The sequence below is a fragment of the Larus michahellis genome, chromosome 1 (assembly GCF_964199755.1).
Source record: "Larus michahellis chromosome 1, bLarMic1.1, whole genome shotgun sequence".
Lineage (NCBI taxonomy): Eukaryota > Metazoa > Chordata > Aves > Charadriiformes > Laridae > Larus > Larus michahellis.
In genome coordinates this window covers 193,273,810-193,511,176 of record NC_133896.1, presented here as the reverse complement: position 1 = coordinate 193,511,176, position 237,367 = coordinate 193,273,810, and the positions used below count along the sequence as shown (strand labels likewise).

Here is a 237,367-nt window from a genome sequence, read left to right as displayed (position 1 = left end):
AAAAATAATGTACAGCCAGAATCAGCACGGAGGCTGTGGCATGATAAAGGCTTACTTTTTTAAAAAAATATTTTTTTTTCCATTGTTGAACTCGTGCTTGAAAAGCATATTTATATATGTATACAACTGTATTTGCATACAAATGAGTGCATTATGTGTACTCTACACAAATGCATATGCATGGTATCTTTATATACATTTTACGCTAGATTTATATAGATGCAAACGTGGTTAGACAATAACAGTGAGACGGTATTTTGACATATGTGCATATATTCCTGCGCTGCTCGTGACTAACACATTACAAGAGGCAGTGCTTGGGCAGGATGCTCAATAGGTAAGGTTTATAGCGCACAAATATTGTCCACAATGTAAATGTCCACAGCAGAAGGACGACGACCCCGGGCAGCTACACTCTCTTTCTTCTTGTGAAACGCAGTTACTCCGTGCTTTTTTTTCTCTCTCAGTAAAGTGGGTATAAAAAATGTCTGCCCATTGCAACCCCGTTAGTCAACAGTTGAAGCGCTTTGAGATCTGGTGCTGCAAATGCAAACCTTGCTGAGGCCGGGCCTGCGAGGAGAACGTGCTGATGAAACTGAAACTAGCAAGGTCCCAGCAGCAGGTTCTGCCTAAAGGCAGAGGCACACCATGTACCGGCCTGAAAACAGATAAGAAGAGCAACCACTGGTTTCAATTTTACATTTGCATCTGCCAAGCCCCGAATAGTGAACCTGGACCAGGGTCAGACGAGCTGGTGCCACGTGATCAGTGATAGGAAGGCACATGGCGAGCGGCAGCTTGGTGGCTTCTCTTTTTATCCGAGAAAGAGATGGGGATCTCCAGTGAGATTTAGGAGGGGGCTTCAGGCAGAGAAAAGCATCAGGTGAGAAGGGGTAAATGGTGGGGCTGTTCAGCTGCGTCCACCCACACGTTACAGAAACGCTGCTGCAGCTGCAAAGAAGTCAGCAGTGGCTCCCTGCAAGCCACCCACTTTCACTCTTTGCTCCAGTTGTGGCTACCAACCTCGTTGGCTGATGAAGCAGCTTGCAACAAGAAAGATGCAAAACCCAAAAAAAACCCCAAGCAAACAAAACCGAAGTAGAGTCTCAGACAGCAACTGGACTCCCTGGTACCCCCTCTTTGCCGGGGCAGGGGTCGGTTCATTGAGGCACAGACTCACAAGGACACCTTGTCCTCTCCAACGGGTGCCAGAGCCGCTGGAGAATGGGAAACGCAATGAAGGGGCAGAAGGGAAAGTGAGCTGAGAGAAAAATGGGAAGAAAAGGGTGGAGGGAGATAAGGAAATCACAAAAAGAAGTCACAACAAGGGCAAAGTCATGAAGAAAGGAAAGGAAAAAAATAAAAAGGAGGAAAACGAGCACAAAACAAGGAGAGAAAAGAGTCTCGGCCGCTGTATGAAGAAAGAGGACGTGTATTAAAGCACCCCAAATTGGAGCTTTTGCAAAACAGAGAACCCACAAGAATACTTAAACGGCACTGAAGGACCGTTATCCCAGAGCTATGCCTCCACGGGACAATGGGCGACCTCCATAGGCATCCAGGGCAGGTCTGCATGGGTTACTCCCAGAGGGCTCACCCTGGCCACATTCACATCCACACCACAGTGTGCCTTGCAGAGATTTAATGGCCGAACGTATCCAGAGCTCCTGCCCCTGGCTCAGTCAGAAGTAATTTTGCATTTCCAGAGTTTATGCAGCAGTGAAGTCCACCTGGTCGAGAGTGGGCTGCAAAGCTGGTCCCGCGCCTCGCTTTCTGCCGTGCATCAGCCCGTCAGAATCTCCTGTCCCTTTATCCTGGGGCACAGCTGATGTTGCCCTGCAGCACACCCAAGTCTAGATTAAGCACCCCTGGGCTGCTCTTCCCTGCGATGTCTCCAGCAAAGCCAGGTGCTGCTGCAAAAAGACACAAGATTTGGAGTTGGCAAAGGAGCCCTGGCCTGGTGGTGCTCCGTCCCAAAAAGCCAGGCACAACATATTGGCTGGTGGGCTCAGGGATGCCAGGGACTGACAGCTCTTGATGAAGTGGTAAATCAGGCAGCCAGCTGCTCTCTCCTTGACCCACCTGAATAAATGCCAAGGCACCCTCAGTGTTTCTTGCTAATGTTCTGCCCAGGAGGACCCAGCAGTGATGGCCGCTGCGTGTTTGGATACACACTTGAAGGAGGACTCAGGAGTCAAAATAAAATGCACAAGGGACAGAAATGAATTTAAAAAAATTCCTTAACATATGTTGGTTTGTTAAAAAATTCAGCCTTGTATAGTTTGGTTGCAAAATTGCATTTTTACACTACAGGAAATTTCGTGCAGAAAAGCAGGACTGCCTGTTACTCTTCCAGATCTGACGGATGTGTCTTCCTTTCAATTGATATCTTCCTAAAATTTTTTTTTAGTGAAACCTTTTCTTACAGCCTTTTTTTTTTTTTTATTTCTCCTACATATACACCTGATCTTACTCTTTGTAAAATCGCCGTGGTGTGGTTGAAAAGTCCCTTTGCAAACAAGTAAGGAGCACACTTTTCTCACAAGACTCAAAAAGCATTACCTTCTCTGCACAGGAAACTTCCTGCAAAATAAGACGTCTATCACGGAAGACAAGAAGTGCAATTCTGGATACTGAAAGTGTTACGTTAGGGCTTTAACATGGCCAGGCAGAGCTGCCGTCTCCGTTGTTCCTGAACAAGCCTTTCCAGCCACTCGTGATGCCAGGAGGCACCATTCAGACAAACAACAGCAACCCACATCTCTGTGGATTCTCCTCAGCCTCCATAAATAGGCACTTTCTTTGCTGCTCCATCATGTGAATCTAATGAGGGTTTTTTTAAATATTGGAAGTAAATCAGGAGTGCAAATACAGGCACCGGTCTGACCCCGTCTAGACCCTTCCTCCTCAACCCCCTGTTAGCAGAGGGGCACTCAGGGTGTGAAGCAGACGTACAGCCTCCTCCGGAGCAACTCGGAATCCAGCTCAAAGTTGGTTCTCCAAACCAGGCAGGCTCCATGCCTCAGCCTGCCATAAAAGCACAGAGGCGAGGGAGGAAATGACTTACCCTCCCCAGAGTCCCGAGGCTGTGGAGATGACTTGGTTAGTCACCAACTGCCTCCAGCTTCGTCACCTCCGAGACTGACCAATGGACAATAATTTCTTATCTTGCAGTGTTGGCATCTACATCATTCAGACCCCTCCAGGGCACCAACTTTAACCAGTGCTGAGCATTTGGCAGCTTGAAGAGAGGGAGAAAGAGTGAAGAAGGTGATGTTTGGTCACCTTATGGAGGTCTCTGTGAAGGGTGGAAAGGTAGCTCAAGAATGGGCCTAACTGCTGAGATAAGAAAAGAAGAAGAAAACAAAGACAGAGGACAAAAGCAAAGAAGCTCAAAAAGATGTCATCATGTTCCTAAAAAGCTATCAGTATCTGGTAGCTGCGAGGGGAGATGGTCGTAAAACTCCCCATTGAGTACCTTGAATTTCTCAGTAGCTGACTGGTTATCAAAGGTTGTAGGTTGCAGACAGTGATGGGCAAATATTTCTGACTCACCAGAGCAGCTCTCATCTCTCTTTGCTTTTCTGACAGATCTTCAGGAATATGTCTTTGCCCTGATGCAGTTTTGCAGCATTATGGGTTTGCGTTATAATCTTTCCCCTCGATTCTTGTTTCTCCAAGGACAAGATAGCAGTTGGTGGCCTAACACAGCCCAGAGGAAAGTCCCTGCAGAAGCAGTCGCCCAGATGACCTTCGTGCACTCCTTGGTTTTCAGCTTGATCCGGCTGCAGGTGAGAAAGGAGACTCGGTGGTTGCTGGTGCTGTGAAATCAGCAGCCAGAGGAGTTCAGCAGCCAGATGGGTGGTTTGCAAAACATGAGCTGTGGAGTACTGGCACATCGATTACACAACTCTTCATCCCAAGCACCGTTGTTACGGCATGGGTAGCGACTCCTCCTCCATCGTCAAACCCAAGATTTTCTTATGATGATCAGAAAAACCATCTATTTGGGTAACGTCTGTGAAGTCGTGCAAACGGGTCTTCAAAAACACCCACGTCAATGGATTCTTTCTTTGATATGTTAATCAAATTCATGTGCCAATGTCAGAGGAAATCAGCACATCTCTTCCTCAGTGGGTTTACCGTCTAGCTGACAGATTGCTGCATGTGCAACGATGTCTGAGCCAGCCAACGAGATCTGCAGCTGAGCAAGGAAGTGGGTACGTGCCATGGAGGTAAACGCAAGGTCAAGAAAATGGCTATGGCGAGACCAAAGGTAAATGCTAAGCAGAGCAGTGACAAGGATCCAGAAGGGATTTTTGACAAGCATGCTGGCATGCTGCCTTGCACAGCTTGCTCTACTCCCGCAGATTTCAAGCAAAAGCAGTCTGTGACAAATATTTTGAGAGTGCTTCACAGGAATCGAAGCTGCAAGATGTTGAATCTGCACTGGCAGAGCCAAGCGCAAAAAGCAGCGAGTGAACTTTTTCCCTACACTGACTACGCCACAGAGTAAGTTTCCTGATTTGCAGGGGCTTTTTACGCTTCTTGTCACAGGCAACCTGGCTATGGAGAAAAAATATCTGGAAACCTCTTTTGCGACAACCCTGGTGGCATATCTTGTTTGAATCAACCTGGGCGGGGGGGTGGGGGTGGAAAAAGGCCAAAAAAGTTGAAAGTCGTGTGCAGGACCCAGGAAAGCTGTTGAATGCTCATGTTGGGCATCGTCTTGCAGCAGACGAGGCGAGCAGCCTGGCAGCTGCTGCGCTCAGCGCGGTAGCGGCACCGTGTTGTTCCTTCGTGGATGATTCACGTGGGCTTGGGTGAGGGAAGCAGGCAATTCGCGACAGGGATTTCTTCTGAGGCGGCGAGTTTGGTTAGAAACCAAAAGAGCAACCCAGGCCGTTGGAAACAATTCAGAAGGATGCTTTTTTTTCTTCTGGGAGGACAACAGCTTCTGTTAGCCATATCACTGCAGGCACAGCAAGAACGTGGGAGAAAAGCCCTGTTTCTCAATATAGTGCATGTGGCTTGCACAAAACCTTTGCTCGGCTCAGTTGGGGGAAAATGGAGTTAATTAACTTGTTATGGCAGTAAAACGGGCCTCTGCTGCCTTCTAACAATATCTCCAGGCAAAGGGGAAAGTACCTGCAATCTTCCCAGTCATAAGGTGGAAGAGCGGCTTTCAAGTCGCTTTTGTGCTGGCCAAGGCTTCTGGGGAGATAGGCATTTAAGAGGCTGCGTGCAGCTTCATTTAGTAGCTCAACATGTGGGTAAGATTCACCTGCCGTGACTCAGGCATCTAAAACTTAACGTTTAGGTCCTTGCCAACCATCTTCAGCTCCATTTGTAGCTGAGGAGGAAAAACAGGCAGAGAAAATTCACTTATCCAAAGCCTGGCCTGAAAGCCAGGAGAGCCGAGCGATCCTCTGTTCTGACTTGATGGGAACAACGTAGAGGAGCTACCGCTGACCTGGACACGAGTTACCTTCACACCTCTACAGCTGGGTGCAAAGTCCACCCTTCCTGCAGGCTGCTAGAGATATGTGCAGCTGCTTCAATAGCCCAGGCTTGTTCTCCGAGGGTGATCCCAACCCTCACAAAATCACACATCAGAGCACATCAATTAGCAAAAGAGTTGGTAAGCTTTGGCTCTGGCTTAAACTTTACGGCCACTCCACTGACAGGACATTGACCCAGAAAGCCCTCCCTCAAAGTAGTATTAAAAAAAAGGAATCTGCCTTCACAGCTGTCAATCAACTGCCTTTTTTTCCTTTTTTTAAGGGCTGTCAAATATTTGATCCAAGCTACATCAAATATCAACTGATACTTTTGAGGCAATCTCTGTGTTTGAAGACAATGCGTTGGCTAGTGCCGTCACTTCAATTCTGGATGCAAAACCTGCACATATTGCTAAGTTTTGAGATGATTTACAGGTGCCCAACAGCAGTGCAGACTGAGAGAGCGCGCATTTTCTTTACACAAAGGCGAATCCCATCATTCCAGACAAGAAATCAAAGCCAGCAGCCATGCTATATACAACACCATTCCTTAACCTGGGAGGTCTTCAGCTGGAACCGCAAACCATTTTATTTTCTGTAAAATAAACTCGCGGCTAAATGTAAAATTGTATGTTTGACAGTAGCATGTAATAATAGTATTGATGGTATTAATAAAAGACTATTATTTAAACGCATTTGTGTGCTTTTCTTTGATAAAAGCTACATAAATCGCTAATCTGCGAGCATTGTTTAACCTCTGCTACTGAATTTACTTCCAAATGACATGCCAGTGTCGTAGACTTAACAGCAACTTAAAAAACGCTGACCTGAAAATGGAGTCGGTGGAAAGGTAGAGAAGACCGGCAAGGACTTTAAAGACTGATCCCCCTACATGGGTTACAGTCAATATTACCAGTGGCCTTTAGAAAACCAGAATATTCTTGTTTGGAAGAGCTGCAGATGGAGTCATCTGCCCCTACCATCTCTACAGGGTAAGGTAGATTGCTCCCTTCACCTGTTAACCTGTTATTACAACAAAACCTCATCTTCATTGGCCGCTCTGCCGCCAGGCTCACCTTATCTACCAGCAGAGAACGCTGATTTCATATCAGAAGCGGAGGCAGGGCAAAGAGCGATGGGGAGGCAGGGTGACCAGCAAAGTGGGAACCTCGAGGCAGCAACCAGGGATTCCAGGGCACTGAAGAATCCGGGGAATGCACTGACCTCGACGAGAGGATTTTTTGTCTTTTCATGAAGGTAGCAAGAACTACTTTAAAGCGATGTGCGCTGAAAGGGGATACAAACTGGGAGTCCAGGGAGACGCCTGGAAGAAGCACCAAAAATGAACTTAGAGGAAACAGTGCGAAAGATTGTCTAAAGCATTGAAAGAAACATGCACACTAGCTTGGGCTCTCCAAAGAGCTGTTCTGCTTAAAAGAAGCAAAACGTTTTTGCAAGACTCTTCAGACAAGAGTTTCTAGTACCTACTGAGAAGCAGAGCATGCACAATCCGCTCAGTTAAAAAGGGAAAGATTAAATAGGAGAAGGAAAGACTTTTGAGAAGACATCTATGTTCAGTGCCAGAAACATCGTCTTGACTCTGAATGGGACTCTTCACCATGAGAAGTGAGACACTGATTCACAAAGCGACGCTGCACCAAGAGGCAGCAGGAAGGGTCTTGAAGAGCGGACCTGCTTTTGTCGAAAGTAGCATCCCGTGGTCAGCTCGGAGTTAGAGGATCATTTCAGCAGTGAGTATTTGTGAACTAGGCAGAACACACCCTTGAATATGCAAATCATAAAACTGTTCACAGGAATGGAGGGGCAACACTAGGGTCAGACGCTAGGTTTCTCCGAGAGAAGCTATAGCACGGGACAAGGGCTCACGAAGGCAGGAACAAACATGTACATGGAGTCTCTCAGATGGCTCTCCAGGTCACCTGGGACGAATGCCAGGGATGAATATCCTCTGCAAGTGCATGCATCTAACTGCAGAAGTAACAGCTGAGGGTAAAAATAGGAATTCTTACAAATACTATGAAAAAAATGAAGCAGAAAATGCTCTGTGATACCCCATGAGCTGAAACTCTTGCACACATGGAACCGTTTGTAGGGATGAACTGTGGGCTCACAGAAGCATTAAGTGCTTGTGGAGGCACCCCTGATTCCTTTCAGGTGAGTATTAAATCCAGGCAGGCCTACGGGGGGAGACAGCCCTTCAACTTTTACAAAAGGAGGAAGATGATCAGGTTCCAAGACCAGCCGTCCCTTTTGCCACGTTAAAACACTCTGGCTTGACACAGCCCCAGCTCACATCAGCCTGTTAGCCAAGCACTGGTATCCTGATACCGGGAGAAATACAGGTTCTTCTTCTCCCCTCACCAGTTTCTTCCTCCTCAATTGTTTGCTTATCTGTTGTTCCACAGAAGACACAACTATCAGTCCAGCCCATCGCCTCCTTCACCAACACCGGCACCAGCAGCAAGGAGAGACTTCAGGTGACTTCTGGCCGGAGCCGGAGGGGTGATCGCGCAGTGCCTGGGGCCAGCGACACTGCGGAGGAGTGGGGTGAACCCACCCGCAGCGCTGACCCACTGCAGAGCAGTCCTCCCACACAGGGACTCGCGGTGAAGCTGAAGCCACTCTTCATTAAAACACACCTACCTCATTCCTGGCACTAAGAAGCAATTGCGTCAAGAAGCACCGCTTTGCAGCAACACCCTTTGGGGAGATATGATGCACTGGATCTGGGTCACCTCTCCCAGCCTTTGAGGGACATCTGTGCTGTGCTGAGATATGGGAGCATCCTAAAGCGGGTGTTGACATCTCTTCCCAGCAGTGCCTCTTCCAGAGGCTGCGACACCCCCCTGAGCTGACGGTGGTCTCAGCGCTGCACACGCAGCGCGGACACTGTTTATTGCTGCGCAGCGGCTGGATGAGATGGCTTCAAAAAGTCACTCAGCAGCAGAACAGCCCCGAGGACAGGTCCTGTGGTGCACAGGTTTCCTGACGTTGGGCATCCTCACCATCACCACTGCCACACAGCGGAGAGCTGCACAAAGCTATCTCGCTACAGGGGTGTTTATGGGCTGAGATAATCTCCCCTCTAAACAGGAAAGAAGCAGATAAAGTGGGTGTACGTGGGGAAGGATCCCAGAACATGATACAGTGGTATTCGCCACTCAGCAATTACTCCGCGGCTCTCCAAGATGCATGCGCTGATGTCTGTAGGCACGTCTTCTGCCTCCCGGCTAGAGCGGGCTCTTCACATCTGTCTCCCAGGGGGCACAGGCAGGCGGGCACTAGGTAATCTGGGACTTGTTTATTTTTGTTTTGCATGGTTTGGGTAAGGATAAAACACAGGGACATTACAAAAGGACCTGTTGTGCAGGCCATGTTCACACCAGCGCAATAGGCATGGAAGAACTATCGTCCTCTTCTGTCTTCAAAGGGCTCAAATACATCCATATCCCACCAACTATGTCACCCTTCCTGAGCTCCCGAGGAGACCGATTATGGATTATGCTTTATGGGGCCTTCCTCAGATGCTCTTAGCCATGAACATACCTGGGGCCATCCATCACCCCTTGCTCCTGGTCAGCACTGGTGACAGTGTGCTTCTGGTACAGCCGCATCTTGTCATCCAGCTCTGCAGTCCCAGGAGAGCAGGCTCCATCCTCCATCCGGGAGGCATCCTCTGGGGCGTGATTCCTCATTTTCTCTCAGCAAAGAGAGCAAGCGGCCTCTGGAAACGATGTATTTCAGTGCCATGGTTTTACGGCCCTTATAATCAGCATGAAGCAAACGTTGAGTTGGAGGAACGAGTAAATCATCGCAGACCAGAAAGAAGAATAATCCTTTGCAAGCACTTTCACAGGAGGTTACTGAAACACTGAACAAAAGTAATCTGAGAGACTCCTTAACCTTCAAAATATTTCTGTGAAGTACGCAAACAAAAGATGAATATAGGCTGGAGCTCTCTGTTCATGTCATGTCAGGGGTGGGAAAGCGTAGCTTCTTGGCCATGTATAGCAACCATAGCACCAGCAGTTAGGCACAGGAAGTTAAGAAGAATACCACAGACATTTTACATGTGAAAAGATAAGTTAGCTAGCACGAAAATATTTTACCTGAGTAAGGGTGTGACTAGTCTATAGGGGTTAACATCTTCCTAGGGCGTAACAAGCTGCAGCATTTGTTTTTTCTCTGGGATAACTGTCGCCTGTCCTCCTGTGGAAATTTTACCCAGGATGGAAAAGCCATTTATTGGGACATCAGCTCAAGGGAAAACCTTCCAGCGCACTGGGCAAGAGAGGGGACGAGAGGCACAAGGTCTGGCTGGGACGGAGAACCGCAGTGCCATTCGTATGCAATTTCTCATTCACTAACGCAACGTCAGGAGAGATTTCGGAGCTTTAATCATTCCCATTGATTGTGATTAGTAATGATTTGTTGCAGCAGTTTGCAGCACGTTTCCCTATAAGCCAGTTTAAGTATAAATCTGCCTTGGCAGTTTCTGGATAATTCAGATAGCCTGTAAGAATTGTTCCTGTGGGAGCAAAAGCCTGGATCTTGTAACACCGATTTCTATCACAAAATGCTTTTTAAATCAAAACAATTGTTTTCACTCAGGTCTTCACACTGAAGTGGGAACTGTTTCTTGCCCAGCTGCTGCAAGACTCTGACCCCATTTTTTAGAAAGCCTATTGTGACAATAAAATTGCTACATAAGCTTTAAAGGAATGAGTGTCGACCAGCTTGTCATACCACAACATTCATAACACCTTCAGGGAGCAGAACAAACGGTTAAAAGGAAAGTTAGCTGACTCATTTTGTGAGTAGCTGGTGTTAGTTGTAGCAGCTTGGAAGTTAACAGATAAAAATGTTATCACAGCCAGCAGCAATATAGTCCTAACGACGGCAGGCAGAGTTATGTATAAAATAAGCCAAATTAACTGTCTTAAACATGGGTGAAATTTGGATTTGGTATTAATATTCCAGCAGTATACTGGAGACCGGTTGACTGCTGTAGTATGCTTTAGAGGAAAAGTCTTGCATTTCTGCATCTTCCGCTGGAGAATAATTTTATTTAAAGACATACAGAGACTTCAAAGTGCTGCTCCTTTTGGGTAACTAGGCCAAATTTTGTATTCAGTCACACTGGTATAACTTGAGTTTACAGTAACTCCATTGACTTCATCAGCATAATTAACCGCTGGAACAACTTACCCAGCAATGCTGTGGATTCTCCATTGCTGGAAATTATTAAGTCCCAAATGTTTGGCTTGTTTGGTTGGGTTTTCTGGAAAAAAAGATGCTCTAGTTGAAATTAATAAGCCACCCGGCTTGTGCTGCACATGATACCGGATTAGAGGGTTGTGTTGCCTTGCTTGGACTTCACGATCCATGAACGTTGGCTCTTGCTCACATGGGGGATTCAGGAGCTCTAGGGTGGCATGGGATGGGGTGAACAGCCTCACCCGCCAGCAAGAGCAGCTCGGCGCAGCGTAGCCGTCTCCGTACAGGACTCTTTTAATGAGGAGTGAAGCACATTCCTCCCAGAGACAAGGTCCCTGACAAGGGACCTTTGAACTGACTTAGCCCTAGATGTTCTGGACTCAAATCTTTATCGCCATTCCTGCAAAAAGCCAAAGCAGGCAATCATCTGATGCACACAGTTCATTTGTCACCGTGAAAAAAAAAAAAACACTACCAGCATTCGAGTGTCTTCCTGTAAGTTTCTAGGCAATTATTCACCTACGTCACCTGGATTATCAGATACCATGAGTTATTTGTTGATTTGTTATGTTTGGCTTCTGTGCAGTAAAATCATGTGTCACCATTTGTGGGGGTGAGCAGGTCTAGCAAATGGTTCGGAAAAGGGTAATGTCTTTCCATAGCCCAATTAAAATCCGGGACTGCTGCTGCAAAGGCTGTCTGAGGGGAGCCACAGAAACTATTCAAATGAGTAGCTGCTCTATCTGGCCTAATTATGAGAATCGGAGGGAGGAGAGGTGTGTTAACAGCAGCACTTAATTTTTATTGTAGTTACTTGACAGCCGCTGCAGTCATTTACTCCTGTGCAGGGTCACACTGCCAGGGCAGAGGCGGCACTGCTCGTCCCACGCGACACTGTTACACCAGACCACAGCAAAGGAGGGACTTCATGCTCAAAATAGGGTAGGCTGGGAGCCGACTGCCCAAGGGGAATGCTTGTGGAAGGTCCCAAGCCCCTCAGCTCCTCTTTTCTTAAGAATAGGGAGAGCAACAGAAAGTAGGAGAAACTTACCATGGGATTTTAGTTTCTTCCCGTGTTTCACATTTTATGCCTGATTCTGCCTCCTCTTGCAGCAGTAACAACTTCTCCCGACTCAGGTACATGATGCCAGCCATGTGTGAACCTCAGGCCACACACAAGTCAGGTGCTTGGGGTGCTCTTTCGGTGCCCGTGACTGCTCCTGCACACCGCAGAGGCAAGCCACAGCCATAACCCCAGAGCTTCTTCCAGACCTGCTGCCACACGTGACCTTCTCCAGGACCAGCATGTCCCGTCTGGTGCCCAGACCCATCCCATCTGGGAAGAAGGGCTGGTTTTCCCTCTCCGAGAGGCTCTCACCCAGCTCCAGGCATCACACAGAAACAGGCAGGGGCAGGCAGGGGCTGAGGACCCTCTGCTGGCTTCACCCCTCGCCCGGCTGCCTGCCCCATCCCACAGCCCCAGCGCCCACCAGCTGCCACATACCCCTGCTGCTTGTCGCCAAGAAATTGTTTTAATTTTTTTTCTTTTATTTTGCAAGCAGTAACCCAGACTCACCTCCATATCTCGGTACCGCTCCACCCTTCCTCATCTTTTTAACGGCCAGGCCCAGCTCTCGTTCCGGCCAGGTGTGTAGGAAATCTCAGCACCCACCAAAGTGAGAATGGCAAAATTATGAGAAGAAAAAAAAAGCAACACAAAAAACCCACAGGAGTTTCACTTTTTTTTACCAGCCTAACACCATTTTCTTTCCTGAGCAATGGCTTGAGTGACCTTCTCTGTCTGGGAAGAACTGGGACAAGTAAAAATAATAATAATTAAATGTTATAAATAACATGCAGCAACACCCCTGACACAACCACAGATGGGACAGATTTTTCTCTGGGTCGCCTTCCCAGTTTTCCCTGTACTGTTACCGTACGGCTCTGGAAACATTTTCTCTACGAGCAGGGGTGCCACACCACAGGCTGCTCACCTTGTCTGCCCATTTCAGGTTTCGGTGAACCCCAGTGTGGTCACCAATAGGGATCCCCATGCCCTGAATCTCTCCTTTCTCCTCTTCCACATCCTCATTTTTCCTCCTCCTTCCAGCTACGAGGCAGCAGAAAGTAAATACAGCTTCTCTTTCCCTTCCCGGACAGGAGAGGAGGGGTGCAGGTTTTTCCTTCCCTGCTTCTGCATGGTGGGAGGAGGGAGAAGATCTGATTAACAGTTCTCAGCGCTTTTCCCAGGGCTGGGCGAGAGGGAAAACTGCAGTGCTCACCCCTTGGTGCTGGCTGATGGCCAGAGGTGACGCTGCTGGGTCTCAAAGTGCTGGAGATCCTGGAGAGGAGCAGGGACATCACCCATAGGCCCCTGACCAGGCACTAGCTCCAGCTTTGGCCTCCTTGGCCATGCCCAAGGCTGCTCCTCTTACCTACACAGCACTTTGGCAACTGAGGAGACCTGGGGACGGCTCAGGGAGGGATGCAGAATTCCCCCCCATCGAAGTATGGTTGAAATACTCCAGGGGTGGTGATAAGGCAGGTGAAAGCTGTCTGCTTCCTACACTGGCATCTGACTAAAGGCCCATTTGGGGGATGTGCTGCAGAAGAAGAGACAAAAAACAAGTTATTGCCAATGGCCGTGGAGGACTGGGAACGAGCCTTGCGCAGCCCCTTCACACCATTACCAAGGCAGAAACCCAGGTTTCTTCTAAAATTTTGTGAAAGCCAGGACTTGAGGCGCTGCAGGAGCTACAGCCCTGAGACGGTGGCGTGCAGCCAGGTACACCGTGGCTCTGGGACCAGGGGGATACAGGACGGGCACCAGCCCACCCAAGTCCACCTCGCTTGCTGCCCGGTGCCGAACTAAAACGCGTCCCTTCAAGGCCCGCTCCCCTCCCCTCTTTACCATCACTGTTCCATGCAGAAAATGAACCACCATGTAACCCAGCGCAGGATGAGGCTTCGGAAAGGCGGCCATTCCCAGCCCCTCAGTTCTCAGCAGCAAAACGTCAGGGCTGGCTGTTTTAGCTACAGTTTCGGTCAGTCCTATTATCATCACGCTGCAGGAAAACTGCCTCGGGTGGCGGTTATGCTCAAACCAAACCTACATATTACACGGTACGCACGTAGCCGGGGAGTCGATGCAGCCTGGAAGAAGGCACGTCCCCTCCAACATCACTCCTTGGCAGATGCGCAGCCACAAAGTCTCCTCCAGCAGGAAGCCCACAGCTCCAGCCTGACATCCCAAACAAGGGTACCAGTCTCGTCTCGCACAGGGATTGATGTTGGGAGCAATAACGTTAATGGCAAAGCTCCTGTGGAAATCAACGCACGGGGTCAGGCCTCCACTCACTCCTGTGAGTGACAACCACAGCTCTGGGCAAGCAGCAGAGGCACAGCAGGCACCTGGGAAGCCCGCCAAGCTCACTTCACCAAAGCTTTAAAAATTACTAGATCGGGAAAGGAGCCTTAACTTCATTCCACTTGCAAATGCCCCTCAGATTAGGGTCTTTTCTCCATGAAGGGAGCGGACAGAAGCTGAGCAGCCCCCGCCGCACAGAATCTTCTAAAACATCTGCAGAAGGCGCTTACAAAGGAGCAGGCGATGTTTTGAGTCTGGGAGAGGGGGAAGTGGAAAATTAACAGCGGGTGGGACAGCTTGCCTCCACGGAGCACCGGGAAACCCCGCTCCTCCCCGCTCCATCCTGGCAAGACCCGCGGCAGCCCCACCAGCCACGGAGGTGCCTTGAATGGCTTCAGGCAGCCTTCCTCCCTCTCTGCTGCTCTGGTTAGTAAATCAGGCGGCTCGCAAAGACAGAGGAACCAATTTGACTGCAGCCTTGAATTCAGGCAACCAACCTTTCACACGCCTGGCAGCTGCTTCTGATTTCGGAGCAATTGGAAACTTGAATTTACACCCTCATGACACCGGCACGATCCGGGTCTGGATATTGCCGCTCAGCATCGCTGCCAATCTGATATAGCACTGCCACACTCAGGCCTGTATATCTTGTGACTGTCCTCAAACAACCCTTTTCAAAAAACTGCAATATTAAGTTGCTTTCAGGAGAGAAGATGCGGCGGGGGGAAGTGTCTTCCAATAATTTCACTAGAGCAATGTTTCACAGGGTTTTTAACTCAATGATCACAGGGCCTTTTTGAGCAAAACACAGTTGCCAATCACATTGAAAGCAACGCTGCTGAAATGCTCGTTTGCAGCTTAAAATTGGGGTAAACTTGAAGTATTCCTTATATTTTATTTTATTTTCCCCTTTTTCCTTTTATTTCCCCCTTTTTAGTCTTACAGCTTGTGGGTTTATAAAATCCAGTTTCACAAAACAATTTTGCATTTGCTGCTATGTTATGGCAATCACACCTAAAATATATAGAATCATAAAATCATTTAGGTTGGAAAAGACCCTTGGGATCATCAAGTCCAACCATATATAATGGAATAAACCCCGGTCTAAGGGACTGGGAGGTTTTTTAGGAGCAGCTGTTGGTATGTGCCTCCAGTTCCATTTTTCCCCTCGGAAAGCACTAAGCAAACATCCCCTCACCAGGGAGGCTTAGGGCGAGTTCACAGTAAAGTCTTCTTATATCCAAAATGGCAATTTGCTTGAGCAATCCCATTGATTTCAGGAGGTAATCGCTAACCTGAGGAACAAGCTCACAGCTTTGCCCTTAAATCCGGGCGGCTGTTTTGTTTGCACCTTTTCCCTTATCCAATGTGGCCGCATTGCGCTGAGCATCAGGATTCATTCTATTTAAAAATCAGCTCTAAAGATAAGATTATCCTTTACCTTTGAAAACTGCCTGGCTTTGCAGAGCATCCCCTGTCCTGAGCAGCCTGGGAGCACATCCCTCACCAATGGCAAACATGTGGGCAGAGTCTACCTCTTGAATGGGCACAACCCCTTTGCCAGCAGAAAATTAAGAATAACTCTCCAGCGTGGCCGCCAGTCAAGTGGAATCCAGGGGCTGCTGTGCCATGGAAGACAGGAAAACATGAGTGCCTCCTCAGGAGCCCCTTGACCCCAGAAAGTCATCTCGGCTGTCCCCAGAGTGAGCTGGTACATAACACACCGAAGGGGGTGGGAGTTTGCATGGAATCGTAGAATGGTTCGGGTTGGAAGGGACCTTAAAGGTCACCTAGTTACAATCCCCTGCCATGGGCAGGGACACCTCCCACTAGACCAGGCTGCTCAAAGCCCCATCCAGCCTGGCCTTGAACACTTCCAGGGATGGGGCATCCACAACTTCTCTGGGCAACCTGTTCCAGTGCCTCACCACCCTCACAGTAAAGAATTTCTTCCTAATCTCTAGCTGATCTGGACAATGCAAATGCTGGGGAGCAGCTGGGATCCTCTCAGGCATATTTAGGTGGACAAATGCTTGCCCATAAGGAAAACAGGGTGCTCCTTCCCTGCGTGGCAGGCCTGGGAACAGGGCTGAGCACCGCATTGGGCTTGATCTCCCTCCCTGCCTCCCCACTTCCCCAGTGAAATCTGAAACGTGGCTATTTCTGCCACCGCTGACAAATACCGTCACCTTTCGCTCCCCTCCCCTCCCCGGCGGGTGACAGGGTGCAGCGCCCGGGGACCATAAATGAATCATCGCTCGGCGGCTCCCGCGGCTTTCGAGCACGGCGGTGGGAGCGGGGCCACCCACGCCAGGCCAGCGCCGCGGGGCAGGGGGACCACAGCCCCAGCTGCAAGGAGAGGTGTGGGGGGGGTCTGCATCGCATTTCGCTTTTATTGGGAAAATGGAAAGGAATGCCAGGGTCTGCAATGGAGAAGAAAGGGAAGCTGGCTCGCTGCTGGCTGCTGGCCATGCTGCCTCTTTTCCTTGCCGTGGCCGCGGCAGCCAGGAGCTGGTGGCCCAGGGGAACTTCAGCTGGCCCAGTAATGCCCAGAGCAGGGTAGTCCCAGGAGAGGCTGGGCAGTGCAGGGGCACAGAGAAGCCCAGACTGCCTGGGGAAGCTCCCTCCAGCACGGGGGCCAGACCTGGGTTTGGATCAGCATCTCCTCCACCACTGCCCACTGCCAGCACTTCAGAGAATCTTCTCCCATGGAAAAACTCCTCTGTTGCCAACATCCATCTGAATTCACCTCGCCAGGCATTAAAAAGTTTCTCTGACAGGCAGGGACCACTACGCAAAAAAAAGCTAAAAGGTGAAGGGGAAGTCCCTTGGGTTGGATGCTATGTCCTGGTTTCTTCGCAGGGTCACAGCTCACCGCTCAACGCTGCAAGACCACTTTTTGTACGTAAAGAAACAAAGCAAGCTTTAGGTACCACATGCCAAGAGTTAAGCTTTCTCCAATACATGACTTGATCCAATCACCCTTAGATCCTTCCTGCCGCCTGGGCTGGCCCTTCTAGTTTTTCTTCAGGCTTCCAGCTTTTCTTTGAGTAAAATATAGAACGCTTCATTGCACAAGTGCAAAATTGCATATTACACATATGCAACTTGTCCCCAAGGGCGTAAGGGCACCTTGATATGAGCAACGCGTTGCCCTTTTATTGCCAGGAGCTCTGCTCCTGTTTCGGGGTGTCACTCGCCCCCCTCCCCAGACGTCAGCGCTGGCCGCGTCGCTCCTCCACGGGCGACACATTCCAGAGCACAATCAAACCTATTGTGCAGCTCTAAAACAGTTTTTGCTTTAATCTGCCGGGGTGGGGGGGAGGGTGGGGGGAACAGCACAAGGATTTTATATCTAATCCAATAAATCTACACTGACATCTTGTGGAGATCATGGGACCGGAATGCCGCAGCCACTCGGCACGGTGGATTTTCCACCCTCGCTGTGTCCTGCTGGACACCATCGCAGCGGCTGCCGGACTTCCCAACGCACCCGCAGGTGTGTCCACAGGGAAAACCAGGCCCTGCAGTCTCGGAAGTCATCGTTCTCTGTCCACAAATATCGCTTTGCTAAGTGATCCTCGCAAACCCAACTAAAATGACTCTACTTATTTTTAAATTCTCAGTGAAAGCAATACCACGGCCCCTCTTGCATAAATGCCGTGATGCTTCAGGCTTCTCATCAAAGCACAAGCTTCCATTGAGGAGCTATTTTCATTCTGGAGTTTTATTATCTCCGTAAGTGCTGGAAGAAAATGGACCTGAGTAGCACTCCAGGACTCCTTTAATGCTCCTCTTCATCTAAAAATACATGGTTTAAAACTGCCTGCAGTTTGGGAACATGTGCAAGGTTTTCCTCCCTATTCACCCCATTCATTTTATTTTAGCTCCTCTGTCGGATCAGAAGAGTTAAATTACACCAGTTTCAGTACTCGGCTAAGCGTTCGAGGAGCACAACTCCCTTTTTAGGCACAGGCCACATCAATGCTGCGGCGTAATTGCTTGGTAGGGGTTAATGCCAAGAGCTGAAATCCCAGCACAGATAATCTTGCAACCAAACCATACAATAGTTCCTCCAGCTTCTTCCCAATACCACGCTGGGCAGCAAACCCTCACGCTTGCTCCATAGCGGGGGAAAAAGCACTTCATCAAGTCTGATTTCTAGCAAACCATTCATATCAAATAGGTTTCACAAAAAACAAGGATGCCATCAAGAGCCACCAAGACAAGGTTTGTGCTGGCGTACAACCCAAGGGGCTGTCATTTACACCTCACGGGGACTCCCTGCGTGAACACAATAAATTACTCAGCCCTTCGTGAGGTTTTCACCCTACTCATTCCTACCCTTCCCTTTGGGCAAGGGACCATCCCTGAGAAGTTTAGGTTTTTCCAGCCCATTTTCTGACTTGTCCAGTTGGGCGGGGGCAGACACAGAGCTAGGCTCAAACCAGATTGTGAGCAAGTGCTTTGATTTAACTTAACTTCGACAATCAGTTCAACCATCGGCAGGGCAGGGCAAGATTAGCCCTTGGGAAGCAGAAATAAAGAAGTTACAGGGACAGAGAGAGGCAGGTAATAAATGTTATGCCTTGAACTTCTCCATTACACTTTTACAAACCATCTGGGCCCCTTTCATTCCCCATCTTTCTTCCCTCGCTCTGCCAACACGGAGTCACTGCCCTCTGCCAGATCTTCTACCTGTGTCAGTCCCTCTGTCTCCTACCAGATGGCCAGAGACCCTCTGGAACCGCTGTGGTAGCACCAGACGGGTGGAAAATGGAGACTAGCTAAGTGTGATGGAAAGGTGAGGAAAAGGAGCTCAGACTTCCTTCACAGTGTAGCAGCCAACCTGGGGAAGCCATGACCACCATTCAGTGCTATCAACAGCTACCACTGTCACCAACAAAGTCTCTATGCCTTTCCATGCAACTTTGCAGCGGCTCAGCCATCTCCAAGACGTTCTCCTCCTACGTACCCATTGTAGCCACCGCAGAGGAAAAACTGTCACCTAAAAACCACACATGGACAATTTTCCCCGCAATTACAGCTCCAGGTTAGTCTGCTCCATCTTCTTGCTCTCCTCAGGGCAGCATCAACTGCCCCAGCCCCCCCAAAGCCAGACAACTTTCCAATGTGGGTGTCATGGAGGTATAGCATTAGCAGCGCATTAACAAGACCTCAGCTTCATGCATAAATAAGGAAATGTAAGACCGCAGAACATTACAAATACTTTTTTGCCTTGGACAGATCCTAACGCTGAGTCCATCGAGTTACACGTAGTATCACTCAACCCGTTACAAGAAGGGGAAAACCAACCATCATAAGAAAAACCCAAATGACTCCAGCGTGGGAATCACTCGCTGCAGCACTGGGTCTGCTCTGAACAAGGGCAAACAGCTTTTATCCTTTGGGCTGCAAAAGAAAAGGGCTGATTTTTATGTTTCTAAGTGACTGATCTGTAAGCAATACTTTAAATTCCCCCAAGCCTTCCCTTTTGGGACTACCAAGAAGTGTACACACTAAAAAAACCACACACACAGAAGCCCCCTGCCACTTGGGCCCTCTGAACGTGCCTTGTGCAGTCCCAGTAAGCATCGGTACGTATGTGCAGCAAGGTCCGATTATTCAAATCCTGTTGCCTGGTATTAACTCTCAAATCTATATTTAAGCACCTAAATCGGAATTACTACAGCTTTCCAAAGATCCTAAGCACCAAGAGCTCTTAAGAGCTTGTCGAAGTACTGACCTCCTAATGAATCTGTTTAAACGGTAACATTCACGTCGCGCCCGGTGCTGTGAAATTCAAGACTTTCACGCACAGCTAATGCTCCCGAACATCTTCCAGTAAGAGCCGAGCTGCGAGTGTCCTGTCTTTCACAACAAAACAGAGGTTAGACGCAAATCCACAGAGGAGCTATTTCTAAAAGCTCGCGGTGAACTCAAAGTCACTGTACCTTGTTTTAGAAAAGGCTTGAAATGCAGCAGAGCGCAGCCTCTGCACCACAGTTTGGTAGAAATGTAGGAAGAATGGTGGTTTTGAAAGTAAAACGTACCTGGGCATTGACCTGAATTCAATTAAATTGAATTTAATTAAAACTATCCTAGTACTAAATGGAGATACTTTGATATAATCCTCACTCTCTCCATTCCGAAGCCAGGAAGCCTCTGAGAATTCCTGCAGAATTTGAAGCTTGTTGTTCTTACAGCTACAAAGTCAAAAAGCTGCTTTTCCCTTCCACAGCCTGAGCCTTGCCCTTTGCCAGCCAGGCAAACTCACGTCCTGCAGGCGAGCAGAACACAGCAACAATATTCCAACTCACAGGAAAAGACAAACTCTCTTTTTTTTACATTTGCTTTCTTGTAATTCCGATTTAAAAATCAGCTTGCATATGAAGCCAGAGTTTTACCTTCATTCCGTAACTTCCTCCTTCCTGCTTGAGTTACGAGGAAACGTGAGAAAAAGACAGGGGCATATTTATAGGACCAATAGCTGCTGAAGTGGTTGGAATGAACGCGAGAGAACAAGAACACAATATGCGAGGCTGGAAACGCTCTGGAAAGTTAAGCAGCGAGACGTAATCCAGGATTCTGAATGACCAAGTAACTCTGGATGAAAATGTAAAAGGAGATAACTGAAGTAAAATATATTGCAATTGCTTAATAGATTCATAGAACCCTACACATTTCATTAGAATAAAGGATGATCTAGAAAATATGAAGTCACTTCACCAACATCCGAGGACTAGACAGAAAAGAGCAGTGGCACCAAGCGATGGCAATCGGTAGGTGACAGCTCTCCTTGCCAGCAACGTCAAGTCCTCTTTCTAGCCCTGCAGATGCAGGAGATAAGGCCTCAGCTCCTAACATTGTGGTAATCGTAAAACCGCCTGCTCTAGTGAAACAGAACTTCATGGATTACTTGACAACCAGACACATTTTTAAACAACAAAGAATGCTGTGAAGTTGTTCAAAAGCTTCAGAATGGGTACATGGATGGTAGGAGAGAGACTTCTCGTATTACTTTATATAAACTCACCAGTATTATGCTGTGCACACATCTGAATACAAGAGCCTTTCATTGAGCAGATGAATTAACAAGCATTCAATTCAAATGACATAGTCATTACCAAAAATTTTAAATGAACCAATAAAGATAATTAGTGAAAGGAGGATAAGAAGGATTAATACCATCCAAATACCAGTGTATGTAATGAATTAGCAAAATCAACTGTTCTATCTCAGTAACAGCTTTTCAACATTAGAGCTGTATCAGGAGTTTTTAAAAAGGAAGCATTGCAAGGTTTTCAGATTGGGAAAGACGATCAGATCTGTCAAGATACACACCAAGTGCGAAGGGTGTAGGAAGTGGAATTAGATCTAAGTTTTGTATAGTCAAAAGATTAGTTTCAAATTTAAAAGAGAACAACTTTGATAAACTAAATCTTAAATCGACATTCTACAAAAGCCGTACTTTCCAGTTCCTTCTTTTGTTGCCAAAAAATATCTACACATACATGGACATAGACACATGAAAATATGACCTTTCAGTTTTTTATTCAAAATACAACTTTCAGGTCACACGATTACTATGCACTGACAGTATTTCCATGATAAGAAATCATCAATCTTGATGCAATGATTCTTCATTTCAAGGTGAAGCACTTTCCCCAGTTTCAAATCTCTTGAAGAAGTTCCTTCTTTTCCTCAAAATACTTATGAAACCACTCAATATGTTCAATCTTCTGTTTAACACTGAGGTACGGGTTTTTCGAAAGCCCACAGATGACTAGTTCCATGAAGTGGCGAATAGGGCCTTGCTTGGGAAAGTCTTTGAGGTGTTTCTCCAGAAAGATATGTTCATGAAATTCAGCATCATCCTCCATCCCTAACAGAAGGGACAAAAAAATGACAGTTATTATCATAATATAACAGCAAATTAGTAAATAAGGATATAGTTTGCAAATAATCTTAAATTAGTAAAATTAATGTGCCTTTTAATTCTTCTGCAGTCAAGCCAACCACACAAAAGTGGAAGAAACTGCAGAATTTTAAGACAGCAATTTCTCCCTCCACACAAAAAAATGTCAGCATATATCATACTCCTGTTGTCTACCATATTACTTCCATTTTGCGCTCTCATTTATATGAATATCTAATATTTAAATCAACTTTCTGGCTGGTAATCTTACTGAAAGCTGAAGACAGGGCGGGAGCAGGGGGAATAATCAAAAAAATAAATCAATCCTCTTGCTAAAAAGCTGTTCAGTATGTGAAAATTTTGAATCATCATGGGCACCACCTTTTAGACTGGGGACACTTTCTGAATAAATTCTTTAAGAAAACACTGGTTGCCTAAATTCTGCAGAGGACTAAACAATACAAGCTCGTCTTGAACAAATGAGGCAACCTCATAAAGTATCTAATCCTGAAGAGCTAACACACAGTTTCATGTTCATTCCAAGTCATGGCTTTAACAGCCTATTGCTATCAGGTGGGCACAGAAAATTGTTTTTCTAACAGTTTCTGAATCTGTACGTTTATGCTGATGTAAAAATGTTGTGTATCTCACCAGCTGCTACTTTTAAGTCGTAACCAGTGCAAAAGATGATGCATTCAAAAGCATCCACAGGAACACAGGACAAGGGATTACTGTAGATCTCTAATCAAGCACAGCTCAGATCCTACGGTAGATTTTTGTTCTCTCTCCTGTGGATCTCCTTTGCTGTTGTTCATACTATGATGCTAGCATACACAAGACAGACTCAGAACACAAATTCCCACATACAGACAAAAAAGGCTGCTTTCGCAGTTCCTAATTCTGAGATAAAAAACCAAGGCAAACTGGGATCTGCAGTTGAAAGATTTTTCTTCCATTAGGGATACAGGACAATTTTTATTCGATCCCAATTTGCTATAGATTTGTAAGTGACATTTGCACCTTTAAGTAAAAATCTGTTATTAGAGAAAAAAAAATATTGCATGTGAACATTTCCAGACATCAAAAATGGGAAGTCTATACCACAGAGGTGTTTTTCTATACTAGCTAGGATACGATATATTATTTCACAACATTAAGTCAAGAGTATTAAAATTCAAGTAATTAAACCATGTCAGTCCTAGGCTTCCTCCTGTGTTACAGCTTCTACAGTTTGAGAAGAAATTATGCACATCTCTGAGATGGAGAAGTCTCACAGCTTGTACTCGTTAAGTTTGCATTATTTCTTTCCTGTTTTAAACTTTAAGTACTGCAATATCTCAAGGAGCTGGGAAATACCTTTATTTTTCCCCCAGATTCTTCCCAGAAATATGTGAGTGTATCAATACCAGCTACATGCCACATTTATCTCCCTTGTCCTTGAAAAAGAAAGCATGTTTCCTTCTTCAGAAGCTCTCTTTCCTTTATGTTAAAAGGAAAAAAAAAAAAAAAAGTCATGTCAGCTTCAGAGGGTATATTTCTGCCGTGCTTGGAAACCTGTGTTCACTTACAGAAGCACAGAGATGATCCTTTTACCACACTACCCACACCGACTTTCCCCACTAAGGGAAGGTGGAATCTCACTATGCCTGGATGCTGCTGGATGCTTTCACAAGATAACATCCTTTCCAGATTTCCATACTTTTGCTGGTCACAAAAATACAAGAGGACTAAACCAATGAACCCACTACTGAAAAAATCTGAATAATGCTGACAGTAAAATTTGGCCTTCTGGATGCTCTTCTTTTGGGGACAGACACAGGGTATCAGGAGAGATTATATCTAATTAATATTTCACCAATTTTCATCTCTAACCCAAAAGAAATTAAACCATTTATAGTATCACAAAAACGCAGGTCAGAAGGAAATATTCCATCATGTATTTTGATCTCCCATTTGTCAAAGACATGATATATGGTTTGGGGATAAAGTGTTAAGTCCAAACATTTCAGTTAGACCACATATTTCAGTCCTCAAAAAAGTAAAGTGTGCATCACAAAAAGAGACCACAATTGCCCAAAGCATCAGAGGCTGAGACCTCTGGTGGGAACTGATTAGATGAGATATGCTTGCGTGACTCCCCCCACCCCCAGCAAACCGTAACCCCTGCTGCACGGGAAGAACAAGCCTGTCCCTCAGCCTCTCCTCCACTGTCCTCAGAAACCTAATTTGAAAGAACATGCATGGTGGGAGTCTAAAGCAGAGGCTTTTCTTTAACAAAGAAAGAAGTCACCCACTCTCAACATCCTATTTCCAATCCCCTGCGTACTACAAAACAGAAAGGCTGGGGAATTTCTCTAGCCTACTAGAGACCCTAACCCTTCCAAGACATGACTAATCTTGCCTTAAAGACGACATCTCAAATGCAGATGTCCATCCTTACAGGGAACGTTGCTGAATGTCTAAGTATCCTGATGTAGTGAAAAATGTCCCTGCCATGGCAGGGGGGTAGTCTAGATGATCTTTGAAGGTCCCTTTCCAACACAAAAAATGTGATGATTCTAGGATTTTTAGAATGACATAAATCATGCTCTCACTGTAGGTCCCTAGAATAGACCCAGAATTAATAAAGTGACCCCCTCTGTAATGGTTGTCTAACTTTTGCCACCGCTCTTGGCAAACCGATCCAATGCTTCTCTGCTGGGAACAGCATCCCAGCAAAACAGCCAGAACAGGACTTGGTGAACTTTTGCCTACAGAAGCCATAAGCGGCAACTGAGGCATTAATTTTCCGAGAGTTCCATTAAGCCTGTCGCTTCTGCTGTAACAATCTCTGTCCACCAGAAGTATTTGCTGCAAAGCAGCACCAGTACTCTCCACCGTCCTTTTTAAGAACTGCACTTCTCAGGACTGGAGTCATCAAGGCATAGATACACAGAAATAATATTAAAAAGTGGCAGAAATCAACATTTTTCCCAACTTTTCACCATGGCAAGTCATGGAGCAGATGTAAAGCTACTAGAAGCAGAAGAGACAAGCAGAAAGTAGGAGGAGTGAGAAAGATGTTACACAAGCTACACCAATGGTTTGTTAATCTGGTAAAAATTAATCAGTGGAGAGACAGAGAGGAAAAAAAAGGTAGTTTTCTGCCTAACAGTGACATAAACTGCATCACATAAGGGAAGGGACATGCAGGCAGGAAGAGACAACAGGGCAGAAGGGTCAGGGGGACAAGACTGCTACTGGACAATGCAGCAAGCCACTACGTCTAGCTGCATCTGCGTATGTTTGCACCAAGGCCAGAGAAGTTTTAAAAATAATAACGATACCCTAATGCCTCAAAGCACAGCAATGTGCCTTGGTAAAGCACTCTAACAAGAACACGGGAGATGCTCTGGAGCCAAGAAAAACAGTTATAAGTGGTCTTCGTTCTTTTTTTATATTTAATTTAAAATTTTAAAGGCTTTCATAATGGTAAAAGTTGAGTATACGTGCTTCCTCAATAGAAAATTTAATTACATTTATGTTTTTAAAGCCACATGCTTGTGGCATAAAAGAAAAATCATGCATTTCTTGATACAGAAGCAGCTGAGGTCGTGTCCTTCTATTGAGGGAGACAACTGTTACAAAACTGCAAAATTAACAGCGGGAAGGGGCATCTTTCTTTTGCAGAGCCATTGAAATTACAGTATGTTAAGATAATTGGAGCAAGATTCTCAAGCTTTTAACTGTGCTTTGATGTATCTAATCTGATTAACAGCCTGTGGCTGGCAGTTTGAATAGGATGGAATTTACTGACTTGATATTTCAACCTGAGAGGTGACAGATTTTGGAACGCTCCGCTGGAATTTTCCACATGACTAGTCTTTGTAGACAAATCAATAAAGATTCTTGTTTAAGTATATGTAAAGATTCTTTGTCCATTTGCCACCCCATCCCAGACAGCACAGTTCCGGTCGCATTGCTGCAACAGAAAAACCATTGGCTGCCAAAGACGCCTGGTCCACTTACGGCCCCAGACAGCAGGGTTCCAGCCACGTTACAACAACGGAAAACCATTGGCTGCAGTGGTTTTATGCTTGCAAAAACATGACTAGAGTATACTCAGATTTCTACATGATGGAACAGATCAATTTGGGGAGCAGTGATTAAATTCTGTGAAGAAACTGCCAAAATAGGATGAGAATAAAAATTAAGAAACAATGAACTACATTATGCAATTTGAAACTCAGTATAGGACAGATTTTCAAAGACTCCCAGCTTCAGATACTAACCTGTTTTGCTTTCAGTGACTGAATCATTCTAAAGAAGTTCTTTTTGATGTCTTTAAAGTCTTTTAGAAAAGAAAACCCACAGCCAAGCTCTCCCTGAAGTTGTGAAGTCCCCTTTCCCAATGTGTACACTTGCTTTGTATAGTTGTTCTTCTCTTAACATTCGCTCTCTCTCTGCTGGCTTAACTTCACAGAGTTGTTTTTTGGGTTGTTTTTTTTTTAAATGGTAATAAAAGTAAATACCGTGCACAAAGATGTCTAGTTAAGATAGATGCCCAGAGTGGGTGAATATTGTGACTGTTTATTCTAATGAAATAGATAGAACAAGGGGAGCAAACAAACAACTGTTTTAACACTCAGACGGCACAGACATAGAACTAGCAGATAGCTGATTAGGATCCGGCTAGCGACTTGGTCTGAGAGCCACACCAAACAACAGAATCAGCGTTATAGAACACACGCGGTAGTTTTAAGGTTCCCCATACTCTGCTAGAAGCTTCTTTAAAGAAGCTGCAGAGTAAAAAGTATTATGTAATAGACTTGAATGGCATTTTGGTGTTGAAAACGTCAGGGCGGAGGGAGGGAGGGAGGGAGGGAGTTCTCCCCTTTTTGGCAGCAGCCAGTCTTCATATCAGCCAAACCACCTGCAGGACTTCACCTGAAGAGTGCCAGAATGAGTTCATCTGAAGCATCTCTGATTTGGGACAGTTGGAAAGTTATATTTGTTTTCTATCAAATGTATGACTCATAGCTGAAACACTGCGTTAAAGCAGTCAAAGGTCATAACATGCTCTAATTCTCAAAAAGATATAAATATAGACAGATAATAAAAGCTAATGGCACACATACCAGCTTCGTTGTCAATTGGGAACTCCCACAGTATTCCTTCTTTTGTCCACTGGATCATCTCCTCAAAACCGTTTCGGGGAGGCTGTGCAGTTATTGCTGCAATCTCCTTCGCAAATTCCAGATCCCATATTGTTGGTGAAGATACTAAAAAAAGAAATTTTGTAAAGATCTGTCAGCATGCCAAAGACTTCTCATGAGCTAAAACAAAGTCCTTTAACGTTAACCTTTACAGAGACTAATACTTTCAGCTGTGCAAGTTTTTCTACCTTACATGCCAGCATCGCTTTTCTCAAATGAGAACTCCCTGTTGAAACAAAAGTCCATTAAATTCTCAAATGTCTGCTGAAAATGTATTCTGAACTCCTAGGGGACAATTTATTTTTAAGCCTTTCACACAGAGCAGGAATTTAATTTTTCCTTTTTGTCTTTCACAAATTGTACGTACGACAAACTCTGAACTTGACTGGTGCACTCGGCTAAAGGAATCTTGCTTAGTACAGGAGTTTTCAGGTACTTCACAACTACACTCTCCTTCAGGGAGACAACTCAATCTATAAATGATGGCAATTCCTTCTCCAGCAATCCTACTTGTCACAGTTTTTGTCTCTTGGGCTTCAGAAACCCTGATTTCCTATACTTCTCCCAAAGCCAAACAGTCCCTTTAGGGATGCATCTTTCCTGATGCGTGTAATTTTTTTTTTTTTTCTTTTTAATCAAAGTGTACTCGTATGGCAGCAGAGTTATTCTGCAGGAGTTCCTGCCCCTCCACCCAGGAGAACTGGTCAGGAGCCCAGACTGAACCGCATTGCTGAAGAGAAGGGAACAAGCTGTTACCACAGGACAGGGAGGAACCGCTGGGAGTGCCTTGGGCTGCCGCCTCATCAGCTGGCTTAAGTCGCTCTCCCCTTTGTTTTCTTGCCTCCCCCTGTTATCAATTCACCCGACGCTCCTCGGAACAGAGATCTCGATGTGAATTCAAATGTTACAGTCCATTTGAGGGGGATCATGGCCAATCAGTAATTCTTTTACTACTCATAAGTCTTAAGTATTTAAAACTAAGATATAATTTCATCTTTGGCTCAGTGTCTTACAACACAATTGGATTTAAAAAAAAGAAAAAAATCACCCCTCTCCTTTAAGAAAAAATAAGATGAAAGGGCAAACAGTATTTTTTACATACTGGAAATTGTTTTCATTTTTTGTGTTAAATCAGAAGATACTTTTTCGAATGATTTCTTACTAAGCAGGGAAATTTCCAGAACTATATTCCCTAGCTGCCTACTTTGATTTGAGGGCTGGAGGCAGGAATAAAATACAGATAAAAGACAACAAGAGAAACCACAACAGAATGAAATTATTGTCCACATCTTAGAATACCTTCTAATAATGCATTATTAATAAATCTTCTAATAAAAGAGAGTAGAAACTCATTTTTTCAAGCCTGCAGTAAAGGTGATAAACATTATATTTTCACCTCTGCGAAACAGAAAATACTACTGATATTTTATGTTACCAGTTACTGATATTTTATGTTAATAGTTATGAATATTTTTTTCAGGATGACAATTTACTTTCCAGTTAACATTCAGGTTTTCAAAATAAATATTCAATATATAACACAGAACTTGCTTTTCCGCCATATATAAACAATATTTTAACTCATTATCTCCACTAGTATAAGCCAAGAAAGTGAAAGCAAATGAATCAAAGTATCAAGTATCACACTGGTATTTCCTGAGATTAATGCAAAAATATTTTTGTGTCATTAGGCTTAGTCAGTAAGCCAAGTAACAAGCTTCCTGGCTTAGAATATATTGTAGATTTCCTCAAAGCTACCTGGACTCAAACAAGGAAACACGACATAAAAAGCTGAAAGAAGCTTACTTCTTGATAGCTAATTACAAATCCAATAAAGTCCTCTCTTACACAATTTGTGCACGTTCCAGTTTTTTGTTAAAAAAAAAAAAGTGTCAATTTTTTATCAAGGGCGACGACTACGTGCCACTGCGTCTGCATTGTGCTCATGCAAAAGGGAAAGGTTAAATTCTCACCATTTTACCTGAGTAAATTTGATTCAACTCAAATGCCAGTTAATTGAACATCACATTTGTCAAGATAGCTAAAAACAAATGCTGCATCATTCATTATGATTTTTTATGTAAAATGGACCAGTTTTAAGGAAAATAGCCATCTTAAACACCAACAAATTGAATTCCATTCTAATAAGCAACTTTAACACGTCCACCACAGAGGTGGCTGCATTCAGAAAGCTCACAGCTGCTTGGAAATATGCAAAGAGCACTATCTGACATTTTACTAAAGAAATTAAGTAAACAAATTAATTTCTCCCTGCTGTTTCAAGCATTAAAAAAAAAAAGCAGAAAACTACTCAGCTAGAATCTGGCAAAAACTAACAGTCCTACTCTGAAAGCAGAAACAAATACATATCATTTTCTAAGATATCAGAGAGAAATAGTATTTCTTCTGCAGCTGCTGGGTTTATACATAGTTTGAAGTCACTACACTGGAATAAAGTTTTTTTTTTCCCAAAGGGCCTCAGAATAGGTCAGGCAAATGAGCATATTGAAGATCAGCGCTAACAATGCATAGCTTCACTGTTCAGAAAGAAAAGTGAGGGAGTTCTTTACGTGACTTGCCCATATTCACATACTCTTAGCCAAAACCCAGTCTGTAGTAGAGCTAAGTCTTCGTGCATGAAGGCTATCCCCGTTATGTAGCATTAAGACTGTTCCTGCAGAGCTGTGTCATTCAGTGACTATGAAGGTGGGTCATACCTGTTCTGCCACTGTTTTTTGGTTTTATCTTACATGAGTTTTGGCATGTATATTTGATGGATAAGGAATTGGCTGGATGGTCACATCCAAAGAGTAGCTGTTAATGGCTCAATGTCTGGATGAAGATCAGTGACAAGTGGTGTCCCTCAGGGGTCCATATTGGAACCAGTACCGTTTAGTATCTTCATCAATGACATAGTGGGATTGAGTGCACTCTCAGCAAATTTGCAGATGACATAAAGCTGAGTGGTGTGGTTGACACATTGAGGGATGGGATGCCATCCAGAGGGACCTGGGCAAGCTCGAGAAGTGGGCATGTGTGAACCTCATGAGGTTCAACAAGGCCAAGTGCAAGGTCCTGCACCTGGGTCAGGGCAATTCCCAGTATCAATACAGACCAGGGGATGAAGAGATTGAGAGCAGCCCTGATGAGAAGGGCTTGGGGGTACTGGTGGATGAAAAGCTGGACATGAGACGATAACATGCGCACGTAGCCCAGAAAGCCCACTGTATCCTGGGCAGCATCAAAAGAAGTGCGGTGAGCAGGTCAAGGGAGGTGATTCTGCCCCTCTACTCCATTCTGGTGAGACCCCACCTGGAGTACTGTGTCTAGCTCTGGAGCCCTCAGCATGGGAAAGACATGGGCCTGTTGGAGTGAGTGCAGAAGAGGGCCACAAAAATGATGAGAGGGATTGAACACCTCTCCTGTGAGGACAGGCTGAGAGAGTTGGGGATGTTCAGCCTGAAGAAGAGAAGGCTCCGGGGAAACCTTATGGTGGCCTTTCAGTACTTAAAGGGGGCTTATAAGAAAGACGGGGACAAATTTTTTAGTAGGGCCTGTTGCAATAGGACACGGGGTGATGGTTTTAAACTAAAACAGGGTAGATTCAGACCAGATATAAGGCCAAAATTTTTTACAATGAGGGTAGTGAAACACTGGAACATGTTCCCCAAGGAGGTGGTAGATGCCCCATCCCTGAGAACTTTCAAGGTCAGGTTGGATGGGGCTCTGAGCAACCTGATCTAGTTGAAGATGTCCCTGCTCATTGCAGAGGGTTGGACTAGATGACCTTTAAAGGTCCTTTCCAACCCAAACCATTCTATGATTCTAAATGTATATGAAGAGCTTTACAGTAGGTAAAGAAAAGCATTGTTTGTCAGCCACTTAGAGGATCTTTCAAGCTACATATGCAACACTAAAAAAGAGAAGGCCACAAAGCAACTGAACGCCGTGGTCCTGGGTTTTTTTCCAACCCCACTTATGCTTAGCCACCTGTAGAGCACACTTGTTTCCCTGGGATCACAGCCTTGTGTTTCTTTGCCATAAAATGAATGCAGCAAGTTTGCAACTTGATCAAATAAGCTACTGGGGGAAATGTACCCATTCTCCAGGCTGGTTTACACTCACAGAAGAAAGAGCGGCCTTAGCGACAAAAAGCCAGTTTTATCCTTCAAGTTCAGTAACAGAATGTCCTGATTAGTACAGAAAACAATAATCTATTACACTGCATGGAAGTTTTGCTCACTAAAAAACAGAGATACATTAAAGTATTTATTGTTTTATAGGTCTGAAAGCAGGAAGTTAACAGGTCATCAGTCTCCTTCGCAACAGTGAATCTCTTGATATTCGAAAAATTCAGAACTTGGCTTCACTGAGTTTTTCATTATTGAATTTCCACTAACCTGTTTTCAGTGCGTTTTCTGTTTCTTTAGAAGCCTTAGTGAATATATTAAGCCTCCTTCCTACTTTGAGACTTCTACAAACAAAAAAGAAAAATGATATTTAGTATTTCACAACACTTCACAACATTGCCAGATAACAAATTTAAAAGCACAAAATATTCTCATGAACTAACAGATCTCTGGAGGAAAAAAAAATAATGAGATAGTGACTCTCACTAAATCCTCAGGCTTTTAACCAGAAAGTGTTTATGACTTTATTATTCATCTGTAACAGAGCTTCCCAAAACATTTCTGTGTGAAAGAATGAGCATAAATCAAACATTATATTTGCAGCCATTTTTTACTGAAATATTTAGGAACCCGAACAAAGCTAAACCATATGAAACCACAGTACTCAAGCAAATTTACAAAGCTGCAACTAAAAAGTGAATCTGGTGATTTGGGCTTTTCTCCCTGTAAAAAATATTGCACAATTCAGGAAAAGAAAAATCACAGCTAAATCAAACAATTCCTGCTTTATCATAAATAGCCTATTTGGAAGATTACACAGCCACCTCCTCTGCCACATGGCAAACACTCAAAGTATATCTGTATGATATATTTTAAAAAGCATCACCTTGATGGTCTCTCTGACCATCTATTTTTAATCATATTTATCTTTAGCATAAGCCTATACTAAGAAAAAAAATACATGAGTTCAACAAGTAATCAAATTTTTTTTATAAATGGAAAAAAATAAAAATCAATGCTTTTACTGTAGAACACACTGAGCGTGTGAACAAATGATTCTTTTAATCACACAATCTTCCAAGTTTCCACTGAAATTCTAATAATTCCTACTTTATGTTATTACATATTCACTGTTACCCTGGAAAACTTGCCCTTCCCGACCTTAAAATTTCACCTCTCTGGATTTACTGCAGATTTCTGATGGCCACAGCTACTTCTGCAAACCTGCGCTTGTCATATTACATTTTACTGATGTAATTACCCTGGATCTATTTCAGCACAGAGCAATCTAACTACACAGCCTTAAAAGAATGTTGATTTAGGATTATATTTTCCTATCTTTGTGTAACTCCCAGTAACGTTGGCCGAAGATACAAGCATGACTTGGAAGAAAATTTATTTGAAAATTACTAGTTCAAATTACTATAAAGCAACATCACTCATTGAAATCTATTAACTCTATTTGAACTTAGATATTCTTCCTAACCCATTATTTTCATATTATCAATAGATAAGAATACCAGTTAGATTTTCAGGGATGCAGGAGGAAACTTAGGACTGAAACTGGAGACAGTTTGCTCATTACAGGGATTTTAAAAACTATTTTAAGGTACTATTCCTGAAGTTATATACCAAGTACAGTTTCATCACATAAAGAGGGTGAGACAGCTTCTCAGATATCATAAATTTAATAAATGTTCTCAAACATATGTGAAATTCACTTTCCTTAGCAGTATGTTAATAAATGAAAAGCTCAGGTTTTCAGTTTATACTTCTAGATTGTACTATTTCTATTCTTTCAAACTTTGAAAAACTTTTAATCCAACACCTTAAAGAAAGCATTTCTCATAGTCAGGCAAGAATCACAGTCTAATAACAAAATTACTTTCATGTGACTACCAACTCTGTCTGGTAATTATCCCCAGATTAAAAATATCTATAGAGCTATTCAGCCCTGACAATGAAGTCAGTTCCGTTGCTCCTCAAACTGGCAGCTCAGGACAGAAATATCTATGTCAGGAGGGCTTAGTCTAGAACCTTGTTCCACTTCTTCCCTTCAATTTCCATTACAAGAAGCCCCTCTCGCACTTTCTATGAGCTTTGCATCAGGAAAAGAAAACACTGCTTGCTGGCCTTATAACATTGAAGAGGCCCAAGAGATACTTCCCTAAGACACCTTAACAGTTTGATAGTTCAAGAACAAGGAAGTCACTCAGAGACATTTCAGCAAGCAAGCAAAGTTCTTCTAATGACTGGCTATAGCCACATCCTTGAGGTTTCTGGGTGATCCACATGGCTCAATGCATGTGTTACAATTTGTTCCTTATGGAAAGTCACAACTCTCTGTTTATGATATACTGAAATAGATGTCTCTGCCAAAGAGGGCAGAATATTGTACAACTACTTACCCATAAATTTATGCCTTTTTTTTTTTCTTAGTTATCCAAATTCTGCCTTGAGCATTATCCATCTAATCACAAACAACTCCCTCAAGTTCCAGACCCTAACCCCAAGAAAAGGGGATTCATTTGCAAATTAAATTAATGATTAGAAAAGTTAATCTTACTAAAAACGGAACTGCTAGAGAAAGGATATACTGAAAAGGAATGCGATGATGAGCTGCCATGGGAAAATCAAAAGACAACAGGCAAGAATGCATAGCTTATGGGAGTTAAAAAAATAAATAAATGGAAATTTAAGAGCATCTTTACTTCATTAAGGAATAGACTGGCCACATAAACAGCAGTGAGATAAATTTAAGGAGGACTGTGAAATCATCATATAAATGATAAAGTTAATTTCATAAACCATTCTAATGTCACAGACAATAGAGATATTAATTACAGAATGACTTACCAATTGCAACAAGATAGTAAAAAATAAAAAAATCCTTTAACATAGAACATTTATCAAAGTTTTCCATTAGATAAAACCAAGCCTCCAAAGCCTCCATTTCCCAAAAAGTGATATAAAATCATACTATGCGTGAGAATAATTTAAACTAGTTAAAACAAACACAATTACATTGCAGCACCAAATATTTTTAATTATCTAAAATTTGATATTAAAAAGTGCACATTATTTGATTAGCTGGTTAACATTAACTGATGTGTTCTCACAGAAGTTTATTTCAATATTAACAGCACTTTTTTTCAAAAATACTTAAGTAATTTGTTTAAGCTCTGAAGTACTGTGGTGACATGAATACGTAGAACTAAATCTAAAATATTATCCATTGTTAATTTTCTGCATGCTCCTTCTATTGGAAGGGAACACAACAAAAATACCTTCTGGAATCAAACGACTGGGATGACAATCTTCCAGGCTTGATTCTTCGACCATCCTCATCCAACTCCAAGGAAATGCGACTGGATATCCTCACACCTCTCTCAGCTGGGGACTGCCTTTTAACTGACATTTCTGAAATAACTTTGCTGAAATTAAAAACATGAATGTAAGAACTCAACAGATCAACAAAGCAAGGAAATTTGTCACATGTATCAACCAGAAACTCTACTCTCAATTGTTTTCATAAGCCTCTATAAAATAGAATTACACATTCCTCACAAAATACATGCATTTTTAAGTTATCATTCAAGTCTTACTTTTTAAACCATCTCAGCTGTTACATTCTGTATAGATTAAATGAAAAGTGCTATTTCAGCCTACTAAATCTACAGTGAATGCTTTCTTTGAAATTATTTAGTTTCCAACTAAAAGAAAAATTTCATATATCTGCATGCCAATATTCACAGAGTGCGTTAGAGGTGTTCTGTTTAAGTAAATGAGGAATTTGTCTGGATACAAAGAATACGCTGAAATAGGTAGGTAAAAATCACCAGGTTTTTGGACAGGAGCCAGCACTGCCCAGGGACAGAGCTGTGCTGCTGCGGACCAAAAGGAAGCTCGCCCTCACACATCAGCTGACATGGGTCAATCATGCCACCCTAATAAGTAGGTCACCTTTCCTGATCCACTGCAATCTGCTGTGTTGTGTAATCATATTACGGCATTAACAGACGACATCTTTCTTCATAATTCTGTAGTCAAAAATCATACGTGAAGAACAAATGCTCTGACTTCTTCTGACGCGATTTGCAGCTCATTCTGCATGCAAAGGGCAAAACACACCACTTTGCTGCCTCTGCCCATTAGTCCCCTTAACTGGTAAGTGATGGTCGGTAAAGACCAAGCTGGTAACTGTTCCTCACAGCCACCCTCTCCACCCAACTGCCGCCAGTAACACACAGTCATACAAGTTTGCAACGCTCACATTTTAAAACATAAGTACAGTCTCAAAAAACAAAATAGGCCGAGTCAAAAACACTGCATAGCCATTTTATGAAAATCTGAATGAAGTTCAAACTATGTTTTTAGTAGCTTAAGTCAAGAGACTTTATTCACAAGGAAGAAATACTTCTGGAAAATTGTAAAAGCTAATTGCCACAGCAACAGTAGGATTCCTCTTCGGTCTTAGATGTGGTTTTGGATGGCAGAACAAGACTAGCACAGCGCTTCAAGTACCTACTCTGAAAGAAAGGCATCCGAAAAGTTTTAACTCATTTCATTTTAAAGAAAAAACAACCTCAGATTAGTTGCGTATCTCACACTAGAAATTACTCTATGAAGTGCCTACTGGCATTACTGAGCTGGTGTTGGGAGGCTTGACACACTTCTGAGTGTCAAGGGGACATAATTCCTAAGGTCACACGTGGCCCAGCCCAACCGCTTGGCTTGGCTGCAGCCTACAAGGCTGGAGTGTTCCTGTGCTACAGGGGGATCAGGCTTCCTCGGAGAAGCTCTTCTTAGAGCCGACACTGATTTATTTGTGGTTTTGCACAGCAGGTCTGGACAAACTATGCTACCAAGTTATCAGGACATGCAGTCAATGGTATCATTCTCACTGAAAAGTCCTAATGTCACCCCATCGTTGGTATATGAACATTTCTGGCAGCAATGCTCATCACTCCATCATTAAAAGTGCCCCTGTATTAACTAAAAATAAAACTACAAAGATGTTTTTAGTGTCTTTTGTAATTAGAAACATCAGCTTACAACTTCATACTCCAACCCCAGTGTACCTGCAGTGGTTAGATATGACATATTACCCCATGTCACAACATGGGGCTAAAAAAATAAACTCCTAGATACTTCTGCTTTCCAGAGATGGGAAGAGGTAGAGCTTTTGTAACAAGAACAGATTCTCTCTCCTTCCTCATCACCAATCAATAATGGTTAACATTAAAAACAGAGACCCAAGGAGCTTTGGATATACTTTAGTCTAAGCTCTGAACTACTTTACTACTCCTTCACCCAAAACAGGAGCTGAAATTTCAACTTGTAATACTGCAGATTTTATTTTGGTATAGTGCTGTTGTAATTTCCACTGAGTGAAACTTCATCCCACGCTGAGAAAACTAAATTCCTGTATTGTTAATATTTTCCCCTCCTAGCGAACACGCTGTCCTCACGCTGTCTACAAAACACGGCGATGAGACAACTGCATACAACAGTGACCTCTGGAGGCCATGCCACAATTCTGGGAACAAGAGATCCAGACAACATACAATTTATTTCACACCTTCATAAATCTCGATAGCAGCATCTGATGTTTTGCAGTTGAGCATTATATGGCTTTGCTGCTTGTGCAGGTATCTCATTTTTAAATAGTTTTAAATAATGGAGGTGTGTATACTGTCTTTTAAAATGTGTCAGTATATTGAATGGAAAACCTTTATGGAAAAAAAATAGAAAGTTAAGTTGCCTGTATTCTCTTGTTGTCAAACACAAATCAACACAAAATAATCATGTAATTGCTTTCTAATATATTAAAAAGCATTTTAGTGCCTTCTGCTGGACTTTTAAAAATCAACAGTTTTAACACTGATCAGAAAGCCAAAAGTACCACATTCACCTCAAAGTCTAACTGTGAAAGGTTACTATTAACCAAGTTTTCAGTCATCAACATCAGCAGGGATTGCTGGTCTTTCTAGAAAACTCATCCATTGATAGAGTTTCAAACTGTCACCTAGCTATTAAGGAAGAAAATGGAACTTTTCAGCACATAATTAAAAAAAACCCAAACATATATTCCCAGGTAGAAGCAAGATAGTTCACAAAGCTGCCTCAGGAAGTAGAACTTGCCAACTCAAAACAGAGCAAGCCAGCCATGACATTCCTAGCCAACCAAAACGGCTGGTTTTGGTTGAGGAAAATGCATTTTTCTAACCATAATGATTCGCACACAAGCATGTTATAAGCCATTGTAATAGCACATCTTAACCAATCGATCAACTATACAGCAGTGCTATACAGTTGCAGGGACTTCAGTTTTTTTTAATTTCTGAAGAATTTAACCTCTCAATAGAAAAAAGCCTTTTTGCTTAGACTACAACTTCCTTAGATGCCTTCTTTCTTCCACAGAGCCAAATCTGTGTAGGTTCTTCAGGGAACGTGCAATGGGTTGTAAGGACAGCAAGCCCTTGTTGCCACGTTCCTTATACCTTACCGAACAGCCCTTGCTCCTTATACCTTAAGGAATAGCCCTTGTTTCTTATACCTTAAGGAACACGTACAGGAGCACGCGAGGTTAGCCACTGCATGTATTAGCTCAGTCAGTGTCAGTACAGTCCTCCAACATCTTATCAGAAATTGAAGTAGGTCCTAATTACATTTAAGTTGGCCACCCACAAGCAATGCTATTATTAAGATGTTTGTGTACTCTGCTCTTCTAAAAACCCCAGTGACAGAGATGGAACAACCTCACTGGAAATTAATAGTTGAATGAATATATTCTTTAGGTAATATATTCCTTATTTATTCCCCCTATATTAAGAAGTGTCTCTTAGGTTTTTTGGTAATACTGCACACAAAAAAACCCACCCAGAAAACGCAGAAAAACATCAATTTTACATAAAACAAACAGATGTCTGACCTTGAAAGCTACTCATTTTGGCTCCAAAAGCCCATGGAGAGATAAGGTTCTGTCAAGTTCTTGACATCTCCTATATTCAGGCCGAGAAGACATTATGAAAACTGAGCACACACACAGCCTTTGGAGATGTTTGCGCGTACTACCTAAAACCACGCTTCCTCCTCAAATAGCACAGACTTCACATGTTTGGAGAGAATTTCATTCTGCTCTCCACAACCACCATTAGAGCTCTTGGTAGAAAGAATCATAAATACAGGCTAAAAGGGAAACTTGCACAGTTTCTCCCTTTTCCCTTCACAACCTCTGAAGAACATGCATTTTGCTTAACAAAGTCACTCACTGAGCATTACGCTTCCCAATCTATTTCCAACCATCTAACACGATTTATTTGCAAGCATCTGTAACATCCTTCCTTAGTTTTCACTCACATAAAGGCAGACATCAGCCACAAACATCCCTAGTTTGTTGACTACTGTTTGCAGCTCATTGATAAACATACAAAGCAAATACTCTACTGATCCCTAGAGCAACCTACAAATAATAATACAAAAATGGGCCAAACTTAAATCCTAGTTTGGGACAAATTCATTTTCACAGAATAAATTAAGACAAGCACCTTGCAGTTCACAACACAAACAGCTATAAATAAAGATTCCACATTCCTATTTTGCTGAAGATCCAATTTTCTGTTTAGTTCAGCATTTCACCTGGATTTAATGCCTTATTTTCTGAGTAGGTATCTGAATACTAGCTTAAAAAAAGAAAACGAAAAAACTGTCTTTAACCATCGTCCAAAAGAGCAGTATGCACAACTGTTTCCGTTTCCAAACAAATGTTTCTCATCTGTTTGAAAGCCACACTGGAAACGGAGTTAAGCCAAGAGATGAGTTTCTTGGGTTGACTGGAAAGTTTTGAAAGGAAGGGTGGGGTTATAAATAGAGCTGCTCTAGTTCAGCTATGCAGAGCTGTCATGAAAATCCACCAGTCCAGACAGAACGTCTGAAACTTCTACAAACCCATCCATTGTGTGAGAATTTCGGAAGCTTAAAAAAAAAAAAAAAAAAAAAAAAAAAAATCTGTTATTTTGCTAGCCTGTCCAAGAAAGTAATGATCCTAGGCAGGAAAACAATTCCATTTCTGCAAAACCATTTTAGAACGAGGATGGCAAAATTTAGGGAGTCTGTTATAACCAGACCAATGACGTTCCCATTATTCATTAATTCCGAGGATAACCTGTCCAAATGTGTCTTTTACGGCCATCTTTCCAACACAGAACCCATCCACCTTCAAGATGACATTGCAAAATCAGAATTTCGAAAATTATTGAGAATAAAATTCAATATACAGACCGTATGTTAATAGTTCCCCCCTTCTTCTGTTTTTCTGTGGTTTCTTCATGTCGTCTTAGTTGTGCAAGCAGTTCTGATTCTGTCTGTTTCTTGTTGTGTGGTAGGGAAGACGCAACTGCAGAAACAGCCTCCACCAGTTCTGGATTTAAAGGTTTGCCTCTGTAAGAGACGCAACAGATATGGAAATAAAAAAAAAAAAAAAAAGGCTTAGTATATTTAAATTGTCATTTCTGTACTGTCATTTTATGTCTTAATAACTCAGAAGTTACAGTTACACATTATCCCAATTGGGGGTGGCCAGAGGGACAGCCAGGTTTGCCCTATGTTGCATAGTCATCAACTGCCAAATGCCACTGACAAGCCCTTTTTCTCAAACTCGGGGAAACTGCAGCCCTACACCACTGCACAGCCCCTTGGACGTGAAGCTCTGAAGACTACAGGCAACGTAGACCTGCAGGGATATAAACATGATGTAACACATTGTGGAGGGCAGCCACCAGCAAGACTTGACAATCATGATGCCATTCTTAATCATTTTTTCCCCCTTTTTCCTCAGTTTTATTGTATTTTACCCGCATATTACTTCCCCTCTCCCATTAAAGTAACTTTCCACAGGCAGATGCTAGTGCCACCTCTCAAGAGTCCCAGTGCAGAAAAAGGCAGCATCCCGTAGAAAGCATACAACAGCTTCTGTCCAGATTCTCCCATGACTTACTGCAATCTACATCTACATTACATCCCCTTACAAGGCTCCTTTTCCATACTTGGAAATGGCACTTCATGCTTTATTTTTTCCTAGATAATGAAAAAAACAAATCTGAAAAAAGGAGAAAAGGGGATAAAAAAGTGTTTGTTATACTTTACCGCTGGATGTCTTCTGTAGCTTTCTGAAGCACAGTACCTTCACTGGCTGGGCCTTCCAGCTTGTTTGTGGCTTGCTTTTTGATCTCACGTGCTTTTAGCTGTTGGAGTTTCTTCCTGTAGGTCACTTCTACTTTCATATTACCAATAATGTCTAACAACTTCTGCTTTGGTGTTTCTGCTGCGCTCTCCTGACTCTTTGATGACACTTCAGTGGTGCTGTCTTTGGAAGCGGTAGATTCATCTTTCTCAGTAGACAGCACGCTGCTTGTGCTGAAGAGTTTCTGTATTTTGCTGATGATACAAAAAGTTTGTTTTTTTTAAAAAAAAAAAAAACAACAGAAGTTACAAATAGGGTCCAAGGCTGAATTTTTTAAGCCTATCAAAAAAAATTTAATTACAATTGTCTAGGCCTAGTTGAGTACAAGCTGAGTATGTTAAGTACACATCAAGAACCTTGCGACTTTTGAGACAGACTAGGGCACTATTTAAAACTCTTGGTTATTTATGGTTTCCTCCTCCCCAAAATCACGTAAACAACTTTATTACCTCCACAAATAAACTGTGCTTAATTTATGAACTTCAAACTTTTAAAGTATCCCTGCATTAGGTAGCAGACTGGGCATTCGAATCTACTGGCACCTGATAATCAAATTCATTAGTGCTATAGAAAACTCAGTAATGCTCTTAAAATGAGGGAACAAAGAGATCACAGCTGAAAAAAGACTGTGCACACACATTTAGCTTCACATTGTTTCACACATGTGGCACTACTACAGATCACATTTCCTTACGCTATGCCCTGCAATATAGCAGCCAAGCATTTGTGCACCCATATGGGGAAATGGATCCTGCTGCAAGATAACTCAGTAAGAAACAAAAACAGTCATTTTGGTTATTTTTCCCTCTGGAACAGCTCCTCTACCTAGTTTACCACATCACTGCAAAGAAGTTAAAATTGACACAGTACAGGTAAGGATGTGAAGCCAGGGACAGCAGGGAGCTGCTCAGGATATTGCTGCAACACAGATACAACTGTATTCTCTGGGAAAACTATCATGAAATTCAAAGATCTGTTCTCTTTAACATTCCAAAATGAAATGTTATAATCTTTAAATTCAAAAGTACTTCTTCGTTTAAAAATCACTTTCAAGTTATTAAAATAAAAAAAAAACCCTTGTGATCAAGTATTTATTTTGATTCAAAATAGAACACTTCAACAGACCTTAAAACACTTCAACAAATCTGAAGGAATTTTGCCATACCTTCCACCCTCATACACACCTCTCTCTGGCTAAAAAAGAAAAATCTGCTTCTATCAACAGGCACCACATTATTACTTTAGTCAGTCTGCACTTAATAAATTGTTGGCATTAAATTGTCAGCATTAAACCCTAAATTTCGATGTTGAGAAGCAACAGGCAAATTTAACGAAAGCTTCAGAACCACATTATTGAGAAGACAGTAGGAGTCCTGCTGTTTTACATTCAGCTGTTCTCCACAGATCTCTTTCAGATACATGTTTTTCATTAATTCAGGCTGCATGCTCCTGAAAAGTATTTATCCATTCAGAAATCTCTGCTTACAGTGTCAGAAAAAAACACACCAAGACTGCAAGCTTAAACATTTAAAGTCAGTAGTACATTGCAGTTTGCATTATAGTATTTCACCTGCCATTGGGTTTGTCTTCTGGTCAGACAAACCCCACCCAGCCTTAGAAAGCAAACACTGCTACAAAAGAAACCAACCCGCTTTACACAATAGGCTAGCACAGTATCGGAGCTTGTTCAAAAAGATCAAGGAGCTTTGAAATAAAAAATAAAAAAATACAGGCACAACTGATTTTTCATTCATAAAAAAGTATTTTAATAAAAGCAAAAATGAACTTCCAAATACTACTTTTGGAGAGTGCTTTGGGCATGTACCCCTGACAACAGGCAGCACAGCTCTGCTGGTACAAAAATTCTGTTGGGCTCACACAGGAGTGCTGTTCACAGCACTCACAGACAGAATCATAGAATCACCTGGGTTGGAAGGGACCTTTCAGATCATCTAGTCCAGCCATCAACGTAACTCTGACAAAATCTGTCGCTAAACCATATCCCTATGCACCATGTCTACCTGTCTTTTAAATACCTCCAGGGATGGCGATTCCACCACTTACTTCCCTGGGCAGCCTGTTCCAATGCTTGACAACCCCTTCCGTATAAAAGTTTTTCCTAATATCCAATCTAAACTTCCTCTGGTGCAACCTGAGGCCATTTCCTCTTGTCCTATCGCCTGTTATTTGGGAGAAGAGACCGACCCCCACCTCACCACAACCCTCTTTCAGGTAGCTGTAGAGAACGATAAGGTCTCCCCTCACCCTCCTTTTCTCCAGGCTAAACACCCCCAGCTCCCTCAGATGCTCCTCATAAGACTTGTTCTCCAGACCCCTCACCAGCTTCGTTGCCCTTCTCTGGGCCCGCTCCAGCACCTCAATGTCTTCTTTGTGGTGAGAGGCCCAAAACTGGACGCAGTACTCAAGATGCAGCCTCACCAGTGCTGAGTACAGGGGAACAATCATTTCCTTAGTCTTGCTGAGCACACTATTACACTATTCCTGTTGGCCTTCTTGGCCACCTGGGCACACTGCTGGCTCACATTCAGACAGCAGTCGAGAAACACCCCCAGGTCCTTTTCCGCCGGGCAGCTCTCCAGCCACTCTTCCCCGAGCCCGTAGCGCTGATGCGCAGGCTAGCAAGGAAAGCAAAATGAAACACAGCCCGAACCATTCCCCCCTATTTGACTTCCCCCTCCCGACGAGTCCTGCCCACCGCTGTCAATGCCGGACAGACGGACCCGGGCCCGGCCTGCTCGCCGCCCCAGCGGGCTCCAGCCCCGCGGCACCCGGGAAGAGAGCAGCCTCGGGGCAGGGCGGCAGCCGGCGCGCACCGGGCAGGCCCCGCGCCCCGTCGCCCGATGCAGGCGCCACGGTCCCGGGAGAAAGTCGCTAAAAACACGTTTAACGCCAAGGACAACGGCGGCAACCCGCCGGCGGGGCGCAGGCCGCGGCGCGGCAACCCCCGCCCAGGGAGGATGGGCCCAGCCCCACCGGTGGCGGCTTTCCCTGCGGAGCCCAGCAAACCCCATCCCCTCAGAGAACCGCGGCTGGGGGTGGTGACCCGGCAAACAGCCCCCCCCCCCCCCGGCCGCCGCCGCCGGCGGGCGCCCGCTCGCCCAGGTAAAGGATTTACGGGAGGCGACGGTACCTGTGCGGCCTCCCCGCCTGCCGCGCTGCTCCCGCCGCCTCCCGGCCGCTCGCTGGCCCGGCGAGGAGCCGGGCGGCGAGGCGACAGGAGCCGCCGACCGCGCCACTCCAGCCCCGGACGCGGTTCCACATGGTGCCTGCGGCCCGGCGACCCGACCGGCGGCGGCCCGTCCCCCGTGCGCGGTCCCTCCGGCGCTGCCGGCTGGGAACGGGAGCGGCGCCCGGCGTTCCGGGCACCAGCGTTCCGCCTGCCCCCACTCGGCTCCGTGCGGGCTCCGGCTGCGAGCAGGGGCCCTGGTCCTCTGCCAAAACACCCCAGTCGCAGCCAGCTGCTTACAGATTTTTCACCTGGTGCCAGGAGTTGCACGTAAGCCAAGCCTGGGGATGGCCCCTGTGAAGCGCTCAATGCTTGGGGAAGAGGAGATGCCCATGAGGGCTTCAGTTGGGGCCACAAAGCACTTACTCTAATGATTTTGTGGAGGAAACAAAAATATATGCATTTATTAAGTTCACACTAGTCAGGCGTTTCTTATTATTTCCACTACTGAACACTCACTAAGTTGGCACTGTGTTAGGGACACCAGTTCTGCTCCAGTGGGACGATGGCTCACCCACGCCAGTTTCCTAAGCGTTAAGTACGTATTTCTTGATATTTAAGAAATAGATTTAATAGATTCCATAGATGTAAGTTCCAAAACGAGTCTTTTTTTCCACTTGTCAGCAGTACGGATGAAGACAAACAAAACAGGTAGCAGCATCCAGAACTGTGCTGCCATGGTATCTGGAGACCAAAGTTATCCCTCTGACGGACAGACGGTCTTGTCTTTCAGAGCATAAATTGTTTTATAAGACATTTTAAAGGAAATTCCTTTACAGCCAGATAATTCAAGCACCTCTCACCTTTCTCTTAAAGCTTGTGGTACTGAAAAAATTAAGTATAAAACAACGGGCCTCGGGCTCCAGCCCATAAGGCGCTTTTGGTGTGTGGCTGGTCCCACAGCGGTGTTTCGACACCCGCCTCCTGTTCACTGCCTCGCTTCTCGCCATTTTCAGAGGGAGATCAGGTGCCCAAGGAGTTAGGAGTCCCTCTCTGCTTCTGGCACGGCTGCCACGCTTTTTCGCTTCCGGTTGGGTAGAAGACGTCAACCACGGCTCAGAGGTGTCATGTAGGAAGCAGAAGCCATCAAGGGAAGGGAAAAGACACAACCTTCTTTTTCTGGACAAAATCTGTCCACAATTGAAGAATAACAGGGCTTACAAATAGCCAAGAGATGAAATCTGGTGTTTTCCCAGTCTCTGCTCCAGGATATGCCCATATTGGTTTTGAGGTGTCCAGCCTGGGGGAAAACACATGCACTGGATCTGCCTTGAGGCTGTTGCTGAGGAAAATGTCTTCCTGCTGTGAGCACAAATACTAATGAGAACCCTGATCTAGCTGAAGAGGATCAGAGGAACTTCAGATGTACCAGAAATGGAAGGAAAATATTGGGTCTGGCTCAAATCAGTCTGAAACCAAACTGAAAACAAAACCCCAGTGAACTGGGAACTGCTGCTGTTGGCCAGTTTCCTCAAACTCTGTCTGACTTTTGGCAAAACTCACTTGTCCGTGTGTTTTTTGTTCTCCCTGTGTGTTTTTTTTTTTCCTATTGCCTGCAATAGCAATTTTCAAGCGACTTTTATACGTTTGGTATACAATTGTCCCGTATTTCCCCCCCCCAAGATCTTCCGATCTAGGTAACTTCACTAACAAATGACTTTTAATCCTAAAAATTCACAATCCTCCTTCCCTGGGAGCTGCTGCCTGGTAGTATCACGTTGCCCAGGCTGAGAGAACGTACTCAGAGTTTGGTTGATGTTCAGAAACTAGCTCTCCATAACTCCATTGCATGCCTGAACCATAAGTCATTAAAAAAATGGATAGAAGTCTTATAAAAATGTCCAAGAAACATACATTTTCAGCTCTGTGTGTTGGTCTTCTGGGTTGCAGTTGGCTGATAAACAGGCAGAAAAGGCTCATGGTGCACCTAACTCTATAGCGACTGGTAGTTTTCAAGAATATTAAACAAAAAGAAAAATGATTTACTGTGCAAAGTATAGAAAACAGAACCTGGAATTACAATTCTTACTCTGCAAAGAAACATTCCTCCACAGACCTATCTCTGCAGGTGGTTTACTCGGCTGTAAATCAGACCATATCAAAGCAATCCTCAAACACAGCTGAACACTTCGGATGTTTTCACTCCTGTTGGCATCAGTAGTCACAGTAATGTTTGTGTCATCAAATCCACTCAAAATTATTTTGGTGGTCTTCAGGTGCATCCTGCACTGCCCAGCTGCACCATTTACCTGCATGCCCTCCATTGGTTTAGAGTCACAGCGAGCAAATACCACGTGATAAAATGGTGGCTGCAGCTAGTCTCTTCTCTCTCAGAATGATCCTTATAGCAAGAATATGAGCTTTTTTCCCCCCTCAGCATTGCACTATCCATCATCCTGTGCTTCCAGATAGATTTGAGTAAGGTCTTCAATCTCCACGCTTACTAGGAAGATGCCACAGTCCAGGAAGTTCTGGAGTTCCCAAGGTGGTGGGACTGGTAATTAATTTGGTGCGACAGAAACAGACCAGCAGACTGAAATGTGTAGTGCTGAGCCTCCTCACCTCTGACCTGGGGAGTCTATTTTACATTACATCAGGGCCAAACTTCCTTCTGAAACATGTGGTTCAAAGCTGTCCCCCAAACCTTCACTTCCTTGACTGCAACCTACTCTGGAAAGGCCAACGCTGTCCTCTCACTTGCAGCTGACAGTACTACATCAGTACTCAAATCACTATCACCTGTGTAAAGCCTTACATGCAGATGCCATCTTACTTTTCCTCCATGTACAATCCCCATGTGGTACTGTACTGCTTGACCCACCTCTCCAAACAGCCTGGTCAACATCCACTGCAAGGTGCTGGGTGAGTTTTGATGGTTTTGTTTCTGCAGCTCTGTCTGCTCTTCTGGCATGATACTTGCAAAGAACTGACATTCATCCTCCTGGGCAGTGAGGATTGCCCTAAGAATTAGGAAAGGCAAAACGGCTTTCAGGGAGCAAATGGTTTCCCTGTGGTTGGCTGGAGATGGTGGGTGCAGGACACAGGCTCAAACAGCTGAGATCCTGCAGGATGGAAAGGAACACACGTTTCAAGGAAACCCTTTCCTCTCCTGCATCAGACAAGTTTCCACAGCATTCCCCTCCCAGCTTTTCAGCTCCCAGAGGTTACCCATCCCTCCAGTGCTGAAACACTCTGCTCAAAAGGTGTTGTGCCCCTCCCATCACACAGTGGGCCATCACATCCCAAAGCCAATCAGCCATACCCCAAGCCAGATCCCTTCAGTCCCAGAAAGCACTTCCACGTTCCTACAAAGCACTTGCAAACCAAGCTCTCTGCACACGTGTCCCGTTTCTTTCCTGCCTAAATCCTTTGAGAGGAAGCTTGAAGTTAAGCCCCAAACAAATTGTCCGTTAGAACCTCCACGCCAGCACAGTGTAGAGGCAAAAACTAATTTGGCTTAGTAGACAGGGGTGCAGGTAGCAGAAATAGCCATGTGGTGGCAATATGCTCATTGTAGTGCTGCATTTCACGGCTATAAATCTCCCAGGCAACACTTCAAGTGCTCTCACCATCTCCATCTTTTGTACAGGGTCCAAACAAGAGCAGACCAGGCCTGGTGGTCTGCCCAAGGAATGCGGTTCTGAACAAGCGTTCTGAAATACTGAAGGCCCGTTGTTTCAGCTGGCAAATGGCAACAGCAGGCAGCACATGATTTAATGGTATATTAGTTGCAAGCTTCATTACATTAGGGGTTTGATATTTTTCACCAACTGAATCTTCCAACAGTGCTGCAGTCCTGCTAAAAAAGAAGTCAGCCCACAGGTCAAAATTCTTTGTGACTAAACAGTAATCTCTAATTATTTCAGATCATTTGAGATGCACAACTAACTCACCATCACTAATTGGTTACCCCAGACTCAGCAATTATTTCTACATTAAAGCAATAAAGTAATTTACAATTTGATGTATTGTTTCTAAAGCCATTTATAACCTAGCCCGCTCTTCCTTAACAATTTACATACTTTGAAGAGTAGCCCCAAACCGTTTCAAATAAATGTTTCAAGAAAATAACCGTATAGAAAAATCAAGCCTACAATCAATTAAAAGTGACAGGAAAAAATGTACATTTAACTTTCTGGTATTTATAATGTTTTTTCCTTGGTTTGGGCTTTGAAAGTAGGAGCAGTCAGTTTTAATTTGGGGAAAACACCATGGACCTAAGCTCAACTATGTAGGTATGCGTGTCTCAATCCACGTGCAGCTCAGCAGGGATTGCAAGCATACAGTGCTTCCCTCGTCTGGCATAGTATTGCGAGTATTACTGATCACTGATTTATGTTATCAATAATGCTCATTTACCTTTCCACAGGCTGTACAGTGGCCTATGGCTTTCACCTGGGCATTGCTTCTGGAGAGCCTTATTGCAAGCACTTCTATTAATTCCTAATCCAAAAAAGAAGGAAAAAAAAAGCAATGGAGTTTTGCATAGTTTCAGACGAGGAAAGTGGGATTAACCCTCAACATGGTGGTTTAAGCCACCATATTCCACTTCATATTGCCAAAAAGTTAGGACCACAGAAGTGATGCCTTAGCTTAGCAGAAGTCGCTTGTTGATCTGCAGCAAATTGCTTATGAATGACCATGTCCACGTCCAACATGTCACTGTCTTTTTTGTGCAAGTAAAGCTAGAGTTTTTAGCAGACATGTGAACAAGAGCACCTCTTACTTTGTATCTCCACAATTATTTGACTATTCAATCCAATTAGAGAGGCAGAAGAAAATCCTTTTAGTCAGTATCCAAGGTGTCAGGTATAACTTTATACTTTTAAATATAAGATTTTAGACTGCTCTATCTTTATTTTTTTTAAGTATAAAACAGCTCTAAACCTGTATGGCTTAGTCCTCTAACAGGTAATGTGAAAGTTAATGGGGAATTTTGTATTTTAGGGAAGGGGGAGTCGTCATTTTTGATTGACGTAACTGCTATTCAAGCATGTGGTACAGAAAGATGGCCACAGGTTATTTTTCCTTCTCCTGCATTGCTGGAATGACATTGAAAAGATGTGTGAAATTCTGCAAACTAGCAGGAGGCCAAAATAAAAAAAGCTGTAGTCGGCCTGGATAAATACCGGTGCCGGGAGTTAGGGCAGCTCTGCTGCAGTTCCCCCGCAGGCACACGCTGTTGTTGCGTCAGGGTACTCAATTCCTAAATAAATCCTTCTTTAAAAAAAAACCAAAAAATTCGGTTAAATCCTGACCAGTAAGCTCGAACAGAGCCCACCGCAGGGGGTTTCCCCGCCCGGAGCCGCCTCTCGCCGCCGGGGGCACCGGAGGCCGCCGCCTGGCCCGGCCCGGCCCCGCCGCCCGCCCACCGCCTCCCCGGCCCGCGCCGTCCCCGGGGCCGCGGGGGGGCCGCGCCGCCTCCCTCGGCCGCCTATATAGGGGCAGCGGCGGCGGGGTGGCGGGGCCGCCCGGGCGGGCGGCGTGCTGTGGTGAGTGATGGCGGCCGGGCGGGGGGCGGCCTTGCTCTCTCCCTGAGCCAGCCGGGCCGGCCGCGGAGCGGAGAGGTCCCTAGGTGCGGAGCCGGGCAGACCCCGCGGCCGGTGGGGCCTGGCGGACGGGCGGCCTCGGAGCTCAGCCGGTGGTGGCGGCCCCCCCGGGAAGCCGGGGGAGAGGCGTCGGGCCGGGGGCGGCGCGGGGTTTAGGCGGGCTCCTGTCCCGACGGGCCTCGGCCCTCTCCCCGCGCCGCCCCGCCAAAACGCCGGTCGGGGCTTTGCTGCTCCAAACCGGGGTGGGTGTTCTAGGGGCTGGGGGGGTTATCGCGGCTGCAGCCCGAGCCTTCCTTTCGGCTATCCCCAGCCTGGGGCTGGCGCTCTGGGCAGGGCAGAGACCGTCTCTGCGGTGGCCCCGAGCGTGTGTGTGACAGCCCGGCGGTGGCCTGCTGTGACCTTGGGAAGCGGCGGGGCGGCCTGCCTTCGCGGGCCCTTGCGAGGGGCTGTGCTGCCGTCTGGGTGTCTCGGTGTGTGGGGAACGCGTCGGCAGAGAATAATGTCTGGGGCTTTGGATGTAGGAGGACTCTGTGGGACCTGTTACACTCACCAACGCGTCTGCGTTCCCAGGCTTGAGGCTTGGATTCGCTTTGGAATTAACAGGAGTTGTCGCCTTGCGATATCTACGAGCAGTTTTTTGTCTGCTACTGTTATTACAAATAGTAAAAAGAATAGGAGGGGAGGTATGTGTGTACATAACACTGGTGTAGTTTTGTCTGAGTCTTAAATCTCCTGAAAGTGTCAATGTGCTCTTATGGATCAGGGAACTGATCTTTCTTGGCTCTTAAAACTTCCATATTTTTATAGGCATCTCTCTTTTTCTTTCCACTGCCAAGCTTTCAGCGGGTATCTGCGGGTGATTTGGCATGTGCTCCCTTTGGGGACTGGCACAAGCTGATAAGCACTCAGCATGATGCAAGCCGTGTATGTTTTACTGAAGGCAGGCAATTGTTGCTCTGTAGTAATTCCCTTCATTCAGAGGCAGTCTCGCTGATCTGTCGTTCTTTTCTTCCTCTAAATGAGAAGCAAAACTGCAGAGTCCTGTGTGAACGCTAATGAGGCATATAGGATAATAAAGTGTAGCTTGGTCTTGGCACCTCCGTTTTGAAATAACACCTAGCATACTATGCTGTCAGTAGTGAAATGGTTCAAATCTGTAACCACAACTTGGAAATAGCATATATTAGTGTAATTTATTACAAGAGTACTGACTATTTTCTTGTAAGCCCATTATGTTCAGATTCCTGCAACACATCTTAAACAGATGTGTGGAGTTACTGAGTGACAGTATTTGGCCTACTGGCTTTTTTTAAGCTTCAGGAGTAATAAATCTGTTTAGAGACAGTCTTTCTTAAAGCCTTGCTTGTATGCAAGTACCTGTGCTTGTAACATGGAAGTTGTAAAAAGAATATGGTTCATACAGCGTGGGTGGGTTTTTTTAATTATTCTTTCAATGTAGCCTAGTGGAAATTATGTTTCCCATTCATATTACTCCCAAATATATTTTGAGAGAGAACAGGCTTCAAAAGAAGCATTGCATTAGGTAGAAGAGTGAAAAATGTTCTGTTTACTGATGTATTCCGCTTGAAGGCAAGCTTAACAGTCAATGAAGGGCTGATTCATGTGTGTATTTGTGTGTTTTTTAAGACTCATGCAACTTTTTTGACAAGCCAAGTGTCTAGCGCAGCAACATGGTTCTGAAACAGTGGGAGCTCTTTGGCTCAGTGATTTTATTCCAGATAAGCAAGCTTGTTTTAAATGTTTGCCTAGCGAAATTACCTTGCTGCAAACTTGATAACTGAATTCATTTCAATGTTTTATTTGAAAGTGTCGCCTCTGCATTTCTGCTTTCCAGCTGCCTTCTTAAGAGATGAGGTGTGATTTTTATTTATACTATGCTGGTGTGTGAGGGGCTTGCACTGGCAACATGACAGCCAGACACAATTCTAGGTGTTCATATTCATTCCTCTTCTACTCGTATCTTCTGAGCGCCACATAGAAATACCTCATGTGGCTGTATCATCATGAATATGGCTTTCTTAGCTGCTGTCCGCCATGAGGAGAGCAATTCTCTGTTTTGCTTTATGGGTGGGGAGCCTGAGACAGAGGGGAAATATTCCTGCCAGCTAGCCTTAGACACCTGATGGGGACTATGCTTCTATAATCAATAGAAAGGTAATGCTCAGCGCTGTTCCCTGGAGGTACACTTTGCTTTCATTTGAGAGATCCAGAGAGACTAGAAGCTGGAAAGCCTGCGTAATCTGAAGCTAGGCAGTAACAATCCAGAAGACTTGCCTAATGTGGCGAAACTAGTCGGTCAAAATACAAATACGCTACCTCTGTCCCGTGGACAAACATTTTCTGTCTCTAAGTGATTTAGAACAGCTAAATGGAAGAGTGGAAGTAAAAGCATTCATGTGATGCTTTTGCCTGTCAGTTATTGTTGTAAATTCTGAAGGCTTCATCTTTCTCTTCCCTCAGGAGACAAGTATCTCGACACGTGCCAGAAAGCAGGAGACTTCACTCTGAAGTAACTGATAAACAACTGTGAAGCATGAGGATCAACTCTGCTATTCAGGCTGCTATTGACCTCACAGCAGGAGCTGCAGGTAATGCTGGAGAGAACGTAATTGCACAGAACTTATGAGGGACAGTTTTGATACCTTTGACAAGTGTAAAAGCAATTTCCCATTTCTATAAAAAAAAAAATCTCACCTCCTGTATTTTAAGGAGAAGGAGGTGAAGCAGCTGACCTTAGCCAGCATTGTAGCTGCATCACTATTGCTCCTCTGTGGTGAAACCTCTGCCAAAAAGTGAAGGTGTAATCCCTATTTCAGACTAATGATTTTCTAGGAGGAGGTTTAAGTTTCAGTGTAAGTTCTCATGTTTACGTGAGTTTAAAAATCGGTCACAAGTGGAGTTTTGCAGTTAACTCAGTGTGTGTGACTGAGGTGCTGCTTTTGTCCAGGAACCCTCTCTAATTTAAATGGGCAAGAGGCTGTCTGAAGGGTTGTTGGCTCAGACAGCATCCCGGTGCAAATCTTTAAAAGCTGGAAAACTCCAGTAGTAGAACTGATGATCATGAATTCACTTAACTAACTTCTATTTTGATCTAGTCCGTGCTATAAAGTTTTGCGGGACCAGTTGTGGCAATCACAAGTGTGGAAACAGTTGCATTGTCTCATTGACATTACCATGAGTCAGTTGTTAACTCTACGGGGGAAAAGGGGTCTTTTTGACGTTTCTAAGTTTCATCTACGGGTGAAAAAAGCTATTGTAGAAGTACTGGAAAAGCTTTTGACATGAGGGTAGCCTTAGCCACAGAGATACTAATTTCCAATGGAAGCTTGCATGATGTCCAGAACAGGTAACAAACATTGGGATAGAATAGTTAATTTGTCAATGTTCATATGAAAAAGGTGGAAGGAAAGATTTATTTGTTGTACCGTTGTAATCAGTTTAAACAATTTAATGTGTTTTCTTGCCCATACAACAGCTATTACAAGTAGTCCTTTTATGACTGTGTTAATGCTGTGGATATGACAATATTAATGGTGTTAAGTGCATTCAGGGTAGTTATTGGAGGAGTTATTTGTCAGAGTGGAGTTAACCTTACTTAGTGCAGAGAGAGCAAGGGCTGACAGATAACGTGAGTCCAATGCGGCACCTTCATAAAGTATTTCATCTGCCACTACATTTTCCCCAGTGAATACCTGCTTTGTTAGCCTTTGCAAAATACGTTATTGACTAGGCTACACCCGCTTTCCCAGCAAGGGAAGAGAAGTATTTCTGTTGTTATTCCTTCATTGCCTTAGAAAAAACGTGTTTCTGCTAGTCTGTTCATTCTCCTTGGGTTTTGGGTCCTCAGTAAAGAATAGCTATTATATCTGCTCTATTTCCCAAAATAGGAATTTCATATCTGTGCAGTTCTTGATGGTTTTGGGGGTGTTCCCAGGTGCTTAAGTAGGAGGTGTAATTGCTTTCCTTCCAGGTACTTCATCTCAGGAATGCTGCTATTAACATCCAGGGCAGCGGAGCGCTCTGGCTTAGGAAGTTGTCTTTCTGTGTTGAAGCCTGGTGTGTTTCATCTTGGCAACCGCAAGAGCTGGAGACCAGCATTAGCTTAGAAATCTATTGATAGATTTATCATCTGATTCTGTTCCATGCCCACGTTCACTGTAACAGGGCATGTGCTTGAGGTCTGCCTGGTTTTTGGCAGTAGAGCTTAGAGGAACTTAGAACTAATTATGCTGTTTTCTTCTCTGGTGTAGTTCTTCCTTCTTTCCGATAAGATGAAGGAATTCAGACCTTTTTCAATGTGACTTCAGTAATCGTAAATCATTGCTCTTGTTCTTTTTCTTTGCTACTTTTGTTGTGATAGACAGTTTTGCTGTTCCTCTAGTATTTATTTTCTGTATTCTTTTCACATCCTTGCTTTGTATTGCCTGTGTTCATGGATAGTGCTCATTTCTGTATTACACGTGTCTCTGCACCCTTTAGAAAGTGTATATAACTAGGCAAATAGCTAGTTCCTCCAGCAAATGCGTAACCTGATTTTACCTTCCTCTTCAGATATAGTCTTGATGAGCTGATAAGTAATGATGTGTTGGGGCAAGTAAACTCTGAACAAGAATAAGTCATTTATCTGCCTGTGGGTCATGGTCCTTTGCCTAGGATCTGAGCAACCTCTAATCACTTCTTTGATTAAGTAGGACTCTTCCCCACTATCCCCGTGTTATTATTAGGACCACATTTGTCTAAACGTTCAAGCAGGATTGACTTTTTTGGTTTTCTAGTTTGTTTTGCTTTTGTTGTTACTGCTTTTTTAGACTCGTTACTGCTGGCTGGAAGAATATCTTTTTTTTCTTTAATATTTTAGACATTAACTGGGACTCTTGGTCTTTCGCTTGAGGCTTACAAAGTTCACTGCTGTATTTTACTGGGCTTCTTGTGCTACCTCCAATGACAGTGTAAGGAGAGCCCTTTCTCTTTTTGGAACAGCTGTTCACGGTCCACTCCCAATTTTTCAGCTTTGCATTCCCAAGACCATTCATGTTTTTCTTGGGCTTCTGCCAGCAGCCATTATTTTACTATATGTGGATGTTATAGGTCCACCTTTACCCAGGAGCCTAGCGCTTGTCCTGTAGATTAATACCTCCCTGGCTTGCCTGCAAGTAGCATTGTCTGAGCCTTTCCAGCCCTGCTTTTCATCTGAGGCTGACATGGATGTTAGTGGTCTGAGCCAGCTACTTCTCTCCTTTGTTATCCCTCCCAGAGCAAGAAGCTCTTCAGAGGGAGTCATGCAAGGAAGCACTAAGCTTTTAATGATCCATCTGGCTGAGAATGAGGTTTTATGGGAGCCATGATCTTGAGTTCCTCTTAAAGACCTGAAGTGCCTCTTTGCCGAGGAGCAGCAACAATGTAACACAAATGTGTTTGCAAAGAGTAAAATCGATTGAAAATCACCAGGGTTAAACAAATACTTGCTTACTCTTCTACTCCCCACTTAGAAGAAAAATAACTAATCTTAATTGGATTCACACATTTGTTTCTATTTCAGTTTCTTTACATTATCTGCATTTACAGATAATTATTTTGGTTTCATAGCTGAAAAAACATTTTGTTAACTTGCCCTCTTTAAGGCATATGCATGTCAACTGTGGTTTGGTTAAAGATCAGCTTCTGGCTTAGGATGGTGGTTCTTTCTTGCTAAAAAAGCAAAACCATAAATTTTATGTAAGGTACACCTGTCATATGCTTCCTGTTAGGTATTGGCTCCTAATAGATTGCTCTCAGTGTACGCTGGTATTTCTTCCCAAAAAAGTGTAACGTTAGCTCTATCTGCAGACTACTGAATTGAGTTAGATCTTGCGGAAGAACACTGCATGGTGGGCAAAGTGGTTATTGATGACACTGATGGAAATATCTCACAAGTTTCTGGGGTATTGACCTTGCAGTTCAGTTTGGAAAAGATAATATGTTGAGAAACTTTGCCCTTTTGCCCCTTTTTCAGCTTATCCTGGACGCTTTCTTCCAGTATGAGGGTATAAATGTAAATAAGAATCATGTGGAGTTGTGAAGTAAAGAGCTTGAGTCTTTGTAATCAATTTATAATGCATCATCAGTTTTAGCACTCTCTCAGCAGTGTTCCTCTTGTCCTAGGGGAATCTTTGTCTCACTTGATTACAAATCTTTCAGTTTTTTATTATTGCTGGAATGTAAAATCACATGGCTTCTGAACCACTGTATTAATGAGCAAGGGAAAATGTTGCTTAACTCATTAACACAAGTGACTTGATTGCAGAACAATACCTCTAATTCGGTGCCTGTTTATGTAAGTGAACTGATTCATTTAGATGCTTGCTTTTAGTAAGGTAAAGAAATGCTTAATGGGAACGAAGCTGTTACTTCTCTTATGCATGATTTTCTTTCTTCAGGTAACTAAATTCACCACTGACAGTTGATGCCATTGTGCTAAAAACGGTGCAGTTGTCTTTTCATGCAGAGAATTCTTTCATCTTTGCTTTCTGCATGGTTTTCCTAATAGTGCTGTTTGTGTATAGGCATTTCAGTTGTGATAACCTTCAGCCACCCTCTTAACTTCCACTGCTTGCTCTAGGTGGGACAGCATGTGTGGTGACTGGCCAGCCCTTTGACACTGCAAAGGTGAAGATGCAGACATTCCCCGAAATGTACAAAGGAATTGTTGACTGTTTTATGAAAACCTATAAGCAAGTGGGGTTTCGAGGCTTCTACAAGGGAACCACACCGGCACTTGTAGCCAACATCGCAGAGAACTCCGTTCTGTTCATGTGCTATGGATTTTGCCAACAAATTGTGAGAAGAATTGTTGGAGTAGACAGAAAAACAAAGCTCAGGTTAGTAATAGAAATCCGTTTCATATTTTAAAATAAATAAAAAGTCATGCAACTGCTACTTGCAAATACAATATTGTCAGGGTGCAGCTGGTGTCCTGGCTCCCCCTCTGCCAGTATGCAGTGTAGTAAGTGTTGGAACACAGATCTTTGTGCTAGGATATGGTGTCTGACTACAACACAGCCATCTACCTGTCACCGCAGTTGGCTGCTTTAGAAAATCACAACTTAATTGGAATATTCAAGACCTGGAACATCTTACCAAAGGGAATGAGCGCTGTGACACCTGAAAGTTGGTATTGCCTTGATCTCTAGGTTGTCCTGATTTTGCAGAGGACGTAATGGTTTCTCATACCAGGAGGCTTACTAAGGGGAAAGGATGCTTTTCTAATATTGCCTTTCTTTTTGAGTATATTTATTTAAGTTCCAAAAGCTTGAATGTAATGGGGATTAAACCAAGGGTCTGATTTTGCACAGTGTCTTGTCTACAGTACTGGCAATAGGTGGTTGCCAAAGGAATGAGAAAGAAGAAAGAAAGTGTTTGATATTTAACTCCAAGTCCTCTGCCAGGCTGTGTTTTTAGTTCAGAGGATTTCTTGTGACTTATGTGATCCAATCCATCACTTTGGATCTTTTTTGGAGCACTTTTCCAGTCCCCCCTCAAATTCTTTTAAGTTCCTTGCATCTGCGGTGCACTTTGGCAGGGAGTTCTGCAGATGATAATCATTAAGTCTGTAACTGGAAGAGGCAGTTGGTCCATAGCCACTGTCTCTGTGCCACTTGGGATTTTGTAGACCTCTATCCATCGGTCCGTGCCCCTTTTCCCCACCTGAGTCTTTTCCTAGGTGGGAGGATCAAGGCCAGGCTGGATGGGGCTTTGAGCAGCCTGGTCTAGTGGGAGGTGTCCCTGCCCATGGCAGGGGGTTGGAACTAGATGATCTTTAAGGTCCCTTCCAACTCGAACCATTCCATGATCCCAGCCCTCCTAGTCAGTGAGCACTCGGGAGCTCTTCCTTTAGCTGTCCTTGTTGCCTTTCTCTGAAACTCTTGTAATTCTAATGCATCTGGGCTTGAGCTCATGAGACCAGAGCGGTACAGAGTATTCAGGGTGTGAACAAGTTGTGGATTTATGCACTGGCATAACGATCATAATCTCTTTCTAGCTAGAACAGCTTTTCTCCAGGTGCATCACTTCAGAGCTGACAGTGGTCCAACAGTCTCAGTGTGCCTTAGCATTACGCATTTCTCAAGGTATGTCTTCTGTGCAGCACTGAGAGTAGCTGCACCTTCTCCATCCTTGTGCTGTGCCACAGTGTGTAAAAGACTTCTCATACTGTCCTAACTCCATTCAAAGAGTAACACAAGGTTAACCACATCCAGCTTTTCATTAATAGCTTTGTTTTGCCTCTGTCATGTCTGTCTCCGAATGGAAGTAGCTGAGGAGGCCATGATTCTGCAGTTGAGATCTCTGACATGACACAGGTAGCTACTGAAGTGCAAGACAAGTATCTAAAAGTGGCGTTATGATGTGAGGTGTTCTCCTGTCACACGTTAATATGTGCTCTATCTTAAGTCTGAGGCCTGCTATGAGGGAATATGAAGCAATGAAGAAACTTATATTAATTGCTCTCTACTTGCATTCTCTTTCACTGTTTTCTGGCAGTCAAGACCTCTAGCTGAGACAGAATTGTCCCCACCTTTTCTACTGCTTTCTTAGATTAGGGATTTTCTGCTTGCTCAGCTTACAGACCCCTCATCTTCTTCAGCGCACTAAAATGTAAGAGGTAGGCCTAGCAACAGCTTGCTTTGCTTAGCATCTTTTGTGATCCTGCTGGGGGATAGACCACAGACTTGCAGATCATCTCTTCAGCTGACTGAGGCAGCATGTTTAGGGTGTATGTAGGGGAGGTAGCACAGGAAACTTTCAAACAGTATACATAGGTGTACTACTCTACATATCTTTGGAGTAGGATATGGAATGAGAATGTAATTTGAATATGCAGCAATAGCAAGTGCTTCTGACATCTCACGCTTCTTTCCTTGGTCAGGTACTGGTAGTACTTTTTGGATCCAGGCTCCATTGTTGACTGAAGAGCAAATAGTGTGATTGCATAGCTGTACTAGGACAAAAGACTAAAGGATTTAAGTTTACTTGAAAGGTTTCTCCCTTATTGTTGCTCCATTGGACTCTTCATCTGGATCATTATGGGGGCATCTTAGGAGGTGCCTGTGTGAGAGAATTGTATTGACATGGTCTGCAGTGGTGCCCTGAGTACGTGTGGTCTGTCCAGGACTTCTCCACCCATTCTCATTGTGGAAGAGTTAAGAAGCCCTTGTAGTGTGCTGTAGGGGAGGAAAGAAACCCTGATGAGGTGGCCATCCTTCAGCCGTGACAAGTAAAGAACTATAATTACCTTCATTGCCTCTGCTGTTTAAAAACTGTCATACGGTCTTAGCCTGAAGAAGAAAATGCTTCAGGTCACAAACTGAGGTGAACCTGACCATTTTCCTTACCCATATCTAAGCAATTGCTTCTCACTTTTTCATTATTTTCTGTTTGCTATTTCTCAAAACCAGCTATGATAGTTTGGTTTTGCTTTAAGTTACCTTTTCAGTCATACCTTTAAATGGTGTGGAAACAAGCTTGCCCAGCCTGCCTGTATTTAGGGACATCCCGCTCAGTGTGTGAAGCCTTGCAAAACAGTTACAAGGACAGTTACAAAACATCACTTTTTACAGTTAAAGGAATGCATGCCACTGATGTGGGAGTCAAAAAAAAAAAAAAAAAAAAAAAAAAAAAAAAAAAAAAGAAAAATCTAACAAACAAATGGAGAGAGAAATACTTAATTTCATTTAACATCTATTTAGTCCAACCAAACTGATTTCATTCTATGCTAAAGTCCAAACTGAGACAACCAAATGGAAAGAGAAGTGCTAAAGGCCCATTTAGTCCAACCAAATTGATTTTGTTCTATGCTAAAGTCTAAACTGAGAGAACTATTATCCTTGTTTACCTCAGTTTGACTTTTTGAGTACGTGACTAGTCATCTTCAGCAGGTTATTTTCTTTGACAAAACAAGATAAATGCCATTTCTAGAAGACGCAGCTGTGTGAGAGCAGAAGATTCTTGCTGCTGTGCTGTGTGATCAAAACTCTCCCAGCCAGAAAAAACACCGAATTAGGCATTTTGAGTTGAGAAGGAACTTGAACAGGATTCAAGGCTTATCACTTCTGCAGTGAGGCTTAATATATTAAAGACCAAAGCCTAAACAGTGGGTCTAGTTGAATTTTTGTATGTAGAATTAAACATCATCAGGCAAAAGTAGAAAAGATCTGAATTATGGCTAAGTCTAGTCCTTTATGTTCATGTGTTAGAACTCTTTTCAAGACTGATAGCATCTGGGGTTGATTTTTTTTTTCTCTCTTGAAGGAAGAAAGATCCTGTGCACTCTTTAGTGCGTGGTTAGAAGGCACCTCTTCTGGATTTTCCTATCCTAATTCTCCAAAGCGTAACCTTATTGCTTTGCTCTAGCTCATAGCTTAATGACCGCGGGGTTCAGCTATGTACTGTATTTTTAACTCTGCCTTCCTCTGTCTTGACCTTCAGTGGGTTGCACCTCAGATCCCTGTTGCGCACACAAGTTGGCATGCTGCAAGAGCATTGTGCAATCAGTGTTGCCATTTCTTATTTACTGCGTATTATTCAGTTGCTGCTCTGCAGGCAGTTACTGATTTCTTCCAGTTTGACAGTTCTTGTCACTGCCACATCTGAATGTCACGAGCTTTGCTTCACGTCACAACTTTAGTTATATGATGTAAGGCGAAAAGTTGTATCTTTAAGCTCTGATACTGTAGGTGCATAGAACTGCTGGGCGCTGGGTTAACATCTTCCCTTGCACGGAAGGACATTCTGTGCAGCAGCAAGGTCAGTCTTTGCTCTGCTGACTGCCCAGGCTCTGAAAGTCAGCCTTGTTCTGTGCTATTGTGCAGCTCCTGTCCAACACACCAGTGTCTGTAGGAGCCTGTTTTAAATGTATATCATAAAGCAGTATGATCCTGGAGTACCAGCCTCTTGAGTCCTGGCAGTTTAGCGCCCAGACTTTGCAATATGTGTAAAATCACCGCAAAGCAAGTATTGGTTTTGGAATACCGTGAGTCAATACAGGTTACAGTGCTGTCCTGTTCAGTGGCGTGGTTTATGTTTGACTGCGCTATCTCAGGTTCACACGGTTGCATTCAGGGTATCACATCCACAGAAAGATTATAGTGGTCCATTGTGCTGTGATTTCAGATTTCTAGCATCTTCCACTGAAAGCCTGTATTAATCCTGGTAAGGTGAATTTGGGAATACTGACATCTGCATGAGGTGATTATTTTTCCTGTTTTCTTTGAGGAAGTAACTAGTACCCAAAAGCTGTTCAGTAAAACAAGTCTATGTAAACTTTTATAAAAGCCAAGATGGGGAAGATTTGATAGTGCTTATTCTGCTGCAATCAGGAAAGTAAAGCAAAAAAGGCAAAGGTTGCAATATATCTTCTCAGGTGTCAAAATTATGTATTTGAGTTGTATGTGAAGATGAGATGAGCTAGGTTCTTCATCTCTCTAGTTCAAGTAACAGCCCTTTTCCCTTGAGGCTCTTTCCCCCCAAGACTGTCCATCAGTTTTTCTTGATGGTATTTTGAGTACAGGTTCAGGAAGCTGATTGCTGGTGCAGTGGCTCCGCTGCACTGAAGGTCAGTGCCCAAATACCCTCTGCAGTTTCTCTCATGCAGTGATCTGCAGAACGCTGCTGCGGGCTCCTTCGCCTCTGCCTTTGCCACCCTCGTCCTCTGTCCCACGGAGCTGGTGAAGTGCCGGCTGCAGGCCATGCATGAAATGCAGTTGTCAGGAAAGATAATACAGGGACACAAGTAAGTATACACCCTGCACGGTATCTCTGAAACCCTTTTATGTCTCTTTATTATTTTTAATTCTGTATTGGCGCAGTGTCACATTTGTAGTGCGCTGTTAACCGGAGATGAGTTGTGGCTGGGAGGGTCGCGGCCTGGAAATCTTTCAGGCACCAGTGAAGGGCTCCTGGCAGGATCTCGTTCTAAGTGTTGCATGAGTCCTATTGTCTACGCAATAGATCTAACCCTTAATTGTCACTGCAGTTGCCTGTTGTCCTGTAACCTTCTTATTATCTGGCTATTGAGCATCACTAACTGGATCAACCTTTCTATCAGTACAGTTTGGTCAGTAGTAAAGGGTGTTCTTCAAAAGGATGGTCCCCTTGGATTTTACCGTGGCCTGTCAAGCACTTTGCTGCGGGAAGTCCCAGGCTATTTCTTCTTCTTTGGAGGATATGAACTGAGCCGGACGTTCTTTGCCTCTGGGAGATCAAAAGATGAATTAGGTACAGTGCCCCTTTTTTCCAGGTGGATTCTAGCTTGCTGTTGTGGGGAACATAAGGGAGGGAGATATGCTAATTATGCACAGCAGTTATAAAATATGTGTAAAATGAAGGAAACTGGATATATACTATATGGAGGTCTGCATTTTATGTAAATATAGTAATGAATGTATATATTTCAGTGGAGCAGGATGTATTGTAGATGGATACAGTGAGTTAACAGTAATATTACAAAGCTACTTAAATATCTGACTCTACAGTGTAATGCAACTCTGAACTATTTCATTTCCGTAACTGTTCAGAGCGATTTTGATGTCTTTAGCTGTATTGTCTTGAACAGTATGTTCAAGTGCATGCTGAAATGTATGCTGACCATCAGTTGTCGTAACAATGATAGTAAGAGAACACTGAGATTGAAAATTAGACGTGGAAAAAAAATGAGGAGATGCCAGAATAAAGATTGCTTGTCTCCTGTTGAAAGTCTGCACAATCCTACTTTGTCTTGCTGGGAGTTAGCATTTCAGCTCTGGGTGTTCTGGTCTTTGTTTTTGCAAAATATTTGTAAGCATCTGAGCTGTAACACAAAATGAGGTTGCATCATGAAAAATTCTGGACTTTCTATAGATGACACTTTGTGATGTTACTCTAAACCATTTCACAACATTGGAAAGTGATTACAAGTGTGAAAGGAGTGGAGTTAATTTAGTTAATACAGTTAAAACAGAATTCTGAGTTATGCTTTTTTAGCATGGCCCATAAACAAGGAGGCACTCCTTATAACCTTTGAGCTTCTAGCTGGACTTGCAACTTACCAGTAGCTTAAAATTAACTTAAAGGTTTGTGGGGGAGTGGAAACTGCTCTCTTGTCATAAAGCAGATTCCTCTGTGTTCTCTTTGACTTCTGTAGATGAAACAATGTGATATTTATATCGGTGAATATTTTGTGGTGTGTATGAAAGCTTATTTTTTTTTAACTGTAGGTCCCATTCCTTTGCTACTAAGTGGTGGTTTTGGAGGCAGCTGTCTTTGGATTGCTGTGTATCCTGTGGACTGTGTCAAATCCAGAATTCAGGTTCTTTCAATGGCTGGAAAACAGACAGGCTTTATGGGAACATTTGTAACTGTTGTGAGAACTGAAGGTGAGTATGCATTAAGCATATCAGCTGTATCCGTATGGCTACAGATTGAAATCTATACTCTCCAATACCAAAATTTGCTTAAGAAATCTAGTCCACCGATAACGTGTTAGAGATGGACAAAAACGGTTTCTAACCAACAGAAATATTGATGCTTCATGTAGTCTGGAAAGCTTGGAATCTAGAATTGAGACCTACTGCGTCTGCCACGCCTCTTGGTTCAGGAGACAATTCACTTAAAGCTAACAAAAGCAGATAAAGGAATGAGCTTCCTTACACGTGACCAAACCTATATATGAAAATTAAAGGAACTGGTTAAGTTCAGTACAGAATTTTTCTTCACCTCTACAAGTTAATGTATGGCTGACCAAGGGCTGTTTGATAAATCAATCCTGGCTGGATTTTGATAAATCAAAGCCTGGCAATGTGGGGCTTCTACCTTGGTGTCTCATATCTGGAAAAGGCCTGCACCAGGCACTTCAGAAGATGGTGTAAGAATGTACATGGCAGCAGGTGTGAATTTCTGGCCCTCTTGCTAAGAGAAGATACTCATCAGAGCAGGGGTCTGGCTTGGGACACAGCTCCAGTGTAGTCCTGCTGTTCTTTCTGTCCCCTTGCCGGCTGTGGTACAGCTGCTATGAACTGTATCCTCAGGTGACCAAGGTACCCTTCTGAAGACCCTGTCATAACTGAGATAAGCTTCTAACATAAGCATTTAAATGGCTAAACTCATGTTACAATTCCAGATAACTCCTATGTCGATATCCAGTAACACTGTGGTTAGCAGCTGCATGGGTGAGTTCAGCTCTCTGTGTGCATGCTCCTCTAAGCAGAAACACTACTTCAGTATCCTTCGAAGGTAAAAGCACAGTGGTTGATGCAGACAGGCAATTAAATCAGTTGCTAACTGGTTCTGATTTCATTTCCAGGTGTACTTGCCTTGTATTCTGGACTGAAGCCAACTATGATCCGTGCATTCCTGGCCAACGGGGCACTCTTCCTTGCCTATGAGTACAGCCGGAAACTTATGATGAAACAAGTAGATTCTTACTGATACCTTCTAGGAGATGGAGGACAAAAGGTTGTTTAAGGATCATTTAAATAAACGATCAAAAACGTGGTCTGAGCAGGGCCAAATCAGTGACTTAATTTTAGGAACTCAACTCCAGTTTAGGATTTGTAATCTTTTAAATTCAGGTGATTTTACAGAATGTGTACATGCTGCTTCAATTGGACCAGCAGAACTATCTCCACCTTGCAGATTCTGCACTAGGTACATCGCATGTCATAAATGTATTTTCCTGACCTGTGGTGGTGCTAAGAAAGACTTACGTTGACCTGTTGGGTCATATGTTAACATAACATGCAGCAGTAAGCTGTGATTTGTTTAAGGCAAAGCCCTGTTTCAAAATCTGTGGTGGTGAGCTTTCCCAGTTGTTGCTGGCAAGTCTTTGACTCAAAAAAACAGAAGTCCTGTCTGTGGCCCTCATCTAGCCCTTCTCCAGCTCCCTTCTGCTCTGTAACTTTTCAAGGTTATGGCAGTTGGTGCCTGAATTGTGTACTCTAGATGTGCTTGTAAAAGTAGGAAGTGCTTACCCCCTACGTTGTATGACTTAAAGCCATAAAAAGATAAAAACACATAGTTACTGGGGTTAAGGAGACCATGCACCATTTTATTATTTTCTAAATCCTTCCAAGAAGTGCTGGAGTGATTTAAACACTTAATGTAAGGGAGACTGCTGAAAATAGCTGCTGGCTCTGAGCACAGGATTGTAACTTTGTGCAGGCTCCTGTTTTGGGTCACCTTGGCATGAATGAGTCCATGTGCTTGAAGGACAAGACACTAAAGAGGAGTAGAAAGCCAGAACTGGGTTCTTAAAGACAACTGACACCATGGTCTCTGTGGTGTAGCATGTGCTTAACTTGGGCCAGAGTCCTGCCACTTGCTGTGTCTCTTCAAGCCGAGTGGAAAAAGCTCATATGACTGGATAGTACATATCACCTTCAGGCCTGGCGGGCATGCCGGCTGGGTCATGTTACTTGATTAAATATGCAGTTAGTGAGTGTTACCCAAAATGATGCAATAATGCCTATTATGCCTATTTCTAGGTGCTGGTCTTGTTCTTGAAGTAGAGTGTTCTTTATACAAGTGTGCTCTACCTTGTAAGAAGCAGCTATCGCCTACCCTGGGAGAAGGCAAAGCAGATCTCAGAGAAACACAATTCATGACTTGGGCCTGGAGGTGTACAGAGGGATGGCACCTGTACACTGTCACAACCCACCCTTGTGGAGGGCACAGACAGAGCACAATCATCAGCGTTGCACAGAGACCAGCAGCTTGCCACAGCAACCACAACTTGTGAGTGACAAGTGACAACAGTCACAGCTGGAACAGCTCAGTTCTGCATGTTACAGTTTCCCCTTCAGATCCCAGAGCGAGGAAGCAGCTTTAGGCATAGATGAAAGCCAGGCAGTGCCACCAGGGTGCACAAAAACCAGCTTCTCTTTGATGAAAGGTGGTTGGGGCAGTTCTACAAACTCTTCTTGCTTCTCCAGCCTTCATCTGCAGCAAGAATTGCTCGTCTCCCTTTCATGCATCCAAGATATAAGGCAGTTAAAGCAGGGCATAGCTGAAGAGCCTTCAGTCTCTGCACCAGCTTACCCTGGATGACCAGTACACTAGGGGCAGTAACACTGTGTACAGTCAGTATTTAAAAAGAATGTATGCCAAATGTTTAAATAATTCAGGTACAAAGGTGAGGCTTTAAGGGTTGTTAGACTTCCCCTTCTTTTCCAAGTTGTCTACCCAAGAGAAGTAGTATATTTGTATACATTTCTAATAGTTACGAAAAGGTAAGGACTGATTCCACATCAGTGGAATACTTCAATCTATTTCTTAGATTTGTCTTTGCTTTCATTTTTTAAAGCTGATGGTTGCAGTTTTTAATACAAAAGTTGAAGCTTCAAGAGATGCAGGATATTTAGAACTGAACCTACAGCAAGAAGCTGGTGGCTGAGACACATGCATTTTAAGAGTTTACCTTTTGAAGTTTCTGTGAGCAGTACTTTTTCCATTCACAGCTGCTTAAGCTGTACACACGTAGCGGTTGTTCAGCTCAGAACTTTATATGTTCATATTGGAATTTAGGGGAATAAAGTTTGATTTTGTTAACTGAGTGCCTGGCTATTATTTATGTAACAACACTTAACAAGCTTGTCTAGCTGAAGAGCAAAGAGAGGTTGAAGCCAGTGTCAGCACCCCTCCAGAATTAAAGGAAAAGGGTTTTGCAATCAATGAATGTATAAAACCCTCAAAGCTGAAGGGAAAGTGCCAGCTATAACAAGGTGCTATGGAACAACTGCAGATTTTACATTATCTACTATGGAAAAATAAAGCCCATAGATTAGCCCGCAGCCTGGTGCTTTGTTAGTACTGAAATCAGCTCCACTATGAAGGTTCAACTCAACTTCCAACTGTCTAGATCACTGATTACCATGATACATCCTATAAATTAAGTTTCCTGCCAGAAGAATGCCAGGAGGCCAGTACAGGTCATCTAAATTCCGCATATGTAAGGGATGAGTGTCCGCTACCCTGAAGCCAGACAAGGTCAGTGCCATCTTCTGATCAGTGGTGCTTGAATGTAGTATCTCCCCCATACAGCTATTTTGTTACTCATTCCTGCTTATACAGTAGTTTTTACTTAACTGCATGCTGGAGCTGGAAGAGCCTGACTCACAGCCTTTGCTGCTGCTACTTGAGATTAGCTTACTCCATAAACAGGAAGGTTCACCTTAACAGCCCTGCAAACAATTAGGAAGGGCATCCTAGGACAGGGCTATCCAATTGCCCGAGCTAAGCCAAAAGGAACTTAGTCATCAGCCGCTTCCAGCTGCAATAAAACGGCATCCCCGTCCAGCTCCTCCTCCATTCAGTGCAGACTGCGGAGGCCTGACCTGCCTTCTTGCTCCATCGCCCTCTAGCGCTGCGGCTGTGGTCTCACTCCTGGGTGAGTGGCTATTCCTTCCTTTTCTCAAGCCGGAGATGCTTTGCCAGAACCCCTTAAACTTAATAAACTGGCCCTCAAGGTTATGTGCAATAACATGTGCAGCCGCTGAAGCAACACTAGTTTGGGGACCAGCATCGCAGAAGTTGAGCGTGAGCCAGCACACCCTTCCGGCAAAGGCTAGGCTGCCACAGCGGGCTCTAGAGCCAGCACGTCAGACAGGTCTGACCCTCTGCTCATACCTCTCACATCTGTCGGAGCAGACATGGAGTACCACATCCCATTTCACATTCCCCAGTATAAGGCAGGCAGGGGCATACTGGAGCAAGTCAAACAGAGGGCAATGAGGATGGTGGAGAAAACTGCATTTGTTCAGCCATAACAGAAACTGAGGAGAGATCTTACTGCTGTGTACAGTTACCTCATTCATGGGAAGGCACAGAGCCAGGCTCTTCTCAGAGGCATACAGGGGCAGGACAAGATGCAACAGCTACAACTTGGAACATGGGGAATTCCAACTAGGAAGGAAAAGCAGCAATAAGTTTAAGTCTTGCGTGAGAGTCCTATCCATGGAGATATACACAACTGAACTAGGTTGTGAGAGCCAGCTCTAGCTGTGCCTGTTCTGCACAGGAGCTTGGACTTCATGTATCTGTGACCCAGGCTCACTATCCTGCACCTAGAACTGCACACAGCTGGTGGATCACTGTTGGTCATTCAAGACAAGTTTCAGCCTCCACCCTTGAAGTACAGTGCTGATAGAAGCAGCTTCCAACACCGTAGGAGTTTCCAACAGCCCAACTCCTAAAGGCAGGTAATTACAGTAATTAAAGCTAATTACACAACAATAGCAGAAGTTGAGTCCATACATGTACTTAATAGTGTACCACTACCCTCTGGTGAGCACAGGGAAGGTATGTGACCTCTGTTTACCTCATTAACTGGTATAAGCTATGGAAAGCTATGTCACCCCCCTTCCACTCTTGGTTCCAGAGGAGGGCCATGAAGATGATCAGAGGGCTGGAGCACCTCACCTATGAAGACAGGCTGAGAGAGTTGGGGTTGCTCAGCCTGGAGAAAAGAAGGCTCCAGGGAGACCTTATATCAGCCTTCCAGTACCTAAAGGGGGCCTACAGGAGAGATGGGGAGTGACTCTTCATCAGGGAGTGTAGCAATAGGACAAGGAGTAACTGTTTTAAACTGAAAGAGAGGAGATTTAGATGAGATATTAGGAAGAAATTCTTTACTGTGAGGGTGGTGAGACACTGGAACAGGTTGCCCAGGGAAGTTGTGGATGCCCCCTCCCTGGAGGCGTTCAAAGCCAGGTTGGATGGGACTTCAAGCAACCTGCCCATGGAACTAGATGATGTTTAAGGTCCACTCCAACCCAAACCATTCTTTGAATAAAAAGATTAAGGAAGCACCAGAACCAAGAAGCTAACCTCCACATGTTTCACATCAAGGAAGACCTGAACAGTCCCCACAGAAGAGCCGCACAGCTGAGAACATCTGGAGGCAAAAATAAGCATCCTGGAAGTTTGCGCATTACAGGTCTTAGTCCAGCTCAAGAGAAGTCAGTGAGCATTTGCAGTATTAGCTCAAAGGAGCAAGCGCACAGATCAAACCCATTGCATACAGGTATTAAGGCAAGCCTGGCTAACTGATCCCAGGCAGTTGGCACACCCAGGAGCTGATGAGATGCAGACTTGAGGAAGGCTTAGGGCATGGGGCCATCTCAGCCCTTTGTCAGAAGGGGCCAGGGGGGCGGGGGGGCAGCAGGGAGGGTACAGCAGCAGAGCAGCAGCTGTGCAGCCTCCAACCCCCAATTCAGCTCCCAGGCCAGGTGTTACTCAAATCCTACATCACTGGATTTCTGATGAAATGTGGTTCAATAACAAGACTTCTACTGAAGAAGAGGTAATGTGGCACGGGTAGACTAATCTTTCTCCCTCCAAATTCCCATATTCCAGACTTGTGGAAAACCCTGATACTGAGGGAAGGCGTGTCAGATTTTTTCCATCAGTCTCCTTTAGACTGCTGGTCTCCACCATCACATCAATGTTCTTGCTTAAAGCCAGACAATTATCTTAGATTAATAAAGTAGGGATTACCTGTATGTAGGGACATCTAAGCTCCAAAGGATCCAACAGCTCATTAACATGACAGTCAACTCACACTAAGGAACTCCTCAGAAGATTATTGCTCTGCACAACAGAACTTCATGTAAGTTTATTTGAGAAGTTGTATCTACACAGAAATACATTAAGTACACCAAAATGAGACTGCTTCACTTCGTACTGAAGCAGCAAGACATTCTCCAGGAAGAGATACATTTTACACGTTTCCCTTCTTTTGGCTTTCCCTTATGGTTCAATAAAGTTCACTTCCACAGCAAATGTCTCACTATAGACTTTCCACGTTTTAGACTTGTGAGGGTTATCCAGCTCATTCCTGGGAAGGTAGAGTCTGAAAGACAAAATTCAGTAGCATATCTTACAGCCTAAGACATGTTCTTGCTTTCAGTCAGTGAAGAGAACCTCAAGCTCAGCCCTGGAATACCAAATATAGCCGCAGATCTTGAATTCAGATAGACATCAGCCATGCCTGCACAGGGCTTTGGATCTGAAGTAGTCTGAGAAACATACAGTCAACCTTATGGGTTCGTGGGTTTGGGTTTTTCTCCCCCAGAGCCCCACAGTGCAAGATTATTAGATTAAAATCAGTGTTATGTTCAGCTCAAGGCCTCCTGATGGGATGCAAGTGGCAGGAATTTGATAACTGACCTTCCTAGTGACAAGGATTTGTTTCAGTACTCAGTCAAGCTCATCAGGCATGTTCTCCACTTCTAATGCTAACTAGATGTGAATTTGGTAATCACTTAATAGCACTTGCACATCAGCTGTGACTGAATTAGAGATATAGAGATAGGAACACTGCCTTAGCAGCTGTTTCACTTCTGATCAGATATAGTCCACCACAGGTCCACTAGGCTTCTCTGGGCAGAAAGGGAGAGAGTTTCTACTACATTAGGTCTAAAAGATGCTCTGGTGAGGCATCCTCCCTGGCACTGGTGGAAACAAAGCACTTGGGTGAAGCTTTTGAGATAGCATTGTTGCAGGGCTGTCAGACAGCAGGCATACATTTCTCCCAGCACCAGTTTGGTCCAGCCAAGTGTCTGAACCTAGGCTGCACAGTGCATTGCTGGCTCAGCATATTAAGTCTAGAGTTATGAACACAGACTCACAGCTACCTCTCCACATGCTCCAATGGGATCAGTTAAATAAAAGTTATTTCCTTCCTATTCTAGTTATTACATCTCAAATGTCAAGTTCACTGTTCCTCTGTCTAAATCTGACAAGTTTGGTAACCAGAAGAGAAGGATCTCCTGTCTATGCATTTCTACATCACTCCCCTAGCGAGACAGACAAGCCCAACTTCCACTGGCTGGAGCTCCCCCAGGAATTCTTGTCTCAGTAAGAGGAGCCACAGTACTTTCTAACTTTAACCAAAGCATGACAAGCAGCAAGAGATCCTTTCTTCGGGATCCCAAGCATCAGCACCTCTAACTCTGGTCTTAATGTTTGCTTGCTAAGCTGCTGAATGAGTTCCAGCCTCTCAGGCAGCCATACTATAGAGGATGGCAGAGTTGCCTTTGGTTTGAATAGTTAGCAATATCTTTTGAATTCAAGTTCACTAACAATACTTAGAGTGCTGAGGGAAAAAGTCCAATGAGTTAAGTTGATAAAGAGCTCACATGTTTAAGACACTTGGAACAGCGCAAGCAAGTGAGCACTGACTGCCTGCTTGCAAGTTACAATTGAGAGTCAGAGACCAGTACCCACAGAGAAGCCAAGGCAGGGTTGATCAGCCAGCTATCTCAGCTTTCAGTACCACATTTAGGAAGTTTCAACTGTTTGGACACCAGAAGTTAGGATCTGAAGGCAGTCACTATGATCACTTACCTGTTATTTTCAATAAAGGAAGTGTTGAACCAGAAGAAGAATGGGCAGTCATCGTAGCCTTTTGGCAGATCCTAAACACAAAGACCTTGTTGAAGGACTCCATTAGACAAGAGGACTCATTTTTTGCAGAGCAAGAGTACCCACCCATACTCAGTAGTCTGGTTTACAAAGCTACGGTGCCAGAGTCAGTACGCTTGAAGAGCCCAATATTACACCCAGATCACTAATTTCACTGAAGTTATTCCAGGAGTAGGTCACTCAAATTTAATACAATGAAGTAAGAAATCCATGTTAGAAGCAGCAGGTACTCAATTAAGATGTCTTGGTTGTATTGTACGACCAGCCAGATGCCTCCCCTGTCAGATGCCTCCCCTGCCTGCACAGGCTGATGTAGCAACATTTGCTGCATCACTCACTGCACACAGATGGCATGACAGCTGCTACAGCGGGGACACCCCACACAGCAGGAGCCACAGGAGAAGAACAGATTCTGCCCCACGCAGCCCAGCTGCTGTTTGCACTGCAGCCTCTCCTGATACTCAAGTGAGGGTCTTCATGCTGTTATACTTACAGAATGCGATTCAAATCGGACTTTCACATCTCCACTTATAACAGGGCTGTCTTCCAAGCCAATGACTACAGAGTCACTTTCAGAATCAAAGAAGAGCTGGATAACAGAATAAAGCATTACTTTTTATAAAAAGTTACTGCAGAGAGACAAGGGACCAATTCATGACAATACCTAGCTACTCATCCATGGTATACAAATTCAATAGCAGTGCTAGAATAATAGCCAACAATTTTAGCTACTCTGGTCAGAGCAAGCTATTGTGTTTAGTTGACTTCTAGGAAAGTCTTTCACTATTCTACCACTACTTCCCCTGTGATCTAGCAACTCTTAGTTTTTCATTCTCTCAGAATTCACAACGTCCATTTATTTAGATAGTTTTATGTCCAGTATTCAACTTTTACAGGAAGACACTTTTGACCTTTAAGTCAGCTTTCAGGTTCTGAGACTCAACTGACATGATTTCATAGTACTCTCACCTTGCAGTTTCTTTGACTGGCACATACACATTCTAGTACAACTTGCTTCTTCACTATTATCTGCACCTTCATGTCAGTTCCATTGCCTTTCCCAACTCCTAGGAAGAAAGAGTTACATTATACCACAGTACATACATTATCTGGAAACACAAGTGGTCATGAAAACCAAGTGCAATCCTATTAAAAAGTGCCTTCTTTCCAGAATGCCTTGCTATAGACTTTAGAGAACTCAAATCCTAAAGGTAGCTCAAGATTCAGTGGTCAAAAGCTGTATTTTGAAGTAGCAGTGAATCCTACTAGTGGAACAGGAACAGGCTAGAGTCTAGTTCCACCAACTGAACAAGAACAGTAGTTTGAAACATTGAACAATTAGTGCTGAAATTCCAGCCTTTTATCAAAATTACCAGTGCATGCATATGGAAACAGGTGTGTGTAGATATCAAGTTGAGAAACACTAGCAGACCTAGTTCCACAGGTGGAGTTAATCTCACTTGAGAAGTGATTCCCCTCCCAAGACAGAGCAGGTTGTATGTGAGCCACCATTTGACAAGCTACTCAGAAAGTGACAGAACACATGGGGCAATTGCACTCCAAAATGCTCTTCATTGTATTTTAACTGTGCCATTTGAATTCTGAAATCCCAGTAAGTCTACATTCCTATCATGGGCTTGTCAAGAGAGACAGTAGAGATCAGCTGCCTGTTCTAGGAAACCATTACCAGATAGAGGAATGCCCAAATTCAAGAGTTCTTACCATGTATAGAGTGGATTTTGAGGTTTTTTATTTTGAGTTGTCTCTCTGGTGGGAGTTTCAAGTTATACTTGTTTTTCAGGATCTCATAATACCCAACATACCTACTCTGTAACGCAAAAAACCCAGACACATTATGCAGTTTCTGTACCCCACAGAGACTAATCATAGGCAGAAGTAGGATTAAATAGATCTTCTATGCCAAGTTCTTGGCTCTCCTAAGTCCAAAGCTAAGAAGAAAGTAGCCATTTGTTCTCCTTCCCCCTCCCAGTTCAAATAATCCTAGACAAATTCAACATCTGCATTTTTAAGCAGTATTTAAACTTCGTGTTCTAAGAGGAATTCTGTACTTTTGAGTTCAGCAAGAAGCCAGGAGCTTTTATATTGTAGCTTTTTAAGGGGCAGAATGTTTAAATGTACAAGATACTGCCATGTTACAGAAGCATGTTCCGAAGGACAGCTGTACTTCCATTTATTTTATGCCAGCAACTAAAAGTACCTCTGTCACCAGCTTCATCTCACACCTCTGAATCTCACAGTACACAGTGAATCAAAAAGAGCAAAGCCCCAAGCTGTAGTCTGAGGTACTGACTTGCTTAGTTTTTCCTTGTGAATGCAGTTTCTAGAGCATGCATTCCTCCACCCAGCGCCGTAGCCCTCCCCAGACCAGGCTGCAGGCTTCAGTGCATCCTCAATAAACAGCATAATTGTCTTATAGGGTCATGCTCCTGTGAGAACAGGCAAACACTGCAACAGGTTGCCCAGAGAGGCTGTGGAGATATTCTAGGCCTGACTGGACATGGCCCTAGGCAGCCTGCTCTAGCTCACCCTGCTTGAACATTGGGGTTGCACTGAAAGCTCTCCTAATGTCAACAATCCCGTTATCTTAGGTACCGTAATTCAGATTTGATGATATTACAGAGAGAAAGACAATAAGGAATATGCTTGGACAAATGGGAGTAGGGGGGGAGAAGCAGTGCAACCCTACCAGTTGGTAGTCTTCCAGCCCTTAAAGAAAGTACAGAAGTTCAGGAGTTAAGCATTAGTAGGAGCCTACTCTGAAACAAGGTGGGGAGGTGGGGTAGCATAAGCACTCCCAAGGCTAGTGTTCGTTTGGCTACTGTTGCTGGACCTGCTCAAGCTTACCTGGGATGGAGTTTCAACTCCTTGAAACTTGGTACTTGTGCTTCTATCAGTTCTTCTCTCCCCAAAGTAGTCCAGACTTTCCTACATAGGAAGATAATTTCAAGGGCTGATATTCATCCCACCACCATTCCACTTCTCAGGAAGTGGGTAGTCAACTAGAATTACACTAGTCAATTCCAATAAGTGAATGCAAGTACAAATATGCAATAGTTGTTGTACCTTCTAAAGGAGGCTTTTAACTAGAATAAAAAAGTACTAATTAGGAAGTCAGATATATTAAGTCTGTCATCCATGAAAGAGTTCTAATAAAGTTCATTGAATGGAGAAAGCAATATGCTTTAACCAATTGCTTTAGAACCATTTATATTTCTCATATGGTTGTGGCAGACCAAGCTGAACATTAGTTTGGATCTTCACAAGCCAGACTCAGAGAAAAGCAAGTGATTAGACGGATACACATGCTGGCCAGACTACCTTGAGTGACCTGGGCCTTCTGCAACCCAGGTCCAGATTGATACACCAGACCTGGGATACTAAAGCAGCACATGCATCTGTCCTGGCTGGGATTTGCTGGTCTTTCTCCCTTTCCCCAGAAAGGCTTCTTGCTGTAATGCTGGCAGCCAAGACAAGACAATTCTTGATGCCTCACATTACTTGGCAGGAGGTCGGGGAAAAAAATTGCACTCAAAACCAGTGACATTATCTTTAGTAACGCATGCTCAGAAGCTATCTACAGATTACGAAAGTTGTTGCTCATGATCCTAGGTCTATTATGCCTCAAAAAAAAAAAGTGATTCAGAGTTGATATCCTGTTAAATTCTACTTTCCCAGTTCTTCATGATCAAGAGTAGCCTTTATCAGAAAGGAATTTACATAGCATCATACTTTGCAAGAAATTTTTGTAGAACAGATTGTTCACAGTATCCTTTTTCCAGTATACACTTTTTGTAAAATATTATTGCATTTCATGAATTAAGTAGGTTCTAAGGGACACTTTGAACACTAGAAGAATCAAAAAATAAACACCAGTTTTTACCTTTGCACTCTCAAACTGGTCACTGTCTATGAGCCAGGTACAGACCATTGTTCCAGTCCTGCCTGTATTAGAAGTAAGAGACAGGTTGAACTACAGGAATTCAAAGGTATTTAGGATTATTTTTGTGAAGTTTAACTTTTAAAATAGAAGACATACATACACAGGAGATAAGTGACACTAGAGTAGTCAAGTGCCTGTATTTCTGAGAAGAATGAGTTAAAGACAAGATACAGCAGTTTGTGAACTTCCTTGAAAGCATTCCCCACATTTCTTCTTAGTATTCCTAGACATGCTTAGGAAGCTGGCCAGTATCTGCATGCTGCATTTAGCAGGGGACAGAGTTAAGTACACACTACTAGATTAGGTTATAGACTGGCACTTACCAATGCTCTAAGCCTCAAGAGATGCTTCTCTGCTCCAACTCCCTCCCCCTCAACCCTACTATGAAGGCATCAAGACTGCTAGCACAAAGACTCCAATATAGTCTCAGATTTGAACTTAAGATCTCAGAGGTCAAATCACCCCTCCCTACACTTGTTCTTCAAGCTGGTTTTGGCCTGCAGGTAGTTTCAATATTCAGTTTTGCAAAACCTTTTAAGCTGTGGTTTCAAGTGGGGGAAAGAGCCTTCTTTACCTTAAGTAACCACCTGGTTTAAGCCAAGTATTTGCAGTAGTAACAGCAGGCAGCTAAAGATGCAGCAGATGTCTGCAGGGAAATTTGGCTTATTTACACAGCTACCTAAGCACTTCAAACAGCTCCTGCACTACTACAGGCTGCAGATAGCACCCACATGTCAGCTCACGTGCAGTAGCTTTGACTAGCCTGTTCCCATAAGACTACATTGTACTCTATCACATAATACCTTGTGTATCTTGATGTAAAGATCCAGTACCTAGCCCCCACTGCAAGAAATTAAAACACTGGAGGTACATTACAGTGCAGAATATTTAGTGTAGGTGACTAGCTGCCAGGGAGCCAAAGCAGCAGCCTAACGTTTTTGACAGTAGCGGTTTCAGCAGCTTCCTATCCCCAGCCTCTCCTGGGAGACTGCTGTCCCAGCAGTCAGGAAAGCAGGAAGTTATTGAAGACCTTTTTAAGAGGTCAGATGGCATCTTAGATTAAGTACCAATTTAGGCACCTGCAAATGGGGCTGTGTAATAGTAAACACACAGCACTATACTGTTGCTAGTCATCACAGTGTCTGCAGAATTTGTCAAATTATGCTCTAAACCCATCTCATGCTATGTCTTAAGGCCATACTTTAATCAAAGAAGTCATGGTAAGAATAACACATAGTTTGTAACATACACAGATTACGCTTGAGAAGTCCTACCTTTGCCTCCTTTACAATGAATTGCTATGATGTTCTTTTCATCTTGACTCATCCACTCACGGACACTGGCAGTGAATTTCAGCATGTCCCTAGAGAAGGGGAAAATTAGCAGATCAAAGCAAATGCTCACAAAGAACTGTCATGGTGTATGTATTTCTTGACAAGACTCACTGTAGTGCTGGGACATTGTGGTCATCAATAAAAATCCTTTCCACCCTGTAGTGGAAGTACTTGGGGTCATAGCCTTTTTCACCTACAAAGAAAGATCTTGAGTTATGCCAGGAAAGTGAACAGACTTGCAACAAAGAAAGTTGCTTTGACACACAACTGCTGGTCTGAGCATATTTTGTTAAAATACAGTAGTAAAAATAGACAGATCAAAGTGGAAAAACTATGAGTAATTTGGCTAAGACCATGCTTGCTTAGCTTCTAGTTTCACACCTCTCACTTAAGTGAAAACTCACCTCCAGGCCCAGATAGCCATTCTTTTTCATAGGGGTTATTTAGGGATCTGAAAGTTAATATTCTGATGTACTCTCAGGGTCAACCACAGCAACACCACCTACAAAGTGTTAAGGAGCTGCTAACACCACACACCTCATCTACCCCTCTACCCCTGTTAGCCAGAGGACAGTTTTACTTTTTCACAGCTTCAGTATCAATGCTTCCATATCATACCCTGTTTACTTCCAGCTGTGATGATCTACTACAAAAGCAGGAACCACAGAATAGTTGTTCCTGAAGTATTTTTCATTGTTTTAACCACCTCTAAGCAGAGGAGCTTTTAACTCTTCATTCACCTCATTCTTCTAAGCCATCATTAGATAAATCCTCCAACATCACCTCAAGTTTTAGCCCAGGTTTAGTATTCCACTTCTTTAGTAAGCGTTTTGGAACACTGAAGCAGTTGTTCAGCATGAGCAAGGAAGTCTAAACTGCAAGGCATCCAGTATCTCCTTTGCAAGCTTCAGTACAATATAATAGATACTAAAAGTCAACAGTGACATTCAGGACAGAAGGCAGTCAGAAACAACTGCATGCTTTTGAGAAACTAAGTTCTTGGAGATTGCCAGCATCATACCTTGATAAGATGTTTTCCTGTTTAGCAGTATTTCAATACAGTTCAGCAGCTAAACATACTTACTGCAGAGATTGTAGACTTTATAGTGGTCTGCATGTTTGGTGTCCAAAAATCTTGCAACTTCCTAAAGCAATAACAAGATACAAGTTCGGAGTAGTTAGTGCCCTACTCCTTATTTCTACTGCCACCCCAAGAGGGGTCCAGCAACTGCATTCATAAACAACCCTTGGACAGATATTGGCCTTTCCAGCCCAAGAGCTTAGGTTCCTGTCTGGAACAGAAGTACTACTGCAACTATCTTCTCTGATGTATTTGTGTTTCCACAGTATCAGGCAGCATAGCCCTGAAGGGCGTAAATGCAGATCTTTTAACATCTTTACTTAGATGACCATGAGCCAGCAATGTGCCCTTGTGGCCAAGAAGGCCAGTGGCATCCTGGGTTGCATCAAGAAGAGTGTGGCCAGCAGGTCGAGGGAGGTCATCCTCCCCCTCTACTCTGCCTTGGTGAGGCTGCATCTGGAGTACTGTGCCCAGTTCAAGAAGGACAGGGAACTGCTGGAGAGGGTGCAGCAAAGGGCTACCAAGATGATTAGGGGACTCGAACACCTCTCTTATGAAGAAAGACTGAGGGACTTGGGTCTCTTCAGTCTGGAAAAAAGACGACTGAGGGGGGACCTTATCAACACACATAAATACTTAAAGGGTGGGTGTCAGGAGGATGGGGCCAGGCTCTTTTCAGTGGTGCTCAGGGACAGGACAAGAGGTAATGGGCACAAACTTGAACATAGGAAGTTCCACCTCAACATGAGGAGGAACTTCTTTACCCTGAGGGTGGCAGAAGACTGGAACAGGCTGCCCAGAGAGGTGGTGGAGTCTCCAACTCTGGAGACATTCAAAACCCGCCTGGATGCATTCCTGTGCAACCTGCTCTAGGTGACCCTGCTCTGGCAGGGGGGCTAGGCTAGATGATCTCCAGAGGCCCCTTCTAACCCCTACCATTCTGTGATACAGTTCTCATCACTCATACTATTACTAGCCTGGGACAGAGCCAACTTGATTCTCTGAAGCATTCCCAAGGAACAGCAGCATCAGAGAACCAGTGTGTGCACGCTGCAAGATACATCCCACTAGGCTTTGCTAAGAGACTACAACGCAAGCAGTACAGCACAGTGGAGACCATCACTTAATCATTCCAACCAGCCAAGACAGCAGGACTAGGATTGACTTGACAACCTAGTCCACATGCAGATTAGTGGGAACATACAAGTAAATCAGCATTCAGAAATAATGAACTTGGTAGAGGAGAGATTTTTACCTCTATGGGGTTCCTATAGAAAGACTGCTTCCCAGAAGATGGAAATGACATTGCAATAATGCGATCTGTGAAAAAGACAGCAATCAGAAGTATTGAGAGAACCCTCCCCACATGTAGGAGCTACACGATTGAAAGCAACATCATTGTGTAACAGCTTATTTCCACCCTAATCATAAGAATGACCTACCCATTTTGTTGAGGTTTTCTTCTGCATTTTATATAGCTAGAGGAGGAGAATAATGCTTCCTGAAGCATCATCTACCATTAAGTGTCAGTCTCCATAGAATCACAGGCAAAAATACTATGAGATAGTCAATAGTTTCTCAGCTCTAGTACCCTAAGCCTCAGGAGAATTTCTATCATTACATAAAGCACATACAACCTCTCTCCCAGAAGGCTAATCCTTGAGAACCATGTCAGAGTCAAGAATCCATATTTCAAAATCCCACAGAAAAGGAGTAAGCCTGGTTTGACTTCATACTTCAGTTTCATTAATCTAAAACATTGCCTGTGTTTCATGTCAAGCACTTATTAACTGACTGGTGTTAGCAGGATGTAACATGCTGCAAAGTGTCATTTGCTTCTACAAACCAGTAACATAAGTGAGATCCAGATCAAAGCCATCTTTCATATAACGCCTTTTGTTTTCAGAGACCTGCCAAGAAGAGAGTAGAGTTAGTCTTCCAAACGAATGCCAAAGATCAACAAGTGGTGCCTGTTACTTGGAAAAACCATTTAGAGTCTGAAGTTAAGTCATGAGTAGCAGAGCCTTATTTTGCTATAGCAAAGTTCACAGAATTAGCCAAGAATAACATTTATTGTGTTAGGTAGAAGGTCCATAAGGAATTTTTACCCTGAAGTATCAGTTTATTCTAGTGGAAACAACCCTGCAGATTCTTTGCAGACTGCAGTATGAATCTGTCATTGTCATTTGAGTGTTTGGGGGCTGAGAGGAGGAAGAAGAAGAAAGTTAAGGGCAGCATATCCAAGACTGCTTATTCCTGAGCAAGATGACATACTTGAAGCTTTAGTACCACTATAGTGCCCCTGATGAAAATAAGGGGCATTTACAATGATTAGGGCTTCAACAGCTAGATTGTTTTGTTTTCACCTGGAATAAGCAGCAGAAGCATTAAAATTCCCATCCTCCACCATGTGAGGAAAAACAGTATAGGTACCACACAAACTAGAAGTTATCAGTTGAGACACACAGTGGTGTTGCAATCGCTTCGATATGCCGGCCTTCCAGGTCAAGTTGCTGCTGACTTGCGTAAAGTTAAGAATTATTAGCTATTCTGAAGTTGAAGGCAGAGCTCTGGTACCCTGCCGGGGACACTGAACAAACATGCTGCTTCGGCAATATTATCAGTTGGAGACCAATAGGGCTGTGGGCAGTCTTCCTACTCACCATTGATGGCTGCTTGGAGAAAGAGATAGCATTGGAAGCAGTAACAGTACCCTAGATACATCTAAGAGGCCAACTTACCATTCTCCTGGTCACCACTTCAAGTTGCTTCTTTTGTGAAGCCAGGCGAAATATTCTTATTAAGATGACAATTCTCAGAACTCGGAGGAAAGTAACCATTCTAGATGGGAGTCAGATTCACCATGAAAGAAAATGAACACAATTAAACTTAAATACAAAGCTTAAAGCTATTTAAAAGCTGTTTCAGAGACAGCTTAAAGCTTTGTTTCATATACTGAACTAGGACTTCTCAGGCTGATTTTGGAGAGAGAATACTATGCTTGAGGAATACCATGGTTTTATCAAGGTTTTTTTTTTTTTTTGAGGAATACATGTTCTGAACAGCTAGCAGAACTAGGAAATCCCTTACTTGCTCAAACAGACTTTCCCAGGCACCTCTTCCCAGCAAGCAGGAAATTCCCCTAACACTACCTATGTTATTATCCCTAAATTCTTTTTCCTTGAAGTTTGTTTTCAAGTATACATTTAGTGTAAGCAGCCACCTGAAAAATAGTTGGAAAAAAGCTATACATCATACCTTGATTGAGAAGCCTGTGAAAAAAAAAGTCAGTATAAACCCTGGGTTTAATCATTCAGCAACTTGAGCTGATGACATGGTTTGAAGAACTTTGAACTGCTGTTGAACTTTGAAGCAGGCAAGATGCTTATGTGAGTGGTTCTATGGAAACAACTGAACAGGGGCAGCTGCTTTCATATACCCTTAGGGACCAGGACAAACTAACATTCATTCCTGAAGTGGGTATGTGATCATAGGAGCACACACACATATTTCAGGTCCTGATACACTTAGGTAAGAATCCTGGTGAACACCTACAGTAAGGGGGATAAATATTATGGAAACATTATCCCATCACCTTGTAGTTGAAGACAGTCTGCTCTCCACCAATGTGGAGCTTAAAGCCAGCAAAACAAGGTTGTCCCAGACACCTGGAGGAAAGCTTCGGGTTTTCCCCCAGCTCCTTCCTAGTCTAGGATCACCCTGCTGTTTTCAAAACAGAGCTCCCTTGGAGTTGGAAGCCAAGGAGATAAACCAATGTTAGAGTGAAGACTCCATGGCCATTCTCCCCAGCCTGAACCACAACTGCAAGCAGCAGCTGTTCAGGATAAAAGCAGTTTGCATTCTGCCCTTTAGGAAGTTAGACCATTAAACATTAGCTCCCAGACTGATACCAGCTCTCATTCCTCAATGTCCTTTAACAGGTCAGACTTCAAGGAAACAGGTAACTCATTCCAATGCACACTAGACTAGACAGAAATAGAGACCATACCCCTCCATCGTGGCCTGCTACCTCTGTGGACTGCCACTGAAATCTCACTCGTCACATATATGCTTTCATCCACATAAAATCTGCTCAGATTTAACTATTCTGAGATATATGAGGTGCTTTAAGACTGCAGCTTGCTTCTTGAGGAAGGTCTGTCAGAAAAGAAGAATAAACCCCAGGTAGACTATTGGAAATTAGCTGAATTGCATGGACACTACTGCAACGTTAAGTGGGAAGACCGTCTCAACATGTGGGATTTGGCCAAGTCTGAGGTATCATCCAGTGCCTGGTAGTAACACTTTGGTCAGAACAGGACTGAGGAGCCCTTAACAAGGGAAACCTTACAGAGGGCCTCAAGAATTGCATGGTAGGCCCCAGCCAAGTATCATCTGAGATGAGTGTGAACTCCTTTTTGTGACCCAAAAGCCTATTCTAAATCTCCATCAACTTCAGCAAGTCAGAATACAAAGAACTTGTGCACACTGACCTGCAACAGGATGGGTCAAGTGCAGGATCAGGCCTACTACTGACAGCCTAGTAAAGATAGCACTGTGACAGAGTAAACTGCACTGCTGTTTCTGCTACCTTTAACTGGATGCTGCCATAAGATGAAAGCTGCTTTAGAGAAAACGTGCCCAGAGAAATAGGAAGTAATAATTAAACTCAGCTTAATGTTTAAAAAGACCTAGAAAGAAACAGCCTTTTACAATTCTGAGGTTGCAAAAGCTATTCCTTTGACAGTCCTACTTTTTGAAACCTGAGTTTAGCTGGCATTTGGAGAGACAACCAATACTTCTAGATGTTTGTCCAGCTACTCTGGGTTCTTCAATAACTAGACTTTGAGTTAGTTTCTTCTAGAAGAAGGTTTTCCCCCTTGTGCCCAGTAGCCAGTTGAATGGGGAGGGTATTTTTTAAAAAAAAAAAAAAGGCAAAACACACAAACCTCAACTTCTTTCCCCGGCTGATGCAAGCAAGTTTCACCAATTCAAGCTAGTGTAGATAGAACTAAAACTCTAAGATTAGTTTCTCTCCATCAGGACTTGATTCCTCTCACAGGTTATCATCTGATCAAGCTACAGAAATCAGATTGAAGTGTGACTTGAATTAACTTATGCACATAAACAGCATGTTTCTCCCTGCCAGGGCATCCAACATATGTTACCATGAGACTTTTGGGAAAGCAAGGTAGAAGAAACAGTGTGGCAACTCTTTCTATTTCAAGATCCACTAAATGGAGATCCTCCCTCAGTTGTCTGTTCCATTTGCTATTATAATCCAACTCTTCTTCCTGACTTTCTTCAAACTCGCCTCTCTTCATCAGGGTTGCTGCACACCTTCCCCCAAAAACATCCTTGAATCACAGCATTTGATAGCCTCACTATTCACTGTTTGTTACCCCAGCTGATACATTTAGATCTTCACTGCCTTTAATACAGGGACAGTCTACATTATAACTGTAAACCAAGATTAGGTGTCTCTATCCTTCATTAGTCTGTACCATGACAGCCATATTCATGATCTCCTATGCACACATCTAGCTTAGAGGTGCCCAAGAAAATTCTTAGAAGACTAGCAAGGAGAGAGAGTTCACATTTAACGGCTTCTTTACCATTCTTACCTTGGTATCTGATCTGTTGCAGCAAGGTCTGAGAAGGAATATGTCATGTTAATTAACAGAGTGCCAACCACTATGAATGCATCCAAAATATTCAGTTTGGACCGGAAATAGTTCCTGAACCTGAAACAAATGAGAGTTTCAGACAGATGCCCATACAGATAGCAAAAACTGAGACATCTTCAGGAAGAGAACCACCTATATAGAACTACTGCTAGAGACAGTCTCTCCTGAAGCAGTTCTTAACACTAAGCACTGAAGACTCACTAAGAAAATAATCCTTCATCTGGTCTACACACATAAGTCACAGCAAAGCTGACACCGTTTCCAAGTGCTCACTTATATCAAAAGCACTTTACAGATTATTCTATAGAAGGGTGACAGACAATATACACGGCCATTGTCTATGGCCAACCTACAGGACACATTTATAGTCCAAGCTTGAACTATTGCTTCCTTACTAGCCACACTGACTTAACTTTTGCCCATGTCTTACCCTTCAACAAACACCCTCAGGAGAACATCGATGAGAAAGAAGAGTGCTATTGCCAGGGAAACACCTTCAAGAATCTCTCTGACACCCTTCTTCTCACTGATAGCCAGATCCACAATCACAACTATAATGTCCACAATGATAAGTACAACTCCAAATACTCTGCAAAAAAAGAAAAATACAGTTTGAGAGGTAGGAATGAATTGCTGACATTAGACTGAACAGCACAAGCCCAGATATTTGTTTTAAGCTGTTTCAGCGAGAGTGTTTTCTCTTACATACAGATTGAGGCCTGCTTGTATATGCAGCTGAAAGATTCGAATTGCATTTTTAAAGTGATCTGCACAGAATACATCAACCATGTGGAACTGTATATTTACCTCAGACTCAGCTGTAGCTATTAACCCATAATTCCACAGCTACCTAGAAGCAGTGCAAACCTGAATGCTTTAATGCACACAAGTGTCAGTGCTACCTTTCAGCTTACTCACCCTCCCTCCCACTCATGACTTGGTGTAGTCCCTTATAAATAACTGTCTTTAAAGGCTTACCTTGTTTCAGCACCTAGACTGTATACAACTGACCAACTGGCTGTTTGAAGGCTGACACAGCCTGAAGTAAGCCATTAAAAAGCCTTTATCCCAGTCAACAGTATTTACAGTTCTGACTTTCATCTCTTTGGAGAACGCAGTCATCTCTATTTAAGATTTCTTTCCCATCAAAATACTTTTCTCAAGTCACCCTTTCAGGGGGTGACAGGGGATTCAGTACTTTCCAGACAGAGCAGGTTGGAGTCACTGTTGTTCAAGGAACTCTACAAGTTCTTCCACCAAAAGTAAGGACTATTTCTACCTTGCCAATATCATTACAAGCGTGATCTTTTACCTGAATCCAAATGACATCACAAATGGGGAAATTTTTCTCCTAATTGCTCTGCAAGAGAAGAGAACTGGCATTAAGACAAGTGACATTTTGCTATTGACATTAGCCACAAGAGCACTGTTACATTCTTTTTGTTTCAAAATTTTGTGTAGTAGTGATTTCTTTAAGAGGAGATTATTCAGTTGCATTCATGAAGTACATAGGCTAAGACAGTACTTGAAAGCAGTACTTTGACCACTTGTTAGAAGTAGTATTCATCAGTTACAGACCCTAGAAGCACAGCAGTACGTACTTATGCATAACACTACTCAGTGTCACAATTCCAGTGACACTAGAAGTCTGGCTTAATGCCCAGTTAAAAGCTATAAGTGGGCTTATATAATAGTTATTGGCCAAGAGGAACATTAAAGGATAAATATCTCCTAAGGTATCTTGTTCAAGATATTAGCTTATTATATCAGAGATTTTTTCCCCCCCAGGCCTGGAAAAAGCTGCACTTGTTAATAGCTCCACTACTGCTGTACTCTTGGAATAGAGGAAGACAAATCCCTCTTCTACCTTTTAAAGGAAACATTTGTTTGGCTTTCAGATTGAAGACTCCAGTGCCTTTTAAGAAAATTAGTTACTGAAGCTAAGTTATTGCAATTATGAGAGTTATCTCCAGCCCTAGCAGAGTTACAGCTCCTGTTTTCAGTTATGGAAGATTTGTTGCCTCTTTGGTATGCTCTAAGCCTTCTGGTTTAAAGCTAGGCCTTTATGTAACCATCTTACTAGCTGAAAGTATCTTTAGGCTACACCAAGAGGTAAGGTAGAAACAATTATCTGCAAGTCCCAAGTCCTGACATTTTGAAAAACAGATTGCCAGTCTGTTAAGTAATCTCAGGATTACTTAACTACTGTAAGCACCAAGTCTTTTCTTAGACACTTAAAAGAAAACACCTTCTCTAAGTATATCACTAACAGTGGGACCTACCAAAAGTTCTGACATACTGACAAAAAGTACTGGTAGCTTCCTTTTGTATTGTTCACATATCTACCCTATCTTTCCTGTTATATACAGTCACTACACTTCCCCTCCCTACCAACATTAGAGATACCACTGTTACAGGAAGTCTTTGTCAGCTCAATAATGCATATTGCACCCCAGTTATCCTGTCTGACCTACTTGTTTTTCGTCTAGGGTAACTTGAGCATTGCTTTGTACCTGGTGCATACCCTTAACACCTCAATAACTCTGTTTAAGACAAGGTTGGGTATCTTTGAAGCAATGAGGAAGCATCTTGATGGGCTTACTGAATTAGCCCATACTTCTCATTATTAAGTTCAAACTTTTAACTAAAAACAAGATCTAGCCAGGAAACATCCGCATCCTTAAACAGGAAGGAGATACTTAGGTTGTAGCACCCACTTTTCTCCATGGAAATCAAGGATGTAATAACAAGTCTTACCTTTAAGGCAGCCGAGCATATAGGACATTTTCCTTGTATTTAGAATGTGTAATATCTGAGGAATCACTGCAGTAACTACACTAACTGTTTGCTGGTCTATGTCTTTACCCAGTCAATCCTACAAATGTAGTAGGTACACCAAGACTTCAACTTCCACAGTATAAGGACAAGCACCTTTGTTAGGTACACTAAAGACTGAAACATATACACACCACTCCAATTTGGCCTGCCAACATCTTAAAACAGTCAAAGAAAGTGTGGCACATTTGCTCAAGTACTTAGCTTAAAGCCTTTGTAAATGCCAACTTCTGAGTTCTAGAAAGACATGTTGTCACATAGGAGACCTGAGATAACAGGTTTAATCTTACTGTTCTTGAGCTGCAGGAACGGAGAAACAAGTCTATTCACTTGTTTCTAGACTAGAGTAAATATGCTATAAGAGTTAGTAATCTGGTGACAAGAGCTAAACACTGTTAGTAAATAACTACTTCAAGAACAGAGTCAATCACTAGCAAGCTCCGGCAGATTAGTTTTGACAAGGGCATGATGCTTATTATTTGCCTGAGATACTCATTCACCTCATTTTCTCAGTGTTCATTCCTCTGTGTTCTCCCAAACTCATTCCTTTGTGAAAATTCAATCAATGCAGTTTGGACTATGCGTTCTCCATAATATGATGGACTTGTAGCTAGTTCTTGAGTTGGGCTTTCACCTCCAGAGGCATAAAGAAGCTTCCTGAACTTATTTGCCTTTATTATCTACTAGAACAAGTGTCAATATCAAGTGATTTACTGGGCTTATCTCTACTTCAGCAAGCCATCTGCCTTCTTATTTTGTCTAAAGAGTTTCCACTTTGGGGGAAAGCAAGGCATTTAGTATACCATGAGCTTACTTGGAACAGCTGTCTGGTTCATTATCCTCATCACGACCATCATCAATCTTTACTGTGGGCTCTTCTGCAGTTGGAGAGCTGGCAAAGGAAAAATACAAGTCAAATACTGATACAGATGTCAACTTTATACATTTTTACCCTTCATTATTCCAGAGAAAAGAATATTAACTGTCAGCTGAGCAGTGAGAAGTAGCCTGGGTCACAGCACAAGCCTAGTACCAGGGGAAGAAACACATTCCATGTGTTGGCACAGCAGAACCTCTTGGCTTGTACTGACTCAGTTCCCATTAGCAATCCATCTTTCAAAACTCTCTCTTCTGGGGGAGGAAGGGAACAGGTGTGTTTAGCGATAGGATAAAGGGCTTTGAAGCTGGGCATCCAAGAGTCTGCTGAGGGCTTAACAGTCCAGGCCAGACTCTGGAAGTGCTGGAAACATGCATATGCAAAACTGCTTCGAGTCCAAAAGACATTAATGTTGTTACAGTAAACTACTTGTTCAGAGAACGAATGCTTTCACCAGGAAAATCCATAGCACAGAGATTTTTTGTGCAAAGCAGGATACCAGACCGGAAACTGGAAGACCAGAGCAGCAGCGGCTGAGCTAGTGCTAGAACAGCATTTTTTCAGGGTAGTGGCTGCTTGCCATAACTTCCTTAAAAGGATCTCTTTAGATCACATTTTTGTTGGGCTACCTGAGAAGCTTTGAAGGCCACATGATTGACTACAGAGAAAATAAAGTGTAACATCCAAATCCAGGAGTTTCTAACTCAGCCTCCTCCAAGTAAATACCATGCTGCATAATAGCACTGCAAGAAGCCAGTGTTTGCTGTGGCTCTGTCTCTGGCATCTTTGCTTCTCGGGCAGGAGTAAGTACATACACATATTCAATATTGATGTTTCCATGCTGTTCTGAGGCAACCTAGCATTTTTGAAGCATTAGTGTAACAACTCAGAGGATCCAAGTATTATTCACCCTCCACAACTGCTTCTACAGTGTGGGCTAACCCCCTTTTAAGCAAGAAGTTTAATGATGCATTTCCTATAGTGTCAGCAACCAGTACTGATGGTTCACTACCTGCACTCAGTATCAGGCTGAAGAGAAGAATTCTTTCCCTCCCCACCCCCCCAACAATTTTGGTATTTAAAGCTAGTTTTCCAGCTCCAGCATCTCCAGCTGACACCAGCATCCTCACTTTGTTCCTAGAACTGAAGCAAAGCTCTAGTGATGTCTGGCTATTCAGCTTTGCTTTACAGCCATTCTTATGGGATATTCACTTAGGAATTTCCACTTAATGTACAGCTGAAATGCTTTACTCATTAAAGCAGCTTACTGCTGCCACAGCAATTTTGCTGCAGGACACTTGCTTATACTTGTAGACACATGAAGTACACCATAAGCCACTTTTTATCTACTGTGATTAAAATATGCCAAAATAAGAATGAACAACAGTAGTGTTTTGGGTTAGGAAGCCAATCTTTAACACAAAAAGAAAACAGAAGTCAAGCCGGATTACACTGTTCCCACTGTGCTATCACACAAAAATTCAGTTCCAGATAATGCTTTCCTCAGAGGGAGTTTGTTTTTCTGAGCATTCTATATCTACTTGTTGTCCAAGCTGGAACAAGCTTTCTGCCACAAGCTACCAGATCTGGTCTTTGACTACTGGAGTGGAGGAGAAGAAAATGAGGATATACAAGAACCACCTAGTTCTTCCACACACGCGCTCTCCATACAGGGCATAAGCTTTTTGGACTGCTCACAGCTAAAGGGAACTTCATACTTGAGGCTTTTAAGGAGAGCAGAGCAAGAGCATCTTGCTCTACAAGAGACCTTGACCTTCTGGATGCTAGAAGACACCAGGCTTTACTGCCATGAGTTAGTTTATTATACCAGGGCTGGGTGCTCTGTACTTCTTTAGTTCTTAACTACTTGCAATAAGACAATCACGACAGCATATTTCTCTCAAAGATATTGCTCATCTCAGACAACAGCATTTTAAGGAGGGGCAGGGAAATACAAAGGCTACATGCTATATAAACTTCAAGCACTCCATTCTTCCCATTGTTATATTTAAAGCAGTAATAAAGTCCAGACAGGGGCCCACAGACAGCACACTTCAATCCCAAACCCATACACCGGTGCGGTTCATTTCACTCACCCGGACCCTTCTGTCAGCTCTGCCCCTTGTTCATACCTCACCGTTGTCATCGTGCCTGTTCTTGCTCTGCTGGTCTTAAGAGAAACATATCTAGTTAAAGAGGGGTCAGTAGGAGAAACGGTGGATACCCGCAGCCTCACGCTCACATTACCAGCAGACAGGTTTCTGCTTCATTTTCAAGTATTTCCCCCCTACAGCTGATAGAGCACAATCTTTACCTATAAGACCAGTGAGAGCTAGTGCACTCAGCAGCGTGATGAAGGTTTTTTGACTATACCTAAAAACCCACAGTGACAATAACCCTAAAACAGCGTCTTCATCTCACGATGAAGTTTTCCCCCCGGCTTCACGCTGTGAAACACACAAGAGCCCCCGCTGACACCTCCGGGAGGGGCACAGCCCCGGCAAAGGCAGGCTGGAAGCCGCGGGGAGCGGGTCCATCAGCTGCCGCCGGGAGCCCCGCACCTCGTCCCCCTCTCCTCCCTCAGACCCACCCCGGGCACAGCCCCGCAGCCCCGGGCAGGGAACCCCACGGTACGGTGCCGCCAGCAGCTCCGCCCCTGGAGAGGGGCCGGCAGCACGGCGGAGGCCCCGCAGGCTGAGCCCCGGCCGCCGCACGGGTGCTCGGTCTCTCTCTCCCCCCAAAACCGCCCTCACCTCAGCACGGCCGCCCACCGGGCTCAAAGTCGAGCCCGGACACCCGCCCCCGGCGGCCTCAGCGGAAAGTTGCGTTAGACTTCCTGAGGGCTGTTCTCCCGGACCTCCCGCCTTCCCTCCCTCCCCCGGACCGGGCTGCGGAGCCCCACTCACCCGCCGAGGCGAGGGCGAGCTGCGGAGCACGAACACGCCTCAGCCTTTCCCCCCCTCGCCGGCCCGCAGCTAAATGGGCCAGCGGCGCCAAGCGGCTGCACCTGGGCCGGGGTCGGGCCCGCCCGCTGCCATGGCCACGGCTCCACCGCCGCTCCCGACACCTGCCGGTCAGCAGCAGCAGCAGGAGCAGCGGGTGGGCAACGGTCCCGCGGCGGCCCCTCGGGGCCCCCCGGGGCAAGGCTGCCCGTCCCCCCGGGGCCACGCCATCCCAGGCCCACCAAGGTCCGCAGGAGCAGGGAGGCCGCCCCAGCGGGGCTTCTCCCCAGCCTGGGCCCTTCAGGTTTTGTAGCCTTGGTGGTGCTGCTGCTGGGCTTTGACATCTCTTAATGTGTTTCCCCGCGGGATGGCGGCTTTGGGGAGGCTGCGATGGGGACAGGGTTGGTGCGGGTCGGCCGCCACTTGGGCCTCCAAGGCCTGCGATGGCGACTGCCGCCATCCAGGCCAGAGACGCCTCACATCGAGCGCTGGTGTTTCTCACATAGTATTGAGGGCTGGTGTTTCTCACGTAACATTGAGCACTGATGTTTCTCACATAACACTGAGCACTGGTTTTTTTTATTTTTTGCAGAGTGGTAGCCTGCAGGGCAGAATATGTCGCGTTACCCTGTGCTCTGCAGAGGCTTCACGCCTACCTGGTCGCTTACCAGCAAGTGACAAGCAGTCCCTGAGCATGAGCATCCTATGGCGGAACACGCTGCTGCTGGTGAGGCCGGCGCTGGGCTCGGAAAGGGTCTCTCCAGCAGGGTGGGCAGCAGAGGGAGCTCAAAGCCAGCTTTTGGGGGCTGCTCCCAGGGCTGCTGGAGCTTGGTCCGATGGCAGGAGCCTTTCCACATGCGTCTTGCCCAAAAGAAAGAAAATCTTTAGGATGTATGCTGAGAATAGGGATCGTTTATGGGCAGCCGGCTAAACAGAAAGTTTCCCTTTCAAGTCTGTCATGTATGTAAATACATGAGTAAGTAGCTAGTGCAGACAGTGGTAGCAATTAATGAGCAAAATATGTTTGGTATATTCAGATAATTATGTATTCAAGAAGCAGCTAAACATGGATGGAAACTAAGCTGGATGATGAGGAGAAAAATTTGATTAATTTCCTATTAGTTCTGAAAAAAAGTTTACATATGCAGATTATTTGATACAGGCTTGATCCTGTGAACCATGTGGGGATCCTGTGAGTTACTCTGCACAGAAGCTTATGCTTGTGAAGCACCTTCACAGGAAGGACCATATTGGAGTGCAGAAATACAGAAATCCAGTTTCCCTTGTACTGGGCCCTGAAAACACTGAGGTGTGAAAGCAGTTTGGGTATTGAAGGGGACTTTTCACAGAGCAACCTGTAACAACCGGTCAAAGGAGGGGCTGGAGGCTGGGAGCCTTCCAGCTGGGCGCTCAGAGTGAATGCCAGGGCCGTGAATGAACCAGCTTGCTAGAGGTTGCAGATGCTCTTAAAAAGGAGAAACGTTTTTTCCCATTTTTATCAAATAGGTAGATGCTACATTGCCAGTGATAACACTGTAGCTGTTCCTTTCAACGTTGCTAATCTTAGAGCACTGGTGATGCTGTAGAAGATTTGCCGGCTCTCATGCGTCATCATGAGTTTCCTGGTGCTTGGTCTATTTTCTTAAAACCCTAACTTCTGGGATCAGATGACTAAAATAAAAACACCACTTTTTTATTAATAAAATCAAATTTCTAGCTCTCAGCTGGTGGAGAAAAGCGTAGGAACAAGAACCAAGGTTCGTAAAGCTAAAAGGGAAGCACTGAAAATATTCTGGTTTTTAAATTCAAGACTTGTAAATCATTGTAATTATATTGTGCTGGTTAACTCATGATACTGACATTTAAAAACCCCTCAGAACCCAGTTCTGATCCCTTGACAATTATTCATCACTGTAAAACAGCAGAATTGTCAACAAAATGCAGAAAAGATTGAAATGTTTAGTAAATAATCCAGTTGCATACTGGGTAGAGAGCAGGAAGAAGTATGCATATCTCAGAGGGGTGATGACATACTCCACATTCCAAAAATAACAGAGGGTGGTAAACAGAATCTCTTATCTTGACGGATTTTAAAATCAGTAGGTATGGCTCATTTATACTTGATATTCTTAAGAGACATGGCCAAGAAAAATAATTTTCTTTTTATTAAGTTTTGGGATAGCAGAAATATGGAGATAAGTGGGGAATATCAATTCTCTGCCAATATTAAAAGCAGGTAGATCAGATGACCTGATCACGGTAGATCTCTCAGCTTGGCTTTGCCCCCAGATGAAGTGACAGCATAGCAGATAGAGGCTTCAGCTAATAAAATATTAAAGAAGCTTAATAATAATAATAAAAATAATAATAATAATAGCCGCCAATCAACATGGGATTAGGGAAAATAATTCCTGTCAAAATAATTTATATTTCTAAAACAAGATTACAAGTTTTACTGACAAAATAAAAGTACTTTGTTGCTTCTGTGAGCAACTGCCTGGCTAGAAAATCACATTTGATTAAAAAGGTAGAAAAATATAAATTCAATCTGGTTCACATTGGTGAAAACCCAACACACTAGTCTTAAAATAACTAACAGGAGAACGATGCTTAAGTAATTCCTTTACAGAGAGGTTCTGCAGGGACTGGGTGCTGTCTTATGCTGTTTAATGTTGTGTTGTTTTGTTTTAAACCATGCCCCGGATAAAAACTCTACTGCTGAAGTTTGCAGCTGACACAGAGGTTGGAAAAGAGGTTGGACAGAAGGATGGCCACCTAGCACTGAGTGAATTGTAACATCTGGCAAGTGCAGATGAGTGAGCAACGTGCATTTCCATACATCCACTGTCAATCTCAGAACAAAGAACCTCAGGATGGTGCTTTTCAGCCCTTGGTACCTGAAGGACCATGCAACATCACTAAAAAAAATCCTTGGTCTACTTACAGTCCCACTGACTGTCCCTGTGAGGCACCTGCCACCTGCATGGGGTATGTGTGTGCATGTCAAAAAGCTTGCAAGCATTTCTGGACTAGCTTCTCATGTGTTGCAAATCACAATCATCCTGACTGCAGGGGATAGCACCGTGGCAAGTCAGACTTGGAGCATCAATGACTGCAGTATGAAAACAGGTAACTGAAAAATCCTGGGGTAGTGGTATAGGGGAGTAGCCAGCCACAGGTAATTGTGGCATGTGGCTCTGTGGCAAAAGGAATAACAAGATCCTTGGATCCACAAAAAGGAAAGATGTTGGGTTGGAAACATTGCTTGAGATCTTTACTTGCCTTCTGCCTGTTCTCAGCTTTCCAGTCCTGGTAAGCACAACTCCAGAACAAAGAGGGAAGAACCATGATGTGAGTAAAAGGCTGTGAAGTGCACCTCATCGCACCTGGGCTGGGGAGCTCAAAGCTGTCTGTCTTCTAAAAGAAAAGTTAAGAAGTGACATAATCACAGTTGGTCAGGACTGGATGTGGAAAGGTGCCCTAAAAGGGGTGTAAACAGACTTAAATTAGGTATAGAAAGGTACTTGTTCAGCAGCTGCCTAATCCTATAGGCAAGTTAAATTGATTGGGTACCTCTCTGTTGTGCTGCACAGATTCCCCCTGGAACCTGCAGTTCTGCCCCTGCCCATGTAACTCTGCTGCTTGCCCCTGCCTAGGGTGGATCAGGATTCCAAAAATAGGCAGAGGAGTATTGCAGTCCCCGGAGCCCCCTCAACTTGTCTCCACCACACCCCACCATACACCACCCATAGCTTTTCTCACCTCTGTGTACGTGGTCTGCATTAAACAACCCTCAATGAAATCATCCCAGGAGCAGGACTTGCTCTTGCCCTTCCTCCCTCCCTATGCCGGCCGAGTCCCCTACCCACTGGTGCACTTACTGTGGTGCCCAGCCTTGCCCGGACAAGCTCCATGCCACCCCTTGCTCCATGACTTTCCCCCAGCACTCACACCCACAGCCGAGGCAGCTCCCGGGGTTCAGGTTCCCGGGCAGGGGCAGGCACACAGCTTGTAGGTACTTGGACCTAGCCATAAACAGGGGAAAAGACATTTGGCAGCAGAGGGCTCTTCCCCTTCGCAGAGTAAGGCATGAGATTAAAAAGCTGCAGGATGAGACTTGGAGCATTCAGACTCAGGACAAAAACCAATAATAATTAACAACGTGGGTAATTAAGCAGTGGAAGAGCATGCTAAGGTCTGTGGCTGGTTCTTCAAACGCTGAATTTTTTACACCAAAATGTCTTTTTCTCAAAGAGGTGCTCTACTTCAAATGGGAGTGAATTAGGTCAGAGGAGTTCTCTGACCTGAGGTAGGTAGAAGATCATGCAGATAATTCACATACTCCCTCTGGCCTTGTGACTAATTCCCTTTGGTACAGCCATTCCTGATGTAAGTGAGATCCGCTCGGACCTGTGCTTGCCCTCAGGAACTTATAAACTAATTACGTTTGTTGTGTCAACCCATTAGATACTCATAAGCTGCATGCAGACTCATTAGTTAGACTGAATTATGCCTTTGCTCTTTGAACGTTATCAAAACATTTAGATCTAGCATGTTTCATGGTCTGCCACCATTACTCCTTCTTTGTACACAGATTTCTGTGGTTACTCCTTGCTAACAAACCACAGACCTTTAATGCGCATATGCTGGTTTCGGTTATTTCGTAGATTGAAACTATGGCGGCTGATGTCATCTGGATCTTTTAAATTTATCTTGCTTTATATGAAACCCTTTATTGTTAGATTTAAAAAAAAAAATAAAAAATTTGTTCCAGATCTCAGACATTAACTTTGTTTTAAAAAACCCAGCAGACCAGATTCCTATGGAAGATGTACAGCAGTTCACACATGGAGGCCCCTGGTACCTCCACACCTGCAGTGCCTGCAAAGGAGCCTGGTCCACAGTCTCTCCCGGGGAGCAGGATGTTCATGGAAGGTGGGATGTGATAGAGGAGTATAAATATAATGGCAAATGCATAAAGCACCTGGATTCAGTGCAAACGAGCTGTTTTGTTTTGTGCTGGCTCTAGACTACTCTGAATTTTCCTAGGGCACAGCTAGGCACCCAGACTCTTGCTGTGAAAACCTCAGGTCTCTGTACCTCCTTTGGAGTCTGAAGCAGTCCGCCTCGTTTCTTCCCTCTCCCCTTTAAGAACAAGCAATCATCGAGGAACTGGTTTTGGGAGAGTTTTGAGAGGCCACCACAGTCTTTGAGCTGCAGTGATGTTCCATTGGGCTCTGGGGGAGTGAAGGTCCATTGGGTGTCACCTTCATGTCTTCATCCCAAGCTGTTCTTTCTGGGGGAGCCCAGTGCCCCGTGACTGCAGGAATACCAAGAGCTGTCCCAGAGCCACCCTCTTCATTCTTGTTTATCCACCAGTTTGCATTCTTGCTGCGCTGGCTGTGCATTTAATGTGTGAATAATAGTTTTTTATGACTGTTATTCAGCACCTACGTACTTTTGCTGGAAGGAGGGTGGAGGAGAGCAGGGTGGGGAAGTTTTTAGTTAATGAAACTGTTATTATTTGCTGACAAGATCACTGAGTATCTTAAGAAGAGGGAATTTGATCTCCTTCCAAGAAAATAAGCAGGGATTTGCACTGCAGAATATGTGTGAAGCATGTGTATTCCAGGAAAAAGAAAAAAAAAAAAAGAGGAGCATTTACAATCCCATTGCCTAGGGACTTCAACATCTGTGAGGAAACAACACTGGTGATCACACAGTGTCCGTGTTCTTTACGATGACTTGATTATTTTAGCTCCGGGCCAGTGGAGCAGTACATGAACACACCCTCCTGCTAGACCCACCTCACGTGAAGTCAAGCTCATGGAAAATCCTCTCTTGTGCTTCAGATATTCCTAAAGCTTCATCTAGCCTGGGAAAACAAGTTCATCGTGAAGCAAGTATGCATGGAACACGTTCCAGCCGACCGGGTTTTTCACATGCAGACAGTGGTGAGGCTAACACTGGTGGCGTCCTCGAGAGAGCATGAGAGTGCTCCAAATGTCTTGGCTCTGAGAGGCGTTTGAGGGGTCTCTGAAGGAGAGTTGGGCTTTGAGTCCTGCTCCTGCAAAGTTGCAGTCACATAATATACACATGTGAGTCCCACTGGGACTGCAGCTCCACCACCCTCTCCTCTCCAGGGACAGCAGGACAGCAGCAATTAGAGACGTGTGGCCTGAGGCTTCCTGTCAGTCACAGGGTGACTCCAACACTGCCACCGCAGACCCAGGCCCGTTGTCAATCCCACCCAGGATCGGGAGGTCAAGGAGGTTGTTTGCCATTAAGGGAAGAGCATGAATTCGTCTGCAGTGTCTCAAGCACTGGCTCCGGTTAAGGACGAGGCTGCTGTGGGTGAACACCCCAGGGGATGGCATGCAGCTCCCCTGTGCTCGGGAGAGTGGTACCCGAGCACCCCACCACTAGCTGCAGCCGCTGGACAAAGGGGCGGAAGAAAGGGCCAAGTACTTACTGAGAAGGAGAGGAGATGTTTCACTCATCTAATTTCACAGCTTCCAAAACCAGCCTAAAACTGGGGGTAGAGAACAAGTGAGAAGAAAAGCTCCATTTACATAATCCTTTGGCAGTGAAATGGGTCAGCGGTTCTTGCAGGAGAAGAGGAATGCAGGTTTTAAGAAATAAACAGCATCACTATAATTGGTAATAGCTGGTAGATGGTGGAGAGTAATGCAGAAGTTTACGATGGGCTTATATGCCTTGTCTTTTTGCCCCATGGTCTATCCTCTAGATGTAAAATGGAACATTCCTGCTGTTTTCTTAAAAATCATCTGTAATTCCTTGGCCATAATGCAAAGGGAGGCACCCATCTGTTTGTTTGGGTGTTTTTTTTCTCTCTTCCACAAATGTCCTTGTTTGTGTTAACTAGCAAATCTAATCATCCAGCTCAAAGGAGAGTTACACAACCGCAAACCTCCTGAGATTTCAGTTTAATAGCGAATCTTGCTTAATACCCTTGTGTTCGCTTCTTGCTTCAGATTTGCAGCTCCTTTGGCATTACAGCTGTGCTGTGCTTTTACATATAAACCAGATAAAACAGGAAACGGAATGCTGAACGGAAAAGCTGCGTTATTTCCACCTTGCAGGACTTAGTGAAATGAGCCTGGCTGTATTAAACATGAGATAAAACTCCCGCAGGGAGCATTAGTCTGAGTGATTCATATAAACACTAAAAGTCAGCCTCAGTTCCTACTCAAATAAGGTGGGTAATGGTGCACAACCAGCAGAGCCCCTCTCCTTGGGAGAGCACCGCTGGTAGAAACCTGACTGTCATTTATCCTGACTGGGAAGCAGCAGGATGAGTGTTGGGTAACAACAGATAAACCGGAGTTTGGGTAACTCTTTCAGGTGAGGAACTGCAAGCGTCTTTTCTGTGGAACTGCCTAGTCGTATGAAATGTTCTTCGTCTGCGCCCTTGATGTGGGCCATCTGGAGAGGAAAATCTCATCAGCCTCTAGAAACGCAGCCAGGTTTATGATACTTTCTTTTGCAGTTGACTTCCAAGGGAGATAATCTTATCAGGAGGAGGTCTGAAGGAAAGGCGAGTTACAGGTATGTGCATTTGATACATGTTGATAAAGACGTAGATGAAGTTGCTTTCTTTCCCTCCGATCTGCACTCTCTGGTTTTCAGGAGCCATCGCTCAAACCCATCCTTCCTGTTAGCTTTTTGCCTCCGCCCACATGCTATGGGGCCTGATCCTGACCTCAGCACCGGTGCTGCAGCCACTGGCATGGCTGCTGCGGGGTGGTGGGAATGGGCAGCACCAGCCATCACGGGCTGCGGGGGTTCCCTGCTGTAATACTGAGCTCTTCACTCACGAGATGAAAAAATGCCACATTGCCAGGGCACCCGTCTGCATGACATCTTTTATCAGTGACTTCCACAGGGGGCTGCTTCTCTCAGCTTGCTTTGGGCCCTGCCTGCCCGGCTCAGCAGATGGCTCCCCTGTCGCCAGCGGCTTTGCCGTCTCCGGAAGCGGCCCTGGCATCAGCCACCGCGGGGAAGCTCATAGAGCCCTTGCTGAAACAAAGCACGTCGCTGACAGTGTAGAGCTGGGAAGCCAAGTTTCTGCAGCACTTCCAGATGTGAAGCGGGGGAGTTGGTTTTAGCCTATTTTTCAGATTTTTTTAATTCTTTCTGATTTTTTTTTCTTTAAAGCAGCATACAAGCACACTGCGAACAATTTGTACTGTGCTGATGTTCAGCTGTGTGTTCCCAGTAGTGCTCACTTAGTGTTTTTTCTAGCTGAGACTCTCCAACCAAAGCCCCATCTGTGTGCTGGCGCAGGTGGGCAGCAGAGATCTCTTCCACTGAAATCCAAGCAAAAACTCTCCCATGCCCACTCTGTCCCATGGGCGACTTTTGCCCTTGGGCTCCAAGGTAATCCCATCCCAACAGACCGCTCCAGGGACCGAGGAGAGGCAATGCCTGTGCTCGCTCAACCAGGAGGCAAAATTCCTCTTAACTCTGGGGAGTTTGGACAGAATGACGGTGTGGTTTTGGCCAACCAGTTTGGCAAGGAACCCTCCAAGGAGGCATTATTGTTGAGTAACTTCCCATCTGCATGGGCACTTGGGATAAGGGGCAGAGGCTGCTGGAGAGTCACGATGGGTATTTATTTCTCCAGGGAAGCAAGAGCTTGGACCCAAACCGCGGTCCCCCTGTCAGCACGCTGCACTGGTGCCCCAGCTTCTCCCTAACATGCATCTTTTCCCTGATTTTGTCCGGTCTGTAGTTTCAAGCAACCTTAACAAATTCTGCAGCATTTTCTGGGGAATGAAATATGATTGTGAGGGGGGATTAAGTTGTGAGAGGAACTAAAGAAACTTCCAGTGCAGCCTGTCAATGCTTCTTTTCAGGTGGTAAGAAATGAGTGTGATGATGCTCTGGTTGCTGCTGCTCCTTCTGGTCAGCTTCGGCTCAGCTGCACCCAGATTTTCGGTGCGTATCTTTTAGCTAATGTCTGTACAATCTCTCTACGGCATGTCAATGGTTTATCATTCCCAGTGATGTAGAGATAAGTGCTCCCCCCACAAAAGGACATGGGCCTGCGAGAGCGGAGCAGAAAGGTGTCTGCAGCTAAAGGAAGGTCATTCTTGCTGTCCTCATAATATAGGGTTTTCACAGCATTAGGGGCTGTGCAGCTCTCTGGGTGGCTGGACTGACATTGACAAGAATTGAAAACAACAACAAAAAAAACCCTTTAAAGAAAAGAAAAAGTAGATTTTACGGCTAGTGAAGAAATGCTCCACTCCATTCCCCCAGGGAAAACTGCCTTCTTTTTATGCATTGTGATTTAAAGAATGGGAAGGGGAAGAGGAGGTAGGCATAGTCTGAGCCAATCTGTACTCGTCTGATGAGAAAATTACTTCTGGATTATGCCAAGGAGGTACAGATCTTGGCAAGTAGAGTTTGGCGAGCTGGGGGCTGTCTGCAGCAGGTCCCTGTGTGCTTCCAGCCTGGAATTCCTCCTCTATGTAGGAAAACCAACAGGCCTAGGAGAGGAAGAGGCAGCTGGGAGGCCACGTTTAAGCATGCTCGGCAGTCTGCTGTCCTGGGCAACTGCTTGTTTTGCTTGTGCCTAGAACTGGTCCTGACCTGGTATCACCCAAGCCAGCTTGCTCAGAGCCAGTGATTCCTGTTGCACGGGTTTGCTTGGTTGTCTTGGAAGAGATTTTGCTCTGTTTTGTTACATTTTTAATGGAGTAACACCAGCTACAGACTAAATTGTTACTAAAAATGTTTATCCCAGCCAGTTTGGGCAACTTTCTGGTCTTTGTTCCAGTAATGCAGCTCCGAAGTTACTCCACTGAAGCCAGTAGGCTCGCTGTTTTCCACTGATTTGCACCAAATATCAGCTCTTTTATCTTCCAATTTTACAAGAAGATATTTCTGGAACCTCGCTTGGCCTGGCTGCAGTGCAAGAGCTGTTTTTTCCCCCTCTTACTACACTGACTAGTTTCATAGTCTGCAAACGCTCACCTTTAAGTTCATTAAAAGGGAGTCGAGCTGAATTATATTTGTCCAAAGTAATTTTCTGCGTATCTGATCATATTCTGGGATGCTCTGAGCAGTGGCAAGGTCATTGTAGAAAACCCTTTTCCAACTGGGTTCAACTCAACAGCCCAAGCTGTGCAAGATTCGTGTATTTTAGGGAGAGACCACGATTGAATCATCTTAATCTACAGAGGCAGTGTGAAATGTTAGGATTAAGAGAAGACAGATACTCCATCTCTATCAGCCTCTCTGTTCTTACCACTGACTGAAGTGGGGGGGGTTTTTTGTTTTATTTTCTCTATAGGAAGAAGATATCTGCCTCCTAGACAACAATAAATTAAGACAAAGGTTAAAACATCTTCAAGACTTGCTTTACTTATATGAACTGCAACTGAAGGACATCCTGGAGAACACTTACCACAGAACAAAAAGTGGGCTGTTCGCAGGCAACAGGAGCATGCAGCATGAGACGCTTTTACCCACAACCAGTGGAAATTTGATAGTCTACGATCAAGGTACGGTTTGCAGTAGTGTATGTGGAAATTTCAGCTTGCCAAAATGTTTATTTCTCCCTGCAGTGTCCCATGTGTTGTATTTTATTTCTGCTAAAAGTTTCAGAATTTTTAAAGTGGACTGTGTTTTAAAATGCAGTCAGATACGTGGGAAGAAGAAAGGCAGACTGGTGGCCCTGTTACCAGCAGACATCCCCTGTGGCCGGAGTCAGCTGGCCAGCTTTAGGCAGCTACCACCCAGGTACAACACAGACACCTGCAACTGGGCGTCTCACCTGGGACCCTGGTGCAGCGAGAACAGGCACCTCTCAGCTGTTTTCCATCAGACCTACTTACATCTGCTGTAGGAAGAGATGGGTCTTGCTCTTGAAGAGCCCTTTTCCCCTGAGTGACTTAGGGGAGCCCAGAGTACCTGGCTCAGCTGTGGGCACTGAAACCTGTTTGGAGGAGCCCAGCCTCTCTGTTCCTTGGCTCCTCTATCACTTCTGTGGCACAGTAGCAGGCATGAATGCTCTGTTCCTTGGTGTCACTTTGAGAACACTGTCATAGCTGGAATTGTGGCCTGTGGCCAAGATTTCATCCTTCATGGTCATTACATTGAAAGTGTGAAGCTCTGAGGTCCTTAAAGGCGCTCACTTTCCTGATACAGCCCTGGTAGAGCTGCTCACAGGAGCTCAGCCTCTTATTTTAGAAATTTTGGGCCCCAATCCAGTCTGAAGTACAGCTGAGTTTACCTTCCACATGGAAACTGGCTTCCCTGCAGATGATCTTGCTGACAGAGCCAGTCCTGGTCCTCCTGTGTTGCTCCCATGCTATAGCCCCAGCCTGAGCTGCAGCAGTCCTGTATCTCACTGAAGATTTGGGAATTAGTCCCTCAGAGGGCATGGCTGTAAAGGCTCTCAAGCCTTGACGCTCTTCATCAGGCCCAGCAGTTTGGAAACCAGCATTGCTACTGCCTCACTGAACCACGTGCTTTGGCCTTGCAGGGCTTGCAGAGCTGTACACAGGCTGGCCAAGTGTCCTTGTCCCATACAGCCTCTCGGTGATGTCTTTTCTTTGCTTTGTTTTCCCTCCTGTTTAACAAACCAATGTTTTTCTGCCTAGATTGCTCTGCTGTGTACAATCGGAAGGAGACCAAAAACGGCTACTACCGGATCAGGCCCAGAGCGGACCGGGAGCCTTTCCTGGCATACTGTGACATGTCTGATGGCGGAGGGTGGACCGTCATTCAACGGCGGAGCAACGGCAAGGAGAATTTCAACAGGTGGGTGCGTTGTGGTTGCACCAACAGGGCTTGCAGTCAGGCCTCCAGCTCCCACCCCCATTCCTGCTGCCTGGCAAAACCCAGAATCTGAGAAGCAGGATATGCAAGACTATAGTTTAGTGATGATAATTCTTTGCATTGGGACAATCTGGTGGCGCATATTGGTAGCGAGAGGCCATTTTCAAAATGGACCTATAGCACCTTTTCCATGGCTTCTCTGCATTTGAGTAAGTGTGTAAATGCGTGCATATTTGTTCTATCATTACTGGAGACTGTCAAAGACTCCTAATTGGCAGGTATCTACTGCCAGCACATAGACTGAGACCCGTTGAACATATTATCTATTCTCGTATCAAGAATTATGTTCGGCATGGTGTAACATTTATTTCTTTATTCAGATCGTTCAAAAAGATGCCAAACCACCGGTCCAGGTTGTCCTTTCTCTATGCAAAATCCCAGAGAGGTGACTTTTACCTGGAAATCTCCAGGAGGAGAGATGCTGTGGTAGCGCCATAAAGAAGCAGCATCCCCATGCAGATTAATTCACTATCACAGCACACACACTTTTAGGGCATGTCTAGTGTCTCTTATAGTACGTGCAGTCCACTGCAAAGCTACCTCAACTGGCTCTAAGCTGGCGTGCCCAGAGAGTGGTAGCTATCTAGCCATGGTAGTTCCACTCGCAGCACAGGTGAAAGAAAAACATCCTGGAGAGGAGCATTGACTAGTCTGTAGGTCAGGCAGGATTAATATCCTTAACAACAACATGAGAGAGACAATAAACACGGGGTTAGTAAAACTGCAACGGATGATACACAGGAAGTCTATGTGAACATCAAAGATAATACATAAATAACAGAGGAGATTTTAAGAGAATGAGATGATGAGAAGAAAGTAGCAGCAGGACAGTTGTCTTAGAAAGATGAAGCCTGATGAAAATGGATTCTGCAAAAAAGCAGAGGTGAGAGTCGTCAATGAATCAAAAATAGATTTAAATGAAACAGGAGCACAAAGCAGACCCAGATATTTTCCTTTTAATTTCATCTGGAAACGTTTGTTTGCAGCTTCTATTCAGTTTCTGATTCTTCACTGTACCACATCAGGCATCCAAGATTATAGCGTATTTTAGACTCAACATTAATTTCCAGCCAGGACTGCATTTGAATTACCACTTGCTGAAGAACAGTATCAGACACTTTGCTGAAAACCAATATGACAGCTGCTGCTTTCCCTTCCCATCTGACTGACAACCTCATTCTGCGAGCACCGCATCTGGCAGTTTGAAGGTTTGGTCCCAATATACGTGTGAGCGCAGATTTAGCAGGCAAAGAAGGAAGCTGTGAGTTGTATTTACTTCTAAGGCAGAGTGACAAATCTCAGCTCAGCTTGCAACGAATCACATACTTTTAGAAAACAATGTCTAGAGATACAGCTGAAGTTTTACTAGCTAAGTGTCACTAACTCTCTAATTCCCTCACATGCTGAAACTGATGTTTGCATCTCACTGCAGGAAATGGGATGATTACAAACTGGGATTTGGGAAATTCCAGGGCAAGAACGATGAATACTGGCTGGGCAACGACCACATCTATGACCTGCTTGCTAGAGGTGCAAGTATTTTCCCTTCACAGATTTCTTTCCAATTCGCATGAGATGATAGTTCATTTAACACCGCTTTGTGTTTAGGAGAGAGCTCATTAAAGATTGACCTGATGGACTGGCATGGGGAAAGACGTTATGCAATCTATGAAAATTTCCAGCTTGCGAATGAGCAGGTAAGACGTGGAGCAAGTGGCCATTTACCTGTTTTATCTGTGAGGGTGGAGCATCTGCATGTGCAGCAATCAGACTTCAGTATCAGGGTTGTAATTACAGCTCTGCAAAACTTATCTGCTCTGGTTCCCTGGGATTCCTGGTTTGGCTGACTGACGAACAGGCCTGGAAGCAGGGACGGGAGTCTGTGACTTCTTCCTCAAAACGGCTGAGTGCCCAAGACACCGGGTGACAGGTCTCACATGCTCTCTTGCTAACTCTGCTGCTGTATGGAGGGCAGCTCTTTGCTGCACGGCACAGGGGTTCCCATGTGCGTTTGCCTCCGGCCTCATGGTTAAAAAGGTCTTCCGTGAGGGAGGAGATAAGGGTTTGAACCTCTGCAGGGAAACTGAGCCCTGTTCTCCTGCTTCCTAGGAGAGTGCTTCAGGCTGTCACATAAACCGCAACCACCAAAACAAACCCCCTCTAAGCAGTGAACTCTAATCAAAGCTTTGGAAGAGCAGTCGTAATTTCTTGTCTTTAATAGAGGCACTTACAGCACTACACTTAGTAGTGAAAGCCCAAGGACAGAAAATCCCTGTATTTTCATGTTTGCGTTCTGGCTTTGGAGAGTCTCCTGCTCAATGCAGGTGCAGCTCCGCAGGCTTGCCTCTCTGCACAACAACTGTAAGTAGCCCGAATACCCAAGGACTTGAGTTCCATTGCATGGACCAGTCCTAGTTCCAACTCCATCACTGCTCCAGAAATGTATGCATTTTGTTCGGTTTGCAATTAGAGCTTTCTTATTAAAAGTTTTAACAGCTTGATTTAATGCCTTACTTCTATTTTTCATAAATAAAAGTGGAATATGATAACAGGCCGAAGAAGCTCACACCAAGAAAAGTAATCATCCATCTAATATCAAATGTCTCCCAGAGCTGTTAGCTGCGCACAACGGAACTATTCTTCTAAGTATTCCTACCAGGACATGGCCATTTAGCTAGAAATGAAACGGCTATTAGCTCTTGCAGGAGCAAAATTCCTCCAGGAGTTCTTCTAGCTGAACAACTGATGAGTTCATGATGGCAACTACTTGGCACAGTTTCCTGCCAAGTTGTTCCTGATGAGCCAGGAAGAGCATTCCAGCTTCTTGGATAGTTTATCAAACTGTTATTGAAAGACAATAAAACCTGAAGCCCTTTGTAGCAGCAGCAATAATTAGCAATCCCTTCTGGAAGTTTAAATCCTGCAGTGATTTACACTAGGGTCATTAAAGCATGGGGACAAAAGTCACCCTTGACTTCAACAGTCATGCCTTTGACAGTGGATACAATGGTCAGAGCAAATTTGATCTCAAAAATGGGAGGAAGGGCAGAAAGAGCCGATATCAAAGCCGTGTTTCACGTGTTCTTGCAGGACAATTACAGGTTATGGATTGGCACCTATTCTGGTAACGCTGGCGACGCTCTGTCTGGTGGGAGCAATTTTGAAGATCAGTGGTCAGCCTCTCACAGAGGGATGCAGTTCACCACATCTGACAAGGACCACGATCGATTCCTGGCAGGCAACTGTGCGTTAGAGAACAAGGGCGGCTGGTGGTTTAATAGGTATGGAAAACAGTTGATTCCTTTCGGAGGCACAGGGTGTGGGTGGCTGTACGGCTGAGAGGACTTGTCTGCTTCACAGCAGCTGGAGGTTGCTGTGTGCTCATGCCACCTCGCACAGGCAGATCTAAGACGTACAGATCCTCAAAGGAAAGGAACCTGCTTCTTTTCATTATGAAGCAAAGCAGGTAAGTTGTGTTCATTTTAAGAAACTGCGCCACAGGTAAGCTGCATCATTTTTAAGAAAATGGGTCAGAATAAATGCACGGGGCGGGGGGAAAGACCTGGAAGGAAAAAAGGCAAATTAAAATTCCTTCAAGTGTTTTGGGTTATATGCTAGGAAGTAAAACAATGAAAACAACTGTAGCCACTGCAAGGTGAAGTGTGTGCTCCCTGTTGTGGAGCACATCTAGGTGGTGAGCTGCCCCTTAATGGTCCTGATGGTACATTTGCTAATTGGGCATACCCCACACATCAACAGAGAGGGACTCAGGTTCACCAGCCCTGGGAGTGTGGACACACCGCGCTGTTTTTCTCTGATTTAGTGTAGGATGAGCCTCTTCTTTGACCAAGTCCTCATCACATACAAATTGAAATCAGTAGAGCTACAAAAACATACATCAATAGTGGGATTCAACTTGATTAAAAGACATCTGCATTTTTGGTGTCAATATGTAGCTGCCTACTCTCAAGCTAAAGCCTACCAAATGGCACTACGCCCCTCTGTTTAGGCAACTGAATCATGTCCCTAGTTAATACACTTGAAGGAGTCAACAGGTTGAATTATCTGACCAGCGTAGGTGTCTATTTCAGGATGACCCACATGCTTCTCTGGGTTCCACTAAATGCACTAACTAGATCTCCACAGGCTATAGGAGGACTTTAGATAACCAGTTCAGTACAGATATAGCTACGTGTCTGAACCTGTCAATGAATCCCACCCTGGTATTTCTAAATGTATGCTGTGTGAAAACTGTACTTCACTGTAATGACGCAATGTCTTCCCACGCTAAACCAAATCTCTCGTTACAAGGTGCCATGCCGTAAACCTCAATGGATGGTACTACAGAACAGGAAGATACAATGGATCCCACGACAACGGCATAGTTTGGTCTACGTGGCACGGGATGTGGTACTCGCTAAAATACTCAGCCATGAAAATCAGGGCTCCCTTCTTTGTTGACAGCGAGAGTGGAGACGGCGAGAACAGTCAGGGCAGCTGAAACCTGCTGCTTTGGAAAGAAAAAAAGCACGGGCTGACAGGAATTGTGCAAGCTAATAGCCAGCCCTCTGCTGCTGCCAATTGCCAAACCTGCACTGTGATAACTGGAGTTGCACCTGTTTCTACTAGCTGAAGCTAATGTCGCAAGTTGTGTGAGCACAGCCAGCCAAAAATTTAATGGAAAACATATGGATCTCAGTCATGGAATAACTAGTTTTCTTTTTCAGTAATTTTCAGGACTGCATTGGAGAGTGTTTATGTAAAGTTCTCTGGACCTTGAATGATCAAGCATGTTCTTTTAGCTTTCTGTACTCTTCAAGGGCTAAATCTTTCTCATCTTGATTTTAACCACCAGTGCTTCAGTTATGACAACGTAAGAATAGAAACAACAAGGTGCTGGGGAACTGGACTTCATCTGGTGTGCCGTCGTTAGTGCTTTGCTCTGCATCAGGAGAATGTTTATAAGCAACTCTCGCAACGGTCCCCAGTTGCCACACTTCAGCTGCAGAACGTTCCTGGCGTGCGTGAAACCAAACCAGTGGATGGACGTGCTCCAGCCACTAACGTGCATCCAGACTAAGGCTACTTCAAAGTAAACCGCCACAACACGGACAGGGTGGACACTGGGTTTCATTGCCAACAGCTTCCCACTGCAGATCCAGTTCTATAGCAGAGCACGATACATTACTGCAGACAAAGACAATGCAGCTGACCAGACTTAAGCCCCAGATTAAAATTAGTCAGATTTTACTAAATTTAAGATGAGCACAGATATTCTTAGGAGTTCATAAAACACAGTCATGATTCATTTGTACATTCTCATGTAATTTACCAGATGACTTTGAGTTCATGAAGGGGAATGAGAAAGTGGAAAGAGACTGAACCATAAGGCACACGGCTTTTGTCGTCTCATCGGACTGAAACAAAAGAGCAACACAAAAGACCGAAAGAAGTGGAATAGTGAGAATTTATTTTCCACACGTTGTTAATAACAACAGTTAAAAATGAACAGTAATATCAGCTTGATGCAAATCATTTAACTACCATGTTGTAGAATCAGCCTGGTTTTTTTTCTGAATGACAATAACTTTTTTAAACTGGCAGTTCTTTTCCACATATTTGCTTTTAGATTCATACATATTGTAATCTGTTTTATATATCCATAAAGCGTGTAATAAAACCATCTGAGTAGGACTTAAAATCTTGTATCTGGTTTTCAACAGTAGGAACGTGAACAGAAATACAAGTGAAAATCTTGAGAAAGCTCATAATATGAGAATTTCGTTCTTTTGGTGTTGGCCCTTGTGCTTTTGCGCCTGCTGTCCTGGGTAGTGTAGAGGGTCTGCAAGGTCAGTTTCATTTCCATGGCTCAAGCTGTCCTGGAGACAATGCAGAGACATGTGAACATTCAGTGTAAAATTTGGTTTGGTTCCTCTGCTTTGTCAACAGGTGAACCTTGTTCTCACTTCTTCCCAAACATCCCAGCAAATCCTCTTCTCACTTCTTTCCAGACATCCCAGCGACCGCAAATGTGAACACCGGAGTGCAACGGGCCAGCAGTCCAGGGAGCCGTGCTCCTGAAGCCTGTGCCCTGGCGAGGCTCTGCCCTCGTCCCAAGTGTTGGCCCGTACCCGCGTGGAATGAAACTTGCACCTACATCTGGAAATGAGGTTGCCCTTGGGGAGAAAGGGCTGCAAACAGCCAGCATGTACTATTTCCTTTCTGAGCACTACTTCTGGATTTTACTATGGTAAAATCTTAGTGCAAGGTTGTAACTGCATGTCGTGAACATAAGGGCTCACTGTGCACGTGTTAGAACCACGCGGCTGCTGATGCAGTGCTGAGGGCAGGAAGGACCATTTTTGTCAAGGCAGATGATACTCAACGCCACTCTTCAGGAGAGGGCTAGGGAAGCAGGGTAAAGATGAGACCGGTGATGCTCAACTCTGCATGCTGGAAATCAACTACCGCACCGAAGGGCCAGCATTATTGATTTGACAGTTCATTGAGCAGCCAACAACCCATCTGAAAATGGAGTAACAAGCAGAAGACAAAGCCATCAGAGCTTAGACAAGTGCTACCCAGCCCAGTTCCCCAGCGGGTGAGCAGTGACTGATCGAAAGTCCAGAGTACGGAGCCTGTTTTGCCCTGTGTCACTATGGAGAGGTGGGCATTACAGTTGGAATTCAGCCAGCATCCGGAAGTTAGTGGGGTTTTTTCCTCTCTCTGAGAAAGAAGAAGGGGGCAAGATCTCACAGGCTGGGAGGGAAGAGGTCTGGCTTGCTGTCTTAGATGTAATTAAGTCTATCTATCTAATGCATCACAGCAGCTGTTCTGAACGTAGCCTGACACTGAGACAGGGCCGCAGGAAGCAGGGTCTGGCTTAGAGCAAGGCTCCCCCTCCCCTGCCCTCCTGCAACGCAGGGAACCCCCTCAGAGAAGCGGGGGTCATAGGGCTTTGCACAGGACCCCGCAACCCCCCCCAGCAAACCCCAGGAAATGTTTTAGAACCCTCCTTAACTTAATGAGCAGGGTAAAATCCCACTAGCAGAGTACGTATTTGATCTGAGGGCTACCGCCACGCTCCAATCACTCCCACTGAAGGTTAGCGAAATGTGCGCTGAACGTCGCTGCGCTGTACATTTGATCTCCCATTTCTCCAGGTTCTCCCGTGCCGAGAGGCTCACCAAAACCGCAAACAGATATTGTAGCACTGCAGGTCTAACGCTGACAGATCACTGCTTCAGGGCGAACGCGCTCCACACAGCGTTTACCCTCGCACAAGCCTGTAAGTAACCCGAGCAACAACTGCTTCAAAGGTGTGATTTCCAGCTCATTTAAGTCAATTTAAAGACTCGTTACATTTGATTAGCCTTGCATTGGTTCTCAAGTGTGGACATGTTCTCAAAAGCTTTAAGCAGCGTTTCAAGCTGACAGTTTATGCACAGCTGGTACGAACGAACGCTGCGCTGCACTGGGCCGAAGGGCTGAACGCCGACAACGCGGCGTGCTGGTGCAGCTCCTGGGAAAGAGGGAGCTCACGTCAGCCGGCGCATCGGGTCCGGTGCTCCAGCGGCAGCTGCAAAACGTCACCCATCAAAAAGGCCGGGCAAATGGCGGGGTTTGGCTCTGGTGGGCAAACGCCGAGCATCTGGCTCCTCCGAGGCTGCCACAGCAAGCCCTCCCGCTGTGCGCCTGTCAAGTTACCTGCGCACGCTTTGGACACTTCAGTGGGGCGCCATCGGTAACTGGCTAACGCACCGCGATGCTGCTCTCCCTTTACAATTATTGTTGGTTTGGAGAAAAAAAAAAAGCGTGGGATTGGGAAATCTATTTTCCTGCTCAGAAAGCCAGTTTTGAGAACAATAGCATCCTACTGGCAAAGAACTGAGCACAGGCTCGTTTTTCCTTCACACCCACAAGGCGGGTTAAAGGGCACGTGGGGCTGGGATCCTTATGGAAGAGCTGTTTGAAGACTGACAGTCCTCTGCCCGAACCTACCTTCTCTCACTCCAGCCTCTGCAGGCAGCAGCTCCTCTTTTCTTGCCCAAGAGCATTCCCCTGGTCTTCGCAAGTTCCCCGAAGAGACGGTTATCCTAACAAATGCCAAGCAAAGTCTCTGACTCATTCTCGCTGGCTCGAGCTCTGTCTCTTGTTGTTAACTGGGGTTTCAACCCAGCTCTGAACACTTGCAGCAGTGTGTAATTGCCAATTTGTGATCTCTGGTTTTAAAGCCCGACACAACAAAAAAAGGTTAACTTTTGTACTTCACCATTAAGATTCTCTGGGAATCACCAGATGTTGTCAAGCCATTTTATTTTTTTCTTTTTGTTCGCAAAACAGGTATTCATCAAATAAATTTGTTGCTTGTTGGTTTTGTTCATAATTTATTTTGAGCTTGCTGTAGTAGAATTATTGTCAATTTATTTACATTTAAAAAAAAAACGTTTAATAAAGGCAAAGCTTATTATGGAAAGGATGGGTGATTCAACAGTTCTCTCACTGCCTTTTCCAGGTGGTTAAATGCTGCAGTAACATTTCTGTGAGGAATAAAATCTGATCATCCATTTTCTTTGCCCTCCCAGCAGCATGCCCTTTTCTACTCGTTTCCTGCAAATATTTGTACATTACTGTTGTGTTGGTATAAATATCAGCAGAAAGAAAATATCAAAGTCTTGAAGGATGAAAAATGCCCCCGCAATTTTAAATTCACTCCAAGTACTCAGCGTCAATTGTTTGCACTTTCAAGCAACCAGCTAAAAGAAACACCAGCATAAGACTTAATTTGAACAACTATGACGAATCAACGCAGTTCAATAACGACTACCAGAAAAACGAAGAAAGCTGCTCACAACTTGAGATTTGTGTTTTCTAAATGGGAAATGATTCACTAATTAGGACAGATGCTTGAGGATACTGGACAATGGATGCTTTAGGACATCATAATCTACTAGTACACAGTCCACAAGGTTAGAAAGGCTAAATCAGTGGCATTCACCATGTATGATGCACAAAATGTGACCGATTTATGCAATAAAATCCATTGGCTATTCCTGCATCACGCCTTCACTAGCAAGTGCTTTCCCAAGGTATTTTGTGTTTATTGTACACACATACATACAAAAAATAATGATACGGAAGCACTTTCCGGTAATTAGAAAGGAATGCGTTCCCACAAGCCAGACTTAGGGCACTATTCCCTTCTGCTCTGTGTGGAGGGAACACGATTCCCGCTGCTCCTTCCACCAGAAGCCAAGAGATTCTGCAGATCCTCTCCTGCGCAGGCCCCTCCTGCAGGGCTGCCATGAGTCACTCAGATCACCAGCTTCTCAATGCTTAAAGTACTTGTTTCATCCTCTTCATTTGAGCCAAAATACCCAGGGAGGTCGATCATCTGCTGCTCTGCCTCTGTTAAGCCAAAAGTAGTATTATCGTAAAAGGCAAACTCAGGGTCCAAGGGGAAGCTCTGGCACTTGTCCCTTCTGTACTGGGCAGGGCTTACACTCAGGCCTCTCTGGGAATTATCTTTGCCAGCCGAGCCTGTTTCCTTCCGCCACGCACCTCTGGGGTTTGGTGAAGGGCCCCTCTTACTTCGGCTGGTCTCATGCTTCTCAGCTGCCTTCTCCTGACCAGCAGGCTGGCGGTCGGTGATCAGGTCCAGCTTCTTCACCGGGGGACCTGCCCTGTGGTGGCACTTTGCGCCGTGGCCCTGCGGTTCACACCCCGGCACAGTGCTGTGGGGCTGATCCAGCTTTTCACAAGTGGGATTAGCGCTTCTTGATTTTGGCCGCGTCCTGTCCTCCAAACCCTGGTCCCACGTCCTGGTCCTGGAGTTGTAGAGGGGAGTCTGTCGGGGGGTGAGGGTGGACATGCTTCTCTCTCTGAAAGGCCTGGCCTTTTTAGTTTCATGGAAACTGGCTGTTCTTCTAAACTGCGGATTTCTGTGAGAGCCCCTCTCGGGCAAGTCCCCTCTGTTATCCTGGTGCTTGAAATGAGCTCTTCTTACCAAGGTTTGGGTAGGGCTCATTGCAGGATTGGCCTGTGAGAATGGAAAATCCAGCCTAGCATGAGAGCCTTCTCCCAGGAATTTGGGCTGACTGACTGGCTGGTCCAGAAATGGAGATTTGATCCTAAATTTGTTTGCTGTTGCCTCCTCTTGGTTTTCACCACTCAGGGGAAGCATCGTGGTGGCACCAACAACAGTGTCCGTGAGGGGATTCTGAGAGACGTGGTACACCTTGGTGGTCTCAGTCAGGCCTTTCTTCTTCATCTCTTTCAGCTGCTGCTGTGCCAGGCGGTAGCTGAAGATTGGAGGGATTATTTTTTGGGCATTTGGCTGAAAGTTCTCACTTCCAGAGGCATCATCTTCTTGGGCAAATTGGAGGCTTCGCCTGTAGGTCAGAGGAATGTTAACAGGGGCATCCCCTCCTTCAGCGAAGCTGTCCCGCTGCTTGTTTCCTTGGCAAATGTTCTCTTCGTCGGAGTTTTTGCGGAAGCCCGGGGAATGGACGGAGTTTCGGCGGACAGCGGTGCTGCACTTCTGAGCTCTGCAGAGCTTCCTCCAGAGGGTGATAAGAACGGTGGCAAAGATGATGAACAAGCATAAGGAGATACCCGTGATGGTGACTATATTATTTGCTTTCTCGTCCTCTCCTGGCTGGACAGAAGGTGGGGTTGGAGGCTTGATAGCTGTAACAAAAAGAGCACACAGGTCTGTCAGAGTTGTACCGTAATCAGTGTTTTGGTATTTTAGGATGGATACTTAACTACAAGGAAAAAATAACCAGTTAATACAGTACAGGAAGTTAAAATTTGCTTATTTTAGATGACTTATTACTGATGTCTTCAAACTGGCAGGAACAGATATGCTTACTCTAAACCAAGGCTCCCATGGACCTTTCGAATGTAATTATTATTTTTGCCTGTTCTGCCATTTCCATAAGGCACTCCCAAATACGTGTAAAACCAGATAAGAATATTTTCCCTCCTTTATGAAGTACATTGAGATTCCCTGGTGAAAAGTGCCATAAAAGGGGTAAAAATAACCCAACCCAGGCCAGTACTTCAGGTATCACTTTAAAATTATTTTTAGGATCGCTTAAGTGGGTGTGAGAATCGCAGTGAGTTTGGAGAGCAGAGAGGCAGCACTAGCAGGGGCAGTGAAACTTTTCTAAGCAGTCCTCTGAGGGTGCTTCTTCCACCACCACCCAGTGTCACAGCCCCAAAGGACAAAACCCTCCCCTCCACAGCAGGGCCATCGCGGCCATTGCTTTGGTGCCCCTGGTGTTCTGGTACTGACATTCTTCTGTCGTGGACTGGAGATGGGCCTTCAAATGGGGAAAAATACCCTGCAAACTTGTAATGTGAACATCTCAGAGCTTTCCACAGCCCTGTTTAAACCTCTCGCCTGCACACTGCACCACACTACAGACAGCTGAAGCAATGAGAGGTTAATTATTCTTTTTTTTGGACGAGGTCTGCAGCATTTTGGTGGCAGCCCTGGGCAGACAACAGCCCGGCTGATGGATGAATTGCTCAGACAGCTAATTTTAGTATTAGGTAGCACTCATTTCCCAGCTTCTTGTGGCCAAATATCAGCTTCACGAGGCCATGAAAATGCTGTTGGAGGACAAGGCTGCTCAGTTGTGGTTGACAAGAGCTGGCTGCGAAGCTGTGAGCTCGAACTTAAAACTTAACAACCTTCTCCCAGCCTCTAGTTTTAACCCAGAGCCTTCCATCAGGGTGATGGACAGTCTGCTGTAAAACTTGACAAGTGCTCCTGCCCACACCACAGTGACAATCCAGCCATAGAAAATGCGTTTGCAGAAGAGCAAGAAGTAGACACCATGTACTTCCCGTAACCCAAAAGAACACTCATTGAACAATTAGCTGATAGCACAACTATTAGGTGTGCAGGATGCACAAATACACTGATGAACACAGGCCAGAAGGTCTCAGGCCACTACGATAACAGAGTTGTAGGGTGCTGGGTGGACAGGAGACCCATTTCTTTGGCAGCTTGGGACCTGACAGCCCCAAGACCTTTGAAAAATGCTGCCATGGGAATAACCTTGATCTTCATGTCACTCCGAGAGCTCGACATCAGCATAAAGAACAAGACCACTGCCTGCTGAACCTTTTTTGGAAGATCCCTAAAGCTTGCATTCAGCCCAATGCCATCACGCCTGCAGCACGGAGCACTGCTGTTCTGAGGCCCCGAGCAGAGAGTGAGCACGCTGATCCCAGGGGAGAAGGCAGGATGAGCATTTGCCCTGTTCAGTACCACCACAGCAGAGCAATTCCTTCATTGCTCATCCTTCTCTCAGTCTCACAGCTATTTTCTAAAGACTCCATTTTCTATCTGTAATGCACACTGTGCTGTATTACTTGGAGTAGACAGCTAACAGCTGGCAAACAGAGGTTTGAAAAAAGACTTAGTCAATTAGGTTTGCTTCTCTCCACCTTATCTACCTCTGCCCCTAGACTATGTGCTGGTTTTGTTTATTCAGCCATTTGCTCCATCTGCTGGACTAATGACTGCAAACATTGTTATGCTGAAAAAAAGCTTTCCTGCTTCAGAAAGGTTCAGGCAGCCGGGGGGTGGAGAGGAATGACAGTCCCAGCCTGAGATCATACAGCAAACGAACACCATAAGATCACAGTGTCCAGTCACTTCTCCAGCAGCCTGCATCATGTAAGTGATTCTATAATCAGAATGTGAAATGTGGGAGCAGAAGGATTAGAGCAGGAGAGAAGTGAGGTAGTTCCTCTAGATGATTCCACGGCAATGGGTGCAGATGGAGGCCTCCCGTGCATCTGGGTTTTCTATATATAAACCTTCTTTATTAACTCAGAGACCCCACTGGAATTTGAGGATTGTCCAGACCTGCTGAGCGCTGTCAGACAGTAACTCCAACCAGATTGCCATGGGCACATGCACTGCGTATGTGGAGAATAGCTGACCTCTCTGGAAACCATCATGTGCCTTATACAGGCATTATATGACACCTGCATGGAAAGAGTGACACCTCTGAGAAGCATCAGAGCAGAGGGGCCTGTCACTTCTCTGCACACCCAAATCAGGTGTCCAGCACATACTTCACACGCACAGACCCTCCGCTGGGGAGCTCTGTGCACTGGGACTGCTCTCTGAGCCGGCGAGGAGCCAAGCCAAACACTGTGCTTCGGGAAATATCCCTCCAGCAGGTAACAGGAGGCATGGAATAGCACAGCTCAGCATCAGCTTTAGAAAAACACCAGCTACCCCACTGCGTTTCGCTGGTGGCAGCACTGCCTGCACCAGTCTGACAGAGTTTGGCAGAGAGAAGACAACTAGCCCTAGAGCTGGGCATTAGCCTTTAGCTGGGCCCCTAAACATCTGACTTGTTCCTCTCTGCCTACAGTCACAGCTTTATGAAATAAGCAAACCCACAGGGACAGCATTTTCCAGTCATTAAAAACATCAAACACAGAACACCAGACACTGTAACAACAAACTGTTAAAACATGCCAAGTGCTGCACGAACACTGACAAAATGCAATATCTGGCTTGATGGAATGCAATTTTTAATATTTTCCCTTCACCCAACCTTTTGTTCAATACCAACTAATTTCTTACAGTGCTCTACAATACATTTCCGTCCTGCCCATACACTTCTGAGGCATTCAGTCAACAAACACCTTGAAGCTGGTTCAAGATAACACCTCCATCAAAAAAGGAGTCCTCCCCTCTTCCTGCTCCAGCTACACCTTCTCCCCCTCTGCTGCCCTTCCCTTTTCAGTAGCACAAGCATTGCAGTGGCCGTGTGATAAACAACTCCTCCACGTCCCCAAACTGTCCATTTTTTAGCTGGCTCCATTCCAGTTCTTCATGCTCCACTTCTGCCAGCACAAGGCAGTGCATGGAAGCAGCCAAAGCAAAGGGTAAGGCATTGTTAATTTTTTAATAGCTTAAATTACAGCCTGAGAGCCCAGGAGCCTGCACAGTCCCTGGGCACTTTCCCTTCCCCATCCCTGCCCTCTGTGGCACCTGTGGGACATGAAAGCATTGGAGCTTGTAGATCAGCCAGTTTCTCCAGAGACCTCCAGGGCCAAGCATCAGCACCCTTCTTTTCAGCAGGAAAAGAAGCAAAAGTTTTTTGCAAGAAGCAAAAGTTTTCACCATCACCCCCTTAAAACACTCTTTCTCCTGCCCCTCAGCTGGCTGCAAGCACTCGATGATAGTGCTGGCACAGCATCATCCAGCCTCATGGGGGGCCATGCGGCTGCTGTAACCCCCTCTTAACCCCCTCTCGCCTTACAGGAGGTTCAAGTCTCCTGTATCTGCACCCACTTTCCACCCACCAGCACCAGCCTGCCTGCCCTGTCACCAGCCAACAGCGGTGGCAGGCTGGAGCAGGGGGAGACCTGGCACTGCCACCTCAAAAAAATCCCAGAGTGGGATCTCCACACTGTGGGTTCCAGCTGGAACCAGTCTTCTTTTAATTGGTTTTCACTTCTTAATAGGTTTCCACTGCCTGGAGTTTTTGGCCTTCTGTACTGAACATGTTCTTCTAGCCCCAAGATCCCTTCCCCAGCCCTTCCATGGCACTCACAGCACGCAGAAAACTTGGAGCCCTACCTCCAACTGTCCTACAAATGCATGTAGGCTACCGCCCTACTCCATCAACCGCAGGAATGTGACATCCCCCCCACATCAATATGACTGAAGGAGAAATCAGATGCTTCCATTTTAAAAAGCCCTTCTAATAACAGGGCCTTTGCTTTTGCAAAGACAGACACGCGACCCCAGGGAAGAGGACAGCAGAGCTACATACACAAACACTCCTCCAGCGAACACAAGGAAGTCTCCCTCGGTGATCCAGCACAGCCTGGTTTTGCCGGCGAGGAGGTGAGGCACTCTCGGAAGCGCTCACGGACGCCGTCCCCGCAGGTGACACTGCAGGGGCTCCAGGGCTGCCACGGGCTCCACGTTTCTGCAAATACACAAGCTCACAGCAATGAGGAACCCGTCTCCCTCCTTACCTTAAAGACACAGCCATTTGTCTTCTCTTACTTAAAAAAAAAAAACAATAAAAACCCAAACAATGCAAATGGCAACACCAAAAGAGCAAGCAGCATCGAGGAACCTGCTCCTGCTGCCATGAAAGTCTGGGGCAACGCTCCCACTTCTTCTTCCTTTTTTCACTCCAGTGCCAGCCAGTGACACAGTGATCAGTTAACTGAGGCTGGCAGGACCTGCCTGGAACAACAGCAAATGGAAATTAATCCACAAATCTTTGCAATGGGTTTGTAATTTATATCTTAATCCAATTCCTGCCTGACAAATAGTGCTTTTACAGCAGGATAACTTCATTGACTTAAGTGTAGTTACTCCTGATTTATATGATTGTGAAAGGAGGATAAGCCTACAAGGCCCAATGAAACAGCAATATTGGTTCTTCTCTTTATTATCTTCTCAGCACACAAACGTGTTATTGAATCATTCATTTGACAGCTTACAGGTCCCTTTTGTTTTATTGCTTATGGTTAGGCAATTAACTCAAGATGAAATTTTGCAGGTTCATTTATTTATTTTAAGTGGAAGCAGGCTCAGCTTCTAATGCTGCCTCAAATATTATCATGTTTTAATATGTAATGAAATCCCTCTTTTGCTTAGACAACATCCTCATCCAGTGTTCAACACTCAAACTTTACAGAGGCAAGAACCCAGACAGAGAATGGGACCATTCCTGCCCGTATCTGACAGCTGTGACACTGAAGCAGGACCACAACTTTAAATTCCAAACCAATGCAAGAGTCCAGGTGCAACCTTTAAGGACAGATACCCTGGGGACCCTCCTATGGGTGAGCTGAGTCAGTGACCTGGCTTTGAAATGTGACAGAGAGAGAAAAAATAGACCACTTCACTTAACTCCATTTCACTGCTCAGAGATAGAGTGGAAAATCAGCTAAAACACAAAATGTAGATTACATTTGCTAAAGTTTGCTCTTTTAAATAATTTATGGTGTTGCTACTGCCAACACAGGTCATGATCTTTAATTTTCTTACACCGTTGCTTTGTTGCTAGCATGCCACCGAGCTCCTGATCAGGAGACAATTTATGATGTTAAAGGACTAGACAGCATTGTGTGACTGGAAATGGCTTTATGATTTCGCGTTATATTGGTTGCTGTATTGTTCACAGTGCGTTATTATTTTTAAAAGTCTCGAACAAAAATAAACACAGCTGTGTTTTAACAAACATGAAATTTTAACTGCTTTGGACCCTGTCCTACAAATTTTTGTGAGCACGCCGGCATGAATGATGTTAATGTGAGCAGCGTAACAGAACCAGCGGGGCCGCTCTGCTGCGTGCAGGTACTCACCTGCATTGCAGGATGGGGCCCAGAGGTTTTGAGCTTACACTTGTGCTGGCAGCCAAGGCTGTGAAGCATGTGTGGGCACGTACTCGTGCACATCTGTGTGCATACATGTTTTGAGTACATCTGCCTCACCTGATGCAGGATAGAGACGGGCATGGCGAGAAACCCTGGTGGTGCTGCAGTTTTAAGCCCACACAACACCAAGTGACCTCCCCAGCTATTTGCCACTGACTCTACCACAATATTGCGACATCCATAATCCCAGGCTGTCTTTCACTTTGTGCTCTTTGTGCACCTCTCTGCTTTCACCCCTCTGTCTCTGGAGCTGGAGGGTTGCTATCGAAGGGGAGAGGAGCCCAGAGGCAGGCTGAGCTTTTGCATTCCTTCTCCAGTTTGCAGCTGCAGCGGTTCCTAGTAAGGTGTGAAACAGAGCAAGACTAGATAGTGAGTGGTGTTGGGAGGAAAGGGAGTCAGAGGATGCCAAGGACGGGGGAACTGGGGAAGTTTGTTGGGGTAAGGAGTCCCTCAAAGGTACAGAGCCTGGACAGCTGCAAAATCACATCAGCTAGCGAGCAGAGCTATCAGCAAGGGCAGCAAGAAAAATGGCCATAATCAATAGTCAGTCAAGGGCCCACTGATCCCTCTTCCAAAAGACTTCACGGTATCACAGTATTTGGAGATCTCACAATACTTTTCTTCATATGAGTATCATTAAAGGCTCCAGCAGTGTCCCTCATCACAGGCAGAGGGAGGCAGGCTAGCTGGAGAAGCACCCACCTGCTTGTAGACTACTTTATGTGAGCAGCTTGGTGAGTCCCTGCCATAATTTCCAGTGCATGAGTTAGCTCATTTCCCTCTCCACATTCTCTGCTCATTTAAACTTCCATTAATTACAGTCAGATATAGAGCCAGACCCAGAAAGGTTCTGTTTGCCTCCAGTGCTAACACTGGTGACAGTGGGGAGTGCTCAGCAGCCTCCACATCAATGCCTGCGGGCTTCAACGTACAGGAACATTTGGGATAAATAACTTTCTAACTTTGATATCAAATCTATGATGTGTCCATTGCTCCAGGGCACTTTTCACTGACTTCAGCTTCAGCTGAGGGCACAGAGTTCCTTAGCAAAAACACGTGGCATGCATGGCTTTGGGGCTAAGAATATGCGCCTTAAACAGCAGGAGAGCAGGAAATGCTCCAGCTCCCTGAAAGACGCGAGATTTAAACTCCTGCAACTTGCTCTGCAACCTCCTGCAATTACCAGAATGTAAAAGAAAATGAAGCATAGTTTACTCTCCCCCAAGGAAATGAAATTATTAACCTCCATTTAAGACAAACAGATCCAAAGCGCCAGGGGAAAAAACAGAAGGTATGCACTGCAAACTAGCTCTAATAAGTGTGAATTTTTTCACATACAATTGAGGAATCAATTATCAATGTGAAGACACCTAACTGATGAGTTAGTCTGAAATAATTGGCAGATCTGCCAACATGAAAGATAAATGCAATTAACTGTGTTAATTGTTGCTCTGCATAAATATCTCCCCTCAAATTTCTGTGTTCGTAAGACTTTGAGCGTGCAGTGCTACCCAATGGCGCAGTCAGCAAGGGATGCTCAGTATCATCCTTCCACCCTGATGCATGTGATAGTCCTAAGCACTTCAACAAGACCAGTTATATGGGACAAAATCATCTACAGGCTCATGTAAGCGCCTACGCTAGCCTGGGGGATTGCAGGATTTGTGGAAGCTGAGATGAGTTTTTATGTCCTGAAATTGGCTGTACACACATTGTATTAGTGTTTGGATAAGACCTGGGAAAAGACCTTTCTCACCCATTCTGTGTTTCTCTGTTTCCATGGAAATGAAGCCTGGGTGCACTGAAAGGGTGGCATGCTCCAACAGGTTACTAATTTGGACAATGAAAGGACAGGATCCCTTTAAAGGAAGAAAACCTAGACTCCACCTGGGCAAATTACAGTCTTTTCCCCCGTAAACAGGCACCTTTAAGAATTGCAGAGGCACTACCTACAAATTCTTTTTCAGAAGTGAAGAGCTATCCCAGTGAGCCCGTAACACCCAATTTATTCCTAAAATACTGGGGGTGTGGAGATGAAGCATTCACTGACACAGGAGAAGGGGTTGGGGCACAAACCAGCCCTGGCACACCCAGATCCCCTGCATCTGCCTATTTCTAAATAAATGCAAGCCAGGTACAGTTTCAGGCAATAGAGCTAATTGGTTCCCAGATTCTCCTACAGATAAGCAGGTCTGATTCATACAGTCTTATTCAGGGAGCAAGAATTTGATGGAAGTTATATATCCCTGCCTGACCCCTAGATACTCTACTTACTCCTCTCCTCCCTTACTGACCACTTTTCCCTTCAGAAGGTCTTCCCCTACCTTCCTCTTTCCCTTTGCTGGCAACGGCTGCATTTCTTATGCCCTGCTGACCTTTTTTGACAGTTAGCAAAAGTCAGATGAACAAAATTCATCTCTGGTGTCGGCAAGCGCAAGAGAGTTACACCAAAGCTGAAACCTGTCTCTGGAGTGACTAAGAACTGTAAAAGAAAGTTAATTAATACTGGAAATATGAAGAAAATATGCCCATTTCTATGCTGTAGCATTACTGATTCATTTTATCAGTCTCATCCTGAATGTTTCAAGTGGGATACACGCTAGGAAATGGACCATCCTTCTAAGGAGTGCAGAAGTCTCGCTGCTGGGGACACTGAAATCCCAGATGAGCAAAGCACAGGATAAAGCATTGAAAAGAATGAGCCTGCAGTGCATCTGTTGCTGGGTGAGATGATCTAACACAGTTTCCTACCTCAGACATTCAAATAATCTGGTCAAACACAGGGAAAAAATGAGCTGCGTGACTTTCTCTAAGTCACCTGTGTGAAACAGTTAACACCCCACTGAGATGAATGAAGTGACTCACATCTCGCTGTTATTTTTTCACGGGTTCTCCTGTCGGACTCTACATAAAGCTGCACAAGTTCTGGCTCACATTTAATAGATGAATTCCCCACCTTTAATAGATATATTCACAGTCTTAGATAGCACAAGATTTTTCTGCGACACTCATTCTGAAGCTGATGACCTGGGCTGGAGGAGCTGCTGTCCTGGCTCAATCAGGGCCACCGGGAGCCTTCTCCTTCCTACTCCACACACAAGCTGGATTCCTGTTCCACAGGCTGGACTAACCCTGGCTGGGATGAGGAGTAAAGAGCAAGATTGATGAAGGGTCAGGAATATAACTGATGCCCAATCTACAGAAAACGGGTGTGGCAAAATAATCTTTTATCTCATCCTCTGTGGTTTGGATGAAGATAATTTTAATGATTTAGGAGCTTTGATCTTTTACAAGACGGTATCTCTGCTTCATAATAATGGAGCATATGCTAAATGAAGTAAGAACTGGCTGAGTGACAGATTTGATATGCAATTGTCAACAGAAAACCATCACCAAGTGGGAATGCGTTTGGAGAGATTCCAAAGGCATTAGTATAAGGCTCAGTGCTGTACAGTGCTTGCCTAGTTGATGGGAAAATAAATATAAAACCATTACTGAGGAAATATGTCACTCCTGTGATGACATAAGCAAATACTGCAGTTGTATGAGCAATGTAGGTTACTTGATAAGTTAGGATAACTCAAGCAAATTAGATTGTAAATCAGGAAAATGTAAAATGTAGCAAGAAGGAATACGAATTGTACCTGCAGGATGGCAGACTACATATTGAAAGGCTATACACAAAAACACTTCAAGAGGAGTTTACAGGGTAAAAGTTATAGCAAAATTAGCTAATGCAATCAGTGGAGATTAAAGCAGAGGACCACTAAGTAGCTGCTCAAGGGGCACCGGTCAGCAGGACATCAGAACACAGTACCCAAAGCTGGTAACCCTGTCATCAAACAAAAGGACTGTTTAAAAATATGGAAATGGAGCCAAAAAGCCAGAAAATTAACCAAATCCTGAAGAAAATACCTTCCAAATAAAGACTTAATCTTTTCAGTTTATTAAAAAGAACGCTCAGACTATCTGGAAGGATTGAGATGATGTGGATGTGCAAATGCCTTCGCAGGGGGAAGACAGTGGATAGGAAACAGCTGTCTCCTCTAGGACAGAGCAGCAGAGTGACAGACAGTCACTAGAGGATTAAGCTAGATGAGGTTTAGTTATGGAACACAGAGATGCCTTTTTTTAAAAAAAAATAAAATTAGAGTATTGAGAGAAATTAGCAGAAGACTCTCAGTTTTGTGGTGCCTTCAACAAAAGACTGGATAACTCTCTGGAGGATAAATGGCAGTCGAATGCAAAGACTAGTTGTGGGACTCAACACTAGGGTAATTAGATGAAAAGTGATGGCCTGTGCTGCAGAGGAGCCCAGACTAGAGGATTTATCACCTCTCCTTGCCTTAAACTGAGTGAGTTCAGGAAGTCCAAAGCAGAAAATAAGTGACTTGTGGAGAGGCACCTGCTGTGCAGCAGCTGTATGTTTTAGATGAAGAGCTAGCAGGGATCTGGGTCTATGCACAGTGGCCTGCAGCAGGGTGAGAGACACTCCTGAGCCCAGGAGAAGACTTTCCAAAGCAGCTGGGAGGCAGATGGCCACCGCAGGCAGTGCAGGTTCGCTCTACCTGTCTTGGCTTCAGGCTGATGCACCCCTCCCAGAACACCCTGCTCCTTTCAAACGCTGCCTGCGGGCTTTGAAGTCTCGCAGATACAGGCATGAAGTCAGATGTGCTGCAGTCTAATTAATTTCAGATTGACATTTTATTTACGGCTAAGCGGTGTGGTTTCGCTTTCATCGTCTTTGTAGATTTGACACTTCTAACTTGGCAGCTATTGACTTAACTCTGTTCTTCGCAGGCATAGCCTGATTCTTTCGACTGCAGTTGTAAGGATGGTGCTACCGGGGAACCCAAGAAAACAAAGCAGATTGCAGGGAGTCATTGCTTAAGGTGCATCTCATCAATTAAAACAGTCAAATACTGGGCACAGAAACATATCTATGTCATATCCTAGGTATTCATCTGTCAGGGTAATTATGTAGATCGTATCAGTGTAACATACCACTCAAGTACAGAGAAAGAATTACAATTCTCTCTTCCTTTTTCCTTGAGAATTAGCTCCATTAAGAAAATAATATGCTTTCATTTTAAATAGACTTTCTTATGCCAAAGGAAGAGAGAGAGTGCCAACAGAGAACGCAGATGGGAAGTTAAGATGAAGAGACGAACTATGCACTGAGTTTGGCATACGGGAAAAATAGAGGTCATTTATAGTACAGCGTGGTAATTAAAGAGCTAACAGTTTTAGAATTTATGAAATAGTACAAAGTAAGACCACATGACACTAGGAACCTAATTAATATAGGCTGCGTCTGGACTGTGTGCTATGGAGCATGTCCTACACTCCTGGTCTCCTGATGACTCCACTCGGAGACCTGCCCATGAAGCCCAGTGACCCTTTTTTGTCTCGCATTCCTGCACTTCCTTTTCAGGGACACCGGAGTGAGGAGGTGTAGAAAACAGTGTACATCTCAAACCTTTCAACCCAAACTATTTGAAGTGTTTACATGGGAAAGACTAATTCATTAAGCCTGCTCCAAATGTGAACATTTACTTTTCTGCTCCAGGTGTAGGCAACACAACCTAACATAACCCAACCCCAATGCCCTCATGCACATACAGCCCATCCCTCACTCTGGCTGCCTTCCACAAACAAGGGATGAGGAGGACTTTTAGCTCATCTGCTTCCTCTGCCATGCTTCTGTGATTTGTTGACTCTGCCAAACCATGGACTGACACCTCTGAAGCTACGTTTGCATAAGACATATAGATATAAATAAAATGTATAGATATTCCTTAAATAGGGCTGAGGAATGGGTTCAAGCTCTGTCTTGTGATCATACTTAACTGCAATCACTCCCTAACCATGACCACTCATACTCCTGGACATGGCTTTGGCTTCTGCCAACCAGCACCCTCCCAAACCACATCTGATCATGGCTCAAATGACTATATGGACCACAGACTGTCTCTAGCTATCAGTCTATATGATTCTAATCTTTTCTGAGAGGAAAAGTTTAGCTATACGAATGTGACCCATGATCTGCCAGGTGGCCTTATAGATCAGAAAATACACCCTGGTTTGTTTTAAGCAGCAGCAGAGACATGCCTTTAAAGGCTGCTTGAAAAACCTGCAAGCTGTCCAAGTGACCCAATAGTGTCTTTCATTATGGCCAAATCCTGATTCATTTCACCAAAATTTGTGTATGTAAAAACTGGGATTCTAAACTCCTACAGCAAATGGGCTAGAGAACGAGACACCCAGGTGAGGATTCAGCCCATGTTTCTTCTATAGCCATGAATCACCCTTGTGAGATGCCTGTCTCTCTTGACTAAAAAGCTAGACAACTACTTAATGTTGGATCCTTGGCTTTTAGACACTTAAAGGTAGGTAAGACTAATCCTACCTTCAGTGTCTCCAATGGGCCAGATCTACTGCAGTAACTTCTTACCTCACTGAGAGGGCCAAATTTCAATTTTACCCAGACTAGATAGATTATTCAGAATGCCCCACACAGTTTTGGTTGGTACTTAGTGTTAACTTATTGCAGCTGTAAGCTACCACAGTGCCATTTGCTACCAAATGTCCTTGTGTATGCCTCTACATAACAGTCTACTCCGCCTTGTTCCCATCTGCATATGACATTGCAACTATTTTGTCTGGTGTAGGAGACCCAAAAAAGTAGCTATTCAACAGGGGACACCACAATCAAACCTATTTATCGTTACCCATGTTGGCAGGTAAGAGTGCTGATTTTAGCTAAAAGAGGACAAACATCAATACAAACCCATATTCCTTTGGATCATCATACACTCCTTAACTCTTGTTGGGAAATGGCTTCGGTTTGAGAAATTAAAGAAGTCAAAGCAGTATTTGTTCTTCCCCACATCAAACAAAGTGCAGTTAAATTCTGTCCTGTTGTCTCCTGGGTGAAGGGTGTTTTCATACAGCCAAGTTGTTCTTTGACTAGGAAGTTTGAGGTCCTCTTTATAGACGACAATTTTTCCGCTGATAGAAGTGCACGGTGGAGAGACTATGAAGACCTGAACCAAAGTTTTGCATGTTGCTTCTGATGCCACAACCAGTCTGTATCCAAATTTGTGGAGGAGATCTATGGGTCCTATGGAAGCAATGATGGAATGTGTTTCTAACGATTTCAGTAACACAGTGATGTATGTTTCTTGACCAACAGGTGGGCAGTCAAACTCTACCCACTGGGACCTAGAGAGTGGGATTCCTTTGCTAGTTCTAATGCCCAGAGTCCCATCAGAGCTTACTCTTCTGAATTCATAAAGGGTGCTGGTGAATATCACATCCAGCGAAACCACTGTCTTGTTCATGGCACACAACTGCTCATTTGTAAAAAGTCCAACTTGAAGGGAGTTCCCAAGCACCTCTGAACTCTTGTTCAAATCAATGTGAAATACAGGCCATTCCACATGGAGGCTGGACGTGCTTCTTCTGCTCCACTGGGCAGCACTGCCATTATCGCTGGGAGAGACCATTCTGAACAAGAAGTCCCCAGCACTCTTGAAATGGAAACACTCAAACTCTACCATCCCCTGGGACTGATTTGCTGGAAGCTGTTTTCTTGCAATTATCTCGTTGGTGCTGGCATCCAGCAACAGGATGGACAGATGCTCTGCTGACACATTACCACCATTATAGTACTGGTATTCCACAGACACTGTATCATTGCTGAAGGCTACATGACCTGCGCGCTCCAACAGGAGATACTCCACTTCACCAAGAACTGAAAGGAAAACGGTTTCACGACAGTATTAAGAACCAAAGAGACAACTGATATATATACTGATATATAAACTGATATGTTTATCTAACCTACCTTGTGGAAGAAAATGAAAGTATAAAGTGGATATTTAAGAAGTGGTTCTCAAACTTTTTCAAGTGAATCAGTTAAAAAAAAAAAAGAACAAAAGAAGAGGTCCTAGCTGTAACAATTAAAGCTCACTACCTCTCCTTTGTGCAGGGATGTGGTTTGGAGCAGCTCAAAGTCCACTGCAGTAACATGTTCAGGAAGGTTAAAAACAAGGTTTTAAAAAAAAACAAAAAAAAAACAGAACAAAACAAAAAAGCCCAACCCAAAATATTCACAGAAAACCTTATTTATGAGGGTAGATTCTCAATCCTCTCAACTTGTTTCACTTACAGATTCTTAAAGTCCACTTCACAGTGGCCGGCTGTTGCTCCACTTACTTTAGCAAAAAAGGACAGTAGTTTCTTAATACAGAAACATGAAAAATGTCCCTTAAATTAAGTAAAATAGGAAGTCTGCATGATGCTTTTTGAAGCTTCTCTCTTGCTCTGTCTTATGAATCTTTCATTTTGCTCATTTGCATCACAGAGACACTTGAGTGAAAGAGCTGAAAATAACAGTGATGGTGACTGCAGCACTTTTCTTGTCTCAGATGTGGTGCAACATGTCTAAATGACATCATTTCATCATAAATGGCAGAGTCTTTTTAAATGCACTTCTTGCATGACCATGTTTGTGCAAGTTGCCAAATTATCCTGAGACATGCTGTAACTAGTGGGGATAGATGATATCTAAAGCAATGGATTGGGAAGATCACATTTTGGTTCTCAGCTCTGCTAAATTTTCTGTTTGAAACTTAAGGATTTCAGACATAGAAAGGTTATCTGAAAAATGGGAACTGCATACATCTATTTCAGATACAGAATGTGCTGTGAGACATCTTTATTTAATTAATTGTCTGGGAAAAGTCTTCTGAGTCCTGGATGGAAGGTGCTACGTAAATGTAAAACTTCAGTTAAAGCAATCCTTTCATAAGTAGTATCAACTAACAATACTTTGACTTGTAAAATCTGTTACACATGTCTTAAGATTACCTCAAGAAAGCTTTGCTGGAAAAACACTGCAACTGCCAAGCCAAGCACTCAGCAGTCAGGAGTAGCAGGACTCATCTCCCATAATATTGGACGCCTACCACTCTAAGCTTCAATTTGAGTTAGTCACCTTGGATTCACTTTCTTGTCAGCAGGGAACATTTTCAGGAAGAAATTCATCTGACCAGCTATAGACATTTACATCAGGGTGAGGTGCAGTGTGCACTAGAAGTGCCTATTACGCTCCAACAGCTAAAACACATGCTTAAAATAACCAGCTCCCACCACATCCATAAATTCCGAATGAAGGTGGCACACACAGCCTTACACATATAAATCATGCATAACATATATGTGCTATAACTCAGTCTTTAATTGGCATGACTCAGCACCACTTTTTCCGCAATATGCTGCTTCATTGGCAGATGGATGGTGCTCGTTACCAGAGGGCTCTTTTGTTCTCATTCTTCCATGGGTGGTCCCATGTATTATTGACTTTACACCATCCAAAATCCATCCTGATAACACAGAATTATTCATTTCCCACATGGACTCTTCTATTGTGCTCTTATCATAGTATATTAGTGCATTAGAAATATTAATGATTTATCCTATTCCCAAAAGATGAGAGGATGTGACTATTCTTGTCTAGTGTGTTAGGAGCCAAGGCACAGGCACAAAGGTGAAAACTGTCAAGTATCAACTAATTGTGGAAGCCCTAAGAAACCCAGGACGTGATTTTAAATATCATCCAAAGACATCCAAAGCAGGATCCCACTGATACCAGCTGCGGCGAGCACATGGCACCCCAGCAAACCTCATCTCCACTGAGAGTAGGAAACAGACCCTGAATGCCTGTGAAAAATAGCTATGAACTTCCCAGCAATGCATTCTCCTTGTTCTTCACGTTTTGGTTCGGTCATCTGTGCCTCTCCATGTTTTCCAGTCCTTTTCCTACTATCGCTTACTGTCAATATCTCTTGGGTACTATCCTAACTGCATTACCGTTATCACAGCTCTCCAAACTCCTGCCCTCATCTCTTTGCCTTACAGCTCTTCTACCTTTTCCTGTTCTTTGGGTCTGCAATTTACTCCAGCAAGTTCCCACCTTTCTTGCTCACTGCTGGCGTGACAGCAGAGAGCACAGGACGGGCAACTCTAGTGCCTGATATTACAAATGTGTGGGAACTCTGCTGCTCTGGGTTGGAGCATGCACAGTAGTACGTGGGGCTGGCAAGAGGAGCCAGCAGGAGTGGGGGCACGCTTGACCCTTCAGAGAATTTCATCACTAACTCATTTACAAGGACTTCTATCTGGACCAAGTCTGGGCAAATCTTCATAAGGACAGCAGAAAGCATGTCCCAAGCCACCATGAGCACTCTGACATGAAGTTCCCACAGCTGTGTTAGACTTTCCCAGTGAAATGGTTGCCAGTTGCTGGTTTTGGTTTCTTTGAACATGGGCAAAATGATGCATTTCTCTACAAAGGAATTGGCCTAGATTCAACGTAGCTGAAACATTATAAAGGAAAAAGAAATCAGACCATGGCAAAAACCCAACTTCACACTTTAAACTTACAAGAAAAACATTCAAGTGATAGTAACGAAAAGCACTGATGTTTTTACCTACTGCTCTACTGTCCTTACTCTCTTTTAGAACTGTCTTGACTCTCTTGCACTGTTTTTTATTTGGAAAGGCTCAGATGAGAAGAATTAACACCACTGTGCATGTGTGTGGGAGGACTGGAGAGAGGCCAGGGGACTTCCATGTAGCTCCCATCAACCCTAATGGAGATCATTTGGGAAGTGAGGGAAATGAGCATTACTGGAGGATGGCGTTAGAGCATTACAGAGCTCTGGCTGGTGCACCTCAGTTCACAGCATCCTTTCCCCCATCTTTGGTTAGCAACACAGGAAGTTTGTGCCCTTGGACAGCCCACATAGCAGTTTTACATGATGTTCCAAAAAGGCACCCATCAGAAGTAGCCAGCTTCCACCACAAGCTCCTTCAGCTGCCCGCCAGCCTACTGCTCGCGCGTGGCTGTATCACACGCCAAAACTTGGTCCCAGTTGTTTGGACAGCCAGTCGGGGCAGCTTTCAATGCATTTGTATATTTTTGGTAGTTATTACAATGGTCTCCCATTGAATGGAGCCTGCCTGTGGCGTCAACAACCTGCCAGAGGAGTCTTTGCAAGAACTCACACTTGGAAAGATCAAAAGGAAAATCCTTGTTTTTTACCGAAGAGCAAGAAGAATTATTTGAGGGTGCTATTCTGATATTTATTTATCTTTAATTGTGTTTAAACCAACTTGGGTTGTGCTGTTGGCCTATCAGCCACCAGTAGCACACAGCTAAGAAGAATAAACACATCAGAAAAACTGATAAGAAATGAGAATACTGTTTTGTTGTATGTTAGGACTTTTTTTAGCATTACAGTAATTTTCCAGAGCATACTGGATCATTTAAAAAATAGTCTTGGTCTGAAACAAAAAAGTATGAGTGAAATAGCTATCTAAAAACTATGTGTACATGTGATACTCAACAATGTGTATCCGCAGAACTGTCTGGAAGGCTTTTCCTGAATTATGGACTACCCTTTAACTGGAAATAAGGCAAAATATGATGCACCTAAAGTTTGCAGCAGAGGTTTAGCTCTTTAACTGCACCTTGTAATTACTTACTGTGCTATGCTCTATAAAGTTCAGGAATAATAGCTTTTACCTCTGAGTCAACTAGTTGTGAACGCCTACAGGACTGGCTCACCAAGAACCAGTGGATATTGCAATCATTCACCTCACTTCTTGGGTTAAGTGAATTTAATACATACTTTCACCGTGTTTCCCACTCAGTGCAGTGTTCTTAACTTGGCTAATTAACTTTATCTTATTAAAAGAAGAAATGGTACTAAAAGCCACAGACAAGCGTCTCCACTTCTACTGGAATTAAGTTCATCTAAAAGATGGCAATTCTAGGTTTCTTACACCTTCTAGTGATCCCGTGTTCTAGACCGGAGATGGAGCAAGCACTGAGGCTTGAGTAGCTGAGCGTACTTAGTATTCAGTCATTACCTATAGTCAGACTTTCCTCACTCATAAAAGAAGAGCAAACTGCAGACATTTCTCTTCTTTGTAAGACATCTTCAGCCATTTGGTGCGTTAACTACCTGCTACCACAGCCTATTCCACAAGCAGGGACTAAACAATCATTTTTCCATTTTTTCCATTCTATAGACATTTCAGCAGTGCACGGCTTAATCCTTTAGCATGGTTTGACAATGTACTGCAGCTGTCAGAACACTACTTTTAAACTATGAATGTAACTTTTGAAAACATATGTATTATTTAGGAATTAAGAGTCCCATTTTCAAAATTTCTAATTCACTGTGCAATGAGGAATTAATTCCCTTTGCAAATATACTTCCTACTTATTACATTCTTGGAAAAGATAAGACGCCATGCATAGGATGCCCCTCAGCTTGCAGACATCTTACAGTTGTCGAACTTAGATGTCTAACCTCTCTCATTGGCAGCTTACGGTGAGGAGGTGCTTTTTCATTCCACACATCTCAGATTGCAGATGGCTTGAAGCTGCTTTCAATATGTGCTGATTTATTCGTGGACTACTCAAAGGAGACTGATTGCCTCTGACTAGCTGCCTAATTTTACATGACTGAAATTGAATGAATATGAATACCATCCTTTGGTTTATTATACAGTCAAGGAAAGAACACCTCTGTTGTTCTCAAAAGCCCTCCAAGTGGCAGCTTAGGTCCATTGGATGGGGGCTCACTCACTCCTAGAAGGTTGCCCATACTGTAGATGCTTACATCTCAGCCAACCACCATAGGTTCCTTTTATAGTTAAAGGAGAGAAACAGGCAGTTGTACGAGCAGTTCCACCCATCCTGGTATGGATACCTAAAATAGGTCTATGTTTCATGACATTCATTAAATATTATGAAACACGAGCCTTACAAGAGAGCAGAGTTCCAGTTACTGCTTCTAACACAGCCAGTCCCCCAATGATGCCCACAGAAATCTGTTCATTTATCTTGTTTATTCTCTGAGCAAATTTACAGCAGGAAAGGTTCCTGACACTCTGATCTACAGGGGCAGTTTATGCAAGCTGTGTTTTCCACCTAAATATTGCATAAGATCTAGACTGTATTCTGTGCGTACCAGTGGTGGCTTCTGTGGCATCTGATTTCAACAGATCACCTGGAAACAGCACCATCCAAAACCACCATGTGAATACACATCTCACAGTTTTCCCTTGATAACTCTAATACTCACCATAGTCACAGAGCACTACTAACAACAGATTTGAAAAATCTTTCAACATCTGTTTCATTCTGACCAGTGAGATCCCAGGTCCTTTTACTCCTCATGTCCTTCTTCAGCTCCGAAGTGCAGGCACTTTTTTCCCAGAACACCTGAAAGCTAAAAAGTTACAGCTGTGTTGACCTCGCTTCATAAAATACAGGAAGGAAGACATCCCACTAATAAGCAAAAAAAAAATACACTATTAAACAACATTTTTCTCCCATTTACTTAACAATTTCTAATATTGTATCAATGGATCTGAATAAGCACAACTACAGTTCACTGAACAATAAATTTTCCCTCCTGAAATGTCACCTCCTGAACCAGAACAGAGACAGATCACAACAATTTACCTTCGCACTGCAGTAACTGCCACTGTACATGTCTTAGATGAAGAGCAAGACTCATGATAGTGAAATAACAAGTATTTTGTACAAAATGTAACTCTGACCTCAGCACATATTGATATTGAAGAGTTATTGCTGCTACACAATTCATATCGCTTACTGTCAACTGCTTTCAAGCATGAAAAAGACTCAGTAGAAAACTACCATTTTGGTCCTCAAACTGACCTGTGATTCAGGTCCAGTAATATATTTAGTTATTTTGCTAGATTTATAAAAGATCTATAACTGCCTTTTATGTCATTCAGACTGATCAGATGGAAAAGGTGCTAACTTCCACTTTTTCCTCCACCGTTTTTTAAGTTTCCTTTCTCTGCAGCCTTGATAAAGCCAACAAAAAATAAAGTTCCTTTTGGCAAGCTTCACAATTTTATGTCCATGTGCTTTAAACTAGTGTTTATGAGTCTCATAATAATCACATAAAACAGGTTGGAAGCACAATGACAGCTTCAGAAACAGAAGTAGGGGAGAATCTAAAAGGAGAAGATCTAGCTCAAGGGAACCATTCTCAACATATAAGAATTGCTCTTTTGTACTGCATAGGAGCGTCAGTCTTAACTGCGCTCAGCATCATGCAAACATGCAAGAAAGTTCTTGTTCCATAAAGTTTACAGCCTAATTTTATGAGAGAAATCTGGCCCTGGAGCAGACATAAGTTAGAAGCGAACAAAGCTGCAGAGTATAAAGGTAAAACATAGGAACCAGGTATGGTACAGATCAGGTACGTCTTTAGGAATCACAAATGAGATATTTCAACAATTACATTGCTAGACTCATTGAACTAAGAGACAGCAGACATGTTATTTGAAAGCTTTTTAAACTGTTCTCTGTGCCAAGTGGCTGGAGACAATAATTTCTAAGAAAAGACTAACAGCATGGCTTTGCTCAGTAAAAGCCCATTACAATAATAGCTGTACATATCTGAAGGGAATAATCATCATCCGGCCCACGAACTTGACAAGGCTCCAGAAAGAATTAGATAGGGACAGTGATACCGCCGCCACCACCCACCATTTCACTTGATACACTGTAAATTACAGGAAGACAAACCTTATGCCTCAAGACAGGGGCGGGCTGCTCACAGAGGGCGGTGGGGAGCCAGCCCGCCTTCCCCGGGCGGCCCACGGCTACCACAGCAGGCACGGCATCATGTCGGGGATGTCAATTCTTTTCACGTATCATTAAGGACCATGAATCGGTTAATCAAAACAAAGCATCACAGTGGCCCAAGGAAGAAAAAGCAGGTTTCATTTAAAAAAAATAATAATTGCAATAGATGCCTTGGCCTCTAGCATAACTGCTCAAGGGAAACAGCAGAATTTACGTAGCGTTGCTGTAAACTGCTCTGAAATAAAGAGGGAAAAAAATGCTTTGTGGGACACACCGTGATTGTGCTGGATGATTTAACAGCTCCTTTCCATTTCTAGCTTTCCTAGCTGCGTATGTTTCAAATGGCTTTTACAAATACTTCTTTCAGAGAGTCACACTCTGATAGGTGAAATTAAAATAATCCCAATCTCAGCCTAATGAGCGACACATTGCAGAGAGGAAACGAAGCTATGGAAGAGAGATTAAATCCCAGGGAAGAAAGAAGAAAGCCCACATGGGACAACACTCTCAAGTCAAGATAGTCACCTTGCATCTTAATTTGTGCATGTCAGCCCAACCCAGTGTGGTTCCCGAGACAGGGCACCGGTGGGAGGCACGAGAGACCTGACTCCTGGTCGTGTTCCTGCCACTGCCAGGCAGATGAGGTCAGCAAACTGCAGCCTTACTCAGCTCCTCTCTTCCCCACCCCACCCCTCCTGCTCTGTATCTGTAGGACAGACTTTCCAGGACAGGGACTCCTTCTAACCAATCCCAGGGACGGAGCCCTGTGCCGGGGCCCTTGGGTGTTTCAGTAACGCTGATCATTCCTCAGACCAAAACCTCCTTCCCTCTCACCCTTCCCTCTCTGCTATCTTCGCTCACTTGGGGAAAAAGGCAGCACAGGCAACACCCAGGCTAGAAATGGAGTACTTGAAATGGTACCAAAACTAACTTCCAATTAGTGAGGTCAGGTACCACTGGAAGCCTAGCCCGGGGCTCCTTCACCCTCTGTGGTCACTCCCACCTCACCCACAGCCACTTCAGGCCACCAGCTGCAATACAGCCTTTGAATAAAGCTCCCAACAAAGTGTCTCCAGGAAGCCTCTTTTTGCACCTTTGCTAGCTCAATTCTAAGAGCAGCTTTGAATGCAAGAATTGCTGGCCCATTTCTGGTGTGGTATTGCCCCACTCCTCCTCTCTTTCTCCACAGGTTTGTTTCTCTTCCCTTCAGTTTTCCCTCCCTTCCCCTTGCCTCAGTTTTGGACATGCCTAAATTCAGGTTCAGACTTCTGAACTTGGCTCAGTTCAGACTTCTCCCCTCAGTCTTCCCTAAGCCAACTTCTTTCTAGATTTCTTCTCATTTTTAGGTCTTCTTCAAACTTCTCTAATTCTTTGCCTCCTGCCCCCCGCTCCATTAGTTTTCCATTTTTCACACTAGCATAAAATTTTGCTTTTCAAGGCAGACAGTACATCTTAAATGGTTTCTACTCTACCGGGATCTTCTACCTCAAGTTCATTGACTTAATGAAACGAAAAACGATCAAACAGAGAAGGCTATAGGACTTGGAATAATTGGCTTTTTTAATGTATTGCTCTCGAGGACAAGCACAAACTGAGAGTCTATTGTGTAAGACGCAGCAGAAGCAGAGCAACATAAAAAGATGCTTTCTTCTTCCAAGAGACGGTGTAATGGGCTGATTGGAAGTGGAAGACTTCCTCTCCAAAGGGAACTGGAAATGACAGATGAGGAGGGGATAAGCCATAAAGGGCCTTGGAAATGAAGACCAAGAGGCTTGTGTGTAACACAAATGACACAGGAAAACTTCGAGTCCCTGCTCTGCAACAGATTTCCTGTGCAATCTTGGTCACATCACTTAGCTTTCCTGTGTCACTGCTCTCCACTGGAAATAGCACCTCACTATCTGGTATGGGTATTACAAGAATAAATCCACCATGAACCACAAGGCTTACAGGCACCAGTGTCAGGAACTGTGTAAGAAACAAACATGAAATTTACCATTTTATTTACAGTATTTTTTGCAAGTAAAGAACTAACAGAACAGGCTGTATCTACTGACTACTAGAGTCATATATATTAATCTATTCAAATAATGTCCCTATTTCGCTACGTCATTAAAATCATAAAGTGATTCTGTGATCCTTTTGGTTTTACAAACAAAGCAAAAGACCAAACCCAAACCAACAACAAACCACACGCCAACTGGATTTATGACTCCCAGTACTTTTTGCAGCAGTATCCAAGGCCACAGAGCAGACATGACATTTCACAAGCCGGCCACCTCTTCCGAGCGCTGTCACCTGCTGATTTAGCACAGCTAACCGGTTACCAGCTTCATCAGCTGCAACAGCGTAGCATGCAGCAGCTACTCCCCCTTCATATGGGAGATGAGGGGCAAACAAGCCCTGCAGTTAAGAAAGGGCCATCAGGAATTAATCAGCTACTCCATTACCAAGCACAGAGTTTAATGAGAACACAAGCTCACGGCACTCGAAACCTCTGTGCTACAGAGCCTTTTTCCCATGAAGGGGAGTGCTGCTGATGGATCCCATATTTTGCCACGGGTATCCTCAACCCTCCTCCTCCTTTCCTCTTTGCAAATCCCTGGCAAGAGCTGAGCCCTCCCCTGCCCTAACTCCATCCTCCTTCAGGAAATGGAGGGTGGCTTGTCCTCGTGCATCTCTCCCCCAAGTGCAGCCCTGTCCCTCCTTGTCCCCCAGGCCCTGCAGCTCCAGGTGAAGGTGGACCCAGCCACAGTACAGGACTCCCCAAGACTCGGGGCGCATGTGAGAGCGAGGCGGGAAAAGGGCTTGGGGAGGAGTAAGTGGGGGGGTCAGGCTGTGGACTGATCCTCTCAGAGCCAGCCTGCCTCCCCCCGGCACAGCAGCATGTACCCCAGCCACTCCGATGAAGCCAGGGAACCAGTCTGTCAGAAAAATGAAGTTATCTATTGGAATTTAAAATAAAACAAGCAAAATGCTGCCAGAATGTAAAGGGGAAAAAAAAACAATCCCAGATGAAAAACAGTTTCCTTAATAGCTGTCCATTAGTAAACATTTTTCAGTCATATTTGCAACTTGAAATTTGCACAATTCCGGTTATGCATGAGAGGATGGTAGTAAAATAGGCTAGAGATGGAAAAGCCTGAAAAGTCCCTAAATTCTCCCTACCTTTCACTTGAGGAATGCCAAGCAGCACTAACAGCAAAAAGAAATGTGTATCTGCAACATTTCCACAAATTTAAGACATTTTATCTGTATAACAGGAAAGAGATTAATTATTTTCAAACAGCATTCGCTTATTGCAATGTGGGATTAGGCAGCTATTGAAGTGTTACCACCTGCTGGGAATTTCAGAACTTCGCATATAATCCTCTCCCTTCGACATTAAAGAGGGAGCAGCTCAGGTGTACATCACATTTTATCAAAATCTAATCACTGCTGACCAGTCAGAGTGGTCAGGGCCAAAAATATGCCACTCCTCAGAAGATGGGTTTAGCAAGGAAAGTATATATGCAATGTCTGCCACAGCAGGGGGCTAGAGCTGACATCCTCAAAGGCATCTTTCATTCTTATTTACACATCAGACAATTTTACATTGTTATCAGATAATGACTTTGTTAAAATTATGCATCTAAATTCACCAGGGTGAAGCTGACAGTACCAGATTCTCTGTGTGCAAGAAAAAAAACCCCAATAATTAGCTGGTAAAACCTATTTTCGTCAACATTTGGGGTCTGATCTCACAAAATCCTGGGATTTCTCAGCTCCTTTTGATATCAACTCAGCAATTCAAGAGCTAGCTGGCCAGCAACATCTGTCCTTTGAAACCTAAGGGCTACAGTAGACTGAATATATGGATGAGATTTACTTTGGAAAATGTACAGTGAAAATAAGTTTATTAAGCATAAGATTTGGGAAAGTGTCCAAGCAATAATAAATAATGAATTCGAAGAATTAAATACATTAGATCACCCCTTACGGCATAAGGGATGGAATGCAGTCATCCATTCTTTCCTTTCCCCCCTAGATTTCTTAAAAGTATATATATATTGTTCGCTGTTTCTGGAATTCCCCTTTTGGTGAAGTTTAGCTTAAAGATCACAGTATGGGGAATATATATTGCACAGCTGAAATAATCAGAAATACATTTGAGAAGCAGGTCTGAAATATCATGAAGTATGAATACTAAAAAGAGAACTGGGAAGCTGCCTTCTAGGCTTTACACTGAATTTTTGTCCTAGACTCGCACGGTTTCATCTAGCGACAGATATAAAGCAGAAATAACCAAACATACTGAAATTAAAAAAAAAAAAGCTAAAATTAATCCTACGTATCACAGACTCACAAAACCCCTCGAAACTGCTGTACGTGTCGGTGCTACCGGCACTTGGGCAGCGCTGAGGCGGCCGGCGGGACGGTCGCTGCCTCACGGGGAGAGGGAAAATCACAGGGAAAACCCAGGCAGCGGGCAGATGTAAAACCAGAACCCGAACCCACACGGACGTCTTTTGTTTTTTGCTTTTTTTTTTTTAAAAAAAAAAGCCTGAATAACCCAGCGTTAGGGCAAACACCGCAGGGTCCCCTCAGCACCCCTCGCAGGCGGCCGACGAGGTTTCCCCAGCCGGTGCCGGCGGGGCTCCGTGCCGCTGGTCGCCACCCAGCCTGAGGTAGCCCGGGGCTGCCCCGCGGCTCAATCACCTCCTCACCCGCGGCGAGGGGACCGCCGCCGCCGGGTAGCCCACCCGCGCCCCGCCGACGGCGCCTCAGCGAGGCCCGCGATCCCCCTCGCCCGCCGTGCCGTCAAGGGGAAGCTCCGTCCGGGCGGGAGACGCCGTTCCCTTCTCCGCCCGCCACCCCGCTCACCTCCGTGCCGCTGCTGCCCGCGGCACCGGCGTGATCCTTCCCTCAGCGGCCGGCGGGCGGGCGCTCACTCACCTCCGGCGGCGGCGGCGGCGGCGGCGCCCGGGCCGGCCCGGCGGGCGGCGGGGGGAGGGTTAAATGGCGGCGCGGCTGTCAGGGCGGCTGTCAGCGGGGCGCGGGGCGGCGGCGAGGGGAGCCCGCGCCCCTGGCGGCGAGGCGCGGCGAGGCCCAGCCCAGCCCTGCCCTGCCCAGCCCCGCCGGGGCCGCGCCGCCTTCACACGCCTTCCCGCTCGCCGCCGGGGTGTGGCGGCCCCGGTGGCAGAGGGGCCTCCGGGAGGGACGCGGCCGCGGCAGCCCGCCGAGGGAGGGAAAGAGGGAGGTGTCGGGATCCCCTTCGCCTTTCGCGTCCCGGGCTGGGCCGGTGAGGGCCCTGCCCCGGTGAGGGCCCTGCCTCGGTGAGGGCTCTGCCGGACTCAGGCCTCCAGCAGTTCTCTTTGCGGTTTACGTGGCCCCGGGGTAAGCGGTCATGGCCTTCCCTGCGGTCATGGCCTTCCCTTCGGTCATGAAGAAGGTGGAGAGCCGCGGTTGAGGCAGTGCTTGGGAGGCAGGCCGGGCTGTCAGAGCGGCCCAAGCCACCATTTCTCCACAGATGCGTGGCGGTCCCCACCTCTTGCACCTCCACGCAAGCCTCCTTTGTGGTTGGTGGCGAGTCCTCGCCACAAAGTCCCTTTCTGCCAGGCATTTGTAAAGGCATCCATCCATGCACAAGCTTGCATGTTGGAGCCAGCCATAGGAGTTGGTCATTATCTCATGAAGAAAGCAGCGGGCAGACCAGGGGCTGCTCTCCAGAGCCAACTTGCAGCAGTGAAGACAGGGCATCAAAGGATCTCTTCAGTGGGAAAGAACAGTCTTAACGTGCCTGTCTGCAGCCAAAGTTCACGTATGCATGGTTATTTGTCATGCCCAGTGTTCATGGATAGTATTCAGGGACTATTGTGACAGGATAAAATTATCCTCTTGCAGAGAGACTGCTTGAAAAGAAAAGTTTCCATCTGTTTTTATGCAACAGAGTCATCCGTTTATCTCAAACCACAGTTAAATTTATTTCCCTGTTGTGGAGTCTGTGATTTAAATACAGACCGATGGACACCCACATGCCCACAAAGCTACGAAAGGATTTCAAGGGGCATTTAAATCGACTGATGTTATGTGTAAAGAATCTTCCTCCTTTCCCTAATTCATCTTCAGTAAGCGTGGGCACAGCGTAAAGGCCCAAGAGGAAGTAATTGTCAACTTTTGGTGTCCAAAATTAAAAGTAAACCAAAATATCGCTCCTGGTTAACTTTCATCGTCTCTATGATAAAGAAAATGCAACTTCCACACAACATGAGTGTCCCGGCCCCACGCAAATGCTGAGCCCGAGCAGCTGATGAGGGCTGCCGCCCACCCTATCCCCTCGTTGTCCTCTGCCTTCCCGCTTCCACTTGGCTGTGATCAGCCTGTGCTCAAACCCTTTTCCATTCGCTCGCTGGGGTCTGCGGTGGTTAATGCTTTGCAGGCACACTGCCATCTGGAGTACCGTCAAACACCTTCAGGAAAGCAAGTTAAATGCTTGCTGAGGAACTCAGACTGTGTTCTGGACATCAAAGAGTGAAGTATTTATGTATCATACAGATTTTTCCAGGCTGTTTTTAAACGTTTGAACAATCCAAATTCCTAAAATTCTGTTTTATTTTAATAGAGGTGTGTACTTTTTTTTTTCCTAAACTGGGACGTCTTTTTGGTGTCTGTAAGATTTTGTTTGATGTTTCGGAGGAGAAGGGGTACACATGTGTGTGTATCCAGTCTAATAAGTGAAATCACTGCATTTTGCCATCAAACACTTGCGGCTACACGATCTGTTCCATGTCTCACCGTGACATAGCTCAGCCCTTCCTTTGAATGCCAAGGAGTTTCCCGTTCCTGTCCCCGTCTGTGTCACTGACAGCAAGGATTCGGCTCCAGGCCGTGCCGCCATGGGCGTGCTGAGGTGCACAGGAACATAGTCGTGCCAGGAGCTCCTTTCACATCGATCACAAAAGGCACCAGCTGACACAAGTGGAGGTGTCGTTGCTCTGAGTTTGGTTTGTATAAAACAGGTGATAAATCACGTGTGGTAATAAAGAAAATAATACTGCAAGGAGATCACAGATCATGGGGAAAGTTCAGAGGAGAGGAGGTTCCCTGCTTCGAAACGTGTGCTGAAGTCCCGGGACTGACACTGCAGTCTCACTTGCTACCTACGTTTAACATTTGAAAAATCTTGTATTGGTGAGTGTTTTGCCAGACTTCTGTTCCTCTACGACCACAACTTCTTAAAAATTTAATCACTAAGAAAAAAATGTCATTCCTCCATTCTAATACAGAGGAGAAAGTAAAGAATTCCGCACAGCAGGAAGGAGTCTGGAACATGTGGAAAGATGTTTTACTCATATCTCAGTATTTCGCACTTATTATAGTGCCTTTGATCCAATGGCCTTAGAGTATTTTATGAGTTATGAGTGATCTTTGGTCTTTTTGTCTCCCACTTTTGATGACAAAGGCTTTGTCTTCATTTTTCTGACAGAGCGAACCAATTCACTGAGATTATGCTTAAATTGTAAAGCCAGAAACAAAAAACGACAACTGCAGCTCAGGTCCCCGCACTTCCCCTCCGTGCCTTCTTTTAGACCCATCTCGCCTTTGTGTCAACATATCCAAAAGGGGACACAGTCCAAAATCAGTGATTAAAAAACAGAAGTCGGCCCCTATGATTATATGATAGAAATTGTAAAGGCCCCAAATAACAGGAGGATGAGCACAGGATAAATACAGAGACTACATTATTAAACCCTTTGAAGCACACTGGATTATGTTTGCACACAACACACCTGCTGTGATGCTAAAGACTAAGATCTGTCTTTGTTAACGTGCCGTCCAAATTTCATCAGGAACATATTTTTCATTAAAATACTTCAGCGGAGCTGGTCTCTGAGGCATCTGGCTAGGGGCGGATGAAATGCTGGCTTCCTTGCCATTAAAGTCGGTCTCCCTGGAGAGTGAGAAACTAATAACAGAAGGGACAGGAGAAAGAGGGAGCAGACGAATACTCATTTAGCCCACAACCATAATGCTGAGAACAAAATGAATTTAGACACCGAAGGATACAAAGAGAGAGTGGCCTTTAATTGCTGATCTGTAGCACCAGCCACCGGTGTGATAAACAAGCGAGGAGCGCGCAGACAGATCCCACCTGAGCGCAGACCCCACCGCTGTGCTGAGGTGGCCCCCACGGCTGAAATGTTAAAGGCAGCCGTGACAGGCAGGGAAAAGCATCCTGGCCTGTAAAAATGGGATCACCTGTTTTCCAGCTGCTGGCAGCTGTGCAGAATACGCTTGCGTGTGTAGTGACAGGCAGTGTCGGAGGCTGGGGGCAGCTGCCGCCTGCTTCGCCAGGCCAGAGCAGCCACGTTGACTACAGCCACGAGCTAAAACTGATGTCCCTGATTTTACCCAAACCAAATCAAGGGTATTTATACGAAGGGCACCACCACCAGATTGGCTGTGCCGGTGGTTTTCAGTGGGCATAAGGTGGTGTGTTGGTTTGTGGCTCTCTCCCCTGCCAGCACAGTTGGGTTGGGAAGAAAATGTCCTTTTTTTCCATTGGCATAAAACCAAGATCGTGTAGTAGCACATATTGACTACAGACCACCAGGTGTGAAAGCAGAATGGCTGGCTACCAAATTCCCTCTGTGCTCTGTATAGGCGGAAAGATGCGACATTGTGTTTGATTTCTATCTATGCAAAATATGCTAAAAGTCTCCTCTTGCTGATATTAAAATGCCCTCAAGCTTCCTAATGGGAGCAGTAATAATATCCTGACTCGTGAAGAAAAGCGTGCAAGCAAGGGAAGTCTCTATTTGCCCTCATCTGCACTGGCAAAGAAGAATTACTTGTGAAAGCCCCAAAGTAGAGCTGGCAGGGGTACGAGCTAGTCATCTGTTATGGATGAACAAGGTAAGGGCCAAAACAGTAATGTAAATATTTGTTGGTTTAGGAGGAAACTTCAGAAAGCTGGAAAACAGTGAGAAACTGAAATGTGCCCTTTTGAAAATGGTACCTCCGCCTTGTTAAAATTTCTCAAGCTATCAAAAAAAAAACCAACTTACAATACTAGTAATTTAACTACAGAAGGCATTTAAATTAATAAAAATAAGTAGAAAAAAGGTAAAATTGTCAGGAATTGGTAGAAATTAGAAGCCTAAAACTGGTGAAGCACTTAAGGTGAGATCTGCAGCCAGTGATGTTGAGTGATGAAGGCTTTTTTGATTTTAATATATGTTTGAAACAAAGGAATGGTAGCTATCCTACCGATCTACCGCTATGTGTAAAATTTGACTTGTCAACTGGAAAGGAAAAGAAGCACAAATGTTCAATAAATATTTCTGTTCTGTTTTGTGGGGGGAAGCAGACAATTGAGCCATATTCCAGGATGGCAACAAAATACTTTCTGGTCCAATGCAAGCCTGAGAATGTAAAATAAGAGCAGGTCCAGTTAAACAACTTAAAATCAGCAGCTCTGGATAAACTTGCATCCCATAATCTGTAACATTCTTTTTTTCCCATCAGCCTGGAGATGCTGTGGAGGTTTCAGACCACTGGATGAATACTCATGGTGGGGTATTGGTGGTTTGTAAAGTGAGAGCAGCCCAGGCTGCTACAGACCCATCAGCCTTACCCAGATTCCAGACACAAGGGTAGGAAAGCTGGTAATAAAAAGGGACGGTACCATCACCAATGCCACTTGGACAAAGGTTGGTGGAAAATGTATTTCAGATAAAGTTACGAGTTTGGTGAGTAAAGGTATAATTTAACAATACTTTACATCTCCATAGAACATTTGCCTTGGTAACCCCTGACATTTCCACCAAGGACATTGCTGCAAAATTAGCACAGCGTGCATTAAAAGGATTAAATGTTGACTAATTGCTCTCAAAATGTCATTTTAATGTATCATCTTCATGCAGGATGTATTTACCTAAAGATTTAAGCATGGCTTTAGCAATTTAAAACTTTGATTAGAGACCTAAAAGAGTATGTAACACCGTCACTGTGCAAGTTTTCAGGTAACACACAAACTGTGAGAATGGTACATCCTGAAGGCAGGTCACTACCGCTGAGCAATCCAGATCTCTGAGTAAGCTGGGCTTTGGCAAACAATACATATTTTAATGTAGCTCCCATAAAATTACGTATCTAGGAACAAAGGCTGCAGGACATGCTTTATAGGATGTGCTGCAGTTCCCTCCTGGGTACTCATTACAAAGATCTGGGGATCGTACTGGGTTGTTACCTCATCCTGAGCTCCCACTGTCGGTTAGTTTGTGCTGCTGCCCACAGGTTTTGAGGAGCAAAAGATGTCACTTTTTACTTTTACAAGGCTTTTGCCACTATCCCACCTGAAAGTAGCATAACCAAGCGCAAGAAATAAGACCTCGATCGAATTGCTATGAGGAAACACAAAACTTGTAGGAAAATCAGGGAGAGAGCAGTTACCATTGATATAAAAATGGCGAGATTATGAAGTGAAATTCACCTGTCACTATGAGAAATAATCACGCAACCACAGCGCAAAGGACAACGCCTGAGGAAGCAAGTCTGCAGGAAAGCGTCTGTAAGCTGACGGGGAAGCTGCAGAGCAGGCTTAATCATACGGAGCCCCGAGCCTTTCCATCCTCGCTGTCGGTTAATAACCCCACTGTGGTTCAGTCCATAGTTTTTATACTTTGCTTAGGAACAGCCTGGCTTGGGACACCCACTGGGAAACCGGGCTGCAGTGCACTTAGCCTGGTGCGGTTCTACAGGAGACCACCCTCAAAATCCACTTTCCATCTTTCTTAAGATACCCATAAGAATGAGAGTCCAGCAGAAGTCTGACATCTAAGTCACATTCGCATCTGGGCATGTGGATGGGGAGTGAATTAAACACAAACATAGTTTTTAAGCACATTTGATTGCATGGGCACACAGTCTACATGTGATGGCTGGGAGTACAAAAATTGTGGAAAAAAGTTACCTCTGCAATTAGTACTTTTGCAATAGCTTTTCTTGGTCTAGTGCTGGTGTTCACAATTTAAAGTGGTTATTAGGTAACTATGGAAAACCTTGGGAGAGCAGAAAATAGGACAACATAGTGGACAGAAAGACTCCAAATGATTTATCTCTTTAAGAAACAGTTACATTCCAGGACAACTGGCACGAAGGGAACTCACTCTTAATAAAGGATTTATTAAATATAAGGTCCAGTGGCTGGAAGCTAAAACTAAACAAACTCTGATTATGTACACTGAAAACATTTTTACAACAGGTAATAGTCATTGGAATAATTTGCCAAGAGCTACGGTGGGATTTCCCAGAATCTCTTGTTGTTCCTTAAAGAGGAGTTCTACTCCAAACACAAATCAACTAAGGGAAGTCCTACAGCTTCTGTTGCCCGAGAGGTCAAGCGAAATGTTTGTAGTAGTCTCTTCTGGCCTTGTAACCTATAAATAGAGTCCCAGTGGAAAAAAAAAATTGTCCTTATCTCGGGCTTTCCCAAAACACTGTGGAAAAAACAATAGGAAAGCAGAAAGATCAGAAATAGTCACTTTGTAACAGTTGTGCCTACTTCGGTATTTCTACTAAAGAGACCAAAACATTTTGTGATCTTATTCCAGAATGTCTTTTAAGGTCTTCCTTCTTGCCGGCAGAGCTCAGCCATTCCCAATACACCCATTAACTAGTCAATATTTGATGATTATAACAAAGGTTGGGTTTGAAGTTGGTGGGAGTTTTGCCATTCTTGTTTAATGGGTGGATCAGACCAGAGGATCTTTGCAATTTAAGGACACACCTCAAATTCTCCATCCAATGCAAAGTGAAACTCAGGGGAATTGTGCCACACACACACACAACTGCTGAGTCTGGCTGAAAGAACAGACATTTCTCATACACCACGTCAAATATTGTTATATTTAGGCAACATTTGAAAAGAATTCTACCTACATGAAGTGAATCATTCAATAGCCACAGAACAAATGCCATACCAGCAACAGACAAAAATTTATTCTATGCAACTGTGCTGCCTTTATTGTTCTTTGCAAAAAGAAAGGACTTCACACAGTACGTATCCCCCTGCAAACTTTTTGGTTAAAATAACAAGTTCTGTCTTTGAGTTTCTGGGCGTGTTCTGCATGTACGAAGCAAGGGACACAGAAGCGCTGATTTATTTGACTGCTGACTTCAAAAATACAGCAAAACAGCATTTAGATTCTATCAGTCCCTTCCTTTACTTCCTGAGATCACTCTGATGATAATTCATCATCATCCAAGTGAAACTCTCCAAGTACATAAAATACTTTGAATTGAATAAAACAATGCAAAATGTCTAAATAGTCTGAGCCTTATGCTTTTGGGAATAGATTCCCAAAAGTGCCGCGACTATTCCAGCAGCACCAGCCCCTTTCACCTCGAACTTGCTGTCCATCGTTGCTGTGAGTACAGCAGAGCAGTTTAATGTGCTCTTTTCATGAGTGGGAATTTGAAGTCCCGGCATTCACAGTCCAGTGGGAAAGTGGGAGACCCAAGATCCTACCTGGTCTTTGGTCTGGAGCAGAGATATGAAGCAGGGTGCTTCTGTCAGGTCTAACTAGCAGGCTATGGTGTTTTCTGAAACTCAGGTTTCCTCACTCACTCCTGAAGTTTTTGTGTTTTGATGTTTTTTTTAATATTTGAATAATACTTCAATACACAAGGAAAAATTACTCTCAAGCCTGCTGGCCAGGACAGCTACCTGGGAGGTATGACACTTGGGCCTCTGCTCCAAAAAGTATTTAAGTATTTCCTTAAAATAAAGACAAACGTTGCCAACAGACATGCCCAGAATATCCTCTTAGCATGAGTACTTGCAGATCATTCTTGGGAGAACAAAATGATAGTTGCAATCTTCCCAGCAGATGACAACCTAGAACTAAGGTCTTGCATTTCATGTGAATGCCTGAGGCAGAGAATTAGGATGAAAGGGGAATTGCTAAAACAGGAGAAGCAACGTAGTTGTTAGATTTGTCAATCTAGCTCAAAAAAAAAAAAAAAACAAACCAACAACAAACACTGGAGAGGGGGGTTCCTCCCAAATAAAATGATTTCATATCAAATCCACAAATAATTTTGAATCAGCCATTCCTGCCCCTTCAGTGTGTACTTTGAAAGAACTGTCCAGTTGCAAATGAGCCACCCAGGCTTGAGGAAGGAGGAATTTCTACTGTCAGTAACAGGCTCCCACTACCGTCCTCATGAAATGGGTTACAATACTTCCATTCATTTTACAAGAAGCGCAGTTGGGCCCTTTGGACAAACATCCTGATAGAAGAACTGAACTTCTAAGCATTTAGCTAATCAATACGCAACCAGTAGTGATTATTAAAGATACACATCTATCTTTCAGAGAAAAAAAATGCTTGCACTTCAGAAATACGGTTCAGATTAGATCCATGTTTCCATAGGCTGAATATAATTTTCCTGAAAACAAAGGCAAAGGAGAAATGGACAAGATGTACAGATTCCTTAGCAGCATTTTTTTCCTGTCAGAAGTATAAAAAGGCCCATCTTTTCAAATGAAAAGCATAATCACAATTTAAGACTGCTCCATAAAAAACCAAGCACTTTTTGAACACACCTCTGTTACAAACCTTTGTTCAAAGGACTGGGTAATTGGGCAGCCCTGGCAAAATGAGATAATGTCCTTATGTCATGAGGCAAATATTCTAGGAATAATCAAAACATGAAAGGTTCATACAGACACCTTCTGTATTAAACTAGAACGATCTGTGAAAATGGCAATTCCTACGTTTTCCTCTCTCCAACAATCCTGCTTCAATGTAGTCAATAGATTTTTTGCTGGTAGTACCAATGGGAACAGGAGTGGGCAACGACAGTTTAGAACAGTGTGATGGACTACCACGATACCACATACCCATAAACATCTCACTCCGCTTGTTCTCCTGACAGCTGGCTCTCAGTATGGTATCAGATACATCATTTCTGTTATCTTTCAGCTGGGTAAATACATTCAAATGTGTCAAGGACCTTTCCAAATGTGTCAAGCACCTTTCCAACACTGGCACAGGACACACAGGATATATCTGTGGCTCAGACTCAGATGGGCTCCCTCACGAAACTGGTGTTTGTGTAGGCAGCTGTAGTTTTGCAGTTCTGGCTGGGATGGGTCATGGGCTACTCAGCAACAGAACTAGGACATTCTAGTTACATTTAATTCTGCCTTTTAATTTTTGATCAAAACAATCATGTATCCTTTTAGGTACAAAACAAGACAGCAAAAAGATGATACGCTTTAAAAACCTGCCCCACTGAACCAAAAGATTTTGGTGTGTAAAGATTTTAAAGCTGCCCAAAACATTTAGGAAGGAAAAAAAACCAACAGAACAGTCTATTTAAGAAAATCTTTTAATTTTTATCACTTTCTAGTAGTCATTTTCTCATGTGTATGTTTAAATTCTAAACCAGCTATAAAATTTACCCTATACATTTCTTCTCTGTAGAAAAAAAAAGAGACAAGGAAAAATCTTGGGAAAGAAAAGCTCGAGAAGGTACCATCATTCTAAATAGACTGTATTGTTATTGCTTAATTAAGATAATGACATGCTCAGGATTGGAGCAACCGAGACTGGGAGTTTACGCTCAACATTTCCTTTCTGATTTTGTTCTTTCTGCAGAAGACGTGCCCCCTTGTGGGGAGAGGTTCAAGCCCACAAACCACTGGTCTTTCCCTTGACAGGTTTGGGACAAAAGAAACAGTTGTCGTAAACCAGCTTCTTGCTTCTGAATGTCTCTCTTTTCAGTCCCTCCTTAGATGTGTGATGCTTGGCGTACCTCACATAGATCTCTTCTGTGGGTTGTGGGGAGGATGAAGAAAAGCAGCAAGCCATAAGGCTCCTGAAGAGATGATGCTAGCAAGTTAACATAGTAAGAACAATGTGGAACCTTCAGCTGTGTCAAATGCATTAGTTTTAGCACCTTCACGAAACAGAGAAAAACTGTCCTAAAGAAAGCACTGCATAGAAGTTTGATCGTGACAAGGGTAAGAGGACACAATTTCCTGGATCTAAATGAGCATCCTAGAACCAAAAGCATCATCACTGTAGGGATGTCTTCATTGAACTCGTTATTGGCAGGCTCTCTTGTCCAAGCTATGGTAACATCAAAATAGTCCTGAAGATATTTTCAGGCTCTTAAAAGCCTTTTTCTCCTTTTTTTACTAATGTCAATTTGGCCATTACAACCACAATGCAGTTACATGAACGTTGTCCTTGCCCATACCTTGAATTAATATCATTGTTTATTAAAACTGGTCATTTCAAAATGCCAAAAATTTAAGTGATGTGGATCATAAACATCCACTTACCATTATTACCACAACAACAGATCTTTGAGTAATGTAACAACTCCACTGGAGTTATGAAAGCTGAGACTATCAAATTGCATTCAGTGTGAACACTGCAATACCAAACAATACAATACCTCATGACTATTAAACACAGGGAGATGGTCTTCTTCCTTCCTTCAATATTGAAAGCACATTAATTTTTGCACACAAGATATAAGCAAATGAACCATCTCTCCAAAACAGGTAACAGGCTGATGAAACGAACAAATGATCTTTCATTGGAAGTACAAGATGAAAACCAAGCACATTAAAGCACAGAGTCTGGTAGAGTGACAGCAGGCTACTCCACGCTGCTACATAAAGAGAGGACAGAGAAAGGGCACCCAAAGTGCAGCATGAGACAGGAAGGAAGATGGCAAGGAAAGAGAAGGGAGGAAGTCTGTGCTAACAATGCTTCTATCTGAGATACTAGCATAAGACATGACGAAATAAACACCAAGTTTTCTAAATTCACATAAATATATGTTAATGTCTCCTGCAGCAGGTTCTTTCTGTCTCAAAGTACAAGGAGCCCAAGATCCTCTCTTAGAAAACTGTTCATCACTTCAGGGAGAAGGGTTTATTCTGCACTAATTTGTTCCTCATACCTCAGTACACACCAAAGTCACTTTTCTTATCACTGCGGATACATCTGTCTGCTTTGTTGCTCTAGACATAAACAAACTGAAATTGGAGTATGCAGTAACCTGTCTTCTGGGTGCCGACCCTCATGACAGGCTACAGGGATATTCTCTTCACTTTCACTTGTATGGAATCTTCATCTGACTTCTCTTGAAATGAGAAACTACAGAGTACACCAAATAAAACTTGAAATGTGAGCTAGCCGTCTTGAGACAATTAACATGCTTCTGACTCCGTGATTCCCGTTTCCTTTCAGTTCCACGTAAGAGGATTCAGCACTTGAAATACCTGAGAACTGTAAAGCATTGCAATGTCCATTGCTGTTGCAGTTGACTAACAAAATAAAAATTCTAAAGTCAGTTGTTGGAAGGGTTCTGCCCTCTGCTTTCATGTTTAGCTGTTAACGTAAAAAATTGTACACAAACTACATTAGCTTTGTGTCATAAATAAATTTGGGTAGAATCTCAAGCCTTCCACTGAATCATCTCTGCAAAGATGGCCCATCTTTTCAGCAAGAAGCAGCCTGGAGAAAGCAAAAGAAGACGTGCTGTATTACTTGAGGACAACTGGATAACAAAGGTATTATTAAACACAGGTATTAATAAACTACTTACCTTTCTTTGGCTAAGAGAACAGACATCCCCACCAGCTTAGCAAACTCGTCAGCTGTGAGAGAACCCTTTTCAGAAACCTGTAAAAAAAAAAAAAAACCACAACAAAACATGACCACACACAAATAAACAAACTATGGTATTAAAAGAACAACGAAGTTCTCTCAGCTACTGTATCAGGTCTAGTTTTGTGATGTGATAAATTGATAGCAAGTCCCTTGCTAAGACAAGTAGTTTGTTTGTCTCTTTAAAAAGTACAAATAATTATGAGTATTTCCCCTTAAAAATGCCTTTTCTGTGTCCTGGGAAAATTGCTAAGTATAAAAGAGGAATGCAGAAAAAAGTTAAATCTGTAAAAAAAATCTTTCAGTTTTTTTTTTAAACAATGCCTTGGAACAAAATAAGTGGAAAAATTAAAATAGCTCACAGACTGCAGTCTATGGTCACAATTGGTATTCATACAGCCCAACTGTACCAAGTGATTCTGCAAACAGTGAAGACTGAGCAAGGAAATAAAACGCTGCAGTTCAAGACATGTCATTGATTTACAAATTTAAGTTACCTCAGATGAAAGTGGAGAATTTGAGTTGATTTAAAATATCCCCACTACTCACAGTATATCCAAAAATCTTGATACCCCACCCTAGATTATGGCATACTAGTGGCATCAGTAAAAAGCCACCATCACATTCAAAATAGACAGAAGGTAAGTTCAGTCTTGAGACTCAAAACTTCGTTCTCACTGTCTCAACCACACTGGTAAATGCATGCTAAAATGAAACGTTTTCACATAGGTTGGACCTGCGGATGTTCAAGATACTAGATGTGAAGTCAGGGCTTATTACTGCACTGAATTTCCCATAAAAACGTGTTTTATTACCCTACAAATTAATAATTCTTCCATTTCTCCATTGATTCAGATTCAAGCAAACTTTTAAATCCAGATGTAGTTACCATTTCCTGATTCCCACATAACTGATTGGGGAGGGGTCTATTCTGCGGCATTCTCAGCAGTATCCTTTTTACAGAAACTCAGATTAAGTTAGTCCTAACTTGAGATTTTATGAAGCTAAGTGATCAAATCTGAGTAATGGAAGTCAGCTATGCAATCTCATATGCACATGGGTGATTAATTATCTTTCCTTCCCAAACCACTACTCTCATCAAGGGTGACTTTTGGTTCCTTTGACTTCCCTATCATTTCCTGTCTTCACCAGCTGTTCAAAACCACATCTCTCTCCTGTCTGAAACTGTTACTTCTTTCACTTTTTCTCAGAAGTCTCACGTTACTCGACATTATACGTTAAGTACAGGGTGCTTTTGGCCACAAGTCTGATCTCATCTTCCATTTCCCTTATGGGCTTGCCTTCTTCATTCAAAGCCTCTACCTTGTATTTTTTCTATGGAGTCAAAGTCTCATATTATGAAAATAAAATAAAAAAGGCACTTCGGTAATAAATCAAGCATCTGTTGTTTTTTGCAGTTGACCTCATTTGTTATCAAGAAAATGTTTTTCCTTTCCTTTCAAAGAGATAAGCACTCTTACTGAAGGCAACAAATCAATCAGAAACCCAAAATAATCAGAAAAAAACCCCTCAAGATGGACTAGATATTTTTCTGTATATATAAGATAATAAACTGAAAGGATTAATATATATTGAAAGATTTAAGTATTTTAGTTTTGATAATTTATGATGGGATCTTTTAGACAGCTATGTACAATTATATAAAAATCTTTTTGGTGAGAGAAAACTATATGGAAACAATCATGCAAAATGCACTGAACGGTCTACCCCATAGATCAAGTGCAAAGTTCTCTGTGATAGCGCTACTTTTTCTTGACTGCTCAAGTCAAAGTCCTCTTTGACTCTGATGTTTAACTTTGTATACACTAAATCAGCCTCTACTCTATGAAAACCAAAAAATTACATCCCACTGAAAAAGACACAGGAAAATGCATCAAATAATGGGATAGCAGGACTTTTTAAACAGTCCAGAGGTAGCAAGACCACGAAGGTTTACCACGCTGAGAAACTGACACTATTTTTTCTTCCTGATTCTATACACACTACTCTCCAAGTGAGTGCTCTTCACAGCGGCAAACTCAGCACAAGATGTTACGCATAAAATGTGCTATTTCATGAAATAAACCCAAACCAAACAACTGCCTATATCAACATTTAAGAGCTACTTTCACTGCCTTCAAGCACATTGTGTACGGTGTCTGAAGTCCACTTCTGTTAAGTGCTTAATACATGCCATGAATTTCATCCTACAGTGCACAAGATTTGGAGGAAGGCTGAAGGTTAATGAAGTTTGAAAAGAGATGGAAAAGTGATTTATTCCTTAAGGAGAAAGCAATGACTAAGACTATGGCCTGCACAGCACTTTGAAGATGAAAAGTGCTATTTAAGTATTACTGCTAGAAGATTTGGAAATGGAATATTCTGTATTTCAAAACCTCAAAAGGAAATCCTGTATCTCAAGTTTTTATACCTAATGTGTTTAAATTTCCCTAGCATGGTCAGAACACTGAAGGAAGTGAAGTACACTTACTGTCTCTAAAGCAGAAGCTACCATTTCCTCTTCATTATGAGACTGGAGTTCAATCACCATCACACCACTGTCAAATATCCGAAGCCTAAAATAAAAAGAAAGGGTCAAAATAACTAAAAACCCTGTGCACATCACCTATGGCCACAGTTCTAATGCATCTACACCTATAGTCACATTACAAAAGGAAAAAAAAATTAAAAAAGCTCTATAAAATGAACTTAACATTAAAAGCACCTTCAAAATCTGAAAAGAATGAAAAAAGCACAGCAATATGCCTGGTCTCAGCTAAACACTTTACCCAGTCTGAAAAAACTGTATCGGAAGCAAAAAGAATGTTGTCTTCCTAGGAAAGTGAACCATAGTTAAAAATTCATGTTTTAACGTAGAGCTGATGTTGGTGCATACAGCAGCATAATTTAAGCAAAGAATGACTTTGTTTAAAAAAAACAAAGAAATCCACTGCAGGTAAAATATTAAGTCATCCAAGCACCATGGTTTGACTTACGAGTGCCATGGTTTATAAATACATCTGTAAAACTTTTACCTTAGTGGCAATTTCAGTGACTCCAGCATCTTACAAGCATTTACTAAATCTTCTGGTGACAGCAACTATTAAAATAGTAAAACATATTTATTCACAGCTTGTATTTCAAGGATACAACATAACACCAAAACAAACAGTTTTAATAACTACAGCTATAAAATACACCAGGCTACGCAATATTTTTAGTTTTCTTCCTTTCTATTGTCCAGTCTATTTTCTTGGCTTCTATGCTCCTTTTTGTTCCCTTACTATGTGTTCTACAGTAATCTTTCTTGCCCTGTTTACAGAAAGAATTGATGTATTTTGTCAAAAACACCCCAAAAACCAAACACGAACAAAAAACATTCACCATTCTTTAGTATTTTCTGTCCTTTCAGTTTTCTTTCCTGATCAGGATGGAATTACCCTTTTACGTGGTATTATAAAAAGCAGCATACGTTATCACAACTTATAGAGGATACGTAAACATTACATGGAAGAAGGTGAAAGGAAAAAGGTAAACCCTCTAATTTTAATAACAGGCTGGTCACTTCATGCTGTTAGGTAGAATGAGGAACTGGTAGAGAATATTTTTTCCTTTTTTCTTTAATTACCTTATATCATTGAAGTAAATTTTATAAAAATATTTATATAAAACCAATTTCTCACCTCCAATCCTCGTGCACGATTTACTAGACAGTACACTTCTGTAAGTGACATGATCCCTCCTCGCTCCTGTGTTAAGCACAAGACTGGTAAGAGAAATAGCATTAATCTAGTAAACACAGTATCTCAACTTGCATTTGACCGATTAAATGGGTAAAACAGAAGAGCTAAATGATGGACCTTAATGAAAAAAACTACCCAGGCAATACCACGTATTTCTAGCATGAGAGGTAAGTTGGTGTATCTTTCTCTAATAATTTTAAAATGAAAAACGCTGATACTATACCCAAAGACTGTGAGTTACTTTGATTTTAAAGCAGAGAATAAATCACAGGAACAAGGAATTGCAATATATTAAATATATCAATCAATTTACTGTTTTTACTCTTCAGACACGCTCAGTTTTCCATTCTGATCATAGTAGATAGCACATAGCTTTCACAAAAATACTGTAGTAAGTATGCTTTTTAGTAGACGCACAGCCTTTTAAGTTGCAACATGAAATCTAACTTTTTGGTGAGAATCCGCAATTCTGTAATAGCTTCAGATAAATTACTACCTATGTAATGACTCTGTGCTATATTTGCAAAATATGTAATTTTTAAGCAGTTTAAAGACTGACTACTTATATTTTCAAAGTCAATGTTGTTTCATTCTTTCTTTAAAAAAGTAATATTCTGCAGCCAGGGATGAATACAGGGCTGTTCTAACAGCAGAAAGACTGCTAGTATGATTTTCTAAACATCACTGATATTTTGCGAATTAGAAGTTGAGATGCCATTACTCCAAAGAAAAATTTTTACTTATATTTAAAATTTCTTATTCAGAAAGAGGATATATATTCCTTCCATAAACACTAAATATGAGGCAGCTGTGCTGCTAAATCTGAGACTTTAAAAAGAGGCACAGTACTACAGCCAAAAGACATTGACATCAAAATTCAGCAACACATGGAAACTGCTGGTGCAAAATTAGGTACTTTACCTCTAATGGTGTCTGCAGTATTCCAGCTAGTTGCTTCGCCAGTTGCATGTGGTAATGTGTACCAGATCCATATGTTTCCCTAGTAACTGGATTAGCTATACCCATACTCAGTAGATAGGACTTGAACCTAATAGTCTAAACAAATAAATAAATTACTACATCAGCTAGTGAATGATTCTGCTTTTTAAAAGTCTTTGATTTTATTACTGTAAGACAGTTTTGGTGATAAATCCGTTCAGTTTACTATCAATAAAGTCAATTACTAGCAGAGAGAAGGTGAGACTTATTACAATTTATTTTTGACCAGCAAAAGGTCAAAAATACAAAAATTTACACCAAGGCAATAAAATCTTTGCTTTTAAGAAAGGGTCAAAAGAAAAGCTAACACCAAACAAGTAAGTCACTTTTACTTTATGTAGAATTAAAACACAAAAAAGCCCAACCATCGAGTATTCTTTATTAACGTTACATGTATTAAGCCGATAGCTTTTGGCTTTGCACAGGAACATTTCGGTTGACTTTAAAAACAAAATTCATTTACCTCATCCTCAGTGATGTCACCTTGTTTTTCTTTAATCTTATTAGCTATTGACTTGGATAGCTCCACCATTTCCTTAGCCTATCAAGAAAGGCACAGAGATAAGTCAACTTTCAGCTCAACAGAAAAAAAAGCATGCTTAAAACCGAGAAAACAAGCATAAGCCTACTTGAGTAAGTGACACGTGCCATACCTTCTCCATTAGTTTGCTGAGATCCTCAAAAGCCTGAAATGAAAAGCAGACACTGCAGATCAGTATAATTACAGCATTCAGCTTCATGGATGCAGTGAGCTGCCTTTGTCCACCTGTCAAAACAATTCTTAAGAGCTGCTATCCCTTTAGATTAGCATGTTACAGTGTGGGAAATTTTATGTAAATGGTTGATATGTCTGTTTTATATCAGGTCTTAAAATCAAAATTATACAAAGAATGAAGAAAAGAATCAATCAATCACACACTTTTCTAGTATGTGAACACTAGTTCAATATGATTTATAAAGTCCATATAACAGGAAGAAAGAATGAGATACTGAGACCCAGAAAAGATTAAACTGTCCAAGTTTATTATGCTCTCCTAAAAGCTGGGGAAAGGTTTCTTGGTGGCGATGGTAGGTTTTCTTCCAACAGTTAACCCTCTCTCAAAGAGATCTATTTGTTTCCGGCCAGCACCAAACCAGCTGTAAAGCTACAGAAGTACTCCTCCTGACAAGACAGTTTTACTTTAATCAATAGATGTTACTAAGTTAGTAAGAAACAGTCATTTCAAATGACTGGAACAGGGTATATGCTTTCACAGGTATGCTTAAGTGACGAAAACGTGTGGCAACGTATCTTCATTTAACTATCACGTGATAGTGATGCTACCATAATAAATATAAAACAGTTTAAAAAATGAATTAAATAAGGTCCATGAGACAAATGATCAGATTTAAATAAATCAAGATAAAAACTATATAAAAAGCATCCTCTGAAAATTCTAGTTGTTGGACCTAAAAACCAAAACACCTGCTAGAGCAAGGGAAAAAATTATTTGTACAAAACATTTTTTTTTCTAGTCTAAGAAACCTTTTATTTTGTTTCCACAAAAAATATGTAATAAACTGGATACCAGTCATAGAACCACAATTATATCAAGTCTATTAAGCTTAGTAAACTGCTATGGTCTTAAGAACAACAATTCTACAAAAACCCACAAAGGGCATTTTTAGGCCTAAGTAAACATACTTTAATAAAAGCTGAAGGCATACTGAAATTCAGAAGTTTTGGTGATGGCAAACAACTAGCATTTAAAAAAAATGTAAAAAAAAAAAAAGAGTTAGCAACTATATTAATGCAATTACATTAAAAAGCAACTCTCATTTCTCCCATCCTCAGCAACACACAGTCGGCCTTCTCACCCGCTTCTCTCAAACACATGACAGCAATCACAGGCAGTCAACCTTTTCAAAACAACCTTTTTTGAATAACTGGTGTGAGAAAAATTCCTGAACCTTTTCAGCTAAAGCTTGCCTGACAGCAGCACCCAACCTCTCCAGCCACAAGAAAAGAAGGTTTTTCAGTTAGAGTACGTCAAACAACCAGAGATACATCTTGCCTACAGCTTCTAGCCATTGCTTCCTCGCGATTCCTAGTTTATTCTGACTAATCCCCCAGTAGAAAGACACATTTTAGTAGAATTTGCGCAGGAAGACCCGATTGCTCCCATCTACATTTGGGCACCTCACTTAGAAGCTTATTGGTCTGAGATTCAACATGCAAAGAGAAAGAGGTACCTCCAGGCTTTTCATCTGAATCTCTCCTAATGGTGCCAGTGCTTCTCCACTGACTGGAGAAAGTCTAGCCTCTTAACACTTGGAACCTAAATTAGGTATCCAAAATTAAGTGTGATATAGCTAGATCCAAGGGGAAAAAAGAAAATATACCATCGTATAACAATGATCTACCACTATCAGAACAAAAGCTTCTCTTTGGAGCATTTCTTCTTACTTCCTAATCTCCCAAATTCAGTAATTTTCAATAGATTTCGAAATCTCTAGTGTAAATCAAAGTCCTTCTACTATACTCGTATGAGACATCAACACAAAGTTTTCTAACAAGGTTTTTCCCAGCTTATTTCGAACCTCTATAACCTGCATGAAAACATCATTCGTCAAAAGAACCCTTGATTTAGCTAAATAAACAGCATGCTGTGTCTAACTCCTCCTCTGCCTGACTCACCGAGGGCAGGCCTGGAAACAAAGGGGAATGTGCACACACCTAACAGGAACTTCCTCAGATAAACAAAAGGCTAAAGAACTGGATTCTTATCAGCAGTGAACAGCAGATGCAGGAAGCCTTTTCCTGGAAGCCAGGGCACCATTTTTTAAATTAAGTCATTTATAACATTTAAAGCTGGAGGAAGGCAGGATTTTACAAGTCATGGTTTTCCTCCGTTCATACAACACGTATAAATGGATTTCTTTTACTCTCTGACAAAGCTACTAAAGGAAAAAATAACCAGACAATACCTTTTGAACTATATACACATGCATGTAAGCACAATACCTTTTGAACTACACACAGAATTTCATTCATTACGTTCCTTATAAGCAGAAAGGAAAAAGTTTAATGCTACCAGTATCTGAAACAGCATGTGGCCTGCAAGGTACTATAATTTTCTTATGCATCAGAGCTGTGAATGCCTTTTTTATTGTGGCACACTGAATCCCGTAAAGCTTTGCCACAAGAACAAATCTGTTGCATTTAGTTTATGAGTACATCTGTATAAATCTCTACTACCAAGACAGAATCAGACTATTTTTAAGGATATTGCTCCCAGGTATATATGAAGAAATTCATTGCCTCTGTTGTCCATCAGTATTGATATCTGCAATCCAACTACTGTACTGTTTCTAGGGAAGAGGATGGTCTCCCAGAACATCTTGCTGATGCCTGGACTGCAGAACATTTTACTGTAATTGCAAGCCTAAATCTAACATTTAAAAATGGAATATTTATAAGATGAAAACCTAACTTCGCCACAGTAATATGCAGACACTTGGATCAGCGCATTCTTCTTAATATATATATTAAATTTTCAATTGAAAACAAAATTAGCTGTAAAAAAAAAAAACAGAAGGAAAAAAACCCCAAACTTGTAATAGTTTCTGCCTTTGTGTTCTGCTTCTACTGGTGAAAAGTCACTGAACTCAGATTTCTAACTGTACCAAAGTTAATATTATAAATACACACTGTTAGTTTCAAAGAACAACTTTCTTGAAAGGAATGGTTTTAATGAAGCACCTTTATATATATTAAAAAGCCAGTTAAACAAAGCAAATAACCATAAATTATGCACTCTTAATCAATTCAGACTTCTCAATAAAACCAATAAATACTCTCAGCTGCCCCTACAAGAAAGTGTGAATGAATGTAAATGGCTCAGACAGGTGGTTGACCTTGAAACTTCAGTAGTATTTACCTCGGAAATGTTTTTGTCAGTCTCTTTTCTTTTTTCCTCTAATTTCCTTTCAATCCCCACAATTCCTACAGCCCTTATTCTTCCTGCCTGCAAAAGAAAATAATGAAAGGAATCAAAATAGGAAATGCTAAGTTTTCTCATCCGCCTCACTGTGAAAAACCTTACATTTAGAAGACAGGAAACGTTCCCCCAAAGAGCTGATATCATGCATACAATATTTCATGTATTTCTTGAAAGTATTTTTTAAACCAGCATAAGAAAATAAACATTAAGTGTAAAGCATGTATGAATTTGCTGTACTAGACAGATAATAAGATTATTATGTTGAAGCTATTAATATGAAGATGCTTAATAGCCTGATCCAGTCTATGAACACCTATACTAGAGCAGTGGAAATGCGTGAGTGTATCTAAAGATGATCACCTCAAGGTGATGGTGAACCTCTCATTTGATGCCAAGTATGTTTTAGAAAGGCTGGTACCTAAATGGCAGTAGTGACAGCCCTCAAATCTCTGACTGCAAAGCTTAGCACTGGTGTTAATGATTTGCTATGACTTAAGTACAAGAACAGGAGGTAAGGCATTTTCATTAAGTGATTATTGATGCAGGGTACAGGCTTCCCCATTAGTCCAAATGCAACTATATTTATAGGTACTACATTTATAACGGAGGACATATGTGATTTGATGTTGAACAATCTTCAAATCATCCTATTTCATTCATATAGTACTATATGTTTAATATATTCATATATTTGACATATATTTGACATCACCAAGCTGTGTGTAGCGGTCAACACGCTGGAGGGCGGGGATGCCAATCAGAGGGACCTGGACAGGCTTGAGAGGTGGGCCTGTGCAAAAGTAAGTCATGAAGTTCAACGAGGCCAAGTGCAAGGTCCTTCATGTGGGTCAGGCAATCCCAGGCACAAATACAGGCTGGGCAGAGAATGGACTGAGAGCAGGCCTGAGGAGAAGGACTTGGGGGTGTTGGTTAATGAGAAGCAAAACATGAGCCGGCAACGTGCACCGCAGCCCAGAAAGCCAACCACATCCTGGGCTGCATCATAAGAAGCGTGGCCAGCAGGGCAAGGGAGGTGATTCTGTCCCTCTACTCTGCTCTCATGAGACCCCACCTGGAATACTGTGTCCAGCTCTGGGACCCCCAACATTAGAAGGACATGGACCTGTTGGAACAGGCCCAGCGGAGGGCCATGAAGATGATTAGAGGGCTGGAGCACCTCGCCTATGAAGACAGGCTGAGAGAGCTGGGATTGTTCAGCCTGGAGAAAAGGCTCCGAGGAGACCTTATAGCAGCCTTTCAGTACCTAAAGGGGGCCTACGGGAAAGATGGGGAGGGACTCATCATCAGGGAGTGTAGTGATAGGACATGGGGTAACAGTTTTAAACTGAAAGAGGGCAGATTCAGGTTAGATTTTAGGAAGAAATTCTTTACTGTGAGGGTGGTGAGACACTCAAACAGGTTGCCCAGAGAAGCTGTGGATGCCCCATCCCTGGAGGTGTTTAAGGCCAGGCTGGATGGGGCTTTGAGCAGCCTGGTCTAGTGGGAGGTGTCCCTGCCCATGGCAGGGGGTTGGGAACTAGATGATCTTTAAGGTCCCTTCCAACCCAAACCATTCTCTGATTCTATGATTCAACATATTCGTATAAAGAACGAACATCTACATGTTTATGAGAGTTTATAACCTAGAAGTATGCAGAGAGCTAAAGAAGACAATCTAAAAACATATGACAGAGATTCTCTGTAACAACTGTCCGTTTAGAATAAACATTTAAATCGAGCATATATAAGTTCCAAAGTTATATAAAAGTTCCATGTTCCAAAGAGTTATATAAAAGTATGTATTTGACTTCCAGCCACCAAAAATAAAACAGAAGTTATAATTAAGACCAAAAGTCTTTCAGCTTCATTAGATCTCTCATGTTCAATAAAATTATATGCAAATATATACATAATATTTGCATAAGTGTGTATGTGTGCGGGGGGGGGCTGTCTGACTATATTTAAAAAACTCATTATCAACTATTCAAGTCTAAACACACTCAAGGAAGAGAGGCTACAGTGCTCTATATCAGGTGAAAACTGCAAAGGAGAAACTAATTTACGCCAGTGAAGAAATAGGCAAAGTAAAGCTGAATTCCCACACATGCCCACCGTGTTGGTTAGAGAGGCATGCCAGATGCAGGATATGGGGGCAGCAAGAAGTGGAAACAAGAGATCACATACAGATTCTGCTCAGAAGCTCTACACATACCTGTGGATCCTTGTTAACTTGGATGGTCTGACCAGTAGGCATGGTCTCCCATCTCCTTTGTGTCATTTCTTCTGATAATCGTCTATAGAACTGCAAACAGTAAAGAGTGCCAGATATTCAAAATGTTCCAAAACATGCTAAAGTTAAAAATTTCAAGGTTTGCTCAAAGGCATGCTTTTAAAAGGAAGGAAAGTTGAACAATCCAATTACTATTGGTCTGTTAATTCAACAATGTCACAGAACAATTCAACCACACAGATCAGTTACATGTATTTGTTTATTACTAATACCAAAAGGTGGCATTAGTTAATTAGTATACCGCACTGACCAAAATCCAGAAAGAAAATCTATTCCATTCTTATGGTTGTTCAGAGTTCACAGGAAAGCATTCTGAAGTTATAAAAAAAGATCTGGAGTGTAATTGATAGGCTAGGAAACCAGTAAGCACAGTAAGTCTGATTTTCAGACACGAACATTAACATTAAAATAATAAAGGTTACAACTAGGCAAAACACCTATACAAGTATAACTAAGGATAAATCTACACTCATTCTGAGCTGAAAACTGCTCACAAAGAAATGAAAGTGAGTCTCATCAAGCAAATGCATTTATAAGACATTTATAACTAATTCAAGTTGAAAATCTGATTTGCTGCAGTGAACAGGTGTGGCTTTTTTCATTGTTCAAAGTTAAGAGTTCTCAGTCTCTTCAAGGGAGGATCTTAGACTGTGCGATTTCTTTACAGAGTGCAATTTCTTTGTTTTTAAGCCTTCTTTTAAAAATATATTACGGTTTTTTAGAATACTCAAGGCCTCTGAAATTTGGTATAGGTAAAAACAATAAAGATTTATAAAACATAAGCTGAAATAAAGCTCTGAGGCAACAAAAAGTGTTCAGCAATAAAATTAGAGAGACGCTTAGGAAGAAGCTGCTTGATTCCTGTTTAGTAGAGGGTTAGCTACAAAGAAACAACCTTTACTCTGTTAAACATTTAACAGATTTCAAAGACTTAATCCTGTGTTCAATTTAAAAGATTAAAAAAGAAAGTATAAGATTATATTAAATCTACTAAAATAAGAACAAAGCCTCTTGACATTTTTGGAACTCTATTTGCATTATTTAACCAAAGTATGGAACCCTGAAGGCTCACAGTGTTTGTCTTCAAAAAGGATGTATTGAAAAAGCTCCACCTCAAAAGTAAACATGGAAAGATCATGGAAAACTATCACTAATGCAGCAAGAGGAGAAAAGCGTGTCCAAAAATCTGATGTGCTGAGCTTGCATGGTACAAAACTTACCTCAATCTGCCCATGTTCTTTGAAAGAAAGTTTGATGTAGGAATATTTGCTGCTTTGGAATGGACCAGGCTCTTTGTTTGAAGAAGCAGGATGAAGATGAACTACTATTTTGGCACTAAAAAAAAGTTAAAGGAAAAAGAGGCAGCTTTCTGTAATATCTAAAAAAATTATTTCTTGGTCAAAGTTAGCCATTTAATCAAAGACTCTATTAACTTTATCTCACATAAGAGTTAAAGTGTGTCAAATAATGCTTTACATTTGTGCATCAACATTTAAGTATTTTGATTCAATATTCTAGATCTTGCATAAAAACTACTATAACCTCTAAAACCACTACATCTCACAAATTTAAAATGTATACACCAGCAATTCTTAAGAAATAAACATAACAAATTTTAACATTTCAAGCAGGAATTTCTGAAAAATCTTTTAGTTAAGATAAAAACCAATTATCGAGTAGTCATTCGATTTGGCTTTTGACTTGCTGCCAAAGCAGCCAAAGCAGCCTATTGCCAAAATACACTATGTTTGTCACAGGAAAACAAAAGGTCTCAATATTATGTTTAATCTATCCCACTTGTATATGTCACTTAGGAACACTGTATGTGAATTTATCCAAAACCAACATTCAAAGGTAACATGCATGGAAATAACAGTTGAAAATGACACCTACCACCAAAACAAACCTTGAGATAGCATTATTTTAGGAACATAACAGACTGCTACCACAGCATGACTACAAGTCCGCCGTTCCCATTTCATTTTACTGACACTTTTTTAATGGGTCTTTACTTACTTGACTTCTCCAGCATTGGTGAATTACCTGATTTTTTCTGGATACCCCCAGCATATTTCCTTACCCATCTGACTGAAGGCTGCAAGCAGATGTCAACTACATATATATTTCTCCAGTTAATAGTTTTTTCTCTTTTTCTTGTGAAACTTCTTTATACACGTACCATTCTGAATTCATTATTCAAGTGAGTGGAAACACCTGAACTCCTTTTAACCATCACTAGCATTTCCATGCTCAAAATCAGTCATATGGTCATGAAAAGGTATATAATATGGGATCTGGCAGAGTTTCTATCCCCAACCAGTTCTGTGGCACAAAAGACTAAAATTAGCTTGCAAATTTAGACCTAGAAAAATTTATGACTAAGCAAATGAAAATGGCAAGCTAGAACACATACTTGTTTAGTGATAAGAAGACAGTTATTTTACAAATCATATCAAACAGTGCTTTGTCATGACTCTTACACGTTTGATCTCAAGCGAGGAAAGCAGGTCCTTGAGGCTGTCAGTCTGGAAACTTGGATTGCAAATGGAACCCACCATGAATTAATATATAATCTTTGGTACATCACATAATATGCATGTGCAAAGTATCCATCTGAAAAAGACGATGACTATCACCTTACCTTTTTCCTATCCCAGCTGCTTGCTCTTCAATAAAGACAATCTGAGACAGAGGTAAAGCAATGCAGCACTCCTGGAATAAGCAACACAAACCCAACTGAAATTAAAGCCATATCCTGACTATTCATTCTCTAAAACCAAGTGTTCTTTTTCCCCATTTCACAAACAGTACGGATTTCTACTGGTGCTGCCTGAGGCACTCCGTACAAATATGATGGTAACAATTGAAACAATATATTAAAGAGAAATATAAATAGAAAATTTAATACAAACTTGAAGCTGCATTCTAGGTAATAAAAAAACAAACTTAAATGTCAATACATTGACACCTGATTCATAGGAGGACTCTGGAATTTAGCAAATCTTTAGTATTTAAATTCAAAATTTAAAGACTAAAATTTCCACACTACTGCAGCTTAACCCTGTAGGTACACAATGTTCACAGGTTCTTAAGTTTTTTGCATTAGTGTTACTTTGGGAGCTAAAACAATATCCAAAAGCACCAGTCTTTTACGTGTTGAACACCTGAAAAACTAGACTATCCTTTGAGTGGTGAAACACCAAATAGAAACTTCTCCATCTATCCCACACCCATGGACTTAATCCAGCAGTTAATGCATCTCAACACACATCTACTGGACTGTGCTTTAGAAAAAACAAAACAGAGCAAGAAACAAAACTGCATCCATCTGTGGGAGACTAACCTACCCAGGCTAAACTTCCTATATGCATTTGAGACAGAAATTGCTCAAGATGCAATTCACAGCATCTAATTAGGTGCCTGGTCCTGTTTTGGTGAACATCCTCTCGGTGATTCACACAGTCACCCAGTATACAGGAAACACAGGTCACAGTCCCTCTTTAAACCTCCCTCTTCCACCTGCCACGAGGGTGTGCCTAACGCCGGGCTACAGCGAACACTGTTACAGGGCCCTCTCAATCCCTACTACCAAAATTGTTCCTCTTTGCATTAAATGATTAAATACTCACTAAATTAGAGATTAGGGAAGTATACATGCAGGAACTCCGACTAATGTGTGAATTTCTCATTGGTGAAAAAACATGGGTTGTACTTCCTGTTCTAAAAATTCTTAATGTGAGCTCTTTAGAGCCTTCAGTGGCCACAGATTTTACAGTTGATGTATAGAACTGTTACTGTTTGTAAAACACCAACATAGGTCTTAACACTTAAAATACAGGCAAAACAATGCTTCTGTTAAAAAAGTTTTCGAAAATTACAAAAGAGCCCCATTACATATAGTATGTACATTGTCAAAATGATTGATTCATTTAGTTCACAGCTAAAGAGTTATGAAGTTGTTGTAAGCCCAAGGACTTTGAATCAGCCCTTTCTGGTGAGAGAAGCAAGAGGAGTGACACAAAAAGAGAGATGCATTAAAAATGCTGTGGGTATATGAAACCAAAGTTTATTTGGATATTTTTTCTGATGTCTCACATTCACATTTTATGATTTGAAATGTTATACAAATCTAGCTATGTAACAAACTCTAAACGAATTACATATTTTTTGCTTTGGAAATAACCGTATTTTGTACACGGTTCAACTGAGATGGTATGTAACAACAGCAGCTATAAAACACAACTGTCTCTTTTTGTAAAAATGTTTGCTATGTTAACCTAACAAGTGCATAATTTATTACTAAAGTTTTCTGACACTGTAAAAGGGGACCGTCTACAACTCCATTCTGCGTAAGCTAGCTAAGGTTTCTAAGGCTGAGCTTGGCCAACAACTTACCACGAAAATAAAAGGGCACTGTGTTCCCCATGCTTCCATCCCAAGAGCTTGAGAAATAATCAGCTTCATTTACCACAGCAACAAAGTTATTTGTATACCATAGATTTAACATAAAAAACCAAACCTGGCTCTGCTGAAGCAGAACTGGTCTATATTAGACCAGAACTGGGTAATTTTTGCTTATCTCCTGGCCACGTTTTTGCCCCTTCTCTTAATTGAGCCTAGAGCTTGTCAGAACCTTTGCTGAGTAAAATTAATTTGTTAAAAGAAAACTACTTTTTTATTGTCCAAGTTTCTTCTCTGACGATTTAACAAATTCAATGACCTCTTGTACTCTTCTAAAAGAGTACAAGGAATCATGTGGCCTAGGAGCAGGGGGAGAAGCAAGGAGAAGAAACAAATGTCATCCTTTTGTTGGGAAGGAGAGAATGGGGCTATGGACAGTTGTTAGACTTGCTGAAGCCATAATGTGCAATGTTACTCCAAGCAAGTAAAAAGTCAAAGTAAGAATATTAGAAGCAGTGCACATTGCAGTACACGCCCACCTGTCAAGAAGAGATGCTAATGAAGAAAGAAGCAGCAATTTACACAGACAGTTTTGCACAGATAAATTATCTCACACCGACTGTGCCAAAAAAAAGTTGATTTATACAGAATAGCTCATGGTCTGGACCATCAACCCCTGTCTCGTTTAACAGTAACCCCACCCTGGGGACCAGCTCTCAAAACATTTTGAAAAATTTGTACTAAAAATAGTTCTGCTCTTCCTGCAGACTATCCCTAAAGAAAAAATATATTGCTTTGCCAAATAAAGAACATCCTTGGTGACCTTACCTTTAGAAGGCTCTTAGTAGCTCCCTGCTTTGGAGCAGGAACGTGGTATTTGGTAGGGAATGGCCTTTGGGTGTGAGAAATGCTTCAGCTATGCTTGCGCAAAACTAGTCCACTGGAATATAATAAGCCTTTGAAAAGCTGTCAACCAAACATGCTCTGTGTAAACTTTGGCTTCCAGGGATAAATTTCTAAAAGATTGTGTCCAAAACAAGCATAATCCAACCTGGTTCTGAGGAGGGCTTCTCCTTCAATTGCAGCTGCAAAATGGTGCACACTGTCACAGACTATGCTTAGAACTTTATATGTGTTTGTAGTCTTTCTTTCCCATTTCTAGCCTGCAGTCTCAGGCTGTGACTTGATCATACAAAGCATTCAGCAGCAGTATTACAGTGTAGATCTGCCGCTGCCACTTAACCTCTGAGTTAATTCTCCATATCAATACAGACAAATGTTCTGGTTCAATTAATGGATGGTTCACCAGCGGAAGAGCCAGTTGGGAAGGTAAAACCCATACAAAATTATCAAATCATGGTCTGGGACTATGTGGTGGGAGGAAAGGACACGGAAACTTGGACTTGAAAACAATGAGGAAGAAAAGGTCTTGCTAGACAAGGTGCATGGGAGAGGAGTTCACAAGACTTGCCTGACACATTCAATTTCAGTCTCAAAACCAATGTTTTTTATTGCATGATATCAGGCTCTTTTCTCCTCTATTTTGTGCTGTAGAAAAGGAAAATTTATATGATTCATTCCCATCCCTCCTCATCTCTGCACGATTCTTTTATTAAAGAAGAATTGGGTGAAAAAACTTTCCTGTACCTAATTTTCTTTCCACTGTGAGACAAAAAATGGACTATACTTGTAAAACAAAACACACACAAAGGAAAGAAAAATCTCCTCTCCATGTACAGTCTTTTCATTGCAAGCTACCTGATGTTTATTATGGAATTGACAATTGAATGACCTAAAAGAGACAAAAGTGGGACTTACATGATTCTTCTGATCCCTCCAGATTAGTCTGTGTGTGCTAAGGAGTAGTACTCCGCTATCAAATTTCACCTATAAAATAAAATAGAAAATAAAGCAGATCAACAACCAATTTAACCAGTAAGTTTGCATAAATACTTATCTTGGAAACATTACACATTACCACAACATAGTAATCGGATTCAACAAGCCACTATTTTGATAACACTCTCCTTTTTCAGAAAGCACAATAAATGAATTACAATGGAGAAAATTAGTATAAAACGATTAGATGGATATACACAAACTTCCTTTTTCAACTGTATAAACCTACCCCCAGGAAATCCTGAAGGATCCTCCCTCCATATGCTGTGCAAGATATATAAACATTCCTAAATATCATATTTTAAACAGGACTGTTGGCTTTCGAACGCTATTTGCTGACAAAGAAAGTACAAGTTATGCAAAAAAGCAAAGCAGCCTAATAAGATGGTACGCACAGTCTGAAATCTTCTGGCCTATCACATAGGAGTATTGCTTGTATCCATTTTATTGTTGAAAAGTTTTTTATCAGACAGACATCAGTATTTGGAAAAATCTGTGTTAGCAAATTGCATCCTACTTGTAAAACTGGGGGCATGGTTTTTTACAGTTTTTTATGATAGTATGCACCTATTCTGGTGAGGAAAAATGAGGAGAGATCGAGTTACTCTAGGCGTGATACAAAACAATAACTGAGCACGCTCAGGTGAGAGCAGAGGGCAAGAGGGCACACTCCATGGCCAGAGCTAAAGCGCATTTTACGGCTAGCAGAATGATGGCTGTGAATTGTATGCCACACCCTGTACATGGCATCCAAGCCAAAGCAGACAGCTTGCTCAAAGCAGACAACCTCACCACGGGGGTGAGGTTGGCCCCGACAGAGAAAGACAGTGACGGCCCAAGCACTGGACATTAAGTTTCATGGCAGTGACACCAGCTACAGGCGCCCTGTGGGGATGCCAACCCTCCCTCCACGGGGCATACGCCATCCAAGGCCTTCCGCGGTCCCACAAAGCCTGGATTTTCTCCCGAACGATCCTTCTCACAGAGCCCAACCCTGCCAGGCCCCGGAGCGAAACCTCCGCATCTCCGACCGGCAGCCCAGGCCCCCTCTCGCCCGATACCACCCACAGTCACGTCCCCACCCGCCCCCGTTGGCTGGGGCCCACGGCCGTGCCCTTTCCCCCCTGCCCCGGCCTCCGCCGCGCCGCCAGGCCCCGCGCAGAGCCTCTCCCGTCACCTTCTCCTCCCCGTCGCAGAGCCGCACGCCGCGCTGCTGGACCACCAGCGTCTCCCCCAGCTCCAGCAACCCACTGGTCCAGGCGAACCGGTCCATGGCGCAGCCCCTTCCCCTCCCTCTCTGCCGCGGGCAGACCAGGCCGCAATCGCTGCTCCCCGCCCGCAGCCGCTGGGCGAGCCGGCGCCTGCCCCATCCCCGGTCGCCCCGCGCCCTCTACCGGCGGCCTGAGGAGCGGCCGCCATCTTGCCACCGCCTCAGGCCCCGCCGGTCGCCCCGCCCACCAGCCGGCACGGCGCGCGCGCCCGCCATTGGCCAGTTCAAGTCCCGCGGCGGGTGATTCAAACGGCCCTCGCGACCCCCCTTTATACCGCGGGCGGCTATGGCGGCGCGTTCCCCTCCGCAGCTCCCGGCTAGCCGCAGGTCCGAGCCGGCGTACCGAGGTAAGGCGGGCACCGGGAGACACAGCCCCGAGGGGCTGAACTACCCTCCCCTCCCGGCGGCGCGGAGCCGAGGCGCTCGCTGGCGGGGCTGTCCGTTTGCCTGAGGCAGCGGCGGGCGATGGAGGAGCCGTTCGCTCTCCCCGGGAAGCGGGAGACGAGGGCATCGCCTCAGGTGGGGTCGGAGGCTGGGTGGGGCTTGTCAGCAGTGCCCGCCACCGTGGCCTTAGAGCTTCTGGCGGGTACGAGTGGGTCGATGAGGCTTTGCAGCCCCCAGGCAGGGCTGGGGCTGGTTCTCCCCAACACCCACCACACTCCCCCGGCAGGACCGGTGCTCACCCCACCCCAGGCAGGGCTTTTGGAGTGAAAGCCTTTCCTCACTGTAAAAGGCGCGCCTTAACTCAAGCGCATCCTATTGAAATAAGCGAATGCTCGGATCTAGACCTGCACTCTTCTGTTTGTTACTTTCGACCGGTTTGGCTTCTGCAAGTTAAACGAACCGAATCGCTTTGATGGGGCTTTGCTGTTTGGGATCGGTGACACCCGAGTTCCTGAAGCAGAAAGAGGCTGTAGGATGCTCAGTGCTGTATAGCAACCCTTGGCAGGTAGACCTCTGGTGTACCACTCTTCAGAAGCAGGTAATGTACGCTGGCCCTCTGGCTCCATTTAGCATGGACTTGGACATGCTATAGTGCTAAAAATAGCACTATATCATGCTAGCACATGATATAGTGCTAAAAAAGCACTATATCCTAAGTGAAATGCAGCGTTGCTGCAAGCGTAAGTCTCTGTTGGCTCTGTGTTCCAGGCTTTGGTGTGTCAGTGCATGAGAAAGAACTCGCCTTTTTCAGCTCTCCTATACTAGGAGGAGGTTCTGAGGGTAATTACCCCATTCTGTGGGATGACAGCTTTTTACCATGCAATCAAGCGCATCCTTTTCAGGATTAACATTCAGGTCCTCAAAGGCAATAATATTTTAGCAATTTGTACTCTCTCTGAACTTCAGTAATACAGAAGTATCTCAGCATTGAGGGAACGTGTTGATGGACCTTGCAGAGATTTCTGAAGTGTGAATCAAGAACAACGGGCAAGACACAATATGAAAGATAAAGAACAGGTGCAAACAGATTCAAAAGGGGACACATGCCTGCCTAGGAGGGGCAGAAGTCGGGTTTTATATGTGAGTGCATTGATGACGTCCACTGCTGAATACGCCTGTCTATGATGGTGGATGGTGCAGTGCCATGAGTTCCTGAATGCCATAAAGAAACTGTTTGAGTCAAAGATAATGCCTTAACTCCTTGCTCTTGCATCCCACTGCACGTGAAACAGTTCTAAGACTTGGAGTCTTAACTGTCTAGACTGACTGTGTGAGCAAGCTTTACCTTGTTTTAGGTGGCAGAACTGTCTTAACCCATCTCCTTCCAGCAAGCCAAGATCACTAGCTCCCTATGTGAATAAGGAAAGGTCTCTGAAAAAGATGTGATCCTGTCACAAAGGATGCAAGTCTCTGGTGTGTGGTCAACCAGCAAAAACATGGGAAATAGTATCCTGTTCTGGATTACTTTCTGTATTAAGGCACTGTCAGCTGGCTTAAGACCTTTTCAGGATCATTTTGTGCTGTTATTAACGCTCCCATTGGTCCAACATTAGCACAGATGCCCAACTGATAATGGGAAGGAAGTAAATGATTTCACAGATGGTCGGTTGGGTTCATGTGCATGGTGTTTTTCACGTGTGCCATACTTACCTCACTAGTGTCACAAGTGAAAAGTTGGTGCTTGCTGAACCAACAGTAAGTATGTGAAATACTGGACAGGCAAAAGAAAGAGCCTGACTTCTTCATATCATAGGGTTGGAAGGGACCTCTGGAGATCATCTAGCCCAGTCCCCCTGCCAGAGCAGGGTCACCTAGAGCAGGCTGCACAAGAATGGGTCCAGGTGGGTTTTGAATGTCTCCAGAGTTGGAGACTCCACCACCTCTCTGGGCAGCCTGTTCCAGTGCTCTGCCACCCTCAGGGTAAAGAAGTTCCTCCTCATGTTTAGACGGAACTTCCTATGCTCAAGTTTGTGCCCATTACCTCTTGGCCTGTCCCCGGGCACCACTGAAAAGATCCTGGCCCCATCCTCCTGACACCCACCCTTTAAGTATTTATGTGTGTTGATAAGGTCCCCCCTCAGTTGTCTTTTTTCCAGACTGAAGAGACCCAAGTCCCTCAGTCTTTCTTCATAAGAGAGGTGTTCCAGTCCCCTAATCATCTTGGTAGCTCTCTGCTGCACCCTCTCCAGCAGTTCCCTGTCCCTCTTGAGCTGGGGAGCCCAGAACTGGACACAGTACTCCAGGTGCGGCCTCACCAAGGCAGAGTAGAGGGGGAGGATGACCTCCCTTGACCTGCTGGCCACACTCTTCTTGATGCACCCCAGGATGCCACTGGCCTTCTTGGCCACAAGGGCACATTGCTGGCTCATGGTCATCCTGTTGTCCACCAGGACTCCCAGGTCTCTTTCAGCTGAGGTGCTCTCCAGCAGGTCAGCCCCCAACCTGTACTGGTGCATGGGGTTACTCCTCCCCAGGTGCAGCACCCTCCACTTGCCCTTATTGAATGTCATACGGTTCCTCTCTGCCCAACTCTCCAGTCTGTCCAGGGCTCTCTGTGAGGCAGCACAGCCTTCTGGTGTGTCAGCCACTCCCCCCAGCTTTGTGTCATCAGCAAACTTGCTGAGGGTGCACTCTATCCCCTCATCCAAGTCATTGATGAATATATTGAAGAGGACTGATATCACAAAGTCGCGTTTCTTTTAGCTTAATGCAGCAAAACAGCCATCTTCTATAGCTGTGAAATTATGTTAATCTGCCCCTTGAATATAGCCTTTCTCAAGAAATGAGAGAATGTGTAAGACAGAAGATATGAATATTAAACTAGAGACTTTTTTAATCCACAGTGTATATGTGGATTTATAATGTCTTGATGCTTTTCTAATTGCACTTCCTTTTTTTGAAGAGACAAAGTTTGTCCGGCATTACTATTTTAGCTGAAAATGTAATAACTCTGTTTTTTTTTTTTTAAACCCACTAGAACAAAGGCGACAAAAAGTTGAAGAATATCTATCAAGAAAAAAGACCTTTTCTGGTGTGTCCATTCAAGAAAACGAGGGATCAATCAGGTAGTATTTCTACTATGGCTTACATTCTTTTTAGAAATGTACATGGTTAGTGGGAAAGATGTAAACAGCAATTGTTGCAGAGAAAGGTGAGACCATGCAACAAGACTGGTGACCATATGGATTTCCTAAAGTCCTGTTGTTGTTAGCAAATACTAAAAGTTTTTGTGAAGCAAATGTATAATAGATTCGATTCATGAAGTGTATTATCTGTTCCTCTAGAGACCAAGACAAGACAGTATAGCTTCATGGCAGAGCTCTCATTTCAGATGTCACTTAGCTGTTTGCCTCTATAACGTCCTCATGTAAATAACTTTCTCCTCTTTCTACTCCGGCTATGTTGCATGTGTTTACAATCCACTTGATCTAGCTTCATTGTATTTTTATAGGTACTAATTCACTATCTCCTGCTAAAAGCAAATATACTGTAATAAAACCCAGCCTGTGTGATGGCCAGCAGGTAGGCATAATATTCTGTAAGCAGAACGTGGGTACCTATCACCAATTAGTAGTGCTTCTTTTTATTGACTTGTATTTAGATCTTCCTCCTGCTGTTGTCTGAAGTTTGGACAACTTAATATAAGACCTTCCAATAAGCAGGAGAAGTTTCTCTAGAGAAGACAGTGGTGTAAAGGAGTACAGAGGGCTCTAGCTCTAACATTAGTTCATGGTGTAGCTTTGTCACTTATTTTAATGTTTTTGCACCTGGTAAATTTCAGTCTGAAATTTGTTCCCATCTAAATGGGAAGTCTTGCTTACCATTTTGTATACTCGAGGTGGCATCATCCCATGTTGAACAGCACAGAGCTACTTGTTCGTACAAATCTAACTGAACAACGACCTTTGAGTATAAAACATGCATAAATGACAAGGGTAAATATAATCTGTCAAAGACTTGGCTGTGAGTAGTAGGAAAAAGTAAGTGCTTTTGTGTTGTAGAAAGCTATGTTGTGTTAGAAAACCAGCCCTAACTACTTTCATTGTACCAATAATCTTGGTTTAGCATTTGATCTACTTTACTTTTCCTTGTTTTCAGTTTCTTCTCTGGTTATTAAACTCATAGTCTTCAGTTAACTCATTGTTTAGAGCCATCATGTATGTGGGTATGACTAATGCTTTTATTTTGCAGATATTTCCCTTTTGAGAAGCTATCGCTGTTCCACGCTGACTACCTGAAGGGAGGCTGTAGCCAGTTGGATGTCAGTCTCTTGTAACAAGTGATAGGATGAGAGGAAACAGCCTCAAGTTGTGCCAGAGGATGTTTAGATTGGATATTAGGAAAAAATTCTTCACTGAAAGGGTTATCATGCATTGGAACAGGCTGCCCAGGGAAGTGGTGGAATCACCATACCTGGAGATATTTAGAAGTTGTGTAGACATGGCACTTAGGGACATGGTGATGAATGGGGTGAAATCCTCTTGGCGGCTGGTCACCAGTGGTGTCCCTCAGGGCTCAGTTTTGGGGCCAGTTTTGTCTAATATCTTTATCAATGATCTGGATGAGGGGATTGAGTGCACCCTCAGTAAGTTTGCAGATGACACCAAACTAGGTGGGAGTGTTGATCTGCTTGAGGGTAGGAAGGCTCTACAGAGGGACCTGGACAGGCTGGATCGATGGGCCAAGGTCAGCTGTATGAGGTTTAATCAGGCCAAGTGCCAGGTCCTGCATTTTGGTCACAACAACCCCAAGCAATGCTACAGGCTTGGGGAAGAGTGGCTGGAAAGCTGCCCAGCAGAAAAGGACCTGGGGGTGCTGGTGGCCGGCCAGCTTAACATGAGCCAGCAGTGTGCCCAGGTGGCCGAGAAGGCCAACAGCATTCTGGCTTGTATCAGGAATAGCATGGCCAGCAGGAGCAGGGAAGTGATCATGCCTCTGTACTCGGCACTGGTGAGGCCTCACCTCGAGTCCTGTGTTCAGTTCTGGGCCCCTCTGTACAAGAAGGACATTGAGGTGCTGGAGCGTGTCCAGAGGAGAGCTACCAGGCTGGTGAGGGGTCTGGAGACCAGGTCATATGAGGAGAGGCTGAGGGAGCTGGGCATGTTTAGCTTGGAGAAGAGGAGGCTGAGGGGAGACCTCATTGCCCTCTACAACTACCTGAAAGGAGGTTGGAGAGAGGTGGGTGTTGGCCTCTTCTCCCAGGTGAATAATGACAGGACCAGAGGAAATGGTCTGAAGTTGCAGCAGGGGAGGTTTAGATTAGATATTAGGGAGAATTGCTTTACTGAAAGAGTGGTCAGGCACTGGAACAGCCTGCCCAGGGAGGTGGTTGAGTCACTATCCCTAGAGGTGTTTAAGAAACGTCTAGGTTTGGCACTTCAGGGCATGCTCTAGTGGCAGCGATTGTAGGTTGTTTGGTTGGACTTGATGATCTCAAAGGTCCTTTCCAACCATGAAGATTCTGTGTGATTCTGTATGGTTTTTAGTGGTGGACTGTACAGTGTTAGGTTTATGGTTGGACTTGATTTTTCCGACCTGAATGGTTCTGTGATTCTATGACTTCTGATCAGTTCCCTTAGAATGTATTCTCTATCATAGGTGACATGGAGGTGATAGCATGATGCAAACTGCTTTCTCCAGCATTTTAAAGTCACTAATTATCTTTATTTTCGGTAACGTACCTTCATTTTTCAACTTGGCTAGCTTCCAGAAGATCATCTGATGCAAACATATCAGTTGCTAGCTGAAATGTTAATTTTCAGTCACGTGCAATAGTGACACATGTTTCACATAACGAATCATGAAGCATTTGAGGAAGAATTTTGATTCGTAACTTTAAACTGAGTTGTTTTTCTTCTGAGCTGTCAATATATTTTCATAGTTGCTAGGAGACAATACTGGTCTTGATGGCTTACTCACTGGGTAGTCTGATGCCAGCTCTGGTGCCTGACTGCAGGTTTTGGAACCTGTCAGTGTGGTAGGAACTATGTATCCTTGTTCAGACGCGCCTCAAATGGCCTGGCCTCTGACGATTGCAGTAGCTGAGCTTCAAACTCCTTGTGCTGCTCCCTCTTCCCGCTCAACTGCAGCATTCAGAAACTTGACCTTCTGTAGCAGATGCATCAGACAGGTTGGTGCTCATCCTTAAACATGAGAATGGAACTTGCAGTAAATAGTTTGTTCTCTTTTCTTCCACTCTATTAGACAGCAATTTATGGTGCAAGAAGGGATGCTTTGCAGCCTGGGCCCTGATCAGTGGTTGCTTAGCCATTTATTTTTTCTGGAGGAAGAATATAAGCTGAACAGAAATGCTTCAGCGTGAGTTCAGCCTGCAGACTGCAATCTGGACCGTGTGAACTTACTCTAAAACGACATTTCTTTGTTATGTTGCAAGGATGATTTAAGATTTTTTTAATTTTTTTTAAACAGCAGCAGAACTAGGAGAGCAACTACCAATAAACTGCAAGACAAAATACAGCTCTCAACATCTCCAAAGCCAGAAATGGTAAGTTTTTGACTGATATTCAAATACTGATGGCACTCTGTTTCTGTGGCTACAACATTCCATTCACTTAAACTGTATTAAATTATATGACTTCTAGACCATGAGAAGCTTGCAGGTGCAGAGGTGCAGTTTCTTAAAACTTTATTCAGTGACTCCTTATTATATGCTTGTTGGAGAGCCGTCACATTGCTCCATGTAATGGATCATATTGATATTCAGTTTGTACCTGTCTGGTTAAAGAGGATACTGTTATTGGTGAAATAATGATTGAATTTTAACAGCTTTTTTGAGACTCTCAGAACTTTTTGGATATACTTTCAGTCTTTGGGTAAGTTATTAAAATCTGAGCAAAGTCCTCTGTCAGAGTAGAGAATTCTTCTATTGTACTCTGTTACCTGGGGGGGAAAAAACCCAAACAACTAACAGAACTGACTGTTGAATGTGTGTGGCTTTTCAGTTGTGATGCTCCTAAATCTGATGTAATCAGAAATAGATGCCAATACCTAATCAGAGTTCAAGGGAATGTTTTCCCTATATCATTTTGTATTGCTTTCCAGAATTAAGATGTGCATGGTTGTACTGCTTAGAAATAGCAAAATACAGATTCTTCTCCAGACCTGTTCTCGGGGAAAGGTGAGGAAAAAAAACTAGACAGAAAACCTGTGTTCATGTTAGATGGTTTTGAGTTTGGGTTCTGAAATATTTGAGTGACCTGAGGTGTTATTTGAGGAGGAAAGCAAAAACCTTAAAACTTCCAAACTGAGTGTTGAGGGGAAAAATTCTAAAAGTGAGAAGGAAGTTGTTTTTTTTTAAGAAATTTCCTGAAGGGAGATATTTTGGTCTCATGTGATTTTTAAAGTTGAGTTAAACTACATAGCTTCCTGAAATAACAGCCCTTGTACTCAAGCTCTACTTATTGGCTTGGTCAAATCTAACTTCTAAGCCTGGGTGACAGACGAGGAAATGAGATGTGGTTTAGTTTTGTTACAGTTCAAGGGCATCTTCCCTAAAGGAGAAGAGTATCAGCTTCTGCAGACTTCCATGTGTCATTCACACTTTTTTTTTTTCCCCTGCCTTTGGATCTTTCACTCTTCCATAAGCTGCTGCCTGGATAATGCTGAATTAGTTGCTGTAGAACATCATCTTTGGATTACAAGACTAGGTCCCACTTCTCATGGCCTCTGGGATAGGGTTACACAGAGAACGTATGGTTAAGAGTTTTAGGCAGTAGTAAGGCCATATAAAACTCATGTGTCTAGTCTTAACTACAGCATCCTGCAACTCATTAGTAAGAAAAATTCTCCCTCTTCTGGTAACATATCCTGATGCCCTAATTAAAGGCTTTACTCACTACCTTGTGTTAGTAGGCTATCTGCGCTAAGTGGAGGAGTGGTGCTGCCATTAAGTGATGGGGTATGCAAACTCAGATACTGCTTCTGACTGCCTAAAACAAATTTCTACTTTATGGCTCTCCTTAGAAGGTGACTTTTGGCAGTTAAAAGCCAGCAGTTGCTTTAGGAGAGTTGTTTCTGTAAGAAGAGCGTAGCCCTCAGGTTAGGTCTTCTTACTTCCAAGGCAGAGTTTAAATAATCCCTATCTGATTTATTTTTTTAATGTGAATTCTGCAATAATAGTTGACAAATATTCTACCCAGTATATATACACTACTTCTGTAGAAACTTTTAAAGTGGCATTTAGTATTAAATCACTTTAGTCCTGTAAATGAGTGAAAGCCTCTTTGGAAACAAGTAACATGCAGCACCAATGTACTTCTAACATCTCCATGGACGTGCTTTTGATTTCAGGAAAATAAAGAGAATGCTAATAAAATGTCATGGGACCGATCCAGTGGAACCTCAGAAAAAAATGTTACTTTAAACTCTTCCACAGTCACAGTGACAAATTCCATATCAGGCACAAACTATAATCCTGAAGATCATGCTTGCAAGGATGAAGTCACTGAAGTAAAATCTCAACATGTGTCACTTAGCAAGTCCTTCTTGCAAATAAAAAGCATGAAACAGAAGCAACTGATTGCAGAAAAAGAAAATTCAAGTGTCTGTCTACCAAAGAAACCAGTGCTTGGTACATATCGTGGCAAAGTTATCCAATCCAAGATAAACTCCTTCCGAAAAGCACCAAGAAACGAGGCAGAAAAGAGTTCTTTGCTAGACAAAAAGCTTCTTCCTTCTGCCACCAAGCCAGCAGCAAGGTCTTCATCCACGAGCAGATGTAGTGTAGTTCTGAAGACCATCAAAGGCACAAACAACCCTAATCCTGTAAAACCAATAGGTGTCCTTCCATTCCAGAGCAAACCATCTGATAAAGCTGCTATTAACTCACAGTCCAGTCTGAAGAAATGGCAACCGACATCTGCTGTCATGCCAAAGAAAGTAACAGTTCAAAAAATGATGGGCGGAAGGGGATCACAGCCACCGAAGGTTGCTTCTAACAATTCTGACTGCAGAGCACTAGGAGGGAAGAAATGTGCAGATTTTCGTGAAGATGCAAGATCCAAAGCTCCAGCAAAACCAATTTCTGCTATTCCCGGTACAAAGTTGGGACAGGAGTCTAAAACTTACAGCAACAGAAAATCTATTCTGCCAACAGAGTCAGCAGTAGAGAGAAGGTAACTGAATTACTCACTGTTGTAGCTCGATCTTGGGAGGTATTTAGACCTTCTTTTCAACAATGTGTTTTGATTTATTTCTTGCTGTAGATGCACTGAAAAATAAGTGACCTGAGTGCCCAAGGGTAGCAGATAAACAGTAGCCTTAATACTGAAAAATCAGGATTCAGACTAATTGCAGCAGCTCTTCAGGTTTACAGCTTGTCCTGTGCGGTTATAAATTTAAAATGTATATTGCTCAAGCTCTCCTTTTTAGGCTAAGTGTTGTGACAGCCTTAAGCATGACAGATAATCCTGTTAAGCGAATTGCAGATGCATGCCACTGCTTTAAGAAAAACAGTGATGCAGGATGCATATAGAAGTGAGTGTGTTTATGGACTGCAGGAGAACACTTGTCAATGACACTTTTCAGCTTGGTGAATGAAGCTTAGACAATGGGGTGAAGATTCATAATCTAAAAGTTATTTAGTATCCTTAGTAGAGTTCCTTGTAGAAAGTCATGTTTACCAAAAACTGGTGGTCTAGGGGGATGGGGCTGAAATTAAATATATATGAAGACTGAATTACACTTATACATCAGTTTCAGCTTTGAAAAGCTGTGATAGGGTTGTTCTGGGCTGCTCTCCATGTTTTGTGTCTTTAGAGACAGTTTCTAGTTTTCTGGTTTGAAGTGGGGCTAGGGAAGAGAGGTGGCACAGACAAATAAATTGGAAGCATTTTGTACCCTCCCTTGAAAAAACAGAGTCTGTAGCCCAAGTCTCTTGTTGCTGCTAGAAAGGGAGAGATTAAGGAGTTCTGACCTGATAGATACCTAAAGCAGATAGTGATATGCATGGTTCTGAAATTTCCATGCAGGTCTAAATGACAGCTGTATTTCTTTTACGATTAAAGGGTAAGGACTTGAGGACTATCTGGAAAGTATGGCTTTGTGTGATTTACCCTAGTTATTGTCAGTCAATGTAAAAAATAAAACATCTGTCACTTCAGCTAACAATATTCTTAAATGCAGAGCTCGCCTGGATGAATGGAGGGCATCTAGAGGAAAAGTGATGAGGAGACCTCCTATATCTGTGCTTCTGGGACCCCAGTCTAAAAGCAAAGAAGAACTATTCTCTTCTGGTGATTCTTTAGACCATGTATTATATAGTGAAAAGGTCAACAAGACTCTTGCAGAATGTCTGCAGTTAACCGAACAGGTACTCAGTCCATTGCCTACCAAGTTCTAATCATAAAGGTCCCTACAACGTGCAAGTCCTACGGGCGTGCTGGACCTGTGAATCAGATGCAGGGGACTAACTGCTCCCCACATTAAGCAATATCATAGCTGTTTGCTGACACCTGAAGAAATTAGTTCTCACTTAAGCTTCACGAACTTACGGAAATACCCAATAAGATCAGGCAATAATGATAACATAACAAAGTAGAAAAGCTACAATGTAATGAGAGTAGCTATGAAGTAATTAATCTAAAACAAGTTTGCATTTACATAAACTTGCCTGGACTTCTTAAAAAGCTTCTTTTAAGTAGTTCTGAAGATGTCTATGCATTCTACTATCCCTTCTACTTTACAACGCTGTATAAATAATTCTCATTTGGAAGAATAGGTGAATGACAATTCTTCTGCTCAAGTTCATAGTTCAGATAGGAAATACTTGCCACCTTCAACTCTCAGGGTTACTCTCCAAAGAAAGACAGACAGACTTGCTTTCTAGTTCAAAACCAGCTAAAATACAGCACCTCAATGTTCACTGCATTTAAATCTCTGCTCTTGTGTTGACTCTAGGGATGTCAAGGCAATGAAGTACGTGCCATGTTGGAAGATCTGACACAGAGCACTCCTGGGGCTAAAAAGCTTGCAAAATATTGGATCTGCTGTATGCGTCTTGAACAGATGGGCCCTCTTGAAAAGCTTCTTGCAGTCTACGAGGAGGCCATTTTGGCAGGAGCAACGGTGAGCTACTTGTCTTGAGGTTTGAGATTAACAAAATAAAGGCATGGAAATATGGTATATAAAATACAACTACTTCTGATCTTAATAAATCTTTTTATAGTAGGAGATCCATGTGACCTACTCGAACATAAAAAAATTGTATTTGGTTTGCTTTGTTACTTTGTACTTTCAAGAAGAAAGGTTTAGCATCATCAAAATACCATATGATGTTCTGCCTAGAACAAATAAGGACTGAAACTTCTTGTATAACTAGAAACCCAAAACAGAATTTAATTTTACATTTATCGATGGACTTAATTCCTGTGCTTTAATACCATCAAGATTTCAGGGCATCAAATACAGCCGTAGTGCACCAGATACAGGATTCACTTGTGTTCTGACTTGTGTGTGAACACCATTAAATAAAGGGTTTGTAACACAAACATCATGTGGTCTGTACCACTTTCCTTGTAACTTTTATACCAAATAAGCTGAAATGGTGATCAATTTGGGAATTGTTTTTCTAAAACAATAAAACTTTTTTTTTCAGCCTAAAGATGAACTACGACACACACTAATAGATACTATGAAAAATACTGAAAGCCGCCTCAAGTCTGAGGATGGTAAGTCTGAGTACTCTATTCTAGTTAAATGTCTGGCTTGACAGGCAACACAAACTAACAGTTCAAACAATTTGGGCCTATTATAAATTCTATTTCATGGAAACTTCTCTGTGATCATTTTGTACTCAATTGTCTTTGAAAACAACCTTGACTAAGCTAATCCTTTTCAATTGTGGGCATGCTAAAATGAGTAGTGGAGATGCTTTCATATTCAAACTTTCCACTTAAACTCTATCAAAGCGATGTTGTCCAGCTATTTTAGCCTAATAATCAAAGAGTAAATAGAAACATTTTTGTGAGCTAAAAATCATTGCCTCTGACACAAATTCCTTAACTAGCAGATGCATGGTCATGGCAGAGTGTCAATTAAAGGTGGTAAATATTTCAATTTTGGAAGCAAAGTAACCATATACATCCCAGTTCGATATAACATAACCTGACAAGTATTTGATCACAGAAATTGACTGAAATACTTGTTCAGAGCTGCTGTACTTGGGAAGGAAGAGAATGACTTCTCAGGATATACTTAGCCTGAGTTTTCAGGTTACAGGTTCTTGAAGGGGACTAAAATTACTAGTTACTTAAATTGTTGTGGCTCAGACTCAATACATACTTAATTTTCATTCTCATGTAAAGCTTTAAGATTTCAGAACTCTCTCTAAAACATTAATTCTCTTTAGTTGTAACTAATCACAGCTGTACTTTCTTTGATATTGCAGTTTTAGGGGAATCTGTGACAGAAACTCATTCAAGTGTGGCAGTGGAAGTCAGCAAGGAACCAAATTCATCTGTAGAGCAGGTTCAGGAGACCTTCAAGGATCTTGGCTCTGATGATGACCAAAAAGCAGAAAGTGATGACAAGAAGGCAGAGACTAGCAGTGAAGCAATCAAAGAAGAAATGGATTTAGACTTGAAACCAAGAGAAGAGATCTTGCCGAAAAAGGCTAAAAAGCACAAGACTAAAGAGCATACAAAAAAGAAAGGAAAATGTGAAACAGAAGAGCAAAATGAGGATGAGGTAAAAGATATAGCCCAAGCAGTTAATTCTCCTGAGAAGGAGAATGACGCATCTTATTTGAGATGTAATCCATCTACCACAGCATATGTGGAAAGGTAAGATTATTTCAGGTAACTATGGAAAGTTTGCAGTGTTTGGGGCAATAATAATGTTTGTGTCCTGTTGAAACAGGGAGGCATTGCATTTGTGAGCACCTAGTTAAAAGCTCTCAAGAACTTAGTCCTTGAGACACCTTCCTTCAGAAGGAAGTATTTTTAAATAAATTCCTCTATTAACTCAAACTGTTTTGCTTTTTGAATGCCTCATTACAGAGTAGTCAAACCTCTTTGTGGCAGAGTCATAAATTCCAGGTTTAGGGTACCCTCCCACAGCCCACATGGCAGTAGCAGCTCTACACTGAGCTAGGTAAAGAGAAAGTAGGTGTCTACAGTCCTCACCTTTTCAAATGTACATGTGGTTGTATGTCATACAACACAGAAGTAAACAAGATGTAACTGTCCTGTAAAGGTTATCTTAATTGTATCAAGGCAAAAATCTGTGTAGTGATCTCAGGACAAAACAGATAACATTCAAATTCTTTCTTGCCATGAGGTTTCTTCTAAGCCAGCAGACTTCGGAAAGTTGTGCTCACCTTTGGCAATTGATGAAGCTGGACTCCTGGCAGCTGTCTGCTATTCCTCATAGCAGGAAGAAGCTTCTCCCGATGGAATGGGGGGGAGTCTTCTTTTGGAAAATCTTATCAGGAGTTTTCCCAGATTGAAGCATTTTGCCCAAGAAGAGAGTTGCATATCTGGTTTTAACTGTATGAATGGGAAAGGGCCCATTTCCTTTGGATATGGGAATGGGAAAGAGCTGAATAGGAATTGTGACTTGCTGTTTCTGCTAGATGCTACAGACGTAATTTGTATGAAGTTGTGCCTATGTTTAGTGATATTTTTTTTTTATTTTCCTCAGTGTGAAGATGCACCATGAGGCAAATGACTCCAGTGCTAAACACCTGAAAATTGTAACCCCTTTGCGATATTCTCAACGCATTCGGGAGAAGATGTTCAAGCTGTCGGATGCTGTTAAAGATCAAGATCCATGTGCCTCTCCTTTTGAACAGCTGGGAGAACTGGAATCAAAAGCCACTGCATTTATCCACAGAGAGAGCAATGCACTCAAAGAAACAAGTGCTGAAGTAGAAGAGTAAAAAGCAGCATTAATGCTACAGAGGGGTTAAAGATTGCATCCTTTTTAAGGAGAGCTGGGGGGTGTTTGTTTTTAGCAGCTTTGAGAGAGGAGCTATCTAAAACTTGTGTGGATCACTTAAGATGAAATTTGACTGCCTGAGTCACTAAACTTCTGAATTTATAAGTTTCTGCCTTGTTAAAATTCTGGTAAATGTGGTCTGGTTTAGTACTTAAACATCAGTGTCTTCATTTTAAATATGATTCATCAAATATTGAATTAAGGACTAGGTTTAACACTTCATATAACAGCTTGATTGTAGTATATTGTGAATATCTACTGTTTTCATGCTGCAATTCCTATACATTCTTTAGAATTGCACAATCTAACTTTTAGTTTAAGAAACAAAAATACTATAGGTGTTCTAATAGGGCAATGTCTACTACAGCAACATTTAGTTTTGAAAACTGAAACGAGCTAGTAAGATGTACACTAAGTTTAAACTCTTGTATCCTTTTTAGGAGGTATTTTAACAAAACTGAGTTTAATCCCTTTAGTTGCTGGGATTATTCATGATTAAGTAATATCCATTAGAGTAAAATCTGATACACTAATTGCTATGTGACTGTTGTAATGTTGGTTTGCTTTAGTCTGTAATACAGCAGATTTATTAAACTAATTAACTGAGTTGTGTGTGTTCTTTATTTATGGGCTTTAGGCTGGCAATTAATTGTAGAACATGGCTATAGGCCTGAGACTGAATTCTGAAAATTATTTTAGTCTATTCTTGGAAGTGAACTGTTGGAGCAGAACATAGTGAAATTTTTCACATCCAGTGGAAGCTGAGTGCTTCCATATCTTCAGTATGTAGAGTTTACATGAACGTTAGCTGAGCATTCAGATCCCACTCTTAAACAAACCTTGGTCCTTATGGCTAGCCAGAATGATCTTTTTTGCAGAAAGGACACAGTCTTTGCATCTAACAAGAAACTAATCTACATTTTCTTTAGAGAACCCTCCTGATCACTGATGAGCAAATCTAAGCATGCACTTGTAGTACTACTAGGAGTAACCCAGGATCAAACACGTTCCAGTCAGGACATGGCTTAGGCAGGCACTTCTGGTTCTCTGGTGTGGAGGATTTAACTCTGCTGTGTCTTGTGGTTCACGTGCTGCCTAGAACAATTGTGTTGTGCTAATTCTTTTCTGTCATGGGCAGTGACTGGGGCTGCATGGAGTCATTTTATTTTTTTAACCTGGAAGTCTGAAGAGAAAATGCTTCTTCCAGCATGGAAAACAAAACGGTGGAAATCATTCTGCCAACAGAACTGCCCCAGACTTCTATGCTTTGCAAGCAGCTTTAGCTGTTTTTTGTCTATCTTGAGGCATTTCCTTCTGTTACAGAACATCTTGTAGTCAACATTTTACTTACGCTTCCTTACCTGCTGCTTGCATTTCCATAGATAAAAGCCAAGGTTAAAGTACAATTTGTGTGGCCTAAGGCTTCATTTGTATCAGTCCCTAGTGCCATTACAATGCAAGTCTCTCCCTCCAGTCGAGACTGTGAAACCGTTCACAGGGATTTGTACAACTCGGAGTCTAAAGACACTCTTTAGGTATTAACAGGCCTCCTACTGAGATGTTATTGTTAACAAATACCAGTGCTCTGAGGAATAAAAGCGGGAGGCGCTTCATAGAGGGCGGGGCTGCCATGGCTGCCGACGGTGCTGCCTCAGAGAGTGGGCGGGGACCCGCCCGCTCCCCCGGTCCCGCCCGCTCTCTGAGGCAGCGCTATCCTCCTCCTCCCCGATCCTCCGCCCCCAGCCCAACCCGGGGAAGCTAATGGTGCCCGGCTCCGCTGGGGAGAAGACGCAGCGCCTTGGCCGAGAGGGCTTTTTCCTCAGGCTTCGAGGTGGTTTGCGTGGTCCCTCTGAGGTGAGTAACGCCTCAGGCGTTGAGGGCCCGGCGGGGCCCGGGGCGGCCTTTGTCTTCCTTTCCTCAGAGAAACAGAGACATAGCTACCAAGTTTAACCGCTGTTAATGCAAAGCGCACACCGAGCGTGCCTGCTCCCCTAAAAAACACCATCTTTATTCATCACATAGGGGCCTTCAGAGGTTTTTTTCCCAAGTGAATTAATCAGCGTGTTTATTTTCCAGCCTCTGAGTAAATTGGCATTTTGTCCTTTCAGGAACAATTAAGGCCTGAGATGCCTTCTAAAACCAGCTTGTCGGCCCGTTAAAACACCCGTGTGTGCACTGGTGTATATATAAAACGAGTTTAAATTGTGGATAACTAATTTAAAGTGCCAGCGTATTGAAGAAAGCACATAATCTGTAAATCCAGTGGTAGGACACGTGGGAATGGTTCAAAGCAGCGCCAGGGGAGGTTTAGACTGGGCATTAGGAAGTGCTTTACAGAGAGGGTGGTCAAACACTGGAACAGGCTTCCTAGAGAGCTGGTTGATGCTCAAAGGCTGTCAGTGTTTAAAAGGCATTTAGACAATTCCCTTAACAACATTCTTTAACTTTTGGTCAGCCTTGAAGTGGTCAAGCAGTTGGACTACATGATCCTTGTAGGCCCCTTGAGCTGAAGTGTCCTGTCCTGTCCTATCTTACCCTGTGTTGTCCTGTTCTATCCTATCTTATCCTGTCCTAAATCTGCCAGTCTTCGAGGGCTTTGTGCATGAGCACCGGTAACTTTTTCCAGTTTGATCTTGCTTATGCTGTTTTAGGTCAGAATTGTCACTGGAAGCTTGAAGTTTATAATATTGTGCCTGGTGAGTTTTTGTTTAGCGTTACCTGCAAAAGTGCAGGTAACAAAAAGAAGATGCCAAGTTGTAGGCCTATAATTTATGTTTTCAAAGAGCTTTAGCATTCAAAATTTCATTTTCATGCTCATTTTCAGCAAAATCACAACAGTGGTTGGAACTGTATTTATGGTAATACTGAATAGTTGTAGATACCAACATTTATCACCCATTCTCGTTATTTTGCAGTTGTTTTTTTTTCTTGTGCAGGTTATATTAACAACAAATTTCAAGAAATGAATCAAGATCATGACAAAGTTTAGAAGATCATCCTGTGAAAGAGACTGAAGAGAAGAGTTAGACCTAGGCTTATAAAGAATGGAAGAATACAAAGTGTTGAAAGTACTAGGAGTGGGATCCTTTGGCAGAGCTCTCCTAGTTCATCATAGAATCAGTGACCAGCAGTATGCAATGAAGGAAATAAGACTTCCCATGGTAAGCGTGGCGTGTACATCACCTCACCCACAACTTAAAAAAAAAAAGAAAAAAGTCATCATTCTGGATATATTTTTGAAATGCTGAACACTTTTGCTGAGAGTTTTGTGTATTAGTTGCATGTAATTGCTGATACATAATTTTGTCTGAGTTGATGTTGTTGATAAGTAAAGTAGCAAAATTTGATCAGTTTCGGGAAGTGTAGGGAAGTGTAGCCCTTAGGAAGACAATGAGAATGAAACCCCTGTTCTCCTGGTGTCCTTGGCTGGATTCCCATTGATTTCACTAGGATGCAGATTTCATCTGCAACACCTAATGAGGAAATTAGCCTCATATTATTGCTGGTAATTAGTTATTTGGGTTACCTCCTCTGCACTTAGTTAAGCAACAAATCACAAAATGGAGGCACTAGCTTTATGGAGGCTGAAGCTCAGTTAATACCTGGGCACTTGGCTTTATACCGAGTTCATGCCATGTAGACTCTCAGCTGTTTCAAAGTCAGTGTGTGCTGCTTTGTTTCATAATTCTGCACTTTTAAAATAGGAAAAGTCAGTAACTGAAGCAGGAAAATATCCTCTCAAAAATAACAAACAAAAACCCCCACAAAAACTGAAGAAGTCTTCAGCTAGTAATAAACCATAGATTAAAAATGATGTGGTTTTCAAGTTTCTAAATGACTTCTTAAAATAACTGAGGAACAATTCTTAAAAATATTTTCCTTCTGGAAAGTGAGATGCATTGTGTGTATATGTGAAAATTTGTTAGTTGTGACATTTATATAAGCATACTTACATTTTCAGTCTTCATCTGATATAGAGAACTCTAGGAAGGAAGCAATTCTTTTGGCTAAAATGAAACATCCAAATATCGTTGCCTATAAAGAATCATTTGAAGGTAAATATAAAAACTTAAAATACCTTTATTTGTTTAAAGTTGCATATTCCTGAGGGATCAAGATTATTTTGTTGTTGTTGTTTATAATTCCTGTTATAAACAAAATACATGTTTATTGTAATACATAATACATTGCATGTAGTCGGAGCTGTATAGTACAAATAATATATTTCTGCTAACGAAAATACTAATTATTCTTAAATTACCTAAAATTTAGCTGATGGACATCTCTATATAGTGATGGAATATTGTGATGATGGAGATCTAATGCAAAAAATTAAACACCAAGGAGGAAATTTGTTCCCTGAAGATACGGTAAGAAAAGACAGCAGTTTGAACCAAGGACCTAGGAATCCTTTTTCATGTAAACTGAAGCACCTTGCATCACGTAAAGCAAATTATAGATACACAAACACCTTGAAGTACCTTAAATGAAACAAAGACACTTATAAATACAATAGAAGCATTATTTCTTTGTTAATTTCCAGCAGAACAAGATGAGAATTGGACTTAAAGGAATAAAAAAGAAATTGCTGTCTGTATCTGAGAATTGTGCAGGCAGTGTGAAAAACAGGGTCAGGTTTGCACACGTAAATTTATGCATTTGAGGAAAAATTTAACACAAACTTCAGCCAGAATTTAAAGCACAGTAAGAAGTACTGCAAATGAAAAGTAAATAAAGCACTCTGGTAAGATAAATTGAACTAGCCAGGAGACTAAATGGTTGCATTTTATGTAATAATTAAATGTTGAAACTGTTCAGCAGGCATTAACTCCTTTTATCACAGAGACTATAAAATGACTTAGGAGAAGGTGCAGAGTGACATCGTACTGATTGAAAACTACTTCCTGCCACAGTTAGGAGCATCTTCTTAGTTAAAATGAAAAGAACAGAATCCTCACCTAATCTAATATTTAGATTGGCCAAGCATCTTTAAGAACTTTACTTGGTACTTTTAAAAATAATACATTTCCTTTTAGAAACAGTATGTTATTTCAGTGTGGGTTTTTTGTTTCTTTTTCATTTGTTACTTTACTATGAAGTTGTAATTGACTACTTATAAAAATGACCATCGGATAAAGTGCCATGTAGTGACTCCTTAGCTTCGTTATTGTTATGTATTATTCGAGTTTTCTAGGCACAGGTAGTAAACATTCCTTCTGCCATGTTAAAATATACTATATTTTAAATCTTTATCTTTCATGCTGAGTGTAGGCTGTTACGCTAGTTACTTTTAACTCCCAGATATTCTGAACATGCTGCTATTTTCTTTCTTGATGTTTTTTTTTTATCTATTAGTAAAGTATTCATTATATGCTGTAGCATTGAGCTGTTATAACTCGTAGTTACTCTTTTCAGATCCTTCACTGGTTCGTGCAGATGTGCCTGGGTGTGAAGCACATTCACGATAAACGTGTGCTGCACAGGGATATCAAATCCAAGGTGAAAAGAGCAAGTTTTGTTGCCATTAATAAATTCTCTTCTGCATGCAGAAGTTCAGCTCCCTCTTTCGTAATTTCCTGTTACTGCTATGTGCTGTGTTTTGCATTTAGGCTTGAGAATATTAAGTAAATGAAATTGTTGAGTGTATGGGATGACATGATATTGTGGGCGTAATATAGCTATACCCTTCATATCCATACTGCTGATAGCACCAATTGCTTGTGACAGAATGCATATCATTTTAAACAATAACAGAAGTATAAAATGTGTATGCAGCATGCAGTCTGTAAATATCTTGCCTCTCATTTTTTCTTTCTTACTCTTTTCTAGTAGAAAGAGAAATTAAGAAGAAAGTGTGACCTTAGTGGTTTGAGTACAGCATCAAGATTAAGGCATTTCTATGCTCTGATTCTTCCTCTGCTACTGATGTTGGGGCTTTAGGCCCATAAAACCTTTCCATTTCCCTTTAAACACAACAAAGTTCTTAATTTTTTTTTGTAGAAGTATTAGGAGGCACAAGTAAAAGGAAATATAAATATAAAAAATCAGAAGCAATTGTCACTGTGTTTTCTGTATATACAAATTGCATAAATGTTTCTTAGAATGATATTTAAGTATGTTAATCTATGCTCTTGAAATGCAGAACGTCTTCCTCACTCAAAGTGGAAGAGTCAAATTGGGAGATTTTGGATCTGCACGCGTTCTTGCACAGTATGTGGATATCTCTACTGATCTCAGTGGTGTAAAGTTTTATTTTACTACTGATAAATAGTACAGAGTTCTTAAATCATTACTTTTCATCTGGTGTTTCTTCTTTGTCATTTCAATAGTCCAGAGTCATATGCTTGCACGTATGTGGGAACTCCTTATTACGTACCTCCAGAAATATGGGAAAGCATGCCATACAACAACAAAAGGTATTTTTGTCTTCAGTGTTCACAAATAATGCCTGACTGATGTATGTCTTTTTATTAGTGTCTCAGTCTGCCTTTGTGGTGTATCCATATTTTGTTTGGAGAAGGTATCAGGCTGAAGAATATTTAGAAAGAGGTAGTTACAGTTTTTTTAAGATGAAAAGGCCTAAATTCCTCTTGACTTAGGTAACTGAGAGTACAGTATCTTTAGCCTTAAAAGTTTGAAAACTGGTGTGCAGACCTCTCTGTGCATTTGGGAGAGTAATTACATACATACAAACATACACACATGTATTTACAGACATACATGTGTATGTGTCTGTGTCTTTTTGCTGGTCTTATTTTTCTGGATGGTCATATTTTTAAAGCTCTTCTTGCCAGTCCTGATGGCAATGTAGGGATACTGGCTACAGAACTAATGACTTAGATTTATAGACCCCAGTTATTCTGGTCCTTCTGAGATAGTAATGCGTTTACAGCTTCCTCCCAGACTCCAAAATACCAAGTCATTTTATGTCCCCTCTCCTACATCTGTTCTGTGACCCTAGTTGTTCCTGGACCAAGTGACTCATTTTCCACAGGAGGGAAGAAACCTAGCACTTAAGTTTTTTTCTGCTCCTCTTGCAAGGGCATCAGTTGCTTCTTGTGCAGGTGTCAGTACTTGCTTTTGGTGGAAGGTGATATTTTATTCTCAGTAGGAGAATTCCTGTTGGCAAGGCCAGAATTCCAACTCTCAGAATTAGGATTGTGTGTCTGCCATCTGATGTTAAGGGCCATGGAACACAAAGGCTTTCAAGTACAGAAGGATAAATATTGTTGCAGCAAATTGCTTAAGAGACATTCTAGGAGTAAAAAGCCAACTACAACTGTATGACAGTCATCCTTTTTTACATCAGGATAGGATAAAATAAGCAAGATCATTTCCCCTGGAGATGTTAAACACGTAATTGTTTTGTCTTTTATGGTTACGTATATTTATTTTTAGTTTATTCAATTCAGTTATGTACACATAATGAATTTCACTTTTTCTAGGCAGGATATTAAATTGTAATTTTTGGCTTAAAATTTCTCATCTTTCTCTATACCTACAGTGATATATGGTCTCTGGGATGTATTCTGTATGAGCTATGCACTCTTAAACATCCGGTAAGTATAGCTTTATTGCTATCAGAAGAGTATTGGAATTCCTTAAAACTTAATTAGCTGTTAGTTGTGGTTTGATGGATTCACAGTCAATTATAATTTGACTGATGTGTTTGCTGCTGCTTCTAAAAGAAGTATTGCTCTACCCTTCTCACTCCTCCTCCACTACATGCCTTCTGTTTTTCAGCAGCTTTTGGAACCTGTTGGACCCTTCTGTAAAATACACAGTTTTCGAAATTGTTAGAAAACAATTATTTTTTTTCTTTCTTGGGTAATTTTACTCAATATCAGTGACGTGATCTGGGGCTTATTAAGGAGTCCAGCGGCCGCCAGACTGGTTCCAGATATCTGCAGGGATGTTGCAGTGAGCATTGTGTTTTACAGGATCAAGACAATCACAGAAGATGTAGGCAAGGACACTCAAAATCTTTGCTAACGAGAATATATTGTGTGCAAGTGTAGGAAAACGTAGTAAGCAGTAAGAAGTTTTGAACCTCACATCAGTGATATACCTATTTTCTATTTCTTCAAATCAAACAAGTCAGTGTCCAAGCACTATCCTCCTATTGAGACAGCGGGAACCTTGATGGATGGTTCTGTCATTCTGGGACACTGTCTTCTACGGTGTTGATGCTATGCTTCTCATGTGTTAACTTTCTGTGGCGTCTATATCCAGACACATGGCTAATGCAAGAGCCCTTATCAGGTTATGTTTGTTTTGCAAGAAAATGACATTGTCCTAATTTAAGGTCATTTTTTCTTAGTTTTAAAGGAGTCTGTGGATAGGTGTGTGTTAGCCTAAGTAGGTCTGTGGCAAGGCTTTGGCAGTGTCACAGCTATTCAGGCAGTGCTCGGAGCTGGGATGCCAAGGAGTGGAGTATTCCCTTTTTAGCAGCAGTGAAATAATATGTATCTGGTTTTACGTGATGGTCACATATGTTCTTGCATAATCTATCAGAGGTGATATAAAAGCTACGCCATGGATGCCTGGCACTCTGCAGCCAAGCAGTGGGGTGTGGCATAAGAAAACTTTCTGCATGGAGATAGAAGTTTCTCAGCCATTTTTGCCCAGGCTGTTGCCATCCATGGTTATAGCTGTCCCCGCTGATACCGCAGTCGTCCGATGACTCGTACTTGTAAGCAGTAATTCCTGACTGAAGACTGGTTAACTGTCAGCTGAGGAAAGTAACAACTTGAGCTATTTCATGTAGATTTGCAAGAGGGTATTTGTGCCTTGATAAGCTACTTCTGATGATTTATTTTTTTTTATTTTAAATTGAAGTCTGCATCTTTCCTGGCTTGCAGTTTCAGTCTTGTAGTTTGATTCTGACCTCAATTATATGAAGTAAAGGACACTAAGACGATCCAAATTTACTGAATGCTATATTCCTACAAAAATAAAATTTGAATGTCGTGGTTTAACCCCAGCTGGCAACTAAGCACCACACAGCTTCTCACTCACTACCCCCCGGTGGGATGTGGGGGAGAATCAGAAGAGTAAAAATGAGAAAACTCATGGGTTGAGATAAAGACAGTTTAATAAGTAAAGCAAAAACCACGCATGCAAGCAAAGCAAAACAAAGAATTTATTCACTGTTTCCCATTGTCAGGCAGGTGTTCAGCCATCTCCAGGAAAGCAGGGCTCCATCACGTAATGGTTACTGCTTAGCAACAGCTAAAATATTAGTGTGTTATCAACATTATTCTTATCCTAAATCCAAAACATAGCACTATACCAGCTGCTAGGAAGAAAATCAACTCTATCCCAGACAAAACTAGGACATTGAACAATTTTAAATTTATAGGAGTAACTCCCACCTGTTTTCCAGTTGTACAGGTTATTGTTTGCAGTGTCCATTATGATCTGGCTTTAGTCAAACTTTTTATGCAAATTGTGATATTTTCATTCTCAGCAAATTACATTTCTGTCATTGTTAAATAAATGCCTATGTAATAGCCCTGGAAAATGTAAAGGAAAGTTACTGATGTGTTCACTCAGGGTCGTTATTCCACACCTCTGAATTAGAGCCCTGAAACTGTCAAACTGGGAACCAAATCAGTATGGTAGTAGCAAGCCTACACATAGAGACATACCATGTATTTTTATATAATTAAACATGCTCTTAAATTATATCAGCTTCTTTTTACCTTGTGCTTTAACTCCATGCTCTAATGTTGATTTATTTTTAATGCAGTTTCAAGCCAATAGCTGGAAGCATCTCATCCTTAAGATATGCAAAGGGTCCTACAATCCACTACCATCTCACTATTCCTATGAACTTCATTACTTAATAAAACAGATGTTTAAAAGAAATCCCAAGAATCGTCCATCGGCCAGTACTATTCTTGCAAGAAGTTGCTTAACTAAACTTATCAAAAATTGTTTGCCTTCTGAGGTACGGTGTATTCTTTGCCTCTAGATTTAAACAATAGTATCTACATTTTATATACTAAATCAGTTTCTTTTGTAGCTTGTTAGTGTATAACAATATAAAATGTACTGTGGTGTAGGCCCTACTCTAAAGGCCATAAATACAGTTGTAGACTTCTCAGAAAAATGAGTTTTTAGAGGGGTTTGTTTTGAAAAAAAAAAAAGTTGAAATACTGACATGATGCTGCTGAAATGAGATATTGTTAGCTGTTAGCTATAACAGTACTTTTGTATAGTAAGTCTGTTTTTAACATAAGCATATACATGTGTATAAGCATATACAATAATTTGAGAAAGGTTAAAATGGTACAGTACTTGCATCTCTTTATGCATATTCCAGATGACAAATGAGTTTGAGCAGGTATTAAAGGAAACCAAGAAACATGAAGGCAATGCAGCAAGACCAAAGGGTAAGTCAGCAACATTTTTCTTGATGTAAGGAATGACAAAATGACTAGGAATTGTAAGATTGTAAATACAGCTATAAAACATTAACATATGTTCAAATCTACTTTTAATTATTTTAAATATTATTTATTTATATTATTGATATTGTATGTAAATATTATTAATATGTAATATTATTGAACTTGTATGGAAAAATGCTTGAAGGGCATAAATTCTATTCCAGCATGAGAAGTATGGTGCAGAGCTACAATACATACATCATGAGTCTTAAGACTTGTGCTAGAATTAAACCTTTCAGTTTGAAATTGAGAAAAACTTCTAGCTGTTGCATATATTTCAAATGTGACAATGCCTTCTTTCCCAGAATATGGTGAAGCAAGTTATTTTCATTATTTAATTTTTAGAGAGAATGTTGGATTTTCTTCTTCTGCATAAATTTAGCTACACCAAAATTTGTACACATTTGGAACTGAATAGTAGAGGGACTCCCTGTTGAGAATGAGCAACGTTGCAGAAGTGTGAAGAAGCTTTCACAGAATTGTCATTGCTTGGTTCAGTGGTGTTGCTGTCATACCTCTGGAATACTGCTTTACCACAAATGTTTACTGAAGGTATTAACTCTTGAACCTGTTCCTTCATGTATCAGGTAGTGTCATGGCTGGTGGAAGCTCAGATAATAAGAAAGAAAATAGGGTAAGTATTCAAATATAAATATAATATTAATATTTTAGTAATTTAGAATGCTCTGTATTACAGAAAAGTTCATATGGAAAATTATTAGTATGCTAAACCACAGAGGGTCAGCTGTCACCTGTGTTCAAATTGCAGACTTTTCCTGTGCATTTCCCACCACTGTAACTTTGATGCTTCCCACATTTAGATTAGTTCCAAACTAAACTAGTTCCTTATACCCCTGTCAAGAAAAAAAAAAGAATCCGAAAAACCCCTCTCCTGTTTTTCTATGTTTTGAGATACTGCAAAAATTAATGCATTTTCTTTGCTTTAGGGACACATTTTGAACAGGCTGCTGTGGAAACAGTCTAGTCTGGACATAATTCTCGCTAAGTTTTAGGGCCCATGTGAGATTTCAGGTGAGGAGAATTAAGTCACAGGTGGCCAAGGTACATTATAGCACAGCCTGGCTCAGCCGTATTGAGTATATTTTTCAAAACATGTTCAATAAGCCAGTAAGGCTTCTTTTTTTTTTTTTCTTTTGATAAACCTGTCAGTCTGAGAAGCTTAATATTTGGGTGCATCTTGTTTTCCCTGGGAATATGACTCATTTATCTTTACATTGCTACTGTTCTTAAATGTAAAAAAAATAAACCCACAAATTGCGTATGTGCTTATCTTTAAAAACTGAGATTGTCTGTCAAAAAAGGACACATAGGGTGAAATACAGTGCAGTAATAGATACAGTTCAATTGCAATTGGTTTCATGGTATCAGTGATTTAGTTTTCAGACCGTTAGGCCAGCCATTTAATAGCAAAGCTAAAATAATTAATGCCATGTTAATATTACTGCTTTGTTTTTCTCAATAACAAGGATAATGATTAATAGTCTTTACTCTTTTAAAGCAAAGTAAAGATGAAAGCAAGCATAGCTCCTTAGAAAGGAAAAATAATACTAAGGATTTGCGTGAAAGCACAAAGGAACAAAGAAAATCTGATGAAGAGGGTAAGTTTTACAGTGTTAAGGCTGATGCATTTCCTTCTACGTAGTGATATCTAAATGTCAATGATCCAGCCATTTAAACAAGTAGAGCATCAAGTCTGGACCTATAGAAAACCGTGCCACTGTCTGTTACTTCTGCAATTATATTGATTCATACTGCTCATCTGAGATTTCAAAAACACTAATAAAAGAAAAATCTTGGCCAAACTGTTAAAAAATGATTGATCGAAAACATTTGGTACAGAGTAAATGTATGGGGAACTGTTACCAAGTCCAGACTTGTACCCACAGAATCAAACGTCACTGTTAGTGAAGTGCTGTACGCTTACAGCTAGTTCACATGGACAGAGAATCAAGTTAGATGCTGGTTGTCATCCTTCTTGTGGTTGCAGTTACAGTAGAAACTTCTGATGTCTTCCGAGGAATTACTGATTTGTCACATATCCATAGGAGACAATGGGAAAAGAGAATATCCAGTACTGTAATGGATGTCCTGGAAAGTGCATCCTTGCTTTCTTCCAGTTTTACATCTGAAGAGGCTAAAAGTAAGATTTAATTAAATGTGGTTTTAATTCAAGTAATATCAGTGGTTCTTTACAGGTTTTAAAAGCCAAAACTTTACTGGTCATATTTTAAATGATGTAAAAATAATTTTAAAATATTTTATTAACAAGCACTCAAAAAGTCCACTATGCTGAAGAGAATTTATTTGTGGTCTTGTGTGACAGGAGGATTGCAAAGAGTGATGAAAGCCACAGATAACGTTAGCAACCTTGAAACTACAATCATTACTAATAAATTATCCTACCAACCCTCCTCCTAATATGCCATTTGTGGGGGTAACACTGAGGAATTCATTTGATGCAGAATGCAGCTGCCTGTCTTTCAAGTACAGCCTACTATTGGGAGCATATAACATGCGCACCTCTACTTCTGTTATCATTTAACATACAGATTATGCCAGTGACAAGAACTATTAATGATGTGCCTCAGAAGTGAGGCAGAGATTCTTCTTCTACATCAACAGCTTTTAATTAGAAAACTTAACATGGGATTTCTTCTTAAAAACGTTTCAATTTTAAAATGCCCCACACTGTTTGTGATTATTATAATTATTACCTGTGATTATGGATGTGTATTCTAAGTAAATGTGAACAGTTGCTATTGAAATAAATAATCAAGATTTGAGTAGTCAGAAAATTCCCAAGCTGTGGTAGGAATGTTACATGATAATTATATGCAGGGTGAGGGAAGAGAACAGAAGAATGCATGCATTTAGGTGTTCGGCTATTAAAAGGCACAAAAATGGCCACAGGCTCCATTCTGTGAGATTTACAGAGCCACCAAGTAAGTTTGCAGAGACCCCTCACACTCCTGGCCAGTTTCTTCTGGCTCTCTGATGGCAGAAGGCCCCACTGTGGCCTTCGGTAATTTTCTTTCCTCTTAATAGTGACAGTATCAACTTCATGTTGAGAGGTCAGCAGAGCTACAGATGGAAACATCTAGACTCTTTTCCTCCTGTATTTTTCTCTTGAATGTGATCTTGTAATCCACACTGATAATGCAGTTTTTATTAATGATTTTATACCTAGGTGGCTGTGTTATAAACTACAGTGAAAATAAGCCACGTAAGCAGTGGAACAAGGAAACTCCTCAGACCCTGATGAACATTCTCAGTAACGCAGATGTCAGTTTAGCATTTAAAACATACACAATTTATAAACCAGGTAAATACCCAGGTTTGTTAATAAAGCCTTTTTTATTATTTTACATACACAGCCCCTACATATAGAGCTTGTGCATTTGAGTTCACGTCACAACAGGCTGTTTTGGGGGTTTTTTTAAGTTTGTTGAATGAAATGTGGGATTACAAAAATCCCAGCTGAGAATCTATGAGTGATTGCACATCTCTTTATGAAGAACTTTCAATGGCAGCTCAATAGCTGAGTAAGATTGTGACAAAAATGCTGACTGTGACTGCAGAGCCATGAAGTCTCTGTCCTGCTGAGCGGCCTGGTGTACGCGTTAGGGAGGTGCAATAAATAGGCTGTAGCCTCGTCAGGTAAATCCACCTTCAGTAAGTCAGTAGTGCCCTGTTTTGCAGACAGGATGGCAAGATGGCACAGCTAGAGATGACCGTAGTCTATAGATGCGCACGGCCATAAATTGTAAATACTTGTTCTGCACTTCAGTTGCATTATGAGTTTATCTCTCCACTTCAAATAGATAACAGCTTGTACTGGAATCTGCTGAGAAATGGGGACACATTAGAAAGACTATATTGTATTTATATTCTTAATAATTTTATTTTTAAAATTAAAGGATTTCAGTGACATTTTCATTTTTATACTTTCAAAGCTTCTGGAAATATATTAAGAGGTCCACTTTCTGATGAAACTGAAGCATCCGATGAACTAGATGGTGAACATGAAGCTATTGTCATAGATTCTGAGAGACTTGAGCCTAGATCTGATGATGATGACACGTACGTCCAAATGACATCCTTGTATTTTTGTTGTCTTTGGTTCCTCTAAGTGATTTTTACAGAAACACGTTCCCCCGAAGAAAATGTAGTATTTTTCTCAGCATCTAAATCCATCCCTCTCTTACGTAATGATCTTAAAATTTAGTGTTTGCTATCTTACAGGTTTTCTTTGCTATATTTATAGTTATGGATGGTGTTGAGATTAAACATGTTGCTTGTTACTAGCAGATAGGCCAATAATTTGCTGATGACTTTGCAAAAGTGAAAGCATGAGATGAAATTAGATCCCCAGTAAAGTGCAAAGCCTTCTTGCATGAAAAATCTTTGTACTCTGACCGTGAAATCAGATAACCAGTGGCAAATCTACTTGCCTAGTAGTATGTTTGCTGTGTTTGTGTATCATTCTTCCTACTCTTTCATGCATAGTGCAATAAAATCTCTTTGGTACCTACTTACTGAGACAAATTTGTTGATACTTTCTAACTTCCATGTTCTGTTTAAGTGAGTGACCCACTTCTGTTTTTGAAAGAGCAGAGTGTACATCAACACATTCTGAACATCTGTATTTTACAGATGTGGGTATGTTTTGGGGGGATTTCTTGGATTCTCAGAATCTCAGTTTATGCCATTCTTTATTTTTGTGGCACTTGGAGATGAACTACTTAAGCACGTATTACTGCAGTTCAGCGGCAAGCTGTTAATATCAGCATATTTGCAGTCTCTTAGTATATGCATTTGTTTCTGCTTTTGATAAAACTTATTTGGGTAAATTCAAAAGAGAAGAACAGCTATTGGTTCCTTAATCACAATTGTGCAGGAAATAAAGTCTCTCGTGTTGATATTTTCAACGTAATTTCTCCTAGTTCTAGGGTAATTTTAGGGGGAAAAAGGAAAATAAAGATTTATAAAGTTGTATTTTGCTTTGCAAAATAACATTTTGAAATCTATTTTTAGGGACTTCGAGGAAGATGACCCAGACTGGGTGTCGGAACTGAAAATGGTGTTGAAACACAGTGACTGAAAACTTGAATTTATGTACAGTAACTGAAGTTAGACTTGCCAGTATTTATAATCCAAATCATTGTTGTTAATAGTCTTAGTTATTAATAAAATTATTTCAGCAAAAAATTCAGAGTGGGCATGTTTTCTGTATCACTAAACCGAGGGTGGAAAATGCATAACAAGTTTTTTTAGCTAGAACGCTTGCAAATAACAAGTGTAGATGTTCAGTGTATTTGGAGTTGGTAGTAGCTTTGCAGAAATGTTCAGTCAAAAACATTAGTGCTAATAGCATTGTTCAGATTTCCCCCTTGAAATATTTCAAAGAGATGGTGTAACACTATGAGAATGTGTGAAGTTTTTCTTCCTCACTACATACTGAAACACTACATTGTGGTGGGTTGACCCTGGTGGGACTCAAGGTGCCCACCAAAGGCCACTCTGTCACTCCCCTCCTCAGCTGGACAGGGGAGAGAAAATACAACAAAAGGCTCGTGGGTCAAGATAAGGACAAGTAGATCACTCACCAATTACCATCAGGGGCAAAATAGACTCAACTTGGGTAAATTAGTTTAATTTACTTTCCAATCAAATCAGAGTTAGATAATGAGAAATAAAAATTAAATCTTACAACACCTTCCCCCCACCCCTCCCTTCTTCCCGGACTCAACTTCACTCCCGACTTATCTACCTCCTTCCCCACAGCGGCGCAGGGGGACGGGGAATGGGGGTTGTGGTCAGTTCATCACACGTTGTCTCTGCTGCTCCTTCCTCCTCAGGGGGAGGACTCCCCACACTCTTCCTCTGCTTCAGCCTGGGGTCCCTCCCACAGGAGGCAGTCCTCCACAAAGTTCTCCAATGAGTCCTTCCCACAGGCTGCAGTTCTTCACCAGCTGCTCCAGCGTGGGTCCCTTCCATGTGGTGCAGTCCTTCAGGAACAGACTGCTCCAGTGTGGATCCCGCATGGGGTCACAAGTCCTGGCAGCGAACCTGCTTCAGCGTGGGCTTCTCTCTATGGGGCCACAGATCCTGCCAGGAGCCTGCCCAGCATGGGCTTCCCACGGAGTCACGGCCTCCTTTGGGCATCCACCTGCTCCAGCATGGGGTCCTCCATGGGCTGCAGGTGGGTATCTGCGCCCCCATGGATCTCCATGGGCTGCAGAAAGACAGCCTGCCTCACCATGGTCTTCACCACAGGCTGCAGGGGAATCTCTGCTCCAGTGCCTGGAGCACCTCCTGCCCCTCCTTCTTCACCGACCTTGGTGTCTGCAGTTTTTGCTCTCACATATTCTCACCCCCCTCTGGAAGCAATTGCTGTTGCCCAGTTTCCTTTCTCCTCTTCTTAACTGTGTTATCCCAGAGGCGCTACCACTGTCACTGACGGGCTCAGCCTTGGCCAGCAGTGGGTCCATCTTGGAGCCACTGGCATTGGCTCTGTCGGATGCAGGAAGCTTCAGCAGCTCCCGGCGGGCCCTCGCCGTCCCTGGCCGCTGTCCCGGGCCCGCCTGCGGGCGCTGCCACCGCCCCGTCACACCTCCGCCGGGGGGGGCGCGGAGCCCGGGGACGGCTCCTCCTCCTGGCTTCGGGGGCTCCGTAGGCGGCTGGGCGCACGCAGGTACCGCGTCCCCCGGCAGCGGGTCTGGCCGGGCCGGGCCGGGCCTGGCCTGGCCTCGCCTCAGGGGAGGGAGGCCGCGGCAAGGGCTGCCCGCCGGGCGCGCCCCGTCGCTATGGCGACGGCACCACAGGGGAGGCGGGAAGGGCAGCGGTTCCCCAGCGGGCACGGTGGCAGGAGGTTGTAGACCACCACCCGTGACTTTGTGTAGGTCCTGCTGAAAGGGAGGCGGTGGCCCAGTGGTCGAGCCCCGCCACCCTGGCCGAGGTCTGGCCCTGCTGCCCTCCCCAGAGCCCGCTTCAGTCGAGCTGTCGGCAGAGGGGAGGCCCGGGCGGTGAGAGGCCTGGGTGTATAGGCAGGATGAGGGCAGCGGCCCACCTGTCCCGAGTGGCCGCTTCTCACCAGTGACTACCAACCGGAGCTGGCGTTCACCCCAATACCTAAATTATAAATGCGGGAATATCAGCCCATCTGCGCTGTCAAAGCAGCCCTCAAAAACTGCCAGTCATGGTCTCGGAAACGACCAGTCTCTCGAGGTAGCCTGTTGCAGAGCTTGCCTGGTCTTCCTGACAGGGAAAGTCTAGCATCTCAACAAATCTCCCTTGCTAAAACTCAGGCCAACTAGTAAGAACAGTTTTATAGTGTTTGCTCATATTTAGGTGTGTAAGTTTGCTTATGGGTACGGTGCAAGCGCCCAGTGACATTAACATTTCTGCCAGAGGTTTCCAGATGGAAGCTGATGCTCAGCTGCACTTGGCTGTGGTCTGCTGCAAAATGCAGTGGCTTCTCATTTTGCTGCCAACATTAGAACGCATTAGTTTAAACTAAATCAGCATGAAATAGATTATAATTTTATTTTTCCCATTAACAAGAACAATTCTGTAGTACCGTTAACTTCAGGAAATAATGAGTCAGACTTTCCAAAACCCTATCGTAATCTGGCATAGTGCTTTCTGCTGCCTTTTCATGTTTTAACTTTAGGGTGTACTAGGACTAAGCTTCAAGCTTTTCTTTATGAGACACTCATAAACTTGCTGCTTATTGAAAAATCAGATCCTCAATAATTTGCAGACTTGCAGGAGATGACATTTTGAAGAAGAATGAGCAGCATTAATAAAAATGTGATAAAAATGACGGTTTTAAAAGGTAGTGTTGTATTGGGTTTGTAGTCCAAACTCAAATGTTACAGCACTGAATATGCAATACTAATTTGGGGACTTTTTTGTTTTAGACACTGCTTTAAGACGACGACATCATGGATAAATATGAAATAATTAAAAAAATTGGAGAAGGATCTTTTGGCACAATATTCTTGGCAAAAGGAAAAGTGGATAATGAGCAGTGTGTTATCAAAGAGATCAGTTTAACTAAGGTAAAACAACAAAACCTGGATGATAAAATTAATTATTTACCTGATCGTGCTAATCGTGTTTAGCTAGGGTATGAACTTCGGTTATGTTTTATCTCCTTTGTAGTTCTATCTCGATTATATAGAGTTAAACTTTTTGAAGACTGTACTCTTTGCTAATTCAGTGGTTTTAGAAGCGTAGGCGAAATACATTATTTCGATATTAACAGTGTTTACCTTTTACTGCAGTTTTGTTCTTTTCAAATCCTCTCTGCCTACAATGCAAGACACTACCTAGTTCAAATTTTATAATAGATGATTCAACTACAATGAAACTATCGCCACTGGAATAACAAATCACAATTTTGTGATATGTTAAACTTTTTAATTTCCATATCCATATTTTCAGACGTGAATTATTTAGAATGGAGTGTTTCCAATTCTCACTGATGTTTATGGCAGTTTGATTCATCTCATCTGATTTTAAATGTCCATTTTGTAGCTGCGAGCATCTGAGCTGCTTGGGTAGACTCCCTTTCTAGGTGAACAAGAGAAATAGGTATTTTTAGGGGGCTGTTGATCATTTGTGTTTTAGAATGAGCTGAATTGGGCCATGAAAGCACTCTCTTTCTTTCTCCTGACTGCAGAGGCAGGTTAGGGTGACTAGCTCAGGTGTCAGAGGAATACCACTCTATATTTGGTTCCAGAAAGACAGGCAATTAAGCTCCCTGTGATTTCAATACAGGGGGTTCAACGGTCAATTTCAATGCATTCCGACATGCTTTTGATAGGTCTTTTGCTATTCTGGGCCACGCTAGTGAATTTCTAGTATATTTGAGAATTATAATAGAGGAATGAATATATATCAATTCTAGAAAGAGCTGTATAACTTCCAGATTCAAAATCAGAAAAATTGATAATGCTAGTAATGACAGCTAAATAAAAAATAAATAGTTTCTCTCTATGCTCATGACCAATAAAAACCATACATTTCTAATCTTAGATTTTGATGTATGCAAAATAGAAAAATGGAAGATAATAAAATATTATTGTGGATCCCACTCGTTCATAAGTCAGGAGCTGGATACAGAAAATTACTACTTTGAAGTCATAAGGTTTTTTATATAGTAGAGTCTTCTAAATTCACTTTCTGATTTTTGAATCTTTGAGGATTACCTTTCAAAATTATTTCTTCAGAATGCGGGTAAGAAACTTTAATAAATACAAGAAGACATTTTGAGGGATGGATACTCAGAGACATGAATTTTTCAGAAGTAATGTTGATGAAAGTGTGATCACAATGAACCAAATAGAAATTTTCCATCTAATGTAATAGGGCGAAGAGTTTGCCTGAAATGTTGCAGGAACTCATAACACCAGTAAATCAGAAGGACTTTTTTTCTTTTTACTTTATACTTTTGAGATCATAGAATCATAGAATCATAGAATTGTTGAGGTTGGAAGGGACCTTTAAGATCATCGAGTCCAACCTTTAGCCTACCCTGACAAGAGCCACTTCTAAACCATGTCCCTAAGTGCCCCATCTACCCTTTTTTTTAAACACCTCCAGGGATGGTGAATCCACCACCTCCCTGGGCAGCCTATTCCAATGTTTAATAACCCTTTCAGTGAAAAAATGTCTCCTAATATCTAATCTAAACCTCCCCTGACGTAACTTGAACCCGTTTCCTCTCGTCCTATCACTTGTCACCAGGGAGAAGAGGTCAGCCCCCATCTCTCTACAACCTCCTTTCAGGTAGTTGTAGAGGGTGATAAGGTCTCCCCTCAGCCTCCTCTTCTCCAGGCTAAACAACCCCAGCTCCCTCAGTCGTTCTTCATAAGGTTTGTCCTCCAGGCCCCTCACCAGCTTTGTAGCCCTTCTCTGGACATGCTCCAACACCTCAATGTCCCTCTTGTAGCGAGGGGCCCAAAACTGAACGCAGTACTCGAGGTGGGGCCTCACCAGTGCCGAGTACAGGGGGATGATCACTTCCCTAGTCCGGCTCACCACACTATTCCTGATACAAGCTAGGATGCTGTTGGCCTTCTTGGCCACCTGGGCACACTGCTGGCTCATATTCAGCCGGCTGTCAACCAACACTCCCAAGTCCTTTTCTGTAGAGCTGCTTTCAAGCCACTCTGCCCCAATCCTGTAGCGCTGCATGGGGTTGTTGTGACCCAAGTGCAGGACCCGGCATTTGGCCTTGTTGAACCTCATACCATTGGTCTCAGCCCATCGATCCAGCCTGTCCAGATCCCTCTGCAGAGCCAACCTCCCCTCAAGCAGATCAACACGCCCGCCTGGTTTAGTGTCATCTGCGAACTTACTGAGGGTGCATTCGATCCCTTCATCCAGATCATTGATAAAGATATTAAAGAGAACCGGCCCCAGCACCGAGCCCTGGGGGACACCACTTGTGACTGGACACCAACTGGATTGAACTCCATTTACCACCACTCTCTGGGCACGGCCATCCAGCCAGTTTTGTACCCAGCGAAGAGTACACCTGTCCAGGCCATGAGCAGCCAGTTTCTCCAGGAGCATGCTGTGGGGAACAGTGTCAAAAGCTTTGCAAAAATCCAAGTAGATAACATCCACAGCTTTTCCCTCATCCACTAAGTGGGTCACCTTATCATAGAAGGAGATCAGGTTTGATAGGCATGACCTGCCCTTCACAAACCCATGCTGACTGGGCCTGATCACCCTGTTCTCCTGCATGTGCCGTGTAATGGCACTGAGGAGGATCTGTTCCATGACCTTCCCAGGCACCGAGGTCAGACTGACTGGCCTGTAGTTCCCCGGATCCTCCTTCTGGCCCTTCTTGTGGATTCTTGTTAAGAACATGGAATCATCTAGACCCTTATTCTTCAAATACGTAAAGGAAGTTTAACTTTAGAGTTTCACTCTATTCACCAGCTAGCTTAGCAATAGCACTCGTGTAAAAATTTTAAAGGTATACACTTGCGTGTTTGTAAAATGTCATAATTTGGTTTGACTTTGGTAACGTTCCAGTATATTTCCAGGCATACACTGCAAATTTATATTTTACATCATATATACATCATATTTTATATTTCTGTATCACCTTGGTACACAGTCTTTATGTTTTTGCGGGAATCGTTTGATAACAATGTAACTATTTTTGAAAACAGTTAAATGTATTATTGCTAGCATATAGTTTCTTAATTCTTTGTAGATGCCTGTGAAAGAAAAAGAAGCTTCTCAGAAAGAAGTCATTCTTCTGGCCAAGATGAAGCATGCAAATATCGTAACCTTCTATGATTCTTTGCGAGGTTTACTTTTAACATTTTTGTTTTATTTGTGATTATAGGAGTAGAAGGCAGCAAAACCTAGCTTGTTAATATTGACCAACCTTAAGCCTGTCCCCAGCCCCTTACTTAACAGTGGGCACAGGTCCCAACTCCTAAAAATGAACACGAGGTATTAAATTCAGTGATCACTTGCCCTCCTCATGTATGTGGGTGGGACCTAAGGTATTGTGGCATGAATGCTAGATCCTGGAGTGTCTGCATTTCTTAAGTTGAACTTTAGTCTTGATCTTCAATAGGAGTCCAGAGTTTAAGGAGACTTTTCTAGGAGTTTCAATAGAAGCAGAGAGATTTTGAGTACAGCAAGAAATAGGTCCTGTTGGCCTTTTGTCTTGAGCCATATTTTGAGGTATCACTCAACGATACAGAATTCTTCAGGACTGAAAGAGATAGGAGGAGGGCTGTTCTCTGTAAAAGCTAATTCCCTATATTTGTTTTTCCTGCTGACATCTGTCATAAGGAATGCCTTATGCAATGAATGCTGTAGTTACAGCTTGTGTTCAAATTGTTTTCTGTGATCAGGACTGTAGATGTTTTAAGGGACGTGTAAATCTGGTGGTCTTCTGGACCCCAGAGAGGTAAGAATAGGGTGAGTTTCTGTATTAAGTAGCCCATGCTTTTTATTTCTACTGTTTGGACACTGTCTACTTTTAACATTTTCCCTAAGCCTAACTGTATACTTAGTTATTATTGGAGAACAATTCCAACTATGAAGCATTCTGCTTAGCAATTCCTGTAAGAACATCTGTCTATCAGCATGGTCTCTTGAGGGTTTTCGTATGTATTTAATATTTTGGTTAGTCTCCATTTACATATATTTTCACATCTTGGTTTTGTATCAGTTCTCACTGGAAGTATCCATTTTTTCTCGGTTACTCTTTGAAATGGAGGAGTGGGTAGTGGATTAACTACTCCCTTTTGAAAGACGGGCCATATAAAATAAAAATAATTAATCACTGTATTAATGAGTAATAAAGAAATAAAGGAAAAATTATACTTTCCCTTTCAGAAAAGAACAAGCTGTACATTGTGATGGAATACTGTGATGGTGGAGATTTAATGAAGCGGATAAATATGCAGCATGGAGTGCTGTTTGACGAGGACCAGGTGAAATTATCTTTAGAGGAAAGGACACATTATGTAAAACACATGGTTTGAATTATGCAGTACTAGCTACTGTTTCTTTTCTGGTCTGTTAAAATAATTGAATGTTTTAAAGAAACTTTGGTAATTTTGATGGGAGTTTAGAGTTTGTTTTTTATACTGCTTTAAGATCTTAAATTGGCAGTACTTTGATGACATTTTTATCCCCCCTCCCTCCCATTGTGGATGCACTTTTTCTTTGTATTAGTAATATACTTGATAAGCCATAAAGACTTTTTTTTAAATGGTCTTTCAGAATTATGGGGGAATGTATTGTATACGAATTATTCATTTATTTATGCTATTTGCATCATGGCATATCCTGCTTTATACTGAAGTCAATGGTAAATCTCCCATTCATTTCATTTTGGTCAAGACTCTTTGATGCTATTTAAATTGTTAAACCAGCACAGAAAAACAAGTCCAGACATCTGACTGCTTTTCGACCATGTTCACATATATTTTATTTTGTAAATAGGTCAGTATGGTAGGTGTTGCAATTCACAGAAACAGAATTTCCCACTATTCCTTACTCATTCCTTTATATTTTTACTAACTTTTAGCTTTCTGGAGGAAGTTTTCTCTTACGTATTGGACTTAGTGTACTGAACTCTAAGGTTATTTAATCATGACTAGTCTTCTACTTTTGCAGGTACAATGAAAATTTACCTAGAAACTAGACAGGCAGCATCCAACCTGTTAGTGGAAATATACTCTAAAGCATAAAAGTGGAAAAAAAAATAAAGAAGTATTGTGACTTTTCTTTTTGCTCTAGTAGTAAAATAGTAACTCCTTAGTGTGGAAGTCAGTTGGAAATGAATCACTGGTTCAGTAGTAATGAATTTTAAGATCCTATTGGGAGTCATACTAGAGGTAGAGAAAACATGAGAGAAAATAAAGAGAGGACAAAACCACAGATCATGAAAGCACAAAAGAGAGAACCAACACACACAAACCCCTTTGACAATGAGACAGAATAATACCTATCCAAAGAAAGGCAAAGGAAATACAGACAGAAGAACGGATTATAGAAACTAAAGATACATCTGCCAATCAAGAAAGGAAAGCAAATTGCCCAGTTTAACACAATGTTGTTAAAACATCCTTATATTTTCAATTGTGTGCCTAAGAAACTCTCATTTCTGGCATCAGCCCTATTCAGGAAATCATCTGCTTAATGTGAAGCGTTACTAAATAGAAGATCATTACTTGAATCAAAGTCTTTCATGACCATCAGTTTTCCTAAATAGAGAAGCATATAAGCACATTGTACTTTGGTTTCTGAATGAAGTCCAAAGGCCCTTATTCAATAAAACACATGTATGTTTGAAGTTAAATATATGTTTAAGAGTTGTACTGGATCAAGGATAAAGGATAAACCTCTGTTCTCACTTAGTATGCAGGTTTCTTCATAGCTCCCTTCTTTCACCACATTTCAGTCCTTCGTCCTTTTTTTGGTTTTTGGTTTTGTTTTTTTTTTTTTTTTCTGGACCACATTCAGTAAGACTACGAATGTTATAACTGGGTGGTATGACTTCCACCACTGGGGATTAAGAAGACACTTCCCAATTCTGTCTTAGCTGTTATTTGAACTCACTCATTTCTAAATACAGGTCTAGTATTCTTACTGTCCTTTGATGTGATTCTTCAGTCCTTTTTTGAGTACCCATCCTGTCACAGTCAGTGAAAACTTGATGGGGATAAGGAAAGTGGTATCTGTTTCCATTTAGTTTTGTGATAGTACTTAAAAAGGGAAAGGAAAAATCTATGGCATTAATTTTAAAAATACTGTTTTTTACTATTTTACATTGTATGTGCTCTACATATTTTAGATTTTGTTGTTACCTTTATTTTGTATATTTCAGTAAGGTGCCCCATTGGACATTGGAGTTACACAAATTTATAGGTATCTGTTCCCCTTAACTTTCACTGCAGATTCTGAGTTGGTTTGTGCAGATCTCCTTGGGCTTGAAGCATATTCACGACAAGAAGATTTTACACAGAGATGTAAAAGCACAGGTAGTAAAACTGGTACTGGAGAGGGTGTGATTTTGTCTTGTAAAAATATGCTTAAGAAGCTCTGTGATGTTTCATTTTTGCATACCAGTTTTGTTTTTATTTGCAGAACATTTTTCTTAGCAATAATGGAAAGGTGGCAAAGCTTGGGGACTTTGGCATAGCAAGACAGTTGAACAGGTAAGCACTTTTTTTTATTAGCCTGTGACCTACACCAAATGGGACTGTTTAGGAATGTTCAGAATGCAATCTGAATGTGCAAATTGTTTGTGGATTATCCTGGTTCGAGAGGTCTGGGATACAAAGGGTCTGACACTGCATTTGTTTTGTTACACTAAAACATGCCATCCTGCATGAAACCACAGATTATCTAGCCTGGTAACTGACTTCTGTTACATACAGGACATAGAGTGGGGAAGCCCCGGTCTTTCCCTGTTCTCTGTGGAACGGACATAAAGGGGTTCTGGATGCACAGCTCCTGCTCTTGCAGCTGTTGACAATCACTTCTGGTGCCTCATAAAAAGAAAAGTGAAGAGCATTAAAAACTTACGAAAGAGCGTAAGAAAAGAGTTTGTACCGAGTTTCTTTGTATGTCCTCCAAGACTGTGCCTATATTAATTTTTAAAAAAGGGCCAGAACCCACTCTCTGGGACTGAGAATAAATGGCATGTCACAGCATGGCTTGCATCCATATGGCTAAACGCTGTTCTCCCAAAGAGGGTGGCCTTATCTTTACTGACTCTGGGGACAAGGTTGGCCTATCCTGCATATTGGGCAGATGTTGTCTAGGAGAGTGTTTTTTAGTGTGGCCAAAACAGGTCAGGGGCATGCTAACAACAGGATAATGCTTGAATTTGATCTCTTTTTGAGGCGCTTGATTATCTTTGACCTTGGCAGGATATTGTGGCAAAGAAGGTCTACAATTTGATTAAGTATTGTGTGGAAAGGCAATTTCCTCTGTTGATCATTTTGCAGATTGTCCCTCCAGTATCAGTCCTTCTCAGTTGCTTTGTACTCAGCCTGCTGCAGCCCACTTGTTAAAACTTTTCCTGTTCCTAAATTTAAGTCAGTGTAAGTTTAACTGCATTTCTGTCTACACAGCATCAGTAAAGAGAGCAGATAACTTTAACCAACATAGATAATTTGCCCATTCTCTTCAGATGTACTTAACTTCGTACATGCATTCTTCACATGACATACAGCCCATGTAATTTCTGTCAAGGCCTCATCAGATTGGCTTTGGATTTAGGCCTACATAGCCTTGCAAGTTCAGTGGTGCATCAGAGCTAGGAAGTCTTCCTGAGACTTGGAGTATATTGTTTTAGCATGTTTGGATAGTATCTTGATCCAAGCCTGCTCATCTCCAGGGATATGTCGTGTCGTTGTTCTAGCTGCAGTTTCTGCCAGCTCTTGCACCTTTGTGGTGTGTTCCTTTGTGGAGCATAGACCTACTGTCAGTGTCTCGACTCTCCACATGTGAACTACTTACACAGAAAGTGCCTACCTTCAGAAGTGTTCTGGGGATAATTGCTTTGAGGATTGCTCCTACACAGCAGAATAGCACATAGCAGATAGGCAGTAAACCTCAGAATTTGAATGTCCAAGTACAGACATTTTAAAGAGCTTTTAATAAGCTTATACAACCAAATAATTGGAGCTTGACAGTACTTTTCCTCCTGTAACAAGTGAATTAAGTTTCTCAGGCTCTCTTTTCCTTCTCCCCTGGGGCATTTTCGTCTCCGTTCTCCAAAATGCAAGATAGTGTCCAATACTTTTACTTGCAGTTAGATGTCTATGGCACCTCTGGGCACTCAGACTTCATATACTCTATAAAAAGTGTAACTTACAACTTTATTGACATCTAGTAGAGACTGAGAGGGATCACACTCTCTGAGTATCTGTTTTTTTCCACTGACTTTCCAGTGACTCTTGAAGACATCCACAGAATAGATAGCTAAAAGCAAGTGAAATGAATCCAACTGGTGCTATTTGGCTACATCTTCGCAAGTCAGCACCAAAGGTGGAACTAGAATTCATTTACTCCTCTTGTAGTTTCCGGACAGCACTTCCTCCTTCCACTGTTTCTGGCTTGCGTGACTGACTGCCACCTCCCATATTCTTACTTCATTGAGTATGTTGGAGAATTCTAATATTCCGCAGTGGTTTTGACAGCTTTCAGAGTTCTGTGTTAGTGATAAACATTCCTTGAAAATATTGATCACAGTGCTGGTGAAAAGTGGGGAAAAGAGAATTCTTGTGCTTTCTGTTGAAGTGCAAATGCTCTCCACTATTAAAATAGTTGGTCATTTTTACACAGAAGTGGGAAATACTTCAGTTTTTCCTGGGGTGTTGCATTATTCAACTATTTGGAGAGCAGAAATAATGTCCCCCATGGGCTTTTCACCTGGGGCAGGGAAGCCTCTAGTTCAATTGCTTGTAAACTTTTTCAGTGTGTAAGCCTTTTTGTTCCTTGTGTTTCACTAGCACTATGGAGTTTGCCCATACCTGTGTAGGGACCCCCTATTATCTGTCACCTGAGATCTGTGAAAATCGACCATATAACAATAAAACGTAAGTCTCTGTCTTTCATTCATATGCTTGTGTGTGAGGGCATGCAGTCATGAGAAAACTTATTTCAGTAATGTCATGGTTTAAATCAGTATTTCTTCAGGGCACCAGGAATTTCTCATGTGTCACCCTATGTGAAGTTTTCTATTATTGTGTACAATAATTAGGTGCGTTGATCGTATGCAACAACTATGTTATACTGTACAACACGATCAGTTGTGTTTTGACTCACAGTGTCCAGAGTATAGCAATCATGAATTTGTTGTGATTGATCTACAGGCTTAACATAATTATATTTTTTGGTTTTATAAACTTACTTGTACTTTAAACTTAAAGTTTAGTCGCATTGTCTCTTAATACTCCTTGTAGTAGTGGTGTGAAATGTAAAATACATTTTTTTCTTTTGCTTTATCTAATTCTCCATCAAATACTAAATTTCCCTCTGTGTTTCTAACATGCAATAACCAATGCAAGTATGGATATTTTCAGTTCATGAATTTTTGATACACTCATTTGTGATTTATAAAATTACACTGAAATGAAAGCTGCTAGGTTGTCAGTTCTGAAACTTTGCAATAGCCACCTGCAGGAAAGACAAATAGAGAATTGTAAAGGCTCATTCAGGCTTAATGCAATATATCAGATAAGCAGCACTGAAAAGTCAGGAGGTGAGTGGTCTAGACCCCCATCTCTGTGTGGGGGATGTGATCACCACCTAATGTTCTGGAGCCTGGACTAGAATCTCAGCTCTAAGGTGCTATTCGCACAAGTTTACTCCCTTATTGTCTGACTATCAAGTCAGCCAGAGATAGCTTTGCCCTTCATCCTGCTAGGAATATTGAGCAGGCATTCTATCATGTGCCTTTTCCAATGATAATGATAGTACCTAGTTAGGTATCATAGAAACCTTAGGTACCATAGAAACCTTGGTACCACAATTAAAAGTAAATGTCTAGTTATTCTTTTCAGTGCATTGGAAGAAAAATTAAAAGTTGCACCAATATTAATCTGTGATGCAATAATGTTAATAAATTTGAGAGCTGAGAAGAGGTACTGATTACATGTATGAAAATATTATAATCTTTTCCCTCAAACTTTAATTGCTTTTTATTCACAGAGATATTTGGTCTCTTGGCTGTGTGCTTTATGAGCTATGTGCACTAAAGCATCCTGTAAGTACTGTAGAATCAGATCATTATCATATTATTAAAAAAGATAGTGGACAGCCTGGAAAAACTGTAGTAATAATAGTATTCATAGCCAGCTACTGGAATTATTTTCAGCTTATTTATTGATATTAAAGAATGACTGCTAGTGTTTAATTTTTTGTACTGTGTCTGTTTTGTGCATACGTAAATACAATGTATTATTATGTTCTATTTCTACAACTTACATATATATGTGTGTCTGTGTGTGTATACACACATCAAATATATACTTACTCTTTAGCAAGTTCTAAACTTTTTCAAAAGGCAGATGAAAAGAAGTAAAGCCAAACTTCAAGGTTAGGCTTTGGGCATATAATTTTACTCATTTCTATTTGAAAATACCAATCTATACTTAGTAAAGAGTTTGAACCCCATATTTCCTCAGAAAGCAGTTTGAGTCCTTAGAAGCATTTTCCTAAAGGTTTTGTTTTGTTTGGAAGCACCTTCATGTCAGAAAATAACTGAGATGATAGCATCTTCAGGAAGCTGGGTTGCCCTCAGCCTGATCTGAGCTTTAGGTAATCCTCAGCCTGTGAGTGTTATGTGGAGAAGGGAACCCAGCAGAGACTAATCCCAACAACTAATCCAGGAAAAGGGTTAGATTCCTGGTCCCAGCAGAAGTTGACCTTTTGCTGAGCTTGAATGTGGGAGAAGGCAGAGCAGCATTGATAGGGAGGGCAATTGTACTGAGCTGAGAGCAAGGGGATACTGCTGAGGAAAATTTCAGATTTCACAAAGTGAGAAAGCATTCATATTACTTATGAATATTAGGTGTTTTATTCTGTATTGCCCATTTTTTTAATTTGAAGGCAGGGACTAGATGCTGTCGTAGACAGGAAATGCACGTGAAGCTAAGGCAAATTTTGTTTACACCACCTTTAAAATAGCTATGTAAATAAAATGGTAATTTTAGAAAGAACTTGCTTTCAAAATTATTTTTGCGTGTGTAAGGCCCTAAAAACTATAGTGATGCTGACTTGTTAAGAAATCTGCTGAACTGAGAGGCTGATATATCTGAGTGTCATCAGTTGTTAAAAATCAGGATTATACTTGGTTCTTGAGAGAACACAGAGTGCAGAGGCCAAGTTGTGTGGAGTGAGGTTTTGAAGGTGAACACTGTGAAGACAGTGTGTATGCAGGTCTGTGTTGAACAGCTTTTGGCAAAATAAATCATGTTTCATTCTGGAAAAATTGCTTTTGTATTATTGTATGACAGCAGAGTATGAATAAAACTCATCCAGGTACAAAAGGACCTCCTAAGTTGTGCAACTGAAACAAGGAGAACGTAGCCAGAAAATACAATCAGAGAGTGGTTATATTAATTTTCCACATCAAACTATGGTTAGGAAGAAAGGATTTATGAAGAGATTGCATAGCACAGGGCTTGTCAGCAAGTACCTTTTTTCAAGTTGGGATGTCTAGTCCGTCGTTCCAGTTGACGGTACTTACTGTCCTCTTTTTACTGTTTTCATTTGTTAAGTTTGAAGGCAATAGTTTGCACCAGCTGGTGCTGAAGATCTGCAGAGGACATTTTCACCCGGTGTCTCCCAACTATTCGTATGATTTGAGGATATTGATTTCCCAGTTGTTTAAAATATCTCCAAGAGATCGACCATCTATCAATTCTATTCTAAGGAAGCCCTTCTTGCAGAAGCTCGTTCTTAGGTATTTGCCCCCTGAGGTAAGTGCCTGTACTGCTGCTTGCTGAGAGAAAAATATGTATCAAAGTAGTATAGACAGTTCTATCAGATAGCTTTTTTCTTATTGGTAACACAGGAAGATCTCAGTCACACTGTGATACATAGAAAAAAGCCTTCAGCATCACAGCCTGGAGCCAAGCTGATACAAGGTAATGATAATAATATTATTTAACATTAGTTCTAGACTATCACTTGTTACTCGCGATATACACGATGGCTATAACTTTCTTTAGCAGTCTGTATTGCACGTTTGCATATGAGAGTTTTGCACAAAGTTAAAAATAAAAAGGAGAGAGAACTGCAACAGCAGAAACATTCACCTCAGACAACGCATTGCTGTCCTGTCCAGAAAAAAACAACTTTAAGACCACCTTATTAGCAACATTCACCTAGAAAAGCTGACATAGGAAAGTGCTGAAACATTAATTCTTTTAAGAATAGGATTTAAAAAACTGAGAGGCTTTGGTCTAGATGCAGTTTAGGTCTGCCACATGAAAAACATCCTTACTTAATTTTGCCAGGCTATGTGCAAAAATCTTGCAAAACATGCTCCATGGTATTTTACAAAATAAAAATGTATTTTACAAAATATTATAAATTAGATTAAATTGTGAGAGACAGTGAACCCTATTTGGATTTAGTGCTCATTGATAGATCAGATTATAAATGCACGTTGTTTGAAAACATGAATGAGACTAAATGATATCTCTGTATGAACTGCTGAACATCTGGATGTTTCTGGCAGCTTATCCTTTTCACAATTCTATTCTTCAGTGTATCATAATTATTCCTTAAATTTATCTTTGGAAGTATTAAATTAGTTTAAACAGATTTGTGAAAATAAACCTATGTAGTTACTTAACTACAATGTGGACATTTTTTTCCCCAAAAAAAGGTTCTTCAGTAGTGTAGTGTCCTGGTTTCAGCTGGGAGAGTTAATTTTCTTCCTAGCAGCTGCTGTGTTTTGGATTTAGTATGAGAATAATATTGATCACACATATTGTTTTAGTTGTTGCTAAGTGAAGTTTACATTAGTCAAGGACTTTTTCAGCTTCCCATAGAAGCTGAGAGGGAGCATAGACAGGACAAGCTGGCCAAAGGAATATTCCATATCATAGACGTTGTGCTCAGTATATAAATGGGGGTTGGCCAGGGGGACAGGGATCCATGATCACTGCTCAGGACAGACTGGGCAATCCGTCATCAGGTGGTGAGGAATTGTATTTCGTCACTGATTTTGTATATTCTTTTACCATTATTATTATTTTCTCTCATGTTACTCTTCTATTAAACTGTCTTTATCTCAACTCATGAGTTATTTACCCTTTTTCTCCCTCTTCTCCCCATCCTACTGTGAGGGAGGCGATGGGGAGGGGCGAGTAAGCGAATGGCTAGTTGCTGGCTGGGATTCAACCACAACATGTAGGAGCCCATGTTAGTTTGGAAATTACTTTCAATGAGATTTATCTGCCTTCAGGACAAATGAAATTTGGACAAAGGCACAGAATCACAGAATGGAAGGGGTTGGAAGGGACCTCTGGAGATCATCTAGCCCAGCCCCCCTGCCAGAGCAGGGGCACCTAGAGCAGGCTGCACAGGAACACGTCCAGGCCTGGTTTGAATGTCTCCAGAGTTGGAGACTCCACCACCTCTCTGGGCAGCCTGTTCCAGTCTTCTGCCACCCTCAGGGTAAAGAAGTTCCTCTCATGTTTAGGTGGAACTTCCTATGTTCAAATTTGTGCCCATTACCTCTTGTCCTGTCCCTGGGCACCACTGAAAAGAGCCTGGCCCCATCCTTCTGACACCCACCCTTTAAGTATTTATAAGCATTGATAAGATTCACCCTCAGTCGTTGTCTTTCCAGACTGAAGAGACCCAAATCCCTCAGTCTTTCTTCATAAGAGAGGTGTTCCAGTCCCCTAATCATCGTGGTAGCCCTAAGTAGGCACCTGAACATCTAAATCACCTAGGCATTTTAAAAAATGTCTATGGTCATATACTCATAATTTACTTATATTTTATCTCCCAGACATGATACTCTCACAGTCATTACTCAGGAAATATTTAAAACTCACTTAGAAGCTACTTAATCCTGGCAAGGACACTACTCTTCATTATTGCAACTAGGGTATTTGCAAAATACTGTTAGACAGAACTGGAATGGTGTGTACTTTTATTCTCCTACATGGGGAACTGATAAGGTAAGTTTTTCACTTTTCAGTCCTCCTTTCCAAATTTCACAAGTACTACAACGTTGTCTAGTGATTTGTAGAATACCGAGGGCTAGATTTAGAAAGGGAATGCGTAAGCAGGTAGACACCTAGCCTCCATTGAAATCTGAGCCTAAGAATCAGACCTCCTGTTTTCTGTTCTTGGTACTAGCGTGAAATCAGCGTTCTAGTTTATAGAGGTCTCCCTTTTATTTGGTCTACTTTGCAAAACTAATCAATAAGATCCACTTTACATGAGTGTGACAATTCATAAGGTTTTCAAAAGCATGTTATTCTAAGAATGAAAGGCAGAATGCCTAGGAAGTGTGAAGTATGGTGCTGATGAAAGGACATAAAGAGTGTTTGTTAGCCCAATCTGTCAGTGTTAGGTGTATGCACCCTACTGTGGTTTGCAACTACATGATCATTAATCACGTAGAGAGCACAGAACGTAACCTTTTAATGTTTTGTTGTTAAAAAGCATATAAACTTCAAAAAAGAACAGTCCACGACGAAGTTTCTCCAGAATCTGGAATGATGGTACCTGTCAAGAAGCAGGAATTATTTCAAAGAAATGGATGGAAACCTCCTTCAGGAAGGCAACAGCCTATTTTTCAGGTACTGTGAATCCACATTCTCATAATATTTAATTGTCTTCAGAAGGCAAATTCCTGCTCTTAGAAAAGACCCTTTAAAAGGCCTCATTAAGACATATTACATTATTAAATTTGGCTTATAGGTTAGGGGCGGACATGCTAGGAAGCAGCTCTGAGGAGAAGGACCTGGGGGTCCTAGTAGACAGCAAATTATCCATGAGCCAGCAGTGTGCCCTTGTCGCCAAGAAGGCCAATGGCATCCTGGGCTGCATAGGGAAGAGTGTGGCCAGTAGGTCGAGGGAGGTCATTCTCCCCCTCTACTCTGCACTGGTGAGGCCACAACTGGAGTACTGTGTCCAGTTTTGGGCTCCCCAGTTCAAGAGGGACAGGGAACTACTGGAGCGAGTCCAGCGAAGGGCAACCAAGATGATTATGGGACTGGAGCATCTCCCTTATAAGGAAAGGCTGAGAGAGCTGGGACTCTTTAGCCTGGAGAAGAGAAGGTTGAGGGGGGACCTGATTAATGTTTACAAGTACCTAAAGGGTGGGTTTAAGGAGGACGGAGCCAGGCTCTTTTCAATGGTTCCCAGCGACAGGACAAGGGGCAATGGGCACAAGCTAGAACATAGGAAGTTCCGTTCAAATACACGGAAAAACTTCTTTACAGTGAGGGTGACAGAGCAGTGGAACAGGCTGCCCAGGGAGGTTGTGGAGTCCCCTTCTCTGGAGATTTTCAAGACCCGCCTGGATGCAGCCCTGAGGGATGTGCTTTAGGCAATCCTGCTCTAGCAGGGGAGTTGGACTAGATGATCTCTAGAGGTCCCTTCCAACTCTGAAGATTCCATGATTCCATGATTCCGTTAATGCCTACACTAAGTCAGTAGAGACAGTTAAGTACTCCTGAAGCCTCAGAAGAGGTGTTTTAGCCTAAGAAGGAAACACTGAATTTAGGCTGCTTTGGTATGGTCCTTTGTAACAAAAGGAGTCAGGCATGCTTTGCATTTACATTTACACTAAGGCAAATAAACTCTGTGTTTACATTTTTGCTATAGAAGCACATACACTGATCCTCTTGCCTCAGACCCTCTGAGAGCCCATTCATGGGCAAAACCACTGGCTCCCACTGCCTTTGTCTCAGATACTACTGCAACAAACTGGGATCAAACCCTACAGCAGAAAGCCCCAGTTCTTCACAGTCCCTTGTGTCCCTCGCTCATTTTCCACCCCCTTCTTTCCTTAGGCTGGATATCAGCTGTATGCTGTGTCCAGCCTCTTGACATCACTTAATACCTTTATGTTTATCTTCAAGAGCATGTAGTACTGCCTTGGGTGCTGGTGAACACAGAGCAAAGCATATTTAGGATCTGGGAGCTCCCAGCAGTAATTGCACATTGCAGTTATGGTAGATTAGCTGATGATAGGGAATGTGGAGTTCACAGAACTGCATCCCTCAAGCAATCATCACCCACACTACCTATGGATAATACTGGCCCCTTGCAGAATATAGGACTTAATTTTCCTCATAGTTACATTTGTGCATATCCAATGCAAATCCAGAGATGGATCAAGTTTGGAAAGTTTCCTTTCCCTGTGCACTGCTGTAATAAAAGGCAGAATTTTGTCCACCTTTTTTTCATCCACAAGACATGATCTAATATTAATGCTGTGAAAGTTCGCACATTCTTTCAGCATCCAAATGAAGCAAACAGTTTGCAGGGTTTCAGAGATACCTGCATAGTGTCATACTTTAAATGTGTTGCACCAGGATTCACAGAATGGTTGAGGTTGGAAGGGGCCTCTGGACGTCACCTCGTCCATTCCCCTGTTCAAGCAGAGTCATCTAGAGCCCGTTTCCCAGGACCATGTCCAGGCAGCTTTTGAGTATCTCCAAAGATGGAGACTCCATACCCTCTCTGGGCAACCTGTGCCAGTGCTCGGTCACCCCCACAGTGGAAAAGTGTTTCCTGATGTTCAGAAGGAACCTCCTGTGTTTCAGTTTGTTCCTATTGCCTCTGGTCCTGTCACTGGACACCACTGGAAAGATTCTGGTTCTGCCCTCTTTGCGTCCTCCCTTCAGGTATCTATATACATTGATAAGATCCCACCTTAGCCACCTAGGCTAAACAGTCCAAGCTCTTTCAGCCTTTCCTTGTATGAGAAGTGCTCTAGACCCTTAATCACTTTTGTGGCACTTCATTGGACTGTCTCCAGTATGTTCATGTCTCTCTTGTGCTGGGGAGTTCAGAATTGAATCTCTATGAGTCATTTCATCATAGAAGGTTATTGGGTTGGTCAAGCATGACTTCCCCTTGGTGAATCCATGCTGACCACTCTTGATGATTTTCTTGTCCCTCATGTTCCTGGAAATGGCCTCCAGGATTAGTTGTTCCACCACCTTGCTAGGCGTTACAGTGAGGCTGACCAGCCTGTAGTTCCCTGGCCCTCCTTCTTGCCCTTTTTGAAGATACAAGTGACTTTTGCTTTCCTCCAGTCCTTCTCTCAATCACTGCTATGATCAATCAAAGGTAATAGAGAGTGGATTTGGAATGGCATCTGCCAGCTCCCTGAGTAGTTGTGAATGCATCCCGTCAGTCCAGTCTGCTTATGTATTTTCTAACCTGATCCTTTTCCACCAAGAGATGTCTTCCTTGCTCCAGACTTCCCCCCTGGTTGCAGGGGCCTGAGATTCCTGAAGGCTGATATTGCTAGTAAAGACTGAGGCAAAGAAGGCATTCAGTACCTCAGCCTTTTCCATGGCCTGTGTCACCAGGGCACCTGTTTCACTGGCCACGGTTCCCAATCCTGTTACATTTATTTAGATGGCCTGATTTGTTCTCCCCATTGTTTGTGATTGCCATACTTCTGGATACCATATTGTAAAAGTTATTTCAATGACGGACAAGATAAACACTTTCTGAGGTTATGTCTTCCTTGGGAACTTTCCTATGGGCAGTGGAAAATTTTCTTTTTATATAGATATGAATTTGTATTCTACTGTAATCTGGACTATTCTGTACGTAGATGAGCCTATTTTCAGTGTTTCTAAGAAGTAAAGCAGGGAGGAATAGTTAATGTATTTACCATCTATGAAAGGGATACTTAGATGCTTTTTAATTTATGTAAGAAAATAGGCAAAATTCAGCATTTTTCTTATACACCATATAGTCTCCCACCATGGAAAGGTTTGTGAATGTCTTACCACACTTACATCATGCAGTGGCAGCTAAATGATCACCTTCTCTCCATTGTTCTTGTAAGAAATGGAAAAGACAGTCTTGCCACAAAGTAGAAATACAAGGATGTTTCATCACACAGAACTGAAAGGCAAGCTCCCACAGGTGCGTAATCAAAGAGATGATGAAATGAAGTAGCACAATGCTCCCCTGAAAGCAGCAGTCAACTTGTATACTGCCCAAAAGTAAACCCCAGGTTCCCCTTGCTCTCACATGTCAAAATGAGCCTCTCCTGGAATTAATTCAGTGCTTCAGGCTTCAGAACAGTGAAGTGACTCTAGGGCAATGACACTACAGAGTACAAAGCCCCATGCTGATTGACTTGCACAACAATATGGGCTGCTTCTTAATGACAGGAGTTGATGGAAGAGGGGAAAAGAAAAAGACAATGGTAAGATTCCATAAACCCTGAGAGGTTAGGAAGTTTCTGGGTTATATCTGAAAGGATCTGGAAAATTTACAGTAACTATCTGTAGACAGCTTATATTACCATGCAACTCAGACTGGAGAGAAGGATAGGAAAGTAATTCAGACTTGTACTCTTACAAATGAGAACAGGTAAATTAACATCCTTTATTATATTTTCAGCCACAGACCTCCAGATGTAAGATGGCAGAAAGGCCAGAAAGTATTAGAGTACATGGCCATTATGGTCATTACTATGATAAGCTTGACAACTTCAGGAGGAAAGCTAATGCACATTATGACCTTTCTCATATCAGCCAAAGAGTTGAGGAATACTATAAACTAAAAGGACAAGTTGCACCTCCACCCCCACCATCTGACTGGTAAACTTTTCTCACTCTATTTATTAGTGATGAACTGTTATGCATGTTTTGAGTTACCAGCCTTCCTGATTAAGTAACACTGGACGTGGCTCATTCAGTATAACTCCTTCTCTGCTTGGTCTTTGATAATTTTTTTACATAAGTTTATTGCATAACAACATAAATCAGTTCCTGTCTGTCCAGAAGTTCCTTCTGAATGTACTGTCCTGATGTTTGACATTTCATTGTCAAAATGTCTCCCAAATATCAGCATTTTATTGTGTAAGAAGTAAAACACAGGCTTTTTGTAGACTTTCTGATTATATCAAGGATAAACACTGTTTTTCCTTCCCACCAGGATCAGAATGATATAAAGACCAAAAGCAGTTCTGCACTTGAGGGAACCGAGAGGGAGGCAGGCCATGAAAATGTTGGGTTTTTTTTCCTGCAGAGCTTATATTTTGGTTTCAGATATAAAGACCCTTTCTCCAGCAGTTTGTTTACTTCAAACCCTTTGTCTTACAAAGTAGAGGTATAACATTTTTATTACTTTAGAGATTGCGTGTCCATTCCATGATTAGCCATTTTAGCTGTGGATGAGCTTTGAAAACCTTGAGACAGGAAGGTAAGGAATTTTTAATACTGCCTTCTTTCGGATCCTTCCTTTAAGGTTGACTGAATCATTAATTTTCATTCAATGATGGCAGTGTTTAGAATGTTTCACTTAAGGATCGTGATCTTTAGAACATCTTGTCTGAGCTGTGTTTCTAGGGCCTTATTTAAGGACAAGGTCAATTCAGTTTGGCTCCCTGGGGCATGAGTGGATTCTGAAGGTAGAAAGTGAAATAAATAGAAATCAGAGAGCTTACAAGTGACTGCTGGTTATTTTATACCAAAAAAAAAGAGGCAAATGTTTAGAAACCACAAAACTACATAAATACAAAGTTAGGCTGATAGAATTAGGCACAGAGGAGAAAGGAAATAGAAAATTTGTTGAATATACAACCTCTGTTCTGACAATTTTCACTCATTTTGAGGATCAGGAAAAACAACTTTATTTTCATTAACGCTTTCACATACGATTTTTCAAATAAAAGGTAGAGAAGGACTTTGCTGCACTCTTCAGAAGGCTAATGTAACTGAAGTAATAGGAAGGGGAATGCCTGAAGTGGTTATGTTTTCTTTTTGTTATTTTACTGTTGTTCCATATTTATATATATTTTATCCATATTATATATTCATGTAGTACAAAGAGAGCTCTGTTTGTCATATGTGATAGAACCTATTAAGAATTATTTGTGCAGAAGATAGCAGAGTCTGTGAAATAGAATGTAATATATGAACATCACTTTCTTCTCTCAGGCCTTCAGAATATCTTCAAAGGCGATTTGAAGCCAAACAGTACAAGATTAAAGTGGAAAAACAGCTGGTAAGTAAATACTGAATCATAAAATAAAATCTGTAAAAGAAACTGAATGAAAATCCTGAAGATGAACCGGTGTCTTTCTAACAGTGAACTGTAACACCGACAGGTAAAAAGGTCTACTCTAATGAATTTGTTGATCTGCTCCATAATGCTCGTCTTGAGGTTCTATTTTCTAATACAAAACTGTAGCAATGTAAAATTCTACTGTAACTTTTTCCTCCAAAAGTATATACTTCCCTTACTGCATTCTTCCGTGAAACAAGGAGAATGAATTTAGTGAGCACCGAATTAAAGGATTCTAAATGAAAATTCCTTTGCTCTGGGATTTACTTGTACATCCATAGGGACTGCGACCATCCTCTGCTGACCCATATTATGACCAAATACAGCAGCAGAAAGTAAAGGAAGAACATCTCAAAAAACATCAGCAGGACGTGTCTAGAAAGAACGAAATGAAAGAACAGGTAAATGAAATATCTTCCTTAAGACAGTGCTTAAAGCTGTCTTCTTACACTTCTTGACAGTAGTATTCTTTACGTAAGAATTGTATTTCCAGTCCTCTATTTTTGGACTGCAACCTTAGCATCGTTACTCAGACAGTCATTAGGTTATTCCTGGAATTAGCTGTTTCAGATATAATTCTACAGAAAAGCTAGCATGAAACAGTCAGGAAAACGTCAAAAAGTTTAACGTCTGTAAGAGTTAAGAGTTATAACTCAAAAATGTCCTCTAATAGAAAGTATCAAGCAATCTTTAAAATTGGCAGTAAAGGACACTGATCCCTTTTTCTCATGTATATATACGGTTTGATATCCATAGAATATGGGCATGTTTAGCTTGCAGAAGAGGAGGCTGAGGGGAGACCTCATTGCCCTCTACAACTACCTGAAAGGAGGTTGGAGAGAGGTGGGTGTTGGCCTCTTCTCCCAGGTGAATAATGACAGGACCAGAGGAAATGGTCTGAAGTTGCAGCAGGGGAGGTTTAGATTAGATATTAGGAAGAATTACTTTACTGAAAGAGTGGTCAGGCACTGGAACAGCCTGCCCAGGGCGGTGGTTGAGTCACCATCCCTAGAGGTGTTTAAGAAACGTCTAGATGTGGCACTTCAGGGCATGCTCTAGTGGCAGAGATTGTAGGTTGTTTGGTTGGACTTGATGATCTCAAAGGTCCTTTTCAACCATGAAGATTCTATGATAATATTTTGTTTAGCTAGAGTTATTTCTGTATGTATTTCTAATACATATGTATTCTACCATACTGTTCTTTAATAGGAGTACCTGAAACAATTACAGAAAATTCGGGAGGAATACCAGAGCAATATAAAAGAATTCAGATTTAGAGCAGGAGTGCTCCAGGTAACAAAGCTTGAACATACATGCAGTCATATTTCCTTTTTCTTTTTTTAAGCTAGTACACTTAGTTAGAAATTGAAATGAAATTTTTATAAAAATGTTCCATAGGAGAATCAAAAAATACAAGATAAAACCTATCTTGTGAGACAAGGCAAAGCTGAGGACCAGTCTGAAATCGAAGATACAGCTGGAACAGGAGGAGAATCACTTCAGGTATCAGTACCTTTTCCTAGTCTAAACAGAACTTTTTATGCAAGTCCCACGTGGTATTTGTTTCACTCTCGGTGAAAAATCTGAAAAATGGTAACGCTTAAATTTTACCTGATGCTTGCACCGTACGCGAAAGTCTCCCTAGATTTCCTTCATGAATAGCCTGGAAAGTTTCTTGGGCTGAGCCCTGACTTGTTTTAGTAATTCTTTTTCATCTGTAATTATAAGGAGGTACTTAATTTCTTTTTGTGATATGTTTATTTTCCTTGCTTTCTGAGTGAAGTGAAGAAGAAGCCACTCAGTGCAAATCTTTATGAAAATTCTGTGCAGAAGGTACAGCAATTCATGACAGCCCAGAGTAGCACTGTATGGGAAGTTAGAACCCATTTTTATGTGGAGTCCTTACTTAAACAGTAATTTGAAAGAAGTGGGAGGAAGAGCCAGAGCCAAAGCATTCCAGCTACGGTACTCCTCCACTTTTTCTCATTAAATACTACCAAAGCAGCTGCTGGAAAGGAGTTTCAGAATTGTTCCACTTTTACTTTGCAATATTGGTATTGTGAACACCAGATGAGGTTTCCAGACCACATGGAGTTCTGCAGCAAGAGGTCCACTTTTCTTCAAGTGAAAAGAATGAAAGCCTCAATTTATGAAAATTAATCTCAGTGTGGAAATTCCCAGTCTATTCTGAAGGGAAAACAGCCCTGATCTAGCTACTAGGATTCTTCAGTCAGGATTTGCCTCATGTGGTGTAGGACTTCCTGCACTGTAGCGAGGGACAGACTTCCACATAAACTGGTGACAGACCCCTATTGCAGCTGGAACCTGGGCCAAAATTGCCAATATTTGTAGGATTCTCTTCAGTGATTTTCATGGATCCTGGATCTGGCTTTGACTTAAAAGAAGTCACCCATCACTTGATGGGATAAAGTAGGTTGTAGGCAGCCAGAGCGACAATAGGACAGAAATTACATTCCCAGCGACTTAATGCGAAATGCATGATAATGAAAAAGAAACACTAGATTTTGCACCTGCTTGCTGTCACCTTAGCTCATGGGCACTCCATCAACTGGAGAAACTGCATAGATATTTTAAAAAAGTAAAATCTGTGAATTGTTACGGTTTTACCTGGGGTTGAGGATGTGTTCTGATTGCAGCAGATCACTGAAGGAGCTGCATACAATTATTTACTTTGCTTTTGTCTGACAGGTTCTAACATTGGACATAGGAATATGAAAAGGAGTAATTAAATATTTTTAGGTGTTACCAGAAAACAAGATACTAAGAAATGTGGCTATACATTCTACAGGCATAGGTTTCCATTATAATTTTGATTTTCATCACTTCCAAAGTTTTCCAGATGAAATCAGACTGATTCCTCTTGCATATGATCATAAAAAAAAAGGATGTATTTCTTGACACAGTACTATATGCTCCAAACATAGGGTTTTGAAAAGTCAGAGGTTTGCGCTTTATCCAAGGTTTTCTGTTTTTCTTTTTGCCAGATAAGCCAGAATTATTATGTCTTTCAGTGTTAGACTCTAAATAAAGCAACAAATGGAATATTCTTACGGATATATTTACAAGGAAATAATTGACTACATTTACTACCTTAACAAGTCTTTTTTTACAGGTTATACACATATTCTGGTTCCAAAGAGTGTATTTTAAAGTTGGTGTTTTTTTCTCCTTCCAGGACATGGAAGAAAACTTTAAACAAGTCAGACTCGAGGATAGTCCAGACCAAAAAATCTTAGAAAAGAAACATAATGCAAAGGTATCCATCCTTATTGTTGTATTTTTTTTCCATTTTCTTGTATATTTCAAATTATTGTGTTGTCACAGTGGCTCTGGAAATCAAGTTATATGAGAGTAAATTAAGAATGCTGGTCTACTGTATGTTAAAAGTTTATATGAGAAGATAGAATTACTAAGAAAATAAATGAGCTTTACTGATCATTTGAGGGGGACTTTCTTTAGATATTCCCAGATAGTAATCAATCCCTACCTACTCATCTTTATATTAAATTGTATTAGTACTATATGCAAACTCAAGTTTACTCAAAGTTTAAGTGAAGTCAAGTCAGGCTGCTAATTTTTTAACATTTTGTCATAAAACATTATTTTCTATAGTGCCTTTTACATTGTAGAAGGGGATGGGAATTGAATGGAAATGCACATAAGATATCAGAAAGGTTTCTGACCATAAGATCGTTGTGAAGGGGACTAAAGGTCTTTTGTGAAATATTGCACAGAAGCAGTACAGTGTTCAAATTTTAACACTGTTTGAGAACCAGCTGTAAGAACCAATTCTGTGTATTGCAAGGATTTGAATTAAATGACTATCAAAGACACCTTTACTTAAAATCAAAGTGGATGCAATCATTTGAAAATATCCATAAACTATATTTAGAGAAGTCTGCTTTTTTCCAATATCTTCAACTTCGATCTTGTTAAATAGAAGAAAAATATTGTTAAATAAAAGTTATTTTCAATAGGAGGGTAATTTTCAAGTTTTTAGTTCCATACAAACTGTGTACATTTAATTAAATGTTTTTATTTAATAAAATAAATTAATGAAGTGTGTGAATTTCCTTTAGGGAGGAGTAAAGTTTGAAATTAATTTAGATATATGTGTTCCTGAGGAAGACAGTATTCGAGAAGCAGAGGTATGTTGTAGTTACAGTCAAAGCATTTTCATTAGTAATCTGAAACCATGACAGTAGCTCCATGGTCTAAGGTTTGTTTCCATTACCATCATCCTCTACCTTTGTTATAATGAAGCTTCCTATTGAGGATTTGTTGGTGTATTGCATATATCTGACCTTCTTCAAGAGGATAATTGCTTAGAAGAAAATTGGATGATATCTGGGTCAATCTTTCACATGGTAGAAGATGAAGGAGTGCAGATATTTAAATTGGGCTTGAGGAGAAGAACTCATCTCAAAATTGAGTTACTCTGCAAATGACAAATTTGATCTGTAAATTGTTTTAGTACATTTCTGTTTCTTTTCACTAGTATTGTATCACAAAGCAACAATAATACTGTGATGAACCAGCTGTGATTTAGAAAAAGTTCAAGTGAAACTACAGACAACATGATGTGATTTCATTTATTGAAATGACATTTGTGGCTGATCGACACGTAATAGCTACCTATTAAGATTTTTATTAGTATATTAGAATTTTTAAAATATTTGTAACAGCAACATCAAAAATATAATTTCTTTCTAGTGTATATATTCTTAATTTACAAAGCACTATTTTGTCCTTCTGTTGTTTCACATCCTGCAGAGCCCCCTGCAGCCCTCTGGTACACAAATCACAACGTGACTTTTGAGTTCTGCTGCTTCACTTTTTGTTACACAATTTTCCTGTGCATACATGAGAATGGCTGTCAAACACAGTAAAATGAGAAGTGATTAGTTATCGTCCCATTGTTTTCTCTTTCCAGAGTAACCTATTGTTTTCGCAGGTACTAGATAAACTCAATGAGACTTTAACTTTTGTGGATGGTGAGAATCTTAAGGAGAAATTGGTGGAAGTTTATGAAGATCATATGGACAGAGTTTTGGAAGAAGAAGCAGGTATTTCTTGGGGAAATACAATGCTGAGTATTAATCCTGAAAATTACATAGCAATTAGGTAAATTCAGTTAGTCCAGGCTATAGCAAGTTTATCTGATGAGCTCTCTCTTTATATCACATAATATTATAATCCCACTGAAATCTACTTAAAAAAATGAAATAACTTTGCCTCCTTTTTTCACAGAATCACAAAATGATAGGGGTTGGAAGGGACCTCTGGAGATCATCTAGTGCAGCCCCTTTTTCTTCCCCTTTTTCTTCCCCTTAGAGTCCAATGACATAGGTGATAAGAAAGAAAACAGAAAACATTGGCAAGGTGGAGCCCCTCAGACACTACTGAATTTTTTAGCTGTTGCTGATGTCACATCTGTATGTCCTACCATGGCTGAAAATGAACTTGGTAAGAAAGTTTTGTCCTTCAGTGAAAATAGTGCCTAAAATTCAGCCAGACCACTTACAGACCTTTGCCAAAACAATTCCATACCAGAACGTCCACATGATCTGGCAGGCTTTTAATTGCAGGACTTCATAATAACTGAGGTTATTGTAGGTGTTAAATGATAGAATTCAGTCATCATTTTCTCCTTCATCTAATATTGCAATCATGTTGTGTTGCTCACACATATTAAGAGGGCTGCATTATATGAATCACTCTGTGGCCTGGGTAACAACAGCTAAAAATACCAGTCTACACAACTTATCAACACCACTTTCTCAGGCTTCGAGTGGATGACACACGAGAACTAGGGCAGTCGGTTGCCAACACCGTCCCAGAGTGTGGTGGAGTTCTGGTTTCCCACTCCTCACACATGTATTTCTACACAGTCACAAGAAGTGCAACCTCACACAGGTGTGGCTGTGGAGATGCTCCTTTTCAGAAGAGGCCAGTCGCTGCGGTTCGTACAGTACCAGTGTGTATATTCCCAGGCAGCCAACTATCTCCAGTGGTTGGTTGCTGCACACAAGGAGCTCTTCCAGCATTCCAGCATTCCCAACACCCCAGATACACAGAAATAACTGAAGAGTTTGCATGGACAGGGAAGACAAAGCAGAATATGACACTTCTTTTTCATTCTGCTTTAGATGAAAGAGCATAGGGTGCAAAAAAACAGGAACTTCTTTGAAGCTTTTGCAGCCCCAGGAAGCCAACAAGTTTGAGAGTAAGGACTGCTCAGTGAAGCTGCACCTGTCTATTCCAGGCTTAATAAGCAGTTACTTGAGTATTAAAACCGGTGTTAGAAATTTTTAGTGACAAGTAGTCCAAACTATTTTTTCTCTACAGTATCAATCAGGTCAAATACTTTTTAAAAATTCAGGAGTATTCCACAAAGGGGGAAAAAAGGGTTCCAGCATTACCCAAAAGAAGAAATTGATGTCAAGACTAGAAAGTCTGAATCTGACAAAAGACAGTGGCATGCTTTAGTGACCTGAGAACCTTGCTGTTCTTCAGCTGACCATGCTATTCTGCCTGAAGACATCCCGGAAAACAGGAAGCGGTGGAAACAAACACCACCAGGGACACTCCTGAACATCTTAGCAAAAGCAGAGCTGTCTAGTGATTCCTTAATCTGTCTTGAAGAAGAAATAGGTAGGTTTGTTGAAGAAAAACTTCTGCAAGTTTTTCTTTATTATTTCTTCTGCCATCGTCAGAGGGTCTGTGGTGAGAGCCAACCTTTTGAAGCAGTTGGCAAACTAGAAAAACACGGGCAGCCTGTCCCCGCAGCCACTGCTCTGTCCTGTGGCAGTGGAAGGCCTCTTTCAGGACGGTGATGTTTTCATTAGCTGGGAAAAGGGCAAGCCCTACTTAACTGGCTATTATTTTCATATGCGATTCTTTCATTTGTTTGGGTAGACAGAGGTAACCTACTACTGCCAGCAAGTTGGCAGGTAACACAAACCTGGATCTAACCCCTGCAGCTGCTGAGATTGAAGAACCCTGTAAAAAGCATTTATAGAAATTCATGTGTTTCTGTAGAACAACTGTAAATGGTAGTACACGATAGCTTAAACTACAGTTACAACACGGTCTGTGCTGATACAGCTGAAATCGATTCAGACTCATACAGCAGCACACTTTCCTAAAGCAAGACACTGTTTTGTAAATGACATTTACTTTGTATCAAAGCTGTTAGCTAAAAAGCCAGAGTATTTTCCACAGAAAGATGCTCTAAATGTAACCAGACGTTGTGAGATTTTTTTTCACAATTGCCTATTTACTGAATGTGTAATTGGATGGCAGGACTTCTAAGCTAGCTAAATTGTACATGCCAAGTTTCAACAATTGTAATGGATCGCGAGACCTATCTTTCATTTGCAGCTGTGCAGTCAGCACTCTCCTGCTAATTATACCTCACATACGTGTTTTCTCACAGTGTAACACGCTCTTTTAAAACTGCCCCATCCTGAAGGCTAAATCAGCTAAATGTACCAGCTAAATTCCTCTCCAAAGACTAGCTTTATTGCTCACACATTAAAAAAAACCAAAAACCAAAATGAAATTCAAACCACTTTTCCCTAACGTCAGCAGTTCATAGAACTAAAGGAAGAATAAGTAACACAGGTATTCTAATTGCTGTTGCTTTTAGCTGTTACAATCATTAAAATACGTCACTCTCTCAGTACCCAGTTCTGCCCTGCTACTCAAGCTGACATTGTGGAGCACAGTGTTACCCAAACTGACAGATTTCTGTTGGATCACATGCAGAATTTAGTCTTTTTACTAAAACAACAACTCTTAGCATTGTTCTCCCACCGTCAGGTTAGGGTTGCTCTTCAGTCTGCAAAAGCGAGCATTTTTAGGTAACCATAGCTACATCCAAATAGTAATGGTCAGTCTTTCCCAAACAGTACTCCTCTAAGTTTTCCACTGAAAATGCAGCCCCCTGTATTGGGAACTTAAACTTAGAAAAAAATTCGAGCATTTACTTATTTGCTATTACTTCACATACACTTCTATAGTTAGCTAATATACAAATAAAGGAACGTTTCTCTTCCTTTCCAGAAGGGAGATTAACTATGTTGCCTCCAAAAGAAAACAAGGAAGATGATTCAGAAACATACACTGCTGTTGCTGTTGATGAAGGCAGACTTGAGCCAAGATCAGATGACGAAGACACGTAAGTCAAGCACATCGGAAGAAACATCCATACGACTGAACAATTCTCATGAAATGGCAGGTTACATTGCCTAAAGCTTTTCTTCTGTTCTTTTAAATTCATAAATGAAGGAAACTTACTTGTTTCACAGAGCTTGCTAATTCAACTTTTAATTCTGTAATTTAATATGTCACATGCCAATGCTGTCATTAAAAATGTTATGCAGAAGTATTAACATGGCTTTGCAGCTCCTGTTCTTTTACCTTCTAAATACAGGTGAACAATCTCACGGAGAAAGAAACAGTTTGCATTATGTTTGTTGCTTGTGCATTCTTTATAAAGTGTTTTCAAAAAATCTCAAAGACCTTGACAGGAGAAAGGCTTGTAACAAATCTATATTTAATTAATATAATTATCTTGTTTTACTTTACAGAAATTTTGAAGATTCTGAAGACGAACTCAGACATGAGCTGGAGGCATCTCTGGAAAAAGTGGTAACTTCTCCAGCAGAGAGAACCCTGGAGTCTCCCACCCTTTCAATAAATAAAGGTCAAACAGATGAAGAAAAAATGAGTTTACCTCACAAACTACTTGCAAAATCTGGTGATGATTTAGAAAATAACCATGGGTCATTTAGTGTTGACACACATAATGAAAAAGGCAAGCAGGAGGCAAGAGCTACCTAGAATACCAGCACAGTTACTCTTTCAAAACTTTAATTTGCTTGAAGTTTCAGCCACATCAGTAACAAAATTTAAGGATAGCTGACATTAAATGCCAAGTAAATCAACAGTGCTAAACGCTCAATTAAAATTAATAGAAGCCTGTTACTATTTTGTTTAAAAGGAAAAAAATCAGGCTAGTTTTCAGACATGTTGAAAAATCCTCATCCAGACTGAAATGCACATTCATCTTTATTATTCTGAACTAGCTGGGACTTCTGTGACAACACTTGCTTCAGCAAATTTCCAATTACGTACTCTCATTAACCATTTTTGTATCACGTAAGAAAGTCTCTTAGTGTATTGTATTGCCCTAGCTCAATCAACTCCTTGTTCTAAGAAGCTCTTCCAGCTTTTCCTAATCTGTATGTACTGCCAATACTGCTTTATAATCCGTAGTTTCATTTACACAGTACTGACCCTACGTAGTATCACCAACTGCTCAGCAGTTTTATATAGTAATGTAAAAGGGTTTATTAGCACCATGAGAATTGTGTGTTCCCCAATTCCTAATAAAATATGGAACAGTTAGTTCTTCACGTACAAAATTTCACATAGTCCAGATGAGGCTTAGAGGGAAAATCATGTTCTAAAGTCTGATTTCAGTAGCTTTTTGTACTTTTAGTTTGCTAAAATATAAAATACTGCTTTGATTGATAGCTCAAAAAAAGGACTATACGTTTTTCCATTTTTCATACAAAAACAGATGTCCATTTTTTGAACATTTTGTTCACAATGTTCTGTTTTACAATAAGCAGTAGTTTAGGGCTTTAATGTTCATGTTTGTGTAGCATTTAATTCTGCCCTCTAATCTAGACCCTTCTGTTCCCTAGGAAGAGAAAAACTTTCAGTAGAATAGAGTTGGAAAAATACCCCTAAGTTGTCATACTGTGAAAGGGCACAAGGAAATAGCTAATACAAGGATCATAGACAAGTGCAATTATTACACTTATTAAAAAGCAAGCTAGCAAAACCACAATATGATTAACCTAAAGGAATCACTGTAGGTAATGAAATCTCGAGAACCACAATTAAAATCCCTCATAATAGAATTTTGCCACAGACTGGGGGACAGCAAATTGAAAACGTGCTACAGATGCTGGAAAAAAATTCCTCTGGATACAAAAGCTATCAATCAAACAAAAATGTTGACTTTAAAAAGTGTGACTGTGAGTGAAGAGTCATGAAATGGGTGGAGACTATAAGTATTCAATAAATAAAAGAAGTTCTAGATGCAGTTCTTTTACCAAGGAAAGATGATGGTTCTGTGAATCCAGAGGGTTTTGCAGCGCACTGTCATGTAGTCAACACAGAAAATTTTTAGGAACATTTCTTTCCCAGTAAAAAAATCTCTTACACGAACTACAGGTACTCTGACAGAAAGAAAAAAAAATCTCTTTATTTAATGGGAGCAAGGGATCATATATTAGATATATTTACAGGTGACACATAGTCAAATATAAAAACTTAATTTTATTCATATACATTTATTTAAATAATGGCTCCACAGATAAGAGGAATGTCTCTTCAAAATGCTGGTCAGAAAACCTGTGCACAGAGCGACGAGCGTTTTCTCTGATCTCTAACCTTTTGTCAGGAGACAAAGAGAGGATATAAGCCATTGTCTCAGCATAACTGTCCTCGTTTTCTGCTAGGAAGCCTGTAATATGTCCTTCATATGGTACCACAATATCTAATTTGGGGCCTCCAGAATTATGAGCCAGGATAACTGTGCCAGCTGCCATACATTCAACTACTCCTGTAAAAGATATAAAACACGGATATGCACATCAGCGACTTTGGCATTCAATAAGGCACTGGAAAGTTAAAACTGCAGTAAAGTTCACCCAGAATTGTAAGTTACTAGAGACTGGTCTTCTAGATAAGTTTGAAAAATACAGAGTAAATGGTCTCATAAGAAAAACAAATTTAAGTTTTTTGGTTCTTCAGTTTCTCCTAGACACATAAAATTGAAATTAGAAATCAGATATAATTGGTTAAGTTGTGGTTCTTGTAACATATTTGATTCACATGAGATAGATTATATTGCCAGTATTTTCGGCAAAAAAAAAAAGCTAGATACTGAAACAAATGTAAAGATAAACATGGAAGGTAGCACTGTGACAGAGCATTGCATAGTTCTGTTCTTCTCTGTGACAGAACACTGCAACACTGGTTTTATGGTATGGTGGCAGCTGCAAATAATAATTAAAAATTAGAGCTGAACATAACTATTCATTTTCTCATTCACACTGAAGAATTTTAACACTTAGAAAGATACTGACAGAAAAGCTGACTATGCACATTTCAATCAGATGATATTCAGAAGTTCAGTACTTTGCAGATCAACAAATCTTTATAGCTTTTGACAACTCAGCAAGACAGACATGTAAAAGTTGTTATCGCTACATATGTGTTTTTCATGGAAGAAGTTTTGATGAAATGAGAATATGATAGTGAGATTTCCACAGACAAAAGCAGTGGGATAGGAATAGCATATAATGTATCCATCAGCTTCAGTTTTCCTCCATGGTTCCAGAACAGACATCAGAAATCACTTTTAGTTGCTGATTCTTCTCAGTTCTGATTTGACTTTTAAAAAGTTCCCTAGCTCAAAAATTGCCAACTATAAATAATGCTCCACTGTTTTGGAACATGTTTTCTACAGGTAAAAAAACACTGGAGATGAAGGTGAAATCATGCTGAAATTCAAAATCCCAGTATGATTGTATGTTGGTTTTGGGTTTTTTTTTTGGTTTTTTTTTTGGTTTTGTTTTTTTTTGTTTTTTTGTTTTTTTGTTTTTTTTTTAATTTACTTAAACAAACTGTTTTGGCAGGAGGAATAATATGAGAAACTGTTATTTCCATTTTGTGGCAGTTGCTTCTGGGAGACACTTTGAGTAAATTTTTTTTGTACGAAGTTCCTATAGACTATAACTAATACTCCTGATACTTACTTGACTTGTATTCTAATAAAGTTTGATGACATTAATTGCAATTTAGTCATATTATAGCCAAGCACAGCATCCCTCTGTTTGGCTGCTAACTTACCCTGGTGTAGATTTATGGTAGATGACCAATCTCACATTCCCTTTCAAGATCAGGACTCAGCTAATGCCAATAAACCGAGGCCAATACCTTCGTTCTGTATGACAGCACGTTGCAAACCAAGCCCCAGCTCCTCTTCAGCATTCTGCTCTGTGCTATGGCAACTGATTTAAGGACTTGACTTAATTGCCTTAGCACAGGTGCCTAGTGTAGTGAAATGAACGAGGGTACCTGGTGGCATCTACATGGGGCTTACAAATAAAGAGACAGGATCTGTGGGAGACTCACCTCTGAAACAGCAGCTAGAGCCCCACGGCATATACTAGACATTTCAAATGGCCGCTGAGGCAAGTGAAACACAATCCAGATCTCTACACACAGATGTCTACACAGGAACTGTGTCTAAGCTCCCCCTGCAGTCAGTGGAGCCAACAGGGCACAATCTAAGGTGCTTAAAGAGAAGTACCTGCTGCCTTTCAATGCACCGTTGGGTACGGAAGGCACCTGTGTAAGGCTGGCAAACCTAACACAGGAACTCAGGGTGATGCATGAGCTTACAGAGTGATAGCTGGAGGTCAGGCAGGGCATCTTGGGCAGCACAGATGGGACTAGCTAGCTCTTTAGGTGACATGGGGATGCCCGTAATTAACAGTCTACAGTGCTTCAGTTTGCACTACAGTAGCACCTAGTGGTTAGTCATCTGAATTGGTTCTGTAGGCTCTACCTCAGCTAGATCACCTCTGAGGAGAACAGGAGTTTGACACCTGCTTGGCATACAGACCTCTGTGCTTAGACACCTACACTGAGGAGTCTTAATCACAAACTGAAGCCCTCCCCAACCATGTCCCCATCTGGGACAAATGGCTGAACTCTGAGGAAAGATACTGACCGATCCCGAAGTGCTCATTCCACATCGTATGCAGGCCAATGGTGGCCTCAGCCAGGTGTCTCTTCAACTCCTCAAAGGGAACGTTTATTCTGAACATCACGTTGTTACTAACTGCCAGCTCTTCACAAAGACGTTTAAGGTTATTTACACGCTCTTCATCTTGCTGGTTACGACAGCCGCCAATTAAGATAAGCTTCAATGATGGCTGCTGCCCCAGTCTCTTCTCTTTCAGCAATTTAGCAAAGGCTCTGATTTGCAAAGGATGATCTTTTTCAGGCCTGAACTGGCTGACAGAAACAATGCAGTGTTCAGCGGTGCTCTTTTCCTCTTCCAGTGGAATATCCAGGAAGGTCTGAACATCACACGGTGGATACACAACGCTAGTGCAAGCCCCAGCTCTCCAGAGGGAAAGGATGTGATTTAGCGTCCAAGAAGAATTAACCATAATCACGTCACTGCAGGAACCAACCAATCCATACATGAAAGCAAAGAAGTAGTAGTAGACAAGTTTAAATTTGCTGAACAGAGGATTGTTTGTAATGAAGGCTGCATTGTTAAACCTGGTGTCCTGATTCCTAACGACAGAAAGCATATCAGTGCTGATAGTGGGATAATGGACGTAGCATCCAATGCGACAACCTCCTAAATATTTAAAGAGGGGAAGCGTGAAGGCATAACCCATGGAGTCAATATAAATATCGGGAACACACTTTAGAAGAGCTTCCCAGCCAAGAAACACTGATCCTAAACTTTGTCCCAGCAAAGTGAAGTGAGGGTAAAGAGAAGCTTCCACAAGGTAGCGTTTTTCTAAAAACACGAACTTCACAGGATGAGTTAATTTAATATTGAATCTTCTGAAAGCGCCTTCCACTATTTCTTCTCCAGTGGCATCTCTATCACCAGTGTAAACAACACACGTTACATTTCTGTACCTGCAAGAGTAAAGAAAAAGAATTTCATACATTCTTCTCTTCAAATTTTGTAACATGAAACTAAAATATCCATTCAAAATGACTCAAAAAGCATGTGAAAACAAATATCTGGCCTAGCTCTGAAATGATTTTGACTAAATTACACTTTTCCTTATACTTCCACAGTTTTTTCTGATCTGCAGAAAAACACATGGCTGAAGACTTGGGGAATTATTTTTTTTTTGAGTAAAGCATAAAAGGAGCTCAGTATTATTCTAAAGACTTAAGAACGCCTTGCCCTGCATTAGATGTCTGTCTAGCGCATAGCATGAGGAAAATGCAGAAGACTGTGCAAGCCAGTGGATGTGCCAATGTTAAATCCATTTTAGACATTAACTCGTTTTGCCTCTTGCACCAAGAGGAAAGTATCAAGATTATCAGTTATCTTCTGATGAGTTATGCCCATAACAAAGTTCCATACCAGCACTGGAAAACTCATGAGAGAGGAGGGGTTCTCCCAAGGACAGAAAGAAGTGAAAGATGCCACAGCAGGGAAGTTAAATCTGGGTAAAGGGATGAAGTGGAATGGTGCAACCAGGTGAAACTCAGATGTAAAAAAAATGTAGGCCCGGTAGATTAACGACACCTATTTAAATATGTAAAATGCAAAAATGTACATAAATAATATCATCAGTAGCTAAGAATGAAATACGGTATTTGATAAACATACACTTACTTTTTCTGGAGCGTTCTTATGGCACACCACAAGACTCTCTCCCCTCCACCACCTGCATTGCAATATGGGTGAAAAAAGGCAACCAGCAATGGCCGCTTCCCATCTTTTCCTGCTGAGGTCAACTGTTTTTTCCTTTGTTGTAGCCAGAGCCGTATTCCCCACAGTAGTACCACCAGGCAGACACACAAAATTCCACTTAGAAATAATGCAGGGATTAACAATGAGCACAGCAATCTGAAACAAGCCGGAGATTTTAAAAAATAAAATTGCTTTAAAGAACTACTACATATGAAATTGAGAGAGAAGGGCTTTTAGGTAGAGATACAGGGAGTTCAACAATTTCTTGAGTTCTTCTCGGAAATTATCAATGCGTACCATTTCAACAATTACGGGGGAAAAAAATACTATTCTACACTTGTTTAGCTGAAGATTTTTTTGTCTACTGTTACCTCTCAATCATTTAGTATTGTTTATTCATGCCATATATCTATACCTATCTCCATGTGCTATACACACTATAACAGTTGCACGTCCTTCGCGATCTGGCAAAACACAACTAGCAAAGTAAGAGTTTTCTTCAGTCCAAGCTCCTGTTTGGCCTGCCTTAGCGTGAACTGCTTTGGTGTACTGTTACTCAGGGCCAGGCTGCAGTGCAAGCGACCCAGAACCTGCGTTTTCCATTCCCTGGAGATTTGAAGAGCTGTGTCACTTGTCCAGAAAACCTTTGAGCAGTTTCTCCGTTTAGAGAACCATTTTTTCAGGTCTCTGAAGCGCTCTCAGACAGGGGCATTCCCTTTACTCACCCCCACCTCCCTGCATGGCTCTCCTAACCCAGCAACGGGAGGTTTCTCACAGAAGCCTCTTCTCAGTCTACAGATCTTCACAGGCGCCACAGTCTGGATTCTAACACTACGCTACATGTTGTGATAAACATCATTTACTCGACACTAAAGGGGCTGCCCATACCGAGTCACGCGTCACAACTGACACGTAAAATAAGAAAACACTTTCATTTTCGGGACGAAGAAGCGGAAAAAGCGCATCGACCCATCCGAGACCGGCGGCAGAGCAAGAAGGAGCCGGGCAGGGACCCGCCCCACCTCGCCCTGCCCGGCGGCCTCCTCTCCTCAGGGTCTGCTGCGTGACGGCCAGGCAGGCCCGGGGCGAGATGGGGGAGCGCGGGCGCGATTTGGCAGGGGGCCATGGAGGCGCAGGGGCTCCTTCTCCCCTCCCTCTCCGCCGCCAGGACCCCCCTCCGCCACACGGCCCCAGCCCTCCCCGGGTACCTGATGAGCCCACACAGACACAACCCTCCCGCCACCATCTTGGACAGCGCCGCCAGCCTCTTCCGCCGGAAAGGGATGGCTTGGGGCTGGGCGTGGGCGGGGCCAGCCGGGCATTGCCTCCCTCTCATTGGTTGTCTGCGGGAGATAGACGGCGGGGAGGGCAAAGCGGCGCGGCGCTGACGAGTGGGCGGGAGCAGGGCGGGGGGCGTGGCTGCGCCTGAGCGGGGCGGGGGGGCCGTTGCGCGCGCTGGCAGCGCCCCCTGAGGGGCGGGAGCGGCGCCGTCATCGCTGTGGCCGTTGCGTCCTCCTCTTTCCCCTCCTTCTCTTCCTCCTCTTCCTCTTCTTCCTCCTCTTCATCCTCCGCGGGTCTCCTCAGGGGCCATCGCCTCCCGCCCGCCCCTCCGGGCAGAGCCCGGGGGACAGCACCGGGCGGTGTGGGGTGCGAGGAGGAGGCAGAGGCCTTCCCGTGGGACAGGGGGGTTGGTCTCCCACATCCACCACACGCAGATTTTGTCCCTGTAAATACTGGCCCCTCTCTTTGGCCAGAAGAGGATGGTATTCGATGTCCCGTCTTCCAGCCCTGC

At 42.5% G+C, this 237,367-nt stretch overlaps 10 protein-coding genes across 30 annotated transcripts; 5 read left to right on the top strand and 5 right to left on the bottom strand.

Moving 5' to 3' along the window:
* Positions 1-21,643: 21,643 nt before the first annotated feature.
* On the bottom strand, positions 21,644-43,955 carry MRPS31 (mitochondrial ribosomal protein S31). Of its 2 annotated transcripts, XM_074566772.1 has the most exons (8): positions 43,745-43,955; positions 40,497-40,787; positions 39,633-39,791; positions 34,637-34,783; positions 31,620-31,693; positions 27,142-27,285; positions 23,381-23,503; positions 21,644-21,991 (listed from the first exon to the last, which is right to left on the bottom strand). In XM_074566772.1, the coding sequence occupies exons 1-7, from the start codon at positions 43,873-43,875 to the stop codon at positions 23,424-23,426; spliced, it is 1,026 nt and encodes a 341-aa protein (XP_074422873.1). In that variant the 5' UTR covers positions 43,876-43,955; the 3' UTR covers positions 21,644-21,991; positions 23,381-23,423. The 2 variants fall into 2 exon arrangements, with proteins under 2 accessions (XP_074422873.1, XP_074422866.1); XM_074566765.1 differs by lacking the exon at positions 23,381-23,503 and having other exon boundaries at positions 43,745-43,952.
* A 5,244-nt stretch (positions 43,956-49,199) lies between these two features.
* SLC25A15 (solute carrier family 25 member 15) lies at positions 49,200-65,964 on the top strand. Of its 5 annotated transcripts, none has more exons than XM_074566754.1 (8): positions 49,200-49,332; positions 51,871-51,998; positions 56,009-56,267; positions 61,037-61,174; positions 61,490-61,659; positions 62,637-62,795; positions 63,722-63,873; positions 64,902-65,964. In XM_074566754.1, the coding sequence occupies exons 2-7, from the start codon at positions 51,944-51,946 to the stop codon at positions 63,844-63,846; spliced, it is 906 nt and encodes a 301-aa protein (XP_074422855.1). In that variant the 5' UTR covers positions 49,200-49,332; positions 51,871-51,943; the 3' UTR covers positions 63,847-63,873; positions 64,902-65,964. The 5 variants fall into 5 exon arrangements, with proteins under 5 accessions (XP_074422855.1, XP_074422829.1, XP_074422848.1 ...); XM_074566747.1 differs by having other exon boundaries at positions 49,293-49,415; XM_074566728.1 differs by having other exon boundaries at positions 63,722-65,964.
* Positions 65,965-69,000: 3,036 nt separating this feature from the next.
* LOC141734629 (phosphatidylinositol 3,4,5-trisphosphate 3-phosphatase TPTE2-like) lies at positions 69,001-89,862 on the bottom strand. 9 transcript variants are annotated; one of them, XM_074566706.1, is made up of 19 exons: positions 89,521-89,862; positions 88,711-88,779; positions 86,552-86,629; positions 84,215-84,262; positions 83,333-83,491; positions 82,840-82,959; positions 79,957-80,056; positions 79,062-79,125; positions 78,471-78,535; positions 77,219-77,279; positions 76,246-76,327; positions 76,075-76,163; positions 74,741-74,802; positions 73,705-73,785; positions 72,562-72,667; positions 71,809-71,906; positions 71,333-71,428; positions 70,762-70,832; positions 69,001-69,265 (listed from the first exon to the last, which is right to left on the bottom strand). In XM_074566706.1, the coding sequence occupies exons 2-19, from the start codon at positions 88,758-88,760 to the stop codon at positions 69,163-69,165; spliced, it is 1,533 nt and encodes a 510-aa protein (XP_074422807.1). In that variant the 5' UTR covers positions 88,761-88,779; positions 89,521-89,862; the 3' UTR covers positions 69,001-69,162. The 9 variants fall into 9 exon arrangements, with proteins under 9 accessions (XP_074422807.1, XP_074422743.1, XP_074422782.1 ...); XM_074566642.1 differs by having other exon boundaries at positions 88,711-88,784; positions 89,521-89,676; XM_074566681.1 differs by having other exon boundaries at positions 88,711-88,776; positions 89,521-89,646.
* A 6,729-nt stretch (positions 89,863-96,591) lies between these two features.
* LOC141734617 (fibrinogen-like protein 1) lies at positions 96,592-107,196 on the top strand. 6 transcript variants are annotated; one of them, XR_012584564.1, is made up of 10 exons: positions 96,592-96,775; positions 96,922-97,125; positions 98,436-98,517; positions 99,878-100,088; positions 101,190-101,349; positions 102,860-102,957; positions 103,036-103,124; positions 104,518-104,708; positions 104,788-104,893; positions 105,739-107,196. XR_012584564.1 is itself a non-coding variant. In XM_074566599.1 (9 exons), exons 3-9 carry the CDS (start codon positions 98,446-98,448, stop codon positions 105,926-105,928), a joined length of 1,011 nt encoding a protein of 336 aa, XP_074422700.1. In that variant the 5' UTR covers positions 96,592-96,775; positions 96,922-97,125; positions 98,436-98,445; the 3' UTR covers positions 105,929-107,196. The 6 variants fall into 6 exon arrangements, 3 of the variants coding, with proteins under 3 accessions (XP_074422700.1, XP_074422710.1, XP_074422689.1); XR_012584565.1 differs by having other exon boundaries at positions 96,624-96,775; positions 97,067-97,125; XR_012584563.1 differs by having other exon boundaries at positions 96,729-96,921; positions 97,067-97,125.
* A 2,534-nt stretch (positions 107,197-109,730) lies between these two features.
* Positions 109,731-137,647, bottom strand: THSD1 (thrombospondin type 1 domain containing 1). 2 transcript variants are annotated; one of them, XM_074566574.1, is made up of 5 exons: positions 137,510-137,647; positions 131,031-131,177; positions 124,658-125,623; positions 116,244-116,402; positions 109,731-112,116 (listed from the first exon to the last, which is right to left on the bottom strand). In XM_074566574.1, exons 2-5 carry the CDS (start codon positions 131,086-131,088, stop codon positions 110,741-110,743), a joined length of 2,559 nt encoding a protein of 852 aa, XP_074422675.1. In that variant the 5' UTR covers positions 131,089-131,177; positions 137,510-137,647; the 3' UTR covers positions 109,731-110,740. The 2 variants fall into 2 exon arrangements, with proteins under 2 accessions (XP_074422675.1, XP_074422666.1); XM_074566565.1 differs by having other exon boundaries at positions 137,438-137,616.
* A 9,288-nt stretch (positions 137,648-146,935) lies between these two features.
* VPS36 (vacuolar protein sorting 36 homolog) lies at positions 146,936-168,005 on the bottom strand. The gene is made up of 14 exons (XM_074566551.1): positions 167,743-168,005; positions 166,485-166,553; positions 162,907-162,977; positions 161,486-161,600; positions 160,188-160,277; positions 157,913-157,999; positions 154,646-154,678; positions 154,456-154,533; positions 153,915-154,049; positions 152,934-152,999; positions 152,286-152,350; positions 151,742-151,826; positions 149,189-149,265; positions 146,936-149,097 (listed from the first exon to the last, which is right to left on the bottom strand). Exons 1-14 carry the CDS (start codon positions 167,836-167,838, stop codon positions 149,004-149,006), a joined length of 1,161 nt encoding a protein of 386 aa, XP_074422652.1. The 5' UTR covers positions 167,839-168,005; the 3' UTR covers positions 146,936-149,003.
* A 28-nt stretch (positions 168,006-168,033) lies between these two features.
* Positions 168,034-182,843, top strand: CKAP2 (cytoskeleton associated protein 2). Of its 2 annotated transcripts, XM_074572941.1 has the most exons (9): positions 168,034-168,182; positions 171,257-171,344; positions 174,709-174,784; positions 176,590-177,413; positions 178,423-178,609; positions 179,197-179,364; positions 179,894-179,966; positions 180,686-181,079; positions 181,939-182,840. In XM_074572941.1, the coding sequence occupies exons 1-9, from the start codon at positions 168,122-168,124 to the stop codon at positions 182,174-182,176; spliced, it is 2,109 nt and encodes a 702-aa protein (XP_074429042.1). In that variant the 5' UTR covers positions 168,034-168,121; the 3' UTR covers positions 182,177-182,840. The 2 variants fall into 2 exon arrangements, with proteins under 2 accessions (XP_074429042.1, XP_074429044.1); XM_074572943.1 differs by lacking the exons at positions 168,034-168,182; positions 171,257-171,344 and adding an exon at positions 174,204-174,409 and having other exon boundaries at positions 181,939-182,843.
* Positions 182,844-183,976: 1,133 nt separating this feature from the next.
* Positions 183,977-197,912, top strand: NEK3 (NIMA related kinase 3). The gene is made up of 16 exons (XM_074572940.1): positions 183,977-184,089; positions 185,172-185,396; positions 186,197-186,290; positions 186,508-186,605; positions 187,651-187,734; positions 188,378-188,445; positions 188,565-188,651; positions 189,740-189,794; positions 191,987-192,187; positions 192,563-192,632; positions 193,277-193,323; positions 194,209-194,308; positions 194,698-194,850; positions 195,898-196,032; positions 196,664-196,790; positions 197,745-197,912. Exons 2-16 carry the CDS (start codon positions 185,280-185,282, stop codon positions 197,809-197,811), a joined length of 1,503 nt encoding a protein of 500 aa, XP_074429041.1. The 5' UTR covers positions 183,977-184,089; positions 185,172-185,279; the 3' UTR covers positions 197,812-197,912.
* A 1,362-nt stretch (positions 197,913-199,274) lies between these two features.
* On the top strand, positions 199,275-231,293 carry NEK5 (NIMA related kinase 5). The gene is made up of 23 exons (XM_074566536.1): positions 199,275-199,404; positions 200,633-200,773; positions 203,947-204,043; positions 205,089-205,186; positions 207,158-207,241; positions 207,348-207,418; positions 209,723-209,809; positions 210,924-210,978; positions 212,495-212,695; positions 212,791-212,863; positions 215,406-215,542; positions 219,342-219,541; positions 220,883-220,949; positions 221,291-221,410; positions 222,219-222,302; positions 222,408-222,512; positions 224,206-224,286; positions 225,110-225,178; positions 225,964-226,096; positions 226,365-226,496; positions 227,547-227,684; positions 229,098-229,212; positions 229,625-231,293. The coding sequence occupies exons 2-23, from the start codon at positions 200,657-200,659 to the stop codon at positions 229,875-229,877; spliced, it is 2,517 nt and encodes an 838-aa protein (XP_074422637.1). The 5' UTR covers positions 199,275-199,404; positions 200,633-200,656; the 3' UTR covers positions 229,878-231,293.
* On the bottom strand, positions 231,293-236,835 carry ALG11 (ALG11 alpha-1,2-mannosyltransferase). The gene is made up of 4 exons (XM_074566520.1): positions 236,784-236,835; positions 235,498-235,692; positions 233,851-234,782; positions 231,293-231,672 (listed from the first exon to the last, which is right to left on the bottom strand). The coding sequence occupies exons 1-4, from the start codon at positions 236,819-236,821 to the stop codon at positions 231,401-231,403; spliced, it is 1,437 nt and encodes a 478-aa protein (XP_074422621.1). The 5' UTR covers positions 236,822-236,835; the 3' UTR covers positions 231,293-231,400.
* Between the last annotated feature and the right edge of the window lie 532 nt (positions 236,836-237,367).

Coding starts and splice junctions, on each gene's coding strand:
- VPS36 (XM_074566551.1), bottom strand. CDS start 167,838: ATGGACCGGTTCGCCTGGACCAGTGGGTTGCTGGAGCTGGGGGAGACG. Junction 166,554..167,742: donor TCTGCGACGGGGAGGAGAAG/GTGACGGGAGAG, acceptor TTTATTTTATAG/GTGAAATTTGATAGCGGAGT. Junction 162,978..166,484: donor GGAGGGATCAGAAGAATCAT/GTAAGTCCCACT, acceptor TGCTTATTCCAG/GAGTGCTGCATTGCTTTACC.
- ALG11 (XM_074566520.1), bottom strand. CDS start 236,821: ATGGTGGCGGGAGGGTTGTGTCTGTGTGGGCTCATCAG. Junction 234,783..235,497: donor ATAAGAACGCTCCAGAAAAA/GTAAGTGTATGT, acceptor TTACTCTTGCAG/GTACAGAAATGTAACGTGTG. Junction 231,673..233,850: donor GAATGAGCACTTCGGGATCG/GTCAGTATCTTT, acceptor TATCTTTTACAG/GAGTAGTTGAATGTATGGCA.
- NEK5 (XM_074566536.1), top strand. CDS start 200,657: ATGGATAAATATGAAATAATTAAAAAAATTGGAGAAGGATCTTTTGGC. Junction 204,044..205,088: donor CTTCTATGATTCTTTGCGAG/GTTTACTTTTAA, acceptor TTTCCCTTTCAG/AAAAGAACAAGCTGTACATT. Junction 221,411..222,218: donor AGAACGAAATGAAAGAACAG/GTAAATGAAATA, acceptor GTTCTTTAATAG/GAGTACCTGAAACAATTACA.
- NEK3 (XM_074572940.1), top strand. CDS start 185,280: ATGGAAGAATACAAAGTGTTGAAAGTACTAGGAGTGGGATCCTTTGGC. Junction 186,291..186,507: donor CTATAAAGAATCATTTGAAG/GTAAATATAAAA, acceptor CCTAAAATTTAG/CTGATGGACATCTCTATATA. Junction 196,033..196,663: donor ATACACAATTTATAAACCAG/GTAAATACCCAG, acceptor ATACTTTCAAAG/CTTCTGGAAATATATTAAGA.
- LOC141734617 (XM_074566599.1), top strand. CDS start 98,446: ATGAGTGTGATGATGCTCTGGTTGCTGCTGCTCCTTCTGGTCAGCTTC. Junction 103,125..104,517: donor TCCAGCTTGCGAATGAGCAG/GTAAGACGTGGA, acceptor GTGTTCTTGCAG/GACAATTACAGGTTATGGAT. Junction 104,709..105,738: donor GGCGGCTGGTGGTTTAATAG/GTATGGAAAACA, acceptor TCTCGTTACAAG/GTGCCATGCCGTAAACCTCA.
- MRPS31 (XM_074566765.1), bottom strand. CDS start 43,875: ATGTGGAACCGCGTCCGGGGCTGGAGTGGCGCGGTCGGCGGCTCCTGT. Junction 39,792..40,496: donor GCTACAGAAGACATCCAGCG/GTAAAGTATAAC, acceptor CGTCTCTTACAG/AGGCAAACCTTTAAATCCAG. Junction 34,784..39,632: donor GGGGGAACTATTAACATACG/GTCTGTATATTG, acceptor TTTTAATTTCAG/CAAAGTTATTTCAGAAATGT.
- LOC141734629 (XM_074566706.1), bottom strand. CDS start 88,760: ATGACAACGGTGAGGTATGAACAAGGGGCAGAGCTGACAGAAGGGTCC. Junction 80,057..82,839: donor GCAACAGATCAGATACCAAG/GTAAGAATGGTA, acceptor ACTCCCATCTAG/AATGGTTACTTTCCTCCGAG. Junction 71,429..71,808: donor CCAGTCAAAGAAACTGCAAG/GTGAGAGTACTA, acceptor TCTGTTATCCAG/CTCTTCTTTGATTCTGAAAG.
- SLC25A15 (XM_074566754.1), top strand. CDS start 51,944: ATGAGGATCAACTCTGCTATTCAGGCTGCTATTGACCTCACAGCAGGA. Junction 56,268..61,036: donor GACAGAAAAACAAAGCTCAG/GTTAGTAATAGA, acceptor TCTCTCATGCAG/TGATCTGCAGAACGCTGCTG. Junction 61,660..62,636: donor GAGATCAAAAGATGAATTAG/GTACAGTGCCCC, acceptor TTTTAACTGTAG/GTCCCATTCCTTTGCTACTA.
- CKAP2 (XM_074572941.1), top strand. CDS start 168,122: ATGGCGGCGCGTTCCCCTCCGCAGCTCCCGGCTAGCCGCAGGTCCGAG. Junction 178,610..179,196: donor GTCTGCAGTTAACCGAACAG/GTACTCAGTCCA, acceptor TGTTGACTCTAG/GGATGTCAAGGCAATGAAGT. Junction 179,967..180,685: donor CCGCCTCAAGTCTGAGGATG/GTAAGTCTGAGT, acceptor TTGATATTGCAG/TTTTAGGGGAATCTGTGACA.
- THSD1 (XM_074566574.1), bottom strand. CDS start 131,088: ATGAAACAGATGTTGAAAGATTTTTCAAATCTGTTGTTAGTAGTGCTC. Junction 116,403..124,657: donor GATGATCCAAAGGAATATGG/GTTTGTATTGAT, acceptor GTGTATTTGCAG/AAACGTGGAGCCCGTGGCAG. Junction 112,117..116,243: donor TTCGCTGGAGGAGTGTTTGT/GTATGTAGCTCT, acceptor TTTTTGTTACAG/CTATCAAGCCTCCAACCCCA.